This window comes from Lagenorhynchus albirostris, chromosome 5 (assembly GCF_949774975.1).
Source record: "Lagenorhynchus albirostris chromosome 5, mLagAlb1.1, whole genome shotgun sequence".
In the NCBI taxonomy this organism is placed as follows: domain Eukaryota; kingdom Metazoa; phylum Chordata; class Mammalia; order Artiodactyla; family Delphinidae; genus Lagenorhynchus; species Lagenorhynchus albirostris.
Genome location: NC_083099.1, coordinates 40,948,924 through 41,237,281, shown reverse-complemented (window position 1 = coordinate 41,237,281; position 288,358 = coordinate 40,948,924). Strand labels below are relative to the sequence as shown.

Here is a 288,358-nt window from a genome sequence, read left to right as displayed (position 1 = left end):
GTCCCCCGGTTTCCGAACTTACTTAGAAGCCAGACTTACTCGAAGCTGGTCCATGCGAGTCTCACCTGAATCAAGAAACACTCTTGGGCGGGTGGGAGGGAGGGAGACACAAGCGGGAAGAGATATGGGAACATATGTATATGTATAACTGATTCATTTTGTTGTGAAGCAGAAACTAACACACCATTGTAAAGCAATTATACTCCAATAAAGATGTTAAAAAAAAAAAAAAAAAGAAACACTCTCCTCTCAGAGCCCAGAGCCTGGGTGGACCTTAAGCACCACTTGAGATGTGGTGTTAGAGATAGGAAGACGTGTTTCCAGGGGGCGATATTTATTTTATACACATCTGTAAAAATAGCGGCTAGTTTCTTGCTTGAGAAGTTCTCTTCACTCAGCACAGCGTTAATATTTACATTTGTCGAGTTTTCGTCAGGCTTTTCACAGTGGCCTTTCAAGAGAAAAGACTGATGGGAACTTTTGAGCACTAGGACCTCATTTCTTCCTGAGGGTCTTCCGAGGATGGAGCCCAGGCAGACACAGAGCGCTGTGCTTTCTGTCTTGGAGACCTGCCTCATGAAACCCTCCTTCCTGAACAGCAGGAGGAAATTCCGCTCACCCTGGTTCCACTCACATTTGTGGTTTCATTTCCCTCTTTTGGAGGTGACCAGCTGTCTTCCAACGCACTCTGTGTTTGTGCCTCTTCTTTATTTTGGTTTCTCAGGTGGGTGCGGGTCCTGCCCTTGCAGAGGGTCCCACTCTCACCCCCTGAGATCACAGGTCTCCCCTTCTCTCACTTCTCTCAGCGTTGCTGCTAAGCCCTGTGGGGTTTTTAAACCCTTAGAGCTGAGTAATGAGACTCCTGTCAGGGTGGTTTGTTGTGAGAGAAAAGGCTCAATATTTTGGTTTTGCAATTCATACCTACCTGAGGCCAAGAGAAAATGAAAGTTCCTGTTTACCCTTTTATGAGAAACGCCCACATTCTCCTCACACCTCTTCCTCAAAGGCCCGGCTTTGGTTCCCTCTGGCGTTCACTGTCGCGAGGGATTCCCTGACCTTGTGGAACTGGTTTCAGGGAAGAGCTTCTACCCTTTGTCTATAAGTTGGGAGGCTTTAGTTTTCCAAGAGCTGTGGCTGACTGAGATCTTTGAATCCTTCTTTAGGATTCAGCCCAGCCAGGTCTCATAGCTTCTCAGTCACAGACGAGCTCAGTCAAAATGTCCAACCTTCACTCAAGCCAGAGCTCTGACCCTCCTCCTTTTGCAAGCTAGATGCTCAAGGACAGCCCTTTTGTGGAACTGACATGAGCTGAAGGGCCAGGTCACTTAAATTATGGCAAGAAGAATGATGAGTGGTCAGCCAGACACACTCTTGCTTACATAAAACCCAATAATGGCCTTGATTATCTTCATAAATCTAACTTCTACCTTGGTCTATAGCCCTTTGTAACCACTCCAGCCTTTCTCCACATTCCATGACCTTTCTGCCCTTCACATTCTTCACAACATTCATTTCTTGAAAGCCAAGTGTTTCCTCTCATGAAGATCTCTGCATATGTTCCTTTCTCTACCTCAAATCCTTTTTCACCCAGTTCTCCTTCCTCTTACTTCTGCTTAGTTAAGCCTAATTCTTCAGATCTTAGATTAGATATCTCTTCTTCCAGGAAGCCTTCCCTGACCACCCAGACAATGGCTACATTCCTCTTGTCCTGTGCTTGTTAGTCCTTGTCGTGATTGCCTTTGTCCCCACTGGACTATAAGTTCCTTAAAGGCAGGGATCATATTTGCCTTATTTACTACTTGATCTCTGGCATGGAGCACAATGCCTGGCACATAGTAGATGCTCAATAAGTATGGGACAAATGATGGCTTGAAAGCAATTGTGAGACCCTGAAACCAGCCAGAGCCTGGGATGTTTTCAGACCAGGCTCCTTGTATTGCAGGGGTATGAGAGGGGTTGATGCTGACAACAGCTGGGACCCGGAAACAACAGCGCAGAGGAGACCAACCTGTTCTTCTCTGGCAGCAGGAAGGAGCTGCAAAAATGTGCTGGGCAAGGAAGAGAGTGTCTCTGCAGCCAAGACTCGGGGCTGGCAGGCTTGAGGTCTCTGTCTAGATTCTGCGGGTCTGCTCTGCCCAGGGCCAGCTGGAGCACTTTGCCTGGGAGCCCCCGGAGGGCCTTTTGATGCCACATTTCATGAACTGCCTGGATCCAATCAGCAGATCTCTCTCAACACATCTATTGATGTTCCTCCACTCAAATGTCAGCCCTAATGGGAGGCTGATGATTTGTCCTTTCAAAGTCAGGTCAAGGGCAAAGGAGGCTGCAGGATTTGGGAGAGAAGAGTGGAGAAGGCTTAGCTGGAAGGGTGGGTGGGGGCCGCTGTTTGCTCCGTCTCCATTGTGTCTTGGGGGCTTTTCTCTGTGACTGGAAAGGCTGGGAAACTAACCACTCCAGGCTGACTAAAGGCTGGAGAAAAATAGCAGAGAACAAGCTCGTCTCTTGTTTGTTCTCAGGGTTGTCACTGATGGCATCTCTGCTCTCTGACTCAAGACTGGATCGGGTCTGGCCTGCCAGATACTTGGGGGTGCCTCCGGACACGTGGGGGGAGAAGGGCTGGCAACCCGGCAGAGGGGCCGGCATCCCACTCCTCCCTCAGTAAAACAGGTTGAGAGTGTGAATGCCGAAGCTGGATTTTTTGGGTTTGAAGCCCAGCTCTGCCGTTCATTCCTGGCTATGTGACCTTAGGCAAGTTACTTAAAAGTTCTTTGCCTTCATTTTTCCTTTTGTACCTATTTCACATTTTTAAAGTCCTTAGCATACTGCCTGGCACCTAGTAACTATGGAAGTAGCGTTTTCATCTGTAAAATGGGAGGACTGGATCCAGTGAACTCTGAGAACGCTTTCCATATAAAATTCATAACCACTAATGTTGTAAATCAACTATACTCAATATAAAATAAAAATTAAAAAAAATAAAACTCATAACCTGCCTGGGTTCACATCCTAACTCCATCATCTGGGGGTTCTCAAGGTCAGGGACTGACTCTACCTGGGTCAAATCTGTCCCCCCACAAAGGGCCTGGGACAGTGCCTAACACATTGTAGGTATTCAAGACGTTTTAACTGTGTGCATGAATTGCTTGGTGAGGGTCCTGTGAAGGGGAGTAAAGACTTGTTATGAAGCAATAACTGCTGTTCTAACAGCTGTACTAACAGCTAGACCTCACCCCAGGGACCAAGGCCTTCAGGAAGAGGAAGAGGTCTGCTCAAACGGATGGATTTGTGGTCTTGAGGAGTACTGAAGGCATGAAGAAAAGGGGGACAACCAGAATTTGGGTGACCTAAGTAGAGGAATATGTGAGGACACTATGTACACTGTACACTATGGTCTGGCCCCCTGAGCACGGAGGCTGGCTCCCAGCTGACCTGGAACCCAGCTGCCCAGCCGAATGGAAAAACTAGTGGACTCAGAACCCGGGGACCTGAGTGTGAACCCAGCCCTGCTTTACTCTATCATGTGCCTTGGGGCAGAGCACATACTATGTCAGACAATCAATTTTAATAAACTTGGCAATGAATGTTAATGCACTTCTCACCATACTGAGAGAACGGTTGGCTGGAAGCATCACTACATTCAATATTCTCTCTTCCTCTTTCAGGATGTCAAATTATATAACTTCTTCCTGGAAATGTTTAGTTATCAAAGTGCTTTTAACATACCTTCCGGTATGCAGAACACCCCTGCAGGGCAGAAACCTTCCTTCTGCCCGTTTTGGAGATTTGATTCAGAGTGGTTGCTAAGACCACCTAACTAGTTGAACCCAGAATTGCAGACTGTGAATCTTGCTGCTGTTCTTTCTTCCTGTGCCTCCCAGCAAGTGGTGCAAATCTCCAGCCTAACATGAGATCTTTTGGATGGTTGAATAAGGAAGAAATGGACAGCATATATGTGGGGAGCATGTGATTATGGCTCCAACTTTCAAGCTGGTGCCGCCACTACTGGTTACTAGAGACAGAGCACGAGGACCCATAAGCTGGCTGGCACAGCTGTGAACACTGGGGGGTGTTCAGCTCACCCACGTGCGAGGCACCCAAGAGGGTGCTGGTTACTGAGACAAAGTAGATACTGAACTCACAGCAGGGAAATTCTTCTAAAGAAAGGAAAGCACTGGTTCTTTGACCTGTTGCAAGATCTTGATGTTTAATGCCCTAATAAAGAAAAACAGATGACTATATCACAAATTTGTTTTTCGAATGTATTTCCCAGATGTATTTCAATATAAATAATTCGTTTGTAATGCTCTGTGTTTTATTTTATGCATTTAAAAATGTAAAAGAGGCCTGTACTTTTACCAGGCTATCAAATGGCACAAAATAGGTTAAGCGCTCTTAAGCTAGAAGCAGATTTATGTGCAGCTAATAGAGTTTCAGCTTCAAGGTCCCTCACTTTACCATGCTTTTCCGCACTCTGTTCCTAAACTTGTATTTGTTACTTTATATTATTTCTCTTAAAAGATCCCAGCATTTGTACATGTTTCACACCCCATAATATAAAACTTTGATCCATCAAGACATTTAGCTTGGTAGTGGGCACATAGTAGGCTTTCAATAATTAATTTTCAGTCAATAGGTTCTGGGAAATTTAAATGATCCTTGAAGTGTATCTGGAAATCTTGCAGACCACCGCTTGACCTCCTCCACTCCCGATGAGGGCTGGGGTATTGGCAGTTGGGGTAAGGATTGGCTCTACAGAGGTGAGCCTGGAGGGCTGGGACGAGAAAAAAAGTCACAGGGGAGAGAAAGCACTGGAGGAAAATGAGTGCAACCACTTCTCATTTGGGGCCCTTTAGTAGTGCAGACATAGATGTTTCTGGAGTGCATCCTCTCAGTTTAGAAGGAAGATTTAAGAACTTGGTTTGAGGATTCGAAGCCTAGCATGAACAGTGAGGTCTATTACACCCCTTCACCAGATCTTCACCAGGCAACTCCGTACTCTGTGCCAAGGATTGTCCCAGGCGCTTCGGGGGTACAGAGTTGATCCAGGTGTATTCCCTGACGTTGAGGAACTCCCAGCTGCTGGGTAGATTAGAACCCAGGCCCTCTGACTCCCTGTTCTTATGTTCTAAATTAATACTATGTTGCCCAGTTAGAAAACAGGCAAGTCCGCCTGGAGCAATCAAGGAAGGCTTCTTAGAAGAGGCATCACTTTTGAGCTGAGTTGAGTTCAGCAAGTGAATGAAGAAGGAAGCCTATTCTAGGGAAACCAAACAATAAGTCCAAAGGCTAAAAGGTGTGAGGAGAGAAAGGCATATTCAAGCAACTGCAAATTATGTGGAATGGCAAAAATAATAATAATGAAGAAAAGAGGGTAGAAAATGTAAAACCGATAGCTAGTGGGAAGCAGCCGCATAGCACAGGGAGATCAGCTTGGTGCTTTGTGACCACCTAGAGTGGGGGGATAGGGAGGGTGGGAGGGAGATGCAAGAGGGAGGGGATATGGGGATATATGTATATGTATAGCTGATTCACTTTGTGATAGAGCAGAAAATAATACACCATTGTAAAGCAATTATACTCCAATAAAGATGTTAAAAAAAAAAAAAGAAAGAAAAGAGGGTAGAATGTGTGTAGCAAGTGGAAGCAGAGGAACCTGGCAAATAAAGTTGATGAAATAAAGTTGAGCCCAAACCATAAAGCGTTTTCGACTCCTTGCTACTTCGCAATGTGTCTCAATGGCACTGAGAAGTTGTTGGTATGTTTCAGGCAAGGCCGTGGTATGATCAACACTGTGACGTGGGACATTGTGGGATCTTCCAGGACAGTGTTTCCCAAGCCCAGTCACTTACTTACTAATGTAACCATTTTTTCTTCTTTGAACCCACTTTTTCTCTAGCCTTCCCCACTGTGGTAAATGGTACTCACAAATGTCTGTGCCTCAGGTCAAATATCTATTGGTCATCCTTTATTCCTCTCTTTCCTGCATCACCTACACCCAACCCATCAACAGTTCTCTCTGTTCTGCCTCTAAGACGTATCCCAAGTCCATTCATTGCTCTCCGTAGCCGTCTCTCTGGCCTGGATGATTGCTATCTGTTTTGTAATGAGCTTCCTGCCTTCCTGCAATCGAATCTCCATGCGACAGCCAGAGGGATCTTTGAAAAAATTCAGATAATGTCAAGCCCTTCCTTATATCCCCTTAAAAACAGCTCCCCACTGCCCTTGAAACAAAATCCAAACTGCTCATGGTGGCTATCGGAGTCCCAGCACATCTCCAGTAATCTCAGACTCGGTTTACTCACCCTCTTGTTAGCAGGCTCTGGCCAACTGGGCCTCTGATGGTTTCTAGGACTTGCTAAGCTCTTTCTGATTCAGTTCTTTGGACTTCTATGTCCTCTTCCTATAACACCCTTCCCTGAGCCGTTCCTGCCACCGACTCCTCCTCCAACTTCCAGCTTATCATTTTATATCATTATATCATTTTTAAAGGGGCCTCTGCACAACTCCTAGAGTTACTTTATCACAGCACATGGTGCCTTCTTTCATAGCTCGTAAAAAATAATAATAAAATTTAAAAATATATCATCTTGGGACTTCCCTGGCAGGCCAGTGGTTGAGATTTCACCTTCCAGTGCAGCGGGTGCGGGTTTGATCCCTGGCTGGGGAGTTTTAAGATCCCACGTGCTTTGTGGCCAAAAAACCAAAACCATAAAACAGAAGCAATATTGTAACAAATTCAATAAAGACTTTAAAAATGGTCCACATCAAAAAATCTTTAAAAAAAAATAAAATCTGTATTACCTAAATTTGGTTTATTATGCTTACTTATTTGAGGTCTGTCCCATCCTGGGAGCACGTGAGCTTCCTGAGGGCAGGAGCACGCCTGTCCTTCACCGTGGTGCCCCGCAGCCTCACACAGGGCCTGGAGCCTGGAGGACTCAATAAATACTTGTTGAGTGAGTGACTGAATGGATAAATGAGTGTAATTTACTCTCCCAGAGAAAGACTTTTTCTTAAGTTGTCTCTTTCCTTCTAATAAGGGAAGGGTTGCTGAGTGGAAAACCAAAACATACCAGATTATTCCTGCTGGTCTTGTCTTTCTCCTTGGCCAGTCTTCACTTACTGGTTATGAAGATGAATTTCTGACACTGTTGTTTTCTTTTTCCCCAAGACGTTCGTTCAATGTGCTGACTGTTGAGGCCTGTGGTGACAGCTTTTCATCAAGTCTAGGAGGTACAGCTTCTTCCTGCCGGTCAGAAAACAACGCAGTGTCAGAGCAGGAGAGCAACAATGAAGTCGGCCCATTGTTCTGTGCAAATTGCAGAGTAGAAGGGACGGGAGAGAATATCTCAGGCTCAGCCCCTTTGTTGTATAAATGAGAAAGCTGATCCTGTCCTGTTTTTCCTGACTGTCCCCCCACTGCTACTCCCACCTGCTCCTAATGAGAGAGAGGATCTGCACGACATCATCGCCCTGTGAGCCATTCCTCGCAGGGTCTGTTCTGATGGGGACACGGCGGGCTGTGTTGTCAACAGCCTGCTTGTCCTTCTTGAGCAGTTAGGGACGTGCCTGACATCTCGGGGTGTCCTCCATAATTTCAAATTTGGTTCTGTTTCCATGAATTTAATGAGACTTGACTTTTATTCTCAACCCAAATCATACCCTGGGGGTTAATGAGGTTTCTAACTTGATAACTTATAATGTAGGAGTAAAACTTTTCTTCATGAATCTTTCATTTACTTCTTGCAAGATCTAAGGCAGGGCCACCACAGGCAACTTGAGAGTCTCCTGTGACTTGAGTGTCTCATGGCCCTGCAGGTGTGCCCTGTTGAACCCCCATGACTAACTTGAATTAGTTGTCAAGATTAAAAATTGGGCAGTTTTATAGAATAATCTGAGATGATGGCCTCTCTTGGAAGATACCAATATCCGGCAGTTCTGGACCACAGTTCTTCGTGGGCTAGTTGGCTGGAACTGAGTCAAGGTCGCCTTATGCAGACCTGTGGACACTTCCCAGTCGTCCCCACTCTCAGCTGCCTTACATGCAGCTGGCTCTACTCATTTATTTCACCTGCTCAGCTGTTAATTTTTTTTTTTTTTTTTTTAGTTTGTAAGCCTAGGAATAGCCTTCCCAAAGCATTCTGGACACTGAGGTCTACGATCACAGCCATGATCTTGTAGACATTCAGCACAGCATGTCTCAGCCTTGGTCTTCCCAGTGTGAAGCCAGCTTCTGGGTCTCGGGCTGGTGCTCTCCACTGGGGCATGGTTATCAGGCGCTTTCACCAGAACAACTGTGAAATCTACAGCAAAAATTAGTCCAGAGGGATTTGGTGGAAGGATGCAGGAGAAACTCAAGATAAGGTGTAACTATTGAATATGTTAGGTGAGGAAGGGGCAGATTCAGGTTCAGAGAATCCCCCCAAACATTCACTTAAGGAATGTCTGTTGAGGTCCTACTATACTCCAGGCACAAAGGGCTAAAAATGTAAGTTATTTCCATCCACTTTCTACCATTGTCATCTGCTTCTGCTCCTCCCACAATTCTGAAGCAGCTCTCGCAAAGGGCATTAACAATCTCTGCCACGGACTCAATTGTGTCCCCTCCCAACCCCCCAAATTTACATTTTGAAGCCTTAACCTCCAATGTGATGGTATTTAGAGATGAAGTCTTTGGGAGGTAATTACGTTTAGATGGGGTCCTGAGGGTGGGCCATCATGATGAGCTTGGTGAGTTTATTAGAAGAGATGCTAGGGAGGCCTCTCTTTCTCTCTCTCTCTACCATGTGCGGACACAGGGAGGATGTAGCCATTTGCAAGCCAGGAAGGGAGCTCTCACCAGAAGCCCACCATGCTGGCACCCTGACCTTGGACTTCAAGCCTTCAAAATTGAGAGAAGATAAAGTTCTGTTGCCTAAACCACTCAATCTATGGTTATGGTTCTGTTGCCTAAACCACTCAATCTATGGTCATGGCAGCCCAAGCAGACTGAGTAAGGGGACAGGTCCATTCTTGATCTTATCCCTTCTTGCTCTGGTGCTTTTTTCCTGGGAAATTTCATCTTTTTCCAGTGCTTTCAAACTTTTTCCTGAGCTCCAAACCCACATCTCACTTACAGGCATGTAAACCAATAGGACTCAAATAAGCCACTGCACTTCTGCCCATAAATTGATTCCCCCTCCCATGTTTTTGCTTATGCGTGTCACCATTGAATCTATCTTCCAACCTAGAAACTGGGAATCATACGTGATTTATTCATTAGACGGTGATTTTCTGAGCACTTACCATGTGCCAGGAATTTGTGTAAATGCCAAGGATACAGCAGGGTATAAAAATTCCCTGTCCTTGTGGGGCTGCCATTCTGGAGGACTGTTCCTTCCCCTTCGCCTCCATGTCTAGTTGGTCTCCGTGTCCTCAATGCTTAAAACCTCTCCAATCTGTCCCCTGTCCCCCATCCCCACTGCTTTCCTCATGCTCTCATCACCTCTTACCTAGACGGCTTCATGGTTTCCTAACTGGCCTGGTACCAGTCTGCTTCCACCGCCACCAGAGTGGACTAGAAAAAATCAAATCTGCTCCACAGCTGAAGACTTTCTCTATCTCCCTTTTCACCAAAGAACACTTTTGTTTGGTTTAAGGCAAATTTTCCTCTTTGATCTGGCTTCTTCTGACTCTCTAGCTTTTTTCCTATGAAGTATATAATACATACGGAATAGCGCCCGCAGTGTAAGTAATCCGAGTGCACTTTGTACCCTTCCCCAAATATGTCAGGTTCTTTCCTGATACTTCCTTATCTTTGCACTCACTGTTCCCTCGACCTGCACTGACCTCCCCACCTCTTCTTGGTCTGAAGTTTGTAGAGCCAGTTCTGGTGCTATCTCCTTTCTGAAACTTTCTTAATTTTTCAAGGTAGTTTTCAAGGCTAGTTGCTCCTACCCTCTTCCCTACCAAATTCCCACGGAACTCATTACCATTGAGATACTTACTGAATTCTACTGTTATTACCTGTCTGTCTGATTTGAAGACAGGATCTATGTCTATGTCTATTTATTTTAAAATCTCTAGCACCTGTACTTGACACATCATTCCTAAAGATGTGTTCTCCAATCTCACAGAACTTTTGCTCTGATAGGGAAGCCAGACCTGGGCGCATACAGAAAGTCCATGATGAGTGCTGTATAGTGTGAGATCTGTTCCTAAGTATCTTGAAGTGTTTATTGCTTTGTGATTAGGAACTTTTGTTCATTATACCTTTTAATTCGTTTCTTCTGGTGGGTGCTATAGGACTGTGCATTAGTTTCCCATGGCTGCCGTAAAAATTTCTAAAAGCTTGATGACTAAAAACGACAGAAATCTATTCTTTCACAGTTCAGGAGGCCAGAAGCACAAAGAAATACCACTGGGCCGAGATCAAGCTGTTGGCAGGGCTGCTCTCCCTCTAGAGGTTCCAGGGAAGAATCCATTCCTCACCTTTTCCATCTTCTGGTGGTTGCCGGTGTTCCTTGGTTTGTGGCAGCATCATTCCAATCTTCAAGGTCAGTCTTAAAATCCTTCTCTGCTCTGTCTTCACATTGCCTTCTCCAGTGTGTGTGTGTGTGTGTGTGTGTGTGTGTGAAATCTCCCTCCTATGATACATATGATTGCATTTAAGATCTACCTGGAGAGATTGGTTCAAGATGGCAGAGTAGAAGGACATGGTCTCACTCCCTCTTTCAAGAACACTGGAAACACAAATAACTGCTGAACAATCATCGACAGGAAGACACTGGAACTCACCCAAAAAGATACCCCACATGCAGAGACAAAGGAGAAGCTGCAAGGAGATGGTAGGAGGGGCACTATCACAATAAAATCAAATCCCATAACCTCTGGGTGGGTGACTCACAAACTGGAGAACACTTACACCACAGAAGTCCACCCACTGGAGTGAAGGTTCTGAGGCACACGTCAGGCTTCCCAACTGGGGGCCTGGCAACGGAAGGAGGAATTAATAGAGAATCAGACTTTGAAGGCTGGCGGGATTTGATTGCAGGACTCTGGCAGGACTGGGGGAAACAGAGACTCCACTCTTGGAGGGCACACACAAAGTAGTGTGTGCATCGGGACCCATGGGGAAGGAGCAGTGACCCCTTAGGAGACTGAACCTGACCTACCTGTTAGTGTTGGAGGGTCTCCTGCAGAGGTGGGGGCAGCTGTGGCTCACCAAGGGACAAGGACACTGGCAGCAGAAGTTCTGGGAAGTACTCCTTGGTGTGAGCCCTCCCAGAGTCCACCATTAGCCCCACCAAAGAGCCCAGTAGGCTCCAGTGTTGGGTGGCCTCAGGTCAAACCACCAACAGGGAGGGAATCCAGCCCCACACATCAGCAGACGAGCAGATTAAAGTTTCACTGAGCTCTGCCTACCACAGCAACAGCCAGCTCTATCCACCACCAGTCCCTCCCATCAGGAAACTTCCACAAGCCTCTTAGATAGCCTAATCCACCAGAGGGCAGACAGCAGAAGCAAGAAGAACTACAATCCTGCAGCCTGTGGAGCAAAAACCACATTCACAGAAAGATAGACAAGATGAAAAGGCAGAGGGCTATGTACCAGAAGAAGGAACAAGTTAAAACCACAGAAAAACAACTAAATGAAATGGAGATAGGCAACCTTCCAGGAAAAGATTTCAGAATAATGATAGTGAAGATGATCCAGGACCTCAGAAAAAGAATGGAGGCAAAGATCAAGAAGATGCAAGAAATGTTTAACAAAGATCTAGAAGAATAAAAGAACAAACAAACAGAGAAGAACAATACAATAACTGAAATGAAAAATACACTAGAAGGAATCAATAGCAGAATAACTGAGGCAGAAGAACAGATAAGTCATCCGGAAGACAGAATGGTGGAATTCACTGTTGTGGAATAAAATAAAGAAAAAAGAATGAAAAGAGATCAAGACAGCCTAACAGACATCTGGGACAACATTAAATGCAACAACATTCGCATTATAGGGGTCCCAGAAGGAGAAGAGAGAGAGAAAGGACCAGAGAAAATATTTGAAGAGATTATAGTCGAAAACTTCCCTAACATGGGAAAGGAAATAGCCACCCAAGTCCAGCAAGTGCAGAGAGTCCCATACAGGATAAACCCAAGGAAAAACACACCGAGACACGTAGTAATCAAATTGGCAAAAATTAAAGACAAAGAAAAATTATTGAAAGCAGCAAGGGAAAAATGACAAATAACATACAAGGGAACTCCAATAAGGTTAACAGCTGATTTCTCAGGAGAAACTCTACAAGCCAGAAGGGAGTGGATGATATACTTAAAGTGATGAAAGGGAAGAACCTACAACCAAGATTAGTCTAGCCGGCAAGGATGTCATTCAGATTCAATGGAGAAATCAAAAGCTTTACAGACAAGCAAAAGCTAAGAGAATTCAGCACCACCAAACCAGCTCTACAACAAATGCTAAAGGAACGTCTCTAAGTGGCAAACACAAGAGAAGAAAAGCATCTAAAAAAACAAACCCAAAACAATTAAGAAAATGGTAATAGGAACATACATATTGATAATTACCCTAAACATGAATGGATTAAATGCTCCAACCAAAAGACACAGGCTTGCTGAATGGATACAAAAACAAGACCCATATATATGCTGTCTACAAGAGACCCACTTCAGACCTAGGGGCACATACAGACTGAAAGTGGGGGATGGAAAAAGATATTTAATGCAAATGGAAATCAAAAGAAAGATGGAGTAGCAATACTCATATCAGAAAAAATAGACTTTAAAATAAAGAATGTTATGAGATACAAGGAAGGACACTATGTAAGGATCAAGGGATCAATCCAAGAAGAAGATATAACAATTATAAATATATATGCACCCAACATAGGAGCACCTCAATGCATAAGGCAACTGCAAACAGCTCTAAAAGAGGAAATCGACAGTAACACAATAATAGTGGGGGACTTTAACACCTCAATTACACCAATGGACAGATCATCCAAACAGAAAATTAATAAGGAAACACAAGCTTTAAATGACACAATAGACCAGATAGATTTAATTGATATTTACAGGACATTCCATCCCAAAACAGCAGATTACAGTTTCTTCTCAAGTGCACACGGAACATTCTCTGGGATAGATCACATCTTGAGTCACAAATCAAGCCTCAGTAAATTTAAGAAAATTGAAATCATATGAAACATCTTTCTGACCACAATGCTATGAGATTAGAAATGAATTACAGGGGAAAAAACTTAAAAACACAAATACATGGAAGCTAAACAGTACGTTACTAAATAACCAAGAGATCACTGAAGAAATCAAAGAGGAAATCAAAAAATACCTAGAGACAAATGACAATGAAAGCATGATGATCCAAAACCTATGGGATGCAGCAAAAGCAGTTCTAAGAGGGAAGTTTATAGCAATACAAGCCTACCTCAAGAAACAAGAAAAGTCTCAAACATCCTAACCTTACACCAAAAGGAACTAGAGAAAAAAGAACAAACCAAACCCAAAGGAAGCAGAAGGAAAGAAATCATAAAGATCAAAGCAGAAATAAATAAAATAGAAACAAAGAAAACATTAGCAAAGATCCATAAAACTAAAAGCTGGTTCTTTGAGAAGATAAACAAAATTGATAAACCATTAGTCAGACTCATCAAGAAAAAGAGGGAGAGGACTCAAATCAATAAAATTAGAAATGAAAAAGAAGTTACAGCAGACACCGCAGAAATACAAAGCATCCTTAGAGACTAGTACAAGCAACTCTATGCCAATAAAATGGACAACCTGGAAGAAAAGGACAAATTCTTAGAAAGGTATAACCTTCCAAGACTGAACCAGGAAGAAATAGAAAATATGAACAGATCAATCACAAGCAGTGAAATTGAAACTGTGATTAAAAATCTTCCAACAAACCAAAGTCCAGGACCAGATGGCTTCACAGGTGAATTCTACCAAACATTTAGAGAAGCGCTAACATGCATGCTTCCCAAACTCTTCCAAAAAACTGCAGAGGAAGGAACACTCCCAAACTCATTCTATGAGGCCACCATCACCCTGATACTAAAAGCAGACAAAGATACTACAAAAAAAGAAAACTACAGACCACTATCACTGATGAATATAGATGCAAAAATCCTCACCAAAATACTAGCAAACAGAATCCAACATCACATTAAAAGGATCATACTCCATGATCAAGTGGGATTTATCCGAGAGATGCAAGGATCCTTCAATATACACAAATCAATCAATGTGATACACCATATTAACAAATTGAAAATAAAAACCGTATGATCATCTCAATAGATGCAGAAAAAGCTTTTGACAAAATTCGACACTGATGTATGATAAACACTCTCCAGAAAGTGGGCATAGAGGGAAACTACATCAACATAATAAAGGCCATATACGACAAACCCACAGCAAATTTCATTCTCAATGGTGAAAAACTGAAAGCATTTCCTCTAAGATCAGGAACACGACAAGGATGTCCACTCTCACCACTATTATCCAACATAGTTTTGGATGCCCTATCCATGGCAATCAGAGAAGAAAAAGAAATACAAATTGGAAAAGAAGAAGTAAAACTGTCACTGTTTGCAGATAACATGATACTATACATAGAGAACCCGAAAGATGCCACCAGAAAACTACTAGAGCTAATCAATGAATCTGGTAAAGTAGCAGGATACAAAATTAATGCACAGAAATCTCTTGCATTCCTATACACTAATGATGAAAAAGATGAAAGAGAAATTAAGGAAACACTCCCATTTACATTGCAACAAAAAGAATAAAATACCTGGGAATAACCTACATAGATAAAAGACCTGTACGCAGAAGACTATAAGACACTGATGCAAGAAATTAATGATGATACAAACAGATGGAGAGATATGCCATGTTCTCGGATTGGAGGAATCAGTATTGTGAAAATGACTATACTACCCAAAGCAATCTACAGATTCATTGCAATCCCTATTAAATTACTAATCGCATTTTTTTAAGGAACTAGAACAAATCATCTTAAAATTTGTATAGAGACACAAAAGATCCCGAATAGCCAAAGCAGTCTTGAGGGAAAAAAACGGAGCTGGAGCAATCAGACTCCCTGAATTCAGACTCCCTGACTACAAAGCTACAGTAATCAAGACAATATGGTACTGGTAGAAAAACAGAAATATAGATCAATGGAACAGAATAGAAAGCCCAGAGATAAACTCATGCACCTATGGTCAACTAATCTATGACAAAGGAGGCAAGGATATACAATGGAGAAAAGACAGTTTCTTCAATAAGTGGTGCTGGGAAAACTGGACAGCTACATGTAAAAGAATGAAATTAGAACACTCCCTAACAGCATATACAAAAAATAAACTCAAAATGGATTTGAGACGTAAATGTAAGACCGGGCACTATAAAACTCTTGGAGGAAAACATAGGAAGAGCATTCTGACATATATCACAGCAAAATATTTTTTGATCCACCTCCTAGGGTAATGGAAATAAAAACAAAAATAAACAAATGGGACCTAATGAAACTTAAAAGTTTTTGCACAGCAAAGGAAACCATAAACAAGACAAAAAGACAACCCTCAGAATGGGAGAAAATATTTGCAAATGAATCATCGGAAAAAGGATCAATCTCCAAAATATATAAACAGCTCAATATTAAAAAAACAGACAACCCAATCCAAAAATGGGCAGAAGACCTAAATAGACATTCCTCCAAAGAAGACATACAGATGCTAAGAAGCACATGAAAAGCTGCTCAACTCACTAATTATTAGAGAAATGCAAATCAAAACTACAAGAGGTATCACCTCACACCAGTTAGAATGGGCATCATCAGAAAAGCTACAAACAACAAATGCTGGAGAGGGTGTGTGTGGAGAAAAGGGAATCCTCTTGCACTCTTGGTGGGAATGTAAATTGATACAGCTACTATGGAGAACAGTATGGGGGTTCTTTAAAGAACTAAAAACAGAATTACCATATGACCCAGCAATTCCACTACTGGGCATATACCCAGAGAAAATCATAATTCAAAAAGACACATGCACCCCAATGTTCATTGCAGCACTATTTACAATAGCCAGGACATGGAAGCAACCTATATGCCCATCGACAGACAAATGGATAAAGAAGATGTGGTACATATATATAATGGAATATTACTCAGCCATAAAAAGGAACGAAACTGGGTCATTTGTAGAGATGTGGATGTACCTAGAGACTGTCATACAGAGTGAAGTAAGTCAGAAAGAGCAAAACAAATATCATATGTTAATGCATATATGTGGAACCTAGAAAATGATAGAGATGAACCTGTTTGGAGAGCAGAAATTGAGACACAAAAGTAGAGAAAAAACGTATGGACACCAAGGGGGGAAAGTGGCAGAAAGTGGGGGTTGTGGTGTGATAAATTGGGCGATTGGGATTGACATGTATACACTGATGTGTACAAAATGGATGACTAATAAGAAAAAATAAATAAAAAATAAACATAAAAAAGATCCACCTGGATAATTCAGGATTGTCTCCTCATCACAAGATGCTTAACTTAATCGCATCTGCAAAGATCCTTTTTTCAAATAAGGCAACATGTATTAGATTCCAGGGATTAGGACCTGATATAACTGAGAGCCATTAATAAGCCTGCTACAGACTGCTATTGATTTTGGTATATTAACCTTGGATTCAGCAACATTTAAAGGGTTTGTCTGAAGAGTCAACTTTTAAATATATACAATTATATCACAAGAAATTAACAATTTTGTATTTACCTACTGATTCAAAGAAGTTTTATTCTTCTTTTTCACTACCTCTCCCTCTCCCTGTGCACCACCTTCTTTGCATTCTTCTTCTTTTTCTCTTTCTTCTCTATATTACTTTGGTCTTATTTTTAAATATTGTGAATAATTTTCAAATAATTCTTTTCTTTTTGTGTTTTTAAAAAAATTTGTTTATTTATTTTTAATATCTTTATTGGAGTATAATTGCTTTACAATGGTGTGTTAGCTTCTGCTGTATAACAAAGTGAATCAGCTATACATATACATATATCCAATATGCCCTCCCTTTTGCGTCTCCCTCCCACCCTCCCTATCCCACCCCTCTAGGTGGACATAAAGCACCAAGCTGACCTCCCTGTGCTGTGCTGCTGCTTCCCACTAGCTATCTATTTTACATTTGATAATGTATATATGTCAGTGCTACTCTCTCACTTCGTCCCAGCTTACCCCTCCCCATGTCCTCAAGTCCATTCTCTATGTCTGCATCTTTATTCCTGTCCAGCCCTTAGGTTATTCAGAACCATTTTTTTCTTTTTTCTTTTTTAGATTCCATATATATATGTTAGCGTACAGTATTTGTTTTTCTCTTTCTGATTTACTTCACTCTGTACAACAGACTCTAGATCCATCCACCTCACTACAAATAACTCATTTTTGTTTCTTTTTATGGCTGAGTAATATTCCACTGTATATATGTGCCACATCTTTATCCATTCATCTGTCATTGGACACTTAGGTTGCTTCCATGTCCTGGCTATTGTAAATAGTGCTGCAGTGAACACTGCGGTACATGACTCTTTTTGAATTATGGTTTTCTTGGGGTATATGCCCAGTAGTCGGATTGCTGGGTCATACGGTGGTTCTATTTTTAGAGTTTTAAGGAACCTCCATACTGTTCTCCACAGTGCCTGTATCTATTTACATTCCCACCAACAGTGTAAGACGATTCCCTTTTCTCCACCTCTCTCCAGCATTTATTGTGTGCAGACTTTTTGATGATGGCCATTCTGACTGGTGTGAGGTGACACCTCATTGTAGTTGATTTGCACTTCTCTAACGATTAGTAATGTTGAGCATCCTTTCATGTGTTTCTTGGCAATCTGTATATCTTCTTTGGAGAAATGTCTATTTAGGTCTTCTGCCCATTTTCTAATTGGGTTCTTTTTTTTTGTTGTTGTTGTTTTGTTTTTTTTATTGGAGTATAATTACTTTACAATGGTGTGTTAGTTTCTGCTTCACAACAAAATGAATCAGTTATATATATATACATATGTTCCCATATCTCTTCCCGCTTGTGTCTCCCTCCCTCCCTATCCCACCCCTCCAGGCGGTCACAAAGCACCGAGTTGATCTCCCTGTGCTATGTGGCTGCTTCCCACTAGCTATCTACCTTACGTTTGGTAGTGTATATATGTCCATGCATCTCTCTAGCTTTGTCACAGCTTACCCTTCCCCCTCCCCATATCCTCAGGCCCATTCTCTAGTAAGTCTGTGTCTTTATTCCTGTTTTACCCCTAGGTTCTTCATGACATTTTTTTCCCTTAAATTCCATATATATGTGTTAGCATACGGTATTTGTCTCTCTCTTTCTTTCTGACTTACTTCACTCTATATGACAGACTCTAGGTCTATCCACCTCATTACAAATAGCTTAATTTCGTTTCTTTTTATGGCTGAGTAATATTCCATTGTATATATGTGCCACATCTTCTTTATCCATTCATCCGATGATGGGCACTTAGGTTGTTTCCATCTCTGAGCTATTGTAAATAGAGCTGCAATGAATATTTTGGTACATGACTCTTTTTGAATTATGGTTTTCTCAGGGTATATGCCCAGTAGTTGGATTGCTGGGTCATATGGTAGTTCTATTTGTAGTTTTTTAAGGAACCTCCATACTGTTCTCCACAGTGGCTGTATCAACTTACATTCCCACCAACAGTGCAAGAGGGTTCCTTTTTCTCCAAACCCTCTCCAGCGTTTATTGTTTCTAGATTTTTTGATGATGGCCATTCTGACTGGTGTGAGATGATATCTCATTGTAGTTTTGATTTGCATTTCTCTAATGATTAGTGATGTTGAGCATTCTTTCATGTGTTTGCTGGCAGTCTGTATATCTTCCTTGGAGAAATGTCTATTTAGGTCTTCTGCCCATTTTTGGATTGAGCTCTTTGTTTTTTTGTTATTAAGCTGCATGAACTGTTTATAAATTTTGGAGATTAATCCTTTGTCAGTTGTTTCATTTGCAAATATTTTCTCCCATTCTAAGGGTTGTCTTTTCATCTTTTTTATGGTTTCTTTTGCTGTGCAAAAGCTTTTAAGTTTCATTAGGTCCCCTTTGTTTATTTTTGTTTTTATTTCCCTTTCTCTAGGAGGTGGGTCCAAAAGGATCTTGCTGTGATTTATGTCATAGAGTGTTCTGCTTATGTTTTCCTCTAAGAGTTTTATAGTGTCTGGGATTACATTTAGGTCTTTCATCCATTTTGAGCTTATTTTTGTGTATGGTGTTCTAATTTCATTCTTTTACATGTAGCTGTCCAGTTTTCCCAGCACCACTTATTGAAGAGGCTGTCTTTTCTCCATTGTATATTCTTACCTCTTTTATCAAAGATAAGGTGACCATAAGTGCTTGGGTTTATCTCTAGGCTTTCTATCCTGTTCCATTGATCTATATTTCTGTTTTTGTGCCAGTACCATACTGCCTTGATTACCATAGCTTTGTAGTATAGTCTGAAGTCAGGGAGCCTGATTTCACCAGCTCTGTTTTTCTTTCTCAAGATTGCTGTGGCTATTCGGGGTCTTTTGTGTTTACATACACATTGTGAAATTTTTTGTTCTAATTCTGTTAAAAATGCCATTGGTAGTTTGATAAGGATTGCATTGAATCTGTAGATTGCTTTGGGTAGTATAGTCATTTTCACAATGTTGATTCGTCCCATCCAAGACCATGGTATATCTCTCCAACTGTTTGTATCATTTTTAATTCCTTTCATTAGTGTCTTATGGTTTTCTGCATACGGGTTTTATGTCTCCTTAGGTAGGTGTATTCCTAGGTATTTTATTCTTTTTGTTGCAATGATAATGGGAGTGTTTCCTTCATTTCTCTTTCAGATTTTTCATCATTAGTATATAGGAATTCAAGAGATTTCTGTGCTTAATTTTGTATCCTGCTACTTTACCAGATTCATTGATTAGCTCTACTAGTTTTCTGGTAGCATCTTTAGGATTCTCTATGTATAGTATCATGTCATCTACAAACAGTGACAGCTTTAGTTCTTCTCTTCAGATTTGGATTCCTTTTATTTCTTTTTTGTCTCCGATTGCTGTGGTCAAAATTTCCAAAACTATGTTGAATAATAGTGGTGAAGTTTGGCAACGTTGTCTTGTTCCTGATCATAGTGGAAATGGTTTTTGATTTTCACCATTGGGAATGATGTTGGCTGTGGGTTTGTCATATATGGCCTTTATTTTGTTGAGGTAAGTTCCGTCTATGCCTACTTTCTGGAGGGTTTTTATCATACATCGGTGTTGAATTTTGTCAAAAGCTTTTTCTGCATCTATTGAGATGATTATTTGGTTTTTCTCCTTCAATTTGTTACTATGGTTTAACACATTGATTGATTTGCATATATTGACGAATCCTTGCATTCCTGGGATAAACTCCACTTGATCATGGTGTATGATCCTTTTCATGTGCTGTTGGATTCTGTTTGCTAGTATTTTGTTGAGGATTTTTGCATCTATGCTCATCAGTTGTATTGGCCTGTAGTTTTCTTTTTTTGTGACATCTTTTTCTGGTTTTGATATCAGGGTGATGGTGGCCTTGTAGAATGTGTTTGGGAGTGTTCCTCCCTCTGCTATATTTTGGAAGAGTTTGAGAAGGATAGGTGTTAGCTTTTCTCTAAATGTTTGGTAGAATTCACCTGTGAAGCCATCTGGTCCTGGGCTTTTGTTTGTTGGAAGATTTTTAATCACATTTTCAATTTCAGTGCTTGTTATTTTTCTGTTTATATTTTCTGTTTCTTCCTGGTGCAGTCTCGGAAGGTTGTGCTTTTCTAAGAATTTGTCCATTTGTTCCAGGTTGTCCAGTTTATTGGCCTAGAGTTGCTTGTAGTAATCTCTCATGATCCTTTGTATTTCTGCAGTGTCAGTTGTTACTTCTTTTTCTTTTCTAATTCTATTGATTTGAGTCTTCTCCCTTTTTTTCATTCTTTTTTTAAAAATTGTTTTCTCTTTATTTTATTTTATTATTATTATTTTTTTTGCGGTACGCGGGCCTCTCACTGTTGTGGTCTCTCCCGTTGTGGAGCACAGGCTCCAGACGCACAGGCTCAGTAGTCATGGCTCACAGGCCCAGCCGCTCCACGGCATGTGGGATCTTCCCGGACCAGGGCACGAACCCATGTGCCCTGCATTGGCTGGCAGACTCTCAACCACTGCGCCATCAGGGAAGCCCTCCCCCTTTCTTTCTTGATGAGTCTGGCTAATGGTTTATCAATTTTATTTATCTTCTCAGAGAACCAGCTTTTAGTTTTATTGATTTTTGCTATCGTTTCCTTCATTTCTTTTTCATTTATTTCTGATCTGATTTTTATGATTTCTTTCCTTCTGCTAACTTTGGGGTTTTTTTGTTCTTCTTTCTCTAATTGCTTTAGGTGTAAGGTTAGGTTGTTTGAGATTTTTCTTGTTTCTGGAGCTAGGATTATATTGCTATAAACTTCCCTCTTAGAACTGCTTTTGCTGTATCCCATAGGTTTGGGTCGTCATGTTTTCATTGTCATTTGTTTCTAGGTAGTTTTTGATTTCCTTTTTGATTTCTTCAGTGATCTCTTGGTTATTTAGTAGTGTATTGGTTAGCCTCCATATGTTTGTATTTTTTACTTTTTTTCCGTGTAATTGATGTCTAGTATTATAGCATTGTGTTTGGAAATGATTCTTGATATGATTTCTGTTTTCTTAAATTTACCAAGGTTTGATTTGTGACCCAAGATATGATCTATCCTGGATAATGTTCCATGAGCACTTGAGAAGAAAGTGTATTCTGTTGCTTTTGGATGGAATGCCCTATAAATATCAATTAAGTCCATCTTTTTAAATTTGTCATTTAAAGCTTGTGTTTCCTTATTTATTTTCATTTTGGATGATCTGTCCATTGGTGAAAGTGGGATGTTAAAGTCCCCTACTATTATTTTGTTACTGTCAATTTCCCCTTTCATGGCTGTTAGCGTTTTCCTTATGTATTGAGGTGCGCCTCTGTTGGATGCATAAATATTTACAGATCTTATTCTTGGATTGATCCCTTGATCATTATGTAGTGTCCTTCTTTGTCTCTTGTAACAGTCTTTATTTTAAAGTCTATTTTGTGTGATATATATGAGAATTGCTACTCCATCTTTCTTTTGATTTCCATTTACATGGAATATCTTTTTCCACCCCCTCACTTTCAGTCTGTATGTGTCCCTAGGTCTGAAGTGGGTCTCTTTTAGACAGCATATATACAGGTCTTGTTTTTGTATTCATTCAGCCAGTCTATGTCTTTTGGTTGGAGCATTTAAACCATTTACATTTAAAGTAATTATCAAAATGTATGTTCCTATCACCATTCTCTTAATTGTTTTCAGTTTGTTATTGTAGGTCTTTTCCTTCTCTTGTGTTTCCTGCCTAGAGATGTTCCTTTAGCATTTGTTGTAAAGCTGGTCTGGTGGTGCTGAATTCTCTTAGCTTTGCTTCTCTGTAAAGGTTTTAATTTCTCTGTTGAATCTGAATGAGATCCCTGCTGGGTAGAGTAGTCTTTGTTGTAGGTTTTTCCCCTTCATCACTTTAAATATGTCCTGCCACACCCTCTGGCTTGCAGAGTTTCTGCTGAAAGATCAGCTGTTAATCTTATGGGGATTCCCTTGTATGTTATTTGTTGCTTTTCCCTTACTGTTTTCAACATTTTTTCTTTGTATTTAATTTTTGATAGTTTGATTAATATGTATCTTGGAGCATTTCTCCTTGGATTTATTCTGTATGGGACTCTCTGTGCTTCCTGGACTTGACTGACTATTTCCTTTCCCATATTAGGGAAGTTTTCAACTATAATCTCTTCAAATATTTTCTCAGTCTCTTTCTCTTTACCTTCTTCTTCTGGAACCCCTATAATTCGAATGTTGGTGTGTTTAATGTTGTCCAAGATGTCTCTGAGACTGTCCTCAATTGTTTTCATTCTTTTTCTTTATTTTTCTCTGTGGTAGTTATTTCCACTATTTTATCTTCTAGGGCACTTATCTGTTCTTCTGCCTCCGTTATTCTGCTATTGATTCCTTCTAGAGAATTTTAAATTTCATGTATTGTGTTGTTCATCGTTGTTTGTTTGCTCTTTAGTTCTTCTAGGTCCTTGTTAAATGTTTCTTGTATTTTCTCCATTCTATTTCCAAGATTTTGGATCATCTTTAGTATCATTACTCTGAATTCTTTTTCAGGTAGACTGCCTATTTCCTCTTCATTTGTTTGGTCTGGTGGGTTTTTACCTTGCTCCTTCATCTGCCGTGTATTTCTCTGTCTTCCCATTTTGCTTAACCCACTGTGTTTTGCGTCTCCTTTTCACAGGCTGCTAGTTCGTAATTCCCGTTGTTTTTGGTGTTTGCCCCCAGTGGGTAATGTTGGTTCAGTGGGTTGTGTAGGCTTCCTGGTGGGGAGGACTGGTGCCTGTGTTCTGGTGTATGAGGCTGGATCTTGTCTTTCTGGTGGGCAGGACCGTGTCTGGTGGTGTGTTTTTGTGTGTCTGTGAACTTATTATGATTTTAGGCAGCCTCTCTGCTAATGGGTTGAGTTCTGTTCCTGTCCTGCTAGTTGTTTGGCATGGGGTGACCAACACTGGAGCTTTCTGGTCATTGAGTGGAGCTGGGTCTTAACGTTGAGACAGAGATCTCTGGGAGAGCTCTCTCTGATTGATATTATGAGGGGCTGGGAGGTCTCTGGTGGACCAATGTCCTGAACTTGGCTCTCCCACCTCAGAGGCTCAGGCCTGACACCCAGCTGGAGCACCAAGATCTTGTCAGCCACATGGCTCAGAAGAAAAGGGAGAAAAGAGAAAAAAAGGAAAGGAAAAAAATGTTATTAAAATTAAAAATAAAAAAATATTTAAATAAAATTAAAAAATAATTTAAAAAAAGAGAGAGAAACCAAACCAATAAACAAATTCACCAATGATAACAAGTGCTAAAAACTATATTAAAAAAAGCTGGACAGACAGATCCCTAGGACAAATGGTAAAAGCAAACCTATACAGACAAAATCACACAAAGAAGCATACACATACACACTCACAAAAAGAGAAAAAGGAAAAAATATATATATATATTAAAAAAAAAAAGGAAGAGAGCAGCCAAGTCAATAAAGAAATCTACCAGTGATAATAAGCTCTAAATACTAAACTAAGATAAACATAAAACCAGAAGTAAAGTAGATGTAGAAAGCAAACCCCAAGTCTACAGTTGCTCCCAAAGTCCACCGGCTCAGTTTTGGGATGATTTGTTGTCTATTCAGGTATTCCACAGATGCAGGGTACATCAAGTTGATTGTGGAGATTTAATCCGCTGCTCCTGAGGCTGCTGGGAGAAATTTCCCTTTCTCTTCTCTGTTCTCACAGCTCCCAGGGACTCAGCTTTGGATTTGGCCCCACCTCTACATGTAGGTCGCCTGAGGGCAACTGTTCTTCACCCAGACAGGAGGGGGTTAAAGGAGCGGCTGATTAGGGGGCTCTGGCTCACTCAGGCATGGGGGAGGGAGGGGTATGGTAGTTATAATTGGAATGCGGGATGAGCCTGCAGTGGCCAAGGCAGGTGTGACGTTGCAACAGCCTGATGTGCGCCATGTGTTCTCCTGGGGAAGTTGTCCCTGGATCATGGGACCCTGGCAGTGGCGGGCTGCACAGGCTCCCGGGAGGGGAGGTGTGGGCAGTGACCTGTGCTTGCACACAGGCTTCTTGGTGGCGGCAGCAGCAGCCTTAGCGTTTCATGCCCATCTCTGGTGTCCACACTGATAGCCGCAGCTCGTGCCCGTCTCTGGAGCTCGTTTAGGCAGCGCTCTGAATCCCTTCTCCTCATGCACCCCAAAACAATGGTCTCTTGCCTCTTAGGCAGGTCCAGTGTTTTGCCCAGACTCCCTCCCAGCTAGCTATGGTGCACTAGCCCCCTTCAGGCTGTGTTCATGCAGCCAACCCCAGTCCTCTCCCTAGGATCCGACCTCCGAAGCCCGAGCCTCAGCTCCCAGCCCCAACTCGCCCTGGCAGGTGAGCAGACAAGCTTCTCAGGCTGGTAAGTGCTGGTCAGCACTGATCCTCTGTGTGGGAATCTCTCTGCTTCGTCCTCCGCACCCCTGTTGCTGCATTCTCCTCCATGGCTCTGAAGCTTCCCCCACACCCACCCACTGTGTCCAACAGTGAAGGTGCTTCCTAGTGTGTGGAAACTTTTCCTCCTTCACAGCTCCCTCCCAGAGGTGCAGGTCCCATCCCTATTCTTTTGCCTCTGTTTTTTCTTTTTTCTTTTGCCCTACCCATGTATGCAGGGAGTTTCTTGCCTTTTGGGAAGTCTGAGGTTTTCTGCCAGTGCTCAGTAGGTGTTCTGTAGGAGTTGTTCCACATGTAGATGTATTTTTTGATGCATTGGTGGGGAGGAAGGTGATCTCCACATCTTACTCCTCCACAATCTAGAAGGTCAGTCCCCTTTTGTTTTTGTAACAGCTTTATTAAGACATAATTCACATACAATTTACCCATTTCAATTGTAAAATTCAATGGCTTTTAGTATATTTACAGTTATGTAACTATCATTACAATCAATTTTAGGACATTTTTCCTCACCCCTTGTAAAAAACTGCTTATCCTTAGGACTTCTCTGGTGGTCCAGTGGTAAAGAATCCACCTTCCAATGCAGGGGACATGAGTTCGATCCCTGGTCGGGGGACTAAGATCCTATATACTGCGAGGCAACTAAGCCAGCGCACCACAACTACTGAGCTGGCGCGCCTCAATGAGAGAGCCCGCATGCCGAAAACTACAGAGCCCACGTGCCCTGGAGCCCGCAAGCCACAACCAGAGAGAGAAAACCCGCACACCGCAATGAAGAGACCACGCACTGTAACGAAAGATCCTGCAGGCCTCAACGAAGAGCCTGCGTGCCACAACTAAGACCTGACGCAGCCAAAAAAAAAAAAACAAAAAAAAAAGGAAAATAAATAAAATAAAATACTGTCTCTAAAAAAAAAAACCAAAATACCCTGCTTATCCTTGAGCCATCAATCCTCAATCCATCCCTCCCCCGAAGCCGACTCAAAGATGCATCCTGGGCTTCCCTGGTGGCACAGTGGTTGAGAATCTGCCTGCTAATGCAGGGGACACGGGTTCGAGCACTGGTCTGGGAGGATCCCATATGCCGCGGAGCAGCTGGGCCCGTGAGCCACAGCTGCTGAGCCTGAACGTCTGGAGCCTGTGCTCCGCAACAAGAGAGGCCGCGATAGTGAGAGGTCCGCGCACCGCGATGAAGAGTGGCCCCCACTTGCCACAACTAGAGAAAGCCCTCGCACAGAAATGAAGACCCAACAGAGCCAAAAATTAATTAATTAATTAAACTCCTACCCCCAACATCTTCTTTAAAAAAAAAACAAAAAAAAAAGATGCATCCTTACATAAACCTTTTCCTTCCTTGCTTCTACCTTCTATCTCTCACTTTTGCTTCCTGAGATCCCATTCCAAATAAACTACCTACATGCAAGCCTGTATCTCAGGCTCTGTTTTCAAAGAAACCCAGGTGAAGACAGTTTTGTCTTAGAAAATAAATTGGTAGCTTGCTTTCTCTTTAAAATTTGTTTGCTAAGATTGTTGCATTGGATAGCAATAATCTGTTGAATGGTGTTAAAACCTGCCTATGAAACCACATTGTGCCATTTGTGAGAGGACGAGGGGAACTTTTCTCCCCTGGAACTTACTTAAGTTCTTAAATAGTTGTTGGCTTATTCAGCTCTTCTGTTTTGCTTTAAGTTTATTTATATGATTATATTTTTCAAATTTATAATGTTCTCTTATAGTTTTAACAATTTCTACTGCATCTGTATTTATGTCTTCCCCTTCCTTTCTAATGCCATGCTGAATTCATGGCTTCTCTCATTTTTCTTGGTCACTGTAGTCAGGAATTTATTTATTGTCTCTTCAAAGAACTGGCTTTTATTTTTATTGATCATCATTAATTTCTGCTTTCGTATTTATTTCTTTTTTCCTGCTTTCTTTGAGTTTACTTCGAGTCAAACGATTCCTGAGTTAACTCCTTTATTTTTCTTCAAAAGTTTTAATATATGAGATATCCTGAACACCCAGAAAACCAAAAACCAAACTCCCCACCCCCCAGTTAATATGTATGTAATAGACACCAATGTAACTAAAACCCAGGAACAATTCTCCACCCAATTCGAATGTGTGGGAAACTGGGAGGAGGGTTTCCCGTGGCACCAGGCAATTCTCTGACACCAACTGGGTGTCTAGCAATTCAATACAATTCCGACACTGTCTACCTGGAAATGGCATCAGATTCCACAGGTTAAGGGCTCAGTCTCACAAGAGTACCTCCCCCTTCACTTCAGATGCCACCTGTGCTTCTGGTAGGAGGTTCCAAAAACCCCCTCTTTGGGTTTGATTAATTTGCTAGAGAAGATCACAGAAGTCAGAGAAACATTTCACTTACTAGCTCACCAATTTATCTTCAAAGGATATAACTCAGGAAAAGCCAGACGGAGAAGATGCATAGGGCAAGGTATGGGAAAGGGTTCGGAGCTTCCTTACCCTCTCCAGGCACACCACTGTCTCCCAGTCTCCGTGGGCTCACTAACCTTGAAGCTCTCTGAACCCTGTCCTTCGAGTCTTTACAGAGGGTTCATTAAGTAGTTATGAGTGATTAAGTCATTGGCCATTGAAGATTTATTCAACCTTCAGCCCCTCTCCATCTTGGAGATGGGGCGTGGGGACTGAAAGTTCCAACCCTTTAATCCCTTGGTTGTTTCCTTTGGTGACCAATCCCCATCCTCAGATGACCTAGGGGCTTTCCAAAAGCCACCTCATTAACATAACAAAAGACACCTTTATAGCTCTCAACACTTAGGAAATTCTGAGGGTTTTGGGAGCTCTGTGCCAGAAATCTGAAAGACCAAATATATATTTCTTCCTATAAATCACAATATCATACCCAGATTTTTAAAATCTTATTTACTAAATATTTCTTGTATTTCTTAATAAAAGCAGTTAAGACTGCGCATTTCCATACAAAGACAACGTTCATTGCATCTTGATTTTTTAGAGCTTTATCTTTTAGTTACCAATATTTTGAAATTTTCTTGCAATTTCTTCTTGTACCCATACATTATTAGAATGATGTCTTTAAAATTCCAAATGTATTTTTCTCTTTCTTCTCACATTGATCTCACACTGATTGATCTTGTTGCTCTGTGGACAAAGGATATTAAATCTATTCTTTGAGATCAGTTGATACTTCTTTTATTGATTTGGAAAGATGCTTATGACATATTGTTGAGAGAAAACATCATGTTAACAATGATTGCACTGGGGAGAGCAAGTGTCTGCATGCCTGCAGGGAGAAAAGATGAAGGGGATGTAAGCCCAAATAGTTATCTGCCAGATGGTTATAACCAAAGTGAAAGGACTGTGGACGGTTTTTTTTTTTTAATTCGTTTTGTTTGTTGGATTTTCAATAATTTCTCCAGTGAACATTAAAAAATTAAAAATCATTTTACTGCTTTTGTTCTTTTAATTTGTATTTATTTTTTGGCTGTGTTGGGTCTTCATTGCTGTGTGCGGGCTTTCTCTAGTTGCGGAGAGAGAGGGCTACTCTTCATTGTGGTGTGCGAGCTTCTCATTGTGGTGGCTTCTCTTGTTGCAGAGCACGGGCTCTAGGCATGCGGGGTTCAGTAGTTGTGGTGTACTGAATTAGTTGCTCCGTGGCATGTGGGATCTTCCCGGACCGGGGGTCAAACCCATGTCCCCTGCATTGGCAGGCGGGTTCTCAATGACTGCGTCACCAGGGAAGTCCCAGTTTACTGTTTTTAAAAAATATTGATCTCTGCCTATTCAAAAAACTTAAAAAATCTTAGTTATGTTCAGAGTCATGCAGAATGCACTGAATTCTTCCAACCACAGATTGGGACAACATGTGTGAAATGCTGTCTACCAGGGAAGCTCATTAAGACTCAGGGACTTCCCTGGTGGCGCAGTGGTTAAGAATCCACATGCCAATTAAGGGGACCCGGGTTCACTCCCTGGTCCGGGAAGATCCCACATGCCACAGAGCAACTAAGCCCGTGCGCCACAACTACTGAGCCCATGTGCTGCGGCTACCGAAGCCCATGCTCTGCAACAAGTCACTGCAATGAGAAGCCCACGCACCGCAATGAAGAGTAGCCCCCGCTCGCCACAACTAGAGAAAGCCCGTGTGCAGCAACGAAGACCCAACGCAGCCAAAAAAAAATAGACTCAGTGACCAGGGTTCTTACTGGGAGCTGGTCATGTAGGCACACTCTGCCTAGTACATATCAGAATTCCAGACTCTTAAAAGGAAGGCAAGTACTCAGCATAAGCCATACTGCTTGCACATTTTAGGCACAATGAAACATTCTCGTTAAAATAACTATTTTCTAATTATTTTCGTGCTGTTATTGATGCTGAGTGTGTCCTGGGACAGTCACTAATCTACCGCGTCTATAATTTACACCCTGATGAAAGAGCGTAGCAGGCTCTTTCTAAGCGCTTATTCTAGCAGCGTGTCCCTGCACTGGCTTAGTGTGATTGGTAAAATATAAACATTCTCCTCGGCAGACTGTTAAATCTTTGAAAGCATAGACTATATTCTTCTTAACATTTTCAAGAAAAAGAGTAAAACATTTGAATAATAATTTTTCCTTTATTTATTTTATCACTGAAAATACAAATTGCATTGAACACATTGACTATATGTTATTTACCTTATTGATTATGAGTCATGTGAGTTTTTGGTCTTAAAAACTAAGTTCATTTAGTGGTAGGTTTTTGTGGCCTCTTTGAGTTCCCTGGACCAGCAATTAGGAAATGCTGATTTATCTGGATAGTAAATAATAGGATAAGAATTAGAATAAATAATGAACATCTAACATTTATAAGCATCAACAATGTGTCAGGCACTGTCCTAAGTGTGCTACACACATTACATACTTTATTTCTTAAAACAACCCCGTGGGGCAGGTACTATGATTATCCCTGTCCTCCAGATGAAGGAGCAGGTGCAGGAAGGTCAATCAGCTTGGCCAAGCTCACGTGGCTACTTGGGGAAGAGTGTATGAACGCAGGCAGGCTGTGCTCACTGGCTACCCTTGAATCCACTACACAGGCTGCCTCCTTAGTGCTTTGTTTTGTTTTATTTTGTTTTGATTTGGTTGTCCTCACCTTTATTTTTTTCACTTAAACCCATATGGTGTAGATCTGAGTTTTATGTTAATATGGCATGAAAGTGGGAATTCAATGTAAAGACTCTTAGCGTGTTTAATACTGAGCTCTCCAAATAGCACTGGCCTATATTTCTAAGAGATTAAGAATCACTGAAAATATTCTATGGTGTTTCATGTAGCCCTAAGGAAGAACTGAAGTAAGATTTTGGAATATTTGTAATTTTGACCCATATGCAGAATACGGCATATATATATATACACACACATATGTATGTGTATATATATATATATACACATACGTATGTGTATATATGTTTTATATATATACACATATGTATGTGTATATATATGTTTCACATATACACACATACATATGTGTGTATATGTTTCATATATACACACACATATGTGTGTATATATATATATTTCCTATATATATATATTTCACTTAGTTTGTCTTTATCAGTCTGGTGGCTTGTTACTTCAGATGATCAGAAAGACAGATACCTGCTGTCCTGGCAGGGTTATGGGGCTCCCAAGTGTCACCTTAGGGTATGTTAGCCATTGCCTGGAGCCAGGCTGAGCTAGCAGGCTGATTTGGGCAGTTCAGGCTGCCAGGGCCCTGGTCACAGGAGCCGAAGGGAAGAGCAAGGAACCCAGGAGAAGGGACCTTTGCCTCTTGGATGCACAGCTTGGGGAAAGCGGTGCTGGGCAGTAGGGGTGTGGCCCAGGCACAGCGGAGGCATGACGGCCCAGGGGGTGGAGGTGGACCGGTCCCAAGGAGCCTCAGAACACGAGTCTGAGGAATGTGGTGGCCAATTCTGACTGGATTCAGTGCCGTTTTGCTGGGCACAGTTCTTCATCTGAAAGCAGCACTATTCTTAAGCACCTGCTCTCATTCCCAGGCTCTATCCCAGGGCTGGTAAGGAGATTTCACGGCCAATAGCCTCTCATGTGACATATACTAGGGAACCCTAGAAATGATGATGTTTAAAAATATTAATAAGAACTAACATCTATTGAGCTCAAGTGATGGGTCAGGAAGGATTCTAAGAACTTCCACATGTACCAGGCCTCTGAGGCTGGTATCGTTTATATCATCTTCTTCCCATTTTATAGATGTGGCGGGTGAGGCCAAGGGAGCTTATGAAAATTGTCCAAGGTCACACTGCAATAAAAGAGGCAGGCAGAAACGGGGAATGGGTTCAAGCTGAGGGAGTTTGGCTCCAGACCCTGCATATCGACTATTATGCTATATGCCTTCTTGGTATATTAGTAAAGGGATTCCTCTCTCTGGATATAAGAGGAGCCCTGAATTTGCTACACTGCATAGAATAAAATATGTCAGTCCCAAAACAACAACTTCTTTCAGCCCTACAGCCCTCTCCTAGAATTCTAATTGTGTGCAGTCCTGTACGGGGTTGTCATTTGTCCAAAGGTCTTCGCCTCTGGATTTTCTATGCTGGGGAAGGGTTCAGTTCTCAACTTTTAAACCACAGAGGAGGTTTTATTACTCTCTGAATAGTTAGTACATCTTTTTACTGCTGCTTTCTTGTCCTATTGTGCTCCTTTTGCCCATCAAGTTGCTCCTGAAGAGCCAAGACAATCTGTGTATGCTGAGTGATGTCCAGCCACCTCCTGACTGACAGGTCTGGCATGGTGACGTTGAGTCTTGACTCGCCTTCTGAAGGCATCATCACTTATAGGAGAAATGTCCACTGAGGCGAAGGATCAAAGCTGCTGGAACACTGAGAAGCCAAATAGAAGAAAACGACTCGTCTTAAAAACCCAAGTTCCAGACTTCCAATAGGTCAGAGTAAGCAAGTCAGCAAATCATCTCCTTAGAAAATAATGATAAAACGAGACAACATTGTCAACCACATCCATTTCAGGGCTCTGGAAATTGACCAAAGGCAAACAACAAACTGAGAAGTGTTGTTTTTTTTTCATAAAGAACTGCTGCATTTCATTAAGAATAGTGGGAATCTGTGGCATTCTTGCCTGGACTGCTCCCAGCCCGGTGCCAGCTCAGTCAGTGAGAAGGTTCTAGAAGGATGGGACAAACCGATAAAGCCCGCAGCTTCAGTGCTGGAGGGAGCGCAACTGAGTTTTAGCAGAAGGCAGAAAACCTACCCCCGGTTGTGTGGTCAGTTAAAGGAATGATCCTGGTGCCAAGTGAATGGGGAAAGCCAGCACTTTGTTCCCCTGAGGCTGCAGTCCAGGTTGGGGAAAGCAGTATTATGGTTGACAAGCTAGGAATTTAATTAGGAGATCCTAGAAATGAGACAACTACGGAGCAGCTTGAACAACTACCCCACACCCACTGGCTGCCTTCTGAACACGTGCTGGGAGGGGTGGGGACCAGAGATGATCCAAGCTCTTCACTCATCCCTGGCTAACCGATGCCATGAACTTGCAGAGATGTGAATGGGCATTTGGGAATCTTACTGGGTTGATAGAAATGTTCTAAAACTGGATTCTGGTGATGTTTGCCCAACTCTGTAAATTTATCCCAAATCACTAATTTTATACTCAAAACAGATAGATTTTAAGGTATGTAAATTATACATCAACAACTCTGTTAAAAACATTCAAGTTCTAATAAATAGCTCTAAGAAATGTTGTTTTAATTTTTCTTTTGTTATATTATGGCACTCCAAAACCAACTTCTGTCAGAACAATAATTAATTATTTTTGGTGATAGATATTCATCATCTACAATGAGTTCTTCAGCACTTTCTGTCCTGCAGAAGAACTTGGAAGACTTTAAATACCCAAGATCATCAATAAGCAAGACTCACTTGAAAACCAGATATTTAAAAAAAAGATGTGAGCTCATGATGTGTCAACGTTTATTGAGCACAGAGGTTTGCCACAGAAGCTAGGAGGCATGCTGTTTAAATTTGACTACCCTCAAGGAATGTACACTGTTACGGTTGTAAGTTAACATACAATAGTATGTTAAAGTTAAATATTATATTGGTATTACTGGGATGGGGCTGGGAAAAAAAGATGCAGCCAACCACACCTGATAATTTATAAAAGATCTACTGCATTTAGTATTGCATTTAATCCTCATAACAACCTTGTGGGTTTTGCCAAAAGGAGGGAAACCGAGGCTCAGAGTTGTTCAGCAACTTGTTCAAGGTCACATACATCAAGCAGAAGCTGATATTTGAATCCATGTGGCTGATTCTCAAACAAATGTTGGCAAGGATCTGGGGTAACTGGCACTCATACTTGGTAAGTAGGGTGTAAGCTGGTAAAGTTTCCGTGGAAGATAACTTGGCCATACCTATCACATGACAGCTGCATATATTCTTTGTTTTTGGAATTTCACTTCTAGGATGTTTGTAGTGTAGTAGAAATGGCCATCAATAAGGAATTAGTTACATTAGGCTCAATTCATAAAATGGAATCCTATGTAGCCATTAAGAAAGAGATGCATCTGACTATAGATATATGAGTAGAATGGTCTGCAAGATAATTATTAAGCTAAAGTTAAGCTGTTCCCCACACTTTCTGTGTGTTGTTTGAAAAGGGACTGGCTGCCTAAAGAAATGGGGAATTGTGGATACTATCGTGAAGCCAATTACACAATTTTTAACTGAGGTCTGTGGTTAATTTTTAACTGGTGTCTGTGGTTTCCATATTTGCAATTAGCAAAATAGTGAGCTGTTGACTAGGATATGGGACTACCTTGTGATGAAGTGAGTGTTTTCATGGTATTAGTGTTGTTGAATGAAAGTTCGTGTGCCCAGCACAGTGAGGGCAAAGAAATCGAAATGTCGGAGTTTGGAGCAGAGAAAGGTCTATTGAAGGTCCGAGCAGGGAGAGCAGGTGGCTTGTGCTCCAAAGACCTGAACTCCTGCCTGTGTTTCAGGGAAGAAGTTTTTATGGGCAAAATTTGGGGGGAGGGCTGCAGAATGTGTAACCTTCCTCTGATTGGTTAGTGGTGAGGTAGCTAGGTGGTGTTCCAGGAATCTCAGTCATCAGCCTTCTGGTTCCGATCTGTCTGGGGTCCACATACTTGTGCTCAGCCTGAAGCTACCGTTCTCCACCTGCGTGGAGGCCTTAGTTTCTGTAGAAGAATTCAGAGATATATATCAGATTGTTCTCCCCCAATCCCCCACCCCACCCCAGGAGGAACCAGGACCTTGTCGCATTGCAGTACTATTGTTTCTTTCTGCCTTCCTTCACTCCCTAATGAGTACCTGTTTGAATCTGTCCTTTGGAAATCAGGGAAGGTCTAAGAGGCTGAAGGCTTTTTCCTACAAACAATGAACAGGGGACATGGAAAGGCTATTGTGCCCAGGGTTTTATTAGTTTGAAGGAATTCTTCCTAACCTTTCTTATATTCTGGAAGCTCTTCTTTTTTCTGACTTGGCCCACCTACATCTTCAGAGTTAGAAGGAAACTTAGAAATTATGTAGCTCAGTGTTTAACAGCAGGTTTCAGCCTCCTAGTGAGTCCTGTCATCAGTTTTGTGGGTCACAACTAGCATTACTTCAATCATTAAAAATTTAAAAATTAAATAATATGGATAAAAAGTATCAGAGTACATTGTACCTAGAAAGACTACATTTCATATCGGGGAACTTTGTGTTTTACAATATGATTTGTGTGTACATACGTGTATTTGTGTGTAGCAGGTGAGTTCGTGTGTGTATACGTGTGGCCTGCATGTGCATATATGTGTTTTTTGTGTGTGCATTTTTGTGTGTGCTATGTGTTTATGCATAAGTGTCTCTGTGTGTGATGGTTTAAATGTATTTCTTACTGTTGACCCTGGACTAAAAAGTTTAAATCTATTGTCCTAGTTCAAAATACCTTATATTATGGGTAAGGAAATGGAGGCTCATACAGGACAAGTGACTCGCCCAAGATGAGTAGCAGGGCTAGAATTCCTGCTCACGCATCCAGACTTATAGGTTTCCTCCTTGTTTCATATTTCATAGATGCCTCTGTGGCCAGAGCCACTGAAGGACTTTGCAGAGTGGAAAGGTAGGTAATTGGATTTGCTTTTCTGAAAAAGCATGAGGAATGATGTGGTGGATGGATTGGAGGGAACTTCGTGGAGGCTGGGACTCTGGGGAGGAGGTTTTCATAGCAGCCCTGGTAAGAACTGGTGACTCACTCCAGTGAGGCATTGGCCCTAGGCCTGCTGAGGACGAGCAAGGTGTGAAATTTATTTAGAAGGCAGCCATGACAGGACCTGATGATGAATTTGAATTTGAAGTGGTTTCAGAGAAAGAGTCAAGAAGAAGTTCCAAGTTTCAGACTGGGGTACCTGGATAAATGGTAGGGCTGTTTTCTGAACAAGAGAAAATAGGAGAAGGAGCAGTTTCAGGGGCAAAGATAATGAAGATAATTTGCCTGGATTGAAGGTGTCTAGAGATTTTCCCACTGGACACAAATACAGCGTCTGTCACCGACTAGATTCGTGACCTTGAGAAGTTGCTTCACTTTTCCAGGCTTAAATTTTCTTCTTCAAGAAAAGGCAAAATGGTCTTTCTGTGCTAGTCAGAGAGGGGTCCATATGAGATGTTTTGGGAACCTTCAAATAAAGACTTCCAGAGGGGAGTGAGAAATCCAGCTTAGGACACGAAAGAGAGCATGGGGATGGAGCTCATTACCTGAGAGTCATCAGTGGAGGTTGAAGGATAGCTATGAAGTGATCTCTTCTTTGGGTTTCATTGGTCCCTACCCTTGAGTGTGGTTTCCAGGGTTTCTTATTGGAAAGCCAGGGGCAGAAACTTCTCACAGTATATCACTTCAATCAAATGCCACAGAAATGCAAAGTGAAACCACTGGTGACACACCCAGAAACCAAACCCACAACTTCTTCTCTCAGAAACTCTTCCTTTATTTACTTGCTTGGTTTCCATTTTGTGCCAGGGTCATAAAACAACTCTTTCTTTCTTTTACTTGGAACCTCTATTCAGCTACCAGGGACTTCCCTCTAGTAGGGGCAGCACCCACCCCAAGGACTTACCCCAGAGGCTTCAGAACAGAAGCAACTGCATTTCCACTTGAACTGTTATTTCTCTGTCTAAGGAATCTTCCTGACCAATAATCCTGCTAACCCTTTATGGGAAATTTGGCCTTGGGGCTCCATTTACAGATATTAAATTCACAGTGAAACTGTACAAGACTCCCATTCATTAGAAGATCCATTCATACTCTCCAAGCTAAAAACCAGGAACCACATTTTGGGTTGTAGAAGTAGCCACTCTAAATGACCCAACTGACCAATTGTTTCTGTTATGATATATATATATTTTTTTGTGAATTCCAAGGGAATTCATGAAATAAAGGGAGAAACATTTTCTTATTTCACTTTTTATATAGACACTAAGGTTTCGTTGGGAGGTTACATGCGTATGGGGCAGGGACATTTCTCAGTGGCAACTATCAAACTGGGGCAACGTTAAAGGAAACTGGATGCAGAATTTGCCTGGATTGAAGGTATCCAGAAAATTTCCACTGGCCACAAATACAGCATCTGTCACTGACTAGATTCATGACCTTGACAAGTTGCTTCCCCTTTCCAGGCTTACCTTTTCTTCTTCAAGGAAAGGCAAAATAGTCTTTCCACACTAGCCAGAGAGGGGTCCATATGGCGGCGTTGTTCTGGGCTCCCCCTTGTAACTTACAGGGAAAATTTCACAATAACCGGAGCCCTTGATGTCCTGCAAATGAAGGAGGAGCGTGTCCTCAAATCCCTCACAGCGGAGCCCACTTAGGCGGCACCAACCTGGCTTCCAAATGGAACAGGACATCTACAAAAGGAAAAGTGATGGCGTTACCTCATAAATCTGAAGAGAACCCGGGAGAAGCTTCTGCCAGCAGCTCGTGCCATTGTCGACATTGAAAACCCAGCAGACGCCAGTGTCATACCCTCCAGGAACGCGGGCCAGCGATCTGTGCTGAAGTTTGCTGCTGCCACGGGAGCCTCTCTGTTGCAGGTGCTCCATCCACTCCTGGCAGCTTCACTAACCGGATCCAGGCAGCCTTCCGCTGTGTGTTGTGCGGTTATCAGGGGTGACCACCAGCCTCACAGAGGCGTCTTATGGTCCCTGCGCTGTGTGGACGCTGCCATCCCTTCAGCACGAGGGGAGCTCCCGGCGGGTCTGATGTGGTGGTGCTGGCCTGGGGATTGTGCGCCTGCGCGGCTCCATCTCCGGTGCGCGCTCGTGGGAAGTCAGGTCGTGTCTCTGCTTCTACAGGGATCGTGAAGAGACTGAAAAGGAAGAGCAGGCGGCTGCTGAAAAGGCTGAGACCCCGGAGGAATTTCGGGGTGAATGAGCCGCTCCAGGTCTCGAACTTATTGCTACTCAACCCGAGGTTGCAGACGGGTCTGAAGGCGCAGGTGGCCTCAGCACCTTCCAGCAGCTCCTCCGGAAGGACCGCGGCGCGCAGTCAGCCTCTGAAGGCCGGTCTGCCGCCGCTGCTCAGACCACTAAATGGGGAGAAACAGCCAGAGTGGTCTCAAAGCTGCTCTTAAACAGAAGATGGAAATAAGGTCGATGGAAAATAAACAATTGCTTAAAAAAAAAAAGAAAAGGAGAAATGGGATCAGGTGGTTACTGAGTTTCCTTTTGGATCTAAAAATGCTTTGATTTTAGGAATGGTTCTACAGTATTCCTCCTTTAAAGGACAATTGTGTCAGACACTTTGGAAAGATAAATACAATTTCTTTGACTTGCAACTTCACTCAATTAATTAGACAAATTTGTATGAAGGGGCCTATTATGTGGCTGGCATTTTGCTTCGTGCTGGGGAAACTTAGGACAAAGGTCACAGTATCCTCTGCCCTTGCAGGCTACAAAGGAGACAAGACAGCTGTGTTCCAAGATCAGCTTTCTATTTCTGGCACTGCCATGCATGTCCATGTCATTGTCACACTCAGTGTAAAATGGAGTCAAACTCATAATTTATTGTCTATCTCCTCATCTAGCATGGAAGGCAGGAATTTTGTCTCTTTTATTGATTGTTGTATGTCCAGTAACTGGAAGAATGCCCAACATATTATTGGTGATTGAAATACAAGGTGTAAGGATGGGTCACAAGTTTGAAGGATATTTTAAAAGATGATAGACGCTAACACAGTGGTCTTCAAACTGCAGTATGCCTATCCAAAAAGAGGTTACAAAGACTTTCCAAGAGATGGATGGGATGGATAGCTTTAGGGGAATCAATTTCCAGATCCTCAACTTCTGTATGAGTTATTCCTCAAAGCTGACCTGCCTGAGAATGCACTGAGAAACCTGTCCTGCTGGTTTCTTTTCCATCTTCCGTTTTACAATCCTTCTTCTCTTACTCCACAAATGAACGGCTTTTCTCTCCAGTCTTACTGAGATGCATTCCCCCAGGTGGTTAAAAAAAACACCTATGAAGAAACTCTGGGAGGTCTAGGGACAGGTATGAGACAGTAAATGGCTCTAATGACTAGTTAATATATTTTTGCAAGTCAAGTGGTTTCCAATACTTTGCTGTCACAAAATTCAAGAACTAATGGAGTTGTCATCTGAAAGATGACTAAAAATAATTTTTGATGGTAGATCACAACATGTTTTTGGCATATAATTCAAAGGGAACTCAAAGAATTGATTGATGTCACTGTACAAGGGTCTTTCCATTCCCACCTACTTAATTATGAACAGGATTTTTCCAAGATTTACATCTATAAATACAATAATGGGAATAGAAATTATGGAGAACTCTGTCTCATTCTGTCAATAAGTAATATTCATTGACAGATACATGAATGAATTGGGGAAAAAAAAACCCTCCTCTCAATAAAAGGTGCATTTCCAGTACAATCTCCCTTTTTATTCTATAATTGTCCATCAAAGTTTATAATATATGTATGTTGTTTTAGTCAAATGATTAATTATAGTAACTGTAACAAATATAGAAGACTTTTTTACTTAGAACCTTATGGTCACAGGAAACTTAAAAATTTAAATTTATATATATATATATATATATATATATATACACACTTATGTGTAAAGAAGTTTGATAGGGTGATCAATAAACCATTTTGAAAAACTAAAATTACATTAGTACTAAATTTTGAGGGGGAAGTAGAATAGAATAAGAATAAATAAATTAAAGAAGAGCTCACTCATTTATTTTTTTTAACAGGATATGATAGGGAATTCCCTGGCAGTCCAGTGGTTAGGACTCCGCACTCTCAACACTAAGGGCCTGGGTTCGATCCCTGGCTGGGGAACTAAAATCCCACAAGCCACATGGTGGTGGCCAAAAAAAAAAAAAAAAAATGGATACGATACTCAAATTGGTTTGGTATTTAAGTTCTATTAGACATTTTTTAAATTTATTTTTTAAAAATTAATTAATTAATTAATTATTGTTTTGGCTGTGTTGGGTCTTCGTTGCTGTACGTGGGCTTTCTCTAGTTGCAGTGAGTGGTTTCTTTAGTTTCTCTTCGTTGCAATGCACAGGCTTCTCATTGCAGTGGCTTCTCTTGTTGCACAGCACGGGCTCTAGGCGCGCAGACTTCAGTAGTTGTGCCACGTGAGCTCAGTAGTTGTGGCGCATGGGCTTAGTTGCTCCATGGCATGTGGGATCTTCCCGGACCAGGGATCGAACCGGTGTCCCCTGCATTGGTAGGTGGATTCTTAACCACTGCGTTACCAGGGAAGTCCTCTATCGGACATTTAAAAGATGCATTCCATTGGACACATCAGATATATTTTTAAATGTTTATATTTAGAAAGTTCTGGAACTGATATTTTTTGCAGTTCTTTAAATATAGGATGGACAAATTTTGAAGTCACCTTAGAAATGTATGAGGAGTGCAGAGTTTTGAACATTTTTCTGGGGGCTATGCCAACAAAAAGTCTGAAGACAACTGGGCTAATACTATGAGTGTGGCATTCTAATCCTGGCTGCACAGTTACTGTCAAGCCTTGGGAAATGCCCTTCTTAATCCCTGTGTGTCCATTTCTCTTTCTGCAAAATAAAAAACACACCTGCTTGCTTTCCCTTATTCTCAGGAATGTTCTGAGATCATACGAGATAATGAACTAATGTGAAAAGTCTAGATTATTTGCTGGGGGCAAGTTGGACACATCTGGGAAGTTTCAATAACTTTTTCAGGTTAACAGGTTAGTTCTCCAGAAAGTATAAATGAAAGGTATTCTTATTACTACCTCTACTTTACTATGGTCTCCCCTTTCCCCCAGTTTCGATTCAGTGTTGGGAACTTCATGGGAGAGATCTAATATCATAGGGTTAGTTTCTGTGTCACTGCATCACAGGGTTAGCAAGGAGGGACCTAACTCTATTTCAGGGCTCAGTCCAAGGTTCTACTCTGATGGTCAGCAAGAGAAATCACAGACCACACAACAGGAAAGCCAACAAGACTAAACTTTCTTCCCAAATGTATCTTAGCCCAGAGAACATTGACTCAGCCAGAGAACATAGTATTGTCATTATTAACACCTATTCAGGTAACTGAGGGTGTTCAGTCCACATAATAAGCCTTGAACATCATGCAGAGAGTTTCTATTTTATCCTGTGGGTGACAGGTTTTAGTATATTGAGCAGGGACATGTCAAGATCAGATGTTTCTTAGAAATGTTACAAGATCACTTAGTTGTGTGGAGGGTGGGTTGAGGTGATAGGGACAAGGCCATAACATCAGAGACGGAGTACAATCAGGACTCTTTCAGTCTTGACAGAAACTTGGCTGAACTAGTGTGAACAAAATGGGATATTATTGGCTGCTATAACAAAATGTCCAGGGGAGGATCTGGCTTCAGACTAAATCCAAATTCTAGGATGTCGTCAAGGTTTTCTCTTTCTCCCCCACCATCCCTTAGCTTCTGATGCAAACTCTCTCTCCACATAGTATACAAGAGGGCTGCCGGCTCTTATTTTCTCAGTTGAGCAAGTCCAGTATCTGTATACCAATTCCAGGGAAGCTTCTGATTGGTGCTGCTGGGGTCACATGCACATTAATGAACCAATTATTAATGGAGGGTGGGGGGAATGGGTATTCCATTTGGGGTGACTGCCTGGGTCACTCCTGTGATAGAGAGGGTAGGCAGCAAGTCTCCCAGCCCCGGCAGAACCACACAGAGTTGGAAAGAGATCCCCAAAGAAGCCAGAAGAATGGTAACATGCACTGAGAATACAAAGACAATAGCAATCACTGATCACAAGAGCAGAATCTGATTACAGCATGATAGTGGAAATATGGAAGAGAGGACAGACAAAAGAGATTTGGGATGGGGTATTGTTGACATCAGGACTTGTTTCTATTTTCTTGATCTTCTAAAACAAAAGAGATTTCTGTCTTTGGCAGCTACCTGGAGATTCTGCCACTGTGAGAAGTTTCCAGGTGTTGGTAGCCAGAGAGGGCTAAATAAATATATAGAGGTAAATATATAGATAAAATGTAAATAAATAAATATAGAGAGATATTTATTTGCTTATGACACCTTTCTCAGTTCCTCAAAAGAATTTGAGGCAACTTATAGGGATAATACAGTCACTTAACAGTTACATCATCCCAAGCTCTTAACTAATTTTTCATAGGTGTGCTGCAAATTTAGTTCTTTGCTTCCTGGAAACCAAAGCAAAGAGGGCAACATTATCAGTCAAAAAATTTACAGTGATCATCAGATAAACTTGACTAATATTGGTGTTGACACCTGAAAGGAATATCTCCCCAGGCCCTCATAAAGTTGTCATGGTGTAATGTTGTAATAAGATCTTTCTGTCAGTAAACATAATAGTACGTTTTGTGGGTCTCTTTCTTAGAATGACTTTCAATGGTGGCTAATAATGTCGTATAGCTAAAACATTAGTTAGTAGAGGTGATGTACTCTGCAACGAATCCAGGATATTTTTAAATCCTAGAAAAGTTTTGCGGAAGCCGGGTCAGCTCAACAGTTATGTGTGTAGCTAGCATTTATTTAGCTGTGAATCCCTTTAGCCAGGGTATGTATGTGCTCTCCATCATTCCTTTTTGTTTTAGACTCAACTTGTTTCAGTTACTTCCATTACCAATCTGGCTCCTAAATACGTCTGCACATGTGACCTCTGGAAGAGATGTACATAACCAGTGGTCCAACTCCTTGCCCCTCTACACAGCTCAACGTACATGTTGGTGTACCTCAGTGTCTTCTTTCCCCCTTCCCAGCTGCCTCTAATACTGGTTTTATCAAATACCTCTTCCATTCTTTGGACAAATCCTCGTGGTCAACCCTTTTGTGCTCTTGGCTTCAGGACTTGGAAGGTAAAGCTACCATTTTCATAAAGACCTGGCCACCCACCCCCCCTTGCAGTTGTTGTGAGACTGGTCTATGTTTTGGATGGTTTACATGACTGGCCTGGAAGTGAAGCCAAAGGAATTCCCAATGAAAATGCTTTCATCTTGAGCCAAGAAGCCTGAGTAACTTTGAGTTGGGAATGACCATAAGTACTTGTCTCAGAAATCTGAAGTAGCCCTAAGATTTGGTTTTCACTTTCTGGTGTGATGTGAAAGCAATGCTGCTTGCCCAATTAATTGGTGGTAGAGGAAAATCCATGCAAACACCTGAAATGAAAGTCATTTGTATGTGAACTTCCTGCTTTCTTTGAAATTCAGAATTCTGAGGATGAATGAGTATATTTGGCCCCAACTTGTATGTACAGAGGCTCTTAAGATACGAAGGCAACTGCGATGTTTTAAAGGAGCGGTTAACTGTCTCAGAAAAAAACAACTCTTGGATGATTTTATAGTCCAAAATTCTTGACAATGAGTGTCATTTAGGAAGTGATACACATGTGTGTACTTTTGAAAAGAGGAAGTGGGCATTGAGACTTTTTAGTTTAGTGGATTGGGGAGGGCATTGTTGGTACTACATTGGCACAGCAGTTATGCAAATCAGGGGACTGGGCTGATTATAGTAGAAACAAGAGACCAAGAAAATAAGACTTGAGATACAGTTTAGATTTCAAGACAACGATTTATCTAGGACTCTTTCTTGTAAGGGGCAAATGGACAACAAATTTCAAGTGTGGCCAAAAGGGGCATAATTCTAAACTTTTATGTTTTATTTTTTATTATTGGATTTACCCCTTCCTTCTAAAGCCCATTAATTTGCATTTCCTGAGTGATTCTTGCCTGAGTGTTTGGGGGAGATAGCCTTCAGATCAGCTTGGGAAGTAGAGGAAACTCAAATGAGGTTTTTTAATTGTTTACATATTGCTTGCAAAACTCATAAAACCTCAGTTGTTCAGCCCTTTCAAGGCTGCCTTTGCCAAACCCCTTCTAGGCCTCAGACCTCCTGGGGGCGGGCCTGCCTCAGAGCTTCACCAGGTCCCACTGGGGACTGCAGAACATAACATCCTCATGGGAAACTGCAAGTCCCTGAAAGGCACACCGGGGGTTCTCTACGTCTGACTCTCACAGAGGCGATAGCACCAGGAGCTGCTTGGCAAACGGGTTCCAGGCACCAAAATGCCATCGTGGAGGATGTGGCCATCGTGGGAAGGCCTGCAGCAGAGGCGCCCTGGTCTGCAGATGCTGCCTGGTTTCCTGGACCGTTCATTGAAACGTCCACGTCCCCAGTCCGCACGTTCGCCTCTCCGGCTCTTGGCCTCGGGTCCGGGAAGTGAAAACTGCTGTCTCCCTAAAGACCCAGCACCCCGACTTGCAGTGCGGTCAGACTGTTTGGGAACTCCGAAAGGGCCTGTGTTCTGTTTTCCTCCCACTCTTAGTTTAGCCAGAACTGCAGGGAGGTGGATTTATTCCTCCCATACGAAATATCCCCACACCGAATTATTGCTCCTGAGGCATTTATTACTTCCCTTAAAAAAATTACTTAGCCTGACAGAGTCGCCTGGAGTTCCATTTTCAACCTGATTTGCATCGGAGACAATGACACATCTTAAAATCAGCCTTCTTAAGCAGCAGGGACGGGAGTCCTTCACATCACTGGAAAGAGGAAGCGGATGCTTTGTGATAAACAGGAAAGTCCTCCCTCGCTGTTGCCTGTAAGAGTCCACACCGTTTTCACCTTGAACCCTCACATCTGAATTGCTCCCAAGGTGAACCCCTGGTTGTCTTTCAAATGCCATTTCTAATACATGGGGGGTGCTCTGTGACCTAAAAAGCCCCCTCATAAGGTGAGAGAACACGTCATTACAGACTGTAATTTCTACTGAGAACTAACAGACATCTGGAAGGAAGTAACCTTATGAGGCAGAAAATTAAAGAACTCACTTCCAGCCTTGTCTGTGCACTACCAGAGTCAGGATACACGCCACTATTTTCTGCAAAGCCAGAAAGCAAATAAGGTATTGATTGAATATAAAAGAAGAGAGACTGTGGTAGTAAATAATCATGAAGGAAGTTTGAATGGCTAGTCTGGAGGGTGAAAATAAAACTGCCTTTCACTAAGTATCGCTTTTCTACCTTGTGCTCTTGTACAGTGTGTGAGGAAGTGGATTCAGTAGTCCTAAAAACAAGGGCCGTGTTACAAACATAGGCAGAGCATTGTTATAGAATAGGGGGATGGACAGAGAGAAGGACGCTCGGGCAAAGCATTTCTTATGGCCAATTAATTCGTCCTGGTGAATCATTTCCTACCAAGGCTACTAAATGAAAGACCTTTTGGACTCTCAGAAATTAGGAGTGAGACGTTCTTTTCATTCTGCACAGCTAGACCATAATTCATAAATTATTTAATATAATACTAATTTATACCAACCACTGACTATAAGTCTCAATTAAAATATCCTGAAAAACTCATTACCCATCAACCTGCTTCATAAGAATGTGTCATATCCTATTTAGAAAAAATAAATGAACGTCAGTGCAAAAGGTAATCGCGTTTCTAAGCATCAGAATTCAGCTGGGGTGGTAATAGTCAAAGCCTCGTGCTGAGGATTGCAGACACCCAAGTCTCTTCCAGTTGGACACCGAAGTGGTCTCCTGTAGTCACTTGATAAATATTTGTGTTTCTGACATTATAGTAAAATCCAAGTTCTTGTTTCTGGAATGAATTGATTGTTGGCTCATGACAAATCTTATTTTGACCTTATCCAGTTTCTGCCCCAGTGGCTAAAGGAAGATATAGACTGGGGGTTAGGATTTAAACTAAACTGAAGAGGTCCATGAAGTGAAAAAGGGTGAGTCACTGACCTAGAGAAGATTTTCTAGAGGGAAGAGGCACAGCCTCTAGAAGTGTGGGTTGGTGGTTAAGAACACAGGGTTTGTCTTCAGAGACCTGGGTTTGTGTTCCAGCTCTTTCTTAAAGGACTATGGCTGTCCTTGTTAAGGACTTGCATTAGTTATGGTAATGCTAGCTATGGTAACAAAGAGAGTCAATGCAGTATAATGGCTCAAACATAATCAGAGTTTTTCTCACTTCTGCAACCGTATGGGGCAAACCCTACTGGACAGCAGGCAGCTCTCTTCATGCAGGGGACTCAGGGACCCAAACTCCTTCCATATTGTGGCTCTGCCTTCTGCTAGGTCCTTGTGATAGCAGCTGGTGCAAGGAGAAAAAGAAACCATGGAGAAGGCAGACCCCTTCTTCAAAGCCTTGGCTAGAATTAAGACACATCACACTCACTCTGTTGATGAAAATCGGTCATGGGTCACATCTAAATGCAAATGGATGGTGGGTGGGAAATGTAGTCCCTGTTTGTTTAGCCACTTCCCAGGGACAACTATGTAACTAAGAACATGGTGGAGAGGGATGAATTTCAGTAGATGGCTAGCTATACCCTCCATAGGGCTGTCTGTCAGAGACAGCAGAGATGACATTCTGTGGAAGGAAAGTCTCCAGGATCATAGATCAAAAATTTTGAGAGGGGAGGGACTTAAGAAGCGTCAGCCAGTCACGGGGTTTCAAGCTTGAAAACGATGAGATTAAACCTGAGTGAAAATCAGGCTGAGGGGCTCCTCTGGCAGCTAAGAGAAGAGGTGTCAGGCATCAGGAAGAGTAGGGTCCACCAGCTAGTGGAAGTGTCAAAAGGGTGGATCCCAGGCTTCCCTGGTGGCGCAGTGGTTGAGAGTCCACCTGCCGATGCAGGGGACACGGGTTCGTGCCCCGGTCCGGGAAGATCCCACATGCCGCGGAGCGGCTGGGCCCGTGAGCCATGTCCGCTGAGCCTGCGGTCCGGAGCCTGTGCTCCGCAGCGGGAGAGGCCACAACTGTGAGAGGCCCGCGTACCGCAAAGAAAAAGGGTGGGTCCCAATGATCAGGGTTTCTCTTCGAGAGAAAACTCTGCCTTCTGTGCTGAGGGCTATCATTACAAAGATGGTTGAGGTTTGCCTCTACCCTCAAACAGGAAATAGAGAAAAATCTGTATTCAGGAAGCAGATGACAATCCTTGGAGGCTAAGTTGCACGTGTGCGTGTGTGTGTGTGTGTGTGTGTGTGTGTGTGTGTGTGTGTGTGTGTGTGTGTAATAGAGAGAAACAGTTGCATCAAGGAAGTAACACCTGTGCTCTAGCAATGAGTTGGTGTTAGTCAGATAAGGGGAGTTGGTCTAATTTTAAGAAACTAAACTTCTCTTCAGTAGACTCACCTGGTCTTCCCTATCTTAATTAGCTCTCTGTAGTTTGAAGTATCTAAACAAATACCAAGTAATGTTTAAAGAAAAAAATGAGGTCATCACAGAATTAAAGCCCATGGAGATGTAAGTACAAGCATGCTTATTGCATCGCTGTTTTTAGTGGCAGAGATCTGGGAAGATCCTTCATGTCCATCAGTAAAGGGAATGACTAATAAAAGCATGTTCCAGCATACTGGGCATTACTATACAGCTGTTAAAAAGAATGGCTTAGGTCTGTATGTACTGACCTGGAAGGGTGTCCACAGACAAAGCAGGTTGCAAAGCACTGAGTTTTCTGTGCTCCCACCTTTGCATAAACAAATTGAAACACAAAACCTGTATGTGTGTATCTGTTTGTATAAGTGTGGAGAAAGGTGTGTGAGAATACACTCTAAGTATTAACATCAGTATCTGGAGGAGGGAGGGGGGCTTGAAGATTGAAGTGAACTTTTCCCTTAAGCATCTGTTTTGTAAGTTAATGATTAATAAACAAGAAAAAGCCTACAAGGATGTGTTAAACCTCAGAAACTGGTAAAATACAGAATGCCTCCTCTACCCAAACTGTGATCATTTACTTCTCCTGTCAACAATTATTGGGTATCTACTGGGTGCCAGTGCTTTCACGGACACTGTTTTATTCAATCTTTAGAATAATCCCAAGAGATCTTATTTGCGGAAGGTAAAATAACGTAGAGCTTTAGTAACTTGCTTAAGGTCAAATCACTAGGAAGATGGTAGAGTCAGCATTGTGCCCAGTCCCTTCTGGCTCCAAAGCCTGTGCATTCTTGCTTACACCTCTCTCTTAAAATTGGGAGGATAGGTGGCCCTATTTTTTAACTCAGGAATTCTAGCATCTAACTCAGCCAGGTAAACTAGTGAGGGTGCTAATTAATGTATGGAAGGGTGATCTACAGCAGATAAGAATCCTGTTGGGAATAATCCCAGTCCTTGCTGAAAAAGCTAATCAAAGGGGCTGGAAAGACCCAATTTTGAAAGAATCCCCTTGGAGGTGAGTCACTTGGTGACATCTCTACCAGAGGCAGGGAAGTGTGAAAGGAACATGGATACACTGGTATAATCTCCTTTGATGGTCTTGGGGTGGTGGGAAGAACTGCTCTTCTTTTAGCTGGCTTTGCCCCCAGAATTGTTTTGAGGGGCGCTTGTGGGTGTAATCTCACTTCCTTCCTTCTCGAGTTAGGGCTCTTCACTTATAATTATGGGTTTCAGACAACTGAAGCATTTCGAGGCCATGGATTTCTTCAGAACATATTTCAAGCCAGAGAGGCAGCATTGCTTAAGACAAAGAGAAAACTCATTTCTAAATTCTTATTGGAGTTGGCAGTTCTGGCAAGGATTTAAAAAATGAAGATCATCTTTCTTGGTGGGCTGAGTTTTAGCGTCAGGATTTCAGGTTACAGATGTCACTGTAGGAGGTTTCGGTCACGTTACCACTCTCACTCGGGCTCAGGCATTTTCGTGGCACTCTTCCTAGGTTGGCTTTCCCCCAAAGTTCCAAATTAATAGGAATATATTTCAATGAGAAAAAAAAAAGATACTAAAAAATGATTTAAGAAAAGCTAAAAAAGAAGGAAGTCCAAGGTAGTGGTTCTTTACATTAGTGTCACCAAGGGACCTTTAAAAAATCCTGGACCAATTAAATCAGTGTCTATGGGGGTGGGACCCAGGCCCCCGTGGTTTCTAAAGTTCCCCAAGTGATTCCACTGTGTCACTGAAGATGAGAACCGCTGGCTTAGTGACCAATGTTCTCACCCAGCTGAAGCAACAAAGCTCCACTAGCTGTGCCTAGATTTTCAGGGCTGGGGTCACCCCAGGGGAGCACTGACAGCTGGTGCAGGACTTCGGGGCTCAGTTAGAGACCTTGGTGCAAAGAGGACTTCGGGCTCCACCCTTCAGCCCAGTGGCGAGCAACCTGTCCTGTTCCGTAGCCAACTGTCGAAAACCAAAATATATTTATGGGCTGCATTATTTTTCTATTCCGAATGAAAATAACTTGATTGAAGCCCATAAAGAAATGATGAGTGTTTCAATGTAAGACGGACTATTTTACTAAAAGAAGAAGGCTATGAAAATTGGCAACTCTGAATTACTTAAAATATCTATCTGGGTATTTTTAAAAAAGGAAACTGACTAACCTTCTATCTTCAGATTACATCATGGACCTTATAGTGAAACCAGGTGGTCTGTGGGTGGTTCTGGAATGTTGATTGCTCATCTCAGCTTTAGTTTAAGGTTCTCTAATACCTGCGTGGACATTCGCTAATTACGTCGATTTTCTGAAACTCTCTACCTATTGAGGAACAGTCTGTAACCTGCTTTAGACTTGGCATTTTTCTTCACGAGACCAATAGAAGTGGTTAAAATGTGAAAAACGGCACCAACTGGCCTTGGGAAAAGTGTAAATGCAGGCATCATCTGTTCACGTGGCAAATTTGGGAAACGCAGTTTGGATGCAGTCATTGGCTCTGACAAAACCAGCAGCTATTAAATAATAAAGTATTGAAATTCCAGACTGATAACTTTCAGCAGTAACAATGCTGGCTCTGATGTGCCTGATGTTGTCATCTTTGGATCACACACACACACACACACACACACACACACACACACACACACACACACTCACACACACACACACTCCCATACTCTCCACGATCTTCTTGGCGATTCCCTGCATTTCTTGTTCTCCGGAGCCCTTTGTTTCTTCGCTGATAAAAGCTTCCCGGTGGGGATTTCAGTTGAGGAAGAGTGAAGAGGGAAGAAGTACAGCCAGTGTAGGGCTTGCTAGTGAGCAAAAAGACATATCCTATGAAACAAAGTTTTAATTTTTATTTTACATATTTATACATAAAACTTTTAAGGAACCCTCTGAATCCAACAGAATGTTAATAGCACATCTAAAAATGAACTTCAGGTAGTCAACATTCACAAAATGTTGAAAACTGATTAAAATATACATATTACAGAGACCTACAACTTCACTACGAGGCAGGCATGTATTTTTTGACTTGGATAGCACCGTCATTTACAGTTCTTCTTTAAAACTACAGTGAAGAATGAAAGCAGTCAAATGGTAAAATACTGCTCCAACTCAGAATCTCTAAACAAATAAAAATAAAGTTAAAACTACCCTCTTTGATTAACCATGATTTGGGATGGTGTAAGTACTGTACATTTTTTGTAACAATATTTTATTAAAATGCCTGATATTTAGTGGCACAGTAAAAAAATTAAAATAAATTAAGAAGCAAAGGCCAATCACTGGACGTTAAGCTTCAGACATTATCGATGACTAACACTGATATTTGTTTGTTTCTATGCCACCTTTAGCAACAGCATTTTTACAACCACAGAAGCAAAATAAATTCTAGCTTGTCCTCTGGTTGGATGGCTTCTTTTCACTTTGCAGGCATTTTCTCGGCCATGTGCTTCTGCTGACTCTCAGCGTGTCTGTAAAATGAATAATACAATTATTTAGTGCTAAGGAGAAAGCCAAACTGCCTTCCCATCAACAGCTAAGACATCCTCCAAACGGAGGCTCGGAGTTACTCGTAGTGAAATCAAGAGACTCAAGAAACGGTACTTCGTTCAAATGGATTCGCCCTCTTCCAAGTTTTATATTCTATGTACGATTCCTTTTATTTAGTAAGCCACGGGATTAACCTGAGACATGTAGAGGTCACATTCCTTTGAGAAGAAAAGTGCCGTGTTTAAAAATGAAAAGAGAAAAGTAACTAGGATAATTTATTCAACAAATGTTTAATATGTGCCTTCTCTGTGCTCCTGGTGCTGGGGATTCGGTGGTGAGCAGGGATCTTTGTTCTCATGGAGTATATATTGTAATGGAAAGAGACAAGAAAGGAACAGACAGCAAGCAAGGAGATAGCAGATAGAAGATTAAGTGCTAAGCAAAAAGTCAAAACAAGGTGTTGTGACAGAAAGTAACTGCATGACTACTTTATCCAAACACGCACATAGATGCACATCTAAGTATTAACAAGGCTCTTGTTAATAATACAATAGTTCAATTTTATTCTTACAAAGGCTAATGTCTTCCAAACAAACGGTAGGCCTTTGTGGTTGTCAAGATTTCCCACATTTGCATATTTTTTCCCCCTCAGTTAGTCCCAAGGGCATGATCACGGCAGTGAGCAGGCGACAGGGTGGGGTGAGTCTTACTCATCAAGCCCTATTACGGCCTGTGAGCCCAAAGTTGGGCTAACCAGCAGCTGGCCAGTGGAGATGAAGTGGGAGGAATGGCTAAGCTGCTTACATCACTCGATCGGGCACTAAGTAAACGTCTTCCCAGGGAGTGGCAGGGTCTGAAGGCTGCAAGAAACAAATGTTTTGAAGGAGGATCTTAGGAAATTATAAATCTGGCAAGAGAAAAGCATCTAAGGGTGTGGTTTTCAGCTGTCATCAAAGGTCCAGGGGCAGTTTCTGGGTGCTGCCTAGCCTTGGGTAGTCAGTGACATCAAGTTTAAACTCACTGGTATTATGCAGAATGTCTCCCATCTGTGTTACAGGGCAAATACATTCAGAAACAGAGAAGTGACAGCAGCGTCCCTGCCACATGCAGCAGCCCACAAAGAATATTCTGATATTCAGTTACCAACAAAGGGACTCAGGAAAAAGACATCAATAGCACCCTATTCCTAAAAAAGAAATTATGCCTTCTAGCAGACCATCTTTTTTTTTAACATTTTCATAAAGTAGCTCATGGGCCTCACTTGAACAAATTCAGCTCCTGAAATATTTTGATGCCCAGTGACTAAGATTCCGTGGTAGCTAATTAAAGTGTAGTTTCTTATAGCAGTTTTAAAATATGTATCTGTGTGTGTGTGTGTGTGTGTGTGTGTGCGCGCGCGTGCATACAAACAACAAGGGGTTTTCTGAGACAGAAGGAAAGAACAGGCAGGCAAGAGCTTCAGAAAATATTGAAAGCTGGGTGTTATTCTGAGACATACATACAAGGGTGAATTTCATTAAAATTGTAAACAAAGGAGGGAAAGGGTTTCCTTCCATAAAACCAAAAGGTTCTCGTCAACTATTTATAAAGTCTTTACTAGGATTTATTTCACTCAAGCCCCACAAGGACTTCTTTTTATCAACAATCCCTATTGAGGACCTACTACGTACTTGGCAGGCCCTGTATTAGGTTCTGAGGACACAGCAATGAATGAAAATAGTGTTGTCTCTGCTTTCAGGGGGCTTATAGCCAGGTTGGTTGTAAACCATATAACACAATAGGATTAGCCTCTACTTGGGAGGGATGCCGTGCTGCCAGGAGCACAGAGGGCCCTACATCAGTCTTGGGGGATCAGGGAGCACTTCTCCAAAGAGGTATCTAAACCCAGGGTTTTCAAATTAGGCTGTGCATTGGAATCATCTGGAAAGATTTAAAAACTCCTAATGCACAGGCTACTTCACAGAACAATTAAATCAGAATCTCTGGGAGTGAGACCCAGACATCAGTATTTTAAAAACTCCCCAGGTGGTTCCAATGTGCAGCCAAAATTGAGAACCACTGATCTGAACTGACACCTGAATGGTAGGAGCTGCACAGGTAAAGGGAATAGGTGAACAGGGCTTCCCAGCGGCCAAGCGCTTGGCCTTCTGGGATCTGGCTGCAAAACTCTGGCTCTGCTACCTTTAGGGAAGTTTAAGTATCCTTAGATCCCTCCATGAGCAAAATTCTATTTCTGCAGCCAGGAATGGGCATAGAAACGTCTCCCCACCTGCTCTAATTTAAAGGGTTCCTCCAGTACCTTTAAATTAGTGACTCCTCTCCTTTGAACCCCATGGTTCTGCCCACCCTGTCTCCCATGATCACACCATCTGAAGGGATAAGCAAAATTCACCGCAAACCTAAGTAATAGCCTAACATTCTGAGAGAAGGGAGGAGCCTCTGCATGTCGTCTTAGCAACGAGGGGTGCCAACGCTGCTCTGAGGGGCAGAGAAACGGTCTCTGTTATCATAGGCAAAGCCACAGAATTGACGAAAGAGTCTATATATTTTTCAGAAGATGCATGTCCTGGTTGTATATTTCACTACTGATTTCCCATAATCTTAATCCCTATATGCAAAGCTGTTCGCGTAACAAAAAGGCAGGTGTCTTACAATTGTTGGTGCAGTGCCCGAATACAGCTGTAGGGGGCAATAATAGTATTTGAGTGTTACTATATTTCACATGCAGGCAAATATGCTAAGACGGTATGAGAAGACCTTCTGGGTTTTTGTGTTTTCGTTTTTTTGTTAGGGGTGAGGCAATATAACATCCAAAGTGTACAAAACAGAGTGCTGCCCATAGGTCTTTAAAAACTAACTTAAACATAGTTCTGCAGCATTTATTTTGCTACCCGAGCTATTTTTATAACACTGCATTTAGAAAAATATTTTACCCAGTGTTACACACTGAGAAGTGGTCCCTGTGGTGAGTGCTGAGAGCATTTTCACTACATATGTTTTCAAACTTCTCCTGGATGGTTCTGGATCATGTGGTTAATTCCTTATGTTACCGTGACAAGCAGTTTTCTTTCTCTCCTTGGGAGCTTCTACTCTCTGAATACCATTTCTGGGATTAATAGTAACTGTTGCCTTGTGGTTTAAAGACTTCCTATAAACTGTCTCAGACAAGGCGGCATCGTAAATACAGTACAGGATCATAGGAATGCTCACGGTATTTCATATACTTTATATATTTATGGTGAGAGGCCTTTCCACAAGGAAAACTATGAAGAAATGCAAGATCTTGACCAGCATTAGCCTAGTTTCCCTATGCCCCAGGGAAGGAAGCATTCTTTACCTCTTTACAGACAGGCGCTCGGAACCAGGCCCAGCTAGAAACTCAAGTCTTGGAGTCTCCCCATGGTGAGAGCAATCTGGTGGCGCTGGTGCTGTGGAAAGATGCCAGTGTCCTTGCCTTCCGGGCATGGCAGATGCGATCAAGAGTCAGGTCATATAACACCAAGTGCCACTTGGTGGTACCCACCACGTGCTGGAATCGTGCCAGCATGGAATGGCTTAGGGACGACTCTCAAGGGGACAGTCCTTCAGGATAATGTCCTCAGGCCAGAATTGCTGACCTGATTTAAGTGGGGGTGGATGAAGTTCTAATGCACTTACAATCCATCACTAGGGGAGGATGGTTGTGAAGAAGCCATGCATTTGGATGGGAGCAGTTTTGGCCTCTTCCCCTCCATCTAAACAGCTGACACCAGCAGAGATTAGGCGAGTTACTGATGGAAGTAAGGAAAGAAGTTCTCTAGAGCTCGCTCTTGCCTTAATTCTTAGACTTCCAACCATCCCAGGCTTCCTTCCTTCTTTGCAAAGATGAGGGACCACTGACCTGGTCAGGTCCTCGATGTCCACCAGCATGGCGTCTTGCTCTGTGTGCAGCTCATCTCGTATGAGGAGCAGCTGGACCAACTCTTCATTCAAGCCTGGGGCAAAGAAACGAAAGCATTTAGAAACAGATAAAACTGCATCTAAGTCAGGACGCGAAACCACTTATGCACCATTATGTACGTACGATAGATACAAACATATATACAAACAGCTAAACACAGCAGGAGACTATTTTTGCTAAAATGTAGAGTTCTTACATTAGCTCCTCATAAGCCCAGGAGAGGTCACCAATCTGAGAGCACGACTAGCTTGCATACTTATAGAAGTGTTGACAGAAAAGGAGTACAAAGTATATCCAATTACATTCACATGAGAGTGGGAAAAGAAATTGTTAGCCGTTAGGAAAACAGCTTGTTAGAAGAAGCGGGATTTTGTTTTCAAGAAACGTGAACGCGGAAGGCTGGGGCACGTTAAGTTTTCCACCGTTCACCTTCAGGGTGCTCCTGCCACATGGAGAGCCGGGGGGGCCACTGCACCCGACAAGAGCCCCATCAGACCCCCCCAGCTGGGGAGGAAGGCGCCTTGAGGATGCTCAAAGGCTCCTCGGGGTCGAGGCGAGGAGCCTACGTGCAGGTTGTTCTAGGAAACAGTAACATCTAAAGCTGTGTGAGAACCAGATGTGTAAGACCTGAAGAAACAACCCCTGAGTTCTCTGGACAATGGGTGCTGAGGAAAGTATTCTTCAGGATTTCTACCGGGCATAAAATAGATGGAAACATAACTAGTCTTCCTGAAATCAGTGTACTGGGTTTAATTTGGCTTCTGCCATTGAAAAATATAAACAAGCAGGGAGCTCTCTCTTGCTTTTCCCCCCTCACATCAGCTAAGAGTGAAAGCTTCTAGGTCTGGACATGTGGACACATGAGGGATAGCATTCATTTAGCAAGAGCTCTGGGCCCAGAAATTAAAGAAAGGAAGGGGGTATTCAGCGAGGTCCTCCTTGGAAATGTTTGCAGAGATCCTGACCTCAAATGATGCATTTGTCTGCCTTTAGTTCAGATTAGTTTTCAATTTAGAAAAGGACCAAAAAAGTCATACAAAGAGGTCTAAAACTCCATCTACTCCTGAAAAGGACTAGCTGGCAATGTTATTATTTAAAAGTCTAAGAAGGATGTTTCAGTGGTAAAAAATCAGAAAGCCTTTTAAGTCCTTAATTCCTAGTAATTTATGCTCAACTAAAATTAAAATGTAGTAGAATTTTTTAAAAGCCTGTGAATCTATGGTTTCCTAATTAAAATGTTAAATCCTTTCTCTTGATTTTAAAATGCTGAAGGTATTAACTTGTCACTGAATACATCCAATTTTATTTTTTCTAGTGGGTTCTTAGGGTAGCTTTTTATACTAGTACTCAGTAGGGTGCCTGCATAGTGTGTGGGAATGTCTTTTCTGTATGAAGTTTTAAATTTTTTATTATGGACATTTTCAAAGAGATACAAAAGGAAAGAGAATTGTTTAAGGAATCCCCCTGCCCCATGCCTCCAGCCAGCTTCAACAGTTATCAACTCATGGCCAGTCTTGAACTCATCTATCTCCCCTTCTCCCACTAGATCATTTGAAAAAGAATTTCAGACATCATATTATTTCATCTGTAAATGCTTCAGTATGTGTCTCTAAAGACAGGTCTCTTTTTAAAAAAAATTTAACATAACCACAATACCTTTATTGTACCTGAATAAGTAAATACATCTAGTTGGTTTGCATTTGGTTGGCATGTCTCTTAGGTGGTTTTAATCTATCAGCCTACAGACTTTATGGACTTGTATGTTCCAGAGGCTGGAGGGCTCGTGAGTTCACCTGGGCTAAGCATGCTGTCCCAGTGAGCAAGCTCTCTCATTGGTCCAGCACCTGCCCTTCCCTGCGTAACCAATCACTTCGAGTGAATGCCACTCACTGACCACCCGCCCTGCACACTTCCTGTGGAGGCCCTTCTTCATTCTGGGGGGAAAAGGCCCACGCCTTCTCACCCTATAATTTTCACATATCGGTCACATATACTTTCACCACCTGGAGTCCCACAGCATAAGTCGAATAGAATTTGATGACCTAAAATGAATGTACGTGCAAGTAAAGCTGAGCGTATAACTGTATAATAAATGACTTGTAACTACGAAATTATATTCTACGAACAGGCGTTGGGAGCCAACTATATGTCAGGCACTGTGCTGGGAGCTGGGGATTTCAGGCGAATAAAAAGGATCCCTAACCTCTGTGAACCTTGAAAAAGTCTTAAAGTTTCTCAACATTTTACAGTAAAAAAAACCAAAAACAGAAAGAGAGCGTTGTGATTCTCTTCTTTTCCTTGCAAGTACACAGGAGGACCCCAATGAAACGTACCAAGGAGCTGAACCCAGGAAATAGTACTATCCATCCCATGGTATTTTACACTTAATATCCCATTTTCCAGAGCATCTTACACTTACTTTCTATCTGGGAATGGAGATCATTGACTATCACTTGTAGCTGCCCAATAGTCATGTCTCTCAGGTCAGTGGGCTTTAAACTTCTTTTCATCAAGCATTCACTTATATGAGGCATGTGTGGCAGCTGAAGACAGAAAGGGAAGAAATGGAGGGTGAGCTGCAAGCACACTGGACGCACGACCCAGTGTTCTCCTAAGAGACCCACCTTCATTCACCCACTTCAGGTTCCTTGCTTAAAAGCTTTCCCCATCTGACTTTCCCAATGTGAGGCCCTCCATATATGCACATCATCTGAAACGCTATTGGCATCAGAATGGGACACTACTCAAATATGGACTGGTCTACGACTGAGAGTCAGTTATGACATCCACAAATGAATTACCAGGGAGCTCAAGTAATGTCAATGACATGGATAAAATTAATAATATCAGCTACTTATTAACTTATAGCATGGTACAAGCACTGTGCTAAGTGCTTTGACTACTTTTTCCACAATCGTGCTCTGACACAGCTATTATTATTATACCCATTTTATAGATGAGAAAACTGAGACGTGTCCAGAGCCCCACAGTAGGTCAATGGCAGAGCTAGTCTTAAGCTCCAAAGCCCAGGGCTCTCATCCACTCTGCCATACTGTCTTCATTGAAAAGGGGGGAACATGAGCTAAAGCAATAGTGAGTTTGCCATAGCAATGGGTTCTTAAACTGAGAGTGCTTTAAAGGAATTAAAATATTCCCATGACAGATAATACTGCCCCTAAGAAACACAGTAGATATGAATCAAGAGCAAAGTTTACTTTTGTGAGTGAAATCTGTTGCGTGTGTATCCTTCAGTGATACAGTAGGAAGGAAAAAGAAACAGACTTAAATGTTTCTCAATGACAGTACGTTTTACACACTGCCTTGTAAAAACCCAAGTTTGCATAACTCTGGGAAAGGACTGGGACAGCCTCAACCATTTGCAGCCACCAAACCCTCGTTTGCATTTCAGCGTTCGCTGCTTACAAGATCAGCGACGGGAGACTTCTTCCTGTTCTGTTTTTCCACTTCTACTTGCATTTTGGCCATTGGTTTGGCCATGGCAAGGGCCATTTTGGCTTCGGCTTGCAATTTCTTTTGCCTTGTGAGGAAATCCATGTCATCCAGGGATTCGGATTCCTCTTCAGTAGTGTCTCTATCGGAATAGGAAGAACTCTGTTTGCTCTGTGAAGGGAAAAAGAGCAGCCCTGAGCTTTGCGTGCCGGGTACCATCTTTGGAGCTGAGCTTACAGTCTTCCCTGAGCCCTCTCTCAAAGCAGCCAAGGGTTCCCTCCACCAAGGGACTCAACTCTTGATGTGATTTGTACCCATCGCAAGTAACGTTTTAAAAGCTACTTTATTTCCTCAGTCAGTGATAGACTCTGATTTTAGCATAAAAAGTAACATAATTAATAATAGGGAGAATATATATTTGCAACAAACTTGAGACATTTCTTGGATTCTTACTCTCAAACCTTTCTTGAAGTGAACAGACACAGCAAAATATTTAACCCAGAGCTAAGGCGGTGCGTTGCTCCCTGGAGCGGACAGGATCTCAGATATCCTATGAAGTTCTGACGCGGTATTGCACTCAACAACCAACACGGTTTCCTATTAGTTAGTCTTTGGTAAGAAAGGCGATAGACCTCCCAGAGAAGAAAGAAATCCAGCAACAAGCACCCAGGATCATCAAGCCATCTTTTGTAATACGTGTGCAAGGAATAGTAACCAATGTTTAACCCACATTACCTTGCTGGCTTCTCTGAGCAACAGCTATGTGCTACCATTCCCACCCCTGCCTGGACCCCATCCCCTGCCTTTTAAAATGTGTCCCATTGTTAGTCTGCACTCATATTTCTAAGCCCAGTGGGGAAGGATTGGTATATAGTGTATTTTCTTTTATAATTTTTAGGGCCTATGTGATTTCTCTTACGATTTAGTATGAAAGTCGTCTCTAACTTTAACAGAGCTTACGTATCCTTCTTGGATCACAGTTTTGCTTTTTCAATCACTGTCACATTTTAGGAGCATGCCATGTCAAGAAATGTCAGGAGACACCGCTTTTTTAACCTCTGACATGTTTGTTTCTGACTAACAACAGAAAAGAAGCTAAACGACCAGGAGAGCACACTCTGAGCCTCAGTGGCCGCTTCGGGACTCACCATGGGAGACAAGGGGGTGTCCAAGCTCGTTTCGGTCTTGCTGTCATCGGCATCGCTGTCCTTATCGCTGCCGCTGTCGTTGACAAAGCATATCTGCAGGTTCATCCCACTCTGCAGGCTGGGCAGAAGGAAACAGGACACGAATTCCATTCAGCTATTTGTCATCTGGTAGCAACCGAAAGAACTGCCTGATTTTGCTAAAGAAAGTAGTTTAATGTGTTCTTCCAGGGAGCAGTGGGTGAGCAAATATTACTCCCAACTCACAAATGATAACTTTTACTAGAAGATAAGAAAGATAACTTGATAAGCTGATAAATGATAAGATGATAACTTTTAACTCATACTGTATCCGTTTTTTTTTCCACACACAAATTCACGCTGGGAGAAAAGTAATTTCAGGCCACATGACAGCACCCAGCACAACATCAAACACATAGTTGGTACACAGTAAAAACGCGTTGAGACACTGAGTTTACATTTTTTTGTCGGTGAAGAGGAATGGGTCCTCAGCCAAATGAGGCTGCTTGGTGTCAGCTAGTGTCCTGCCCCACGGGGACAATCCAACGATGCTCATTAGATACAGCATCCCGGGGCCAGAGCTCTCCGAAGAAAGACTCCTTTTTCTTCCCAAATAAGGTCATCTGAAGGAAAATGTTATTTGAGGCGGTTGTCAAAAGCCAACCAAGGGAGCCCATTTATGCCATTAAGAAAAAAACATACCAGAGGTTCACCCTCGAGAAACTTAAGGAAACGTCCAGCTTAGTCAGAAAAGCAGAATGTTGGAACACAAGGCTCTACAGACTGCCTTGCGTACAGAGCCTCAGAGGCAGAGATGTCTTGGGAGCTCATTATGCCGAATCTGGGAAGCTCCAGAGGGATGTTGCCGGAAATGTGGTCACAAAGGGCCAGCCGGCTGTGTATCTGCTATACACGCAACCAGGCTGTGGATCCAACTCTGTGTCCTAACCTTCATCTGAAGTCGAACACATTTCATTGCTGTTTGACAACAAAGTGTTTTTCAAGAAGCACTTTCTTAGCATCCCTAGTAGCCCCAGTCTGTAGGTTTAGAGAAAGAAAAGGCAGAAGGAAACTCCTAAGCAGCAAGGGGTCATAAGGAGGCTCCTGTAAGCCAGGTTTAGGACAGGGGACACCAAATCTGCTCTGGCGTCATTATTGTCCCAGTGAGAAATGCAAAGAGCAACTCGTCTGATAGCTGACATTCCCATTTGCTTTTTTTTATTATTATTCAAATGGGTAGGGATGCTCTGCATAAATTGCTCAAATGACTCATTTAAAGCACTTTGACTGAAAACAATACAGAACTCAGAAAAAGAAAATGTACTGATTTAACACAGGCACCATCATTGTTATGGGTATGTACCGCCACCTATTGTTAACTTCTCTAATTACTGAAAGTCCCAGCTTATTTTCCCCAGGAGAGAAACGCAGCCTTTCCCTCTGTAGGTCCAGTTCCATTCCCCCACTACCCTCCGGTGCAGGCAAGCAGACCCAGGCCTAGGGCTGGCCGCAGAAAGCGACAGGTTCTGCTGTGATCAGCTCAGGGTGCTTGGAATCAGTAGGACTTAGGTCTGAATCCTTACTTCTTTCCCAAGGCACATTACTTTATGAAGCTCAGTTTCCTCAACTGTAAAATAGGGTGAATAATTCAGTGGTTTGTAGAAAGGATGAAAAGAGCTCAGAGATGGGCACAGGGCAGGTGCTCTGTACCTGTTCATTATCCTCCTTTCTCTACTTCCTGAAAGCCTAGACAAAAAAACCCACGGAATTTTAAAGGTGATGTGACTTTGTAAAGGGACCCCTGCAGTCACCTACTTGAATACCTGGCCTGGTCACAGCAATTCCTGATGCACAACTGACTCACTGGGGGCGTCCAGAGCTGACTTTCACTGTTAGGCAGCTTGAATATTTATTGAGCTGGAATTTGTCTCCTTTTAACTTTCTATCATTAGAATATATATATATATTTTCCTGGAGAAATATAATATGTTCAGGTTACCCTTTGATCCCATATAAATTAAGTTTTAAAATTTATTGTCTGTAGTTGGTAAAAAAAAAAAACCCAAATCAACCCATTTTTAACAATAAAACTCAAGATACATGGATCGGACAACAGTGGAAATTAAAAAAGTGCAAATTAAAAACAGACATTTTAAAGTCATATTTTAAAATAAAAAAGACATTTTAAATTAAACCTAATTCGAATCAAGGATTATGTAGTATTTCCTATTTATTGAATAACTAAAGTCTTGAAAAGAAGACACTATATACACAGATTATAAAAATATAAAATAACACATGATACCACTGCAAAATAAGGTTTAAAACATCCAAAGATATATATTTTCATTATGAAGAAAGTCTGATCGTAAATTCTGTTGTTCTGCCCCCAAATTGACCTTTGTGCTAAGGATCAACTCAGACCTAGATCAACTATCCCATGCAGTGTTTCTAACTCAGGAAAGGCCAAGAAAAAAGAAAAGGGAAGGATTTAGTAGTCGGAGTGAAATGAAAAAACACCTCAGGTAGAAATTCAGAAAATCGCCTTAGTAACACATTATCACCGTGGGAAACTGAGCAGAGCTTCTTACAGGGTGAGCCTTATAATTCCTTATAGTGGTAATCACCAAGAGTATTACTCTCAGGAAAAGGAAATTATATGATATTACAGCTAATAGTTCAGCGGGGATTTTCGTACAGACATCTTAAAACGGACTCAGGTTTCAAGAAGGATTTGTTTGCCTTTAGCCTTTAAGAGGGTTTAAGATGAAGGCGGCCTTGGGGAAACTCGACCACAGCTCCCAAGCAGCGGCCAGCGCTGAGGGCCTTTGTGCCACTGGGTCCAGGAACGATAACCCCTGTTCCTGGCCCCTTCCCATCCCGGGGAGGCATGGCTGTTCTGAGGCTCTCCCTCCAGCCACTCGGAGCCCCGGTCCCTCACACTGCGGTGTCTCGCCTATAACCAGGCTATGCAGTCTGGCGAAATCCCAGCAGCCGGGGGCTAATTTGCTTGGAGCTCTCAAGCACCATCTGAGGTGAAAACAAAACACTAACCTCTTCTTGTTAATTAGTGATATAATTTAAGGTATCCAATTCAGGGTCACTTGATGTTTGGAATGGCGTTCGGCAGAGGGCTATGAGCAAAAGGCTGCTTGATGTCTGCCTTGCCTGTGGATTTGATTACTGGAAGGTCTGCGTCCTGGTCACCCCGGAAACCTCTTCTCCTTATGCCATGAAAAACCACACTGCAGCCCAGAGTTACTGACAGGGAGCCGAGGGTATGGGGAGGGGGCTGTCATGGATGGAGAAGGCTCAGAAACGTGAAGAGATAGAGACTAAGTGTGCTTCCTGGACATCTCAGTGTGAGCGAACGTGGCTTTCTGAGTGACAGTTCCTGTTGGCCAGGATCGGGAAAGCATTTAGTTGATAGGCTGTTCAGCACCAGTGTCCACTTGGCATTTACAGTGAGGAAAACTTACTTAGAAAACACATGTGCTGACCTCCAACTACTGTCAGCAGGGATATTATGAAAATATGCTCGGAATTGAGAGAATGATGGAGATGGCAAGATCTTAACTACTAAGAGGATATCTCGAAGACCTAGCTACCTGGTGATATGGTTTGGTATAAAGACAATACCTTTTTCAAAATACAGGGACAAGACCAGTTTACTCCGTGGGAGAAGTGATGGGATGGTCTTTAAGTTTGCTGTGACCTCTAGTGGGGCAGCAGCATTGGGAATCTGGCCTTTGTCCTTGGCCTTGGGTTGCAGTGACTGGGAGTGGCCTGGTCTGACGGCCAGCTCCGAATCCCAGAACCATTTGGTGTTTTCTGATTTTAAAAACAGGAATCTCCCAGCACTAGCTTAGACCGCCAGCGTCCACAGAGGAATGCTGAAGATTCTTTGGTTCTATCCCCTGCATCACGCCTTAGTTAATTTCACTTGAACGGTTACAGTGAATTTGAGTTTAAAAGTGTGTTCACTTCATTCTCTCCTTGGGCTCTACAACCACCTGTGGATTCCAGGCAAGGCAGCGGTTACTCAAAGAAGTCAGATAACTTGCCCCAGATCTGTGACAGCCTGATTATTAAAATGGTCCCAATTCTTCCCGTCTCTCTATCTGGTCCCCCTATAACAAGACTGTGGGTTCTCCGTCAAGAGGTGGAGTCTATTTCCGGACCCCTGGGCTGGCCTCCTGACTTGCCTTGGCCAACAGAATGCAGAGGAAGTGACAGTATTCCGGTTCCGAGCGCCTCCATCCGTCCACCCCCCCACTCCCCGCTGCCCCAAGGAACCGTGCCGCTGCCCGCAGAACAAGTCCAGCTCAGCCTGCTGGCAGAGGAGGGACTTCGTAGCACAGAACTCAATCGGCCGTTGTCCCAACTGAAGCCCCAGGCGCCTGACGGAGCTCAGCCAAGAGCAAGCCGTAGCGGTACCTCGCCAACCCGTAGCCAATCGATCATAGACACACGAGTAAGCCCCGTGGGAAGCCAGCTCTGATCAGCAGCGGAAATCAGTGCTTATCATCGGATGCCACCGATGTGGGTGGGTTTTTATTACACATCACCACCATGGCAACAGATAAATGGTACAAGATCACGAAGCAAGAGACTATAGGCTGGGCCTCTGGTGTTTGAATCCAGTGGCCTTTGCCCCATACTGCACTGCACTTAACCTTTGGTTTGGATATATTAGGTCTTGCCTGTGATGGCAATATAATTTTAAGCACATAATGCCTCCTGTAGTTGCTTATAATTTCAAGGCAATCGTATGGTTTCCTTAAGAAACAGAGAGGAAACTTTGAAATGCCTATGGATTTCAAACATGCATTGCTCATCTTCTGTCCAAAACCAGTGTGGCTGTGAGAGCCTCTGGCCCTGCCATGCCATTCATTACTCAGTATTCCCAACTAGTTTGTGGCTGGGCTGTTAAAATATATTATTTCTATTTATTTTAATGAATCTCCGATGTATTATTCAAAGGCTTTCTACATAATGAATATTATCACCCATTATCTTTTCCTGTTTCATGAGAATTTCAAAGGGGACGGAATATAAAATGTGCATTGTAATTACCCAAGGGTAGCTGTAAACACATTTCATTTTTCTAAGGATTTGTCGTGAAGAAAGAACGTGGAAGCAATTGAGGTTTGGGTAAGTTCTAGATGTACTGCGTGTGTGACGGTGTGTCTACAGATGTGCTGAGGTGGGTTAAAATGAGGTGCTGCTATTCCTTAATAAATTGTGAAATACCTTTCCCATTTCCCAAACCTTGCTCCTTATTCTTCTTTTCCCTACTGACTGTTTTGTATTGACATTTACCATGAAAGCTACAGAATTACTATTGAAAAAAAAAAAGGAAAGGCAAAGTTTCTACTTCTCAATATTTGTTATTGTGAAAATATACTGCTATTTCTTATTTTACTTTAGTGGGATTGTGTTAACTTTCTTTTGCTAAAGAGTGTGCAACGCATGAGATGATAATTTGACTTTTTAAAAATTTAAAAAATTTTAAATTTGAAGTATAGTTGCTGTACAATGTTGTATAAGTTACAGGTGTACAATACGGTAATTCTCTATTTTTAAAGATTATACTCCATTTATAGTTATTATAAAATATTGGCTCTATTCCCTGTGTTGTACAATATATCCTTGTAGCTTATTTTATACCTAATAGTTTGTACCTCTTACTCCACTACCCCTATGTTGCCCCTCCTGCTTCCGTTTCCCCACAGCCATCTCTCCTAGGTGCCAAAGGTGGTAACCACTAGTTTGTTCTCTATATCTGTGAGTCTGCTTCTTTTTTGTTATATTCACTAGTTTGCTGTATTTTTTAAGATTCCACATATAAGTGATATCATACAGTATTTGTCTTTCTCTGACTTATTTCACGTAGCATAATGTCCTCCAAGTCCATCCATGTTGCTGCAAATGGCAAAATTTCATTCCTTTTTATGGCTGAGCTGACTTTTTTAAAAAGAGTGATATTCACATAGGTGCAAACACTGCTGGTCTAACATATATGATCATACACACAGAAGTATTATAAATGATTTTTACAACTATATTAGAAAGAAAGGGGATGTTTAACTGTTCATTTGTTTGTTCATTTGATGATCAGGTAATAACATCTCTGCAAACCCCACGGCACCGACTGGCCAGTGCTGAGCTGATGCCTCCCCTTTGGCCAGGGCACACACTTTCTAGTTCACTACAGTCCCACCTATTGCCTTTTATCTGGGCTACTTCATTCCTTTATGTTTCTTGCTGGCCCCTGAAGGCATGTTACAGTTCACGGCCCCTATATTAAGTGGATGCATAGTAGTAGTTGATCCAGGGACAGAAATCAGGTCTTCTAACAGGTACCAAATGCTTGGATCATTAAATCACAATATACAAATAGAAATGTGGACTCTATAGAGCGTTGGAAGGGAACTCAAAAAAATACTTACTAGACACTCCCTATCTTATAGATGAGCAAGGAAACACTTTCACTTACCTGGACATTAATTAGTAAGTAAGGTGTTAACCAAGAAGAGTGAATGAGCGGGGAACTAACTGCAGTAGAAAAGTGGTCTGCGGGATGGGGGAAGCAAATGCAGAAAGAGGGATGGAAAGCCGGCTCTCCCGCTGTTATGTGCCCAGAGCAGTTAAGGGCAGTTTCAAACTCTGTGCTAGAGATAGGGCCGGGGGAAAGGGGGGCACCATGTCTCTTCATGTCCTGTCCTCACCCCACATCTTACAGGACTCAGGCTTTTGGCTTCCTCAGCGAAAGCCACGGAAGGTAGCTCCGAAGGCGGCTGGAGTGCGAATGGCCCTCTCTGGGTTTTCTTCTCCCGATCCTGCGCATACTGTTTCTCTGCTCCCTTTTCTAAGGCTCGCCAGCTCTGGCCCTTCCATCTGTGTTCGCGTGAGGGCTGGTGGGCATCCGACTCCACGTGGCCACAGAATCTTCTCACCACTGAAGGAACGGACGGAGGAGTGGACTAGCGTTCACCAGCTTTGCTGTGGGCAAGCAGCAGCCCCTGTGGCCTAACCCGATTCTCTAGGGAGCTATAAATACTTGCATTCCTCAGACAGCTGCTGATTCTAATTCCACATCAGTGTCTAGTTCCTTCAATAATGACCACGTCTATGTAATCCAATTTGGAATTATAGGATCTTAATGTTAAAAAATGCATTTTCACCAGAAATGTTTTCTGCACGCATTGAAGACCAGAAAGGGTACTCTTCTGATACTGCAATAATAATGGAATGAAACAGCCATCTCTCCTAGGTGCCAAATGTGGTCTCCTTTCCCTTAATTAAAGCCAAATGATTTCTCTGCAATCTACTTTCTGAAATAAAAAGAATGACCACTTTTGAGCACCTACTATATTGTAGGCACTTCGTATCTATTACCTCTAATCCTCAGATACACCTAAAACAAGTATTATGATCTCCATTTTGCATATGAGAAAACTAAGGCTCAGAGGTTAAATTATACAGGGTCACAAAGCTGGCATTTTATTCTAGGAGAGTGTGGTGAGAAGCCAGGGCACTATAAGAAGGCTAGAATAAATTCATGAATGGAAGAATAAAAGAGAAGATGAAAAAAGAAAGCAAAACAAAAAATTGGAAACAACTTCAGCGTCTAACAATAAGAGATTAAGTATATTATGGATTGACAAATATACACTGATATGTATAACACAGATAACTAATGAGAACCTGCTGTATAGCACAGGGAACTCTGCTTACTGCTCTGTGGTGACCTAAATGGGAAGGAAATCCAAAAAAGAGGGGATAGGGCTTCCCTGGTGGCGCAGTGGTTGAGAGTCTGCCTGCCGATGCAGGGGACGCGGGTTCGTGCCCGGGTCCGGGAAGATCCCACGTGCTGCGGAGCGGCTGGGCCCGTGAGCCATGGCCGCTGAGCCTGCGCGTCCGGAGCCTGTGCTCCGCAACGGGAGAGGCCACAACAGTAAGAGGCCCGCATACCGCAAAAACAAACAAACAAACAAACAAACAAAAAGAGGGGATATATGATACATATGGCTGATTCACTTCGCTGTACAGCAGAAACTAACACAACATTGTAAAACAACTATACCCCAATTTAAAAAAAGATTGATAGAACTACGAAAAAAAGTATATTATGGTGAAATATATGACGGGCCATTATGCAGCTAGTAAAAATATATATAATGGAACAGTTGTGAATATGGGCAAATATTCCTGATGTATTGTTAAGTCAAAAACAGAAACAAAAACCAAGCTCTAAAACAACAGGTATACTATGATTCCAAGTTTGTAAACAAAAATGTGGAGCTCTCTGTACAGAAAAAGTGGCAGGAAATATACCTAGATATTTTTTCGTGGAAGAAATTCAGTTGACTTCAAATTTTTCTCTTTTGAGTGCCTCTGAGCTGCTATGTGTGGGCATTTAGCAGGAATTTAAAAAAGGAAAAGGAGAGAAAATGGGTGAGTTGATTAGCACTGTGTGTTGGAGAAAGGTGAGTAGGATTAAATATTTGACAGCTGGAAGAGGATGGCTGCGTGTCTGACTCAGATGGTGTCTATGCAGGGACCATGACTCACATATGAGTCAGCCTGGGCTTTTGTTTTTGGCAGGGTGCTGGGGGTAGGAGATCCTGCCCCCAGCAGGGGGGAGGGCAGTAAGAAACAAATTTTCTTATAAGTGAACATTTCTGTGGATGGACTCTTTGACTCAACTGTTGCCATCCCTCCCCAACCCAGTCTCAATCCCATTCTCCTTTTTGGATCTGCATGGATGATAGACTCTCAAGTAAAGGATATACATTTCACTCTTTGTATTTTTAAAGCCAGCCTGCCTATTTACTCTGCTCAGCCCAGACAAGAGTTTAAACTTGTATCTGCCGGACCTGCTGATGAGTTTCAGCTGCTGGAGCTGAAGTTAGGCTCATCCCCTCCCGGACCGGTGTTTACCTCTGTGAGGCTGGGGTAAAGATACGGCAGTTGAAGAGTCAGTGCCTGTGGATGTTTTTGAGGGCTATGGTTAGATTTGGTGAAAATCTTAATTGCAAATTCTTTTACTGTCTTGAACACCGAATCACTGCTTTCACCACTTCTTATGTTTATGTTTAAAATAATGTTGGGGCTGCCATTTAGGCTTGGTCCCATAGTAAGCTTCATCTCAAAGACCTTCTGCTTCATGACGTAATTTGTGGTCGTTTGATTCTATTCAGTCATTAAAAAGAATGCAGTAGATTTACTGAATTGCATTAATTCTGTGACGCATGGTTATTCATCTTTGGCCATCTTCAGCGACGGGGTATGTCTCACAATCTCAGCCACCCATGCAGCTGGTGGCATGACTGCTCTACTGGGCTGTAACTCTGTCAGCCAACAAACCATGTAAGGACCACTGAAGAAGAGGTGGGCTCTGGGAGTTGACCATTCATGCCTTCTGATGCTAAAAATGTGCCAGCATCGAAACCTGCAGATTGGGGGACAGTGGCTTGGAAGGTGAGGCACAGCACCTCCTGATGGCACAAAGGGTGACACTGTGGGGAGAAGCAAAGATGGACAACTCTAAGGGAAAGTGGTTAAATGGAGAATTGAATTGTGAATGTGAAAAGGGTGTAGGACTACCTTAACCAATTTCACTTTTTCTTATTTTTTTGTATGCACAAAAGACACATGTGATAAAAATATATACCCAAGTAAACCTGAAAGGACTTTTCAATAGCTAAAACAAAAATTCTGGAATTCCCTGGTGGTCCAGTGGTTAGGGCTCCACGCTTCCACTGCAGACCCCGAATAGCCAAAGCAATCTTGAGAACGAAAAACGGAGCTGGAGGAATCAGGCTCCCTGACTTCAGACTATACTGCAAAGCTACAGTAATCAAGACAGTATGGTACCGGAACAAAAACAGAAAGATAGATCAATGGAACAGGATAGGAAGCCCAGAGATAAACCCACACACATATGGTCACCTTATCTTTGATAAGGGAGGCAGGAATGTACAGTGGAGAAAGGACAGTCTCTTCAATAAGTGGTGCTGGGAAAACTGGACAGGTACATGTAAAAGTATGAGAGCAGGGGGAGCAAGTTTGATTCTGGTTGGGGAACTAAGATTCCCGCATGCCGCAAGGCACATCACCAAAACAAAAAACAAAAAAAAATTCTAAGTGTTAAGGAGGCATGTGTCACCATTTAATTGGCAGTGGTTTTCTGAAATATCTTCCATGGGTTTTTAATGCATGTGATAATCTGAATGAGAATAATCTGAGGGGAACAGAAAATTTTACAAAAATACTGAACAAAAGAATTGTGTTAAAACTCCAGATGACAGAGCTCACATGTAGTCAGGGAGGCTGTTTTCTCATAGCAGTGAGTGCTTATGAAACTCTCAAAGGGGCTGGTCTTCATATGAGCTGTGTGTGTCCAGACACATGTGAGGGACCACTGTCTAAAGGGAGTGCAAATTTCAGTAATAAAGTCATGATAACTTGTCAAAGATGATGCACCAATGAAAAATCATTTCTAGAAGTTCTTTTAATTAAACATTTGGTTGTCCACTGGAGCCATTTTTAAATATAAAATGCAGCCCCTGTGGCCTTTTTCTCCCTGTCTCCCACTCTTTTGCAGCAGCTCTGACAACTGAATTCTCACTGGCGATAATAATAAAATTCATAAGACAGAGTACAGCTGGATATGCCTCTAGCAAGATGTCAAATTTCGCTTGCACAAAATTAATTGCACCTAATTAAACTGGGGTCATTGGCATTATTGTAAAGTGAGGCTATTTATTAGACAAAGAAAATTTCACAAATGCCAATTTGCTTTTCTTTCAGGTTTGCAAAAGAGAAGAATTGCTTACATGGTTAAATTTGTTTTGCCATTTTAATCTTATTACTCTTCAAAAGATCCACTTCGAATTTTGCTTCCCTTTAAAAATTGTGTAATGTTTTAGAATACTGCAGATAATTCTTGGAGGAGGGCATAAAAATGATAGGTTTTCTGTAGATTACCTGATGAATTTTCAAATAGTATAAAAGAGAATTTGCAAACTACCATTTGCAATGACAGGTACTGTGGAATTACTCATATGAAGGATTTTCTAAGCAAATTAATAGTACACATGTATGAGATTAATATGAAGTTCAAAAGGTATGTTGCATGTTACAAATAGGTTGTTGTAGTATGTACCTATTACTTCAGGAAAGCAAATTTCATTGTGTTGAAACAGGACAACCTCTTCTCGCTCATGCTGGGTATATATGACCACTGTGCTTACTTCTTCCAGGAAATTATGCAAAAATTATTACTATCAGAGACAAAAGGATGATTTACTTTCCTGGCAAAATGAGGCTGGTTTGACCTGTGATCTGTGGCAGATTATATATTCAGATTCTCAATTCCTCACATTCGAAGCTCCTATGAATCCAATTTCTTTAAAGCCTCTCTAGATCACTGCTATCTGTCCTATCGAGACAACTCCCTGGGCTATGGTGCCTCCCCGCCCCCTCCGCTCCACGCAGCCCAAACACAAGGAGGTGGTGGGTAACTATTACTGGTCTTATCTCAGCCATTCGCCAATAAACCTATAAGAACAAGAAAGAAATGAGTTTTGATCTGGGGATGTTGGAATGGCTGAGATAAGTAAACAGTAATCATTATTCAAACGAGCGTCTCAAAAGCTCTCTGGGGCGTTTCTGTTTTTCATAATCTTCACAACGCATGGAGAGAAGGGTATATAGCCTTTTCCAGGTTACAATATTACATTGCATACTTTGTGAATAGACTGTATTATGTTGTATTTATATTTATGTGCATGTAAATAAAATCTATCTTGGGGTAAGGGAAGAAGAGAAGTCGGGGGGTCAGGTTCATTTTGTGTTACTCTGAGAAAAGGAGAATGGAGATGGCAGAAAAAGTTTTCTCCATGATGTCAAATCAGCTTCTAATGTTTGAAAAATGAAAGACTTCCTAGATGTCTGTTACTAATGACCACTCTGTCCTGTGTTTTCACAGCAGCCAAGCCAGTTTCCATTCCTTTAATAACACTAAGCTATATAAACTCAGAATCCGAAATATAATGCTGATTCAAGATTAATTTGGTCAATGAAAAAATATTTTATAGCAAAGTATTATACTAGTCATAAGAGAAAAGGAATATTTAATTTTTCTAAGAACATGAGTAAATCTAACATTTCTTAGAAACTTCCTTCAAAAATAGGTCATTCATTTCATTTCCTTTTAAGCTTTTAGCTGGAACATTTTTAAACAGAGAGAACGGACAAAGGTCATACGATCTCAGTTTGAAAAGGCTGATTATGTGTGGATTAGCACATTTTGAAGAAAAATACGGCGCTTCCTATACCGGCCACATTTCAGTATAAGTCAAATTTAATTAGTTGAGTTATGAAGCAATATCAAAAATTCTTTTGCTGCAGTATTGGGCATGAAATGTCTTTATGGGATTATCGTAAGTCTAGCTTACATTTAATAGCTTGTCATTCTCTTAAAAAGTACTTTAGGAGATAGCACTAATTAGAAAAATTCAGTGGGGCTGAAACCCAAAGGCCAACAGAGAAGGACTTACTCTCACAGGAGCAGCTTAAACTTGTCTTCCCAAAGGACCCTCCCGCTACATCACAATTTCTCACATAATATGAAGTGAATTTTTACAGGTAAACACCCTTTAAAATGCATAAATAGAAGTCCACTATTTTGCCAAACGATCCCACTTACCTGGGTAGGCCCTGCCTTAAAAGTAAGCTTAGCACTTCAGAACCCATCGCTTGGGCAATTAATTGTAAGTCCTCAGCCTCATTTAAAATTGAGTCCTGAGCTCCTTAAAGCAGTAAATTCAGCTAATATTTACCTGGTTTTGATTATTTAACTAGTTCAACAGGTGCGCTTTGGAGCATTCTGGAGTGCCACATCAGTGACCTCAAAGTTCTAACATCCCTCAAGTACTTTTGTAAGAAAGAGGTAAGGTACTTCTAGCTCAATGAAGAATTTCAGGAATTGTAACACATCAGAGAAACACTAATTCTAATAGGGATGGAAAATATGGGTTACACAATTGCAGCTGAACATTTCCTAAGGCTTTTCTCCTACATTATTCCTGAGGAAGGAGAATGGCAGTCAGTCTTTGCAGACTTTAAATTTACAGGGAAAAAGTGACATTTCTTAGGAACGTTAAGTCTCATTATTAACCATCATCCTAAGGGGGATCCAAAAAGTCATCGTGTTCTCAGAGAGGATGATCTCATCCCAGAATGTGGAGAGGACAACATATGAACGAACAGGATATAAATAATCTTCCTTATGGCGAGTCAACAAGTGTAGCTTGTTATGAGCTACTGTGAAATACGTATGTGTTTAGATAGCTGTGTCTCCAAAGAGGGTAGATGACTAAGTGATTCTCAAATTCTGCTCTGCCAGAAGAGTTTCAGGTGGGCTTTGAGGGTTTATAGGGGAGGGACGGTGAGGGGCACTGAGCGCGAAGTAGAGCGGCATTGAAGGGAAATGGTGGCAGATGGCATGTTCTGGGCAGGGGTATCCCAACCCCTCTCCTTCAGTCCTCCTGGACCAGAGGTCTGCTTTGTTTTACATACATGCTTTCTGCACAGGATTTTACATTTCTGCTATTAAAAATAACAAAAACCTTCATGAGACTTCTAGTTACACATGGCATATCGAACACAGGAATTTATCTTCTCTCTCTTCTGAAATCCTACTAAAATAATATTAAAGGAAGAAATAAGGTATGAACTTACATGGACAAAGGAAATGGAAAAGGAGACAGTGGCACACAAGAGAGTTTTTTTTTTTTGCGGTACGCGGGCCTCTCACCGCTGTGGCCCCTCCCGTTGCGGAGCACAGGTTCCGGACACGCAGGCCCAGCGGCCATGGCTCACGGGCCCAGCCACTCCGCGGCATGCGGGATCCTCCCGGACCAGGGCACGAACCCGCGTCCCCTGCATCGGCAGGCGGACCCCCAACCACCGCGCCACCAGGGAAGCCCCCACAAGAGAGTTTGAAAATATTTTGAAAGACAAAATGCAGATGGATGAGGGGTATTTGACTTAACTACTTCAATTTGCTAGGTGTCTGCAGGGGTGGCTGGTGGAGAAGGCACATGCATTTTCACTTCAGGATCCTGGAAATACTCAGGTGCATCCAAAGGCAGGGGAGTGGGGTAAGGCTGCGTACAAACCAAACTGATTAAACAACTGAAAGGAAAACCTAGATCTTCTAACGTGCCCTGACTACGTGTGGTCTGGCAGGATGAGAAAGTTTACTATCTAGAGAGGCTGCATCAGGGGAGCTCTGGGCTAGGGCTCCCTCAGGCACAGCTGAGGTGGCAGTGAAGCGCCTTACTGAAATCAAAGGAATTAAGTGAAATTCTACGTGCTGAATGGTCAACCATTCCCCTGCTAGAGTCTTACACTGGCAGCCAGGCTTAAAATTCCTTAGGATGAAGTTGAAGAGTTCTTCCCTGTGACAACTTACAGCCCAAGAGCTTTGAGCACTTTTAATTGGATGCACCCTTACAAATAGCTGTGTTTTTATTTGACCATTCTAAAGTGAAGTTCACCATTCATTAATGCAACAACTATTCAGTGACTATGTATTAGACACTGTGTAAGCAATAGTTATGGTGGTGAACAAAACAGACAAAGGCCTGCTCTCTTGGGGTTAATTATTTTCGTACTAGAGAAAGACAAGGAACAGATTAAAAATATATATAATACAACATCAGGTAATGATAAGGACCACAAAGAAAAACAAATCAGGGTAAGAGGATAAGCAGGGTAAGAGAAGAGAAAGTGGTAGGTAGGTTGGGAGTTTACCTTTTAATTGGGTAGTCAGGGAAGGTCTCTCTGAGAAGACAATATACGTCTCCAAGCCCCAACCAGAAACTTTACAACAGCTTTTAGTGTTTTACACTTAATTATTAATAGAAATCAAAATGAACAAAAAAACAAACTCAGAAAAAATCATGGACAATGTAGAAATCAGAAGGAAACATTTTGAACAATTTAACTAAAATTAATGCCCTCAGTGAAATGAGAAAGCATGATGGGAAAAATTTTGAAAACATAAACAAAATGGACAAATTCTTAGAAAATACAACTCATCAGAACTGACTCAAGAAGAAATCAAAAGTGTGTACAATCTTAAAACCACTTAAAAAACAGAAGCTGTTAAAATCAAACATACAAAGTAGACACTGGGCCCAGATGGTTATACTGGTAAGAAACAGCTCATTCCAATATTATGTAGACTTTTCTTAGACAATATGAAAGGGGGAATAGTAGCTAATTCATTTACACCAGCATAAACTTATACTAAAACCAGAAAAAAAAGTTACAAGAAAAGAATACAACAGACCCATGTGACTCATGAATGTAAGTATAACAACCCTAAATAAAATATTATGTATAAAACCCAATACTGTTCAAAAAAAGATAATACCCCCAACCAATTTTGGTTTATAATAGGTATGCAAAGATTGTTCAATATTTTGAAAATCTATAAATGTAATTCATTAATAGATTAATAGAGAAAATCATACAATCATCTCAACAGATGCAGAAAAAGCACATGATAACATCAAATACCCATTCATGATAAAAATGTTTTTAAAATTATGAATATAAGGGAACAATGTTAATCTCATAAAGAGTAAAATTAAAGAAACCATAAAATTAACATCATCCTAAATGGAAACATTAGAAGCATTCCATTTAATGTGAGAAATGAGCTAAGGATTCCAACTACTACCATTTTTAATCCTCAGTGTACTAGGGTACCTATCCAGTGCAGTAAAACAAAGAAAGAAACCAGAAGTAGGAGGACAGAAAGGAATTTTAAAAGCTGCTATTTTTTGTAGATGATATTGTTTTAAACGTCCAAAGAATGTACAGACAACTTTACTGGAAATAATAGGAGAGTAGAGAAATACTAGGTATAATAATAACGAAATGGCTGGATACACGACTAGTGTACAAAGTAAGCTGCAGCAAACAAGAAAGCATTATCTAAGAGAATTTAAGATAATATCAGAATATCTAGAAATAAATATAACAAAAGATATACAGTATCTCTAAATGGAAAACAGGGATAGGAAAATTTAATACTGTGAAAATGTAATTCTCCCCTAAATTATTGGGTTGGCCAAAAAGTTCGTTTGGGTTTTCCCGTAAGTTCGTTTTCCGTAAGTTCGTTCGGGTTTTTCCATAACATCTTATGGAAAAACCAGAACGGACTTTTTGGCCAACCCAATATTTCCAGATTCAGTGCAATTCTAGTCAAAAATCCCAAGACGGTATTTTGCTGAACTTGATTTGATGATTTAAAATTTATATGGAAGAATAAAAAACCAAGAATAGGCAGTAAAAGAGTAAAGAGTCCAGATATCAGGACTTATTTTGAAGCTGTAGTAATTAAAACTGTATGGTACTGGTGCAGGGATAGAAACACTAACCGATGAAATAGAATGTATTCCCATTAATGTATAGTCATACATAAGTGGTCTGTTAGATCAGTCAGTAAAAGAGAATTGTCACTAATAAATATGATGGAAAAAATGGTCATGTATATGGAAAAAGATGAAATTAGACTTCTCCATTCCAAATCAGGAAACCAACCCCTGATTGCTTACAGATTTAAAAAAAAAAACACTTTTAACTCTTAACAGGAAATCTAGGTTAATGCCTTTTGGACCTTAGGGTAGAAGAAGATTTTTTATAGAAGCCTCAGAAAGCACTGACTCTAAAAGAAAAGTTAGATAAAAATTACCATTAAAATTAAAATTAAGAACTTCTGGTCATAAAGACACATTGAGTGAAAAGACAAGTTACAACCTGGGAGAAGATATTTGCCATACATACAGCATATTAAGGATTAGAATCATAACTAAAGAACTTCCATAAATCAATGAAAAAAGCAAAAAGAATCCAATAGAAATTTGGACATGAGGCCCAAAAAGACATTTCACAGAAGGGGAAACAGAGATGGCTAATAAACATAATGAAATATCATTTAATACCAACATTCAGTTAACAAAAGTGTGAAAGAAGTTGACAATATTGAGTGTTAGAAAGGCTATATAGATCCACAGGATCTCTGAAGCATTGCTGGTAGGAGTGTAACTTGTGCAACTGTTTTGAACAGTTTGGCATTATCTCCTAAACAGGAACATTCATGTATTTTCCTAGGAATACCAGTCCAAGGTACACACCAGAGAGAAACTCTTGCACACAGACAGCAGAAGACACATACAAGGATGTTTATAAGCAGCACTGTTTATAAGAGCAGAACCTCTGAAACAACCCAACGCCTATCATCAGAAGAGATACATTCACATGGTGGAATATAATACAGCAGTCAAATCAGGGACTGGCAAAGGGGAAAATGGGGCCATTTAAATTTCAGAACAAACAATAAAATTTCTCAAGTAATCATAGTTTACTACATGGTTCAAGGTGAATAATATATGAACTTAATAATGTAAAATTGAACAGTTATTTGACCCCAAATTATAAAGTAATTATATTAGGAGGATGGGGAGGGATATATAGATATGTCTGTGGGAGGGCTGTAAAAGAGAGTTAAATCCCAACCTTCCATATTTAGCAGTCAGTGAATGGTTTAAAAGTAAAAGGTAAGAAGATAAGCATTTTACTCAGAGATATAAATACCAGCTTAAACAACTAAGGAGTTAAAAGTTATTGTTTCTGGAGAGTGAGATGAGGATAGAGAGGGATGGGACCAGGGACTGTTACTTTTATGTGGTTATTATATACTCTGTAGTTAATTCTACTTTACTTTCAAAGTCATATAATACACACACACACACACACACACACACACACACACACACACACACACACAACTTCGATTTTAAAAACCACAGCTCCCGTTTGGACCAGATGGATATGACATGGCTGAGCAAAGAGATGGGGTTTCTAGAAGAAAACTTTTTGGTGCTTTGGGGACTACTAGAGGGCAGTACCAGAGATCTATAAGACTATGGGGTCCAATCTACTCATTTTACAAAAATGAGGAAACTGAGGCATGGTAAAAACTAAGTAAATTGCTCAAGTCTCAGAATTAGAAGCTGACTGGGACTAACCCTCAGGTGTCCAGGTCCCTAGGCCTGAGGTCCTCCTGCCACATCCCACTAGGAGGAGAAAGAGGTGCTTCCATGGCAAAGGGGAAGGCTGACCTTCCAACTCTGGAATGACGTATGCCGAGAGCGAGGGAATCCTCTGAGCCTGAGCTGGCCCACACCCAGCTGAGGAGGACACGCATAAACACTGCATGGCCAGGCCACAGCTCCTGTCTCCAGGCACTAACCCATCAGGAGTGACTCCTAAATACGCACATATATGCGTGTGTGTGTGCTTTCTGATTTTTGCTGATTTAGATGAATCTGTAAGGGTCAGACAGAAGGATGAGGCTTACTGAAAGCTCGATAAAATAGATACTAAAGTGTCTAATTCTGGGCCTCATATGAAGGAAAGAGTGGAAATCCGTTGGCTGAATGAATGCATGAATGCTATCATTTGTCTCCCACACCTGGTTTAACATGGTAAGTGTACCTAGTATTTATACAGGGAATATTTGCTCTTAGAGAGCCCAAAGGAAGAGCCAGACATTCTGACACGAAATGGATATTTGGGGAGGGATCGAGAGAATGCTGATGGGTCTTCAGTTACTACCATCTTTATTAAAACAATGTTTTATGTGCTTTAATCACTTGGAATACCTGTACTCATAATAGTTAATTTTGCAGATTGTCTATACCCTCCCTAAGCAAAGTGTGACCTAGGGACTGGCAGCATGAACATCAGCTGGGAACTTGTTAGAAGTACAGAATCTTGGGACTTCCCTGGTGGTGAAGTGGTTAGAATCCGCCTGCCAGTGCAGGGGACATGGGTTCGAGCCCTGGTCCGGGAAGATCCCACATGCCGCAGAGCAACTAAGCCCGTGTGCCACTGAGCCTGTGCTCTAGAGCCTGCGAGCCACAACTACCGAGGCTGTGTGCTGCAACTACTGAAGCCTGTGTAGCTAGAGCCCATGCTCTGCAACAAGAGAAGCCACCGCAATGAGAAGCCCACACACCGCAATGAAGAGTAGGCCCTGCTCGCCGCAACTAGAGAAAGCCTGAGTGCAGCAACGAAGACCCAACGCTGCCAAAAATAAATAAATTAATTACTTAAAAAGAAAAACAAATACAGAACCTTAAATCCCACCCCAACCTACTAAATCAGAATCAGCATTTTAACACAATTCCCAGGTGATACATACGCACATTAAAGTTTGAGAAGCTCTGGTCTACAATCCTATTTTCTAGAGAGAATCATAATTTTAATATATTTTAATTGGAATTAGAAGTTATGCAAATGATCAATGATACCCTGAAATCAATTAAGGTAAAAAAAAACACCTGCAGGACAGGTTAAGCTCTGTAGTAAACACTCAATGATCAAAGTGGGAATTGTATTTCTCAGTTACCAGTATTCATTGCAATCAAATACATCGGGGGGTTAGGCTGGATGCTTTGGGACTGCTTAATGGGAAATCTGGTGGTCTGCCACACTTCTCCAAGCATCAGTCAGCTTGCTTAAGAGTGTAGCTTGATTCCCCCTTCACAATGCAAAATCAGAATTGTGTCTAGAAAAAAAATGAAATATAGAAATCTGACCTCAAATGGCTGGGCAAATGGGCCAAAAAATCCCCCAAACTAAAACCCAAAAAACAAACCCAACAAACAGGTGGAGAGGGATCTGTCTAGCACGCAAATAAAGGTGGCAGTATTATGGGGAAAAAATCCTCAAGGATTTAAAGGATATCTCTTATTAGACATACATAGTCATGACAAAATCCATTAGGTACATATCAGAAAATCAACTCAAAACACTCACCGGGAGGAAAGGCTTGGCTTCCCACTTTTGCTACAGCTGGTATAAATTCCCGGGCCATCATCAAAGAAGCTTCCAAGTGCCAACTTCTGTCGGATAGATTCTCTTTCATTTTTCTGTGCCTAAAATTTCAGGAAAATAAAACATGCCGATGAGCAGGCAGATACGTCACAACCAGAGGCGATCTAACTGCTAAGTCTCTTAGAACTATAATATCAGACAAAAAGTAAACAGGCCCAAACACAAGAGCATCTGAATTATTAAGACTGAAATTCAACCAGTCTTTCCTGATTCCACGTCTGTGAGCATTTTCAGTGCTTTGGAGTCCTTTATGATCACTAGTCTCGGAAATCACCATCACGGTAGTAAATGACCATCATCAAGACAGAACCACAGTTGACCCCTGAACAACACGGGTTTGAACTGCTCAGGTGCACTTACAGCAGATTCTTCTCAACAGTAAATACTACAGTGCTACACCACCCACAGTTGGTTGAATCTGCGTATGCGGAACCACACAGACGGAGGGCTAACTATAAATTATAGGCAGAGTTTTGACTGCGTGGAGGGTCGGCGCTCCTATCCCCAGGGGTTGTTAAAGGGTCACCTGTAGGTTATTTGGCACTATAATCTTTCTTCTTCTTACCTGCTAAATATAACAGAGTAAAGTCATGGAGGGCAAGCACTTTGTCCTAAATCAAATCACTTTTGTCTCAAATGTGGCCCTTCCCTGGATCTTTTCCCTTCTTTACATGGTCCCTTCAGTCCACTTTCTCTATGGCAAGAACATTAATTCGTTCAACCAACAGGCACCAAGCCTCTCTGAGAGGCAAGAGCTACGCTGTGACGCTAGAAGACGGCCCAGGACGGATAGACACAGCCCCTGCCTCCACCCATTACAGTCTTGATGGGGACTCTTGTTTCCGTTCAAGCTCATCTCACCGGGTTTAGATTGTGAGAAATCCTAACCTAGTGCCTGGAATAGCTGGAGGACTCTCACTGGACCCATCTGTTTCATATTTTGAAGAGAAGTCAGGTCGGTGTGCATAGGAAAAGGATTTGGTAAACTACACTACTGAGATAACTTGGATACGTTTACAACGCTTGGCTTCGCATAAAAGTCCCATAAAAACTCACCATGCTGAACTTCTAAACCTTTTAAACAACAGAAGATGAGACATGATTTCCCTAGCTAAAAATAAAACAATTACAAAAAACAAACAATGAGTTAGACATCCTGGGGTGAGAATGAGATTTTGGTTTTCTGTTCCGTGGGATGAGGGAGGCTGTGAGAAGCACCATTTGCGGAACAAATTATATAACGAAACCCAGCTCACGTGAGTGGGTGTGGTTATGGAATGCACGACCGCCTTGATTCTCTCAGTAGGAGGTTCTAGAGCCACATTTGCTGCTACCAGTATCCACAAGTTACAGTGAAAGCTCTGAGCCATCATCTGAGCATCACTGTGTCACAGGAATGAAATGTACAACCTATGGGAAGGACAGGCTGAAAAATGGCTTCATTTCATCCCCAAGTGAAGGGCAATATACTACAGGTTAAGGCTGCTGTTTAATATGATAGTTACTAGTCACATGTAACTATTTACACTCAAATGAAAAATTAATTAATAATAAAAAATTCAGTCCCTCAGTCATACTAGCTGCATTTCAAGAGCTCCAGAGCCACAGGTGGCTAGTAGATATCATATGGGAAGCACAGAATAAAATATACGACAGCACAGCACCGCTAAGACAGCATCAGCTTCAACCGTCTGCATCAGAACTTCCTGTAGAGACTTTAAAATGCACATTCCCATTGCTTCTGTGCCTTTGGGCCAAGATCAAGTGTAAAATACACATCCCTAGACTCTAGCACTGGGTATTTAGTTTCAATGCGTTTGAGAACTTCTGGTCGAAGGAAAGCTCATCTTTATTCTCCTTTTCTCTAACATTTTAAAATTCGTGGACACTACAAGCATTCTTTCAACTTTCAGACTTAGCAATTATATTTAAATCTATCTGTCTATATAGATGTCCCTCCCCCCCATTTTGTCATGTACCAGTGGAACTGTGTCATATTAGGAGCTCCTGTATTTGTGTGTATCTGTTAATACAGCCACAAGGTGAAAGACTACTTTTTTTTAAAAATTAATTTATTTATTTTTGGCTGCATTGGGTCTTCCTTGCTGCATGCGGGCTCTCTCTAGCTGCAGTGACCGGGGGCTACTCTTCGTTGGTGTGCGTGGGCTTCTCATTGCAGTGGCTTCTCTTGTTGCGGAGCACGGGCTCTAGGCACACAGGCTTCAGTAGTTGTGGCACTCAGGCTCAGTAGTTGTGGCTCGCAGGCTTAGTTGCTCCGCAGCATGTGGGATCTTCCCAGACCAGGGCTCAAACCCGTGTCCCCTGCATTGGCAGGCAGATTCTTAACCACTGTGCCACCAGGGAAGTCCCAAAACTACTTTTTTTTTTTGCGGTACGCGGGCCTCTCACTGTTGTGGCCTCTCCTGTTGCGGAGCACGGGCTCCGGACGCGCAGGCTCTGCGGCCGTGGCTCACGGGCTCAGCTGCTCCGCGGCATGTGGGATCTTCCCGGACCGGGGCACGAACCCGTGTCCCCTGCATCGGCAGGCGGACTCCCAACCACTGCGCCACCAGGGAAGCCCCCAAGACTACTTTTATACAGTTACAGATGTGATGCTGATCTCATATTGTTACTGGGCTAGCACAGCACTGAGCCCTGAGAAAGTAACCATGAAGTCGTAAAGGGAAGTAAGAATGCTTTTAATTTCACTAACTACTTGCAACTGTACTGCTGGGAACCTTAATTAAAGCAACCCACCCTTCCAAATACGTAAGGCTGGTACTGGTGATGGTCCTGCCAAAACAGAACCACAACACTTGACATCTTTATTTAAAACAAATTCATTTCAAAATCCCCAAATCTGCCACACAGATTCAATGTAGTCAGTGAACCTATTTCTCAATCCATATAACAGCCAAAAGAGAATCTCACTCAATGTCCTCTACAGTCAGAAAACTGTTGAGTGGAATGAAATATTCAAATATAAAATCGGTAGATCACAACATGAGTGTTAATGACTAATGTTGTCCAACACCAGCCTGGGGTCTGGAAGAGGTTTTATTTAAAGAAAACACCTTTCCCAGGTCTGAGGCGTGAACACACACTTGATCTCATGTCTATCTTTCCTGATTTACTTTGTATGCTAAAGCTACAGATCGTGGAGAAGGTCTTAAAGATATTTCTATTTACACTAATTACTAGTTTTATACGGAATACTTCCTTAACAGTTTAAAGACAACTGTTTTGTAATACACAAGCTTTCTCCCCTTCTCCTCTTCTCTCTCTGGATCCCACTGAACAAATGAAGAAAAGTATAAAGCATATAAAAGCCACCATAATCCCACCACTGAGACACAGATCGCTGCTAACATTTTGGTATATTTTCTTCTAGTTTTTTTTTACCTTATATGTGTATTTTTCTCTTTTTTATAAAATTGAGATCATAATGTTTATATTATGAGAATTTCCCTCCTTCATTCAAGATTCTTAAAAAATACAATTGTAAATGGCTGCATATCATTCTCTCCTCTGGAGTTATCTTCTATTGTCACCCATTTGGGTTGTATCCAATTACAAATTACAGAGAAGTTAGCATTTTACATAAATTCCTGCCCACATGTCTGATTATTTCCTCAGGATAAGTTCCTGCAAGTGGAATTACCAGATCAGCTGAGTGTGAACACTTGTTGAGGCTCCTGACACATTCTGTCACACCGCTCGAGGGAAAATCTGTTCCGATGTACATGCCCACCAGCAACGGAAAGGGTGCAGTTTTTACTATATCCTGGCTAACACTGAGTATTTTCACTTAAAAAAAATGCCAGTGTTTTTAATTTGATAGGCAAAAAGTGCTATTCTTTTTATTTCTTTGATTACCAGTGAGATTAAATATTTAAATTTTTTCAGTTAATGTACTTGCTTTTCTCTAAACTACTTACTCCTAGCTTTGCTTATTTTTCTATAAAGGTCTGAGAGTTCTGAACATTTTAGAGTAAGCATATGATTAGTCCTTCTGAGTTTGGCATCTAAATGTTATACAGTTAAGTCAATAGCTCACTCCCTCTTAAGTGTCTGCTGGCTCTGTGCTTGGAAAGCCCTTCCCAGTCCAGAGGTAAAGGATCCCACTTGATGTTGGAGGATTAAATGAGAAAATTCAGGTAAATTGCTTAGTAGCAGTACCTGCCCTATGGTAATGTAAATCTGCAATAAACGGTAGCTATTATGATAGCTCATCTGAAGATGAGGAAACAGAGGGTGAAGGAAGGTTACCCGACTGTTAGATAGAAGAGCTAGGATTCAAGTCCATCTTTCTGGTGCCAGATCTTCCACATCTCTTCTCTACATCGATCGGTAAGGTGTCCACGTGGACACCATGTTGAAGATAAGAGGCGGGACTTATTCGATTCAGATCGACTTCTTTCCTGAGACGGATGTGATGCTTTCTCAGAAAAGGAGGACACACCTGACTGCAAAACATACACACCACATGCCTAATCATAACCGCAAATACTTACAATACAAATACCACTGCTCAATCTTCCTTTTGGAACAAACCGCCCTAACCTTTCAAGTAACTATGATTCAACTGACTAGTAAAACAGTTTTTCTCTTAAAATTCAACAAGTGGAACCTGATTTCCTCCTTGTTGCCCACATGTGTAAAGTATGAGAGTGTGTGTGTGTGTGTGTGTGTGTGTGTGTATGTATGTGTAGTTTCAAACTTTTTTTGTTCTCTAAGGAATTACACCTGCAGGGCAATTATGTCCTCCAAACCCCCAAAGCCCAAACATGCCCCAGGGCGAGGAACAGTGAAGTGCACGGGAAAAGGGAGAAGCGGACTCAAAACTACACCCACCAAGTGTGTTTATGGCAAGCGGAGCCATGTCCCCTCCTAAAATGGCCTTGGGAAATACTGTCATAAAACAAAAGTGAAACGTCTAAAATGGATATTGCAGGCAAAAAGCAAGACGGCACCTGAGGAGGAACGGCTCATCACTATGAGACAGAAAGACTATCGAGACCATTATCAAGAGTGAAAATGTGCTCACAAACTCACCACTGACCAGCCACAGGCAGTGTTTTGTCCTTGCCTGTCGACGAATTCCCTGCTGCCACCCCCTGTGCCTGGGCAGATAAGGCTCACGATGGCTTTTGAGGGCATCCTGTGAGCCAAGATCTCAGAACACAGACCATGAGCCCTTTCAGACCCCGAACGCCGGTGCTCAGCCTTTCCCATTGTGCCACCGTTCTGCTGCAATTCCCCAAAGTCGACGAGAAGAAAGAGGGGGGATTTGGTAAAAGAAAGAAAAAGCAAACGGCCCAAGCTAATGTTCTGCTTGGGTAAATATCGGCTATCTCCAAATCTGGTCCATCCCCAAGTCCTTTCCATACTTTCTTCGGGACACAGCTGCACCCGGCCCTTACACACCGGTTACCCGAGCCCCTCCTTGGGTCCCGCCTTTGTCCCTCTGGCACCCCGTTCACCTTGCTCGAAGCATCCTCGTGTCTCTGAAGCAGGGGCCACCTAGTCTTTCACATGCCGGTCTTATAAATGTATAAGCAGAAGACTGTGTGTCTTGTGCATTTCTAAAATTTAATTGGCAAACTGCATGTTCTTGGGGGCAGCTGCGGGCCCACTGAGGTTCTCAGAGACACACTTTAGAACATAACATCCCGAGCCTAAACTGAAAGCCAGCTGCTGCTCAGGACACTGCCAGCAGTGGGTCCTGCACAGATGCTGATTCCAGATAGCTGGCAAGGAGAGGGCCTGTCTGACCCAGAGGAAGGGGTTCCTTAAACTCCCCAAAGGAGGAAGATATTTAAGGAAGCTTGGCTTAGAGAGTCAGGGGGCGCAGTTGATGCGAATGGCACAGCAGTGCTCTAGGAACAAAAGCAGATGTTAAGCTTGGAAGCAGGGACAACCAGGGCCTGGATGGGATTCAGTTGTGGGGAAGGGAAGTGGGAGAAAGGAAAATGTTTCCCCCCAGGTTTCCTGTCTTCCATCTCTTCCCTGGATTGATCTTCCCCTCCTTCCCAGCTCCACGGTTTCTTACGTTTACCTGGGCACCATGGGAACTGAAATAGCTTGTTATATCATTGGGTGTGCTTATTTTATAATGCTGCCTCAGTACAATTCACTACAAATCCAGGAAGATACCACTTCTAGCAGCCTCCTCTCTGCCTTGCTAAAGCTGTTACCTCTGTCAGTGCTTCTTACACTTCAGGGTGCATACAAATCCCCTGGGGATCTGATTAAAATGCAGATTCTGATTCAGGGGCTGGGCCTGAGATCCTGCATTTCTAACAAGCCCCAGAAGTTGCGAGGGGTTAGCTATTTCCCAAGAAGTTTCTCTAAGTTGAAGAAGCCTCCAGGCCTTGAATTTTCTTTCTCCATCTTCTACCTGGGTGTCCCACACGGGCCTCATGTCTGTTCAAGCAATGATAACCAATGGGAAAAAGGAAAGCAATGTACCATTGAGAAAAAACTTCCTAAGGGCTGGGGGCTGCATTATTCTAGAAGCTGATGAATAATACCCTGGTCCCCCAAGGCCCAGGAAGAAACTCTGGATGCAGGGAGGTTGCTGTGCCGTCGGTGTGCCAAGTGGAGAATCGCATGGGTGGGTACACGCACAACGTGGCCCCCTCTCCCTCTCTGGTCACAAATTTCTTGAAGCCAGTAGTGCTCAAACTTGATTATGCATGAGAATCACCTGGAAGGCTTGCAAAACCAGAGACTATTTTTCTGATTCAGAAGCTCTGAGGTGGGGCTGAGAAAGTGCATTTCTAACAAGTGCCCAGATGCTGCTGGCTCAAACATCCCGAGAACCATGGCTTTAAACACCTGAACAGATCGAGGAGCTACATGCAACACAGAGTTGCTTCTTTAATTGAGCACAGATCTGTTGCCTGGGGAATGTCCAGACTCTGGATCCAGATGCATTGCATTTGCAGCCGTCTGGCCTCTGCCAAAGGCCTTGCCAGGATGCCTGTTTTGAAGCAATTAATGATCCCGTTGCTTCAGCGCAATCTATTGCCTAGTGATATCTGGCATCATTGCCATTAGCGGCATCCCCCAGGGAACGCAACTGGGACTCTGGAGCTCCCGGTGGAAAAGAACTCTTCCTTTAGTAAAATAATAGTCACTCTTATTTCTCTCCTCGGCTTAAGAAAGAAAGTTTTACTCTAAATTTATAGGCAGCATTCTAGCGTGGAGGAGTCTGAGGCTTTTAAACATTAGGAATCAGAAGGACAGAACTTATTCGTTAATCAGGCAAATTTTATTAATTTTCTTTAAAACAAAAAATAAAAGAAAACCCAAATATACTGATAGTCCTTTCTAATTATTTTCTCACTATGGGTTTATCGCAAGATCAAAATACGAAAACAGCATTCTGTAAAAATATGGATTGTATGCTTTTGAATGTCAAGGGCAAAAATACTTGCTCTGTGCAGGTTATTTCAAGTTATTGCATCTTACTTCAAGACGCAAGCTTCCTGGGAAGAGCTTTTCAATTATTAGTGGAAGTGAAAGTTAAATAACCTAGTATCTTTCCATTGTATCACTGAATGGATAGTAAGTCTGGTTATTCTGTTTTCAGTTTGTTTTTCTGACATTTTCTATTTCAGATACTTACACTAAACAATCCAGAAAGGTCTCCTGAAATGCTGTTGAAATCTCTTATCTGTGCATCCTCGCACCCATCTACCTAAACAAGTCCTCTGGACTAGATGTCAGGCCGGGCTGTTGGGCAATGTTGAGACCTGAGTTCGACTTTCTCAGCATCAGACTCATGGGAGAGCTGCCTTTAGATACCTGAAGTCCAGGATGGGCATCCATGGAGGGTCCAGGGGCCTTCTGACATCTGTTTTACTTAAGGCTTTGCCAGCATCAAAAGGGTTGGGATGCCAGTTCAGAGGATGGAGATGTTTGTTTACAATTAGTTAACCCTGAGGATGGTTTGGCCTAGCGACTGCATTCCTTCTCCTCACGCTATAGGGAGAGGAGATAAACATGAGCAGGCAGACAGAAGTGCCGTCCTGGGCTTCCCTGGTGGCGCAGTGGTTGATAACCTGCCTGCCGATGCAGGGGACATGGGTTCGAGCCCTGGTCTGGGAGGATTCCACGTGCCGCGGAGCAACTAGGCCCATGAGCCACAACTACTGAGCCTGCGCGTCTGGAGCCTGTGCTCCGCAACAAGAGAGGCTGCGATAGTGAGAGGCTCGCGCCCCGCGATGAAGAGTGGCCCCCGCTCGCTGCAACTAGAGAAAGCCCTCGCACAGAAACGAAGACCCAACACAGCCAAAAATAAATAAAATAAATTAATAAACTCCTACCCCCAACATCTTCTTTAAAAAAAAAAAAAAAGTGCTGTCCTGCAGAGTCCCTAACACTTGAACATCTAATTGTTAAGGACTGGAGCAAAAGTATTTAACAAACCCCTAGGGTTGAAGTTCAGTAGCCATTTCCGGCTGCATGGGAACTCCGGTGGAAGTAAAGGAGCCCAGGGTGCAATCTACAAGGATGACTTATGTAGTGGGAGTGTTTCAATGTCAAATCCTAAAGGGACACAGTTGAAAATTTTCCTCACCTCTGAGCAGCATATCCAAAACATGAACTGCTGGGTGCATCTTGAGCTCTCCCGGGTTCTCAAATGATTGCCTTCAGAGACTACTTTTAACACAGGACAGTGTTATCTGGGGACTCTATTTTTAACAGGTGCCATTTTACAAGTCTGTAAAACCACCTCAGTCATTCAGTATCACTGTCAGAACACAACAGTCCAAAACACCGACTGCAAGGTTATGCAACAGCCAAACCACAAGCAACCACCAGGAAGCCAGTGTCCCCCGCCTCCCAGGTCAAGGTGGGCTGAGGATCTGGGGTAGCCGAACACAGGTGTGCGACCAGGAGGGAGAGCAGGAGCCCGGTGCAGGGCAATCGGGACCAAGAAGACCCAAGTTAACCTCTTCACTCTGACACTTGCTACTGCAAGTTACGGAAACACTTTAAGCCCCAGTGTCTTTTTCTGAAAAAAGGGATAAAGATACCTTATTTTTTAGGTTGTATTAAGGATTAAATGAGGGGCTTCCCTGGTGGCGCAGTGGTTGAGAGTCCGCCTGCCGATGCAGGGGACACGGGTTCGAGCCCCGGTCCGGGAAGATCCCACATGCCGCGGAGCGGTTGGGCCCGTGAGCCATGGCCGCTGAGCCTGCGCGTCCGGAGCCTGTGCTCCGCAACGGGAGAGGCCACAACAGTGAGAGGCCCGCGTACCATAAAAGATAAATAAATTAAAATAATAATAATAATAAAAAGGATTAAATGAAATACTATATAGAAAGTACTTGGCACAGTGTCTGATTCAGAGAGAAATTCATTAAATGGTCTTGTTGCTAATATTAAAGGTAGGGGTGGGGCAACCTGCTGAGAAGAGTGGAGAAAAGGATAAAAGAGATCCAGAAATGTCCAGAACAGACAAATCCAGAAAGACAGAGAGTACACTGATGATTGTGGTGGGGAGGTGGGAATTAGGAGTAATTGCTAACGGGGACAGGCTTTTCCTGGGGGGTGCTGATGCAAATATCCTCGACTTAGATACTAGTGGTTTGTAGAACCTTATGAAATACTAAAACCCATCAAACTATACACTTGGACATGTCAATCTTATGGTATGTGAATTATATCTCAATTAAAAAATAAACCGTACCCTCCGCCCAAAATGTGTGTGTGTTTATTTTTTAAATTGAGGTATAATTCACATATCATGTATCTGGAAAATCTTGTTATCTGAAAGAACCCACTCCCTACCACGCTGGCTTACCGAGGTGCGCCAACAGGGTGATACGATGCAAAGAAGCCTGAACTAGGAGTTACGAGCCTTCATATTCACAAGACCTAAAACCAACCGGGCCCGTTCCTCCCTTGAAAGAAAAGGAGACCCTGGCCCAGAAAGTGGAAGAGACTGTCCCGGGGGGCTGAGGTAGGGCTGGGCTCCGGGGTTCAGTAACTTGACGGGGTTCCTCAAGCATATTCAGCCCTTCCAGACAGGAAGACGGGAGGGTTCATGGAGGTCGACGGCTGCTTTTCCTCAGTAATTGTGTGGGGAGGGCAGAGCTCTTGTCTGGAATGGCAGCTGGCATTCTGCGTTCCTGTTTATTACAGTTTATCTCAAGCAGTCATTTCCATTCACCTTTTTAAAAAAACATGAGGCGCAGCTGTGGCTTCACTTTAAATATTGTTCCTTCCAGCCTTTTAATTTGTTCACGGGCTCCTCCCTAATCTTTCACCATAATTGGATGCACCACACTAGAGACAGCACCCCGGAGAAACAAAGCCAGGCGAAGTCGGCTCGCCCATCCTCCGACCACACACGGCCCTGCCCGCAGCTCCTTCTGCCAGGAGTGGCCTGGGGACAGAAGGTAAGGCCAGCCTGCCGGTGTTTGCTCTGCTCTGGGACAAAGTGGGAGCCAGTCCTCTACCGTGCTTCATGTTACATTTTCTTGATTTCCTCTCTCTCTCCACGGGTATAATTTGGATCTATCCCCAGCCCTGAGATGGTGCAGGCTGTGCGTTTTCTAGGTCCACACTGACCATCTGAAGGTCCACATCCTTCCAGGTGGCATCAATTCCACGGCAGCTTATTTGTTTGTACGTCTCCCCATTTGGACTGTGAGCTCCTTGAGGGAAAGCCCAGCCTCCCTTTCGGGATCCTGGCCCCGCACACAATGCCAGGGACACAGGAAGGCTCTTGGTGAGTAACGGCTGACGGGATCAGGACATCGACTGGCAGGCTATGTGCCTCTGTGTCCTCAAGACAATGGGCTGTGGGACCCAGCGGGTCAGAGGCTGCTCAGAGAAAGCAGGGCCGTGATAGACCGGACTTTCACACCTAGGATTCTGCCAAGGTGCGGGCTTTCCTTCCTAGACACTAAGATGTGCTTTCTGTTGAGAACAGTCTTACTACTATTACTGAACAAACCAGAGGTCCTTAATGAAACATCAGGACCTTCCCCAAGGAACTGGAACATATGTGTACTCTTTTCCTTCCTTTGCCTGGGTGGAATCTAATTTTAGTCATCATAAAGTGACCTTTCCCCTGAAGGCTGTTTGCCTGACTTTGAAACAACCTTGTAAAATAATCCCTATATACATGCGGTATTTATCAGTGCAACTGGTATAAAAAATTCTACTGTACCCAGGCAGGGATATACCGATTTTCCAAGTGTTTTGGACAACTGACCTCAGAGTGACAGAAGATGAAAGAAGAAATTATTAAAACTTTTATTTTTATTTACGTTTTAAACATCTTATTCTTAAAAATATCTATTTGTATACAGTCAGCCCTCCATGTCTCTGGGTTCTGCAACTGCAGATTTAACCAACCAGAGATCAAAAATATTTGGGAAAATGCCAGAAAGTTCCAAAAAGCAAGACATGAATTTGCCATGTACCCAGCAACTATTTACGTAGCATAGCATTTACACTGTATTAGGTACTATAAGGAATCTAAAGATGATTTAAAGTGTACAGGAGGATGTGTGTGAGTTATATGCAAATACCGTGCCATTTCATAAAAGGGACTTGAGTATCCTGGGATTTTGGTATCTGTGGAGATCCTGGAACCAATCCCCTGTGGATACCAAGGGACGACTGTATATGTTTTATACATAAAAGATGTATTTTTACAGTGGTATATATGTGTAATTTATGAATAGAATATATGTATAGTAAAGGCTTGGGCTCAAAAACATTTTACTGACGAATACAAGGTGAAAAAACCCTACAGACCACTGCTTTATGGCATCTAATTTAATTTTCTAGTTAGTCAGCCAAACAGCAAAAACCAAACAGAGAAAAAAAACTTAGAAAAGAAAGATTCTAATTAGGAAAAGTGATTTTTATATTAGCTAATTATTTTCTATCCTTTGTATTTTAAAGAAAGCATATGTTGCCCTGTTTCACTAGAAGTTCTTAATGAAATGATCAGTAGTGGTTTTTTAAAAAGGAAGCCTTTGTAGTTATCATGATATGCATACATTTGAAAGCACTTTGCCTGAGAAAAATAGTTAAAAGCTGAAATGACAACAGAACGACTTCCATGTTTAGGGTCCACAACAATATATACTGATCTCTGGGCGTCCTCTGCATCTAAAAGTTTCATCTAGTGGTCTTTTGTACTAACCTCTCAGATACTATTTCTCTTGAAGTCACATGTGGTGTTCTACTGCCTTAGTGAGATTAAGGGTTATACAATTCAGCTCTGTTTTGTTGTTGTTGATGTTTTAAAGCTACTTGAGCCTTACATGTTTGTCGCTTTAGTCAACGCTGTATCAGGTTGCCTGCATACCATGGCTCGGTCATTCCAGGCATCTGGGCTCTCTGTTTCTAAGTAGGATGAAACTACAGTGGTCATTACTTTATTGTTATTGCATTAGCAGTGGTATGTCTTTCATTTTCCTAAGTGCAAACTGACCTACACGTTCCTAGCTGAGAAACGCTGTGACAAAGAAAACCGTGACTAGTCCTTTGGAACTGAAAATAGAGGCAATATGAGAACTGTGCACTTGTTCTACTGGGTTGGGTAAGTGCCCGACTCTGATTGCTGAGCGTCCCAAGTATCTTTTGCACACCCACTTCCGGCAGGAGGGGACATCGGAGAGGTGTCAGGGTTTCAAGACTCTATGAGCACTTATCCCCTTGGGCCCTCACTTCCTTCTTGGGGATCACAAAACACACAGGACAAAAAGGACAAAAACACACAGATCAACAAGGCAGGTCATTTGAACCTATTTAAGTTTCAGCTCCTGGGGAAATAACATAAACTATTGTGAACTGCTCTAAGAAATAAAGTATGTCCTTAAAACAGGCCTCATACTCACACACAGTTACGTATGTAAGATTTAAATTACCATATTTTACATTATTATATGTAAAAATCTATCAAGACAGAAGCTTCTATCTCAATCTAGGGGAAAAAAGTTAGTGACGTATTTGATCAAATTAAAAATTTAGGAGCAAGTTTTACTGTTTTAGGATATTTGCCTTTGAGAGAAAACAGGTCTTTCTTTCCAGGTCCATGACGGAAGGTCCCTGATTCTTCATACTGGGCTGTGTTGTGACCCACACTTGACTTATGGGAAATAATAAGGGGGAAGGACATAGTGTTTAGCCTTCTGTGGACAGACAAGCATATGCTTGTAGTTTAATTTCCTTACCTCACCCATAACTAAACTATAACTAAAGCTATTTTTACTTGGGGCTGTTATTACCAGACAATTACCATAAAAAAACATACCAAAAATATATTTACTGACTTTCAAAAGAAAAGGCAAGCAAAGAATTAGCAGATACTGTATCAGTTTTTTTTTTTTAAACCTCACACTTCTCTTAGTAAAACTTTATATTTTTCATTGTTTAAAAAAGCCAAACTCAGAAAGATAGATTACACATGCTAGTAATTATTTCTTGCAGGTGAACTGTCAACATGTCAGTAATTTAAAAAATTATTCCTTCACATAAAAAGCCTGCCTAGAAACTATATGCATAATAGAATGTTTTTCAACTTCAGAAGAACAACATGTGTATTCCAGTTACTGCTATAATATATTAATGAATACAAACTGGGAAACACAGAAAGAAGAACTCTCCCAGCTTAATGCATTCGATTCTGAGCATTTAGCCTTCCTGAATAGATTGTGGCAATGGCCACTGAGTGTGGAATTTGGCCACTCCTCAAGGGTGATCTTTCTCCCAGTTAGAAAAATGGTCCGATTGTTTACAAACAAAAGAGCTCTCCCCCCTTACCTTTTTATAATCCCCCTCCATGTCCAATGGGGATTCTTGACTGATGATGTCATCCATTCCATCACTGTCCAAATTCATCCTTTAACTCTTTAGAATTTCACTTAAGAAATAATCTCCCATGAATTCTGATAGGCTGACGTGCAGTTGCCCAGGACCCTGGTTACCGCTCATGCTGACATGGAGAGCCGGCTAAGAGTCTGTGTCCGGCTGTACGTAACCTTGCCCCCCTCTATCTCAGAGACACCGCCCCACCTGGCCTCCCCGGTCTGTCCTGCGCTCCAGCACGGGGGCAGCTGCTGTTCTCCGAGACTAACTCTGCCCTGACACTCAGCTGGTTGAGTCCAGTCTTCCCACGTCTGCCATCACCTTACCCTGGACGATCCTGCCTGGATTCCTCTCCCCAGCACCTTTTCTACCCCAAGTCGAGGAAAAGCTGATTCAACTCCCCAACTCCCCGCTTCAGGACTGAATGTGGATAGGAGTTCTGTAAGGAATCCAGCAACCTTTTACTGAACCAGGGGTAGAGTGTATGGGATAAAAATAGATGCAAAGCCCAGCCTCGCAGACTTCACTGGTGAGTTAAAAGCCGGGTCTTCCGTGCCAAAACCAAACAGTATAATTTAAAAGTTAACCTGTAAGACAGATGCTTGCCTTTTTTTTCCTTTTTCCCATAACCAATCGTTCCTTAAAATCAGATGTAAAAGTCTCACCTTCAGGGAGAAACCCCAGCACAAGAATGAAATTCATTTCCAACACATTTCCAAATTCATTTCTGCTCCAGGATCGCTGCTTTGTTCTATTAATATAGGCAAGAGAAGAAGATTCATCAACTTTTCTTTAAAAGCCGGTGGCAGCCTTTTTCACAAAGGAGGACGTTCCTTTCTGCCGCTCTCTTTACCCTTTTCCCATGGCTTTTGGTTTTGTTTACTGGCTTTACATACAGAGAAGGAAAAGGCCCACAGCTGGAGGATGTTTTGATGCAAGAAGCAGATAAACAGAAGTGCACACACAAACACACACTCCTCGTTATCGAATTACTACTGCCACAGACTAAAACTTATATCCAGTATTTTTTAAAAGTTACTGTGTGCAGGAGAAATGGGCCAAAGAAGAATTCAAAGGCCAAGGATCTGTTCAGCAGCACAGTCTTGTAGTCTGACGTGCTTAGACAGGAAGCAGCAAACGTACCAGTCAATACTTCTTCCAGTGTGAACTCCTGACCAACCTCAATGCTGTTAAGAACAGAGTTCTAAAGCAAAAGTGCTGTTCAAGATAGCGCTTGGCATCTGAACCTTTGCGGACATGCTCACATTCACTTGTCTACCCTCCCTCTCCACAAATTAAAAAAAATTCAATTCGTGGTAGACTTGTAGCATCAAGGTGTCTCACTGTAGTAGCCCTGCTTCCTTAAAGCAAATATTTTCCCTGCAACCCATGACCCACATCCAAACACCCCTTTAACTCCATCCACCCTCATCCTCCACCTCAGTTCCCAAGAGAATATCTTGTACCTTTGTCAGACAGTTTGACGGAAGTTGTATCTCCCGAGCCACACTTGCTTTTGGGAAGGGCTTCTCTCTAGCAGAGATCTCCCTTGTCCTTGGAACGTTGTCCACAGAAGGAAACATTAATAGTTCATATGAGTGCTTTTCAACCGAAATCTTCTGTGGAAACCACATACATTTAGAAGGTAAACATGGGTCTGCTCAGGTTGAAGAAGGGGGCCTACCGCGAAGTTCAGTGATTTCAGTCTCTTACCTAGGTTAGCATCCTAGCCCACTTAGCAGTCTATAATCAAGAGCTAACATGGATGCAGCTATAAAAATGTATTAATTTATTTGGCTGTGCCACGTGGCTTGCAAGATCTTAGGTCCCCAACCAGGGATTGAACCCAGGTCTGAGTCCTAACCACTGGACCGCCAGGGAATTCCCAATGAAAACTTAGAGAGTACAAGACTTAGTAAAGTACATAAAACTATAAGCCTAATTACTAACACCTTTTGACTTTAATTTTAACAGGGTGGCCTTAAATATATAGTTAAAATGACTGAACCCTCACTATTAACGATGTATATACATATTCAAATTAATTTACATACACCAATAATACATTGACCACATACATACATATACACGCATATGCATATACATTAATAATATATTACCTTTTGGAGAAGGGCACCTCAAAACCTCAAAAAGATGGAAATTCTCCAGCCATATAACAGCAGCAAGGATTAGTACTAAGAAAGTACTAAAGATCGCTCCCCTCCTCTACCCCCTACATCTTTTCTTGGCATAAGTGATTCTCTCATAAGTACTATAGAGAGACAAGTGATAAATCATGTCCTCTTGAAACTTGGTCCCCAGTGGTGATGAATTTATTTTGCACCCTCCCTAAAGAAGTGCTCAGCACATAGACTTGTAGTCCAGACCCTTTCCAGAAGGAGCTGTACCACCGCTATCTGGATGGCTTATGCCGGCTTAAAATACCTGCTGTTTTCCTAACATGTGAATGGATCTTCGGTGTTTTCTAGAGCTTTACTACTCAAAGTGTGTCCTCCGACCAGAGCATCCACATCACCTGGGAGCGGACTGCAAGTGCAAATGCTCAGCTCTCACCCCAGACCTACTGAATCAAAAAATGCACTTTTAAAAGAGCGCTAGGAGTTTTTGAGTGTGCTTTAAATTTTAGAAGCACAGCTCTAGACCTTGAAAAAATTCATTATAAGAGATTATATTACTTTAGATCATATTTCTAGGCATGGTGGCAACATCTTGACTTTAGATGCCTGGGATCAACGCTGTAATTAATTTCACTTCCAAGAGGTCCAAATGAAAGCAGGAAAGGAAAAAACAAAACAAAACACGACCTCAAAAGGCTTGAGCTGAACATAACGTTTGGTGGTTTTCTAGCAGCTACGCACAAACAAGGGGATAACAGTCACTCATGTCTTTCCTACAGAGAATTCTTCCTGGTTCCTTCCTCTACTGCTGCCCTCTCTAAAATGAACTGTGCTGGCAAAACATGGGCCCAGATACTAATGCTTCCCCTTAGAAAATGTACACAGAGCCACTTACAGTCCCTGAGGTTGAAAGGGCCTCTGCTCACCCCCCTGCCCTGAAATTCAAGGACTAGAACAGAGAGCTTCAGTTTCCTGTCAAGCCCTGATCTGAACTGCAAGGTGCATTGCTCACGTGAGCTAATTCTTTTAAATGATCATTATCGGTCACTGGTGGAAATTATTGACTGTGAGAACACTGACCGCATTACTGGGAAATCACTTATGCATTGTCAAAAGATTTTCCTATTCCTATTGCTGGAAACTATTTCATCCTGATTAACCCTTCAGCATCCTACCGCCTTTCCTTCCACCTTAATATCCAAATTCCATGCGCTATACAAACTGACACCTGACTTATAACCTCTTTTCAGATAAACTATTTTCTTCTGTGCAATGTTCGTCTAAATTTGCTTTGCTTTTCAACTAAGGTATACCGATAGCTAGATAAACCACGAACATAGGCGTGCAATTTTGCAATGGACTTTTCAGTGTAGGTTTCAAAAGTTAAACTAATGGCATTGGGAGCATGGAGTGGAGGAGGTGAAAGTGTTGGGAGGAGACAGAGTGCCAGTCGTTGACCCACATCAGAAAAACTGAGGACCACAGACATGAAGCTTTCTGCCCAGTTGAAGACCTGAGTACAAGAGACTCAACTGCAGTCGCTTGGATGACGGCGGCACGGCTTCCGAGGGAGACCAGGATTAATGCCCTCATTATGTTTTTCTGTGTTCTTAGCATTCTTTCCCCCTTAATGGCTCTCCTACGCTGATTGTCACTAGGCCTTCGGATGGCTGTTTTCTTCTGAATTCAAGCAATTTTGTCAAAGTACTTTCTATTTCAGGAAGCTTGGTAATTTCTGATGCTTCTAGATAGTGCTCAGGGGAATACTAAGTACACCAAGATTTCCAGTTTTCCCTTGGTATAGAGAATAGAAATAAATAATAGAATACAGCGCTATGGATGTCGAGCTTCTGCATGTGAAATCTTAGTTTAAGATCGTGTGTGTGTGTGCGCGTGTGTGTGTGCGAAGGTGGGGTCTCTACTCTCCAAAAATCATGCGTGCGCTGATATATATCATAGTGATGTTTCCATTTCCTTCCCCTCCTCTATCCCCAGCCCCTTTCCAAGAGAAAATACTAGACTTTTGGCTTAAAATATGCATATGCACATTTATTTCTTAAAATCGCTTGATGTCTAAAACGTGATGTTTGAGGCCCCCAGTGCTACTTTAAATAGGAATGATGTGCTTGTGCTAAATTTCTATTTCAGATCAGGCCCATGCTGAAATCCTGTTAAGATGATTTCCCCCCGCATTTGGGCACCTATCACTGTGCTCCTTTTGTGGTAAAAAATATACAACATTAGATTTTCAGATATACAGCCTAAAAACAAGTGCAGACGAGTTTACATCCAGAACTATTTTCTTAATTTTTAAGGTGATGGATATGTTACTCTCTCCTCAGACAAACACACTGTATGTCAACAAGGCAAAACACAACTATACCCCAACCAGGCAAAACAATGAAAACAAAGAAGTCTTCAGCACTTAACTATGGGGAAAAAAATTTCCCAATCAAATAAAAATCTATAGAACAAGATGGAAAAATAACTTCATTGGACTTTAACTTTATTTATTTATTTTTCATTGAACTTATATTTAAAAGCCTGTATCAAACAGTGCACTAAATGCTTTGAAATCCCCCTCTCCATTAGGTCAATATATTTTTTCCCTGCTCTGGATGAAACCAGGCTTAAATTGAGTGGAATCTTAAATGCAGTCAAATTTGATACCTTGTTTTCTCATTCACAGGAAGAGGGACTTGGGAAATGAGCCCTCCCTTGCCCTGGTGTCAACAGGGACAGACTATATTTCCTTTCTTTTGTTAACCATGAAATAACCCACTAGAATCTGGGCATGAAGGGCTGTTTACTACTTTCTCCAGCAAGCATTTTTAATGTACTATTTAAACTGATGTAACCCCTAGTTTTATCATTTGAGACCAATATAGGACATCTTTTATTTTATGTGCTGGGTATGACACTTCAATTGGGCTGAAACATTTTGTCCAAGAGGTATTTGGTGTTTCAGGAGCCAGTAAAATTATCCCTCTATATGGTAAAAAGATTTCTGAAAACTTTGCAAAATTCAATATATTAAGAAAGGTGGCTTGAGGATGAGTATTTGCCTCAACTGACCACAGGTATTTTGAAAAAGTACTTGGGGATGGACCGCGAGGTTCACCTTGGAAACATTCTCTTGGTGAAGGAGAGGTAGGTATGGAGGTGTGTTCTTAAAGCATTGTCTCTGGGAAGGGGGGGTGTCTGTCTCTTTCATTTTCTTCTTTGCACTGTGTCTCCCATCTCGGCAGATGGGATGCTGGCAACTGGGCAAGAGGCTCGTAAGCCAGCTATAAGGAATACCAGGATCAGCTTCCCCAACTCCCCGTTGCAGTGCACAGATCTGAGCTTCTCTCTGGTATTATGATGCAAAATCCTCATCCTGGGGACTCGGAACAGCACCAACTGCAGAAGATGCGATTCAGTCCAACACACATTTATTGAACACATACTCTGTTTGCAGGGCAGGAAATGAAAATCAGGTCTTTGTTCTCAAGAAGCCTGTTGTCTAATGGGGGAGACAGACTTATATGTCACTAGCTGTAAATGGGTTCTAACAGAAGTAAAAGCAAAATGCACTGAGAAGGAGAAAGCTTCCTGAAGGAGGTGACATTTGAGCCTCAGAGTACATAAGCTTGCAACAGGTAGAAGCAGGTGTGTGTGTGGCAGACTTTGTAGGCTGAGGCATCACAGCAAAGAAAAAGGACTGATAGCAATTTGGGGGCAGGAGTATAGGGCTTGGAGGGAGGAGTGTTTCTGCCCAGGGTTCTGATCATGGTTAGGCCTTGACTGCCATACAAAGGGGTTGGAAATTTATCCTAAAGAAAATGCGGAAGCGTCAAAGATTTCTCCTCTGCTTTTTCAAGACCAGGTGTGTATTTGAAGAAGAGTTTCTTTATGCTCCCAAGGGAGGAAAAGGACGAGAGTCATTCACGTACCATTTTACTTTCTTTCTCCTCCATTCCTATGGTAGCTAAGAACGTGAGGGTGTGGTTTATATCTGGGGTGGTGATAAGGGAACTTAAGCAATGGAAAGAAAGGGATAAAAGCGTGTCACTGGCTTTCCATTCACATCAATCTCCAAAATTAACTGCAGGGAGAGAGGAGAAAATATTTGGGAGTTTTTAAGCAAAATGGACCCTTTGACCTAAGCGTGTACTTTCAAGTTAATGATATTTCAAAGCTTTCTATCAGAGATCGTTTAGAAGAGTCTGGCCTCTCGAAGGCTGCCAGGCCTGAAGCTGTGGGCAAGGCTCCTTCCTGAAGAGACTGGCTTCCTCCCAAGACTGGAAAATGGAGGTTGATAGCTCTATCCTTTAACACGGCTACGACTGAAAATGACAACACATGCCTCAGTAACCTCTGTGCTAATGTAAACCCTTGGAGGGAGGAAAGTACACGAAGATGATGACAATGTGAGAACTTTTAAAAACAAAACAACCATGAAAAATTCTGCCTGAGAATTTCTCTCTGATCATCCCTCCTTGGATTAAGTCGTTCACAGCACAGTGCATCCACCCACCTCAAGCAGTGGTTTTCAAGCTCTTGGAAGCAGTGAAACTCTTTTTTTTCAAAACAGTCATCTATTTGGAAAAGCAATACATGAGAATCAGCTATACTTCTACATATTAGTAATAAATAATTGGGAAGTGAAGTGATGCATGGTTTTCCTGGGCCCTTTATGTGCATGGGAGAGCCCTTTATGTGCATGGGAGAAGATGGCTCTTAATTCATGGTAACTGACTTGCTTATGCAGAAAGGTGGCCTCTGGCAGGGACCTGCCAACTCTCATGCCAGGATGTTAACTAGGAAAAATCCCATTTCACAGATGAGAAAAGTAACAAGAATTAAGGGGATAATCGGACCCACAATCACTGAAACCGGGGCAGATTAATGGTAGGAGGTTAGAATAGGAATAGGATTGAAAGTCACCCCAATGGCCATCAAAATGTAACAAACCACAATGCTATAGAATGTTTACAGTGTCTTTCTTCTTAGTCAATTTTATATACAGTAGGCACACCCATTCATTTTATTTGAGAGCTTGTTCTTAGCACTGGGAGAGCAGATTGACACAAACCTAAAAATCCCTGCCCTCATGGAGCTTCCATGGAGAGAGGGAGACAGAAAACAGACAAATGAGTAAAAGTCTGATGGCTGGTAATGAATGCCAAATATAAAAATAAAGTGTAATAGAAATATTGGGATAGAACTGGGGAGTTGGAAGTTGACATAGTAAGTCCAGAGAAGGCCTTCACAAGAAGGTGACATTTGAGCAAAGATCTGAAGAAAGTGAGAGAGAAAGCCATGGAGGTTACCCACAGGACAAATATAGGATGCCCGCGTGAATCTGAATTTCACGTAAACAGTGAACATTTTTTTAATATAAACATGCCCCAAACACTGCAGATCATATGCTAAATCTGCAACCCTACACAGGGTACCCGGAGGAAGCACATGTCAGGCAGGAGGGGCAGCAAGTGCAGGGCCAGGCCAGCATGGGGGGAGGGGAGGAAGGGACGGAGGGAGGGGGACGTGGGAGAGGACTCTGAAAGGCATCAGGGGTGAGGTGATGTGGGGCCCTGGGAGGACATGGGCTTTTATGTCGAGGAGGAGAATTTTGAGATGGGTGACAGGCTCTGACTTAGGTCTTGAAAGATCATTTTGGATACTTGTTGAAAACAGACTATGGAATGGGAGCAAGGGCAGAAGCAGCCCCAGTTAGGAGGCCGTTACTGCTGCTGATGGTAACAAGAGTAATAACAACATATATCTAGACACGTGCGCCAAAATGCCCAAGTAAGTTTGAGGGGAATGGCCTCCGAAGCCCCCTTCATGGGCTCTCCATTAAGAAACCTTGGTACACATTGATGGAGGAAAGAAATCAGCCCTACAAATAAATTCCTTCTACTAAGATGCTAACCTTGAGGAATTTGCTTTAACCACTGCATTATCATCCTTAAGAATAAGTAAATAAATAAATAAAGCCTTCATCAGACAAGGGGAAGTTTCTGAAAAACATCAAACCGTCGATATCACCAGTGACCGTGACAACGTCAAGCCAAGAACTTAGAGACACCGCCCTTGCTGAATCCAAACGCACATGGTGCCCAGTGGGCTCTAAAACTAAGGTTTCTAAGTAGGATTGAGACATGGCTTCAAGGTTAATGTTTTTGTTTATGCTGAGTTATGAATAAAGGGAGAGCATTTCAAAAGAACATACTCATGAAGACAGTCCTATAAAACTCCATGGAGACGCAGAATCTACTGCCTATTATTATCTGCCGAATGCATGTAATTTTATTGTGAAAATAAGCAATAAATACTTCAAAACTATCGAACACATAATGACTGTTATATGTTGTAGTTCATAGAAAATAAAATCAATGTGTCTTCCTCTGGAAGCAGTAGGCTAAAAAATCTCTCCTCTCCAGATGAAATTGCTGATATCTGACCAATTTTTGACTTGTAAAACCAGTGATTCCATGTTCAACCTAATGAAAAGATATAGGGAATAATCTTATAGTATCTTGCCTTTCAAAAATTAAATTACATAGCATCTCTGAAAACTGAGCAGAAAAATGATTTTAATTATTATAGTAATTTAATCACCTGTAGCCATGCCATAAGTAGGTTAGGCTCTCCCTGGATGTTGACACTATGCTCCCAAACTGTATTCTGTGTAAGTTTTGGTTGTTTCCTCAGATCATGACCCTTTTCTCTTGGAAAGAATTCCTACGAAGTACCATCTTGATATTTAGGATCTATGGCCCTAAATGTACTATAAAATAAAAATACTATAAGACAAGTCTACAGTTACAACATTCCAATTATTAAGCAGAGCAAAAGTCGATAAATACACTTTCTAGGCACACATTACTTAGCTGAGAAACGACTGCCTTGAGTCTTGTGAGATGTACTCTCCTGCCTGCATATAGTCACTGTGAAACCCGACCTATGAGAAACACCTGCTGGTCTCAGGTAACCTACCTCACACAAGGAAGAGGCATTGTTAGACTAGAGAAATGGTCCCTTAGAGCTTCTAAACTCGGTCAGTTGAGTGATACCCTGATATTAACTATCCAGGACTTGGACTAGCCATGCTTGCTGCTGCAAAGAGCAATTTCTCTGAGAACATTCTCGTTGTCTGTTGACAACGAGGATACTTTCAATGTTGCCTCCACAGTCCAGTCACGCTCTAGAACTGGTCTTCTGAAATTATCTGTGTTTACTTCAACACTCCAGAGAGCAAATTAGCACACAGATGAGTATGTATTACTAGAAATGTTCTATTTGGAGTTTTTTATGCATGTTGGTACCTTAATTCTTATTTACTAGTCATTTAAAACAACACACTAGTAAAAATAAGTTTGGAGAGACATACAAGAGCAACTTTAAACGTCAAGTGCATGCCAGCTAATTTTTGAAAATTCTTAGATCATCAATTATTACTTCTTATTTATATAATTTCCTTCAAGACAATCCTAAAAACTGTATGTGAAGCAAGTCACAACCCTATGCAATGAGCAAAAATCGTATTTTTCATTTTTATCTACGTGAAATTCCAGATAGATTTTCCTTCTCCAAAGCGCCTGAAATTCAATTACAGTTCAAAGCAGTTCGTCTCATTTGCACAGACATACAGAATGTGCAAAGCACAGATCACCTCAGTGGATTTCACATATGCTTTAAAGGCCAAAGAAGCAGTGTTTTCTGCCCCATTACTCCCCAGAAAATCTAATTACAATTCAGATACTGTATGCGATGAAGGCCAGCAGTGGAGGATAGCAAAATCCCTTGAAAATCCGGAAAGAGGCAACCTGCTGCTTTGGAAGAGGAAGGCCTCCTCTCCCAAAGGATGCCGGCCTCACAATCAGGCTTTAAATCTTACCTGATACGAACAGTTCTCCTGATGTACCATCTCAGTGCATCCTAGGGCGCAGACCCCAAACAGGACTGCTCAGCGAAGCTGCGGAGGGAAAGCGCGGAGCATCCACTGGCGGAGAGCAAGCCCGGGGAAGGCAGGGGCTCCCCGCAGATTAAAATGGATGCTGTTTCGCTGATCAACCTGCGCAGTGGCACTGCCTGTGCCGGGAAGCGCGCAGCGAGCCGAGCTGCTCTCCTCGGAAAGCAGCAGTGAGGCTTACAAACATGGAGCTAGGACCGGGCTGGGGGAGGGGGCGCGCTCATCACTGGCACAATCAGCCAATTATATTATAGGCACAAAGGAAAGGATCAGTCTGGGGCTGGTGTGACCTTCTGGTGCTTTATGAAGGCAGTTAACTGATGTGGAAACATTCTAGTCCTCATTAAAGGGAAAAAGGCCGGCGAGAGAGAAAGAGAGAGACAGACACAAATCAATGTTGCAGTTGAACATTTCTAACCTCCGGCATCATCCTTCCTGCCCACAGATGCTGCCTGCATGGTGCTTATGAAACGAGAGGCCTTAAGGATCATTTCATAACTTTTAACAGGCGAAAGGGAAAACAATCCATTCTGAATATTGACACTGAAGGGATGTTCTCTGTGTTGAGTGTCTGAAATGTTTGTCAACTTTATGACTAAAAGGAGGGCCTTCACTCTTTAAAAAAAATATATTATTGTGTAATTCTTTTGATTTCCCACTTCTTTTGGGCTCTTATCAGCATGCTTTTTAAGTCAAACAGAAATAAGATGAAATAATTTTCCTATAATTTTTTAGGGAGGGAGCTTATTGAAGTATTAAAGTCAGTATAATTAATTCATTTCATGAAAATGAAACTAAACTGCAAGTTTTTTTTTGACTGTAAGGCCATATATGTATATGGCCCAATGCTGTGACTTGAATATATAGACACTCCCAATATATCACAGTATGATTGTAGAGACTGACCATTTCACCTAAGAGACAGTAATGGAAAGGATTCTGGGCTTTCAGATAGTAATCGAAGGACATACAAGTTGGACCATACATGTCTCTGGTAAAAAGAGTAGCCGATTTCTAAAATACTTCAGGGTGGTTCTAGGATTTTAGGATATATAAAGAGGAACAACTAGGCTTATAAATTCGTGAAGCTAATTTAATGACAGATAATTTAAAAACTAAACACAATAAAATTTTCTTATCTATATTTCTTAGTCGCCATAGGGCAACTCATCTTGCTATTTCTTAATAAGATGGCTCTGAGCAAATCAATGATATTCAATAAAATCTTGACTGAATTTAAACCATCAAATAAAAAAATCAATAGAGATATTATTCTTAAGCTATTTTGGTATAGCTATATCTATCTATCTTCTTAAATAATCTTACTAATAACTGCAAAGTCTTCATTATGCTATTAATCGAGAAAAACAAGTACTTTTTGCCCGACGAATGGAATCAACATGTTTGACAAGTTTTCATATCAAGCTCGATCTTAAGGAATGCTGAGAGTTTGTGTTAGGAATATTTGGTGATATAGTTTTAATTTTATAACATCTCTGCTTCTCGGAAAGAAACAAACCTATTTTTCTAAATATTCTTAATTTTCGTGATTTGAGATTCTGACATGAGAAAAGGTGGCCCTCTGAGTTCAACCCCAGACACACTCACAAGCCTGGCTTCAGCTTCCTGTTTAGGACAGTGGAGAGGGGGCAGGAAAGGCCCAGCTGATGATCTCACAGGCTGGCATTTCAGCACTGGCCCAATGGGTTCAAAGGAAAAAGCACTCTGGACGTGCACCCTGCAAAGCTCACAGGCCTTCTCCCTGGAATCTAGGAGAGAGCTAGGCCACCTAACATGTGCAAGACTTTTGAGGCCTGTTCGTTGGAGGGTGGCACAATGAGAGCTTGATGAACAAAGCAGAAGCCTGAGCTAGATTATGAGTTCTTAAAAAGATGATGAAGAAAGGAGGACAGAAACTCTCCAGTGAAAGGAAATAACATGCAACATATCCCCATCCAAAATTTCATCCCTCCTTATTGAGTAATCCCTACAGGACAGAGACAGAGACAGACTTCGCTGTGGAGTGCCTTGCTACACAACTGCCCAGATGAAGGCTCTGGAATCCGAAGTATGTGCAAGGAAAAGTAAGCCGAAGTAAAAGTTCCTTTTGCAAGGTAGCAAATAAGATCAGATGGAAATTTTATGCCGAACATAAAACACAATCCCAACTTTCCAAGACCGAACAGCTTTACTTGAAAGGCTGTTAAAACTTTATCCAAGTTACTACTTTGACAATCTATGACCTTAAGGCTTGGGAACATGATTTCAAGCTATACAAAGGTCTAAGAAGTTGCTTCCTGGACTCTGTTCTCTTCTGAAAACTGAAGGCTCTGGGATATATTACATAAACTCCTAAAGACATTTATCATGTGTTGTTTTTTTTAAAAAAAAAGCCTAAACATGATCCCACTCTTCACAGTTGCTGTTCCATAAATAGTGGAAGTGACTCAGAGGTGGCTCTGGGGAGAACAGATTTCTGACAATTGTATCCTAAATCCTGTCAAAAAACCTCTCAAGAGGTATAAACAAGATAAGAAAAAAAAAGGAATATGTCAAGCAAGCTTCCCTTTATAGTCATTCATTGGAAAGGACTTTGTGTTATAATTTAAACTATGATTTGCTAGTACAAAAAACTTTAAACAGAAACCAGCTGTTCCAAGAACATTTAAGCTAGAATTACTTACCAAGCTACAGTGACATTTGTTATTTTTGGACTAAAAAATATTGATGAACTGTTTAAGTGTGATCTATGTAGCATAGAGATTATTTTTTCTTCTCAGGTCTTCACAGCTTCTCTTCCCATAAAAAGTATTGGATTTCAGATTTACATGGGACCTCAAGAGATAAACTGTTATTTTCCAGATATGGAAACTGAGGCCTAAGAGACTTGTGACATGCCCAAGAACATAAATCCTCCAACAGCAGCAAAAAGGCCTCAAAGTAAGAGGAAAAAAGAAAAACAAACCCTCCACATTTTCTTTGTGAGTGTGTTCATATAAAAAATGCTAAATTGAGGGCCACTAGACTTGGAGAAATAAACCCCCTTTGACTGAGCCAATGTAGGCTGGCCTTGAAATCAAAATCCATCGTAAGGTAAGAGGGAGGTTGCAGTGTGGTCCTACCTAAATCCGAATCCAAGGTATGTTTTCAAAGAAGAAATATTAGAGCATTTCCTCATTAAGCTAATGATCCTGTTTCTGCCACCAAGCAAACTATTATGTCTTTAAATCCAGAAAAACATTTTTGCATTTGTGGCAATTAATAGCAACAGAATGAAGATGGCCAACAGACACATGAAAAGATGCTCAACATCACTAATCATCAGGGAAATGCAAATCAAAACCATAATGAGACACCAGCTCACATCCATCAGAATGGCTGTCATCAAAAAGACAACACATAACAAGTGTTGGAGAGGATGTAGAGAAAAGGGAATCTTTGTGCACTGTTGGTGGGAATGTAGATTGGTGCAGCCACTACGGAAAACAGTATGGAGATTCCTCAAAAAAATTAAAAATAGAACTACCATATGATCCAGCAATTCCACTTCTGGGTATTTTCCCCAAGAAAACAAAAACACTAATTCGAAAAGATATATGCACCCCTATGTTCATTGCAGTATTATTTATAATAGCCAAGATATAGAAGCAACCTAAGTGTCCACCAACAGATGAATGGATAAAGGAAATGTGGCATATATATATTACTCAGCCTAAAAAAAAGACGGCACTCTCGCCATTTGCGACAACATGTTTAGACCTAGAGGGTATTATGTTAAGTGAAATAAGTCAGACAGAGAAAGGCAAATACTGCATGATTTCCACTGCAGTATTCCACCGTGGAATACTGCATAAATTCCACTTATATGTGGAATTTAAAAAACAAAACAAATGAACAAACATAATGAAACAGAAACAGACTCATAGATACAGAGAACAAACAGGTGGTTGCCAGGGAGAGGGGGCGAGGGGTAAAAAGAAAAAAAAGGTAACTATGTGAGGTAATGAATGCTAATTAGCTTGACTGTGGTGATCACTTCACAATGTATATTAATGTGAAACCATCACACTGTACACCTTAAACATATACAAATTTTGCCAACTATACCTCAAAAATGCTGAAAAAAAGATTAAAGTAAATGAAATTTTGAAATAGCAACAGAATGAAGGTTTTTTTTGCGGGGGTTAGTAAATACAGTGGTTAAAAAGTCACATCTGCAGGTCATCTGAGAATACAGTTTCAAAAATGAATTACTGGGATCAGGGACTGACTTGGGAAGGGCATAGGGAACTTTCTGGCACAAGCTGTATGACTTGAAAGGGCCTGGTTTACAGAGGAGTATACATTTGTCAAAACTCATTGAATAATACATTTAAGATTTGTGCATTTCATTGTATGTAAAATTTACCTCAAAAGAATAAAAAAAGATCCAGTTAATGACATGCAGCTGAAGTATTTAGGGGATGTCTTAGGGATGTCTGCAACTCACTTTAAATGCATCAAATAAATGAGATGAATTGATGGATGGATAGATGGAAAGCTGTTGACAAAGGGAGTTTAGTAAAACAGTAATTGCAGAATCTGTGTGGTGCATAAATGGAGATTCGCCTAAAAACTTTTCAGTTTGAAACAGTTTGTAATGAAATATTGGGGAAAAATGAAGTTATTGGGGGTGAGGAAGATGAGCAAGAAAGTCATTGTTTTAAGCAATAACTTTTAAGCTTTTCCTTAGGAATTTGTGGAAAGCAGGTAGACATTTTATATGGTGTTATGTTGTGCTTCTTTACCAAGCAAGGGAGGAAAATGAATTATGAGGAAAATTAATCCTGTTCACATCAAAGGGAATCGGGTCCTTGAATAACCTGCCCAAAGAAGATCACAGTCTGCGTCACCAATGACGACAAACCTTAGAAAATGGCTTTACAGTTTACAAAGTACTTTCCCCAACATCTCCTTTTACTCTTACAACCTTGTGGTTGAAAGAAATTCCTATTATGTGCCACGTGAGGAAGTGTTTCTGCCCCCAAGGAGTTTGGTAAGGGAAATAGGCAGTATATAAGAATGAGTAAAGTGCTACCAAAGATATTTTTTTTTCTTTTTTTTTTTTTGCAGTACGCGGGCCTCTCACTGTTGTGGCCTCTCCCATTGTGGAGCACAGGCTCCAGACGCACAGGCTCAGTGGCCATGGCTCACGGGCCCAGCCGCTCCGCGGCATGTGGGATCTTCCCAGACTGGGGCACGAACCTGCGTCCCCTGCATCGGCAGGCGGACTCTCAACCACTGCGCCACCAGGGAAGCCCGGGTGAGTATCTTGATTGGGTCCTTGAAGGAGGAAGGATGGCGAAGACCTCAAGGACTGGGAGGCTGGCTAGAATGGAATCAGAGAGGCGGACCAGTGTAGGGGAAGCTCGTCTAAGATATTTTGTAGAAGGTGTTGCTGTATTACTTGAGAATATTCGAGTAATGCTGATTAATGCTATAGAAGAAAAACAAATGGGCTAGATGAAACTTATAAGCTGTGTTAAGCGTAGATAATGAATATGTAGTGGCTTGTCAGACACAAGTGAAATGCGCAAGATTTAGACGATGAGGCAGAGTTCATGAGATGTGAAGTATTAAAAAGTAAGTTAGGGGCTTCTCTGGTGGCGCAGTGGATAAGAATCTGCCTGACAATGCAGGGGGACACAGGTTCCATCCCTGGTCCAGAAGATCCCACGTGCTGCGGAGCAACTAAGCCCTGTGGGCCACAACTGCTGAGCCTGTGCTAGAGCCCGCGAGCCACAACTACTGAGCCTGTGTGCCACAACTACTGAGCCTGCAAGCCACCACTACTGAGCCCATGTGCCACAACTACCGAAGCCTGCGTGCCTAGAGCCCATGCTCCGCGACAAGAGAAGCCACTGCAATGAGAAGCCTGTGCGCTGCAATGAACAGTAGCCTCCGCTCGCCGCAACTAGAGAAAGCCTGCGTGCAGCAACAAGACCCAATGTAGCCAAAAATAAATAAATAAAATAAAAATTAAAAAAAAAAGAAGTTAGTTAAATGGATGTGTTAGACCTAGATCAAGCTGAGCATAGAAAGGGATGGAAAGACTAAAGAAGCTTCTAATATTCATGACATACTAAATAACCCCTAGGCACTCAATATTCATTAGATGGTACACTGACTGCCCATTGGTGACACCCATTCTGGCCCTATGTGTTCTCTGCCCAAGAAATACAATTCCATAGCTGCTCATCAGGTGAGGGGGTAAGCTACAGAGGGAGCCTGAGGGACTTGCCCCTGTGTCTCTGATAAAGCAGGTTGTGTCTCATTGGCAGACACCTTCTATCTAATTGGGCTTCCCTTCTACAACCTCAAGACTGACTTGTAACCATATCATCAACAGGGAAGGTGGCTGTGGCAGAAAGGCTGGACATGTAAATACTGCATAACCCAGGACTCAGGTAGTGCGGTCCTTCACATTCCTGGACCATATCCCAGGTAGGATTCTGGCACCAATTCCAATTCATGTGGAGGTGGGGTTTTCCCTACATGACAACACAGGTTCTTGGATACCAACTGGGTGTCCTACAATTCAGCTCAGTTCTGACACTCTCTACCTGGAGATAGCATCAGATTCCACAGGTTGAGGACTCCCCACTTCACACGCCAACTGCGAGTCCAGGTTGTTACCTGTGCTCCTGACCAACAGGCTATAGATGGGAGGTTCCAACGAACCCCTCCTTGGGTTCCATTAATTTGCTAGAGCAGCTCACAGAACTCAAAGAAACATTTTGTTTATTAGATTACTGGTTTATTTTAAAAGGACATAACTCAGGAACAGCCAGATGGGAGAGATGCACAGTGCAAAGTATGGGGAAAGGCAAAGAGCTTTCATGCCCTCTCCCCGAGCATTCCACTCTCCCTAAAAGTGCTCACCAACCTGGAAGCTCTCTGGACCCTGTCCTTTTTGGATTTTTATGAAGGCTTCATTTCATAGGCGTGACTGATTAAATCACAGGCCACTGGCGACTGATTCAACCTCTAGCCCCTCTCTGAGGTCAGGGCGGTGGGACTGAAAATGCCAACTCTCTAATCCCTTGGTTGGCCCTTCAGGCAACTGGTCCCCATCCTGAGGTATGTTCAAAAGTCACCTGACTAACATAGCAAGAGACACCTTTATGGCACACTTAGGAAATTCCAAGCGTTTTAGGAGCTCTGCGCCAGAAGCAGGGATGAAGACCACATCACAATATCCCACTAAGTATGGCAGCTCATCCCATCTCTCTCCCTTGCATCTTGATACAGATTTTAAATTGATTTAATCAGCTGTGATTTGAGTGTCTTAATTTGTTCTGAGACTTCTTGGAGGAGTGCCTGGTAGTGGACTTGGAGGCTACCATTGCACCCAGGTCATTTCCCACAGAAAAGGATGCTTGGTATTTGTATTGTCCCACAGCTTCTTCCCACATAATCTGAGCCCCAGAGATGGGAAGAGAGAGGAGGGTAAAAATAGGTTGTAATTTTTTATCTTTATAACAAAATTACCTGAGAATCTTACAAGTGTATGTGTCAACTAATTTACTCAGAAGTTTTGACCATTCTGCGGACGGTTAAACCTGTGTGTGTCCTTTCAGATATTAAAAAACAGTTGCCCGAGTCAACTGTGAGTCAATGGCTGTCACTTTTTAAGTATTAGACTCTGCTTTTCAAGTGAAAACTAATGTACGAAACCATCAAAATTGTTTTTAATCAAAATAAAATTATTTTTCATTCCAATTGATATTATTTACTTATTAAATCCCTCCCAGGGAACATGAGGCTGTTTTGTTATACACAAACACTTGAAAACAGAATTTATAGAAGTCAGTTACAGTCTTATTCCAACTGTATTTTTACATTTATGTCTTTATTTTGTTTGTGCCACACCAAGAGAATCCTGTTTCGCACAGATAAGTGGTTGCAAATGGTAACAGTCCTTTATAATAGCTTATGCTGCAATCTCTGGATATTCTTCATTAAACATGTCCGGGAGCTTGAAAGCAAAGTCACAAGAAATTTATTTCAAAATTGGTTTACTAATAACATACAGCAACTGCTCACATTTCTTATTAAAAACAAGATAAGAAAAGACAGACTACCCAAACTGACAGTACGTCATCAACCAGCAACCAGACCTCCTCATCTGATACGTTGGGCGTTCGCCTGTGATTTGCACAATCCACCTGTTAGGCTTGATGTGGAATGTGCCAAACAGATGTGCCGCCCCTAACCTGGCACTGAACCCAGCTGGGCCTCCTGGACAGCCCAGATCATTTTTCCCACCTGGACATGCACAGGCACGAACTTTCAGCAAGACCAGTACAGAGCCTCCACCTCCACGGTCAATGACACATTTACAAGTTCAGTTTTGAGAACTGTAAAAGACTACTTAACCTGGCAGGACAAATTAATATGCTGATGTCGGAAAAGGGGGCAGAGAGAAGTTCTTTGCATAGATATGAGGGAATGAACCCCTACCATTTGGGCTGAAATGTTGTTATATGCTCCTCCCCACGGCTTTACAGGACAACTCTTCTCCAAATGCCCAGGGCCTCACAATCTTATTTGCATCTCTATTCTGAATTGCTTTCACATCTCAGAACTCTTTAATTTCCAATTTGATTTTTTAGGGGCTGAGGTGTTTAGCAGTTCATATAATAGGTGCAAAGGAACCTCTAAAAATACCTCCAGCAGCTCTGGGTTTCTACACATAGTTTGAAACCTGATGCATCATGCAGTGCTGTAGCCGTGGCCTCCCTCTCCCTCTAGAATATTGAGATGGTTTATATTTCAATAGAATCTGCCAAAGTGCTTGTTTATTGGACACGGTCTTGGTCCTCTCCACATAGCACTCTCTGGCCAGCCCAGTCCTCTCCACATAGTACTCTCTGGCCAGCCCTGACTGAAATTCACACACTGCGGAAAAATAGTAACCGACTCACAGATAAATTTGGGTGAAGTCCACATGGTTTCATCCCCAATTGTGCGAATGTTTAAGGACCATTTCTTTTAGTCTCCATTTAGTCTCTGGCTTTGTAGTCAGAGAAAGCAATGGCAGAAAAAGCGAAAGGTAGTATAAACCTGCCAGGGCTAACACAAGAGTTTCCAAAGAAACATAAGTTGGTCTGTCAAGAGGGGCCAAGCCAGACCTCACACAGTGTGTGTGTGTGTGTGTGTGTGTGTGTGTGTGTGTGTGTGTGTGTGTGTGTGTGTGTGTGTGTGTGTGTGTGTGTGTGTGTGTGTGTGTGTGTGTGTGTGTGTGTGTGTGTAGCGGAAGAAGGGAGCACACCTCCCCTTCATCCCCACTGAGAGCCTTACCTACCAATATAAGTGCATTTAGCTAAAGCAACACATGAAATCCCTGACCACAAAAAAGGCTGTTTATCTCTCTCAGGTGGTGGTTCATTTAAAACCAGACTCAAGAGTATTAGGGAAGGGAACCGACCCTCATCTTGAAGAAAGGTGACCTCTAGTGGACAACTGTGTTTTGCAATCAGTTCAAACTATGAATAGGATTAGAGAACAAAAATAATGTTAAAAATATGCTCCATTGTCCTACAGACATTTCAATGATATTTTTAATACCAGTTATAAATATAAATACATAAGTCTTCATTAATAAAAGAATATAAAAGTCACACTAATGCTAATATATCCAAAATTACAATCTAGGCCATCTTTGATGGTTCCGAAATGGATGGAGCCTTGAACCAGGATTCATAGGCCTGGGTTCTGGGCTCGACTGTGCCTCTGACTAGATGTATTCTCTTGAGCAACTTCATATGGAAGAGCCTCTATTTCCTAATCTATAAAATGGGTTTATTCACAAACTATCATCTCCTTGTAACCCCCACTCTGCCCCCCTCTTTCAGGCTACCATATGGTTGTCCTTTAAAATCAAGTTTATTTTACATGATGAGGCTTCCAAATCAGCAACAACATCAACCACAAAACAAAATTAATACCACATTATATATCAGCACTTGGTAGGTCCACAGAAACTATCTGCTTTCAACTTAAGGTCTTTCCTAATATAAATGTAATGAAAGGCAATGATTTTCAACTTTTCTTTTTACATTGACTGTGGGAAAAAGTATTTCAAAACTTAAACACATAGATTATGAGTTTATTATGAAATTTTAGTTTATTATGAAAGTTAGAGCTACTATTTTCAAAAATTTATTTCATAGAAAACAAAAATAATGAAAAGAAGGGAAACATAATAATTCACGAGTATATATCTCTTCTGAAAACTACCTGTTCACCAACTGACATATATTCCTACTTTATCATTGAACACAGGTCAGAGGCATAATAATTAAGGATTAAACTCAACATAATCTCTAAGGAACTATTAAAATTCTTTAGTGCTATTTAAATCTTTTTTTCCCCCTCAATACAAGAGTAGTGTTGAAATGCAACTAGTTATAATGGGACTTAGTACTTAAGAGCTTCCTCAGGTAAATTCTCTAACCAGCTTTCCCAGGGCCAGTTAAACAGCAATCTGGAATGGTTTTATAATCTTTCTCATTCTCGCACCTCAAAACAGGTGATTTTAGTTGCTAAAAGGCAGGAGAAAAAACACTATTCTAAAAAGTATTTTGAAGTATAATAAAAATGTCAGAATGATATCATTGACTTGCTTTATCTTAAAGCTACTGAATTAAGAAAGTTTCTCATCTTCTAGAAATAAATTCTTTCACAATATAAAGGTTAGGGTTAGGAAATTGTGCTACTCCAAACAGTGGACAAGGCGCGAACTCGTTAAGGGTTAAGATCAGTTATGGGCTCAGAGAAAGACAAATATCATATGATATCACTTATATGTGGAAACTAAAAAAAAAGATATAAATGAACTTATTTCCAAAACAGATCACAGACATAGAAAACAAACTTATGATTACCAAAGGGGTGGGAGAGGGATAAATTAGGAGTTTGGGATTAATGGATACACACTACTATATATAAAATAGATAAACAACAAGGTCCTACTGTATAGCACAGGGAACTCTTCTCAATATCTTATAATAACCTATAATGGAAGAGAATGTAAAAAAGAATATATATTTATATATATATGTATAACTGAATCACTTTACTGTACACTTGAAATTAACACAACATTGTAAATCAACTATATTTTATTTATTTATTTATTTACTTTTTGGCTGTGTTGGGTCTTCGTTTCTGTGTGAGGGCTTTCTCTAGTTGTGGCAAGCGGGGGCCACACTTCATCGCGGTGCAAGGGCCTCTCACTATCGCGGCCTCTCTTGTTGAGCACAGGCTCCAGACGCGCAGGCTCAGTAGTTGTGGCTCACGGGCCTAGTTGCTCCGCGTCATGTGGGATCTTCCCAGACCAGGGCTCGAACCCGTGTCCCCTGCATTAGCAGGCAGATTCTCAACCACTGCGCCACCAGGGAAGCCCAATCAACTATATTTTAATAATTTTTTTTTAAAAAAGATCAGTCGTGGGTTATTCATAAGCAGTAAAGTTAATCTGCACATTAATCCCAAGTGTTCTAAAACTCCCTAATTTAACCAGTTTTCCTTTGGGAATAGCAAAGAGAGCCTCTTTCAGACACATAAGCTGGGTCAACAAAACATCCGCTGCTTGTAAGTGCTGGGGCTTTCTCATTATTTACTAAGAAAGCCAAGAGAGAAATTAGCAGTCCTTCTGCTGTCTGGTGCCTCCTAGGATACCTGTTTACCTCACTCCTCTCCCCTCTCTCCCCTCATCAGAGATGACGCTATAGGAAGGTAGAGGTCACTTGCTCTCATTCCTGCCATTCAGTCAAAGAGCGGGAAGAAAAGGAAAATAAACACGATCCATTTTTGCCTAGACGCCCATGCTTCCTCTCCTCCTCTCATGGCCTCTGACCCCCAGTGTAACTTGAGGAATAGCAGCCCGCTGAAAAGGCTCACGTCTGCTTTGCAGACAGTGGCGGACGTTTATACGGATGGTTTAAGCTACTTAGGTCTTGTTTTGAGGGCTTTAAAATCGAATTCGTTTTCCAAAGGATGAAGTGATTTCTTCAGCACAGCTGTCACTACAACTGAGGCGATCAGACCTATGACCCTAATGTTAGATGGCATACATTTATAAAACGCCACTTTAAAAGAAATTTAGCCTCGTTCACTCACGCAGCTGCCCCTGATTTGATAGTCTCCGTAGCTGCGTGCTTTGTCGATCTAGTTCCCAAGTTGTTATACAAAATTAAGCGCTGGCAGGCTTCCCTTCTGTGAATGAAAAATACTTCTAGAAACATAAGTCAGATTATGTCACATCTTGGCTTAAAACCCCTCAGTGGTTTCCCACAACATTTAGGCTGAAATCCTAAATCCCTAACGTTGCTTCTGCTCTACCCTCTAGCCTTCCTTTGTGCCTCTCACATTCTTGCTTACCTAGCTCTGGGCACACTAGCTGCCTCTCAGTTTCCTAGAAAAGCCAAGATCGCTGCTGCCTCAGGGACTTCTTACGAGGTGTTTCTCAACCTGGACGCCCCTCTCGGAGTAACATCTCTGGCTTCAAGTTGGAGGCCTTTCCTTAGCCCCCAGGCTAAATAAGGACCTGCTTCAGGTTCACTTAGCTCGCTATGTTTTCTTTTCTTAGCGCTTACCACAATGTGTATCTGTTAATTTGTGGGATGTATAATGTTGATTTGCTCCACTAGACAGTATGCTTCATCCATCATGTCTACTGTTGTCCATCCAGCACCTAGCACAGTGCCAGGCATAGAGCTGGTGTCCAACAAATATTTGAAGAAATGAATGAATGAAATCTTTGAAGTTCTTTCATATCAGGCCTTGGGACCCAGGGCAGGACAGTGCCTGCCATCAGCGGCTCTTACTTCATCACTGTGGCAAAGCTGGTCAAGTAGCCACTTCCTCATCTCAAGAGAGCAGGGGAAGCCTCACCTGGACAGCTAAGTGGGTGATGGCCAGTCTGTCAGCCGGGTGAGCCCTTCTGGCTGCACTTCCCTCCTCACTATGAACAGGCTCTGGCAGGCTGAGAGGGGCCCCTCACCTTGTAGATTTCCCTCAGGGACAGGACTGACTGTCAGCTGGACCTGAGGGCAAAAATAATCATTTATAGCTCCCCATGTAAGGTTAACGCATACTAAAGTGCATTCACTAGACTGGCGCCTCCAACCGAATCCAAAATTGTAAGAAAAAAGAAGGAAACAGCCTAGTGGGTTTTTTTCCTCCCTTCTCAATTTACCACTGGCAACTTGTACACCCCAAAACAAAGGAGATTGATAAGAGTACGAAGTCAGAATTCTTTTTTTTTTTTAATTTTTTTTTTTTTGCGGTACGCGGGCCTCTCACTGTTGTGGTCTCTCCCGCTGCGGAGCACAGGCTCCAGACGCGCAGGCCCAGTGGCCATGGCTCACGGGCCCAGCCGCTCCGCGGCATGTGGGAACGTCCCGGACCGGGGCACGAACCCGCGTCCCCTGCATCGGCAGGCGGACTCTCGACCACTGCGTCACCAGGGAAGCCCCAGAATTCTTATATTTAAGGATGATAAAGAGTCCCAGCTAGTTTTCTAACCAAAAGAATAAGATGCAAAATGACCAGTAGGAAGATGAACTGGGTTTGTGAAAGATCGACATTTAAATATCTGCCTGCCTTCCGTGGAGATTCAGGGTGGGAACAAAAGGCATTAAAAGGAAAAAAATTAGCACATGTATTTTCTTAGAGGAAAACAAACAAAAATGACAGCTTAGAAACAAGCAATAAGCTACAATCTAGGCTGTGGTTTTCCAGAAAGTGTTCTACTGTTTGAAGAAGAAATGCTGGACGTGGCTTGAGTCTCTCTAATCCTTATGCGTGATCTCCATAGAAAATACTTACTGTTCTACAGCACAGCCCCATCACTGGTGGTGATCTCCACCGTAAAGAAGCTACCTAAGTTTTAGGACTCCCGGCACTCGCTTGCCTTGTCTCGATGATAAATTAATCATGAATCTGGTCAAAGGATGCAAAGAGCACAGGTCTGGCGCTGCTGAATCTGGGAAACTTGAGGGGTCTCTTCATTTAGCACAAGTCACCATAATCCAGGATTAATGCCTTACTTAATCTATGTAGGGACTCTGCTTTTCCCAGACAGTGAGAGAATGTGGCAGGTATGGCGTCTATCCCCAGATAAATAACCGGTATGCATACCTGCCCTGCACCGTATCTCTTTCCTTCCCCGAAGGCTACTGCTCTTGACTGTACACACTATAGGAAATGGATGTCTCCTGTAAAGACAAGAGAGTTCCTACAAGCAGGTATGAAAGGCTCCCAGGGAAGGATTCAACGCTCTGTTTGGCGTGATAATAATTCAGTCATGCTTCACTTGGAGTTAAGAATAACTTTCAGATTTTTAATGTGTTAATACATGGGGGTAATGACAATAAATGAAGAATCCTTCTGAAAGTGATGCTGGTTCTTAATGTTGAAAAAAACAGATGATTAAAAATTGGGCGTTCATAAGATTTCAGATGCACTTAATTATTTTCTTATTTACAAATGATATGGTTAGGGTGTTTTCATTATTTGCAAATGACCCTTCATCACTGAAATGTTGACATGTGGACGGGATGATAAATCCAATGGCCTGACCCTTCCATGGTCATTTTTACCTGTTATTTGTTCTTTTAGGGGTTGGAATAAGTACAGGGCCAGCGACATACTCTGCAGGGCCCTGCGAAAAAAATGGGGACCCTTTGTTCAAAAATTATTAAGAATTTCAGGATGGCAGCAGCAGAGCGTGAAGCCAAGAGCTGGTGCCCTTGAAGTCCAGGGCCCTTTGCTAACTGCAGAGGTTACATGCCCACGACACCCTGGGTGGCAGATGGGGGAGGAGAGAGAACCAGACATACAGACATTTCCTTTGAGAACTACATGGGTTCTCAGATACAAAGAAAAAGTATCTTTGATTTTGGCATGCGAATATCAATGGAAAGATGTAACTTGCCTCAGTAGGAGAGGAAATGGAATTTCAGAGGCTGCTGAGGAGAAGAGGAAAATGACCTTTACCAAGCACCCACCACATGCCAGCTTCTGGGCCCCGAGCTCGCCCTGACACTGGTGCTATTCTTTCTTGCGCCAGCATGGGATTAAGTCCACACTGCAGAAGCAGAAGCTAACTGAGGTCAATGATGAGTTTAAGCTTAATCGCATTAAGTTTAGAAAGAGTGGGGTAAGGGATGCAGACACCACAGGACAGCTGGGGCTGTACTGTAATTCTGGAGGGGATTTCTCTCCTGACCCACATCCTCCGCTTAAGACCACTCATCCTCCACTGCTATCAGCCCAAAGACCCCGGAGGTCTGTGTGCTCTGGGCGAGAACCCTCCCCCTGCTTCCAACACTAGCAGCGTTCCCCTCACTGTCTGTCTTGGAGACACATTATCAACCTTGCCGCAACGTCTTTTCACTCCTAGCTACGCTCCCTCAATGGCTCTGTAAACCCCCCTCCGGCTCCCAAAGTCCTCCACAGCGTTTCCAGGGGGCCCCCTTCACTGTCTTGCTCTAAGAGTCCCTGAAGGCACTGTCTCCCCTACAGCTCTTTCAAGTGGCGGCTCTTTTCCTTCCCACCTCCCTCTTGCTAAAGGGCCTGTTGGATGGGAGGTGTCTCCCTGCTCATCTCCTGCTTCCAGACCACTGTTGCTCTCCCTAACACCCTGCTCTGACTCTCCCACCATCAGAGTCCGCAGTCACCCCTAGCTAGCCCTCCTAGCTACAGTCACCTATTCCTCCCCAGGTTACTCTGCCTCATGCCTTGAGGAGTCCCTCTCCGATGTGAGACCTGTTATAATTCCAAGGAGTTTCCATGTTGGCTAGACAATCCCTCTAGTATCTTGGCCTGTAAATTCCTTGACTCCTTCTTCTTCCACTCTATCTCAGTTATACCTGCTCCCATGCTCTCATCCTGACCTTGCCATCACTGACCAAGCCTCCTATTCTCCATCAATCTCACTTTATCACTCCGGCTAACTCTCCCTAGTATTCTAATTCCAACAATTCTTCAACTGCACTGGGCTTTATACCCCATTTCCTGCCCACCTTTCTACCACCCCTCTCTCCCATCACGTCCTCCCTTCTCTCTCTACAACATCAAAGACTCCACGGCCCGCTGCAGCCATCAACTCTCTCTCTGCTTCTCACTTGCCCCTCTCACTTCACACTCCTCTGGTTAAGGTCCAACTGTGGATAATTCAGCTCTTTGCTACTCCGTGCCTGTTCCCAGGCCGATATGCTCAGCTGGAGAAAAATACACAACCATCCTAACCGATCTCACTTTAAATTCATGACCGCTGACCCCAAGGGCGCCCTCAGCGCTGCCTGGTCTCCTCTATATCTCTCCATCCATTCACTCCCACACTCTCCTAGACAACCACAACACTCCTTCAGAGAGCTGTCCAGACTCACTGTCTACAATTTCTCTTTGCCCTTTATTCTCTATTGAACACCCTCCAGTGAGGAGGCTTTTGTCTCCCCCGTGCCATTGAAATGGCTACACCTTCCTAAATCCCAAGAACAAGTCCCAGTCTTTCTCACACTAGATCTGTGAATAATAGTCAACACGGTCAGCTGCCTAGACAACATTCTCTCCTGGTTCTTTTCCTACATTAAAGGCCTGTCCTCTGCGGCTCCCTCCTCATTTCTTCCACTTTAACCTACTGGAGCTGCACTGCCCAATATGGTAGCCACTAGCTATGTGTGGCAATTTAAACTTGAATTAAATTAAATTACAGTTTTAGTTCCTTAGTTCCTAAGTGCTCGACAGCCACATCTAGTGGCTACTGTACTGGACAGAGTAGATAGAGAACATTTCCATCATCACAGAATGTTCTATTGGGCAGTGCTGCACTAGAATACCCAAGGCTCAGTCCTTGGGTTTCTCCTCTATCGGAACTCACTCTCTTGGAAATGTCAACCAGTCTCTTGGCTGGTGACTCCAAAACTTACACCTCTGGCCTGGACCATTTCCTGAACTCCAGACGCCTTTATCTGACTGCCCACTCGCCATTTCCACCTGCACGTTTCATAAGTATCTTACGTTTATCAATCCTAAAACGAACTCCTGATCTCTGCCAGCCCTGAACTCCTGCAACTCTTCCACCTGTCCTTTCTCATTTTAGTAACTGACAGCTCCGTGCTTCTAGTTCATCAGGCCTAAACTCTGGGGATCATCCTTGATTCTTCCCTGCCCCTCACATCCCACCACCCACCAGCAAATCCTCTTTGGCTGGACCTTCAAATATATCCACCATCTGCCCACTTCTCACCACCTCCACTCCTACCATTCTTCTGTGAACCATCCCCATCTCCCACCTGGATCGTTACAAAGGTGTTCTACTCAGATGTTCTGCTTCTGTCCTTCCAATTTCTTCCACCTTGGTCTACCCTCCACAAAATAGACAGAGTTCATTCTTCTAACAGATAATTTGACTGCATCACTTTCAGGTCTGCTCAAAACCCTCTCATAGCCTCCATCTCAGTCAGAGTAGAAACCAAACCCCTGCTCGGAGCCCACAAAGACCTCTCATCGGCCTCCCAGCACTCGTGGACTCGTTCTTTCCTTTACTCACTCAGTCCCTGCCACAAAGCCCTCTTCATTAGCCCTTGATCAAGTTAAGCACTCTGCTTCTCCTGCTTGGAACTCTCTTGCCCCACACAGCCTGTGACCTGCTCCCACACTTTCTCCAGATCTCCCCTCAAATGCTGCCTTAGCAGCGAGGCCTTCCCTGACCACCCTGTCTGAAGTCGCGGTAATCCTACCTCGATGCCTCTCCTTGCCCCCCGCCCCGCACTCCCCACCCCCCAGCTCTGCTTTATTTTCCTCCATAGGAAATTTTACCACATTGAAAATACTATATATGTGCTTATTTGTTTATTGTTTAACTCCTGGTATCATTTCAGCTTTAGGGCCGCAGGGACTGTTTTGTTTACAGCTGTCTCCAGCATCTAGAAAACTGCCTCACATATAGCAGTCACCTCAATAAACATTTCTTGAATGAATGATCCAACAGAGGCACACACCTTCCTTCTTTTCTTACTTTTCTTCAGGTTTCAGTTACCTTGCTCTAGTAACTGCCTGTACCGCTTTAGGGTAAGAGTCATTTAATTTCAGACAGAATGAAAGCTAAAGATTTTAAAATAGGCTATACTCTACTGATAAATTCATTTGAAAATATATATACATATACATGTTTCTTTAAGAATAACTTGTCTGTAATTATAATTTTAAGAAATTTTAATCATTTCCCCTCACAGGAAGAAATCATAATTTAAGTGTTTAGTCTTGGTGTCTGATTTACCTTTAAGTGGCAGAAGTTCCTAATACTTATTCTGATGAAGGTAGGTGCAGAGGGGAAAGGTAAAAACAACTTGATTCTAGAACTGGTTCTGCTCTCTTACTCTGAGAACATCACTTTAAAATACAGAATTAACCTTGGGGTTTCCCTCCTAGAACCACTGAAGCCTTTTTATGGAATGTCCACCTGGACTCTGGGCAGAGAGCTGGGAATGGCCATCGGCAGAGCTGTCCAGGTTGTCTGGCGTGTGACCCTGGTAACCAACACAGCCTTCATTCAAACCTGGAAATAACTGACCAATCGCAACTAAGACCAACTGGCCCAGAGAGAGATGGTTCCCAGGACCTGATTACCTGAGCCATCTGTCCTGAGGGTGGGGGGGTACCAGGTCATGGGGTGGGGGCATGGCTAAGCCCCACCCTGAGCCCCAGGCCTCACCTAGGAGACAGGAAGAGAAAGTCATGTGGGGAATAATCTGTGGGGTGCCCCAGGCACCAGCTCAGCCCCCCTTACGCCACTGGCCTGAAGGACAAAGAGTGGGAGACAGATTTGAGATAGCCCCCAAAGTCAGGGCTTAATCAAGGGGATAAGCTGTATCTCTGTATTTCCCAGTCCTTATAAGTTCCTTGGAAAAGTAAAGATTTCTCTGCTATGGAAACAGCCATTTCCTTAGATAGCAGTTTAGGGATGGGAAACTGGAGGCACTGGGTGGTCAGAACATGCAAGACAAAGTTAAACAGATAAAGAGCAAAGCAATTTGCTTTTTTAGTGATCGGGGTTTCTTCTGTTTTGCTTGCCTTAAAAGATGTATGGATGTGGGTTAGAGAGAGCGGGGTGGTTTAAAATACGTCCACAAATTGTCTGATACTCTCCCTTTGACGAGGTGGAGCCTCATTCTGTTTCCCTTGAGTGTGGGCTGAACTTAGTGACTTTCTAGTATAGAATAGAAAAAAAAAGAAAAAAAGCAGAAGTGACACACCAGCTACTTCAGAGACTAGGTTCAAAAAGATACATTTGCTTTCTCTCTCTCTCTCTCTCTTCTCTCTCCCCATTCACTTGCACTGGGGGAACTTAGCAGCCAAGTTGCAAGAACACCCAGGCAGCCTATGGGGAGGGCCACGTGGTGAGGAACTGAGGCCTCCAGCCTCCAGCCATGTGAGTGAGCCATCTGGGAAGAGGACTCTCCAGCCTCAGTCAAGCCTTTGGATGACTACAGCCCCACGGACATTCTGACTGAACCTCACAAGAGACCCTGAGCCAGAACCTCCCAGCTAAGCAGCTCCCAAATTTCCGACCATCAGAAACTGTGAGATAATAAATGTTTGTTGTTTTAAACTATTAAATTTTATAGTAAACTGTTACAAAGCAATAGATAACTAAGACAGGTAAGGACATGTAAGGACCACACAATTAAACATTTTTCATGTTTAAATTATGAGCCTATAACATATAATTTTGTTAATGTAAAAAAAGTCTTCAGTTGCCAGGAAGGAAAAGGATCTATGATGTTAGCACAGACCAGAGCAGGCCTCTGGGCCAGCCATGCCTGATTCTCTCTCTGTGTCCTTGGGCAGGTAGCGTGGCCCCTCCAAGCCTCAGTGTCTCCTTGCAGTGCGGTTATGAGGGCTGCACAAGATCACAAGTGCCAAGCACCTGGCACAGCTCCTGGCGCTGAGGATGCTGATGGTGGTGGCAGTGATTTCCCCACCGCAGGCTGCCCTAGGGACACACAAAGGCCCAGCAGACTCCCAGACAGTGCTCTGCCCACGGCGCCATGCTGCCCCTTCCTGGGGAAGAGGACACAAACCTGAGGTGATTAGGAACAAGAGGGGAGCAGGGAGAGATGCTGATGACAAAATGTTCAGGAGGCGTAACAGTGATCAGACTTGCTGCACTATTTGCACACTCTGTCCACTTTTTTTTTTTTTTCGGTATGCGGGCCTCTCACTGTTGTGGCCTCTCCCGTTGCGGAGCACAGGCTCTGGACGCGCAGCCTCAGCGGTCATGGCTCACGAGCCTAGCCGCTCCGCAGCATGTGGGATCTTCCCGGACCGGGGCACCCGTGTCCCCTGCATCGGCAGGCGGACTCTCAACCTCTGCACCACCAGGGAAGCCCCTGTCCACTTTGATTTTGAATCTCACAGTGTTATTGTTCCCAGTTGAAAGTATCCCCAGCTATTGTTTACAGCTTTTCAATTGCTTTTCATCCCTAGAACTTTAGCACGAGACACAGTGCTCTGCCTGGGGGCCACGTGATAAGAGCACTGAAACTATTACCTTTGTGTAAAGTGTTTTTTTCATTCAGCATCATTTGAGGGTGAGTGAAATTGCCACACAATTGTAGCTTACCTCTTTATGCACTCCTGTCCTACTTGAGTGTGACATATACGACTTTGTAAACCCTCTTTTGCTGCTGACCATTCAGTGGGTTTTCTGAGTTTAGGATGTGTGTCTAGGCTTCAGTCGACCACAGTTGCTGAGGGTCTCATCATCAGACGAGTGTGAGGGGACTGCATGTTTATTTTAAATTCGAGTTCCTGGACTGTGGCCTATTGTGGGTGTATGCGTATAAAAAGGAAAATCAAAACAAATGAGGGCGCTAGAGAGAGTCTGGAAGTCCATATTCCCGGAGCCATTCAAAAATCAAGGCTTAGAGGCTGTCACTGGCAGAAGTCCTGGCCATAGGAAAGATACAGTGACAGAACTACAATAAGGAATTTAACCAGAAGGTGACAGGCTACACTCAATTCCTCCTCTGTTGTCATAAAAAATGCTTTAGTTGAAAACACGTTTTAATCCACTCGGTCATTCACCATAGGGTCACACGAGTTAACTTCAATCTGATCTAATCAGTAGTAAGAAGGTGTTCTTTTTATAGTAATCCACGAGAAAAATGAGCTGAATTGTAGGCATTTTTAAAAAGTCAGCCACGAAGTACAGATAGGGTCCAACACCAAAATGGCCATACGCAAGTGGGAAAATTACTGTAAACCCGGCTAAGCACTTCTCAGAGTGACTTTCTTTCCCTGGAAACCAGATGCAATTGTGTCCACGTTGCTTTATGTGACGCTTAAGGTATTAGACTCTTCTACTCTCACTCATGAAACCCATCGCTTGCTTTCCTCTCTCAAACCTCACCACCCAGGCATGGCAATGGTTCTTAATCCACAAAGAAAATTTTTTACCTGAGTATGGGTTGTATTTTTGATGTGCATGGGCTGCTGTTAGCTTAGTTTTATTCATCAAAGATATTTAATTCCTTCACTTGGTCCACACATTATCTATTGAATGTTTCAGATAAAGCAGTCATGTTAACAGGTGCAAGGAACAGAGATGAAATAACACAAACCCCATTTTCAAAGTGCAGACAGACACATAAACAGACAATCATACTATACGTTACAGATTTATGCTATTTATACATAATAGATGTCACAGGTTAGGGCACCTAACCAAGTCTGGAGGAAGGAGAGGTCAGGAAAGGTTTTCTGTAGTTAGCGATGGCTGAGCTGAGTTTCAGCGATGAGTAGGAATGAACTGGGCAAGTAAAGGGCAGAGTGAACAGGGTGGAGGAAACATTTCAGGCAGAGGGTACTGCAGAAGCAAAGGCATGGAAGCTAGAAACAAGGTGAATCAGGCAGGTCAGAGAGATTGCTCTCTTAGAGCATCAGACAGAAGCATGAAATGAGACCAGGGAAGGACCCAGATATGGGAGGCCTCTACTGCCACATATAGGTTAGGCTTTACCCTGAGGAAGTCACTAAAGGATCTGAGAAGGAGACCCACCTGAACAGGTAGACAGGTAGATTGGGGGAGGATTTAAAGGGTACAGGGCTGGAGGCAGGGAGACCGGATGGAAGAAGCTGTAGCAGTTGGGGTGAGAGATAATAGCATTTGTAGGATTAGGGCAGTAGCTGCAATGGGGAGGGGAATGATTTGAGACACATTTAGAAGGTAAAATTGACAAGACTTGGTGACTGATTGATTCTAGGAAAGGAAGAGCAGGGAGGAATCACGTGTACCTTGGTGGTGGTCGTTGCCGTTAGCTGAGATGAAAGGTACTGGCACTGACTCAAGTAAGAGGAGAAGATGATGATGAGTTGGTTTTGAACATGCCACACCTGAGATAGTTTGTATACTTTATTCTCCCACTGTCTTCAAAAAGTAAAGGGATGCGTAAGTTAAATTTAACTATGGTCTGAAATAAAGGTAACTAAGGCTGTGACAACAGATGACATCACTAATCCGTCAGAGCATCCTTGCTCACACAGCCCAGACACAACTCCAGCATCCTTCTCAACCAATTGCTCTGTCCCCACGAGGCAGCCGCCATACGTTTCAGCACATCATGGTGGCCACTGCCAGTCCAATGGAGAGTGCATGCATTGGAAACCCATGAATCCCCCTAATCTAAAGGCTTGAGAGAGTATCATTCTTTAAAAGATACATGTCATGATTTGGAGGTACCCTTGAAGTGAATTATACCTTACCAAATCTAAATAAGCAAGACCACGTTGATCTTGCGTACCAGAGTCCCTGAGAAGTCTTAACATAGTCCTGAGAGATTCCTAACTTAGTTTAAGGCCAAGGCAGGGCAGACTATGGTGATCAATAGAATCCAGCTTATCCTTTATTAACTGCCTACTCTGTGACGGGCCAGTTTCTCAATATGACTTCAGTAGGACACAAGCCTATTAGATGCTCCCTGGAAAGTGTCAGGAGTGGGGAAAGATCTTTCTGTTAAGTTACCGTAAGATGATTTGAATTTCATCCCCCTCTCTGAGATCACAAGGCACAGCAGCATATTCAAGACTGAGAAATCCTACAGTAAAGAAACCCATCGAACGAAGTTTAGCCTAGCATCACCCAGTTATTTTGGCCAGGGAAGCCTCCTGTCGCATGACACCAATGAAATGCCAGTGAAATTAGGAATACTTCAATCCTCACAGCATATCCATTTTCCAAATGAGGAACAGAAGCTCTAAAATCACACAGGTAGAGAGCTGGCAAGGGAGATCTTAAATTCAGATCTTCCCTCTCCAGCTTCAGGGCCTGATTCACAGGATCACTGAGGGATTAGCGCTTATTGCCCCAAGGCCAGGGCTGATGTGTCTGGGTTACGCATTCACTTTTCAAAAGGAATGTCAGTAGTGGGATTGCTGGGTCATATGGTAGTTCTATTTGTAGTTTTTTAAGGAACCTCCATACTGTTCTCCATAGTGCCTGTACCAATTCACATTCCCACCAGCAGTGCAAGAGGGTTCTCTTTTCTCCACACCCTCTCCAGCATTGATTGTTTCTAGATTTTTTGATAATGGCCATTCTGACTGGTGTGAGATGATACTCACTTTGTTATAAAGCAGAAACGAACACACCATTGTAAAGCAATTATACTCTAATAAAGATGTAAAAAAAAAAAAAAAAAGGAATGTCAGGGTGAGCTCCAACGTTCTCACGGAGCATCATCTATAGCGGGTGGGTCGGCCAGGCTCTCTGGAGCGTTCTCTATCAAGGCTGACACTTCACCGTGTTTTTCAAAGTCCTCCACCATCTGGTCATTTTTTTCTAGGCTTTTAAAAACACTATTCCATTTTCTCTCTGCTACATCCTCGAGAGGAATTGCGGCCTCTAGGCCTCTGTTCATGTTGTTTCTGCTGCCTGGAAACCTCAAGAGATCATTTGATGCAGGTCGGTTCCCCAGGAAGCAGACTCTGAGGTGATCACCAGCAAGAAGGACCTTTACTGAGGAACACCCTGGGGATCGACCCCTGTGAAGGAATAAAGGCAGCAACACAGGGCAGAAGGAGAGGCTGAATTCTGACACAGCTGCAGCAAAGGCCTCACTGATCCTGTAAGGGAGCTCGGAGCCAGGCTGGCCCTTGACAGTTGACCCAAGCTGGGAGAATCAGGTCTCAGCTTCAACCAGACATTGGATATGGGCTGCCCTAAGGAAGGTATGACCTTGGGCAAGGCCGCTCTCTTCTGCCAAAGGCACCTAGGGCAGTCCTCAAAGAGGGTCTCTGATGAGATCTGTCAGCTGCCAACATTCCCAGCAGTGTCGGGGGTGGGCAGGGAGTGACTGCTTCACTATTTTTTTTTTTTTTTTTTGCGGTACGCGGGCCTCTCACTGTTGTGGCCTCTCCCGCCGCGGAGCACAGGCTCCGGACGTGCAGGCTCAGCGGCCATGGCTCACGGGCCCAGCCGCTCCGCGGCATGTGGGATCTTCCCGGACCGGGGCACAAACCTGTGTCCCCTGCATCGGCAGGCGGACTCCCAACCACTGCGCCACCAGGGAAGCCCACTGCTTCACTTTTGAAGGGGGTGGGTGGCGTCATGGATCTGGGTTGCCTGAAGGTATCCTCTGCATTGTTCCTACTCAATTATTCAGGTCCATGCACCTGTCTGCATTCTGTAGCTGCCAAAAGAACTTTGTGTCTGCGCTCTGTTATACTAACTTTACTTTTAGCATGTTTCATGGGTTTTATCTCCCTCCCTACCTAAATTTTATATTTCTCTTGTATCCTTGGCAGGGTTTAAGAAAGTGATCAATAATCAATGATGTGTGTAGCGAAAAGAGTAAGGGATTTGGAGCCTGAAATGCTAATTTTAAATCCCGGAATTGCCACGTATAGATGTATAAAATTAAACATATCACTTAATTTCTGTGAATCTTAGTTTAGTCATTTATAATGTGGGATACTAAGAATCCTTATTTTACCCAAGCTCCAGGGTTGCTGTGAGAACAGTAAGATGGTGAACTGAAAATGCTTTGTACACTAATAAACTAAAACCAGTGCTTTCCAGTGTTGAATACTAGATACTTATTGAAGGGAAAAAAATATTGGGCCAATAAATGTAAAACTAGGTATAAATTTTTTATGCTGCTAACACATAAAATACAAACAAATTTATAAACAAATATAAATTAAAATGATATACAATCAATTTCAATGAACAAATACAGAGTTGTAACAGGTGATGTTGCTTTATTGGCTTTTATACATACAATACTAACTTTAAGGCAAAGGTTCATTTGGATTGGAGATGCCATGCAATAATTGGAGGTGCCAGGTAATAATTCCATTTTCTCAACACTTGTCTCCATTTTATCCACTGTGAAACCGTCATTTATACAATGAACCACGACATCATTTGACCTTCACATAAAAATATCATTTATGTATGTTAAGTCCACTTCTATTCCTTTAATTTTCTATTTTATTTGGCCATTAGAATATACAGCAGGATTTCAATTTAGCAGAAGAAAGTCCATAAAACAATGACCTTAAGATTTAAGGGACAAAGGAAGTATGAGATTTATTCACTGAAAACTACAAAATATTGTTGAGAGAAATTAAAGAACCCTAAATAAATGGAGAGACATTCTATATTCATGGGTTGGAATGGCAATTCTCCTCAAATTGATCTATAGATTCAACACAATTCTTATTAAAATTTCAATAGGATTTTGGCAGAAATTGACAAGCTGCTCCAAAAACTTATATGGGAAAGCGAAGGATCCAGAAACACCAAAGTGATCTGGACAAAGAGCAAAGTTGGAAAACTTACACTTCCCAATTTCAAAGCTTAACTACAGAGGTACATTAATCAAGATAGTGTGGCACTGCCATAAGGATGGACATGTAGATAAATGGAACAGAATTGAGAATCTAATCATCTCACACCAGTCAGAATGGCCATCATCAAAAAATCTAGAAACAATAAATGCTGGAGAGGGTGTGGAGAAAAGGGAACCCTCTTGCACTGCTGGTGGGAATGTGAATTGGTACAGCCACTATGGAGAACAGTATGGAGGTTCCTTAAAAAGCTACAAATAGAACTACCATATGACACAGCAATCCCACTACTGGGCATATACCCTGAGAAAACCATAATTCAAAAAGAGTCATGTACCAAAATGTTCATTGCAGCTCTATTTACAATAGCCCGGAGATGGAAACAACCTAAGTGTCCATCATCGGATGAATGGATAAAGAAGATGTGGCACATATATACAATGGAATATTACTCAGCCATAAAAAGAAATGAAATTGAGCTATTTGTAATGAGGTGGATGGACCTAGAGTCTGTCGTGCGGAGTAAAGTAAGTCAGAGAGAGAAAGACAAATACCGTATGCTAACACATATATATGGAATTTAAGAAAAAAAAATGTCATGAAGAACCTAGGGGTAAGACAGGAATAAAGACACAGACCTACTGGAGAACGGACTTAAGGATATGGGGAGGGGGAAGGGTGAGCTGTGACAGGGCGAGAGAGAGTCATGGACATATATACACTAACAAACGTAAGGTAGATAGCTAGTGGGAAGCAACCGCATAGCACAGGGAGATCAGCTCGGTGCTTTGTGACCGCCTGGAGGGGTGGGATAGGGAGGGTGGGAGGGAGGGAGACGCAAGAGGGAAGAGATATGGGAACATATGTGTATGTATAACTGATTCACTTTGTTATAAAGCAGAAACTAACACACCATTGTAAAGCAATTATACCCCAATAAAGATGTTTAAAAAAAAAAAAGAATTGAGAATCTAGAAATAAACTCTTTAATTAATTAATTATTTATTTTGAAGTATAGTTGATTTACAATGTTCTGTTAGTTTCTGGTGCACAGAGAAGTGATTCAGTTATACATATACATACATATATTCAGTTATACATATATATATATATATATATTCTTTTTCAGATTGTTTTCTATTATAGTTTATTACAAGATATTGAATATAGTTCCCTGAGCTATACAGTAGGATCTTGTTGTCTATCTATTTTATATATAGTAGTGTGTATCTGCTAATCCCAAACTCCTAATTTATCCCTCCCCCCAGTTCCCCTTTGGTAACCAAAAGTTTGTTTTCTATGTCTGTGAGTCTGCTTCTGTTTCGTTTATAAGTTCATTTGTAGCATTTTTTAGATTCCACATATAAGTGATATCATATGATATTTGTCTTAAACCCTTACATTTATGGCCCACCGATTTTTGACAAAGGTACCAAGGTAACCCAATAGGGGAAACTGCAGTCTTTCAACAAATGGTGCTGGGACAACTGGATATCTGCATGCAAAAAGATGAATTTACACACTTACCTCACTCATATACAAAAATGAACTCAAAATGGATCACAGACCAATGTAGGGGCTAAAACTATAAAACTCCTAGGAGAAAATATAGAAGATCTTTTGTGGCTTGGGTTAGGCAGAGTTCTTAAACACAACACCAAAAGCATGATCCGTAAAAGAAAAAAAAAAAAAGAAAAAATAGACTTCACCAAGATTAAAATTGTTGTGCTTTGGGACTTCCCTGGTGGTCCAGTGGGTAGGACTTCGCGCTCCCAACGCAGGGGGCCTGTGTTCCATCCCTCATCGGGGAACTAGATCCCACATGCATGCCGCAACTAAAAGCCCGCATGCCACAACGAAGATCCCATGTGCCGCAACTAAGACCCAGAGCAGCCAAAATAAACAAACAAGCAAATAAATAAATATTTTTTAAAATTGTTGTGCTTAAAAAATTACCAATAATAAAAAAGATAAGCCACGGTCTGAGAGAAAATATGTTTAAATATTATTTCTGATATCCAGAATATATAAAGATCTCTTACAAGTCAACAAGAAGACAAACAAACCAATTTAAAAATGGGCTAATAAGCACATGAAAAGAGGTTCAGCATCATTAGTCATTAAGAAAATGAAAATTAAAACAACAATGAGATACCGATTCATGCCCAATAGAATGGGTAGAATCAAAAAGATAAAATAATTATTGGTGAGGATATGGAAAAACTAGAATGCCCATACTTTGCTGATGGGAATGTAAGATGGTGCAAACACTATGAAAAAGTTTGGCAGTTTCTTAAAAGAAAATTAAACGTAAATTTACCCTATGACCCTGCAATCCCGTTCCTAAGTACCTACCCAGGAGCCATAAAAACACGTATCTCACAAAAGACCTGTAGGTGCTCATAGTAGCATTATTCATTATATCAGAAGAATGGAAACAAGCACATATCCATCAACTGGTGAATAGATAAACGAAACATGGGACGGCCATACAATGGAATCTTATTCAGCAATAAGAAGGGATGAACTACTGATACATGGATGAATCTCAAAAACAATAAGCTAAGTGAAAGAAACCAGATGCAAAAGATTGCATATTGTATGGTCCCATTTATATGAAATGTCCAACTTATAGGGACAGGAAGCAGATCAGTAGTTGCCAGGCGCTGGGCGTGGGACTGGGAATTGACCGTCAATGGGCAGTCAGGATCGTTTGAGGGTGATGGAAATGTTCTAAATTTGGATTGTGGTGATATTTGCACAACTCTGAAAATTTATTAAAAATCACTGAATTGTACATTTAAAAGAGGTAAATCTTATGGTATGTAAATTATATCTCAATAAAGCTACTTTAAAAATTAGGGAGCTAGTGTTCCCATATAATGAGGTGTCTGTAGACAGCCAAGTCCAGGGCTGTTATGATGTTTCTTGTAGTCATTAGAGACCCAGCCTTTTCCATCTGCAGCCATCCCTAGCATGTGTTCTCGCCCTCTTGGTCATAGCTTGACTTTCGTCCAAGCTACAAAAGGAGAAAAAACAGAGTGTAAAAGGCATTAGCCTGCTAAATCAGCCCCCTTTAAGGAATTTTCTGGGAAGCCCCACCCAATAACTCTCTTGCATATTATTGGCTAGAACAGTGTCATGTGACCATTCTTAATTTCAAGGAAGGCTGGGAAATGTATTGTCAAATCAGGGTCCTGTTAGTAAGGAAGAAAGAAAGAGCGGATATTGGGTAAAGCAGCTAGCAATCTCTAGGGTGGAGAAACACTTCTTGGGGTCAGTGGAAACACAAATAAAACCAGCACTGCTTACATAACAGAGGATTACTCTACTATAAAGGGATGATCCAGATGTTCCAGAGTATGCTGTAAAAAATTTGGCAATTTTTTTCTTGCCAAAACTAAACAGCTGCCTTAGAGTTCTTCAGCATGGTTTCCCCATATTTCCCAGGCTGAAAATTTTTCTCAAGAGAATTCCTAATTAGATATCATCTATTCAAACAATCAAAAACAATCAAATTCTCAGTGAAAACATAAGGGCTCCAGAGAAACTGTCTGTTACTCTGTTGAGAAACACTAAAGCTGAACAAATGTTTGTTGTTATTTGTATTTTTATTTCTAAGACAAAAATTTGAGAGCTGAGCCACTTGGAATCGTAGAAAGAACACAGCTCTTGAGTTTGCAAATGCGAGGATTCACTTCGCCACACCCTTTAGCGCCTACGCCTTGGGCAAATCCCATAATTTATCTAAGCCTCAATTTCCTCACCTGTACAAGTAGAATGATAATACCTGCTTCAAAGGGCTACTGGGAGGATGTAAGGAGACTGCAGGTGTAAAGCACTTGCCTGTGCACTAGCCTCTCTCTTCACAGATCACACTGCAGAGTGGCACAAAGGTGCCTCACACACCCGATAAAGAAGATTAAGACCTAATTTTATTCTTGCCAAAACTAAACAGCTGCCTTAGAGTTCTTCAGCCATGGTTTCCCCATATTTCTCAGGCTGAAAATTTTTCTCAAGAGAATTCCTAATTAGATATCATCTATTCAAACACACACACACACACACACACACACACACATATAATTGTAACTGCAGGGCGTGGGGGGGGTGGGAAAGGGAGGGGAAGAGCAAAAAAACAAAAACAAAAAACCACACACATAAAACAAATGAAAACAAAACCAAAGAAAACACCCTGGAGACAAAAGTTAACCTGTAGAGAACAAATTTCTAAAAATACTTCTCTTTTCCTACCCAAAGTGTTGCAACCTTCCTAACAGAATTAGGAATGTAATTCATACAGAATCAGAGCCAGCACTTAGAAGAACACACCACCTAAATTTATGTACTTGGCACATTAAAAAGTGTGGGACCATGTGAAGTGCTTTGGAAAGCAGGTGTACAAGTGGCTCTGCAGGCATGAACCCCGGTCATCCATTGCTTGTCCACTATTCATACATCGGTTTGACAAAGCCAACATGGACGCTTTTCCATTACTTTCTCCCTGAAGCACAAATACAGTGTAAAATAGGAGACTGTTCAAACTAGCTGATTGGGATCAGTTTGCAAATTTAGTGGCTTTTTAGAAGTCAGTTAAACACTGACTGAATAACACCCATATTTCTGTAAGAACACCAAGTATCTATCTCAAAGGAGAAGAATGAATCCAAAGTGGAATGGTGAAATTTGTCAACTGAACACCAGAATAAATATTTAGTACCTATCTTCATTCTCTCCAAAATACCAAATTGTATTAATGGTAACAGTCTTGACAATGAACAGCATTTCCTTTACTTAATTAAGAGATAAGAGCAGGCTAGCAAAACGGATATAATACTTTAGGACACAATGATATAGGTCAGTTTTCCCAGTCACTTTGTATTAGTGATTTAATTTTCCCCATCCCATAACCCATTTTCCCATTTTGTTTCTCCGTGTGAAAAGGGGAAGGAAGAGAAGGACAGTGTGGGACTCCTCTCCCAGAGGGGACCTCGCAGGCTGTGTGTCAGGAGAGGGCCTTGGACTGGGCCAGCACAGCTCCTTCCCTGCACAGCAGCTAGCCCTGACAAACAGAACCGAACCGCGGTTAGGGCTTCTACAGCTGTGGCTGCCACCATTTCCCAGAACTCTCTCCCTGAACTCCGACTGAGAAATCCCATCTGCCCTTCGGTGCCCTCCACGGCTTAGTGGCAGTTCATTCTACTCACGGGTTTGTGCAAAATTTCTCTTGAGAGCTGTCACATTTACGCTTGAATTAGAAGTCAATTAAAAGCAAAACAAAACAAAACCTTATTCTATCTTCTTGAAAGCCATCCTATATTATCATTACCATGTTCTTGCTTTTCCTTTCCACCCTTTATCCCAAAGCATGGAATGCCGGAAAAGTCCTGTTACCCCAAATGCACAGACCAAAGAAGGACCCCATCTAACACGGCTTGTCTACAGATCAAAGGAGAGCTGACAGCAGTGGTGCTTGCTGATTTGCACAGAAGTCAAATCAGTCTTGTCTGCTATCCTACCATCACAAAGCACGTGTATTTTGGGTTGTTGGCATATTTTCATATTTATACGTACATATTCCAAACACAATTGGTTGCTTATTTATTTACTTTTTATTATTGTGAGTACAATTAGGCTGATCTATTTGATCTTTATAAGTGAAAGTAGTAGCTGGGAAAGGGGCTAGGAAGAGCTGAGCAACATCTGGGCTCTTCATTTACTTATACAAGTTTTCACTAAGTCTTGAGGCTTGGGTGCTCAAGGCTGGGGGCTTCACAGCCAGGTCTGACCTCAGAGAGCACAGCCTCCATTTAGGGAGGAAGAAATACTTTGGATGACTATTCACAGGTGTGACGAGGGTTCCAGCGTGTGCTCTGAAAGACGCAGGTCTGCAAGGTCAGGGAAGGCCTGTGTACTGGGTCTCGAAGGTCTTTGGAAAGGTTCTAACTAAAATCACATATTCATTAAATTACTTCTAGGAGTTTCACTTTGCTAACACCCTCACTGTGCGCGAAGGGGAGCGGGTGGCACAGCTACTGGGATTCTCATTTTGCAGCTTAACTCCATCTCTGGATTCTCCCTCTCTAATACTCTACTCCAAACACTAGGGGTCAGCAGCCTTCCAAAAGTCGAGAGTCAGCTAAGAGCCCCAGTTCCTGGGGTGCTGCTAGGGGTGGGTGGGGGATGATTCTCACAACAGGGAGAGTCTAAAAGACACCGTGGATGCTTTCCCAAACCCCACTCCCAGTCTTTTAATAACAGCCTTAACTTTAATTTGGCTACTCTCAGCTGCTCTTGCAAAAGTCCAGGTTCTTGGGGGAAGTTGATCTGGGAGTGGGATTTGTGGCTCCGCCTAAGTTAATTTGCATTATCCTACCCTCCCCACTCCACAGTATTGGCTCAGAGATAAACAGGTGACCCTATGTGGGCCAATAGAGATTGAGAAGAAATTTTCTGAGGATGGCAGCAAGTAGTTTCCTTGTTCTTCTGGGAGAGCTTCTGTAAATCTCGCTCTCTCTCCCTCTCCCTCTCCCTCTCTCTCCAAGGATTAGGATGAAAAAACCCAAAGCTCTAGAGATATAGACAGTCATCTGGCAACCCCCAGGTGTGGAGGAACAGCTATTAGACGAAGGTGACTGGAAAAAAAAAGAGTACAGTGGTGAAATCATACATTTGAAAAGCAAAAAAATGGGGACAGAGCCCCAGCTCTTTGATACTGACCTTCTCACCTGCTCAGCCCTAAGCAATCTATACCCTCACAGCTCTAAAACAGTGGCATTTTCTACAGTTGACTGTATTGAGGTTTTACCTATAGTCCATTGGTTCAGTAAAGAACCAATGAGAGGGTCGAGGGAGCCTTAACGCAACTCCGGGGACCAGGAAAAGTTGACTGCACGTCCCTACTTCCCTTAGGCTGTTACACAAACACAAAAAAAAAACATTGAAGGGGTCCTTGTTCCTTCTTGGTGATAAAGGGTATAGATTTTGGAGTCCATCAGACCCAAATTCAAATCTCAGTAACTCCCCATACTAGTTATGTGACTCTGAGCCTCTATGTCTGTAAAGTGAGAATGAATAAAACCCTACCTTTCAGAGTTGCTTTGAAGCTTAAGTGTAGTAACATGTAATGGGTTTGGCATTCAAAGAATAGTTGCTAGCATTATTATTTCAATATTCCTTTAAAGGAAAGGAGAACTCTGGCAGAAAAGCGGCCAGCTCCCTTAACATTCTTCTCAGTGTCTTTACAGTCAGGCCTCCACATCCATGGGGTCCACATCCTCGTATCTTGTATTATGTTTATGATTCACTGTAAATGGCTCTGGCACTTGAGCATCTGCAGAGTTTGGTATTCGTGGCAGGTCCTGGGTACCAAGCCCCCACAGATAAGGAGGAACAACTGTATTTACTTCCCACTCATGGTGAGATTCCCCTGGGTGAATGTTTACTGATGAGAGCAGTTGGCCAAGAACTTTTGAAATCCCTTGTACACAGTCTGTAACTGTGTCAGGCAGCAGAGACTTTGAAATGGAAGTCGAAAGCTTCGGATAGCCATTGTAGGTTTGGAGCTAGTGATTCATTAATGATGTAATTCCCCAGGCAGATCTTCTTTGTGGTGAAGCAGTGTGCGAAGGAGCTACTAAAAAGATAAAGATTATTGTCATCTTTGATTCTTTTTTTAAGACACGGGCTCCTATAGATTTCTATCATTCATTCAAAGAGTACAAGTTTAGGACCCACATCTGCACATCTGTTCTAGGATTCCTGTCCTAAGGCAAGTGCACATAAGGTATTCTAGAACGGAGGCTGGATCAGAGTCAATCTTTCTCTGTATCTCTTTTCCATTCTTTCTGTGGCAGACTTTACTAGTCCCCCAATATCTGTTCTCTCCCTATTCCTGATTGATAACATATGCCCCCGCACCCCCCTGCCCCACCCCCCCGAAAAGACCACATTTTCCAGCCTCCCTTGCAACCTCCCTTGTGTGCGTTCACAACCATGGGACTACATTCTGGCTAAATGGATCGAAGCAAAGATGTCATGTATGACTTCTGGAAAGTGTCCTTAAAGGTAGGGAGACATGCCCTTCTTCATTCCCACTGGCCAGATTATGACATGGTAGTAGGTGTTTAAGCAGCCAGCCTGGACCACAAGGCAGAAAGCCTTGTACTGAGGATTAAGGATGGATAGAGCAGCAAAACAGAAAACAATCTTCAGTCATCTTGAAACTGCCTGAGATTCCTGACCTCCACACTTCTTTTACATGCATGAGAAACAAAATTCTATCTTATTTGAGGCACTGGCATCTTTTTGTTTTGTTTTGTTACTCATTGCAAAACCTAATCTGAATGGATACTTCCCTATATCCATTGTCTATGTTTTCTCCATGCATCTGTGATATCAGAATGGCACTGTTTTTAACGTGACAAGCCACTTACTAATGGGATATGGATTCATCAGTTATTTCCGTCATACTCCCCAAATCCCACTCACGTCCTACAGAATGAATTCTATCCACAGTATAACATCGGAAAGGTCATCTCCCAGACAGGGAAAAAAATAAAGATTTCTTTTAAAAAAAGAAAAAGAAAACAAGAACAAAACCTTTTCGTTTATTTTACAGAAAACCCTGTCTATTCAAGATGACTGCTTTCTCCTCCTTTAGCTGGCGATTTTATGAAATGAAGACTGTTTTCCTAGTAACACAAATGCTTACTATCAGTTAAAAAGAAAATACTTGTTACTTGCAAGCGTCAATTAGATACAATATTAGTAAGAGACAGTGTGCTCTAGAAGGTGGTCAGGGGCCTTGGCTTCAGACCTAGGAGCACTTTTTGGCTTTGTCACTTACTTGCAATGTGACCTTGGTAAGTAATTTAACCCCTTACTAGCTCCAGTGTCTTTATCTATAAAATGAAATCTCAAACAGTACCTGCAAAAAAAAAAAAAAAAAAAAAAAAATCAAACCAACGAATACGTGCAATGCACCCAGGACATAAATAGGTGCTCTAGTAACAAAAGCTTCTTTTCATTTGTTCTTTAGTTTTTATTTGTTATAAATGAAAGTCTATAAAGTTTAGATCAGTAGAACCATATCTTAATAAGTTTAGTCTCTAAAACTCACTAGTTTTATAACCCTAGTGGACTTGTTACTTAAGACTCAGTTTCTTCAACTGTCAATCAGGCTTATAACAAGAGGGATAATATTAATCGTAGCAATAACAACGGTTGGCATGTTGCATGATTATCGAGTGTTAGGCACTGCACTAAACCTTTTATTTTTATTATTTCAGTGAAACCTGTTTTTCTTCCTCCTAGAGATGTTTTTAAGGATGTGAATAAAAGTGAGAAGGTGATTATAAAGATATTGGGTATGAAAGAAATTTATAAAATTGTAAGGTGCACACAAATACAGTAGTAGTATTGATCAAATGGATTATTTCTTTTAGAAGAAAATACCTTAATTTTAGAAAGAAAAAGATTTCAATCATAAAAGGAGGCGCCAAACATCTGGTCCTTCCTAAAACGTGAATTTAATTTTAAAAATAATCTAAAGCTACGTAAGGCCAGAACAGAGGCACCTATTTACCTAACTGTTCACCATAAAAGTGATAAAATAGCCATACAGAATATATATACTTTTTTTTTTTTTTTTTTTTTTTTTTGCTGTACGCGGGCCTCTCACTGCCGTGGCCTCTCCCGTCGTGGAGCACAGGCTCCGGACGCGCAGGCTCAGCGGCCATGGCTCGCGGGCCCAGCCAATCCGCGGCATGTGGGATCTTCCCGGACCGGGGCACGAACCCATGACTCTCAACCACTGCGCCACCAGGGAAGCCCCATACAGAATATATTGATTTTCTTTCTTTTTTACTTTAAGTAGGCCTTTGATTCAGGAAAAAGTATCTGACAATTCCTAAGAAAAATGTATTATGTACTTACATGTAGTGTGTGTTAATATATATTTAATACATCTGCATGCGCTTTCTTTTATTTATAAATAAATGTTTGTGTTCCATAACATGTGTTTGTAAGCTGACTAGAATTCAGAAATTTCTCCCCTTAGAGAAACAACATTTACAACATTACAACCTAACTTCCCCCAACTGAAAATTCCTTCTTATATAAAATCCTTGTATACACAAACTTCTTTTTGTATATAACTTTTGTATAAATGCAAGAACATTTTGGCCAACTTTGGGTCACTCCTATTGGACATAATGAGGGACTAAAGGACTCAGTGGGGAGTGAAAAGGGTAGAAAAGTAGCTGCCAGAAGTGAAGGGTTTTGCACGGCAGCCTCGGAAAAGATCAAGGGAGTATCCAGCCCACAGATGATTACAAATTGCATGCTTAAAAAATGGACTCAGTTACCAACATTTTAAAAATGAGGATTTTCTTCAAGACACTTATTTTATATTCTGAAAAAAATAAAAATAAAAAGGAGGATTTTCACATAAAAATCCCATGACCGGCATTTCTACACAGCCACACACAGTTGGCCGTGTACAGCGCTATCTGGGCCCCCTTAGATGAAGTCTACTCTCTCAGCACCTGTGGGGAGCTTTCCTTAGTTAGAGACCTGCCTGGCCTGTATTGAAGACGTATGAATTTGCACATATGACTTAAGGTGTCTGGGTCTGCACATGCACCTCTGCCCTGTGTGAAAATGGAACGTCGTGCAGCTGTAGGTCATGGGCCAAGAGCAACAAAAGAAAGATCTGGCATGTTCAGTTCTCCGTCTGTCACTGGGACCCTCTTGGCGCACCAGTCGTTGAAGACCACACGTGGGGAACCACTGCCTTACAGCCTCACAGCAGCAATAACTATGGCGGTCTGTGCTCCTTAGACCCAACGGACTCGTTGCAAAGTTCACCTTCTAGCACCAGACACCATCTGTGTAACATAAAGCCAATAATGATATTCTGCTCCTGAAGGCATTTGAGTTTGTGACCCTGGCATTGAGTAGCTTTGAATTGGTCCCTTTTCTGTATCTGTTACTGGGGGAGGGGCAGCTGCAAGGGGGGTTCCCGGAGGAGATCAGAAAACTCTGGCTCTTGGGACTCAGGTGTGCCATTCTCTTGGTCAGAGATGTGCACTAATCCTGTGCCCCGGGAGGCTGGCCTGAAACATGCTCAGCTCTACTTGACCTCTCCTTCTTAAAGTGGGATCGGGGAGGTGGGTATCAACTTGGTCATAAAATCAGAGTGTTATATGCGTTTCATTTATATTCACTTGTGTTATGTGCTGAATGCAGCTCCATGAGCAAGGGACTTTGTTCACTACAGTATCCTAGGCAGTTAGAACAGTGCATGGTACATAATAGATGCTCGATTAATACGTGTGGGGTAAGTGATTGAAAGAAAGCACCACTTTTTTCTCCCTGGAAGCCTCCTGTTTCCAAGACCAGGCCTCCATCGTGTCTCACCTAAAAGACCTCGAATGCCTCTCAACTGAACTGGACTCCAGACCTCAGCACAGCTCCCCCTCAAATCCAATCTCGACCTTGAGTTATCTTTCTAGAATCCAAATCTCTGGTATCACTTCTCCACTTAAAACCCTGCAGTAGTTTTCTCATTATTCTTAGGATAAAGTCCAAATTTTTAAATGAGACCCCACCCGTCCCACCCCTCTGGCCCTGGCTAGCTTTATTGAACTTCTCTGTGTGCCCAGCACTTTCCTGCACACCCTTCCTTCCCATCTCCCACAATGTTGGGTGGCACACTCCCAACTCATCCATCAGGTCTCAGTTTCTGTCTTCCATGTGTTCTCACCACCATCCTTTATTCCCTCACATGGCCCTCTGTTGGACAGTCTGTCTGCTGGCCAGTTAACACTGTCAGGCTGTCTGTCTTGTGACCTGGGTCCTCTGTGTCCCTGGCACCTGGCTCAAGGAGAGCCTGGCACAAAGGAGGCAGTGAGGAGACTTTCACTGGATAAATATGCTTTATTTTGTGCCAGGTTCGGTGCCATGCTCTTGGTAATCCTTCATTTCATGATCTCATGGATGAGAAAGCTGAGGCTCAGAGAGGCTAAGTCATCGCCCAGGGTTAGGGTTCAAGTGCAAGTCTGTGGCCCCGAACCTGCTTCCTTTGCACTGTGCCATGTGGTGGCACCTGGCACCTCCTTTTCCTGGAGAGCAGCCCAGGCAGCTCACCTGTGTCTGAGCACGCCACCACTTTGCTTGCATCTATTACCTCAGCAAGAAAGAATGCTGCCCGCAGAAGATGGAATGTTTGCTGTTACTCAAGACTGTGAATAAAGCCTCTTGAACACCAGAGCAAAGGAATGTAGGTCAAATAATTGCCCTGCCCAGCGTCTCCCTCTATTACCCAACTTTTCTCATTGCAGATGTGAAGCCACAAGTGGAAGATAGCTAAATGGAAAATTCCAGGAGCTTTGTGACTATCATTAAAAACAAAGGCTCATGAAATCAAGCAAAGATTTTTAAATCACTTTCTGTTTCATCTCATGATCATTCTAATTCAAAAGTTCAGATTCGTTCATTTGTTAAGTGCCAACCAGGCACAGAAAACTGCAGTAGGTCCCTGGAAAAATATGTCCTGTTTAGCTATTATGAAAGTGGAGTAAATGATGGTGATAAAGAAAAATAACTAACCTTAATTATGGGTCAGGTATACACATCACAAATTAATCCTCTAACAGCCCTGAAGTTAGGTACTATCAATACCCCCATTTTACAGATGCGTAAGTCAAAGCACAGAGAGGTCAAGTGATTTGCTCAAGGTCACACAGCTAGATGGGACAGAAAGGATTAGATCCAGCGCAGCTGCCTCCAAAACTTGTTCTAGGAAATACCAACTTTCTAGTTTGTGTAATACTAATATAAATTACACCTTCTAATACTTAGTTTTACCTTTTTAAGAACAATGTAGTACAGAATTACTTTTAAAACACTTCAATATTAATTTGTATCTTATAAATGTGTTGTCTACAATAAGAAACTTCGCAAAGTTGATATAATGCTTAATTTTTTTAAAGGTAACAATGGAAGGGAAGAAAGAGAAAAATCCCTTGGAGGAAAAGTCTGAAGGAAGGTCTTAAGAAATAAGGGGAAAACAAAATACTTGAAAAATTCAAAAAACAAACAAACAAAAAAAGAAATAAGGGCCTGTAGGACTCCACATTTTAACCTAAGAGAAATTTAAGGACATCTTATAAAATCAAGTTTTATAATGACCTGCTGGAAATTGTTACCAACAGGGGCAAAATAAATATCCAGGGTCAAAAGCATGCAATGACCTTACCACTTATCAATTCCATGCTGTAGAAATGGGTGGTAGCATTGCCTCCCATCAATTTAGAGGAATTAAACAATAGCCATTCATGTCAATAATTTCGAAGGATATGAGTTTAGACTAGTATATGTGGATCTCCCGAGGAGCAGAAATACAAACACCAAACACATCGGGAGAAGCCAGTTAGTCATGGAAAAATAGACAATCCAGTCACTGGTCGTTTAAGTCCTTGTTCTAACTGAATGACATCATCTGGAAGAAAAACACAGTGGTGTGCTTGTCCAGAAACTTTCAGTCATTCTCCCTCCCTGACATAGAGAGTGCATAGTTTTGGTTTTTAATCTCCCTTTCATGATTTCATTGCCTTGGTATGCTCTCAGAGTGATTCTTTTCCACGGTCAACGTTAAGGCTTCTTTGTCACCAAAGTATTTCTCTAGATCAGCACTTTGCTTTAGGACAATGACTCTCAACTATTTGCATCACAACTTCTATCCCGAATCAAAACTGCAAATCTCCTTTACTACGATTATCATTACCTACAAGTGTCACACAGAGGGAGGACAGTGGTTACACAAATGGCTTTCTCCTTGTTACTTCCAGATGCTGTCACCTGGTCATACTCTGTTTCCATCTCTGCTTTCCTCTGGGGAGGATGGGTGCATGACACTCAACCCTGGCAGGTCTCTTTTGCAAGAAGTAGTACATCAAAGACTCAGTGCATTCCAAGCACCAACAATCCAGACTCCTCTCTGATACCCCCACCACCTCTCCCGTCCGCCTCCACACAGAGACCACCTCTCACTACGTTCTGATGATGCTCCACGTTTTATATGGATCCTATTTCTGCCCTTTTCTCTTCCGCTGCCATCCGCTATCTTAGTTCAGAAGTGTTTTCACTTAGGACCACTATCCCCCTGCTAGAATGCACTCCCGCCACACCAGATGCCACCCCCGTGCAAAGCGCTTACCTTCCTCTTCTACACTGTGTTCAGATTGATCTTCCTAAAAATTCAAATTTGACCTGCAGTGGCTCTGCCCGAGTCCAAATACCTCAGATGGCACAGAAGACCCTCTACGACTCATCTTTCCCCTACATCCTTGTGTGTGGTTCACCAAACTTTAGTCTTCTTAGATGCATAGGACATGCTTCATTTAAAATGCAGATGGCCAGGCTCTAACCTCAGTGATTTTGATACATTATTCCCGGGAGAGGCCCGGATTCTGCATATCCAGTGCTTCTAATATATATACCTGATGCAGCACAACCCTGGAGAAACCCTGCTCCACAGCACCCCTTATTGCTGCTGGCTTCCCTCCATCTATCCTACTCCATGGCCAAATGCCCCCCAACACAGCCTCTCTTCCATGTGTCCATAATTTTCCATGTGCTGTTCCCTTACCTGGAATGCCTTCTCCAACATCCTCCGGTAAATCCAGGAGGATTCGTTTCAAGACACAGCTAAAGATTCTTTTCCTCTAACCTACTCAAATGAAGTGAATCCTTCCTCTGGGCCACCACTGTGCCTAGTGCATCCTTTTATCACACTGACTACCCTATTTGTGAGGCATCTCTATTTGGGAATCAAAGATACGGTCTCCAATTCCAGCTCTGCCCCTTTGCTAGCTATCTTAGCCCGTTCGGGCTGTTACAACTACCATAAGAATGGGTGACTTAAACAACAGACATTTATTTCTCATAATCCTGGAGGCTGGGAAGGCCAAGATCAAGGTGCCAGCAGATTTGATTCTTTGAAGGGCCCTCTTCCTGGCTTTTTGCCATGTCCTCATATGGCAGAGAAAGGAGCTCTGGTCTCTATTACTCCTCTTATAAGGGCACTAATCCCATCACTGGGGCTTCATCCTTATTTAAACCTAATTAGCTCCCCAAAGCCCCACTTCCTAATATCATCACATTGGGAGTTAGGGCTTGAACATATGAATTTTTAGGAGACACAAACATTCAGGCCATAACAGCAGCCATGATCTCTTGGACGAGTTACTTAATATCTCGCAGTTTCATCTGTTAAATAGAGCCAATAAAAGTACCTACCCCACTCAGCTGTTGGTAACTATCCTAGGAAGTTATTATTAGCGAGGAAACTGAGGTAAGGAGATTAAGTAAATTTCCAAAGATCGCAGAGCTATTTAAGTGGAGGAGTTGGGATTAGCCTCCAAGCAGTCTGGCTCATGCCCACATTCTTAACTCCTGGAAACCCGGCTTCCCTACAAGGAAATGATCTGGCTAACAGTGGGGAACAGAGGATTGTTGAGCTGCCAAGTGTCTAAGTTTGGTTCTGTCTTGCTCCAAGGTCACAGAGTCTTCAGCAGACAGTGTTTGGCAGAAGAATTGGGCCATGCAGCGGGGTGGCGGGTGGGTGGCGGGATGAGCTAATGGACTTACTGGCCATGTCCACATCTCAGTTCTATGGAACAGTTAACAGAGCCTTTACCCTTGACTTCTACCACACTCTCCAGGTCTCCCCGTTCTGCTTCACTTCTACAAGACCGAACTCAACATCACTGCTGTGTCAGATGTTGGAGCCTTCTCTGGAAGTCAGAATCTCTGTTGGTGGGTCCCAGGCACTGGTATTTTTAAGTAGCACCACCCACCCACCTTCTGACCGTCATCCCAATAAGCAGCTAGAGTTGAAACCCACTTCCAGGAGCTTCCCCCTCCCTTGGGCAGCTTCCTGTGTCTCATGATCATCTTTTTGGTGAGAACTACCATTCCAGTAGAATCCCATTTGTTGGCCTCTCATAGGAGCTAATCATTTTTATGTCAAGAGGATCCCTTTGGCACTCTGGCGAAGCCTGTGGACCCCCTCTCAGAACAATGTTTTTCACATGCATATGGTAAAAAAAAAAAACCCACAGGATTACAAAGAAATCAATTACATTAAAATACAAAAATATTAACCACTTCGGGTGACTTCTTTGACTCTGACTTTGAGGTCAGGAATGCAGTCTTCTTGTGTCTAGAGATCACACACACACTTGGGGCTCAATAATTGCTCGTTGGAGGAATAAATTCAAGAATAAGTTGAGAATCACTGTTTTAGCAACAGAAAAGTACCCCACCTGAGGGCTACATTAGCAATGCACCATTTCAGAGCTGATGAAATTCAAATGTTATGCAATCTATTTCTGAAACAATTCCTAAGGCAACTGAAAATTTAAAAATTGGTAGCCTTCTAAAAAATCAATGAGATCGAATTTTTGAACATGGTGTCATCTCTTCCAGCCTCTGCAAAGCGTTCTTTTCCTGCCTATCAAAACTGTAGAGAAGGCAAGCTGTGGCTAACTCAGAGATTTCTGTACTCAAGGAAAATGGGGGGATTTGAATTCTTTTCCTGCTGTGGTAGGCAGAATAATGGTCTCTCCCGATATGTCCATGTCCTAATAGAAATTTCCTTACATGCCAAAGAGACTTCGTAGATGTGATTAAGTTAAGGTCTTGGGATAGGGAGAGTACCCTGGACTATCCAGGTGGTCCCAATGTAATTACAAGGTCCCTTATAAGAGAGAGGCAGGTAGAGTCGGAGAATGAGATGTAATGACAGAAGCAGAGGGAGGAATGATGTCCAAGGAGTGCAGGCAGCCTCGAGAAGCTGGAAAAGGCAAGGAAACAGATTTTCCTCTAGAGCCTCTGGAAGGAATTAGCCTTGCCAACAAGTTGATTTTAGCCCTGTAAGGCCATTTCCAACTCTGGCCTCCAGAACTGTAAGATCATAGATACGTGTTGTTTTAAGTCACCAAGTTTTTGGTAATTTATCACAGCAGCAGAAGGAAACTAATGCATCTGCCCATATGCAATAAGCAATGAAATGGCCAATAGATACAACATAAGAGAAAGAACCAAGCTCATAGGTTGGCTTGATCCTTTATACCAGTGTTTCTCAAGGCTGGTGGCATGTCAGAACCTCCTTAGATAGATAGATAGGTAGATAGATAGGTGATAGATAAATAGATAATAGATAGATAGATAGACCACACACACACACACACACACACACACACACACGCTAATGCTAGGGTCCCAACTGAATCAGAATCTTAGGGTAGGGTGGGTGATGCCTTGGATCTGAATATATTGCAGGCTCTAAGGGAGCTGATACTCAGGGAGAGCTAAGAATCTTGCCCCATACCAACAAAAGAAGGGTAAGATATAGTTTGTACACAGCCCTTTTCATCCAAGGTAAATATATGCTATATGCTATTTACAAACATTCTCATTAATTCTTTTTTGTTTGTTTGTTTGCGGTACACGGGTCTCTCACTGTCGTGGCCTCTCCCGTTGCGGAGCACAGGCTCTGGACGTGCAGGCTCAGCGGCCATGGCTCACGGGCCAGCCGCTCCGCGGCATGTGGGATCCTCCCGGACCGGGGCACGAACCCGTGTCCCCTGCATCGGCAGGCGGACTCTCAACCACTGCGCCACCAGGGAAGCCCTCTCATTAATTCTTATAAGACCACTGTGAATCAAGAAGATGGCAAATACAAAATGAAAACAAGCAGAGAGAATAAAATAGTTGGCCTGTAGTTATGGGCAAATCTCTGACATGGTTAAAAATAGAATCCAAGTTCTTTCTAAAATTTCAATTCAGTGCTTTAGTCACTGGAATAGAATACATCTCCCCACCCAAGTCCACATCAAATCTCCATTCTGATTAACAAACTGTCAACCTGTAAGTAAGTATGAAAGGTAAAGACCTAAAAAATGATTTAAGCATGTGAGTTATTTATTTTTAATTCTCTTATTAAAACCTTATAAATGACAAGCCAGCCTCCTAAAATCCTTTCTGGAGGTAGGAAAGTGAGTTGTATAAATCCTAAACAAACTTATGAGTTTAAAGGTTTTAAAATTTTAAAAGAAAAATTCCCTTCTAGGCCAATAACAGCTAAAATGCTGATTAACTGTACAGACGAAACACAAATATCTAAGCAATGAAAAATTTACTATTAAATTTAATAATGTCTACAAAGCCTACCCAAACTATGAATTATTGCCAATAATAATAATAACAGTAAAAACATGTTACCATTTATAGAACACTTACTATGTCCCAGACATGATGTCAAGTGCTTTGTCATATATAATCCTTTAACAGCCCTGCAACACTAGTGTTTATCCTCATATCATAGATGAGGAAACTGAGCTTGACAGGGTAAGAAACTTCAGTGGTTGAGCTGGAACTCAAAGCCAAGTCTGTCCTAAGCCCAAAGCCATGCTCTCCCCCTTGCCTTCGGGGCACAGCCGGGCATTGGACAAGCCCTTCAAAAGGCTCCTTGAACTGAGCTGAATCCAGTACAAGGAGGGCATTATCATTGCCAACTCCATCATCTCTGATATGAACAAACGAAGGAATTGTAGCAAAAAGTGATGCCCATGAAAGTCTAATCTTTAGGAGAAAAATGAATTCATTTTTCTAGATGCAAGATAGGCATGCACATAAGAATGGTTATTATGAGGACGTACTTTTATCCCCAAATACAAACAAGACTTAAAATCTCAAAAGTGAAATGATCATATTACACAGTCATTCAAGTCTCTGGGAAACTTAAAGGTAACGTTAAAAATAAGCTGAAATTTTTCTTTCCCTCATTAACATAGAAGTATTTCCTAATAACGACCGGGGAAGCATCTGTAGGATTACCTGAATGGATTAATAGATCTCCTCTTTTGTTCTTAGAGATCCCTTTATCACTGACATTACCCTCACTTGAGATACTAAGTTTTTTATAGAAATAAGTGAATAAAACTGAGAGCAAAAACCAACATAGGAAGGAAGGAAAGTGAAGAAAGCCAAGGAAGTCTCTGCTCTACGATGCCAAGTCTCTGCAAACCGCACTCAGGCTCCTTTGCCACCTGGCTCCTCGCTAGATCCTGTCCATGGGAAGCACCAGTGGGAGACTGGCCGGTGGAGGGGAGAGGCATGTGCTCTGTGAGGTCCATTCCTTCAGCAGCTGCAGAGAGTGCCAGCCCTGGGGTGACCCTTCTGTGACCTGACTGTGGCTGCCAGACGGCCAACCCCCAGGATGCTCCCCAAGCTTTGCCATGTCCTCCAGGCGCTGTGCCCTAAGCACACGAGGCACCTCCCAGGAAGATTCTGGTCATATCATCTCTTCCCATTTGTTGCCTCAGTTCTAGGGGTGGTGGCTGCTTCTCGCAGTTACACGTCTCTAGGTTAACTCCGTGTCCACTTTTTTGCTCGTTCAGCCTCCCTTCACTCGTGTAACAAGTTCCCTATATTAAATCAGCTCCCTGAAATTCCTAGAATGGCTTCTGTTTGCTGACTGGACCCCGGGCTGGCAGGACAATGAGACTGGAAAGTTAAGCGTGAGAATGCACCTGGCTTTGCTGTGTCACTGCGACTGCTGTAGATCTACTTCTTTCTTTTTTTTTTTTTTTTTTTTGCGGTACGCGGGCCTCTCACTGTTGTGGCCTCTCCCGTTGCGGAGCACAGGCTCCGGATGCGCAGGCTCAGCGGCCATGGCTCACGGGCCCAGCCGCTCCGTGGCATGTGGGATCTTCCCAGACCGGGGCACGAACCCGTGTCCCCTGCATCGGCAGGAGGACTCTCAACCACTGCGTCACCAGGGAAGCCCTAGATCTACTTCTTATCAGTACTGAGGTCCGGGTACAGTAACCCAGGGGCAGCTCCATGGCCACCTATCCCTCTGTCCAAAGGCTATTTATTCAATTGTCTTTCACAAGAAATTCAAGGCAGGCCGGGTGGGAGGGGTGACGGAGACAGCCCACAGATTTCTCAGAACCAGTTTTAAGGGTCTATCTTTACTCAAAAGGCCAAACTTTTCACACTGAGGAAGGCAACTGCAGGATTCTTAAAAAAAGAACACTGAAACAAATAATATAACTTTTTTGCAACACAATTTGGTTCAAAGGTCTGTATTAAGAATCCCATTCTTAATGTAAAAATCTAAAAATAGCACAATGGAGGCAGAAAGCCAAAACTCAGAGAAAAATGGCTTCTAAACGGACATGGAAAATTTTGAAAATATGAAACGTATAACTTTTTTTCAAAGCCAAATCCCCTTAATGGGCAAAGAAAGATGAAAACAGCCTTTGAAGGGGAGATTATAAATTCACTCAAATTACAACCAAGAAAGGATACCCAGCATATAAAGGGCACACACTGACAAATTCTAATGCTGCCCAATCTCCGCTTTCATAAAAACGGTATGTGTTACACCTAATGAAAAGTTACTACAAAAACTAAATTTTTAATGATTCACTGAAAGTATTTCCAGTCTCTGTGGACTTTGAGCCCCACTGCTGAGTAGAGTTTGCAGTGCAGAGAGAAGCATTCTTTCAGACCGGTACAAACAAGTTGTCCACTTAGAGCATCCAATCCCCAAACAACAGCCCTGTCTTAATCCATGTACAAAGTCCAAGGGGAGAGGGCCTTGGCCAGGGGCCCCTGAGAACAGGACCGACCTTGTGGTGTGCTAGCTGCAGAAGACGGTCAATCATCCCCATTCCCTGGCTCTGATGCTCCAGCTGCTTCTGCTCGTTGCTCAGCGTTCCGTGGAGCGGCCCTAGGGGAGACGATCCCTCCCAAGCTGATACGATTATTCTGCTCACTGTGGTAGTTTTAGTTCTTAATATAAATCTATAAATTGGCATTGATGTTTTAACACAGCAGCTGTGTAATCTTGGTTTGTTTGCGTCCATCCCTGAGAAATAAAACCACCTTTCTTACGATCACAAAATCAGTTTCTGAGCCGTGAGGCTAAGGGACAGCTCCTGGATTACACAGACCAGGGGTTCTCAAGGTGTGGTCCCTGCGTCGGCAGCATCAGCATCACCTGGGACTTGTTAGAACTGCAAATTCTCGGGCCCAATCCCAGGCCTCCCGAGTCAAGGGAACAGGAGCCAGCATTCTGTTTTAACAAGCACTCCAGGGGTTTCTGATACCTGCTTAAGTTTGAGAGCCATTAAATTGAAATGACATAGTTATTTGGGGGTGGTGGTAGGGGATTGACGGTTAATTTTATGTGTCAGCTTGGCAAGGCCACGATGCCCAGTTGCTTGGTCAAATGCCAGTCTAGATGTTGCTGTGAAGATATTTGTTTTAGATGTGACTAAGATTTTACATAGGCTTTATGTAAAGCAGATTACCCTCCACAGTGTGGGTCAGTCTCATCTAATCAGCTGAAGGCATTAAGAGAAAAAAAACGGAGGTCCTGGGCTTCCCTGGTGGTGCAGTGGTTGAGAGTCCCCCTGCCGGTGCAGGGGACACGGGTTCGTGCCCCGGTCCGGGAGGATCCCACATGCCACGGAGCGGCTGGGCCCGTGAGCCATGGCCGCTGAGCCTGCGCATCCGGAGCCTGTGCTCCGCAACGGGAGAGGCCACAGCAGTGAGAGGCCCGCGTACCGCAAAAAAACCAAAACGAAACAAAAAAAACCCGGAAAACAAAAAATTGAGGTCCCCTGACTTGGAAGGAACTCTGTCTCCAGACTGCCTTTGGACTTAAAGTTGAAGCGTCAACTCCTGGTGGCCTGCCCTGTAGATTTCAGACTTGCCATCCTGGACAAGAGTTATTTCCTTAAAATAAATCTCTCTCGATAGATAGATAGACAGACAGACAGACAGGCAAACAGAAACACATCCTATTGGTTTTGATTCTCTGGAGAACCCTCACTAACACAGGTGGGTTCATAGGTTTAATGTATATGTCTACGTAAGGAGGAGGATTCTACCGGTTTCTTCCGGTACTGTATGCTCAGTGCCCAGAATACAATAGGCTCTCTCTCTATTTTTGATAAATGTATGATCTGCAGTAAACTCACTGAGAAAGGGAAGTGGATAATTTGGCCCTGAGAGGGGGCTCTTGGAAAACAGACAACACTGTTGGAGGACACTTGCACTGAATTCCTGAGAGCAATAAAGCTCTCCTCAGGAATCTTCTAGAGTATATAGATGAACCAACAGGAAGTCACATCAAGGAATTGTGTTTAGCGTTTCTGAATTTAATTTCTTACAAGTGAAAGCATGCTCCGCACTCAGCAGGCCATTCTTAAGATTCTGTGCTATCCACAGGACCCGCTGGTTTAAGTGTCATGAGCATGGGGACTGCCTCTCGTCACTTCTGTTATCAGTACATCGCTTTTCTGGAAAGAGTGAAATTGAAAACTCAGTCTCAAACATTGTCTATTTTAATGTCTGCCCCAATATGGTAAAAAAATCTAAAATAATGTGCTTTCCTGGGTGACAGAAACAGAACTCAGGGGCAAGGACGCCCCCCTTCCCTTCCGTGTTAGCCACTCAGTGGGGCAGCTAACGAAGAACAAAGGCAGGGCTTGGTCTCCAGGTGGAGGGGACTGCTCGGAGCATGGCTCAAGTCATCTTCATTCAGCTATTTTGAAACCTCAGGGATGGTCATTCTATCTGCCACACGAAATCGGAAAAAGTAAACATTCCTCGGCTAACCGTCTCCATTCCACCTACTGAAGCCCATGTCAAGTTTCATGGAAACCAGAGCCGATCTTCTGTGCTGGCTGACCGGCTCAGGCAGGGCTGAGGGGAGCTGGTCCCAGTGCAGTGGAGGGGCAGAGGCTGGCAGAAAGGAGGACTCAAGGCTGACAGCTGACCTCTCCAACACAGTAGTCAATCCTTGGGTTGGATCTCTGAAAAGCCCAGTTCAACCACAAAGATGTTTTTTCGGAGGGGAAAAACACTCAGAATTAGTCTGTTGGATTTGCTCTCCACTCACCTTAAAAACAGAATTTGAGGAAGGGGATTCATCATTTCGCCATGAATCCATTCCGCACACTCAGTACTCAGCTAGGGGCAGACTCTGGGGCACGGCCCTGGCAGGCACTGTCATTCAGCTTCCGGAGTCGGAACGTACAGGCCTTGGCCAAGTGGGTGTGAATGTGTGAGGGATGAATGGGGATTGCAAAACTAGAGGAAGGTGCCTCAGCAACTTCTAGTGCTTAAAAGACAACCCAAACCCAACCCAAAACAAACAAAACGGGTTGGAGGTTAGGCTGAAGCTCGTATTCTACCTTCAGCCTGGACAGGAGCTATTTTGAAACAAATTCCAGGTATCTGCTGCAGCGTTTAAAAGTCTTAGACTAAAAATAATTAGATACACAATGAACCTTATTAACAGAAGGATGGAACGAAAACTATTTTCTTTCAGAAACCCAGCAGAATATTGCATTTCCCCTCCCCTCCCCCCATAGGAGAGAAACAGCTAATTGTGTGTGTTAAATGGTCAGACTGCTTAAAACAACAATAAATAAGAAAACATACACACAAGAAAACTACAGACGATGTATTGAAATTTCCTAATCAAGTGAGTATCACAGAAATAAATCTGATGATTTCAACCAGTCTGTTTCATAGAAACCAAGTAATCACTGTCTGTGAAAGAATAAGCCGTTCCAGTGACCGACAGCTCTTTTGTTTCTGCAAACAGCAGTGTTCAGTGGATACCCTGGATGTTCTGTTAAAATTTCTGACCAGCATCCTCTTTATTTTTCAGATTGATTAGGAAAATGTCTTTTTCTTTTGACAGAGTTGGGTTGCTTTTTAAGGAACTACTTGTTTCAAATTGCATCTTTCTATTGAGCGCTCGAATTCTGACACCGCATGGCGTGCATAACTCACCACTTGCTGCTCCCCACTTCCCAACAGAAGACTGTGGCCCTGCTGGGGATGGCTCCGTATTTACATTCAGCCTCACACATCAGCATCTACCAGTGTGAGGCCGAGGGCTGTCAGTTCCTGGCTCTTAGTCAATATTTAATCACTGTGCAGTTATGTAGGGAGAAGGAAACATTCCATCTCCAAATAACATGCCTTTAATATGAAAAAGTTCTCATTACAGTTACGGATGCACGGTGATGCTTTTCAGAAAAGCTATCAAATTGAGAAGTTGCACAGCCGCTCTGATATGGCATTTTAAGTGTATTGCCTTTGGTAGGTAGATGTCCCGAATGATACATAGTTGTGATTTTTTAAAAAAGTAATACAGACCTTAGAGTTCACCCTAAAGCCTTTCTTCTTTTTTAACGGGTAAGGGTGTTGGGGAAAAAAAAACCAAAACATGCAATACTTGTCTAGTTCATAACCTCTAGGCCCTAGTTCAGTCTCTAGGTTATAAAGCCAAGGAGCCATACTAAGGAGAAAATTCCGATTGGTTTTTTGACTTTTACTTAGTATTTTGCAGTTTTGTTTTTGATAGAGATGTATAAACCATTTTCTCAGACCCAGCACAAGGCTATGAAGCCGTTTATTTTTCCATTTAGTCTACAGGATAACTGAAAGAACAGAAACCATTGGTTAAAGGAATATAGTCATGGAAACCAACGGGAGGTACCCACGTCACAGGGAATCCTTAGGCTCCAACCTGAGAAAAATATTTCCCGTTTCTTGTGTAGCAAATGGGCCTGAGCTGGACACGGTTTTACCATTTAAATGAGATCTGCACTGTTCCATAGGGAAGGCCGATGCATTACTTATAATGTTAAGATGAAAGGAAAACTGCAGTGAAGGTGAATGGTAGAAAGTGAATCAGAGTAATAAGTATTTAAAATGCCTTAGCTCAAAGGCACGCAGTTCTTCTCTTTCATTCCTTCTACTAACCAACGACCAGACCAACGGGTGTGGACTTGTTCAACTCGATGCTATGTGGCAGGAAACGTCTTCACTTCAAAGTTGCAAACCCTCTTTGACGTTCAACAGCTTTTCATCGTGGGTGGGTAGAAGACAGGATTAAGCTTTACCTCAGCTCATACAATTCACTGGTCCTGCTCTGACCCAGAAATTACCCTTTAGCTCCTCACCAAGACTTCAGATCCAATCATCTCGAATTGGATGGATGCGGGAGGTGAGGGGTTTCTCTAACCTCCCTGGACCTGCCCACAGAGCATTGTGGGTGTTTCTGAAAGGAAGTCCCGGGACGCAATGCTCACATGGCCGGCATCAGAATGCCTGACGTTCTGTCCCCAATCCTGTCAGCATCTGGCATTTCGACATCTCTGCCCCATCCTAGATTAGTGTGTCTAAAGCACAAATAGCTCATTAGGAAAAAGGCTGGGCCTTCTGTTTTTAACATATTCCCAGCCCACAGCATCCAGGAGACCTGAGCAGAAAACCCCACGAATACGCCAACTCCTTTAAACCAAAACACTCAAGAACTTCCTGGAGCCTGAGAAGTTTAACATGAATTCACTTCTGAATTCAAATAGCTTCTTCCCTCTTATTTTCCTAAAAGGCTCTATTCCCCCACTGTACCCCAATTCTCTGGGTACAAGGAAATGGCATTTCAAGCATTGCCTCTATTATTAAACTCCTTGCAGCATAAACATTTTTAAAATTTACTACAGGAAAATTGCAAGGTGGTTTTATTGCGAAAAAGATGGCTTAAGAGTGGTGGTAGAAAGTTCCAAAAGTGAAGTACAGACTCAAATGCCTGGGATGTGTGTGCTGAGAAAGAGAGTGATTTTGGTCAGGGATGCCCTGGCTGATTTCCACAAACTTTTCCAAACTCCCTCCTGCCCCACGGCCCTTCCGCCCCAGGAAACTCTTGCCATCCCACCTTGAGCCGGGCCCCCTCCTCTCCAGATCTCCATGCCGCTGTCCTCCCCCTGCTGCCTCTGCCTCCTAGAACTCTCCTTCACAGCACTCACCTCGGGCATTCAATAAATAACCGAGGAAGCTGTTTAATGTCCACCTCCCTCACCAGAATAACTAGGCCCTTTGGGCAAGATCTTGTCTCCTTAGTGTCTAGTACAGTACAGCTACTGAGTGAATGACTATTAAGTAAGTACATGAATGGGCAAAATAAAAATAAAAATCACAGAAGGCAGTGGGTTCAGCTGCAGCTTGAGGCCCTCTGCTTCACCCTACCCAACCTTGTCCCTCTTCCTGGTCCCTCAGGTGACAGTCTCTTTTGTTACACCTACTGGCACAGATGAAGCCACTGCTGAATGTGATCCCAGGACTTTTGGGGGGAAAGCTCTCCGAGTGCATTGCCCACTGGATGGTAAGGGCTCCCGAGGCATGCTCCAGCCATTCAGAGCTGCCTGGAACCTCAGGGACCCATTGTCCCATTCTATGCACAAAACAGTTTACGAGGTGCAGCCAGCTCCGGACTGGGCGTCAAGGGAGTGAGAATGCACAGTTTTATCTCCACGTGCCTCCACCCAACCAGAGGATCATTATGTACCCTTCAAGCCAATACGTAGGGTGAGTTTTTGACGGATAGATTTGATGATTAAAAGTAAGCACAGGGGTGGTGATGGGGACCTCCAGAACAGAGAACACAAACAGAAAGCCACGCATTTATGGTCAAATGAATTTCTAATTATTAATTAATGTTTCTGCTTATGAAAAATTCTCAAATAGAAGCACGTGGGTGTAAGTGGATATTACATATCAAGAGATCACAGATATTCAGATGTGGCCACAGCCCCCAGCCAAAAGAAGCAGTTATTGTGTGATGAAAAGTCAGAGGGGCTAAATTCCAAATAGCTGGTGTAGTGGTTTCTAGTAGAAGTAAAAAGCACATGGCCCTTGGAGCCAGAGGGACCTGTACTAGCTCTGAGATCCCACCACACACTTCAGTTTTTTTGTCTATACAATGGGGGTAACAGCATTCAACTTGTCCCGTCGTGCATTAGGCAAATAAATGAAAAGCCGCCGGATCGGTGTGTGCCCAGCAGGCGCTCGATAAGCAACAGCTTGTTTCTCTCATTAAAACAGGTTTAGGGCATGTCTCTGCAGTTCTCACAGCATCATGGCCTTCTTCGGCAGCACCTGCCACATTTGTGTCCTTATATGATTCATGTGAGCTTCCCCTGCTTGACTGCAAGCTCCATGAGGGCAAGGAGCCCCACGACATGACAGCCGCACGCGAGCTTCTGCTCATCCTTATCCGCCATACCTAACACATAGCAGATATGCAAATATATAGTCACTGACTGAATAAAGCTAAGAAGAAAAAATAATGACATATATTAAGGAAAGTCTTGGCAGACATCATGCAGACATCATATTGCAGACTTTTCACTTTGCTGAAAAGTTTCACATAAGCAATTTTAAAAATATAGCTTTTGCTCCAAAATGAATTCAGAAAATTTACCCTCTCGAAGCTCGGAGACTTGCTACATTTACAACATAAAAGCACAATTTCTATAAAATAAGGGATGTCTAGAAGACAATCTTTAATCCACATTAAAAATCCATGAGATTTATACCATAATATTGGTTGTTTTTATGCCCCTAATCGTAAGGATGCTACTACTGCTATTTGGGGCCAGGTCTACCTGATTCCAGAGCCTGCTGATAATCACTTCCTTATACAGAGTCTGAGCTGCATCAAGAGGACACGTCTGGACTGGCATCAGAGGGCACCTTTCAGCTCAGTGTTTGAATATTGGTTATAACACCACCAGCCATAGGTTGAAGTCTTATGTGGTCCAGTTACCTTTGCTCCTTTCCAAGGCCACTGATCGTCTCCAAGGCCACAGATAGCTGTCTTTACTTCTGGCCCGTCACCCTATAAATGGGTACCATGGCTCACAGGGTCAGGAAGTAGAAGGAGGGTGTGAGGTCAAGATGCCCTGGGCAGATGAGATCTCAGCATAGGATGTCAATGTGGCATGTTCTGTTTATGACACCTTGAAAGTCACTTTCACTTTGTGTGGTTATTTCCTCACCTATAAAAAAGAAGGGGACTGCACCCAGCATGAGTTACCCTTCTAGCTCTAAGGTCCATTCCACCTTTTTTTTTTTTAATAAATTTATTTATTTATGGCTGCGTTGGGTCTTCGTTGCTGCGTGTGGGCTTTCTCTAGTTGCGGCGAGCAGGGGCTACTCTGTTGCGGTGTGCGGGCTTCTCATTGCGGTGGCTTCTCTTGTTGCGGAGCACGGGCTCTAGAGCGCAGGCTCAGTAGTTGTGACTCACGGGCTTAGTTGCTCCGCGCCAGGTGGGATCTTCCAGGACCAGGGATCAAACCCGTGTCCCCTGCATTGGCAGGCGGATTCTTAACCACTGCGCCACCAGGGAAGTCCCCATTCCACCTCTGATACTCAATGATTCTGTGAAAGACTCGAAAAATCTTAAAGGCCTCTACTTAGTGCTATTGGGCCCACAACTGTCATGTTTGAATCTGAGCCATAAGTCGAGAGACTGCCTGCTGTTAGTTAGGGTTCCTGATTTGAAAGCAATAAAACCAACCCTGGCTGATTTAAGCTCAGAGAATCAACAGGAGGTGGGCACTGAGAAACCAGGGGAGGCAGGGAAGGTTGGGAAGCAGAAGCCACGGCCGTGGTCCCCTCATGGGAAGGGTTCAGCATTAGTCACCACCGCGATGAGGCCTCCCATTGCTACTGAGGGCCTCACAGGGAACACTCTAGACCCAAAGTCCCAGGGGAGCTCTTCCACCTGTGGGAGAATCAGGGGAGGGAGAACCTAGGCTAAGGTTGCCGGAACAGGAGTCAGCCACTTGCAATTGCCCTCCCACCAAAATCGCACACAGCAGAAAAGAGGTAATTCCCTAGAAAGAACCTGGGCGCTGTTAGGAAAGGTAAACCCATGCTGGGCAGAAACCCCACATCCACAACTCACATCCACCGCAGGAGGAAGAACCTAAGAATATAGATGTCAGTGATGTGCATACGTCCCATCCTCGAGCATAGCCTCTAGTGAATTTCAAAGGAGTATATAAATTGAAGCAGCTAGTCAAAACATTTGGTCTGCAATATCCTGTGAGAAACCATAATGGAAAAGAATATGAAAAAAAGAATGTCTATATGTGTATAACTGAGTCACTTTGCTGCACAGCAGAGATGGGCACAGCATTGTCAATCAACTACACTTCAATACAAAAAGAAGAAAAAAAACATTTTGGTCTGGAGAACACACAGTTTTCAACCTGATTATATGGGTTTTACTGAAAGAAATGTTTACTTAGTAGTATCATAATCCACAATACATTGAACATGTAATTAGTAAAAGAATTCTGGGAAATTTGAAGAAGTCCTAAGAGGAAGTCACTGATCCCGCCAGCCAAACCAGGCCACCCAAAGGCAGGGAATGAGTAACCGGAACGTTCCTTATGAGAAGTCACTGAGTCACGGGGACATCCTCCTATTGCTGATAAAACTATGCCTGGAGCCCACAGCCAGTTTAGTTTTGAAAATTCGGATTATTCAATCAGTCAGCAAATACTGAACATTCATGCCAAGTTCCTTTCCTTTTCCATTTTCACGAGTCTCAAACCTCTTTCCTCACCATTTCTAGGCTGTGAAGTCTCCCAAATGTGTTCCTCATGACTTAGCCCTCATTTCACAGCCTGAGTGGGCTTTGTCCCCCAGGCCACTTACACCTCTTTCTAGTCAACTGTAACTTACTCCCTTCTGTGGGAATTTTCACGCCACAGGCTCACAGAGCTTTCGCAATTCCACCAGACCCTTAACTTTAAAGAAGGAGACTCCCAGGCCAAAATACTTCTTCCTCATTAAAAACAAATAAACATATGGTATTTATTTTTCTCTTTCTGATGGTTCTGAAGAAACTAGGGGCAGGGCAGGAATAAAGACGCAGATGTAGAGAATGGACTTGAGGACACGGGGAGGGGGGAGGGTAAGCTGGGACGAAGTGAGAGAGTGGCATGGACATATACTCACTCCCAAATGTAAAATAGATAGCTCGTGGGAAGCAGCCGCAAAGCACAGGGAGATCAGCTCAGTGCTTTGTGACCACCTAGAGGGGTGGGATAGGGAGGGTGGGAGGGAGACGCAAGAGGGAGGGGATATGGGGATATATGTATACGTATAACTGATTCACTTTGTTATAAAGCAGAAACGAACACACCATTGTAAAGCAATGATACTCCAAAAGAGATGTTAAAAAATCATTAAAAAACAAATAAACAAACGATTCAGATGTTGGCGAGCCAAATACCCTTCCAAAGGACAGTGACAATTTGTGGCTGGCCGCAGCCCGTGAAAGCAGACGATGGCTCACAACACAGTCCCCTGACTCCTGCCTTGCTGCTTGGAGGAGCCTGCCCTCCACAGGCCTGTAGAGTTTCTCTCTTCACCTGCCTCTCCTGATTCTTCACAACACATGCTTCCTCCTGCAGCGGAGAGACTGAGGGAAGCCAACCTCATCGGAAGAGGAGGTAGGAGTCTTCAAAATGCATTTACAAAGCAAACACACTAGCAGAATCTCTGTTCCGGTTTCAAGTTCGCTTGGGGTGACTTTGTGGGAGCCGAGAGACAATACAAAGGATCCAACTCTCCCCTCTCTCCTCAAGCCACAGCCTGTATGTTATTTATTACCTTTGTTGGGTAGTTTTAATACAAACTTCTTAATTTTAAAAGCTACTATAAATCCAATTAAAGCCTCCAGTTTAGGTAATAATACTGTGCCAACGTTCATTTCTTAGTTTTGACAAGTGTACCACAGTCATGTATACCACACACACACTGACATATACTCAAACTGTTTATTATATTTGAAGAAATATCAGAAAACAAGTATATTTCTCTTAATAATTATATATGTGTACATTATATATAATATACATATTATATACAATGTTAACATCAGGGGAGGTTGGTAAAGGATATTCAGAAACTTTCTGTACTATCTTTGTAACACCTCTGTAAATCTTAAGTTATTCCCAGATAAAAAGTTTTTTTTAAAAAAAGCTAAGTGAACATTTCCCATTTTTCCAAAGGAAAGTGAATTAACACCCCAAACTTGTCTCATTTGTTTGAAATCTGTTGACTTTGGACTTAGAGCCAATAGTTCTAAAGAAGAAGAAAAAAACTTCCCCATCTCTATACTTTCAATAAGTCCTCCTAAATACTACATATTTAGTTAAATAAAAACAATACAATTCATCAATATTAAAGTTTCATTAGAGTCTATATAACAATAAATTTTATTAGAACTCACCCCTACCACCACCCCTTGGAATTAAATGGTCTCAGATGAGTTTCCAGCAGATAAAAGAACTGAGGCCACATATCCTGCGTTGTATGTATGTGTGTGTGTGTGTCTGTGTGCACACGCATGTTTATGTTTAAGACAATCTGCTCTTAAAGAGCCTTTCCCTTTTCGTCCTTCATAAATAACGAAATACCCCAAATCCAAATAACAAATCAATTTTTGAACTGCTTTGAAGATGAAAGAGAAAACTAAATTCTAAGTAATGGAATGTATATAAAAATAAAGTGAAATAGAGGAAGGTGTGTACCTAAGGCATCTCTTATTTTTTTCCTCTGGATGTTATTGTCTCAAATTACTTTAAGCATTGAAAGGGGGAAAAATGTTACGCTGGTGTCAGTAGATAAGACCGACACTCCTTCAGGAGTTTTCCTCCCTGAGATCTCTCATTTCTAGACTCTTACCAAACCTCTTAGCAAGTCATCCCCACCTCATCCCCACTTCAGGTAAGTCATCTAACATCTTTGGGTCTCAGTTTTCTTACCTGTAAAATGAAGGGGTTGGGTTAAGTGTGGGATGGAAAACTGGTAGCCCAAGGCCATCTTCTGAACCACAGACCTGTTTCGTAGCTCCACAAAATTGTATTTATTTAAAGTTATTTGCGGTGCATTTAGTATTCAAGATACTTCTCATAAAAACCTGGGTCTTGGGCTTCTCCTGACATATCATAACTCTGAGGCTCTGACACAGCAACAAGTCAGCAGTATGAAAGAACAGCTGTCTTCTGTCCCTGGGACCTGTCCTCCACTCCTCTCATTAGTTTCCTCCGTGGCCTCTGGAAGCATCTGAGTTTGCCACCCTTGCTATGGAGTGCCTTCCAGCTCTAATATTCACATTCTCAGTGTGATTGTTTACTAGTAAAAGAGAATTTTAATTTGCTTCCAGTGCACTGGACTTCCTACAGAGGTCTTACATGTTAGTTTAAGCACAACCATTGTACGTTTGCTTTGTTGAAAGTTCCCATACGAAACAAAAGAAAAATACATCTAATACTGAAATCACCATACCATAGTAGAGCCAGTATTCAGAAAAAATTAAAATTACTGCTGCCTAAAGTTGTTCTTCTAGAACAAGATCTTACTTTAAGGGCTATTTGGGTCAGACGGTGGGATCACTGTTGGCCGGACAACTCTTAACAGGAGATCATTGATTACATAATTTACATAATTTAAGTATTCAAAAATAAAATCCCAGTGGTCTTGTCTTACTCCTCACAGAAGCAATTTTAGAGTGGAAAAAAAAGGACAGAGCACTTAAGATGTTGGTGCTTATAATAAAATGTCAGACCCGGTCAAAATGGACCAAAATTATGTAAGACTGCACAAAGAAAAAAATTGTAATTTTCGAAAGTGGCATAATTTTTAGCCACTGGTGCCATGAGGAGAAAAACAGAAGGCTAAGTTGGTTTTGAAACTATTTGAAAACATGTTATTTTTATAGGAGTGGAGATTAGGCTTTACGTTCTTTGCTAAGAAGACACTGTGCCAGGTTCCCAGAGGTCCAGACCCTTCTTATTTTAGAAAGAAGTTTAACACTACTCTTTCTTTGGATGGAGAAAATGGGGGTACAAGCTATCATGCTGATGGACCTGACATTTAAAATGCCCTAGCATTTCATAACACAGCAACTTTTCTGTTTTTATTTCTTTAATGCTCTAACCTCAAATCTAAATTTAAAACACGGCTGGAGATCTCAGGAATTACGAGGAAATTACCTCATTCCCTTTAAACTTTTTTAGACAGCGAAGTTCTTTCCATATATGGCAAACCAAGAAGGAAACAGAATCAAGTTACAGAACCAAGGAGCTGTCTAGACTTACCTGTTGTTTTGTTTGGGGCATGTCTACAGCCTATTAGTGAGCAAGACGGTCCCTGGCCACAGCTAGCTGGCCTCGGAGAGTGCCCGTCCTCAGCTCTCCATCACTAAGAGGTCCATGAGGGAGCCTGGCCAGGGGCTCTGGCCACCAGAGGTGCCCAGTACTAGAGAAGCCACTTTCTTACGGACTTTGTATTGGTTCTCTGCACAGACAGGTCACCCACACAGGAGTGAGATGGGAAACAGAGGCAGGCTGTGGATCACAGTGGGGGGATCCAAGAGGAGGAAGCAATGGGTACGTGCTGCCACGGGGACATCGACCTACCAGCCTGGCTGGTGTGTGTCCAGAAGGCGCCAGTAGAAAATCTGCCTGTTGGAGGCCCGACTGTGAGGCTGTAGAGATGCTGCTTTGTTCTCTGCTCTTCCTCAAGCACCGTGAAAACAACCCCATCCGCCTGGGCAAATGGAGCATCACCTGGAAAAGCCCCCAACCCCACGCCACCACCACTTTCTCGATAGAAGCTTTTTGTAACATTTTAAAAAAACAAAACAAAACAAAACAGAACATTCATGAATCACTAAGACATTTATTTCTACAAGGAAGAGTTTTGAAGAATCAATCATCTCTATTAGGACATGGGTAATAAAACTCTTGAATCGATGAATCTGCAGAAATCAGCTGCTGACTAATGCAGTGCTCCTTGTAATCCATAAAAATTGAAATTTCTTTTTTGGTATACTATGCTAACATCCCAAGGAAGATGCACAATCACTTCCATGAGCCACCAATGTTAAGGAGAGACTTTGAGAAATGGAAGGAAAAAAAGAGAGAGAAAGGTGACATGATAGTGCTGATCATGGATACACCAAAAAGGTCACTCAATTACAAGTAAATATAAAATATTTGGATGGAGATACAGAGGTATCAGTAAAATGTACAGATAGAAGAGGCAATTATTAGGAAATCTGATATACAAAGCTAGACTGAAGAAAACTAGTACCTTTTTCACTTCCAGTAAGCTTTGCTTTAAGTATAACCTCAAGTCAGTAAAACATAACCAAAAAATATTTTACAAGTACTTTAAAAACCATCAACCTCGTAGTGAACAAGCAGTGGTCGAGTTCATTCCTATCACCTGGGTGTTTCCTAGCCTAAACCATCACCCTTTTTTTCTCTTTTTTTTTTTTTTTGGTTCTGCCACACAGTTCTCAGGATCTTAGTTCCCTGACCAGGGATCAAACCCGGGCCCTGGCAGTGAAAACGCATAGTCCTAACCAGTGGACGGCCAGGGAATTCTCAACCGTCACCTTTGAATCGCATATATTGATACTTTATAGAGAAAATGCCACAAAAGTAGGCAAAAATGGGAATAACCTATAATAACACAAATATTGAAAAACAGGTCAGGTGGAGAGAATAAAATTAGGTTAAATATATGTATGAATGAAAACAGAGAAAAACAAGTGATGAAAATTGGTGATAGAACATGCTTGACATAATTATTTAACAAATATATAAGGAAAATAACGGAATCATTCACAAAAGTGAATAGTAGTAACCAAACCAAAACAAAAACAAAGCAAACACACCAAGGACATCTGAAACAATGAGTGCTCTCATGGATTTCATAAGACTTGGTAAGTGAAGGAGAGGGATTATTACAACTCTCCTGGACATGACAAGAAGAAAGAGTGAGATTCACTTCTACAGATTTAACTGGGAAACTCAGAAATGTCATAACGTAAAAACCCAAACACATCTCCCTTCCCCGACGTCCATTTTTCTATTCCTAGTTTTCATCCATATTCTAACAAAGCCAGTGTCCTAATAGAGACTACTTATGGGCCTCTCCTGAACTCCACAAATGCCTTTCTTTCTAGTCTCTTCTTGGTTTTGTTATTTTGCTCCTTTTTGGCCTTATAATAAACGATTCACTTAAAACTCTGTCTAGTTAGAACAAAATGTTTCCACTTGTGCGGTGAGCCACGTGGAAATCTTCTTCGTCCTGTCTTTCTGAACCTGGGCACCGCCTCATAGCCTGACAGTCAGTCAATGGACGGACTGTAAATGGAAGTGACATGCACAACGGTCAGCTCTCACCCTCGCTGCTGAAGGTAGCTGAAGGGGGCCGAGTTCATTAAAAGTGGGAATTGTGAGTCAGGTGACTTGAGGCTGGGTCAGGCCTGGGCTAAGGAAGGTGGGCAAGGACATTTAATCTTCATAAGCCTGCTTCCTCCTTTGAAAGTGGCGAGGGTTTGATGAGATGACCTCTCAGATCCTTTCTGTCTTTAAAATCCTATTACTTTTCTATGAAAAATGCTCAGTTTCATAACTGGCACTTGAATTTCTACAAAAGCTGTGTGCAAAATAATCTCCCAGTCACTGACAGCATAAAGCAGCAACAGTATGAAGTGTCATCTGTCCGAACAGCTCAGGGGACATAAAGCAGCTAAAGAAAAGCATTTGCAAAGGTCCTTGTTGTTAAAAAAAAATAACAACTTAGGACTGAGTTTCAGAGGTAAGAAAACAAAACCATTTATGTTTTCAGAGGCAAAGGTCCAGGAGTAAAAACAAATTTCTATTTTAAAATGCAAATATAATGTCACAGAGTCCAGATAAACTTTTAAGGAAGGATCTGTAATTACTATTATTAGCATTAATAAAGTTCGTAGTATACCGGCTTTGAGCAAATTTAAAAACTAAACAGAAAGGTGGTACAAAATACATTAACCAGGTAACAAGCATTCATCAAATGTCCAGTCCTCAGGAAATGCCCGAGCCTGTGCATGTATGTGTTTGAACGGGAGGAGGGATTTAAAATAGTTGGGCAGATAAGAGACATACCCACAAAAAGAGAATGCAGGGCTTCCGTGGTGGCGCATAGGTTGAAAGTCCGCCCGACAATGCAGGGGACACGGGTTCGTGCCACGCTTCAGGAAGATCCCACATGCTGCGGAGCGGCTGGGCCCGTGAGCCATGGCCGCTGGGCCTGCGCGTCTGGAGCCTGTGCTCCACAACGGGAGAGGCCACACCACTGAGAGGCCCGAGTACCGCAAAAAAAAAAAAAAAGAGAGAGAATGCAAACAATGTCACTGAAAGAGCCTGGAACCAGAGATTGACAGGTCTGGTTTGAGTTTTGTCAGGGATGAGCCTTTTAAAACCTAAGAATGAGGAAGTGGAACACAAGTGGAGTAAGAAGTTCGGAAGAGAGGTTACTTAGGAGCCGAGATGATCAGGTACAGCTTCCCAAAGAAGCTGAATGAGAGCACGCCTTGGGGAAGACATTGCTGGGTGGTTTGGTGGACCAGCTACAGAGCAAAGGGCTCGTGCTGGGCCTTCCTGGGAGTGAAGTCACAAGGAATGCCAGGCAAAGGTTCTAGAGTTGAAAGTGCATTCTGAGCTAGAAAGGGATGGAGGAAGGTGACGTGATGTCAGTGGTGAGATGTTCAAACAGCTCAATGAATGTGTGATGAGAATATCTGTATCTGTTTTTCAGATTTGCGCCACGACAGTGATCCTTAGAACGTTCTAAAGGACCACGATGTGCAAACCAGTTGGTGGGCAAAGATTTCCTTTAATCCAACTACAATATTTTCAAAAGGCTCTGCTGCAGTAGGATGAACTATCTGATGGTAGCTGAAATACACAAACAGAGCCTCAGAACCTGTGGTTTCCCTGCAACCTAAGTTTTTGGAAAACCCAACCATATTTCTTTAAAGTCTTGAGTACACGCTAATGCATAGAGCAGCCTTTGCAGCTCTTAAACAGAAATCAACATCAATTAGAAAAGCAGACAATGATGACACTAAACATTTCAAGGTAAAGGTTGAAGCAAAGAATATAGCTAGCCCGGGAATTTCCGGTTATGGTAAAAAAAGGTGATTTTAACACTGTCATGTCGTGCTCTCTAAGAGGGATAAGTGATAACTACACACCACTCAGAATGCTTTCACTGTGGTATCCCAGGCTGAGGAATCACATAACTTATTCAACTTATAAACTTTACTATATTTTTCAGGAATAATAAAGACCTCTTAATTCAGTCTGTACAAATGGGAATTCATGTAATTTAAACATAGCCTGAGTAACTAAGGAAACAAACTACCCAGTCATTCAAGCTACTTTAGTAGTGTCATTGACTGAGAAGGAATAAGTAGGCTGTAATTCTTTCAGAATAATACATTGAAAATAACCTGTAATTAGTACCATTCTCGGAAGAAATGTAGGTTATTTAAAGTTTGCTACTAGTTAATAGTACAAACAAATAAAAAGACAAATTGCTTCCAAGTACTTTGGAAATAACTTCATCAGAATTTGCTTCCAATTAACATGTTAATTAAAATTATTCTTATCTTCTCATTAATGGAGGAAAATGCATCTGTCACAGGCAGTAAAAAATAATAAAACTGCAATGAAAATGTGTCAGGTCTACAACTAGAACTCCTCTTTAATTTAAAAAAGAGTCCTTTCCTTTTTTTGAACAATGGGTGTAATGACTTTGGTTGGCTCTAAAATGTGATCCTGGTACCTTGCTGTTGTTTTCTCTTAAGAGATAGGGGATCAGTCACCCCAGTCACCTGAAGAGAGATGTCCTGCAAATCCCCAAGGACACAGATGGAATACACCAACAGGTGGGAGAGGAAACCAACACCAAATGGTGCAAATTCTTTGGAAAACAGGCAACTTCTCAAACAGTTAAACACACAGCTCCCATAGGATCCAGCCATTCCACTCTTTGGTATTTTCCCAAGAGAAATGAAAGGATATGTCCGTACAAAGACTTGTACGTGAATGTTCACAGCACTTTTTATTTGTCATAGACAAAAACTAGAAACCACCCAAAGGTCCATTCACCAGGGAGTAGGGTATATCCATAAAATGGAACTCTACTCAGCCGTAAAAAGGAATGAGCTATTGACATACACGATAACACAGGTGAATCACACAATACTTATATGCTAACTGAAAGATGCCAGACAAAATTGAGTACACATTACATGATTCCTTTTACAGTAGTTTTAGTAAATGCAAGCTAACTTATAGTGATAGAAATAAGATCAGTGGTTGCCAAGGAACAGAATGGGAAGGATTGCAAAGCAGCAAGAGGATACTTTTGCGGGTGAGAGATAGATGCATCACCTTGACTTTAAATGTGCAGTTAATTGGATGTCAATTCTACCTCAATGGAGCTATTTTTTAAAAACTAAAGAATCAAAAGGAGGGAGAAGTAGGAGGGAGAAAAAAGGGGTGAGTTTCCAGAAACAGAACAGGCTCAGCATGGAGGATCACAGACTCTGAGGGAAAGAAAACCTCACAGAAGGACCATGGAGAAAAAGGGGTGAAGTTATACTCCACTTAGGAAGAGGAGGAGGTTGAGGCAGTGGGCAACCCCCTTCTACTTGGTGATGGGGAGGCAGAAGAATGGTACTGTGACACACTAAGGTCCTGGAGAAGCAGGAGAAAGACAGAGGCTTGGGGCTGTGCTCAGAAGAGGGAAACGGGAAGAGAAGCTCCAGGTTTCCCTCAGGACTGTCGCTCAGGACTGTCCACGCCAGTTCCCACAGAGCAGGCAGGGAGAAGGGAATTGAGGATGAACGCGAACAGATGGGGGCAGGACTCACGTGACTTGGCACCCTGGTTCTAAATCTCACTCCTGGGTCGTGTGTGGCCCTTGAGTTTACCGGGGGGCGTTTACACACCTGCAGGCCCAGGGCAGGACCATGAGAAACGCAGGGACACAGGATGGGGGCGGGGAGGGGTCTGGCCAACTGGAGGGGGCACTTCCAGGAGTAGTTCTGGTTGTTGGGTGAAACCTCTCCCCTCCCCCTCCGCCCCCACCCCTCCCCCAAAGAGTGCTTCAGGCACAAGGGAGCTCCTGGGGATAAGGCAGTGGAATAAAGTGACCTCGCTGCCCTCAGGGCTCTGATGTCAAGGTGAGGGCTTGGGACGTTGAGGAGGGGGTGGGCTGCGTGAGGCGAGGCAGGTTTGTGATGGAGCAGCCCTGAGAAGACAGCAGGAAGTCAGGCCACCAGAGCTTCCTTCAAGACTGCCCAGGCACCTCCTGCTCTGACACCAAAGGTGGTTCCCAGGAGCCTCCAAGCTCATCCGCCTCCACTGGCACCAAGAGAGAGATGAGTTGCTCACAACTTCCCAAGGTAAAGGTCAGCCCCAGGTTTTAAGTCCTACCCAAACGTTGTGCGTTTTTAAATGTGCCTCTAAATCTTCCCTGGACTAGAGACAGCTGATCGTCAACACATCCTTGCAATCTCAGGCTTTCGTTTAGAGTGTATCACTGTAGCCAAGAGGAAGACGGAGCGTTGGACAGGGATGGGGAGGCTGTCGCTGCTTTGCTGGGCAGAGCTCAACGGGTTTCCGTTCAAACCAAACCAAACCAAACCCTGTCTGTGAGAAGAGACTCGTAAAGTCATGGGGTTTTATTTCCTCGTTTACTTCTGTCCTTAACATTAAGGACATCCAAGAGAGGACCTGTCATTAGGAAACCCTTTAAGTTATTTCAGGAAGGTGGAAGCTCTTTCCTTTCCTTTTGTTTCAACTAATTTTGAGCATCAAAAGGAAAAAACCTAGTGTGGCATCACAAGGAAGGACAAAAGCCCTTTCGTAGTTTTCTTACTGGGATCTTCGGCAAATCTCTTAACCTCTCTAGGCCTCAGTTTTCTCAACTGTACGATAAGGGGGCTGGCTTAGGTCTGGGCCGTGTGAGTCTTATAAACACTTCATTTATTCAGTATCTGAGAACCTACTACTTCTTAGACACTATCGCAGGCACTAGGTTCCAGCAATTAAACGACGCAGGCAAGAACCCTGCACTCCAATTCGATTCTAGAGAACCAAAAATGAAGGAGAACTGAACATGATAATGTCAGGCAGTGAGAAGCACTAAGAAAATACATGAGGAGTGCCTTGGTAGGTGGTGGAGTGCCTTACTCTGCATTAGGGAGGGGGGCCAGGGACAGCCTCTCTCAGGAGGTGAGTTGAGCACAGTCTGGGATGATGAGGAACCAGCCACTGGATTCCAAGCAGAGGTAAGAGCACAAGCAAAAGTCATGTGGTGGTGGGCTTCCCTGGTGGCGCAGTGGTTGGGAGTCCGCCTGCCAATGCAGGGGACGCGGGTTCGTGCCCCTGTCCGGGAGGATCCCACATGCCGCGGAGCGGCTAGGCCCGTGAGCCATGGCCGCTGAGCCTACGCGTCTGGAGCCTGTGCTCCACGACGGGATGAGGCCACAGCAGTGAGAAGCCCGTGTACCGCAAAAAAAAAAAAAAAAAAAAAAAAAAGTCATGTGGTGGGAATAACTTATTTGGGTCCCTTCACAGGTGAAGGAGCTGTACCTGCCTTTTTCATTTTATACCCCTCCTCCCAGTACTATGTATTAATTTCACTTAAATATATTTACACACAACTTTTTAAGGAGGAGCAAAAATATCACTCGATTTGAGCAACTCCTTCAGGACAGACTTCTTCTTTTGCACCAACTCCTTTGTTACTCTCAAACTTCTGTCCTCAGGGTTATTCTTGCACTTATTCCAGGCAGGAGTAAACAAGATTTTAACCAGTGTTTTCCAAACTTTTATGACAGCGACCCACAGTGGGAAAGAAATCTTACACTGTAACCCAATGTCTACATAAAACTGAAACAAAACTTTCTAAAAAAACCAATCTTACTGTGACTACCTGCAACACACTGCAGTGCATTCTATCTTATTTTTTAAAAAGTGATAAGGTGATTTCATGGGGAACTTGCAGTTTGAAAAACACTATTCTAAACTAACAGCAGCTAGTAATTTTGTTCCAATACAAACCAAAATACGGAAAATTTCAATATTAAACAACCTCACAGGCTACTTCCTTCTGCTGTTTTTTTTTGTACATATACTTACTTTGAATCAATGGAACCCAAATTTCGGTGTGACTTGTGGAGGAAATGCCCAGGGGGGAGATTTTCAGGAGGGCGAGGGAAGGAGAGGGGAGGAACCCACAATGCAAACTGTTCGCTAGGTGAGGAGACAAGACACCCTCAGGTTTCAAAGATGGCCCAAGAAGGAACGATTCAGTCTCTACAACAATAAGGAAGAAGATGTGTGTGTGTGTGTTTTGGGGTAGGCTGGTCTGTTAGGTTAGCCCTTAACTTATAAGTTCCTGGGGGGGGGCGGGGAGTCAATCTGCATCCCTACCTCGCTCACCGTAATTCCAGGCCCACGTGGTCAGATGTGTAACTGCAGCGCTGAGAATCACACCTTGAATTTAGCACAGAACACATGGGTGCTCAAGAACTTTTTGAATAACGCAACTCATTGTCATCATCAAACCCTAACTTTGCATGTATACCCAATTATTACATTTTCCTGGAATGTAAAAATGTCAGGCCATAGTAAAGGAATCTTATGTATCTTCAAGTCATTGTTTAAGTCCAGGGAGCTTAATCAGGTATTTTTCTCAGCATTAGGTGGGAAAAGCATGTTTTGAATTGCAAGGTACAAGACAGAGTACTGGCTGTAATGGAAAGATTCCGTGTCTGCCAGTGGCCGTGGTAAACAGCTGGTATTAAAATGAGTGTGTTAATTTAATAGGTAGTTTCTCAAGGGACACTAACCAGTGGGCTCTGTCAGGCAAGGGCTCTCTCTGATAGAAACCGTACCAATTAACTGTCCTTACCCTTTAAGTCAGAAGTGCATGCACCCAATTTCCAGTAGCCCCAGGGCCCTGGAGCCGAAAAATTACACCTGCAAGCAAGCATTCTCCCACACTGCCACACGCAGAAAGCAGCTCATTTAAACTGTATGCCCTTCAGCCCCATTTAGGATCCGTTCATTAATGATTTCAAATTACAACTGTTGCTTTATCTCAAAACAGTGATAAATAGGGGAGCTACATTCATGATGCTTTTCTTTTAAGTCATTTATCTGCTCTCCTCTCAGGGGCAAAAAAGATGTTGAGACAAGTGTGGACCTGCCAGAGCTTCTTATTATAGATGTATCCCTCCTTCCCTCTCTCTCTCTTTTCCACTCCAGCACCCTTCCCTCTCTCGGTTTCCTGAACTGAGGCACAAGCCTCCGGTAAGGAACTGCTTATCAAAACTAGGAGGGATTCAGCGGAGAGGGGGTGAGTCAGCCCACAGAGGAAAGAACCACTCCCTCATCCCAGCAGGTCAATTCACCCGTTCCCTCAGGTCAACAATAGATCGGGTTTCAGAAAGGAAAAAATCTCAGAGGAGGGCGGTCAACCCGTTACAATTCAGGAGCATCCGCTCAAACGCCAAGAGGGAACAATCCCTGCTGCCTCACCGGAGGTGTGGGCAGGCGAATGCGTGCTTGTGCGCAGGGACAGCCTGTATATGGACGAGACATTAGTGGCAACGAAGGGACACCCACCACGGCTGACAAAGCCACAACTATTACGACCTGAAATATCACCCACACACAGGCCACCGACTTCGGTGCCAAAATCTCCCCGGATTTATTTTCAGGCAAGTGACTCACAACCTCGTCTCCATAAGTAATTCCATTAAAATGAGTCTCTGGTTCCACTAACCCGACTTTCCGCTGCCCTCTGGCTACCCCTCCCTCCTCTCCGCCCATCCTGCAAACCCAGACAGCTCAGAGGCTGAGCAACGGTACCCCCGGGGAGCATAAGTCAGGCTCTCCTGCCCGGCACCCACCCTCGGGGCAGGATGAATGGGGCCGCCGCTGGGCGGGAGCGCGGGTAGGGCGCGTGCGGGCTGTGCGCGGGGTGTGTACGTGTGTGCGCGCGTGGGCACGCACCCCGGGCAACTTACCGAGGTGGAGTTGGTCCTCGCCTGGCCCTGGTTCCGCACCTCCTGCTCCCGGAACTGCAGCCCAGCCAGATGCTTCTCCAGAGCCTCCCAGTCCATAGGGGGCACCGGGGGCTCCTCCGGGACGCACGTCCCGCTGTCCGTGGGCTGAAGACAGAGGCTCCCGGCCGCCGGGCCCCGGCCACCGCGCCGGCCCCCAGCCGGCTGAGGCTTCTGGACCGCCCGGCGGGGGCCCCGGGAGCCGCTCGGCCGACTGGCCACCACCACGTTGCCATTGTGCCTGAGGTCCTGGGGGTCGTGCGGGTGGAGGTTGCCGTTGGGCACGGGGGGCGGCATGGCGGTGGTGGCGGCCCTGCCGCCGCCGCTGCGGGTCCTGGCGCTCACGTCCCCCGGCTCCTGGGCAGGACAGCGGTCATCCCGGTACCCTCGCTCGCTGCGCTCCTCCTCGTCTTCCTTCTCCGCGTCCTCCTCCGGCGCCCACTCATCAATCACCTTCTTCTGGTAGACCGGGAAGGGCTCCTCATAGCCCTCCAGGGCAGACACCAAGTCCAGGCTGCCCCCCGGCGACGGCGAGGATTTGCACTCGGAGCAAGGGGTCACTTTGGTGGAGTTGGACTGCGAACTGGCGCGGCTACTGCTGCTGCTGCTGCCGGCGTCACTGCCTAGATCCATCCCATCCTCTCGGTAATCCTGGGGGGAGGAGGCAGAAAGAGTGAGCCGCCGGGCCGAGCCTGCTCCGGCCGCCGCCCGCCGCCCGCCGCGAACGCCCCGGCCCAGAGCCCCGCGCCCGCCTGGCTGGAGGTGCGCCCCCCAAAGAGGCCTGCGGCGGGGGAGCCGGCACCAGCCTGAGGCTTTCCTCATCCCATCCCCTCCCCTGCGACAGGCAGACTTCCTCCGGGTAACTAACCCTCAAATCAGCAAAGGGGGTGCCCAGCCACCGGCACGTAGACTTTCCATAAGAGGGACCCCGGGGCGCGCATGGACTTTTGTTTTAACCATTTTGCGCCGGGCGCGCCCCCGCACCCCGCCCCAGGGATTCTCCGAGAACCAGACACTTTCCCAGAGAATTATAATTCCCTGGGGGCGGGGACCGAGAAGAGGGTGGGCGGCTACTAAATTCGCACCTCGCGCAGGGCGCCTAGACCACCCCCTACCCGGCCCCGCCCCGCCCCCGCCGGCGGCCGGGAGCCCGGCTCCGCTGGCGAGCCGAGCTTTACTTTCTAAGGAACCGCAGGCAGCTCGGAGGTCTCACTCCCGCCTCCGCGCCTGCCCGGCCGGCCCCTTCTCGGCTCGCCGGAAGGCTCGGGGTGGGGGCCGCTCTCGGCTCCCGCCGGGCAGGGTGGCCCCCGCGGCCCCCAAAGGTGTGCGGGGCCGGGGCGCGGCGGCCGTAGCTGCAGGCGCCGCCGCCGCCCTGGGGGAGGGAGGACGCGCCCTGCCGGCACGGAGCCGGTCCCGCCACCGAGCATGCCCAGAGGCTGCCGGGCGCGGCGCAGTCCGCTCTCCCGGCTTTCTCGGAAGCAGGCTGGGGTGGGAGGCCGGGCGGGGATCGCGTTGGAGGGGCCGGGAAAAGGCCCGAGGGAAGGAGACTCTGGGCTTTAGGGGCGCAGACAGGACCACTTAGTAGGGGCGGCGCCCTGGGGAGGGTGGTGAATTTTAACCCCCAGACACACTCATATTTCCTGGGAGAGCCTCAAGCCCTCTCTGCGGGGCTCATTACCCCGCCTAAACCCCCGCACATCCCAAAGCGCAGGCCCGGTGCTTCCCAAACCCGCGCGGAAGTCCCCAAGTGACCCCTTGCAGGACCTCCCTCCCGCTACATGCGCACATACACAAGCCCATGTGGGAGTCCGAGTGACGTGTGCTTGGTGGTCATGCACCATCATTTCCCTTCCACCTTCCTCCTCGCCGCTTCCTCTCCCTCCACCGCCCAGCTGCAGTCGCCTGGCCGTCTTCCCTTGTAAGTTCAGGTTGTGGGTGGAACCTGTTGCGTTAGCTCACGTTTTCTTTCCCCTCCCGGCTGCGCGCCGAGGATGACCTATGAGAGGTGTGTGTATGAGGAATGGAGGAGTGTGAGATGGGATTGCTGTCTGGCATGGAGGTGGGGAATCTGAGCTAAAGGTTTGGGCGAGCCTCCAAAGTCCCCTTTGGCCACCTCCAATCAAGGGGACATTAAAGGAGGGGAAGAGGTGGGTGTCAGGTCACAAGCTCCTGGCACAGACGCTGGCTTGGCTTCCTAAATTTTTCAGGGAACCGAGTCGAAAAAAACCTCTGCTGGATTTTTCAAAACACAGCGCCGGCCTTAGTTTGGCAGCTCGTCCTCTTTAGGAACAAGGTTCCATGAGGGGAAAGATAACCAACGCTTGGAAAACGGATATGGGTCACAGAGCACCTTTTAAGGATTAAGACTTTACTGTGAAGAAACTGTTACCCAACCCTGGGGAAGTAGGAAATGCCCTCTTCTCTGATTATGAAAAACAGCACTTAGAAGTTAAATGTCCTCCCACAGGCAAAAAAGGATAAATATGTGTGGTGATGGATGTAACTACATGGGGGGAATCCTTCCACAACATATGTGTGTGTGTATGTATATATATTTTTTCACCATAGTGGACACTTTAAATACCTTACAATTTTATATGTCAATTATATTTCAATAAAGCCAAAAAAATTTTTTTAAGAAAAAGAAGAAAAAAAAATCTGCTTAATTTTACTACAGATTGGGGAAAAACAGTTTCCTTGAACTTCCAGATTTGGGCCTGTTACTGATTATTCCCAGTGAATTCTAGTCTGGACCAGGCCACCACCCTGGCTTGGCACCCTCCGGATGGAGGAATGGGGGAATGCTTGGAATTGTTTAGTAGGGAGTGGCTGCCACCCTGACATTTCTTCTAGGTCCTAAATGGGAGAGACCCTTTGTTTAAGTGATTTCTGTGAAGTGCGACCCTTTCCTCTCTTAGGTAGGCTTGAGCCAGGGAAGATAAACTAATCTTTTAACTTGTCTGGAAGCAGCTATCTTGTGAGTAACAGGAAAGGAGGCCTTCTGGTCTGGCCCCTTTACAGACCTTCTATAAAACAGGACCGATTATAACTTAAAATATCTTTTATGGTGACATCTGTAAACAGCCTGCCCCGTGCTCCAAATATGGTTTGATTTTGAGGTTGCTGTGGAGCCCTGGGTCAGCTGGCTGCCCCCCTGTGGAGTAGAGGTGGCCCTGTGAGTGTTCAGAGATATGGGAAGAAAGCATTGGGTGCGTCCTGGGAACTAGATAGCTGCTTTTCAAGTCACCATGTGACTTGGCAAGGGTTAGGTCAGAAAAAGCTCCCTGCTCTGTGGCAGGACAGAGGTAGACAGACAAGTATTGATCAGCTGGGGTGATAAGGGAGAGTTGTGGTCTCCGTCCAATTTTCAAGTATCAGTACCTCCTCAGCCAGCCACCCAGACTCCCTCCTGGGCTCTGGTTCAGCCCTTTGCTGCCCAGATGGTCTGTGTTCAGGGAATGCAAAATGACGCCTTAGAAAAACATTTGGCAAGGTAAATCCACTGCCAAAAATGCATGGCATTTCAAAGCCAAATAGAAACATCTTTGAGTTATCTGTCCTTTTAAATTATTTTCTGACCAGATATTCTGGATCAGATGGGAGAGTGCCAGGTTTCCTTTCTTTTCTTTTCTCTTTATGCAAGGTGCCTGGCTAGCCCAGTTCGCGTTCTGTTTCCAGCTTTCCATCTCCTGCCAAGAACCGTCCCACTTTGGAACACGAAGCCCTGCCAACTGCTAGGCCAGCAACAGTCTACAGATATGTCCAGCGGGATGGAGAGATGATTTGCAAAGTGATTGAAAGGCCCTGTCTTCCTGTTTACAGGAACAGGTCCTCAAGTCAGGGGCTTGGGGCTTACAGACTTAGATTTGTCCCCTGCAAACTCTGTAAATTAGATGACAGACATGTGAGTAAGATGGGTGTCATCCCAGACTAGCACCTTTCCCCATCAATCACCAGGGTCCTGTCCCTCTCAATACCCACTGTCCCCACCCTAGTCTAGACCACCACTGTGTCCTGAAATTACTAAACAGGCTCCCTACCCTCTCTGCCCATTCTCTGCAAGCAGCCAGAGTGCCTTTCTAAAATGCAAATCTGAGCAAGTCTCTCCTTCCTTCTTACCCAACCGCCACCCCACGCCTCCTCCCACACCAGGGCTCCTCACTGCCCTTAAAGGAACTGCTTCCTGCCCAACCTCCCCCAACTTCTTTTGGTTAATTTCTACTCATCCTTTAAGTCTCAGCTTCAATGCCACCTCCTCCTGGAAGGCTTCCCTGATTCTTCGTACCCACACAAAGGGGATCATGTGACTTTCCTGTGTTCCCATGACACTCACTGAACTTATCACATATGCTGAATCCAGGTTGCTGTTTAATTTCTTATCTTCTTTACTAGACTCAAGAAATCCATTTTATATCAAGACCCAGGTCACACATACATATAAAAATATTTTAAAAGTTTCCTAAAACTCTTATTTTGTAAAATTCTATCCTAAGTCATTGAAAACAAAATGTGGTCACACTTCACCACTGACTTCACAAGCCTTAAATGGGTCAGGGTTCCTAGTATGAAAAAGTACTCTAAATTCCATGAAGGAAGGGGCCATTTCTATCTTGTTCATGGTAATTGGAACGGAATAGGAACTTCATATTTGTTGCTGGAATTATTAATAGTAACATTTAATCCTCAAAAAACCCTATATAAAAAAAATAGTATCTCCATCAATAGGTAAGGAAGCTGAAGACAGTAAGGTTAAGTAACTAATGTCAAAGCCGGGTGGCAGAGCCAGGATTTGAACCAGGTAGATGGGCTTCAGTATCCTTGCTCTCAGTCATTGAGCTAAGAGCTCAGCATCCCTTGGTCCAGATGCATACAGATGTACTGACTAAGCAAAAATATCAGACAGGGTCTCCTTGCAGCAACCTCAATGAGTTCTCTGTCTCCTGCCCTGCAGAGCCTCCTTGGGCAGTATTTATGTCTATGCAGAGGAAAAGGCAGCTGGCAAGAGCAGCTGTTCCCCTCTGCTCATAGGTTCTCCAGTCAACCTCCTCAACTGTCAACAAGTTCAGCAATAATCAGCAAGTTGAGGGATTTCATTGTCTAAAGGAAGAGTATAGACACCTCAGAAAATGAATTTCACATTGTTATGAATTAGATGCCTTAAGTTCCCAGCAAAACAAATCCTTTAAGAAGGTAGCCACCCTGAGATTGGGGTATTCATTTTGACATGGAAAGGAAACTGTCTGGAATAACAGCCTAAAGGTATGGATGAGATCATCTTCCTTAGGGGTCAGTGCTATTTATAGGATTTTAATCTGTAAAGGCAACATTTGAGAAAAGGCATGAATGAAATATTTATATCATAAAGAGTTAGAAGAAGTGGGGAAAAGATTTATTATATTTGCTGAAGGAAACAATAGCAAAGATCAATAAAACTAAAAGCTGGTTCTTTGAGAAGATAAACAAAATTGATAAACCATTAGCCAGACTCATCAAGAAAAAAAGGGAGAAGACTCAAACCAACAGAATTAGAAATGAAAAAGGAGAAGTAACTGACACTGCAGAAATAAAAAAGATCATGAGAGATTACTACAAGCAACTCTATGCCAATAAAATGGACAACCTGGAAGAAACGGACAAATTCTTAGAAAAGCACAACCTTCTGAGACTGAACCTGGAAGAAACAGAAAATATGAACAGACCAATCACAAGCACTGAAATTGAAACTGTGATTAAAAATCTTCCAACAAACAAAAGTCCAGGACCAGATGGCTTCACAGGCGAATTCTATCAAACATTTAGAGAAGAGCTAACACCTATCCTTCTCAAACTCTTCCAAAATATAGCAGAGGGAGGATCACTCCCAAACTCATTCTACGAGGCCACCATCACCCTGATACCAAAACCAGACAAGGATGTCACAAAGAAAGAAAACTACAGGCCAATATCAGTGATGAACATAGATGCAAAAATCCTCAACAAAATACTAGCAAACAGAATCCAACAGCACATTAAAAGGATCATACACCATGATTAAGTGAAGTTTATCCCAGGAATGCAAGGATTCTTCAATATATGCAAATCAATCAGTGTGATAAACCATATTAACAAATTGGAGAAAAACCATATGATCATCTCAATAGATGCAGAAAAAGCTTTTGACAAAATTCAACACCCGTTTATGATAAAAACCCTCCAGAAGTAGGCATAGAAGGAACTTACCTCAACATAATAAAGGCCATATATGACAAAGCCACAGCCAACATCCTTCTCAATGGTGAAAAACTGAAACCATTTCCACTAAGATCAGGAACAAGACAAGGTTGTCCACTCTCACCACTATTATTCAACATAGTTTTGGAAGTTTTAGTCACAGCAATCGGAGAAGAAAAAGAAGTGAAAGGAATCCAAATCGGAAAAGAAGAAGTAAAGCTGTCACTGTTTGCAGATGACATGATACTATACATAGAGAATCTTAAAGATGCTACCAGAAAACTACTAGAGCTGATCAATGAATCTGGTAAAGTAGCAGGATACAAAATTAAGAGAAATCTCTTGCATTCCTATACACTAATGATGAAAAATCTGAAAGAGAAATTAAGGAAACACTCCCATTTACCATTGCAACAAAAAGAATAAAATACCTAGGAATAAACCTACCAAAGGAGACAAAAGACCAGTAGGCAGAAAACTATAAGACACTGATGAAAGAAATTAAAGATGATACCAACAGATGGAGAGATATACCGTGTTTTTGGATTGGAAGAATCAACATTGTGAAAATGACTGTACTACCCAAAGCAATCTACAGATTCAATGCAATCCCTATCAAACTACCAATGGCATTTTTCACAGCACTAGAACAAAAAATTTCACAATTTGTATGGAAACACAAAAGACCCTGAATAGCCAAAGCAATCTTGAGAAAGAAAAATGGAGCTGGAGGAATCCGGCTCCCTGACTTCAGACTATACTACAAAGCTACAGTAATCAAGACAGTATGGTACTGGAATCAAACAAAAACAGAAATATAGATCATTGGAACAGGATAGAAAGCCTAGAGATAAACTGACGCACATATGGTCACCTTATTTTTGATAAAGGAGGCAAGAATATACAATGGAGAAAAGAGAGCCTCTTCAATAAGTGGTGCTGGGAAAACTGGACAGCTACATGTAAAAGAATGAAATTAGAACACTCCCTAACACCGTACACAAAAATAAACTACAAATGGATTAAAGACCTAAATGTAAGGCCAGACACTATCAAACTCTTAGAGGAAAACACAGGCAGAACACTCTATGACATAAATCACAGCAAGATCCTTTTTGACCCACCTCCTACAGAAATGGAAATAAAAACAAAAATAAACAAATGGGACCTAATGAAACTTAAAACTTTTGCACAGCGAAGGAAACCATAAACAAGACGAAAAGACAACCCTCAGAATGGGAGAAAATATTTGCAAATGAAGCAACTGACAAAGGATTAATCTCCAAAATTTACAAGCAGCTCATGCAGCTCAATATCAAAAAACCAAACAACCCAATCCAAAAATGGGCAAAAGACCTAAATAGACATTTCTCCAAAGAAGATATACAGACTGCCAACAAACACATGAAAGGATACTCAACATCACTAATTATTAGAGAAATGTCAATCAAAACTACAATGAGGTATCACCTCACACCAGTCAGAATGGCCATCATCAAAAAATCTACAAACAATAAATGCTAGAGAGGGTGTGGAGAAAAGGGAACCCACTCGCACTGTTGGTGGGAATGTAAATTGATACAGCCACTATGGAGAACAGTACGGAGGTTCCTTAAAGAACTAAAAATAGAACTACCATACGACCCAGCAATCCCTCTACTAGGCATATACCCTGAGAAAACCATAATTCAAACAGAGTCATGTACCACAGTGTTCAGTGCAGCTCTATTTACAATAGCCAGGACATGGAAGCAACCTAAGTGTCCATCAACAGATGAATGGATAAGGAAGATGTGGCACATATATACAATGGAATATTACTCAGCCATAAAAAGAAATGAAATTTATTTATTTGTAGTGTGGTGGATGGACCTAGAGTCTGTCATACAGAGTGAAGTAAGTCAGAAAGAGAAAAACAAATACCATATTCTAACACACATATATGGAATCTAAAAAAAAACTAAAAAAGGTTCTGAAGTACCTAGCGGCAGGACAGGAATAAAGACGCAGACATAGAGAATGGACTTGAGGACATGGAGAGGGGGAAGGGCAAGCTGGGACGAAGTGAGAGAGTGGCATGGACATATATACACTACCAAATGTAAAATAGGTAGCTAGTGGGAAGCAGCGCATAGCACAGGGAGATCAGCTCGGTGCTTTGTGACCACCTAGAGGGGTGGGATAGGGAGGGTGGGAGGGAGATGCAAGAGGGAGGAGATATGGGAATATATGTATATGTATAGCTGATTCACTTTGTTATACAGCAGAAACTAACACACCATTGTAAAGCAATTATACTCCAATAAAGATGTTAAAAAAAAAAGATTTACTATATTTGCAAAATTCCCAAACGAATTCTGAAGATATTAGCCCTAACGCTGAACCTTTTTTTGTGGCATTTAGAGTAATAAAGAAATGGCTCGCAGAGGGGTTTGTATTTTATCATTATTACATGAATTACATGCAAGTCACACGCAGTACACAGATGCTCTCCTATTTCATCACCTGAGTGTAACTACATGGGAATATTTAATAGCACTATGGGGTGAAGTGTCCCTGATATAGAACATCTGGGCTTTCTTTCCAGCCCTGTCTCTAACCGCCTTTGTGACCTCAGTTTCCTCATGAAGGGGCTGGATTTCATCATCAGGGTGTTAAGCAAACAGTAAGAATTAATTGAATGAATGAATAAGTGAATGCACTGAAAGGCTTCTTCTAGCTTAAAAACCCTTTGGAAATGTCTCTGTGTCATTTTATCACTTTCTTTCTTGGGAGATACAAAGTTGGTTCCTCTACTAGTTCAAAACCAAGGTCTATCTCCCTTAGGCAGGTTGAGTACATCGTGTTTCTCCTTCATTTCTGTAGAGCAAATGGGTTGATCTTAACTTATTAGTCTGTATGTGTAGATATTTTGGAGATGGATCCTACACACACCTAAAATAATTTTTTTTCTTTCTTCCTTTTATAGAGCTATATTTTAGTGAAAACAAACTTTAAAAATCATTAACATCTGAAATGTTTTGATTCTCTAGCAAACCATGAGATTGCATTTATTTCCTACGTTTTCCTCAATAAAGATGAAATAGCAAAATGTGGGCAAAACTCAGCCCTTAAAAGAGAGCTCCAATGACCTATTTTCTAAACCTGAAACCAGGACACTTGGCTTGACAAATACTACAGCACTTACAGAAACTAGGTGAATGCATGTTTGAAATGAAGATTACCCTGAAAAATCTGTAGGCATTGGTGAAGAAAGCAACTCTAACTGTGACAAAGGGGCAGCATCTTTATCAGAGAAAAGTCACACAGAGGATGTCAGTCAGGACCTTAGCATATGGCCACACAGAATGTGCCCTGTACGGTGCCAGGAGGATTGTGAACTGCACCACAGGTCCTTGCCAGGAGGGGCCACTTGGCACCATTCGCATAGATGGCAATGTAAGTGACGCCCCCTGGAGTTGTTCAGTGCACAGCAGTACACGTAGGCTCTATTAGGAACTCCACTGATAGGAAATTTGTTCTCTGTTGACAAGATTGGAAGAGGAAGGCTGCTGTTCTTTTCCTAATCAAGTCATACCTCAGAATGGATGGCACTGACACAAATTCAACTTGTCTAAACTCTCCATCTTTTTCCAGAAGTTTTCTGTCATCAGGTGCTACTTTCCGTAAGTTCCTCGCAATTCTTGAAAATACAAGTCTGCAAGCAACTCTGAATTTATTTTTTGAGCTTTATTGAAGGGTATAAATTACACAAAAAGATGTTTAGGAAAAACCGGGAAAATTTGTAAACGCACTGCATGAGCTCAGGGAAGCATTACAAGTGATGGGAACTGAAGCGCACGTGCACATTACCCGATACGGGACGAAGTGCTCAGAAACTGCGTGCCTTGTACTTTGATGTACAAGAGGAACATCCTCGCAGGATGCTCTAGGAAGTGAAAACTCTGTTCTGGTCACTTCTTGACATAACTTTGGAAGCACTCTAGGTGAAGAAGGAGGCGGTGAGGTGGGATAGGAGAGAACTCTTCCAAGAGACTTGGCTTTGCCTCTGACCAGCTCTGCATTTATGGGCAAGGTGGCCCCTGTAGCTCTTTGGGCCACTGGCCTCATCATGAAAGGAGAGTTGTATGAAATTATCAGATGCCTCCAAGGGTCAGGCAGGTGAGGTAAATGAGTGAAGTTGGCAGCAGGGACAACAGGAAGTCACAGGGTGAGCCACTGAATCACTGAACAGCACAGCACAGGGCCATCTGGGTTAAAATCCAGAACAAAAAGCAGGTTTATCCTCAGTTTACCCCTGGATCACCACTTGGACCTCTGCTCTGAGCCCTACATCCTTAGAGTTCTAAGTCTATATGAAAATGAGTTAGGGAGACCAAACATCTTGGCCTGTACAGGACAGTCCTGCTTTATACCTGTTGTCTTGGCATAATTATTAATGGCACTCTCCCTCCCTCTCAAAAGCGTCCCAGTTTCCATGATAAATTACAGGAGCATCCCAGGTAAGGGGAAATCATCAATGACTAAACATAAACCTTGTGGAGGAGTATTTCCTAGATCTGTCCAGACCTTCAGATGAAGGTAAGCAGGTTTGGTGGCACTGTTTATTGTAACAAAAATGGTTCAATAAAAGCATTATGTCATGAATTTTAAAAATCACAGAAAATATATGAGAGGCTATCAATTTGTGTAACGTGTTCAACTTCACTAGTAATCAAAGAAAGGCAATTTCAATCATAATGAGGTAAAATTTTGCCTGTAAAAATGTTTAAAAATTATTTAGAACTACAACACTCGGTGTCAGGATAGGTGTGATCGCAGGAACACTCATATACTGTTGGTGGGCTTATAAATTGGTTCATACAAACTTTCTGAAATACTATGTGATAATATCTTTTAAATGTCTTTACGAAGTTCATACTCCATGGTCTGTTAATTCAACAAATGTTTATTGAGCACCTATTACGTGCCAGGCACTGGGAGATATAGAGGTGAAAGAGACAAATACTATTTGCCCCAAAATGGAACTTCATTGTAGGGGAGAAAAGACATTACATAGGAAAAAAATATAGAACAATTTAGATTACAATTTATAGTAAGTACCAAAAAGTAGACAGATATGACACCGAGAGGCACATGGAGGTAGTGTTGTGTGTTGCGGGAGGGTCAGGAGATGGACTGGTCAGCTGAAGAGGGAGGGAAGGGTCTTACAGGCAGAAGGAACATCTTGGACAAAGGTTTTGAGGCTGAAAAAAGCTTAGCACAATTGAGTAACTGAAAGGAAACCACTAGGTTGGAGCAAGAGAGTTCAGGGAAAGTGGCAAAATGAAAGTGGGAAGGTGAGGAGAGGTTGCCATGAAGATCTTCATCCTACCAGCTACTTAGGGGTTGTAAAAGCAGACTGACATTTTAGAAACTTTCTCCATGGTGGAGAATTGCGTGGGGAAACGCTAGAGCAGGACAAGAGTGGATGCAGAGAGACTGATTAGGAAGCAAATATAGTGGTCCAGGAAAGAGATGGCTGTGGCTTAGGTGAGAGTTGGGGAGATGGAGTGAAATAGAAATATTAAAGATATATTTAGATTGTAGACTCAGCAGGGCCTGGTGACTGAATAGATGGGGGTGGTGAGGGAGAGAGAGATGTCACTGATGGTTTCCAGGTTGTTATTGTAGGGAACTTCGTGGAAAGGTGATGTCTCTCTACTGAATTGGGCAATTAGGAGGAGGGAGTTTGGGCAGGGGAGCAGAAGGAAGGGAAATATCGACTCCTTCTTGGACATTTTCTGTTTGAGGTGGTATAAGACATACAAGTAGAGATGACATGAAGGTATTTGGATATATAGGTCTGGAGCTTAGAAGAATGATCTGGGGCTGGTGATGTAAACATGGAAGTCTCAGCACATAGATGGTATTTGAAAGCTTGGGTATAGGTGACATCCTCTGGAGACAGATAGAGTGAGAAGAGAAGGCCAAATCTCTAGCCCTGAGGAGCCCTATCATGTATAGATCTAGGAGGAAGAAGAATGTGTTTATAAGGAAGACAAGGAACAGAATGGGAAGAGAGACAATAGTTACTCTTTTAAAAATGTAGCGTAAGGACACAGAAATGAGGATCTAGATTTATGCATAAAGATGCTCATTGTGGAATTTACAATAGTGAAAAATTAGCTTCAACCTAAATGTCAAAAAATGGGAAGGCATTTAAATAAATTGTGACATATTCAGTCTGTGGAATAAATGCAGTCAAATAAGATACTTCTGAAAGTTATAACATTAAATGAATTAAAGAGGGTATATTATTAGACATACATTGTGATCCACATTTTAAAAATTAAATGGTTATATGCCTAGAAAAAGATGTAGCCAAATGTTGACAGTGATTAACTCTGGATGGCAAAATTACAGGTGATTTTTTCACCTTTGTATCTATTTGTGTTTTTCAATTTCTTTACGATCATCACAAAACAGGTGGGAATATCTTATAAAACAGAGAACAAATTATGCATATTTATTTTACTTAAAATGAATGATTCTAAATTTGTTAAAGAAGTCCATTAAGATAATTTTTCAGATGGGCTAGAATGTATATATATTCTGTGATGAATCCTTTTATAAAACAAATAATTTTATGGTTCCATAAATCACTTATTAAAGTTTCTGAATATCAAATTTTCCTTTAAAATATAGATTGAGTCAGCAAACTTCTGAAAAAAGTTTGAGGTCCTAATGAATGGGAAGTAGGTGCCGGCAAACTTTTTTTGTGAATGGCTAAGTAGTAAATGTTTTTGACTTTGTGAGTCATACAGTCATGTTGAATATACTTTTTTTTTTTTCCTAAGTAACCCTTTAAAAATGTAAAAACTTTTAGTTCTCTGGTCATACAAAACGAGATTGCAGGCTGGATGTGGCCCACAGACCATAGTTTGATGACCTCTGGGGTAAAGGATGAATACATAAGAACAACACATAACTACTTTTTCATTAAAAGCTAACATAATACTGGGATTGAACCTAGGTGAATCTTCAATTATTAGAGTCCTAGAACCGGTTGGGATCTATTTTCAACAGGAAGCAGAATAAATGGAAAAGGTCTAAAAGAGCAAACATTTTTTAAAAGTTTATATATTTTTTAATGGAAAACTGATCTTATGCAAATATGTCAAGAAGTTGTTATTTTTACCTAGAAAGTAAAAGCTAAAGGAAAATTTATTTACTTGTAAAATGAAGAATCTTTTCACAATTCTATAATCTTAGATTTTTGGTACTATGAGGGGAGTGTTGCTGTTATATACAAGAATCTATTCACTGGTTCAAGCCACAAACCTGGGAGCCATCTTTGTCCCTCGCCACCTGGGCCTTGCCTCCAGTCACCAGATGATGTATTTACTGCTGTTAGTACTCCAAGCAGATTCCTGTTCCTGGCCACTACACCCACCCCCCAGCTGCTGTGAATATTTGCTTATGAAGGCTCACAGCTATCCTCTACAGTGCAATTTATCCCTCCACCTTCATCAGGCCATGGATAGACCATCTGATTTGCATCCTACTTGACATTTCTCCTGTCCCATCCTGCTGCTCTCACTTCCTTACAGGTCTATCCCTTAATAAACCACCTGCACCCAAATTCCTGTCTCAGGCTCTGCTTCTAGGGAACCTGACCCAAGACACCAAATCCCAGTGATTCTACTTTCTAAATATAGTTGGCTTTCTGACCACTACATATGCTTGGAGAAGGGATACAGGACTGGGTTATTCTTAAAATTTAATTCTAATTTCAAAAATTAGAATAAATTTCAAAATTTACTGTATGATGTCAGTAACTTTTATGAATACCAGGAAGTAGTTCTTATGTGCAGCAATGATCTGATAAACAAAAACACCCATAAGGATAAACAAAGAACTTGGAAGAGATTTAACTTTCAATTGACATTACTATATAGAATTATTGCTAGTATTATTTGTGTTAGTGAGTAGAAACAGCTGCATCTCCAATATTATCAATTTTACTAATTGTTTCTGATTACATTTTAAAAATTATACTAATAACCAATAGGCTATAAATAATCTTTTATTATAAGACTTTCCCATTTTATTATACTGTAATGGGTTCATTGATGCTTACTATGATGTGATTATTTGCTGACTCGGAAGAATACCTTTATTAGAATATGCATATGTATTCAATTTATCTTCTCAATTACACCTACATTAAAAACTTCAAAATCAAGTTTGTAAAAACAGGCAAGCAGTAGCACCTATATGGTTTGTGACCTCGTGCACTATTGCATGTGGTTAATGATTCATAATAACCTTCAAAAATAAGCACTGAGTAAATCGTAGGGTTCTTTCTGTGCATAGCTCTCAGAGAAATGTGCACAGCAGTCCAAGGGCTGGATCTAGCACAGAGTGAGAGCTGGAAGCATGATGAACACGAATCCCCTGCAATAGCCAGGTGGATGCTGTACAAAGCACAGTTTCCCCAATGGAAACTTAACCATTTTTCCCTCCTCCCTCTAAAGTGATTTCTCTTCACTTTTCCTATTCTGAAATAAGGAAATCAGCTACTTCTCTACTCTCTCAATGAAATACATTTTGCTTCAAGTTATTCATAGTTATTCTCAACTGATAAATCTATTATGAAGAACCAAGTTGACCATTCTTTCGTTTGATAATCACTGAAAGTGAGTGTTTAGGGTTTAGGTAGCCGTTATCAGTGAATAAATTGCCCAGCAACAGAGACTAAAGTGCCTTTTTCCCCTCCTTACTTATTTCTTGGGTTCAAAAGAAAACAAAACAGAAACTTCCGAGTATGCTGTTATTTAAATAGAGGCAAGTCCACATTATTCCAGTACCTATAATGAGTCTACTTCCTAGGAATTTCTTTTCACGCTCCTAAAATACCTTCAATGAATGATAGCCATATTCCTCAACCTGAGCGTAGGGATCACCTCAAACTCCTCTCCCATTCTCAGTGGAGGACCCAGGCTCTCCCTCAGGTGGATCTGGGCACAGTGCTGGAGGGTGGTCGGGTTGGCCTGAGCTGGCAGGTAGGGCAAGGGGCAGTATCTGGGCCTAGGCTTTCTGTGCAAGTCACAGTCACTTGGCTACCACCTCCAGGATTTTGCCATACTGTATACCACCTCTACTCCTATTTACATAATATTTTTCTTTAAATCAATTGTTTTTAAATTAAATTCATTTGAAGGGGAAGCTTTATATCACTATGATAAATGGAATATAAGTATTATCTGCTAAAATAGAAGTGAAGTGTACACAAACTACATTTTATCAATTTTAAAAATAATTTAACACCTCTGAAATTTGGATGTGTCTTAGAATCAATGGCATCTTGCAATGGTAATTGGCATCATCATATTTTAGTAGCACATAACATAATGATGTGTTTTACTTATCAGTGGTATATTAGATTTGATGAAATATAGTAAATTGTATAAAAAACAAAGTTATTAAACTTTTAAAAAGGACAAATGAAAAATATAATAAATCAAAATGTATAAAATATATGGCTGAATATAAGTTTCTGGTTGATGACAATGGAACTTTTGGATCAAAATAGCTAGAAATCCTAATTGATAATTTCAGACAAAGATGAGGATCTATATCAATGAGACAAATCTGTCAGTTTCGATATTAACCCACTAAAAAGCTGAACTCCCATGAGGATATAGTTAGACAGCTCAAAAGATATTTACTGTTTTATCTGTATTATTTAAATGTATATATACATACTCAGCAACTTCAGAAAGTGATATTTCAACATTTCACTGAATAAAACACAGAGGTGCCTGTAGAATTCAGCGAATGGGAGTTCTTCCCTATTGGTGTGAGTCCTGGCTGTCTGTGCTTCTAATGGTTCAGTTATTGAGGGCTTGGAACACGTATGATTATACCTGAGCATCCCACCCCTGATTTATGAGGTCCAGGTAAGGTTGATTACCATGGCACTTACTACATTTGTCTCATCCTGAGCAATATTCTCTATGAAATTACAGGGTTTATGTGCTCATTTCCTGCTGCCAAATATATGAATGTAAATACAAGACTGTCAAAATACATTTGTCTGAGTATCACCTAAAAATTATTGTGTATCACACTTTGGGCAACACTTGTCTAGATGGAGCACCAAGTATGAAGGACTCCGTAGAGAAAGGGACAGTTGGGTTACAGCTAGAACCAGGTGGGTCAGGTAGGTTGAAGAAGGCAGTTAGGAGACAAAGCCTGAAGGGGCTTCCCAGGACCCAGAGCATTGACCCAGACCTCTAGAGAAGGCCCTTGGGTAGCGAGGTGCTACCTCAAGAAGACAACAGCGTTCATTTTTCCATTCCTCTGTTCATTCAGTTACTCATTCATTGAAATACCTGTACCAGGCACTGGATTGGGCTTTGGAAAGAAAGAGTTGGAAGAGGTCAAAGAGCTCACAGTCTAGAAAGGAAAAGAAGAACATCAGTGATTACAGTTGTGTTTCAGAGTATTAGGGTGGGCGTAGTCAAAGAGTGTAATGGAAAAAAGTATTGGAGGGGGCATTTAACTCAATGTGGACAGCTCAGGGAAGTCTTCCAAAAGGAGTGATGCTTGAATTGAGTCTTGAGGTATAAACAAAAGTTGCTGAAGTCCTCCAGAGGCCAAATGACAGGAGGACATCTGAATCTCAGAGAACAGTATGGTCAAAGTTTAGAGAGGCTAAGAAAGCACGATCTGTTACCCACAAATGAGACACTTTAATATAACTGGAAAAGAGAGTGAATATTGGAGGATGGTAGAGAAAGAGGCTGGAAATGGTAGGAAAGCATGAACTGGATGTGAACGTTACTGGTCTTGAATTTGAAGTTCAGAGAGAGACCTGAAAGATTTTAAGCCAGAAATGGCTGGATTATACATGTGTTTTATGTGTTGACTGATGTTGAGAAAAAGTAAATTCTGTATCAAAACATAACCTGAAGGCCTTAGCCAAAGTGCTAGACAGTCAGCAGATAGAGATTTGCATCATGTAAAAAACCATTTAAATCAAGGGATAGGATAGTGGGCTGCTGAAAGGGTGTGAAGGTGCAGACGATTAGCATTGCAGATACGAGGTGTTGGAAGAGCCACACACCAGCACAAGGAAATCTCCCAGGTGAGAATAAGAGTTTGGAAAGAAAGGAAGGGGAGGAGCAAGTGCTAAACTTCACAATGAACGCAGAGGATTGGCTGAACTTCCAGTAGGTAACAATGACAGGGAAGGTTGGAGAATGATGGAGGCATTCCCTCTCTCTGTATCTTAAGATAATCCATTGGATCAACTTTTATTTATATATCTACATTTTTCTTTTTTAAAAAACTTTTTATTGTGGGAACACTTCAAACATTTACATAATTGAATAGTACAATGACCCCCATGTATCCATCACCCAGCTCGGCCAACTATCAACCCACGGTAATCTTGTTTTACCTGTAATCCTTCTACTAGATTATTCTGAAGCAAATCCCAGACACCATATCATTTTAAGACAATGATCTTTACTCTTAACCCAAACCTGTGTCAGAATCACAGGATATGATGAATTTGTGCTGTGGCCAATTAGAAAAACACTGAAAAGGCATAAATATGTAAGCAAAGTCTATTTTCTAATAAAGAGGAATTAATAAGACACTATGAACGTGATTTTCAGTTATTTAGAGAAATGGGTAAAACAATAATTTAGAAATAATGCTAATCTGGTAAACAAAGTTACTTGCAAAACCCTACGACATGAATTAAACTAATGAGGTTAAATAGATGAGCATGAAACAAAAGAAAATTGAATTTAAAAATGTGTCAACTAAAGCATCAAGGAAGTAAGGTGTGAAATAACTGTTAGGCTGGAAAGAAAAACCTGAGAGCAGAAAGAAGCCTGGTCTGAGGGTGGCATGGGGCAACAGGTTAAGTGTAAGTTGGAATGTAGGCTAGCTCATTTAAAAGAGATCCTGATTAATTCCTCCACTCAGTAATTACTGAGCACTTGCCATGTGCAGGGCACTGTGGTGTTTCTGGAATGTCACATGCCTTTAGTAAACCATCTTCGCTGCTTAAGGAGAAAGCAGCACGTGACCTGGGGGCAAGCAGCTGCGTATACCCGATTGTGCCTGAGCTTTATCCAGATTCTTTATTAAACACCTGGCTTCTTGAGAAATAGAGGGAACTGGAAGGGGCTCAGAGGAGTGGAACAGAAAATAATTTGATCAGAAAGATCAAAGAAACCAAATATAAGGAATTCGGCTAAGCCAGGGCTCAGCAGAAAAATAAAAGAGCTATTCTAGGCATGTAAAGAGTGAAGCAAAATAAGAAATATTGAGCTGGTGCACAGAGCATAACGGAGAGCCTCGGACAAACCCAGGGAAAGGCAGCGGCCGAGGGCAGGACAGCGCAACAGCCCAGCTGAACACACTCTGACGTCAAGCGGGCTTCTGTCCAATGGCTTCCAGAGGGTGGGCATTATTTTTAACCTTTCAACTTTGGAAAAGAACGTGTGCTGAATCAATCCTGCCCTGACAAGCAGGATGGGAAGGGAGGGGAAAAAGTGTTTTCTCTCAAATGTAATTCATAGATAACTTCTAATGCTTCTCGCTCCCACAGAGATTTTTCCAGTCAGCAAAAATTTTACCAGTGAAGGCAGAGAGAGAGAGAGAGAGAGAGAGAGGGAGAGAGATTAAATTTTCACTTAAGGTCTTAGTGGCCTTATTTTGGCAACTTTTTTTAGTTCTTGATCAGTTGCTTTCATTCAGACTCTGGGTCTTTAGTTTTGGGGAGGAAATTAAATGCCTTTTTATTTTAAAATATATCATACATACAAATCAGGGTATAAAAACATAAATGCACAGTTTAAAGAATAATAATCAAATGAACACCAGCATTTCCCACCTCTCCATTTAAAGTCAGATTATTCTGGTACCTTTGAAGCCCTCTGGGTGTCTCGCCCTAATCACATTTCTCCCTCTGTTTCTCCTTCTGATTCCTCAACATTATCCTAAAATTTAGCTTAAGCCCTTGCCTTCCCTTAACGTTTTACAATCAGGTATGGTCGAGAGTTTAGCTAAGCTGCTCCGTGGTATTGCTGCTTCAGCATCCAATGTGTTTGGCCAAGAGGCCTGTGGGGTACTTAAACTGATGCCAGCCCCTCATGTTATCGAGCACATGCCCTAGGTAACAGCCTGCGGAGTCACAGCAAACGTGAGCTCCTGATATAACTCCTCCGGCAGCCCTGCGATAAATAGTCCCTCCCACCTCCCAGGGCCTTCCCCTTGTGCACCCCTTAGATAAGACCCCTGGGAGCCTACCAAAACCCTGCTCTTTTTGGTTTGAATAAGGTTTATTATTGTCAGTACAGCTCTGGTTGTATCACGGTCTCATGGTAGGCTTTTCTCCACTCTCAGGACAGTACTCATGAGGGCCCAAGGGACTCACTTCTTTACACAGAACAGAAAAACTAAAAATAATTGAGTTCATGACATTGGCTTCTCAAGTGGCTTAGACAAATGGATGGATGAACCAGACATCGCACATCACCACACTGAAGTTGGAGATGTGCTTTGTTCTTGCTTGTGGGCAATGTTCTGGAAGAAACCCTCATTCAGTAACCCTCAGGGACACCACCGGCGAATCCACACTTCTGGGGGCAGCATCTTCCTGCCCCCCGCCCTGCGGAAGCATCTGTTCAGCAGCGGGCCTGGTACAAGGAAGAGGCACAATCAACCGTGTTTCCCTTTTCCTTTTGACCCCTTTCCTGAGGCTGGAATCAGTCGTGCGTGGTCCTCCCTGATGACGCTAAAGCTCATCAAACAGTTGGCCGCTGCCCAAAGGTTTTGACGCTGCACCGGATCTCAGTCCCCTCAAATCCAGACTCCTGGAACTGGACCAGCTTGGGCCTGTCATGCTCTGGGCCACCTCTGCTGGCAGCCTCGAAGCCCCCTCCTTTCCTCCCAGCACCATAGCAGCAAGGGTTCACCATTTCTGGTGACTTGGCTGGACAGACCAGGGGGTTCATCCCTCATGGCCTTCCCTAAGTACTTTAGCACTTCTAATTATTAGGACAGCGTGGTTATGAATTTTAAATAAGTGAAAGGATCAAAGTTTATGAAGACAAGACGTAGGCAGTTTTAAACTTTCTGATTTTTTTTTTTTCTCCCCGAGAACAGCTTAAAGAGGCATGAAGTCAGGAAGTAAGGGATCTGGAAATTCCTACTCAGCAATTTTATACTAGCTTTTTACAAATAGAAGACATTCCATAAAGGCTAGGTAAAACTCAAGTATTTCTAAAATCCTGTGAAATTGGCATATCCCAGTGGAGACGTAGGGTATTAGAAACCGTGAGGTCTGAAAATTATTGCTATAATTTCTAAAATTGTCTCTTCTCTCTTTTTAATTCCAAGGAGTCCAGGATCTTATGGGCAGAATATATGGCTCAGCTGGTTCCTGAGCTTTGAATTGGTTCGGGCTCGTTCTTCTCTATTTTTACATCCTCCCTTTCCATTCATTCAACAACAAACATTTATTGAACATCGAGTAAGTGACTGTCAGGTACAGTGTTAAACCCTGGAGATTCAAAGAAAAGACCTGACATTGGTACCTCCCTTTGAGGGTGGGGCGTTGAAGAGCTAGTGGAGAGAGAGAGATGCAAAGAAAGAAAGAAAGAGAAGCAGTAGTGTTCTAGGTGTGCTAACAGGAGAGTTCTCAGGACCCAACGGGGGCAGCATGAGAACAGTTACTAATTCAGACAGAGAGAGAAATAGGAGTTGGGCGAGCTGAGGTTTGTTTTGCAAGAGGCTTTAGGGGAACCACGGAGACCTTGAGCTGAATTATGAATTACAGCCTCAAAGCACATCAGAGTCTGAAAGAGCTTTTGATCAACTCTATTTTGGAAGCCCAAGAAGGTGACCTTGTCCAAATCCACATGGCTACTTGGTAGCTGGGACAGGATCTGCTAATGCGAAACATTTGCTCCTTCCCTTCCAATACGTGGTCTTGGTTTCCCCCTTTGCGGTCAGCAGTGAGGTGGCCCACCTCTTGCTGGGCCACACCTGTGCCCAGAGGTGAAGGCGGAGCTTCCTCTTCCTTGGTTTTTACAGTTCAGTGAGACCACTTGCTTTTTTAATTCCTGGGAGCGTGGCTTATGTAGATTAGGTGATGGGTTTCAATCATTTGTTTTGGGGGGGATGGTCCTATCCACTTTCTGTTTCTCTTCTTCAGCTTTATCTAGAAACTGGAAGGCAGGATGTCGGTGGGTGCGTACCTGGCTCCATCAGCTCTAGCTGGAGGCTGTGGTGTGTTGTTTTGCCTGCCTGCATCCAGTCCCCAGTGTTTCTCTGGTGACTACCCCACCTCCGCTCTCAGGACGCAAGGTTCTGGTGGGAAGACCCACCTCTTGACTTCCACACTCAGTGGCACCATTCACCCATGCGCGGTGGCCTGAAACCAGCTGTCTCCTCTCTCTTCATCTCCTGCCACCCCCGCATCTCAGCCTGGGGGCCAGGAGGCTTCTCCCCCCAGATGTCTGAGAAGTGGGTTCTTCTGCAGGTGAGCTAATAGCTTCCCACATTGTTGCTTTATGGATCTCTGCATTTGCAGGGACACTCCGAGGACAGTGTAGGGGCACTTCCGTGGGGGGACAGGAAGAAGAGATGGCTATGAGGAGAGAGAGGAAGAGAGCAGCAAGGAGGATTCTCTAAAATTGTGGAAGCTGAATTGCCTTTGTTGGGGAGTAGCTGATGCACCTGAAAACTATTGGCGAGGCTTTAATGCCCGAGTAAAATTAGTACTGAGATGCCTGCAATCTCTTCAAGAGATTCTGATGTTCACTTAATGTTCCTCTTTCAGCAGAAAAAATGTGGACTTGGTCCCTCTTATTCCTGTGATTAGGAACCGGTTTCCTAAAATGATATATGTAGGCTAATTCCTATTGACCCTTCAGAGAGAGAAATCACATATTGTTATTCAAGAAGCGCATGTAATTTTCTCTCTTTTTACAAGCCCAAATCAAACAGATTACCTTCCCGAGCTACAAACAACTTGAAATGCACACAGATCCGTGAGGGTGAAGGGCAAGAGGATAAGGACTTGCATTTGAAAGGGCGAGGTCTGTAATTCGGTGCCGCAAAGATTCTCTTAAACGGCTACAGAGGAAACCAGTGGATTCCCAAACTGTAAAGTCTTTAAAGGAAAACAAACGATAACATAAGGTGTCATGAGAAATGGCATTTTATATTTATTTAAGCAGTCTTCTTCTTGAAGGTAGAAATACTTCTCAAAACCTTCACCATGACCCCCCTGCCCAGGCCACCATCGTCTCTACTCTGGATTACTGAAACAGCTGCCTGTTGAATTTCCCTGCTTTCACCCTTGTCTCTTCCAGTTCACTCTCCACTCAGTAGCCAAAATGATCTTTTAAAGATCATCTTTTAAAGCTTACAACTCTCCAAGAGCTTCTCACTGTACACAGGATAAAATTCAAACTTCTTACCCTGGCCTTAGAGATTCTTCAGGATTTCTCAACAGAGACAATATCTTCAGGACAGTATGAGCAGCACAAGTCTTCTCATGTGCCTTCATCCAAAGCAGTATAAGATGTTTAGCATCCCTGGTCCTGCCCACAAAAGCCAATAGTGCTCTGTCCTCGATTCCATATTTTGCACCCAAATCACCAGCTGCACATCTTCAAACACCACCTAGGTAGGGGAAGGAGGGTTGCATCACCCCCGGCTGAAAATCCCTACTAGCCTACTTGATCTGGCCCTTACCTACCTTCAACCTCAGGATCTTTGCATGGGTTCTTTTCTCTGCCTGGAAAAGAAGCACTCCCAGACCACCCAGTTTGGCTCCTTTTCCACATTCAAGTCTTAGCTTAAATGTCACCACCTCAGAAAGACCTTCCCTGGACCACCCCATCTAAAACAGCAATACATACACACATACACGCATACACACAGTCACTCTCACTGTGTATACTTATCACGATACACAATTTTCTTCTTTGTTTACTTGTATATTGTCTGTCTCCCTTCTCCAGAATGTAAGTTCCATGAGAGCAGTCTGTTTGTTTGCTGCTATATCCCCAGAGCCTGGGGATCAATTTTTATAAATATTTGTTGATTGAATGATAGATGCCATAAAGTTATTTTTTCATTTAATCATGTACATAATACATATTAGGAAGAAGCAGAAAAGCATTATGAAACTCATTTTTTAGATAAAGCACTAAGACACTAAAAATAACAAATCTCACGCTGAATATTAGTGATGGAGGGAGAAATAAAACCAGAAATGTCATTGCCTCCTTATTAAGTCACAGTGGATTCTTTCAGCATAAGGCGATCTATTAGGTCACACTGAAAGACACATAACATACAGAGACATACATAATTAATAAGTTCTCTCATCCCCGTCACTTTAAGGCTAAATGTCCATGGTGGCTCCTACTATCTATCTACTAGCTGCATTTCATTTTACTGTACAAGTTATTATACCTTTTCAAATCTAGCCTCAAAAATTTAGATTCAGGGGCTTCCCTGGTGGTGCAGTGGTTAAGAATCCACCTGCCAATGCAGGGGACACGGTTTCCATCCCTGGTCTGGGAAGATCCCACATGAACTAAGCCCGTGTGCCACAACTACTGAGCCTACGCTCTAGAGCCCGCGAGCCACAACTACTGAGCCCGTGTGCCACAACTACTGAAGCCCGCGCGCCTAAAGCCCGTGCTCTGCAACAAGAGAAGCCACCGCAATGAGAAGCCCGTGCACCGCAACGAAGAGTAGCCCCTGCTCGCCACAACTAGAGAAAGCCTGCGTGCAGCAACGAAGACCCAACACAGCCAAAACTAAATAAATAAAAGTAATTAATTAAAAAAGAAATTTAGATTCACCCTTTAGAGAAGGGGATGAAAAAGGAAATAAGTTTTACTGTTCTCTGTGGAACAAATTTGAATACCCATCTCTCATCTGATTTTAGTAGCTGACAAAATTGATTCCCGAACAAGGCATCGTATGGGGATGGCAAATACACAGCACCTGGGTTCTCATTCTCCACTCCTGCATCTCGGCAGGTACAGCTCACCAATCCTAGTACTTCCTCTTGCTGAGCACCCATTCCACATGGGACTCTCAACACAGTGCTCCAGGCAGCAGCTACCAGTGAATTGGAGTTGACACACAAGTTAAACATCTATTTGCCAGACCTGGAATAGTGGAAAGAGCAAATCTTTCCAGATCAGTCTGAGTTTGAACACCACATCTGCTCTTTGTCACTGGTGAGATCTTGGTTTCTCACACTCTTTCTGTTTGTCTCATAACATCAAACTTGTAGGGTTATTGGGAAAGTGCAAATAATGTCTGTAAAGTATTTAGTACCATGCTTGTTACAATCAGAATTCACTAAATAGTCGCACAGAACAGTGGTAAGGAGAAGGCTCTATTTCACACCTCCATCCCCGCCCCCAAGAACAGAGAGGAGGTATTATCTTGGTATGTAGGAGGCGGTGCAAGTTACTGGAAACACCAGAGTGAGACTGAGTGTTGGATGAGTGGTTCCCAAAGTGTGGTTCCGAGACCACCTGTGAGCTTATTACAACTTGCAAGTACTCAGGCCCCAGCACAGACCTACAGATCAGAAACACTGGGGATGGGTCCCAGCATTATGTGTGTTAACGAGCTTTCCTGATGCACCCTCTCTCTAGTTTGGGAAGCACTGCAGTAGGGAGAGGGAAGGTGGAGGGGGAATAGATGTGATAACATCAAGGCAGAAGCATGTCTGCTCACCTGCTCATTAATCAGAGAGGAAACAAGAAGTGCTGCCCCTCGCAGAGGCTGTGACCATGAGCATGCCCCACCCTAGTGGCCGCTTCCACAGGCAGGATAGCAATTTGCTGCAACAAAGGACAGACCCAGAGCTCGCTGGGAGAAAATGGGCTTGTAGCACAAGGCATAAGGATAACTTCCCAAATGCAGCCCCAGTGCAGGTAGACAACAGATGGGACTTGAAAGGCTCCTTCCCTGAGCAGAGGTAGGTGGCCCTTGTTCTTGGTTGTTTCAAGAGCAGCTCTGACTGAAGGCAAGAAGCCGACTAGACACTTTTTCAAGCTTCCCCAGCTTGGTGAATTCATGAAAGAATCGCATCTGACAAGCTCAAGGTGCATGGGGTCAGTGGGGAGGAGGGGGCATCAAAGATGTGTCAAGAGATTCAGCTCCACCAGGATTTCTCTACTCTACCTGCTCAATCTAGACCATCGTGTTCCCCCATTCTGACTCTTTCTTCCAGTGTACCAGACACAGAAGTACCTCCCACGGGGTCAAAAATTATAAAATATTTTTAAAGAATGTAATCAATCCAAAGTCCTGTGTGACCCAGCAGATTTTAAACCTGTTTCCAAAGTTAACCCCTGCAGCACGATGTAGAACGGCCTCAGCCCCTACTTTTCTTTGCTTCCACCTAACTTGAAACTTAACTTTTATTAAAAGTTTAAGTCACACGTTCTTGGACACGTACTCATACTTGCAGATCGGTCTAAAGGGTGTAGACAAGGTCTATGGCCAGTGTATTATTAGTAAAGAACAAGGACCTTATTAGAGACCATCAGGCGTTTGGATCCAACATAATTACTGAGCTCTGCACTGCCAATTCTCCTGTCTTTCCCATAACCACATACGTGGATATGTTATCATTCCCACGAGGCAGGCCATAGAACTGAGGCTCAGATATGTAAAGGAACTAACCCAGGTCCCACAGCTACTTTAAGTGGCCAAGAGTGGGTCCTAAACACCAGTCTCCTGACAGAGGCGGTGTTATTCCACCACTAGAAGATTGGCTACAGGGGTGACCTACCCTTAGGTCATTGTCATTGAGTTAAAAACGACAGCTCTCAACTCCCAGCTGATGCATGTGCTGTGATATGTGCTTCCAGTGGAATGTTTCTGCTGCTGAAATTGATCACCACCTTTCTAAGCTGGTGGAGAGAATGTTTTCAGTTTAAAACAGTGTCCTACACATAGCCCCATTGCAGGTATGGCAACCCTGCTCTTACAATGGCCTGAAGTGAACGATGAAAATTCTGAGAGTAGCACTAACCATGTTCTTAAAGATGGCTGTGTGAACATGTTAGGAGATTTTACAGAAAGGTAGCGATTAGTTATTATTGAACCACTGGTAAGAGGTGGCTTCCAATAACAACAAAAAAAAGTTCCTTTAAAAATGCTGTTTAAACTTGCTTTTGGATAGACCACCTTTATTGAGATTCTGAGGTGGCTTACCTTGTCTTTCACGCATATGGAATAACTATACCATGGGAAGAAAACCAACAATTCTTTGTATTTCTGAACACAAAATAGGTAGAAGTGGGTTTGCTTTAAGAAGGACTTCTGATCAATGAGCCTGGCTAATAACTAGGAATGGATTTCCAAGGCAGTTGGGCATCCTTTTTTGAAGGAGGGTGGGGAGAAGGGGGTGAACTAACAGTGGTTCTAAAGTTGTGCTACAGAACTGGTTTCCACTCTCAAAACTCATTTCCTCCCCCAAGGTACAATATAGTTTCCTAAGTCATAAAGAAAAAGAAGGAACTGTAAAATAATATTTTTGGAGACTACTGGATTCTAAAGTTCCTTTAATAATTTTTCTTCTTTCTTTATTTGTTTGTTTATTTATTTTTGATCCATGACTTTGTTTTTAATTATCTTCAGCCTTAGGATCACATAATTTATAAATTTGTGCTGATGGTATATCTCATCTAATCTTTCTAACAAGTTGGCAAAAGCACCATTGCCAATCATGCATATATGGTAATGCTACAGTTGCATGTGTTTTTGAATAGCTGTTTAAAAGACAATCCTGAATTATAACTTAGTTTGACTTGGTAAAGAATTCATAAGCAAAGTTTGCTGCGATAGCTTGTGATGCTAAATTTTAAAAGCATTTGATCTTATAGATCACCTATGAAATGTGAGAAGTATTAAGTATTCTTTATTTGATATTATACATAAACCACACTAAAATGCCTTTCATTAAGTAAAAGACAACATTTTAGATACAGGGAATTTTAATTTAATTGGCATAGTTAAGACCAAAAAGATAAAGTGGACATTGCCAGCTTATCTTCAGCCCTTGCCTTTAGCAGGCTAATGAACACAACGTGAAATGCAGGTGAGTCTTACTGTTCTATGAGACAGTGAAGGGATAGCCTCTGTATTTAAATATATTAATATAACCAGTTATATAAATTTAAATATAAAACCAATTTCCTGTAGGTTTTGAGATGGCGTTCACCATCTCTATGAAGAGTTGAACATCAAGTCCAATCATATCTTTAGAAGGGGAAAACGGGGATAGTACTTCCTGAGCTGGAATTAGTATCAAAATTCAAAAAGTTGATCATATTAATTTAACTAGGAGTCAATCTATATAAATCAGGGCCATCCAAAAGAAATATCCTACCAGCCATTCATGATTGGAATTCTGGTGTATGAGGCCAATTTAAATACGGTACACATAAAACAAAAGCCATGAGACACTTCTGTTTTGTAATAAGACAATGGCCAACTATTACTCATTAGAAGCTTTTTTGAGATAAGCTATCAAGTCAGCCCCTTCTAATGCCTGTGAAAATCATTTTTGTTCCAGGGATGTACTTCTTGGGATTCTCCATATACCCCATCAGTGTCTCCTCTCCCCAAGAGATGCCTTTGTTCTTGCTGGCATCTGTGTAAGAAAATCCGGGGGCCTGACCTGTCTTTTGCCCAGACAGACCATGGAGATTTGGCCCAGTCTTGTGCTTGCCTCTCTTTTCCATGGTATGGCACTAGGCCCGCTTCTGAACTAAAATCTTCTTGCCCTTCTCAACACCACCCATTTTTATTTTTTATTTATTTATTTTTTTAAAATAAATTTATTTATTTATTTATTGTATTCATTTATTTTGGGCTGTGTTGGGTCTTCGTTGCTGTGTGCAGGCTTTCTCTAGTTGCGGTGAGCAGGGGCTACTCTTTGTTGTGGTGTGCAGGCTTCTCATTGCCGTGGCTCCTTTTGTTGTGGGGCACGGGATCTAGGCGTGCGGGCTTCAGTAGTTGTGGCATGCGGGCTTCCGTAGTTGTGGCATGCGGGCTTCAGCAGTTGTGGCTAGCAGGCTCCAGAGCACAGGCTCAGTAGTTGTGGCCCACGGGCTTCGTTGCTACGCGGCATGTGGGATCTTCCCGGGCCAGGGCTCGAACCCGTGTCCCCTGCATTTGTAGGCAGATTCTTAACCACTACGCCACCAGGGAAATCCCCAAATCACCCATTTTTAGACCGTCCATTTTTCATGCAAGATACAAAGGTTCCTGCTTGGGAGCAGGACATCCTGCTCTCCAAGTCCAAGGACCCGCAGGCCTGAGCCTGTGTACCGGTAGGTTCCTCTAATTCTAATGACATTGTTAATTATTTACTCTCTTTACAAATAAGGAAACCAAGGTTCAGACTGGCTGTGTAACTTGTCTAAGGTTATGGAATAAATGAAGGGACTGGAAATTTAACCCAGATTTGCTCAACTCCAGCTCCAATGGATCTTTCCACTTCGTTGGAAAGTCCCTCCGAACAATGCACGGTTTACTGGTGAGGAATCCGAGGCACAGATAAAATAAATAGCTTAAGAGATGCTGTGCAGTCAGTATGTGATTGAGGGTCACCATGTGAAATGTTCAGGAAGCCACATCTTTTTTCCTTTTAAACACTTTGATTTAGCTTATGAAAGGTCACAGTCTGTTACTTTTAGAGATTTTCCGGCTTTGGGGATTGGATTTTATTTTTCTTGGCAGCGTTCATATTTGAAAGCAGTATATTTGACACCGCTTTCTGGATTTAACTTGAAACAAAGGAAGCAACATTATACCCACGCACCCTGTTCCCTTCCAAATTATGAACTCAAAAGTTAACTTTCTGCTCAGGACATCAGCGTTTCTGAATGGGTAAGGCCCAAGTAGAGCCCTTTGCTGTTTTTAGAGTCAAGAACAGATCTTCCTATTCAGCAAGCTATAATCCCCACTTGGCCCAGCCATCAGAAGTGAGAAAAGGGGAACCCTTGCACTAACAAATCCCTGTTGATAAAACAAATCTTTTTTCATGAACATTCTGTCTTTAGAAAACAAGTAGATAGAGCACTTGTTAGTTAATAATAAAACGAATTCTTCAGTGACTACCCAGATGAATGAATATTTTTGAAAGGCATGGGGTATGTAAGGAATTTTAATCCAGCCTCCGTGTTCACTCCCCACACAACAACTGTAGAGAAACCACTGGCCTCTGAATGATGAATGGCCCCAGACTCAACCAGGAGGGAAAACAAGCCCAGTCCTACAATGTGGCATCTCTCTTTTTAAATTCTTGGGTGGACTTCTATTTTGGTTGTAGCTGATGAGTGGGCTCAGTTAAAGGGCTTTGCTAGCTCATCTTTAGCCTTTAAAAAGTTCTATTCGTTAATTCCAAATTAATATTTTAGGAGGCTCCAGGCCACAGGCTAAAAGAAGTCAGGAAACTGAATTAGTAAATGACAGAGCAGTAATCAGCTTAAATGAGACTTCTTCTTCCAGTTCTTTGCTTGTGGATGACACAGAATTTCTGAGCTTAGAAAAATCTCTTTTCTCTGCAGGCGGTACTGTGGGGATACCAGAGATGCGGTTCCACGATCATAGTCTTATCCATTTATTTTAGTCTTCTACCACAATACTCCACGCAGGCATCCCCACCCTCACCCTGTGCTCTGTGCTATCAAACCCTACTTGCTAATCAGCCAGGTTGAACGAAGGGTTAAGGCTGCAGCCTTCCATTCCAGTAGATGCTGCAAACATACGCGTTCACTTTCTCTTCTGCAGTCAGCCCTGTAGCTCTGCAAAGCCTTCAGCATTTGCAGAAGCATTATTTCCTCCCACCTATGTCTGGTTTAAACTTGCAGCTGACCAGGTTCTATAGCTCAGAATTCCAAACTTAGCCCTGTGGGGTCTTACCTAGCATCTGTCCCTCTTCCGCTGCTGAATTTGTTTCCCCTGCCCTGTCCTGAAAAGCCTCAGGGCCTCTTGTAACCTGGATGCTTCCGCCCCACTGGAAGTTAGAAGCATCCTCACCGGCTGCATCACTGCACATTTCCCTAGTAACCTTGTTTTTTCCCTTCAACTCAAACTTCTCCAAACAACACCATCTCTGCTGACCCTGAATTTCTCTAGCCCTCTTTAACAGCATTTCCAACCAGCCACGCCAGGAGAGAGACTGCAGAGGGCAAATTGGGGAAAGAAGGTTTGGGAACTCACCTGCACAGCTGCGAGGCTCAGATACAGGATGGGGCTGCCCGCAAACTTCCCAGGGACCATCTGCAGCCAAGTCTCTTGGCCTTAAAGCGACAGGGCACTTTTCACCATATAAGGAAGACAGTTTCACTTGTCTGCTTGGGGACCTGTTTGGGCAAAGCATCTCCTTCTCTGGACATTGCAGAGGCTTAAGCCTTCTGGGGGCATCTGGTACCTGTCAGTTTGAGAGGATCTGTACATAGTAGGCAGTTTGATAACTGCTGGATAAGGCACAACAATGGTGTTTGGCAGGCCATTTTCAAAGACCGGAAAACCCTTTATACGGGGCTTGCCCCCTACGGAAAGGGTTTACAGTGATTGGGAAGTCTTCCTCAATGATAAGAAAAGGCTCTGCTTCTATTTCAGGTTTGGCTTCCTGGAAATCAGTGAGCTTGCTCATCTCAAAGAGGAGAGGCAGTTGGACCCCCTTCCTTGGACATTGAGACAAAAGAGAGAGGACAGCAGAGTGGTGGTGGGAGATTTTGGTTGTTCCAGACGCGTTAGCATTGCTCCCTAAAAACAGGCGAAATAGAGATGATTTTGTTATTTCAGCTAGCAGAGGCCCTTCCTAAACAGACACACACACCCCCAGTTCTCCACCAAAGCCATCTCCACTCCTGAGCACCCCTTTTGGACCCCTTGGCTAAAGCCCACAGTTGAAGTCTGAGGAGTGCTTTTATCTTAACTGGCAGGGATAAGAATGTGTTTTAGCAAGAGCAAACAGTTTCTGTGCATGATTTCAAATGCAGGTCTGGCCTGTTGGTTTGAGGTGTATTGAAAGCAATTATAAAATGTTAGATTTTGAGAAAAAAAGTGGAGCTCAATTTAGTTATCACTTGGATGGTCACACACTTTTCTCTTTTTTTTTCCCTTTGTATATTTAATCAATGAACTAATTTTTTATTGAAGTATAGCTTATTTACAATGTTGTGTTAGTTTTCGGTGTACAACACAGAGATTCAGATATATATATATATATATATATATATATTCTTTTTCAGATTCTTTTCCCTTATAGGTTATTACAAAATAATGAGTAGAGTCCCCTGTGCTATATAGTAGGTCCTTGTTGGTTATCTGTTTTATATATAGTAGTGAGTATATGTTAATCCCATCTTCCTAATTTATCATACTCCACCCCTTCCCCTTTGGTAACCGTAAGTTTGTTTTCTATGTCTGTGGGTCTATTTCTGTTTTGTGTACAAGTTCATCTGTATCATTGCCCCTCTCTCCCACACGCACTTTTTTCTTCACCAGAAACTGAATATTATCTCTTTATTGCCAGCTGACTATGCCTAATATTTGGTGTCTGTACCACAGATTTTGGATGAAAAAAAAAGTAATTTGGCCCCTGATTCTATAGTTTCATACTACCTTCATATCTTACCTTCTTACATAGATTTTGACTCTTTAAGGACAAAGGCCACTTCATAGCCTTCCATACTCTGCTTAACACCTAGCATGGAACAAGCATAGAGCAGACTGGGAAATACTTATTGGATTAAATCAGTTGAATGGAACCCGGGCTCTTTGTATAAGGTCTACCTACCCAGTTTTATGAATAAAATGGGGTTTTACTAAATTACTGTTATAAATAAAGCCATGATTTCCCTTCCTGATCATCTCTTTTATATCAACTAGTATTTGTTTTCCATGCCATCACATTTTCTTCAAGGGCAAAAGTTCAAGGAATTTCTTTAAAAGTAATCACTGTGATAAATTCTTTGACCCAGCAATCTGATTCCTAGAAATTTAATCTGAGGAAATAATTATACAGAAGCAAAACATCTGATAAGTAGAGATGTTCATTGCACTGCTGTCTGTAATAGCAAAAGCAAGAGATGACTTGAAGGCTCGAAAGTCATTTATACATCAATAATAATAGTTCACATTTATTGACTGCTCACCACGTACCAAGCACCATTCTAAGCACTTTATGCAAATGAATTCATTTAATCATGACAAACCGGTGTGGTTGGAATTGTCATCAACATCGTTTTAAAGACCAGAAAACTAAGGCACAGAGGTTGCTAAACTTACATTTGAACCGGGGTGTTTTGGCACTAGCACTTAGACTAGCACCATCCTATGTTCTCATCAGGAGCATTATAATGGGCACTGGAATAGACAGAGTAATAAAATTAATCAAATGGTCTTCGTGCAGCCATTAAAAATAATAATTATGAAAGTGCTATACAAACATGGAACCATGCTTGTGATATAAAGCTGACTGAGAGAAACAGAAGATAAAATACCCATGATTGTAACTAGCTAACTATCTATAAGAAATGGAAGGCCATATGCAAAACTGAAAATAGCTGTATAGTTCATAGTGTTGGACTACGACATGATTTCTTTAAGACTGTCTTAAATGTTATTTACCATTTTCATTTTTAAATTACTAAAAATTAATTCTTGCTACAAAAACACTGACCTTGGCATTCTTTTGGCTCTTAGCTTGTCTAAATGACGCTATCAGCCTAGATTAGTGAGTGTCAAGAGGTTCTCTTGATGGTGCCATTATCCCAGGGGAGCTCTCTGCCTGAGTGACTCACTGCACCTGGGGGTGGGGCCTGCATGAGTCACACGCCACACACCTGCGCTACCATTCAGTCGCCCTTGAACTGACTGTACGTCAAAGTGATATCCTACAATGTCCATTTTCACTGAATACCTTATGATTTGTGGATCTTGTAAGGATAAAGCATTATGTGATACTGATGGTCAGGAAAGATGTCTCACAAACATGCTTCCTTATGTGGGAAGACTTTCAGCGAGAGATTCTCTGATGATGTTTTTCAGTAAACAAACAGATATGTCTCAGAAGATGGGCCTATTTTAGGAATAAAGAGGGAAACTTTGGTGTACGTTAACTAGCAGTTAAAAAATTATATGTATTGCTTAAAGCTGTTGAGGCTTGTATGAAGTGAATATATTTATACCTTATAAGGTATTGCAAAATCAAAGAAGTTAAGCTGTAAAAAGCAAACTGAAAACTTGCATCAGGAGGCATTAATATTTTTGTAGCTTTTGACTCAGTAATCAAATTTTCTTTCCCAAAATTATTTCAGAGAATTTCTCTCATGGGAGAAGGGAAAAGAAAGGGAGAGGAGACCATGTGATTCCAAATGAATGTGTAAATACATCAAGACTTAATAAAATGCTTAAAGGAAAGTAATAGATTTTTTTCCTAATAAAATGTTAATAATGTAAACTAAAATTTATCTAGTAAAGATGTAGATTGATCAAACTTATTTAATATTCTTTTTAACTAAATACAAATCAAGTAATAGTATATTACCCATTTTGGAAAGGAAAAAATGAGTATAACAAAAACCAAACAAACAATATAAACAGGTTGAGTAGAGTGGTTATTAATCCTCTTGTGGTCACAAATCCTTTGCACATCATGGTGAGAAGCATCAGTAAAGATATATCATTTTACGTGTGTTATTTTTATGTTCAAGCTTAAGGTTAAGCTTATTCTTAGGAATGTCAAAGTTTTTTTTGCAATTTACATTTGTTTTACAGTTTTATAAACTGTCTTTCCAAAAATCCATGGACGCCGATTGTAAAAAGTGAAAAGGGAAAGTTCCCTCTAGAGACGCCTGGAGGTATGTCTTAGGGGTTATGGTGGAGCCACAGGAACACGTCAACCCCATCATTCCCCCCTCATGCAAAATCCCCGAGGAGCCAATACACACAAGGAGCCTCAGATTAGGAACAAGAGTATAACGCTGCTGGTGGCTGTAAGAGAGCTCTGCACCCCACTAAAGAGTTGCTGAAGGCCAGATTGGAGCCAGGACTACATCAGTGACCCAGCTCACCAGGATTCACAGCCCAGACCAGAAACCTCTTACTCTCTCAGGAAGCAGCTTGGAAGGAAATAAGGAGGAGCAGGCTTGGCTCGGAGAAAGTGGATAAAATACTGTTTTACTCAGGCATCTACTATTTATGGTTTGATATATTTCCTTCCATATACTTTTTTATGCTTACACAAAAAAATTACTACTACTACATACATAGTGCTACAATTTGATTTTCCACTTAATAACATGAACAACTTTCCATGTTATGTATGGACTTACTGCATTCCTTTTAACATCTGTATAGTCCTTAGCTGTACCAAAATTTATTAAATATCTCCCGCTGATGGATATTTGTTTCCAACGTTTTATTATGAATATGTATTCACATTCTAAGCAGTAGATACTATAGAGATACATAATGTTTTAGTTGCCCCCTCCATGCCATGCCCCTCTCTCCTTGTATGTGTCTACTTGTGCACATGGGCAGGAATTTCTCTAGGATATGAGTAGAAGTGGACAGCGGGTAGATGGGAATGCCCATTACATTTTGATACCATTAACCTGAACAAGTATCTTTTTTAGGTCTATGCTTTTATTCATTTTATTGCTTAAAAACTTTTTTCTCTTGAAAAGTTAAGATATACATATAGTAAAAACACCAAACGGCATAAAAAGGGTATATGGCAAAAAGGTATCCCCCATTCCTTATCTCCAGTGGCAAAGCTTCTTGTGTGCTCTTCGAAGCACGTGTATGTGTGTGTGTGTGTTTACACATGACATCATAATAGATCTATGTATATATGTGTATGTATATCTATGTGTGTATATCTTTATATGTGTACACACAGGTATAGGTATAGTATGCCATTTGTGTGTGTGTATGTATTTCTGCAACTTGAGCTTTTCAGTTAACAATACACTTAGAGATTATTCCACATCCAGGCCTGCAGATCTCCCTTTATTCTATTTTATTTTATTTTACTTTACTATTTTGTTTTATTTTATGTCATTTCATTTTATTTTTTATTTTTTTTGGCCACACCATGCAGCTTGCAGGATCTTAGTTCCCTGAACAGGGATTGAACCTGTGCACTCGGCAGTGAGAGCAGAGAGGCCTAACAACTGGACTGCCAGGGAATTCCCTCCCTTATTTTTTTAAAATAGCAGGATATCATAATGATATGGGAATAAACTATAATAATGATGTGGGAATAAACTATAAACATAAATATAAAATAAACTATAAAATAAATAAACATCATGATGTTTATTCCCACATAATGATGTGGGAATAAACTATAATTTAACCAGTCTCTTATTGATGTACATTCATATTGTTTCCAGGCTATTGCAACTATAATAATTGTGTAATGAATATCTTTATTTGAGACATGTGATTTCAAACAATAACCAAAAAAAACCTCTTGGCATTTTTGTTGCTGTTACATTCAATGAATAATTTAATTTAAAGAAAGTTGATATCATTATAATATTTAACTTTTAATCTAAACATTGAAAATGCCATTTTATTCTTTCAAGATTCCTCCAAGTCATAAACATCCTGTACATTTATTGTTATTTTTCTTGTAAAGTATTTTACTATTCTGAGCACTCTTGTAAATGGGAATTTTTTTCATTACATTTTCTAACTTGTTTTTATGTAGAAAAGTTACTGGTTATAGATTATTGCATTTTATAACCAGTTTTCCTGGATTATCTTATCATTTCCAGTAGTTTTCCATGTGGCTCGCTTTTAGCTATGTGATTATATCATCTATAAATAGTTATCATTGGGGCTCATCCTTTTCAATTATTTATATATTTTTTTCTCTTATCCAATTGGGTAGTACTTGAACAATATTATATGTGAAATACGTTACCGATGTTGTCTTTTCTTCACTTTAAAGGGAAACCTTGTATTTCACTATTGAGCAAGATGCTGCCTTGGAAAAAAATTAGAATGTATAATTCCTTACTAGAGTCTGTCATACAGAGTGAAGTAAGTCAGAAAGAGAAAAACAAATACCGTATGCTAGCACATATATATGGAATCTAAAAAAAAAAAAAAATGGTCATGAAGAACCTAGGGGCAGGACGGGAGTAAAGACGAAGACCTACTATAGAATGGACCTGAGGACATGGGGAGGGGGAAGGGTAAGCTGGGACAAAGTGAGAGAGTGGCATGGACATATATACACTACCAATCGTAAAACCGATAGCTAGTGGGAAGCAGCCGCATAGCTCGGTGCTTTGTGACCACCTAGAGGGGTGGGATAGGGAGGGTGGGAGGGAGATGCAAGAGGGAGGGGATATGGGGATATATGTATACATCTAGCTGATCCACTTTGTTATACAGCAGAAACTAACACACCATTGTAAAGCAATTATACTCCAATAAAGATGTTAAAAAAAAGTTATGTATGAAATTTCAATTTTACTAAGAATTTATCTGGAACAAGTTTATTAATTTTAGTGACTAAACTGACTGCCAGGGATAGTTCTTCCTCTAATTGTCCCTCAGCTATTCCTCCAGGTTTCCAGATGCTTTCAGAAGCCATCTCAAGCATAAGCAAGGTAGGCAGAGCCTCCTTTTGTTCTCTCGACGCAGCTGTCACTACTACAAGAGACCTTCACAAGATGCTTCTGAACTCAGCTGTCCTCTGCTGGTGACCATCTCAGCTCACCCCATAACAGCCTCACTGCGGGTAACAGGGAAGGGGAGCTCTTCTCCCTTCTGTCACTCCAACCAATGTGGGACAGATTCCCCCTCTATCTCCAAGACACTTAACACCACGGTAAAATACAAGAAGACATTACTGAAAGTTGGAAGTGAATGGAAGAGAAATAGAACAGCACATCCCGGACTGGCCTTAGGGTCCCCTTTGGGGCTGGGTACCTGCCTCCAGATGCCAAGAGAACCTCTACTTCCTGGAGTTTGGACAATATGACTACCCACCCACCCCCATAAAAGAGGAGAAAGATAATCTCTGACCCAAGTGTAAGGCCCACTTCCAGAGCCCTTATTCTCTGTGCAGTATTGATAACTTCTAGAACGACAGTGAAAAGAAAGATTCATTCCCTTCTAGGAAGTGTTCATGCACCCATCCACAGGCATATGGTCTGTCCCTAAGGCCCTAGCAAGACAATCACAGCATAACCTGAAATCATGTAGATTACATACTTAAAATGTGCTCTTGGGAGCTCATACCAGGTGGAGGCCTCTTTAAATTACTCTTAGATTACAGATTGCCTTCCTTTTAAAGACTAGGTTTTTTATTTGGTGATGCTATGGGTGTGACCTAAGCTGAGAGGGCAGAACCAGGAATCATCTGGACACCCATATTTAGGAAGGACTGACTAACACATGATATAGGGTACAGGAAATATACTGAACAAAGGCTTAATAATTGGTTGACTATCATAAAGTCTTTGCTAGCAATCCTTCTTTTCATATAAAGTTATAGGCATGGAACCAATATTCTCTGTGTATACTTCACACTTTGCCCTGTCCCCCAGCCCCACACTAGCCCAGGGAATTGAAGCCCAATATCATTAGTTCCTCTAGGAAACTTGATTCTTTCCATAAGATCCTTCAATTCTTTGTGTCTTATTGCTTTGTTTGTTCTCTTTTTTAATGAATACATAAATGAATATTATTTGTATTTGGGTTTTCAATTTCTGCCCCTTGTGGGTCCATGCTCCTTCTGAGGCTTGGGAATTTACTCATTCTTTGACAAAATGTGCTGAAAGTCTACGACACGCTGGGCTGTGTTCAGAACCCTGGGGTTATAGCTGTGGACAAAATGGGCAAGTCTCAATCATCATGGAGCTTACATTCTCATGGGGAGAGAGACCAATAAAGAAATAAAGGAGAAAATGTCAGGTAGTGATAAACTCCACAGTGAAAATAAAATAAGATATGTGAAGGGGATGACTGTGTGTTGGTCAGAAAAGGACTGTCTGAATTCTTGACTTTTTTTTTTTTTTTTTTGCGGTACGTGGGCCTCTCACTGTTGTGGCCTCTCCCGTTGCGGAGCACAGGCTCCGGAGGCGCAGGCCCAGCGGCCATGGCTCACGGGCCCAGCCGCTCCGCGGCATGTGGGATCTTCCTGGACCGGGGCACGAACCCGTGTCCCCTGCATCGGCAGGCGGACTCTCAACCACTGCGCCACCAGGGAAGCCCTCAATCAATATTTTAGAATCAGGTATTTATTTATTTTTTGAAACCTGACAAAAGTTTCTATTTTATGACTTTTAACTTCATTGGTTCAGAAAGTAGAATTTATCTTTTTAATCTCCAAATCAGATGGCATTCTCAATTGCCTTTTAATGTAAGCTTCCTCTCCTATGTTTCCAGTATGTTGTCAGTTGTCACTTACACTAGTTAAAGAGCAAATGCAAAAAAGAAAGTGATCTCAAAATTCCGGTCAAGAAACATCTGCTAAATAGTTGGCATTATTCTTAGACTATCTTCTCTTCAAGCAATTTTGGAAACTTCCTATTTGTACTTCTGTAAGGGTTGCACCTGGGGAATGGCACGGAGGCTTTTATGAGTTCCATTACAGGCTTCTCGCCAGAGCTGAGAGAGAAGAGTCTGTAGGGAGCTCTATTTTATGGTATAGTGAGGTTAGCCATTTACTGTTTCCATAAGCTATTTCACTTGCAATAAAGGTCAATGGGCCTTTTTAGGAAGGGGAGCTAGAACCCTGTCTAAAACTGCCATCTTCCACAGTCAAAAAGACAGGCTGCTTTAGATTCTTCTGTAAAGTGGCAGGATGTTTATTTAGCTGGGAGAGTGGATGAATATGACCAGCTGATGAACAAGGCAGTAAGAATTCACCGACTCCTGGGCGGAAGACTTAAATCCTAAGGTAGCTTGACCTTGACCGCAAAGCTAAGCAGGGCGTGGCTGACTGTGGGTCTGGTTGTTACCTTGACATGTGAACTCTGCCAAGAAATATGTTTCTGTACCCGGCACTCTCTATCTCTGGACTTCCTGGGAAGTTGGTGTCATAAACTACTGTGGTTTGCAGCTCATGGCGTCTGCAAGTCCAGTGCAACAGAAGCAGTTCCATTACAGTGTATTTTTCTTTCTTAGTTTTTTAAGAAAGAAATCAAACTGGGTGGGTGTTTCCTTAAAGATAGGATAGGACACTGGGCTGCAATGCTTTTGTTCACTATCTCCTAATGGAATTTTGAAAAACTATGCACCCTCCTTCAGTTTTATGTTGTAATGTTAAAACATTTCATCAAAATCTTGAACAGTGGCAAAGGATATAATTTATGGTCTGTTGTCAGTATCGGCTTTTTAAAGTGATACTGTTACTTAACTCATCATAATAAATAAATAATAATATTAAATCCAATGGAATGGAATGGAATAAATACTACAGCAAATTGATACCTGCTATCATCCACTGGGTAAGAGTTGCAAATTTTACATCTTTTCGTTTTCCCCCTGTATTTTTGTTTCTATTCATTTACCGAATTTTATCCAATAAAATGTCTTTTTGTGATTAAGAGTATTTAACTATTTCCCATTTCATACTTCTCTATAAAAATAAGGTGAAATTAGAGCATTTTTTTTCTTACCTCTGGTCATAAGGTTCTAACTGCTAAAAAAAATTCACCTGGATTGAGTCATCATTACAATCATTATTGGGAATACCTGTGGCAGAAATAATGCTGTGTTCACCACATCCTTTTATCTTCTTGGAGGTACAGGAAGTTTATATTTCTCAGTGTCCCTTTGGGAGTCTGAACAGAAGTGATGTATTGTTTCCTGTCCTAGTTCACAGTGAGTTGAGCTCTAGTTCTCCTTCTCTCTCTCTCTCTGTTGGAAGCTGGAAACTCTGAGATGGCAAAGATCCAAGATGGAAGCAGAGTTATCTAAGGCCCCCTTGGAGGAGAGTCCCCCAAAAGAGCCTCCTTGTCTTCACCAGACTGTGATATAAAAATTAGCAATACACTTTTGCTGGGTAAGCCATTGACGTTTTAGGTTTATTAGTTACTGTAAGGTAGCTTAAACTATCCTGATCAATATATGCCGTAACTGATCAAAACAGCATGGATATATTACAACTTTTTTTTTTAAATCTATTTTTGGCTGTACTGGGTCTTCGTTGCTGTGCACGGGCTTTCTCCAGTTGCAGTGAGTGGGGGCTGCTATTCCTTGCGCTGCTCAGGCCTCTCATTGCAGTGGCTTCTCTTGTTGTGGAGCATGGGCTCTAGGCTCGTGGGCTTCAGTAGTTGTGGCACGTGGGCTCAGTAGTTGTGGCTCACGGGCTCTAGAGTGCAGGCTCAGTAGTTGTGGTGCACAGGCTTAGTTGCTCCGGGGCATGTGGGATCGTCCCGGACCGGGGCTCGAACCCGTGTCCCCTGCATTGGCAGGCGGACTCCTAACCACTAAGCCACCAGGGAAGCCCCTATATTACAACTTTTGATAGGCCATTCTTAAGAAAAATAATTTTTAATTTTTGAAAATGCATCTCAGTAAAAACACTGAGAAATTTTGTTCACATAGATGGGAGTAAAGGTAGTTATAGCAATGTCTCCCAATATGCGTGAACTAGTGCAAATCACCTTAATGAGATTTTCTAAAATAGGAGAAGCACTATTGGAAAATTGAGGTAGGAAAGGAGCTCTCAGGCAGTCGATTTAAGGAACAAGTTATATGAAATGTGAGGATCTGGACTTAAAGATCTCTCTGTTTATATACCCCTTTGAAAGTCTCTGTGAGTATCCAGCAACACCTGTATTCCACATTTAAGACACAACTAGGGAAAAGGAAGGAGAGTCAGGAGGTGGAGCGTCCCCTGACCTGACCCTCTTTTGGCTGCTGACCCTCACCCAAATCCTTGATCCATCTTTTTCTGCCTTCCTTCTAATTCCCACTAGCTCACAATGAAAAGGATCCTGATCAAGATTAAAGTCTGTAACATATAAAGAGTTATTTTAAATCAATAAGAAAAATATGATTATTTCAGAAAAAACCGGGCAAATGATCGCTAATGGCAATTCATGAAAGAAGAAATACAAATGGCTAATGCCCACAGAAAATATTAAAGCTCACTTGGAACTTGTTTTAAGTTTAAATGTGCAACTTAAAACAGTGAGATACGATTTTGGAAATAAAATCGAAAAACGAATCTTTAGTGATGGTTGGAAAGAGAATAAACTGATTTAACATTTCTAGAGAGCAATTTGGCAATATTAAGTCAAAAAAAAATTTTTAAATATATAAAGTTGAGCTAGCATCCCACTTCTAAGCATTATTCTATGAAATAAGCATGAATCAGTTAAAAAAGATTCAGCCTTGAGCTTTGCCACAGTTTTTTTAGTCTAGCTTCTTTTGGTTGCAAGTATTAGGTTGCAAGGCATGCAAGGCTTTCAAATGAAAGCATTTGAAATGCCTATTCTCTTCTGCGTTTTCTGCTTCTCTTAGTTAAAATTCTTGATTGATTTGGACTGATTGCTGAGTGCCAATAGATTGACTGGCTTCATCCAATCAACTATTGTTGGTCTGGGAAGAGAACTGTCATAGGATGTACAGGGTTACTTCTTCCAGGGGCTGTTTGTGGGGTGAGGGTTAGGTGCGCCATGCTCCATAAGAGACAGGAAATTAAATCAGCATAGCATATCTAGAATGGTGAAGGATAGGAATCCCTTAAAAGCCCAACCCAGGATATGATGTAAACTGTGACACCATGCAGTGAGATAATCATTAAAAATGTTCTTATAGAAGACTCTTTAATGACATGGAAATATATTTGTGATATATTTCTATTTCTAGAGGAAAAGAACACGTAAAGAGAATAAACAGTATATCTTAATTTTTTTCTTTTTTGGCGGTATGCGGACCTCTCACTGTTGTGGCCTCTCCCATTGCGGAGCACAGGCTCAGGACATGCAGGCTCAGCAGTCATGGCTCACGGGCCCAGCCACTCTGCGGCATGTGGGATCTTCCCAGACCAGAGCACGAACCCGTGTCCCCTGCATCGGCAGGTGGACTCTCAACCACTGCGCCACCAGGGAAGCCCCAGTATATCTTAATTTTTAAATATTTACATTTATAAAGAAAGAAAGTGCTATGGACTAAATTCATGTTAAGGGGACTGAATGTTTGTGTACCTATCTCCACCCTTCCCCCCATTTTTATGTTGAAACCCTAACCCTTGATGTGATGGTATCTGGAAGTGGGATCTTTGTGAAATATGTGAAAGTGCTTGAAAAAAATGATATGCATACAAACGTGCATGTGCATGTACACACAGGTCTCTCTCTATACATACACACAAAATATATATCTTATAAATGCTTAAGTGTATATGTCACACAGTTGTGGATATAATAATCAGAAGCTTAATTTGACCTTGGCTAAATGCAAATAAAATGATAGATCACTATGGATTTGATGAGATGCCCTGAGGAGGAAATGTCTTGTTGACCCAAGTACTTTGAGAAGTGCTGATTATTACTCTTTTCCGTAAGACGAGAAAGAGAAGGTTAGAGAATATTTACTTTCTGGTGAAAACAGGAGCACAATAAACGAGGAACATTGTTGAAAGACAACAGAGGGGAACAAAGGTCTAATTTAAATTTAAATATTTGCCTACGGTGTTTTAGAATATAATATATTATACTCCTGTCTTTTCATGTTTACTGAGAAGAGGACGACACTAAGATTTTCAAATATTAGCAATAAATATGACCATTAACCACAAAGTCCGAGATTTCCACAAAGCTTGTAAAACATGTCTGATACAGGAAATGGTATTTGTTCACTTAGCTATAAAATATGTTATAGGAAATTATATTTGTTCCCAGACTGAATATGAACTCTGCTTTTAGTAGTAAGCCCATTCCTTAGTCAATAGACTCACGAGCCTAATTAAACCCCCAAATATGTGTTGGATAGATTCTCACATGAGTCCAAACGCTTCAAACACTTGATTCTAGCTTTCTCTTGGTAGACCACTTGAAACAAAGGGTGCTTCTAGAAGAGTCAACTTCAAACATGGTGAAGTCTGATTTATTTCACAATGCTACCTGAAGTTACATCTGGGGAGTGACAGCGGGAAGTGAGCAAAGAAAAACTAACTTCTACTGTATGAACTTATGTGTTGGTAGAATATTGTTTTTTCAAGCATTTACTACATTTGTAATAAATACATTTTAAGTGCTTTGAATATAGCCCAGCACCATACAAACTGCTATTCATATATCGGCTGATGGGGAGGGGCAGGGCTTAATCTTCTCTTCTTCCATGTGCTGAAGCGGACCAAACACTACCCGCTGGTTACTTGCCATGAAGCTGGATCTGTTAACAGATGTATTTGATCAACTCCCACATTACTGGTCTGCCTGTTAATTTTTATTAAAAATCGATTTAATTACCAGCATTTAAAAGCTCAGGTGATTTTTGCATAAAAATACATTGTGGTGGGTAAGATAGATTGCTGCTCCGCATGCATTCCACACACCCCTCCCTACCCCCAGAGACTGGGCAGCTAAAAATGACATTTCTAAACTGGGCATCTGGAAGTGACCTTTAGCTTAGACCAATCAGATGCACTCAGGGGAGATGTAAAAGGCAGAGGTCCCAGTGGCCCCTGGTGGCAGGCCCGTCAAGGATGCTTTGGGTTTTTCTGTAGCAGCATCCCTGACAGCAGCTTTGTGGGGACCAATGGGTGAGATCAGTAGCATCTTTCAGCTGTTGGTCGCTATTTTTGTTGCCAGCATGGACTTAAAAGGTGAGGTATGGCTCTGGAGCCGGCAGTGACAGCATCAGTAGCTACCTAATCTCCAGCCTGTTCCTAGAGCTAACAGTTCAGGGGAAACTGAACTGTTTCCCATCTTCCTGACTGAGGCAGAGTTGGCAGCCTCCTTGGGGGATGGGTTCTTCATGGTTCTTCTGGTGGTCAGCCCTGGAGGCCCAGCCTTAACACACTCTAAGCACCTAATTCCCTGTTTGAAGCCCTTTGCCCTTCGTGCTTACAATAGCTAGAGTGGTTTCTGTTTTCTGTAACAGAACTCTGACGAATATACAGGAAAAAGAGGAGCTCTGATAACATCCAGCCCTGATTTTGGTTATGGTAACAGTAGACTGGTAATGAGCAGTGGCCTGTAGGTTGCCTAGATCTCACCACATCTTAGTGAACTCCCCAACTGGAGGCCATTTTCACTGTATTTGTAGTACGTGTGTGTGTGTGTTTAAGAGATGTCTCACTTTTCTTAGTTATTTTACCTTCCTGGACCCTATAGGAATTTTAGTTTGCCACTTCACTAATCCTTAGCTACAGATTGGCTGAAAACGATTTTTTTTATTTCTTAAAGGATATAACTCTTCCATTTCGAATATACTCCAAAATGCCCCCCAAATCAAAGCCAGAATGCTGTACATCTAAACTGCATCATTTAGGCCCCTGAGAGAACTGTTTTTATTGAACTATGAAACTAGTTGTTCTATTAACCCTAAGGGTGTTGAATAAACTGTAATGTCACCTCTGTGACAACACAGCAAAGAGGTTTCCTTCAAGTCAAATTTTACCTTATAAGCATGTAATAGATTAGGTTTTGCTTTTTGCACTGGCTGTCAGAAAGGTAGGGCCAAAGGCCACCTGAGTCGTTGACTTCTCATAGCGTACGTGACATCATACTTGTATGTTGTGTATTAACCCCACCCCTGACAGTGTCTCATTGTTACTCATTGGTTTTCTTTTCACCCACATTTCTTCACATATTAAGAAAAATCCTATTGTATTATGTTTGAAACCCATTTTAAATCCTTGTTGTAATATGATGGAGAATAAATATTTAAATAAAGTGCGTTCACTTTTCCTACTCTGTTCGTTGTGTTATGTCTACTAGACCCCTGTTCCTCAGTCCTCTCTGCTTTTGTGTGCTCAAGCATGTATTTCTGCCTATGTCTTAACAGACCTAGGCTATTCATGGGTGTGCTTGGGATTTTGCAATCTAGCGAATATTCTAAAGATGTGATCAAGCTGAAGAATGAGGCACCTTTTAGCAAAAAGCAATTTGTTCTGTGACTATTACTGAGTAAAAATCCCAGGAGCTACAGATTTCTGTGTAAACCAAATGCAATACTCAGTCTTTTGGGGAAGCAAATAATTACACTTCCTTTGATGATGTAAGGCCAGAACACATCTAGCATCTGATCTTAAGCTAACCTGCTTTTTCTTTTTTTAATTAAACATTTTATTTTGAGATAATTCACATGCTGTTTTAAGAATAATATTAGTGATCCTGTGTACCTTTTACCTGGTTTCCCCCAATGGTAGTGTCGTACAAAACTGTAGTACAATATCACATCTAGGATATTGGCATCAATACAGTCAAGATACAGAACATTTCCATCACCACAAGAATCCCTCGTGCTGCCCTTTTATAGACAGCCCCTTCCCTCCCAACCCCACCCATAAAAACTACTAATCGTTTCTTCATTTCTATGCTTTTTTCTTTTCAAAACTAGCTAATCTCTTTTGATGGCATAAATGTTCATCACAGATGACTACACTACACTTACCATCACCCTTCCCCTGCTTCCATCCACTATCTGCCCTCTTCTAACCTACTCTGTGCCGGAGAAGCCCAGCCCTTGAGGATTACATTACCAGGCTCCCTTGTTCTTTGGTTTCCAGTTGGGGTCACTGGAGGCACTGGCAGAAGATGGAGGGAATGGGAGAAAAGAGGTATAAGAATAATCATGCTTTTGTGCACAACCCCTCCCTCATGAGGCATGGGGAGAAGAAGAGGAAGAAGCACCACTACCACCACCACGCCCAGATGAGGAAATGGACAGAGACCTTGGTCAGTTGAGGCCTGCCTTCAATGGTGAAGCTATCTCTGTCAATGAATTAATCACTAATAACCTTGACAGACTGAAGATTAGGGACGGGGAAGGAATCCAATCACAACTGAGATTGAATTCTTTGATCTAGCAAAAAAATTTCTTGACCTGGGTAAAGAATAAGATTTAATTAGATTCAAAGAAAAAGGAAGAATTGTGAGATTTCTTTCATAACAAGTTTGTGGACCATGGTTCACACTCTCTCTACCTTTAATGGTTTGGTGCTCCCAGCCTCAACACTGGGATACTTAATGTCCCAGAATATACTGGTTTGCAGTTGAAAAGGCTTATGTTTTGCCTTCAATGAATAAATTGTCATTGTCACATCATGTCTATTTATGGATTATAGACAAATTTTAAAAAACACTACGTATTAGGCTTGGGTTAAGCATTTTATATTCATTATTTCATTTACCTTAGCCAACGACGCTGTGAGATAGATATTTTCCTAATTTGACAGGTAAGAACCCTTAGGTGCAGAAAGCCTAAATAACTTGTTCAAGGACACACAACTCATGAGTGAAAGATATGGAATTCAAGTCTATCTTTTAATAATTAGGCCATATTGTCTCTCAATGAGGCATATTGCTTTCCACCAGGAAATGGAAAGACAGGGCTGCTCTTTTCCAATGACCTTGGCTGCTCTGCCCTTCCCTCCTCTCCTGGATAACTCCTACACATCCTTGATCTCTAATCAAGAGTCATATTCTCCGGGAGCCATCCTCACCTTCTTGCCCTCATGAAAGCTTTCATAGCACCATGGATTTCTTATTTGTAACACTTGTCACCACTGAAATTTATATCTGTTTAATTATTTGATCAATGTCTGGCTTCTCTCCCCTAAACCGTAAGCTGCATGTCATTTTGCCCCATTACATCTCCAGCGTTTAGAACACAGTGCCTGACATATAGTGAGTGATCAATAAATGTTTATTGGTTGATTTAATAAGACTTTTTATCTTTACTTTACAGACTTATAGATTCTCAGAGTCAGAAGTCACCCCAGCTGCTAATTATTCCACTCACCCATCAGAAGTCCCATGGAATCACTCTAACCAACTGGTCAACCAACTGTTCTTGAAACAACTTTGGACCACTCTGACTGCTAGTGCCATTGTTCAGGGGAGCATACTAATGAACTCCAGTTTTCCTTACACACAGAAAGGCCTTCATCCAAGTCTTGTCTTCTTCGGGCTGCATGTGTCCAGTACCTGGGACAATCCTCGTACGATCATCTGTCCACATTCTCTGGAATGTGTGCTCGTCATGTTCAGTACTCAGGATAAAGATCCTAACTTTGTGTGTGTTCTGACCAGACTTATTAGACTCTAAAGTAAGATGCTAATCTTATCTATGATTGATATAGAGTTTGAAGAAATTTTCAACTTCTATTTAAAATATGTGTAATAAAGGTAATTATCTAATCACTGTCCAGTGGCCCCCAAGTACCTGCGCTGGGCCCCTCTCTTCCATGCCACTCTATTCTCCAGCATCACTGGAGGCCAAGGATTCTCATTCACCCTATTAAGGGACTGGTAGGAGGCTTACAGGTATCCTGGGCAATAAAAAATGGGGATTATTTACATGGGGCGGTATGGATGGAATTCAGAAAAGACTTGAGATACAAGTAAATGTTCTTAGGTTGGAAAATCCACAGGTGACATGAGGACACCTATTGATAGAAGGATTAGCAAAGTAGCTCTTTGGCCTATGCCTTGTGCAGTGTTCTTTCAAGTGGTGACTAGTAGTCTCAGATTCCCCCTGGTGCTGAACTCCAGCAGTGCTGGGGAATCTTCTGATGTTGCCTATCTTCACCTCCACCAAGCCTCTTCCCTGTGGTACTTCACAGGTACCCCAGGTCAGGTCCTTTTCTCTTCCATTCCCTGTCCCTAAGTGCTGTCATCATGGGGGCTGGTGGTTTGGCCCTTCATCTAATCTCTTTCCGTGTCTATGTCATGATCTCTGGGCTCTCTCAAGAAGTTCCTTTTATTCGCAAAATCCTGCTTCAGAGCTGCGAAGCGGAACATGTACCATTCTTCTCTTTTATTCTCAACCTAATCATCCTGCTCTCTTTGAGGCAATGTGGTCAAATAAAAGAAGGTTGGGAAAAGAAAGGCACAAAATTAATTTTTAAAGACATTATCCTGTTACAATTGTATTGCTGCTAAGCCCTAGCTGTACTTGTGCCATTGATCCTTTTAGCCTCAAGAACAGGATGCAAATTTTTTAAATGGTGTTGAAGAAAGATGATTTTCTGTAAAGGAAATTCTCATTTTAATTTCCAACAGAATTGCCTAATACAAAAAATAGCTTCTCATTAAAAAATGTTCATTCATTCAAGAAATATTTATTAAGCTACTGCTAGGTGGCAGGGAACTTGCTTTTCCACTTTCCTGATTTAAAAAGGAGGTGTCTGGAAATCATAGGAATCAATATACTGACTGGCAACGAACAGGGCAGTCTTTATTCTAATGAAATAACATTCTAGTGAGATTTTAGTATGGGTATATTCATTCATTCAGTTATTCATTCAGCATGTTTTATGAGCCCCAGGTCAACCTTTGGCACTAAGTATATAGGAAAGACATGTCACCCGTACCCACTGTACAGCAGACAGATAGGCAGATAAAACAATAATTACCTTACATTGTATTTAATGTTATTTGATGCAGACAAAGAAGGCCTTGGGAGAGGGCGTCATGGAGGACTTCCCAGAGGAGGTGAAGCTAGGCTTTACTTGTAGGGATGAGTGGGAGCTTAAGAAGTGAGAAACATGGGATGGATACTTTAGAACATGAGAAAAACACAGGCAAGAGCCGCAAGAGTATGTTTGGAGAATGACAATTTGTTTGGATTTAGACCGAGTAGAATGGTTTTTGTCCAAATACAGGCCAACACACAAGAAAGAACTCAAGTTCTCTGAATTCCTGTGTTCTTTCTTTCTTAAGAATAAAACGCCTGGGCTTCCCTGGTGGCACAGTGGTTAAGTATCTGTCGGCCAATGCAGGGGACACAGGTTTGAGCCCTGGTCCGGGAAGATCCCACATGCCACGGAGCAGCAAAGCCCATGCGCCACAACTGCTTAGCCTGAGCTCCAGAGCCTGTGAGCCACAACTACTGAGCCCACGTGCCACAACTACTAGAGCCCGTGCGCCTACAGCCCGTGCTCCACAACAAAGAGAAGCCACCGCAATGAGAAGCCTGCGCACCGCAATGAAGAGTAGCCCCTGCTCGCTGCAACTAGAGAAAGCCCACGTGCAGCAACGAAGACCCAACTCAGCCAAAAAAAAAAAAAGGGGGTTTCCCTGGTGGCGCAGTGGTTGAGAGTCCGCTTGCCGATGCAGGGGACACGGGTTCGTGCCCTGGTCTGGGAAGATCCCACATGCTGCGGAGCGGCTGGGCCCGTGAGCCATGGCTGCTGAGCCTGCACGTCCGGAGCCTGTGCTCCGCAACGGGAGAGGCCACAACAGTGAGAGGCCCGCGTACCGCAAAAAAAAAAAAAAAAAAGGAATAAAACCCTGACTGTGTAAGTGGATGCCATTCAAAAGCATGCTGGAGAAGTGCATTATATTGGGGGACACTGGTGCCTCAGAAATGCTAGGAACACGAAAGCAGAGATGTGCCAGGGGTTGGCTCCAGTAGCAAGATTGCTCGAGAATCCAATTTTTGTAAAATATTGTGAAAGGTCCTGCTGTGGGACCTCTAGTTCAGTCCTGCAGTTCTTCTGTGACATAATTTACCCATATCTCTATGGTAGGTCAGCTCCAAATCTTGGGTGAAATCCATCCCAAGCTAATGGCAAATGTAACTTTACTGCCAAGCTTTGACGTGATTTTTCCTCTGCCATGTGTTCTTAGGTTAATCAGGGGGAAATGATTAGGGAAAGAGAACATTTATAGAAGAAGATTTTGAAAACCAGCTTCCTTCAATGCAAATGGTTAGTGGAATAAGGTTTTTAGTCATTCAGACTATAAGCACCCTGGAACTTTACTTGATACTGAAGCTCAAATTCTTAAATCATTTGATTCTTTATGAATGATCCTCCTTTCCCTCTCCAGTCCAGGCAGAAAGGTACCACACTGGCTTATAATCATTGGCTGAATTAAGATCAGAGGTATGAATTCAACTCAAGGTCCCAAACAAACGCCTCCTCCTTTACACCTCAGCACTCAGAGAATGGCAAACAGATGAAGAATAAATGCATGTAGTTTGTCAATTATACTGACAATTGTTTTTTTTTTGTTTTTGCGGTACGCGGGCCTCTCACTGTTGTGGCCTCTCCCGTTGCGGAGCACAGGCTCCGGACGCGCAGGCTCAGCGGCCATGGCTCACGGGCGCAGCCGCTCCGCGGCACGTGGGAATCTTCCCGGACCGGGGCACGAACCCGCGTCCCCTGCATCGGCAGGTGGACTCCCAACCACTGCGCCACCAGGGAAGCCCTATACTGACAATTGTTTAAGAAAGAACTGTCACTCTTATACTGATAAATGGAAATGCAAGAAAAATGGTATCATTGACTGGCTTTAACAAGCCTAATTAATAAGTCTACTTGTTTCAAGAGATTATCACAAACTCTTGTTATACTTTGGTTTAGAAAATAATCCTTTCATTGAACTGGAAAAAACATTTTTAAACTTTTAAAATGTATAAACCATGTATAATTAAATTCATGTGGTTGAACTTCGGAAAATTAAGGGCAGGAATGCAATTGCACTTTCAAACGCTGTACTCATTTTCCGAAAATTTTAATCAGAAACTAACATCAGTTTCTAAATTCACCTGCTAGGAGGAAGCTGGGCAACTTATTTTCAGAGTGCATTTTTTTTCTTTGTAGAATTCAGCTTAGCTTCTTGCTCTTAATGACTGGCTCTCTCAGATATAGAGAGCTCTGCCCCACACGTTTCAAATTAGGTTATGACTACATGGGCCATTACTTTACAGATGTTCTCTGCTTAACAGCAATTATGTTTTTCCTTACCCATGTACGACACTTATAGGTTATTTGCTGAAAAGATCTCAAAAACATTATAAACATGTATGTTGCCATTGTGAACAAAATCAGTTCAGGAACTACTCTTTTATAGAGTAATCTGGTCCAGTTCACTGTAGATAGTTTTATATATTTAGAACCTTTATCTTTTAGTCAGAGAAACCTCCAGATCATTCCTGGCTGCTGAGGGTCTCCTGCAGCATTACTAACGATGCTGGGGTTTGTATTTTTAAAAATAATTTAATTTAGAATCTTATCTTTAGATTACAAAGAAGTATCAAAGCACAGATTATAAGTGCTGTGCGAGTGATCACTGATACTCAGCAAACCACCTTGTTTGTGATTATTTGGTAAAGATCAAGGTCACAGGCTTCCTTCCTCCGGCAGCCAGACAGGTAACCCAAGTATGTGAAGCAGGCTGGCCTGAGGGAGTATGTGTCCCTTCTAAAGGGAGCAGGGCTTCTTAATTCTGGTTAACAGCAGCCATACAGGAAAGTTAGTCCAAAGTGCCATTCTTTCACATTTGTTGACTCTTCCCGACAACCCCAAAACTCATATTTCTATTTGAAATTTCTGGATTAAAACCAAAAATGCCACGTGGGTCAAATGTCTTCAGTTTACCTGTTTTCAACCTCTGATATAAACCTAGATAGGCAGCGACGCGGCTGGGCAAGATGGCGGACAAAGAGAAGAAAAAGAAGGAGAGCATCTTGGACCTGTCCAAATACACTGACAAGACGATCCTAGTGAAGTTCTAAGGAGGCCAAGAAGCCAGTGGAATCCTGAGAGGGTTTGACCCGCTGCTCAGCCTCGTGCTGGACGGCACCATCGAGTACATGAGAGACCATGACGACCAGTACGAACTCACAGACGACACCCGGCAGCTGGGCCTGGTGGTGTGCAGGGGCACCTCTGTGGTGCTCATCTGCCCGCAGGACGGTATGAAAGCCATCCCCAACCCTTCATCCAGCAGCAAGATGCCTAGCGGCCGGGGCCGCCCCTCCCCCAGGACTCAGGCCACCCGTAGGAACGGAACTTTCCTTTTTGTACAGCTTATGTTTTTGTAAAATGAATGTATTAATTCATTGCTTTGCTTGTTTACTAAACAGACTAGGATTCCCTTCACCATGGACCATGTCTTAACCACTTTTTGTTTCCCCAAAGCCTAGAACAGTGCCTGGCACATAGCAGAGCACAAATATTTGCTAATAAACTGAACTGATCTCTAGATAAATGAGGGCCAGAGAAGGGTATGTTTTTTTTAGAGCTGGATAAAGCTATTAAATCTTGTGGACACTTTGGAAAGTTAAACGTTCACAACTATTATAAACTGTCCGTTCCAGGCAGAACATTCCTTTTAGCGATCTGCAGACTTCAAAGCTCATTTTTATGGATGTGTTCTGTCAGGAGAAGATTAGGTTTGGCTTTATGTACTTTCATGGAGAAAAGATGGACAGAGGGTCTTAATTTATGTAAGAAAGTAAAAGGAACAGGCATTATGTGAAATCCCATTATTATTTAGATTATTATAGTTTCTTGGGTTATCAGAAATATTATGACTGAATTAACAAATTACTTTGGTTTAGTTAGAATTTACTCACAAAGTGAGAACTGAGGAAAGCTTTCACTTTGCCTATGGAGCATGTGATAAAATGCAAAAGAAATCAGGGGATTTCTTCAGCTCCTCTAGTGCCTCTGAAAACTGGTGATGAACCAAGGGTTCAAGAACACTGACCAGTGGCACTACAATGACCCCCTGAGGATTTCAGTTTAGCTAGGAAATGATTTTTTATAATTCCCTTTTCATTGCTACAAGTAGGTAAGCCCTTTTAAGCTCATGCATTATTTCAAGTCAACACTGATTTATTTCCCAGTTACAACTTTTAGGAAATTTTTCAGGATTCTGCAATGCCCCGACCTTTAGCCTAAGGCACCACCAGATGTGAGTTTGGATTGGAGTGTGTACTGTTATTGTCATCAGCCACATTGTACAGAGGAGTACACTGAAGCTTAGACATGAGAAGCCTGGACTTCAGTCTAGATCAGTCTTTATCCAAAGAACATGCCAGTAACCACTACACCGTTCTGCATTCTGAATCTTGCACTGCTGGAAGTCTTCCCATCTCGCTGTCACTTCTCCTGTGCTACCTTATGTAAATAGTTCACATAACAAAATAAAACAGGAGGCAAAAAAGATCAATCAGGATTAAGAGGGTTGCTATATAACCTTTAAAACACAAGAAAAATTACAAGAAAAATGAACAAATCCACAGTTGTAGTCAGGGATTTAAAAATATATGTTAAAGAATGACAGAGCATATTGAAAATATATAGACTCCTGCATATGAAAAATATGCTTTCTTTTCAAATATTTACCATGTATTAGGTTATATAGGAAAATGAAAGTTTAAGTACAAATTCTTATTGAATCAAGATTATACAAACCATTTTCTCTGATGACAGTGCAACTAAATATCAAATTATCTGTTAAAAATTCCCAGTTATTTGAAAATTAAAAATCAGACCTGGGCTTCCCTGGTGGCGCAATGGTTGAGAGTCTGCCTGCCGATGCAGGGGACATGGGTTCGTGCCCCGGTCTGGGAAGATCCCACATGCCGCGGAGCGGCTGGGCCCATGAGCCATGGCCGCTGAGCCTGCGCGTCCGGAGCCTGTGCCCCGCAAAGGGAGAGGCCACAACAGTGAGAGGCCCGCGGACCGCAAAAAAAAAAAAAAAAAAAAAAAAAAAAAAAAAAAAAATCAGACCTAACTAACTCATGGTTCAAAAAGGACACAGTGTTGATAGTGGGGGATTTTGTTACGTGTGTGCAGTCAGGGGATATGTGGAGACGCTGTACTCTCTTCTCAATTTTGCTGTGAACCTAAAAGTGCTCTAAGAAATAGAGCTTATTAATATTTTCGAAGGATACACACATGTATTCTTACAATGAAAATGACAAAAACTTTAGAGTTGAATGACAATGAAATTCTAACTAAAACAGAAAAGGGAAAAAATCCGTAATTTCCTCTCTAGAGAGCCATGACCACTCTAGAAAGCCTGGTGTATATTCTAGGAGGATATAGCAAGTGTTTACTCTGCCAAGCTTTGTGCTTCACATTATTATATTTAATTCTCATAGCATCTCTATGAGATAGAACTCTAACTTATTTTAAGATGAGGAAATAGAGTCTCAGAGAGGTTGATTTGCTCAAGGTCTAACAGTGGGAACTAGCCTTACATTAAAATCTAGGTTTTCTGATTACCATACCATGCATATGGTCCATACTGCCTGTACCCTGCTTTTTTTCCTCCCTCTTACTTTACTTTTCTGTCTCAATACTGCATCCTTTTCAGTGGAAGCATTGTATTTCCACCATTACAAACAACAGAGCAGTGGAAACCCACATACACACACGTACTCTATTGTCCAATTACTTCCTTGAAATGACTACAAGTTGTATTCTTACACCAATTACTTATTTCTAAATTAAGATCTAAGTATCTTTTATTCCATTTATCTCCCCTTATTTCATGCCATTAGTCTGTTGGAGAAACTGGGACATTTGTGGTTGGGAAACTGGATTTTATAAAATATAAAATTTGGCTGACTACTTCCTTGTGGTATCATTTAACTTGTTTCTCTATCCCCTCCATTTGCTATAAACTGATAACTAATATAGAGGTTTGGTTAGATTCAGATTAATTTTTTTAAAAAAGCAAGAATACTTTATAAGAACCAATTGCATTTTTCTGATGAAAGCAATCCACTTACTTTTGATGTTCTAAATCACCTAAAGTCTTTCTAAACAGTGGGCGTGGTTGCCTCTGAGGGCTTCACGAAGTGAACCAAGATGGCCTGGCATTACAGAACACCAGTCCCAATGACGCCTGTTGTATTTCCTAGTCGTAAGTCTCAGGCACATGAGATCTCTGCCCAGTGCATCTTCTCCACCTCTCCTTTCCTTCTTTGACCAATTCAGAAAGCTTCTCTAATGTGCTTCTCTTGAGCACAAACTACTTGCCATCTGTTTCCTGGGGTCCATTTCCATTGTCTTATGGATACTTTCACTCTATTTCCTTATGCCACCATTAGTACTATTTAAAGGAGAATTTCCACATGATCCTGCTGTATCTGGCCTTAATGATGAACACTTGGAGGGAATTCTGCTAAGATTCTACAGGTCACCCATGTCAACTGTTCATTTTCCCATGTCTATTCTTGCCTCTCCTCTTGGACGTGACATTATCATGTAGCCTTACAACCACAGTGTGAACAATCCTTCAGCACAATTTTAGTTTTCTCTCCCTTGCTTACCTCTCAAGTCTGTATTTTGTGATAAGCACCCACGATGGCTCCGTTTAACTCTCTTCCCCAAGTGCTACCTGGTTTTACTGGGTTCACGCCAACCTTCAGAATGTGACCCAGCCAGAAATCCAGATCTAACGTAGTGGTTAAGAGCAGAGGCTCTGGACGCAGGCAGACCTGGGGTTGTAATTGAGCTGTACCACTTTCTAGCTGCCAAGTTATCAATACATACAAGCGTAAGTTTCATCTTCTATAAAAAGCAGATATTAATACTTACTATATGGGATTGCTGTGAAGATTAAATGAGGCAGAGCAAATGCCTAGGCCAATGCCTGGCCCATGTAAACACCCAAAGAATGGAAGCACTATGGTTAGTGTTATCACATCCCCATGCTTATCCTATGTCTCTAGCCCTTTAGTTTCCACCAGCCATGGAGACATAGTCAGTATATCATAAAATGGTATTTAATAGAGAACAGATATAATAAAATGATGAAGCAAAGTCAAATTTAATAAAGTCTACATAGTTTAAAATAATAAAATGTTCCTGAGGGTATAATAAAATAATAAAATTATACAGCTAGTAGGGGGTCTTAGAAGCAACCAAATCCAATCCCTCACTTTACAGATGAGATCACTGAGGCCCAGACAGGTCGAACAACCTTCTCTGAGCTCCTCCACCTACTGAAAAGGTGCATTGCAATGTGCACCCATGTCTGCCTTTGGCAGGGATGTTTTCCCTCTACTGTGTATGCATTTGATAACGACCCACTTGAGATTTATCTTTTGGCCTTGTACTAATGACTGGGATTATGAAACAGAAATCGAAAATAAAAATCTCTCAGTTGTACTTCCTAGGCTTTCTGATGAAATGAAAGAATCAACAGAAAAAAAAGAGACATGCTTACAAAGTAGCGGGGACAGAGTCTTTCAGTAGTGGAGCCAACATCCGTTTCCCTTGCTGGTAGACAGCGTTTGGTTCCAGAGACTGTGTTCCTATATTTAAATGTTATGTTCAATGAAAGAACGAAAAGATTCAAAGAGTTCCCTTTGAAAATAATTAGAAAATTACCACTATAATACACAAGAGGAGTTTTGCTGTATCTTCACATTTAAGATCTGTGAGTGGAGCAAGTAGAAAATGGAAAGCAAGGCACCATGACAGGCCACTGCTGAAAGGAGGTCTGTGTGACACCAAAGGTGAGGTTGAAAGGTTGCTCACTTTTGCTTCTCTTTAACTATCCCTTTAATCTGTCTCTTGCTATCATTATGCATAGACAAATATGATTATCAAATTTTAATTGCACCATCACAGACACGTATAAATATTGATAATAAAATAGCATTTGCAATCTGCTTTGGTAATTTTGGGACTGTAACTGTGCTTTAATTTGTACAGATGAAATGCATTTGATTTGTCTTCAGAGTGGTTATTATTCTATGCACCATTTTCCCCTAGATTATCCATTCCAGTACTGTTGTTCTAAAAACTTGGTTGGTGCATATGAATACCATAATAATTTTAATCTTTCAATATTTTATATTCAGTTTTTTCAATTAAACTTGGTTGTATTTCACACTGTTCATTCAGTTATTCACTCACATTCATTCACTGACTCATTCATTCATTCAATAAAATGATCAAAGCACCTACTCGGTTTCAGGCACGATATTAGACCCTGGTGATACAGAGGTAAATAACGTATGGCTCTTGCCTCATTAGACCTACTGTCTAATGGCATCATATTCATCCTCTTGGCCTTAATTAATTACAACATATATGCTAGTGACTTTCAGATGTCCATTTCCAGACTGGTCTTCATTTCTTCTCTGAACTTTAGGTCCATGCATATTCAAATGTCCACTGGACAACTTTACTTGTTAGTTTCCCTCAAAATCTATGTGTCCCAAACTGAGCTTTTTTCTTTCTCTTAAAACTGCCTCTCCATCCAAACATTCCCAATTATCGGAACGATACCTACGATCCTCTAAATCCAGAAATTTGGGATTATCCCTGACTCCCTCTCCCTCATGTCTTTTTTTCTAATAAGTCAATGAATCCTGTCAATTCTACCTCCCAAGCAGCTTTAAAATTTGTCCACATTTCTTCACCCCTACTGGTACTATCTAGTTTCGTCTACTATCAGCTCTCATTTGGATTAGTAACAGTGTCCTAATTCGTGTCCCTGCATTTAACCTCTTCCTGATAGCCCCAACCACTCCATTTTCATGGGCTGCCACAGTGATCATTCTAAAAGGCAGGTCTGATCATGTCACTCCCTTCTTATCTTATTCTGATCAATGGCCGTCCCATTATTTGGGGGATAAGAACCTAAATTCCTTAAAATGGCTTCCACAGCCCTCCACTCGTCCAAGCCTCTACCGCCTCTCCAACTTGGTGTCTTGCCAGACTGTCTCCATTTGTAGTGAACTCCTTTCACTACAAATGCATGTGCTCTCTCATTTTTAGGTCTTCCATGGGCTGACTCTTTGCCTAGAACATGCCTCAGCCTCAGCTGAAGGACGGCTCCCTAGAGAAGCCTTTTCTGACCTTCTGGCTGGTGTTAAGAGCCCCATAACCTGCAGAACCTTCCACTTTCCCTCCTATGACACTTACCCACTTTATTGTTATTTCTCAGGTGTCTTTCTTCCTTCCTAGACTATAAGAACTGGAGAGTAGAAAACTTGTCTAAGTTGCCCACTATCGTATGACATATGGTAAATAAATATTGGTTGAATAAATGAATGAGGCTGACAAAATGAATGTTGTCTATGATTGATGCTCTAATAGAGGTATTCATAGAATGCTTAGGAGCTCAAATGAAGGACATCTAAATTGGAGTTACGGTTCAAGGAACACATACACTGCTCTTAGCACAGTGCACAACACACAGTAAATGGACTCTGAAGGATCAGTAAGATCAATGAGAGTTCATTTGACTATTCAAGGTGAAGGGTGGTAAAGTATGCCACCCCAAAATGTGCCCTTTTGGCAGAGTTATTTTGAGCTGATTATTTTAAGAAACAGCAGACAGAGGAAAAGCTTTGAAAACAGAGTAGAATTTACCCTTTTGTAAGGGAAATTTATATGTATAAAGGAAATCTCCATTTATTAGAGCCTCTCTCTCTTTCTTTCTCTTTCCCTACCAGGGAGAGAAAGATGACTAAATCACCAGAAACTCTCATGAATGGAGATTTAAAAGAATGTAAATCTACATAACAAACCCTCCTGCTCATGGCCATCTCCCCATAACTGGCCTCCTCCACACCATTTTTTTTTTTTTTTAGCTTAAGATGGTATTTAAGCCTGGATCCTAAAGCCACCTCTTTGAGAGTTACTTATTTTTCCCTGGGCATCTCTCCTGTATACATGTTAATAAACTTGTTTGCTTTTATTAATCTGCCTTTTGTTACAGCTGGGAAGTTAGAAGGACAGAGGGAAAATTAATTTTTCCTCCCCTACGATGAGAAGAAGGGCATTCCAGGAGGAGGCAGTACATGTGATATAGCGCAGGTGTGAATCAGCAGAAGTTACAGAAGCCACACGCTGTTCTATACGGTTGGAATAAAGAGTGCATGGGTGGATGGTAGGTTGCTGGGAAAGGAAGCTACTAATGGAAGCAGGATCTGATCATGAACCATGTGTCATAAACCAAGCAGTTTGAATGTTATTCTGAAAGCTGTGGGGATTCAGGCCAAGAAGTGACATATATTTTGGAAAAAATTCCATGGCTGCTTTTGGAGGCATGAATTTGATGGATGGAGGTGGGGGCACCAGTATGGTGTGTGGTGGTGGGTGGTGGTAGATTGGACTAATCAGTGAGGGGGTAGGGCAATAATTCAGGCCAGAGGTGATAAGAACCTAAATAAGGCAGCAACAGTGAAGATAAACCCATAGGGCTTGGTGATGGAGGGGATAAGGAAGGGTTAGTGAGCAGGGAGGGCCTTCGATCATTCCTAGGATTCTGGTTTGGGTGAATTTATAGATGGTGTCTTTTCTCTGTAAGTTCAGGCTGGTTTGGGGGGAAGATAAAAAAGGTAATGGCTTGTATGGGACATGGAGACATTTACCGAAAAAGCAGTGAGATGAATAGTGGCTAGATCCTCATACCAATATCAGAGCGCTTATTTAACCAGGATGTAGCCAAGGAGGCTCAACTCTTGAGTCCCCAACTGACTCCTTGAACCCTATCAGGCCCTGAACTATTGAGACAAAAGCCACATGGTGCCTTGGATCTCCCTGTCCTATGAAGACTTCAAAATCCTCAGTGAGAGAGGAATGAAGGAAGAAAAAAAGGAAACTAGATGAGGGCTGGAGAAGCTGGGTGTGAGAAGCTGGGAGGGAGGGTTGAGATGAAAGTGGGGATCAAGTTGTGATTTATTTGGTAAGAGGAAAGGACACGGAGAATAAGGAAGAGTGGGGACTCTGGAGGATGGATCAGTAGCAGGGCAGGGGGACTTCTCTGGTGGCACAGTGGTTAAGGATCCACCTGCCAATGCAAGGGACACGGGTTCGAGCCCTGACCTGGGAAGATCCCACATGCTGCAGAGCAACTAAGCCCGTGTGCCACAACTACTGAGCCTGCGAGCCATAACTATTGAGCCCACATGCCACAACTATTGAAGCCCATGCTCCGCAACAAGAGAAGCCACCGCAGTGAGAAGCCTGCGCACTGCAACGAAGAGTAGCCCCCCACTTGCCGCATCTAGAGAAAACCTGCACACAGCAGCGAAGACCCAACACGGCCAAAAAAAAAAAATAGTAGGGCAGTACCTGGGGAGGTAAATGAAAGCCTGGAATGGAAGAGAAAAACATGGCAGTGGCTATGCTAAAGTCATATTAAGGGTTTGGTAGCTGAGAACGACCTAAGAGGGAGGACATTTAACACTGTTCACTTTGCTGTGGGTCCTTTTCAGACCCCCGTTCAAGGCACTTAAGACGGGGTCAACATACGGCCTAGAGTGCCCAGTGCAGCCCCTTGCATATGGTAGGCACTCTACAAATATTTGTTGGATGTCTTCATAAATGAACACCAAAGGTGCAAACAGTGGTTTCCGTTAGGAGGAATTCTTGCCACAAAAATGTGGAGCAAGAAGCTCTAGAATTTTGGGGATGGAGCTTGTCTTTCACGGTGGGGACAAGTCTTCTAAATAACTTGGTGGCCTGTTAATTGCACTACACAGCAAGCATTCAAGCACTGGGGCCTGCTGTGATAGATACAGTTAGCCCAATCAACCAATCTATCAAGAATCTCAAAGCAATTGAGCAGCTCAGTTGGATGGAACTGAAGTGCTGTTGTGTTAACCCCAGATACCTGGTTTCAAGGAAAATTGAGCTGAAATATCCCCTTATTCTATCAATCTCATTCCTGGAATTAGCAGTGGGCTCAAGAGAAGACTCCTTTCTTGAATCAGTGACAGGTCTCTTAGTTGTAAACTTAGCAGATTTGGGTTATTTGAACATGTGATCATTTAACTTTTTAAAAAATATGCCAGAGGTCATAATTCTCATTATAAAAGTATTTTACTACAATGCCTGGGAATTGAAAGGCCTGCAAAAGGCTCTGTTGATTCCAAGCTTAAAGGTTAAGTATATCACGACATGATGGAAAGGAAAACCCAGGTCTTACAGAAGAGACCTTATCTATACACAGGTGTGCGTGTGTGCCTATATTCACCTACTTGTACTCACCATGGGCCTGAATTTACTACCACAGGCTGAATAAAGCACAAAGTGAGGAGTCAAGTGAGACAGAGCTACAGTTGCTGTGGAAACCATAGCACTGACCTTCATGATACATGTACCCTGAACTCTAACACTCTGTAAATGACTTAATAAAGGATAGATTCACTTTTCAAAAACAATCTCAAAAACTTATTAAACTGAAATCTTAAGAATGGGAAGGTTCTATAGTTTTGTTTTTGTAAATTTCAGCTCTAGGTGAATCCTTTTTTCATAGCTAAATCTCTGATAACTGGAGGATTTTGTTGTTGTTTGCTTTAAATACAGATGTACAGAATAGAGGCTGATTCCATAGGACCGATATGGGCTCTATCAGTAGTTAAAATCAGAGATATGCTAAAAAACTTATGGATATTCCAGTGTATTCTTAATGTGTTTTCCAGTTGGTCTTCGGGAACATTTCAATTCTAGCTGAAAGAGGCACTGTACTCTCTAGTCTAAAACATTAATGGTCAGCATACCAAAAGTGGCAGCTCATTTACGTATGTTGGGACCCAATTAATCCTTTCTGATAACTTTATCTACTTGGTTTATATCCAAGACTGCTGGCAGGAAAATCATCTCTGTATTTCTTTCCAAATATAAAGTTGGCAGATTTCACCTGCTTCCCTTTATATATATTTTTATCCTCAAAGGAAAGAAAGATCTTAGAATTTTTGTGAAAAACTGTTACTCTTCAATGAAACCCAAATTATTTTTAATAATGATAAATGTTGTAATATTTTTAGGTGATGAGTAGAGTCATTTTTGAACTGTCAATGTATGGCATGATTTCTCATTAAAAAACAAAACCCTCCCTAATGACATTTAGAGGTGACATAATCATGGTAACAGTATAGCCCTCTTAATTTTGAGATTAAATAAAATGGATTCTATCTTCATAGCTACTAGCCAAAGTAAATATATCTTTGTTCCAAATCTTCTGTTATCTCAATAACACTATTTTTGACCTGTGTTATGAGAAATGCATGGTAAATTAATACAATTTGCCAGTGGCCTGCTCTTGAAACCTATGGGCTGATCGAATCCTTATATAACAAAACTCTATGGCCCACACATTTTTGCCGCAGGATAATTTTGTTATACCAAGTTCATTGTTAAACACATTTTCTTTTTGTAGAGACTGGATAAGAAAAGTTGTTGAGGCAGCAGAATAATATTTTGAAATATTACTGACTATATTTTTCCTTCTCAGTCATTTCCCTTTACTCTCAGCCTGAGAGAAATATACGTCTTAGAGAAGGGAGAACACAAGCTGGTAAAAACAGTCATACTCTTAGCTTTGAGCTTTCAAAGACAGTCTTCAAAGCCAGAGCTTTCAACGCTGAGAGCAAGATTCTTGATAAGAGAAAATTTTTTATGTTATTATTTGTTTATGATTTCCATTCCAAAAGTTTGAATATCAAGACAAAGCATGGAGGTCTCAGAGCATAGACTTGATACAATAAACATAAAACAGGAAAAAATTCTTCAATAAGCACAGAATATTTTCCTGCAGTGTGAGAGGAGACAGAAGCATTTCTGGGATGGATGAGAAGCTTGGCAGAGAGGGAGAGGAGAAAAGAGAGCTCTCTTTCCCATTCTGCTTGAGTCTGGGTAGGGAGGGGAGTGGGGTCGTGAAAGACAAAATGTCCAGAAAAGTTTGGATCTGACTCAGGGGATTCTTGCCCCACTTCTTGTCTGGAAAAATAGAGCTCCCTAGGTGAGGTTTTAGGCAGAGAGGACCTGAGGCTGTCCCATGGAGATCGTATGGCCCCAGAAGGTAGCCCAGCAGCTGGGAATTTTCCATGTTTTCTAGAGGCACAGGCTAGGACTTATAGTTGGGACGAACAAGAGTTATCTGAGTGAAGAGAGTGCAGAAGTGAGTGCGGGGGCTTTGATGGTGGGCACAACTGAGGAGAGAGGCCAATGAATGCCTAAGGAGGGGAGAAAGCAGGATTAGAAACCAGAAGAGGACAGAAGGCCTCACAGACCAAACCACCATCCAAGGATGTACAATCCCTGGAACTTCTTTAGTTCTGAGTTACTGAGTACTGATTACTAAATATTTACCCCAAGGAGACTAAGTGTAACCTGGAGATGTAATCAATACATTTGAAATTCCCACATCAGCAGAAATAAGGGCTCAGGAAGTTCAAGTATGGAGAAAAAGACATTTATCTTTTTTTTTTTTTTTACATCTTTATTGGAGTATAATTGCTTTACAATGGTGTGTTAGTTTCCGCTGTATAACAAAGTGAATCAGTTATACATACACATATCTGTTTATATTAATTATTGTACTTTTTAATCTCCAGAGATTCTATTTGACCCTTTAAAAAAACTGCTTTGACAATTTTATAGATTCATGCTCCTTTCAGATATTTTCAAGCTTTAAAATTTTCTTAACTATGACAAGCATCTTCTTTTAATAATCTGAATGGGGTAATTCCAATATTGGAAGTTTCTGAGTGTCTGATTCTGCTGTCTGTTCTTCCTACTGGTTCTTGCTCCTGCTGCCTTGTTTCTTTGTGTGCTTGGTTACCTTTGATTCTGTGCTGCTCATAACACTTGAGAAAGTATAAGTTGAGGACTCTCAAAGGCTCAATAAGATGAGCTTCATTTCTCCTCTGGAGAAAGTTTGCACTTGCTTCTTTTGGGGGCTTGAGTAGACAGGCTGGTACCACTCTAAACTAGATTTTGGGCAGTGATACAAATTTGGGGCTGTACATTTTAGGCTTCCAATATTCCTATGGTTACAGCCTGTTGGGGTCTGGGTTTCCTTTTCTTTTCTTCCTGCTCTGCTCTGTGCTGGATTAAAGCAACTCTTTCCATGGCTCTCTGAGTGGGGTGGGAGGGGATGAGCTGACCTCTGTGTTCCACTTTAATGTGGGGTTCTCCTATTATACTGTCCACATTTGGTGAGCCCTGCGATCTGATTTCCATTCCTCTCACCCCAGGAATCCATGGAAGCCACAGCTCGGTTTCATAGTCCAAATAGGCAAATGCCCTTGGAACAAAAGCAGCTCCTAGTGCTTGGCCTACTTTTCTTTGTTCTCATCTATTCTGGGCCTGGTAATGCCTTACTATGTTTTGGCTTACTGATGTTTTTTAATAAGATGAAAAAGTATTTTATTCAGTACTTTTAGTAATTTTCAATAGGAGGACTGGTCTGACTAAATTAGCTCAGCATTGCTAGACATCAGAAGTCATGCTTGAGTTATGTGAGTGTGAAATTCATGCTCACTAGATCTATGGTGAGGTAAGAAAAAAAAAAAAATTAAAAAATGTTCTCAACTCCGGGATGGATCAAGAGAACTGACAGAATAGTACTGTTCCTTCCTAAAAGCTCCTTGTAGTTTTGGCAAATCAAGCAAACTGGTTGGGTATGTTTGGGAATTTAAGCAAGTTCTTTTCATAAGGGTAGTGGAGCTATTTAAGAAAATAGTATGAGACAAATTTAATGGTATCATGCTGATTACAGAATTAAAGAACTGCAAATAATTGTCATTTACCTTTTCCCCTTAAATTTTGGGTCTTTGATTCTAAACAGAATCTGGAACATAAGTAGAGAGCAGATAAATTATCATCAGAATTAATTTTCAAGTAACGAGAAAATAAAACCCCGAGGTTTTGAAGACATGAAATAGCTTTGTCATGAATTTTGTGTCATGTTTGCTGTAATGGCTTTAATTGAATTATTATTACTAAGTCCTTTAAAAGGATATAAAACCAGTAGGAGACCAACTTCCTACTGCAGAACTTGGAATCTCTTTGGGGAGGACATGCACATAAAAAATGTAAGCTCCACAAAGGGCAAGGACTTTTGTCTGTTTTGTTCACTACTGTATTTCCAGGGCTGAGTGCAGATCCTGCTATGTAGTAGTGGATTGATAAATATTTGTTGGATGAAGGAAACAACTCAGATGGGTATAACTTAACAATGAGAAATAAACTGACCCCACTTGCAGTCACTTGACCTGAGCTCCAGATGACACGAACAACTCTGAGGTTGGACGGTTAGGTGAGACCCAGCTGCATCTTGAGAAAGGTTTTGAAATGTGATGGACCCACCATGGACTGTTGATAAGGAAGACTTGCAGTGGGCGAGATGGGGAAGGGTTTCACACAAAGGAAATAAAGTGTTTGCAGATAGGAAAGGGATAGAGTTGATTTAATCTAGGACAGTGTTTTTAAAAAAATTTATTCTACCTACCAGAGTCTTATCTCCAAATAAATTTTATGAGGAAGCACAAGTGGAGCTCTGGTTGGAATGGGGATGGAGAGCCTGAAAGCCAATGTTCCACTCTGCCCTCCCCCACTGCAGTGGCAGCCCCTTTGGTTCTCGACGGAACCTCAAGGGCTTTGCTGAGTAGTTTGAAGGCAGCTTATTCTGGTCCAAGTGGACAACTGGGCTGGGGAGGAGTTGGGGACGAGGCCAGTGAGAAGACACTGGGGAGACAGAGGGAAGGCCTTTCATCATCAAGGGACAATTCTAAATATAATGAGGTGATCCAAAGGAACCATGCCATATGTATCATGGTAGCATGATAAATGTAGACCTTTAGGAGTGTTCCAAAAATGATAGAAGAAAAACACAAGGGTAGGACATCAGCTAAGAGACAGCTGCAGCGACCCAGGCACAAGCTGTGAAGCTCTGAACTTTAATGTTCATGTGAATTATCTAGGTAGTTTATTTAAAATGCAGATTCCTAATTCCTACTTCTAGAAATTCTGAATCAAGAGGTTTGCAATGGGGCTCAGAAATAGGAATTGTAAAAAGCATCCTTGATAATTCTGATGCGAGATCGAATTTAGAGAAATAGTTATAGCCGAATATTTCTCACTTCTACTCTCCTCCTCTTTGTTAATTTTACAGTTAAAAGTATATTAGGGGGCTTCCCTGGTGGCGCAGTGGTTGGGAGTCCGCCTGCCGATGCAGGGGACACGGGTTCGTGCCCCGGTCCGGGAAGATCCCACATGCCGCGGAGCGGCTGGGCCCGTGAGCCATGGCCGCTGAGCCTGCGCGTCCAGAGCCTGTGCTCCGCAACGGGAGAGGCCACAACAGTGAGAGGCCCGCGTACGGCCAAAAAAAAAAAAAAAAAAGTATATTAGGGACGTAGAGATTATCATACTAAGTGAAGTAAGTCAGACAAAGACAAATATCATATGATATCATTTATATATGGGATCAGTCATAAAAAAGAACAAAATAATGCCACTTGCAGCAACATGGTTGGACCTAGAGATTCTCATACTGAGTGAAGTAAGTCAGATAGAGAAAGACAAATATCATACGATATCGCTTATATGTGGAATCTAAAATAATGGTACAAATGAACTTATTTACAAAACAGAAATAGAATCACAGGTGTAGAAAACAAACTTATGGCTACCAAGGGGGAAAGGGGGGGAAGGATAAATTGGGAGATTGGGATCGACATATACACACTACTATACATAAAATAGATAACTAATATGAACCCACTGTATAGCACAAGGAACTCTACTCAATGCTCTGTAATGACCTATATGGGAAAAGAATCTACAAAAGAGTGGATATATGTATATGTATAACTTATTCACTTTGCTGTACAGTAGAAACTAACCCAACATTGTAAACCAACTATACTCCAGTAAAAATTAATTTTAAAAAATTATATTAGGGATATAGAGATCATCATACTATGTGAAGTAAGTCATACAGAGAAAGTCAGATATCATATATCACTTATATGTGGAATCTAAAAAAATGACACAAATAAACTTATTTACAAAATGGAAATAGACTCACAGACATAGAAAACAAACTTATGGTTACCAGACGGGAAAAGGGGTGAAGGGATAAGCTAGGAGTTTGGGATTAACAGATACACACTACTATATATAGAATAGAGAAATAACAAGGACCTACTGCACAGCACAGGGAATATAGGGAACTATATTCAATATCTTGTAATAACCTGTAATGGAAAATAATCTGAAAAAGAATATATAAACATACATATATATGTATGTATATATACCTGAATCACTTTGCTGTACACCCGAAACTAACACAACATTGTAAATCAACTATACTTCAATTAAAAAAGTATATTAAGAATAAGGAGGAACTACTTAAGTCAGCACCATCTTATTTATTTATTTATTTATTTATTTATTTATTTAGCGGTACGCGGGCCTCTCACTGCTGTGGCCTCTCCCGTTGCAGAGCACAGGCTCCGGACGCGCAGGCCCAGCGGCCACGGCTCACGGGCCCGGCCGCTCCGCGGCATGCGGGATCCTCCCGGATCGGGGCACGAACCCATGTCCCCTGCATCGGCAGGCGGACTCCCAACCACTGCGCCACCAGGGAAGCCCCATCTTATTTATTTTTTTAACATCTTTATTGGAGTATAATTGCTTTACAATCGTGTGTTATTTTCTGCTTTATAACAAAGTGAATCAGTTATACATATACATATACATATATCCCCATATCTCCTCCCTCTTGCATCTCCCTCCCACCCACCCTCCCTATCCCACCCCTCCAGGCGGTCACAAAGCACCGAGCTGACCTCCCTGTGCTATGCGGCTGCTTCCCACTAGCTATTTTACATTTGGTAGTGTATATATGTCCATGCCACTCTCTCACGTCGTCCCAGCTTCCCCTTCCCCTTCCCCCGTGTCCTCAAGTCCATTCTCTACGTCTGCATCTTTATTCCTGTCCTGCCCCTATGTTCTTCAGAACCATTTTTTTTTTTAGATTCCATATATATATGTTAGCATACGGTATTTGTTTTTCTCTTTCATCAGCACCATCTTAAATTGAAGGCATCAGTGGAATATACAAATGAAACAATGGTTTGAATGTCAGTTGTGGAATTTGAGCCCAAAGGGAATTTTATAAGGATTGTGTTGGTAGAAATAACTGCAGTTGCCAAGGGACCCAGCTCAAGTAGGGTCGTGCTCAGATTACATGCTTTGTCTGGTGTGCTTAGGTCACCAGATGGTCAGTCCATTTCAGTCATTTCTCTGTGATAATGTCCTCTGGGGATGTCTAGAAGAAGTACATAGTTTCCTTCTAAGATCTAGATTTTCAAAGATTTAGTATATAGCTCAGTCATCTATTGTTTTGAATTTATCCTCCACAAATTCATTTAAACTCATTGATTTTTTTTTTGTTTTTTGTAGTTCATTGACATCACTGTAACCCAAATATAAATGGGCATGAAGTAATCAAGCAGCTGAACTCTGACGAGATGCACCAGCCACTTTCTCATGCTTCTGAGCTGGAGCTGTCTTTCCTGAAGCCATTTCATGCTCATCCGGTTTTCCTGGCAATTATTCAACCTTAGCAGTATCTTCTTCAGACACTCAGTATTCACTTAATATGGTAAAGAAAAGGGAAGGAAAGAAAACGAATATTTATTGAGTGTTCACTATGTACTAGGTCTTTTAAATATGTTATCTCATTGAGAGGTTGGATTATTTTTATTTTAACGATGAGGAAACTGAGGCTCAGAAAGGATAAGTGAGGTTTAGAGAAGTGAAGTGAGTTGCTTAAGATACCTCGCAGCAAGACAACAGAGGAAATTAAGCAGGAAAGGAAATAGAAAAGAGAAAGTTTTGATCACTGGTGGCCATTGAGAATGTCTCCAGCTATTGAGAATCATGTGTATTCTCTGCTGGAGAGTTTGGGCTCCTGTGGAAGCCTCCTTGTGCGAGATCCAGCATCCTCTTCCTGGAGGCTCCATGCAACACTCAGAGGGCGACTCCCTATCGTCCTACAATCTCCCCAGGCACGTGTGCAGACTGCAGGGACAGGGTTCAGACTTACCCTTCCAGAAATGTTCTAATCCAGACTCTCTCTTTTTTTAGACAGAGTGAGCAGTGGGGCAGAGGTGGTGGTGATTTGCCTAAAATCACAGAGAAAGATAGTAACAAGGTTGGAAGCAGAAACCAGACCTCTTAAGCCCCTGAGCACCTCCCTGTGCTAAACCAAGACAACGTGGGCTTCCGTCTGCTCCTTTGAAAGTCTAGCTATGAAATCAATGGGGAGCATAGAGATGCTTCTGACCAGGAACTAAAGATGAGGAACGTGTCCCCGGACTAGCAGGACCCCAGTTAGAGAGAGTGGTTAGAGCAGTGCTTCTGCACCAGGTTCTAGGGAAGCCGAATGTTCTCTCCCTTAGATGGTCACCATGTGGTCCAGGAAGAGTTCTTGATGATCAAAGTTTGGGAGAGCTAGATTAAAGTTATATAAGTGCCTTTTCTAAGAATGCATGTGTATATATCTGAATATATACATGAATCACTTCGGTGTACACCTGCAACTAACACAACATTGTAAATCAACTATACTTCCCCAAAAAAGTGCCTTTTCTGAAAGATCTCTCAGAACCTTTAATATATAAATGTGATACTCAAACTCCAAGATGTGTCTATTAAATACATTTGTGGACAGGCTCCCCTTCTCACAGCCTCCCCACCTCCTTTCCCTGACCTAGCACAGAACACCTACTAGTAGCACATGGGAAGGTCTGCGGAACATAGTTTGGGTAACACCAAGTTATGTCAAGTCAAGTAACTAAATTGGAAGATTTTTTCGAAGTCCAACTGACAACAGGTCCAGTGAAAAGAAGAGACGAGGGAAGTAGCCCAGAAAGAAGGGAAACTACCCCTGAACAAGTAAACTGTTGTACATCAGTGACCTAATGGAATATTCTTCAGGCGCAAAAATGTGATAATTTTGAGAATGCTAAGATAATGTGGGTAATGTTTACAGACTATCATTAAGCAGGAAAAAAACCCCTAAAAATACAAAATTTTATCTATGCTATGATTGCAACTGTATGAAAAATTACATGTGCTTGGGAACTAGAAGAAAATATGAAATAATGAAATCAATCTTTATTAGGGCCATAGACTCTCCAAAGGCTTGAAAATATTCTATTACTTGTGATGATGTTAGTTTTACAATAAAAAGTAAAATAAGGAACCCTCACCTGAGAATTAATTTTCCCCTTCTTTTTCATTAAAAAAATTTTTTCTCCTCCTCATTCTCTAGGAACCTAAACCTTCTGCAGGATTATAAGAAGTTCGGGGAAATGCCGTTATGCTTGCTTCTCCCACCAAAGGTAAAAAAGAAAACAGAGAAGAAAGTTCTCATTAAATTGTGCAACTTTCATTTGCTGCAGGGAGGAGATTAACCCTGAGCGCCCAGACCTCGTGTGACACATAGTTAACATGGCACCTGCAGATCACTCCAGGCAGAGGCCAGCACGAGTAGAGACCCTGGGGTGAGAGTGGGCCTGGTGTGAGGAAAGAGAGCGAGGCCGGTGAGGGGTGGGGACCGAGTGGACGCTTGCTCTCAGGGTGTAGGGAAGGGTTGGCAGGAAACAGAACAGTAGTGCATTAAGAAAATGCACACTTCTACAAATGGATGGACAATGTTGAACTTCCCATGAGCCCTGCACTCCTAAAAATGGTGATAGTTAAGAAATCTTGGGCTTCCCTGGTGGCGCAGTGGTTGAGAGTTCGTCTGCCGATGCAGGGGACACGGGTTCGTGCCCCGGTCCGGGAAGATCCCACATGCCGCGGAGCGGCTGGGCCCGTGAGCCATGGCCGCTGAGCCTGCACGTCCAGAGCCTGTGCTCCTCAATGAGAGAGAGGCCGCAACAGTGAGAGGCCCGCGTACAGCAAAAAAGAAAAGAGAAGAAAAGAAAAGAAATCTCCCTCCCCTTTTGTGTTCCTGGAAATGGCTTACTGTAAAGGACCACCCTTCCTCATGTGACTTAGACAAGGCACATGGAGGACTCCCTTGTCTAACTATAACAGGGACAGACACAGACTCTCCCAATGTCCATCTTTGTTTCGTAACTGATTAGCCAAACCGTTTGTCTCCCTGTTCCTGACTGATGGAGACTTTCTCATGATAGAAGCATCCCAACCGGAAAATCACTCCCTCTGTAACATGTCTACTCCTCCCTACACAAGTCCAAGGCGAAACCACGATGCCAAGATGCTCTGGTTTTCAGATCTGGGGTGCTCTCCTGATTGCAGCCAGAAGAATAAAAGCATTGTCTTCCTTGCTCCATGTTTTGGATCTCTGACAGGGTATTCGACCTATTATAAAACCATAAGAGGGACTTTTTCCCCCCTCATAACACATTTGCCAACAAGCCCTCTCTAAATTTAAAATTAACTCTCTTGGGTTGAAATCACCTTCAGGAAGGCTTGAAGAGCAGAGACAGTCATGATTCAAATTTAATTACTAAATTCTGAAGTCATATTCTATGAGAATTAAATTGGGAGTTAGAGCAAACAGTTCATCAATAGGATCCTTTGGGCAATGTTCAGTATTGAGAAAGCAAGTTTCTCTGCCAGTCAGTGGTATCGATCCAGTAACTAATTAAGTTTAAATTAGTCTATTTTCTTTTACTGGGCTATTTATTACATGGGATATTTTACTGTACTGGTTTTAATTATAAATAATTTATAAAATTAAAAATATATTTCGTCAGCGTTAATAAATTTTTGCTAATAAAAATTTTCACCAGTTAAAAAAAATTTCTTATCTCTGTTGTTCCTAAAATATGCCTATAATAGCTGGCAGCTGAAATTACTCGCTTTGTTCAACTAGAGTTTTTTGAAATAGTCAATTGCCACTGAAAGTGTGAGAAGGAAACTATCAATCATTCGTACTGTAGTATGAATTAGTGTCTGCAGACTCCTTTTCTTTCACTTGGATAAAATCATCTTCAATGAGGAAATGGGACTTTATAACAAAGTTGTGGGTGAAGGGCAGACTACGACAATTTATGGGGATACAGATTTGGGTGAGAATGCTGCTGTCCAGCAGAGATTTTGGGTAGCTAGCTATAGCACAAAAGCTATGGGTTCAAACGAGGATGAGGTGGACACAAAAGGCAGATGAGATCTATTGGGTAATGGTCCTGATCCAATTCCTAGAGCTTTCACAGGTCTATGAAATAACTAGGGCAATAGGAACACATCTGATAAAGGTCCTTCTTTCAAAACTGGCCTTTGAGCAACCCCAGATGTACACACTGAGAATTCTCTGTGCTCAGTATAACTGAAGGACTGAGACGTGATTGCGAAGTAGATTAGCAGGGTGTGCAGACACAGGTGATGCTGTAAAAAGCGGATCCTCACCGGCACTGGAGATTTCCCTAGGCACTCCCACTCTGCAACACTGTTGGGCCCCAGGACAGGAGTACAGATGAAGGCCCACACACCGTATGTCTAAATATTTAGAAGTCCTCAATTAGGCTGGTAAACTGTTAAATGAATATGTTCCATCCTGCTGTCTTAACAAATATACCTTCATAACTACCTGGAAGATTAAGTTCAAATGTAGAATTCTGTAGTACAGAAAACGCTGGCTCACTGGTCCTCAGCCTGCAGCCTGACTCAATTCTCTCCCTGCCCTGCACCATGGGGCCTTGTGTGTGTATGTGTGGACCTCCCTGGGCTTCCGCTCTTATGGTACCATATGTCCAAATTTTGTCCACATTCTATGTCAACAGCCCCCTCCACCGGTCACTCCTCGGACCTCTGAGCACACACACTGGAAGCACAGTCTGCCCTTGGGGGAAGGACGGAGGTAGAGACCTGTGTAGGTCAGTGATGTAGGCCTGGGATTATTTGAGCAGGAAATTCTAGGGTCCTGAGTACCTGAATCATTGCCTAGAAGGGAGGGCTTGGGTTCTAGGTGGACAAGGCCCCTTGGCCCCTTGAACTCCTTGCTATGGGAGGTGGGGGATATGGCTGGGAATGTGGCTAGAGGATGGCCAGAGAGGGACCCTCTAAAGCACGTGGGTCTAAGGCCAGTGCTGCTGGTACCATGACAGACATGGTGGGCAAAATCCCTCTGCAGTCATGCCTCTATTGTGTGTGTATGCTTTATACTTAGTAACTGTTTAATAAATAGATTTCATTCATAATGTGGATTTAGTTCTTAAGAAATTCGCATTATTGACTCTCTAAAATCTTTAGTTAAAAGACTTCGTTCGAGTTTTAGGGAGGCTGGATGGCTGAACGATTGTGGAGCTTGGAGCATACATCCCAGGTAGCAGCTCTCTTGGAGAGCACTGCCTGATCCTAGTTTATTCCAGCCAGCAGGTCACACCTTTCCATAAGCGTCCCTTCTCCCCTCCTAACCTCCTGACATGTGGTTTGAGGGTCTAACCACAGCTAGAGATACTGGCAAGGTCTTTCTGCTTTACCCAAGAAACTCCGTGTGCTAAAGAAATGTCTACTTGAAGAACTGACATTTCAAAAATGATTTGTATTGTTTGTATTGTTTGAAAAATAATCTTTGTTGTGGTTCAGGCCAACTAGATAATATTCTATATAATGAAGAAAGAAGGCTCCTCACCACAGGGGATCCCTAAAGCATTCATTCTGACAGTGGAATAGACATTTCTAAAGTATTCAATGAGTTTAATTTGCTAAATAGTAATTAGCTATGATTTAAATAGAAGATTATTTGAAGAACTGAACAGAATAACGCTGTTTATCTTCAGTATAACCTGAGTAATTTCCTGCTCTTGAACTTTGATGTAGATAGAAGAAACTAACATCTATTTCTTTGGAAGATTATTTTTGAATAGAAGAATGATAAAGGGTAAAGCCTTCTAGGGCCTGGTACCCTACATATCCAGAGAAGCACGTAGATTCTGTATGTAAACATTAAATCACTCTTCTGAGCCCAGACCTGACTCTTAAGTTTTCTGTCATGGGCAAGAGTGGGCAGGTCTCACTAATCTTTGCATTGGTTCTACTTTCCAAGCATAAGGGACCTCTGCTTTCTCTCGGGTGTGCTGGGGAGGATTTTTGTGAAAGTAAAACTGGCGCTAGCTCATAAGTGAAGTTGTTTAGGGCTGGCAGCATTCCTGAACTGCTCTCAGCTGAGCTGTTCAAACCCATGGTATACATCAAGTCCACGCAGGCTCAAGGGCGGTTCCTTGGTCTTTGGTGATACAGTCCCCAAAGATTTCACGGTGATGCACATCGTGTCCCTTTTACTTCGGGTAACTATTTTTAGAGTGTGAGAAACAAAGACCATGATTTGACATACACTCAAGCTAGTGAACTCATCTTGCATAGCTGGGGGTGGTGTCATCCTTTGCTACTTTCATATATATGAGTGATTCAGGAAAGCATTGGAATCTATCTGTAGCTCTGCTTTTTCTTAACTTACAGACTGCATAATTTAATATATGCCATCTTCCTCCTCACCATGATCATGGGCCATAGCAAACACAGGATTTTGCAGAGCACAGAGAAGTTGTGCCCTGTAATCTTGACAGTCTTTTCAATCTTGGAGAGGAGATATACAAGCACGTCCAACCACCAAGTTCAACATTTCTGTCTTTGCACATCTAAAGACGTGCAAATCAGCTGCCTCTCTGCTATTTCCTCCAGCTCGACCTCCGGCCTTCTTAAGCCCTGAAGCCAGGCCCTCCGAAGCACAGACTCCCTGAAGCGCAGACCCACGTCTGCGGCCAGGGCTCTGTTCTGGGCTCATCTGATCTGATACGGGGTTGCATCAATAGTGTCCTCCTCTTCCCTGCGGGTGCTGTTGGGAAAAAGTCGCTTCCAGACTCGAGCTCCGCAGGCCCTGCTACCACTGTGTGCTCTTCACTGTCTCTCCTTGATCCCTGCTGCTACTTCCTTGTGAGTGTGAGTTATCGTTGCCAGTGAGACCTGGGTGTGCCCCAGACACCCCTGCAGCATATCCTACTTGGAACCTGCCCAGCCTTTGGGACTGAGTTTTTCCCTATGTTCTCCTTTACTGATAGGGCTTGAATGCATCATTCCTCCCTCTTTATCCTGCTCTCAATTCATATCGATCTTTCTAGAGATAGTTCTTGTCAGTTCTTTCTGGAGGTTTGATTCCTGACGCCACACCTAAGGACAGTGGACCAGGTCTTGTTATGCGTGGACAGGTCCCCTCCAAAGACAACTGCTATGAGTCTGGCCTTGACTTTCAAAGATCGCCTGGATTCCCAGTTGTTCTGTCTCGTTCACCTGCTGGATGTGCCAAGAATAGGCACAGGGAAGCAGGCCTGTGTGCACTCTACTCGGGCTGCCCCGCTGCCCTCTCAGGGGCACCGTCTATAACTGGGCCAGTCCTCCCAGGCCCGCCCCAGCTGGTGAGCAGCTTAGCTCAGTGCCCCTCCCCAATGTTTCCAGCCCCAGTTCACTAGGTGTCTGTGGTTATGCCTTGTGCCTAATTCATGGCATAAGGAGGCTGAATTTTACATGAATGTGTAGGTTACATTTTGTGTATATATATGAAGGGGATGGCAAAGGACTGATGAAGAAAGTTAAACTTTTTGGGAGCGTGGAGCACACTCACGACCTGGGGCAGGTTTTGCAGAGGAGGTAGATTTGGAACAGACTTTGAACAATCAAGGAAGCGCTTTGATCAAAATATGTAAAGAGGATATTTCGGGTAAGGTTGGATCAGCTCCTTGGAAAAGACTCAGCAAATAATTTCATAGTCCCAGGCACCAGGGTAGGAGGAACTTCAGGAGGAGTGAGCAGCTCAGCACAAGCATCCTGAGAGCAGGGACGTGGCTTGTTCACTGTCGTATCCTGTGCCCAGCACAGCACCCTGCGCACGCTTGGCATTGGGTAACAGTCCTTCATTGAGTGAATGCTAAATGAGGCCTGAGCATGATGTCTCTTATATTAACGCCATTTCCTGCTGGGAAACAGCATATTAGACGGTAGGTAACTTTCTCCCTCAGCTCTCCCTTCTGATAAAGGCCAAGCTGGCTTATGCACTTCTGATGATATACCTTGTTCTCTTCGGGGGACCTAGAAGGATTTGCAGTAAGGTCCATTTGCCCCCCAGAGGAAAACCCTGCCTGTATGGCCTGTTTAGTCGCCCACATGAGAACATTCTGAAGTCCTTCCCAGTAGGAACCCACAGGTGCTTGACATCACTAACAAGAAATCTAGAATCAGGTAAATACTTGCCAACCTGGCCTTCACCCTGCCTTTCAGATACATTTCACCAAAAGAATAGAAAGCAATGATGATAGGAAACAGTCTATGGCAGGATGAAGACGTCACAGGGAGGTGTGTTAGTCGGGAGGCTGGGGGGATATCGCGTGTTCAGTGTCGAAGTGCTGGGACAGGACCCCAGGGCAGAAGCACACAGGCCGCTCATGGAGGCTCAGCTCCGCGGCCTGTGGAGACTTTGTGCCTTATTAACGCCCCAAAAGATCATTTTCTCTCTGAAGGCATTATCCTAACTAAGGCAGAGAGACACAGTGTCAATGATAACTGAATAAAAAAAGGAACAGAAAAGTTGCTTCAAGTCCACGTGGATGGACAACTTGGACTTTTGTGTGTTTGGGAAGGGATGGAAGAGAGTGAGCACAGCAGAGTGCTCTAGACACGTCTCAACAGCTCAGACGAGAAACAAAAGGAGAAGAGCACGTTCTTTTCCTGGTAATAAAAAAGCCTAAAGGGTTTCTGAGTCTCTCTTTGCCCAAGTGTTCATGGAGATTGAACGCTCCTCCTGTTATACAGGAACAGACAGAACACACCACCACTTCCAGGACTACTGGCGTCAGGCCTGGGTGTCTGTGTGCTGGGATCCCGCTGAGGCGCTTTCCTCTTATTTATTTCTATTATTTATAGCAACCGTGCAAGTAGGATATTTCTCTTCTTTCCTGAAGATGACAAAACTGAGGCCCAGTGAGATTAAACATCCCACCAAAGTCTCTCTCAGTTTCTTTCTCAGCCTTGGCACTCCCGGCGCTTGGGACCAGATAGACTCTGTGGAGAGGGGAGGGCCTGTCCCGTGCGTTGCAGGCTATTTAGAAGCATCCTTGGCCTCTATGTTCTAAATGCCAGTAGCACCTCCCTGGGTTGTGACAACTAAAAATGTCTCCAGACATTGCCAAGTGTCCCCCGGGGCGTAAAATTGCCCCTGGATAAGAACCACTGTTCACAGCGTAACTGATTAACCTGGGTTTTGAATCCAAACTTGACTCTTTCCTTAGCTGGAAACTAAATTAACATGTAAACATCAGCACTCGTGTGAAGAAACTGCCTTGAAGAGCAGCAGAATGATTCGATGTACCCTGGCTGTCACAGCAATTACTGTCATTTCAAAATAAAGGAGGCTATAAGAATCACAGCCAACATTTATTGAGGGCTTACTATGTTCCAGGGAGTATGCCAAGCACTTTATACATATTTGCCCATTTAATCATCCCCACAGCCTTGTGAGGAATGATATGCCTGCAGCCTCAGCATATAATCAAAGAGATTCAGAAAAGGAAATTTTGCCATTGCAGCAGCATGAGAGAATTCTGCAATGGCTAATAACTTTTCAAAGTTCAACTCCGGAGTCCTTGTGAAATATTAGATTTTAGTGACATGTGCAGTTCCAATTATCTTCAACCATGGAATGTACCTGGTCAAGCTTGAGCTGTCAAAAAAGGATTGTTCTGGACAATTTTCATGAAGCCAACCAATTAGCTGATAGGATCACACATGCTTTTTGGTACCAGGCACTCTCCTGGTGTGGAACTGCCTATCACCCCCTCTGTCACCCCCTCCCAGGGGAGTGAATGGAGCCTGTTGGGGAAAATGGAAGCAGTTCAAAACGGGCTTCTTGCATTTCTTAGACTCCTGGTTCCTTAGCACTCTCTCTCCTAAAAAACCATCGATTTTGAAAGTGTTTTCTATTTCAAAGTCACAGCCCCAGAAAAAAAATGTGATTACAAACTCAGCAGTTTGAGTTAAGGCAATGCATTAACAGTAATCATTTCACGGGGAGAAATTCTAGTCCAATATGCCAGAGAAAGAAAGCTCAGGCATCAACCGTGCTCCAGATGAATGAAGTCTGGCTCAGAAGTTGGTCTAATAACTTGATAACACAGTGGACTGTGCTAGGGTTCACATAGAGAAGAAATCTGACTTATAGGTCAATTACTCATGCTGAAAATCTTTATTGAGTTTACTGTTGAGTGTTGGTTTTATGGAAAAGAATGATTGGAACATGGGATGGAGAGAAAGAAGGACCTGGGAGAGTAGGGCAGGGATGCTAAGTCTAAAGCAGAAGATACCTGGACAGTAAGGAGGAGGAAAAAGGGGAACAAAAAGCAAAATCGATGAGGAGAAGATGCCCAAACTGGCAGGGGCCCAGGATGAGGGCCAGGTTGCCTAGATCCACGCTGGGAGGTCTCCTGAGCCTTCACGCTGCCCAAAGACTCTCATCACCCTTCCTCAGGACAGAATGGGTTAATTGGGTATGTGTAGAATTAATAGGTCATGCAAGAAGGTATGGTGGGACATAGCTGTGGGAATGAGGCTGAGGAAAGCTTGAAGTGTTAGGGAGGGATGGCTTCTGGGGAGTGTGAGGACTTGTATGACAGTTGCAGCTCAGTACAACCTGCTCCTTTGGCCAGTGGAGGCCTGGCTCACGCACATGAGATCTGGGAAGCTGCACAGTGTCCTAGGCTTGGAAAGGCCCATCCTTGCCTTAATGTTCTGCTGTCGCTCTGTAGACATCCTTATAATTTCTGAATGACAGTCCCCATATTTTCATTTTGCACTTGGATCTGCAAATTATATAGCTGGTCTTGGGCAGCAGTGACTATACTGTCCTGATATACCTTTGTGATAAGCCATCTCTACATTACTCTAGGACCCAAGGGAGGACAGGCTGTTTAGGAGGGGGGTTGTAACTCAAGGATTGTACACAAGGCATTGTGCTGAAAGTACTTGGACAAAAACAGTGAAGCATCCTGTTTCTTTAATTCTAAGATAACATCAAATCTGACACTTCATTGGCTTTGTAGCAGCTTCTCCTTTTTTTTGGTCTGAGAAAAATAAACACATTAGCTGTACATATAAAATATCCAGTCTACACTGATTTAAGAAACATTAAATTGTGAAACAAACAAACAAAAAAGGTCACTTCAGAATGGCAAAAAAAATAGTTCAGGATGAGTTTTCATCAACCTTCCGATTGAATTCTGGACAGTGAAAGAAAACGTTCCCCTTGCCCTAGCTGGTCTCTCTTCAGTTCAGGGCTGTTTAAAGCCAACTAAACATCAGTATGTTTTGTGAAAGAGCAGTTAGGGGCTCCTTTATGTGCGGTTAGTTGCAAGATATGAACAACTAGGCACTCAGGCTCTGAGATCTAACTTAGATGATGTTGAAAATTAGTGAGAAGAAGCCATTTGAGCTTCTCCTTGTCCTGGATTTGTTTATTCTGCTTAACTTAAGCAGACCTAATAATTTTAATACATACTTTGAATGTTCTAATCCAGCTGAAAAGCAGACCGATGCATTGATATAAACAAGATTTTGCCCTCAGGCAGAGCACAAAGTCGCTTTTCCAGATACAAGCTTTCCCCACATCAGGCCATTTTCTTGGAATTTCAGTCGACATCCTCCTTCAAGGTGAATGTTTCTTTAGCTGTTCAGAACTTGATGAATCTCTCTTCCCCAGAAAGCCCCTTACCAAGGAACTAGTTGCTCACAATAGACACTGACTCACACAGGCTCACTTAAGACAAGCTCAGGCACCAGCTTCCTCCCATATGCCTCTTACCAGCTCTTACTTGAAAAAATTCACCCACTGCTTCCTCCCAGGACTGGAGGATATAATGCAGTGACTTTCCTCTGTAAAGGGACTCAGCATTTGTTCCGTACACTCAATCACCACGAATGCACTAAAACATAACCCGGGCATCTGACGCAGTGTCATAGGATTGTTTAACATTTGCATTTACCCACCTGACAAAGCTTTGTCAAATGCCTGCGCTGTGCAGGGAGCAGAGCAAGGTGAGGGGCTGGGGAAAATTGAAAACAAATGAAACAGAGGCTTTGACCTAAGGTGAGGTGAGAGGGCTCTTCATTTAGTAGAACAGAAAAGATCTGTGCATAAACATCACAGCTATACCAAGGAGGCCAGTTGCCCAGTTCTTGCTTCCTGTGATCTACGCATTTCACGTGATTACATAGAATGCTATCACATACATCCGGGTCACCCAGCCTAAAGACCTTCCTATTGGATATAGGCACTGAGTCTCGTGCTCTTTACAGAGTGATGTAAGCAGAAGGCGGTCTCATAAATACTTAACAATGTAATGATGATACTAATGATCCTTTTCCTTCCTATTTGGTGGTGGTCAAAATGAGCCAAGCTTTCTTTGGGTCCATCTAAGAAAAAACTTGTAATAATTGTGGTGATGACAAAAACAATGGCAAAACTACAGCTACTACTACTACTAAGCTACTTTTCAGTATCTCCACGTGCCTTGCACTCTCCTTTGCTTTATGTTCTTTCCTACCTTTATAACAGCTCTGCAAGATAGTTATTATTATTCTCATTTCCCCAAAGAAGCAATGACATGTCAGCAAGTTGAGTCGCTTTCCCCAGGGGGGAGGCTGGAGTTCAGGCACAGTTGCCCTCACAATACCCTACCACACCACCAGAGGGCAGAGAGCAGAAGCAAGAAGAACTACAATTCTGCAGCCTGTGGAACAAAAAACACATTCACAGAAAGATAGACAAGATGAAAACGCAGAGGGCTATGTACCAGATGAAGGAACAAGATAAAACCCCAGAAAAACAACTAAATGAAGTGGAGAGAGGCAACCTTCCAGAAAAAGAATTCAGAATAATGATAGTGAAGATGATCCAGGACCTCGGAAAAAAATTGGAGGTAAAGATCGAGAAGATGAAAGAAATGTTTAACAAAGACCTAGAAGAATTAAAGAACAAACAGACAGAGATGAACAATACAATAACTGAAATGAAAACTACACTAGAAGGAATCAATAGCAGAATAACTGAGGCAGAAGAATGGATAAGTGACCTGGAAGACAGAATGGTGGAATTCACTGCTGTGGAACAGACTAAACGAAAGAGAATGAAAAGAAATGAAGACAGCCTAAGAGACCTCTGGGACAAGACTAAATTAAACAACATTCGCATTATAGGGGTCCCAGAAGGAGAAGAGAGAGAGAAAGGTCCAGAAAAAATATTTGAAGAGATTATAATCGAAAACTTCCCTACCATGGGAAAGGAAATAGCCACCCAGGTCCAGCAAGCACAGAGTGTCCCATACAGGATAAACCCAAGGAAAAACACACCGAGACACATAGTAATCAAACTGGCAAAAAATAAAGACAAAGAAAAATTATTGAAAGCAGCAAGGGAAAAACGAGAAATAACATACAAGGGAACTCCCATAAGGTTAACAGCTGTTTTCTCAGCAGAAACTCTACAAGCCAGAAGGGAGTGGCATGATATACTTAAAGGGATGAAAGGGAAGAACCTACAACCAAGATTACTCTACGTGGCAAGGATCTCATTCAGATTCGATGGAGAAATCAAAAGCTTTACAGACAAGCAAAAGCTAAGAGAATTCAGCACCACAAAACCAGCTCTAAAACAAATGCTAAAGGAACTTCTCTAAGTGGGAAACACAAGAGAAGAAAAGGACCTACAAAAACAAACCCAAAATAATTAAGAAAATGGTCACAGGAACATACATATCGATAATTACCTTAAACGTGAATGGATTAAATGCTCCAACCAAAAGACACAGGCTTGCTGAATGGATAAAAAAAACAAGACCCGTATATATGCTGTCTACAAGAAACCCACTTCAGACTTAGGGACACATACAGACTGAAAGTGAGGGGATGGAAAAAGATATTCCATGCAAATGGAAACCAAAAGAAAGCTGGAGTAGCAATACTCATAACAGAAAAAATAGACTTTACAACAAAGAATGTTACAAGAGACAAGGAAGGACACAACATAATGATCAAGGGATCAATCCAAGAAGAAGATATAACAATTATAAATGTATATGCATCCAACATAGGAGCACCTCAATACATAAGGCAACTGCTAACAGCTATAAAAGAGGAAATCGACAGTAACACAATAATACGGGGGACTTTAACACCTCACTTACACCAATGGACAGATCATCCAAAATGAAAATAAATAAGGAAACACAAGCTTTAAATGACACAATAGACCAGATAGATTTAATTGATATTTATAGGACATTCCATCCAAAATCAGCATATTACACTTTCTTCTCAAGTGCGCATAGAAAATTCTCCAGGATAGCTCACATCTTTTGTCACAAATCAAGCCTCGGTAAATGTGAGAAAACTGAAATCATATCAAGCATCTTTTCTGACCACAACACTATGAGATTAGAAATGAATAACAGGGAAAAAAACCGTAAAAAACACAAACACATTGAGGCTAAACAATACGTTACTAAATAACCAAGAGATCACTGAAGGAATCAAAGAGGAAATCAAAAAATACCTAGAGACAAATGACAATGAAAACGCGATGAACCAAAACCTATGGGATGCAGCAAAAGCAGTTCTAAGAGGGAAGTTTATAGCTCTATAAGTCTACATAAAGAAACAAGAAAAATCTCAAATAAACAATCTAAACTTACACCTAAAGGAATTAGATAAAGAAGGACAAACAAAACGCAAAGTTAGCAGAAGGAAAGAAATCATAAAGATCAGAGCAGAAATAAATGAAACAGAAACAAAGAAAACATTAGCAAAGATCAATAAAACTAAAAGCTGGTTTTTTGAGAAGCTAAACAAAACTGATAAACCATTAGCCAGACTCATCAAGAAAAAGAGGGAGAGGACTCAAATAAATAAAATTAGAAATGAAAAAGGAGAAGTCACAGCAGACACCAGAAATACAAAGCATCCTAAGAGACTAGTACAAGCAACTCTATGCCAATAAAATGGACAACCTGGAAGAAATGGACAAATTTTTGGAAAGGTATAACCTTCTAAGACTGAACCAGGAAGAAACAGAAAATATGAACAGACCAATCACAAGTAATGAAATTGAAACTGTGATTAAAAATCTTCCAACAAACAAAAGTCCAGGACCAGATGGCTTCACAGGTGAATTCTATCAAACATTTAGGGAAGAGCTAACACCCATCCTTCTCAAACTCTTCCAAAAAATTGCAGAGGAAGGAACACTCCCAAACTCATTCTAGGAGGCCACCATCACTCTGATACCAAAGCCAGACAAAGATACTACAAAAAAAGAAAATTACAGACCAATATCACTTATGAATATAGATGCAAAAATCCTCAGCAAAATACGAGCAAATAGAATCCAACAACATATTAAAAGGATCATACAGCATGATAAAGTGGGATTTATCCCAGGGATGCAAGGAATCTTCAATATACGCAAATCAATCAATGTGATACACCATATTAACAAATTAAAGAATAAAAATCATATGATTATCTCCATAGATTCAGAAAAAGCTATTGACAAAATTCAACACAGTTTATGATAAAAACTCTCCAGAAAGTGGGCATAGAGGGAACCTACCTCAACATAATAAAGGCCATATACGACAAACCCACAGCAAACATCATTCTCAATGGAGAGAAACTGAAAGCATTTCCTCTAAGATCAGGAACAAGACAAGGATGTCCACACTCACCACTATTATTCAACATAGTTTTGGTAGTCCTAGCCACGGCAATCAGAGAAGAAAAAGAAATAAAAGGAATACAAATTGGAAAAGAAGAAGTAAAACTGTCACTGTTTGCAGATGACACTATACTATACATAGAGAACCCGAAAGATACTACCAGAAAACTACTAGAGCTAAACAATGAATTTGGTAAAGTTGCAGGATACAAAATTAATGCACAGAAACCTCTTGCATTTCTATACACTAATGATGAAAAATCTGAAAGAGAAATTAAGGAAACACTCCCATTTACCACTGCAACAAAAAGAATAAAATACCTAGGAATAAACCTACCTAGGGAGACAAAAGACCTGTATGCAGAAAACTATAAGACACTGATGAAAGAAATTAAAGATGATACCAACAGATGGAGAGATATACCATGTTCTTGGATTGAAAGAATCAATATTGTGAAAATGACTATACTACCCAAAGCAATCTATAGATTCAATGCAATCCCTATCAAATTACCGATGGCATTTTTTATGGAACTAGAACAAAAAACCTTAAAATTTATATGGAGACACAAAAGACCCCGAACAGCCAAAGCATTCTTGAGGGAAAAAAACGGAGCTGGAGGAATCAGACTCCCTGACTTTAGACTATACTACAAAGCTACAGTAATCAAGACAATATGGTACTGGCACAAAAACAGAAACATAGATCAATGGAACAAGATAGAAAGCCCAGTGATAAACCCACGCACCTATAGTCAACCAATCTAGGACAAAGGAGACAAGAATATACAATGGAGAAAAGACAGCCTCTTCAATAAGTGGTGCTGGGAAAACTGGACAGCTACATTTAAAAGAATGAAATTAGAACACTCTCTAACACCATACACAAAAATAAACTCAAAATGGATTCGAGATCTAAATGTAACACAGGACACTATAAAGCTCTTAGAGGAAACCATAGGAAGAACACTCTTTGACATAAATCACAGCAAGATCCTTTTTGATCTACCTCCTAGAGTAATGGAAATAAAAATAAAAATAAACAAATGGGACCTAATGAAACTTCAAAGCTTTTGCACAGCAAAGGAAACCATAAACAAGAGGAAAAGACAACCCTCAGAATGGGAGAAAATATCTGCAAACGAATCAACGGACAAAGGATTAATCTCCAGAATATACAAGCAGCTCATGCTGCTCGATATTATGAAAGCAAACAACCCAATCCTAAAATGGGCAGAAGACCTAAAGAGACATTTCTCCAAAGAAGACATACAGATGGCCAAGAAGCACATGAAAAGCTGCTCAACATCACTAATTATTAGAGAAATGCAAATCAAAACTACAATGAGGTATCACCTCACACCAGTTAGAATGGGCATCATCAGAAAATCTACAAACAACAAATGCTGTAGAGCGTGTGGAGAAAAGGGAACCCTCTTGCACTGTTGGTGGGAATGTAAATGGATACAGCCACTATGGAGAACGGTATGGAGGTTCCTTAAAAAACTAACAATAGAATTACCATATGATCCAGCAATCCCACTACTGGGCATATGCCCAGAAAAAACCATAATTCAAAAAGATACATGCACCCCAATGTTCATTGCAGCACTGTTTACAATAGCCAGGTCATGGAAGCAACCTAAATGCCCATGGACAGACGAATGGATAAAGAAGATGTGAAAAGAAAAAAAAAAAAAAAAAAGAAGATGTGGTACATATATACAATGGAATATTACTCAGCCATAAAAAGGAACTATATTGGGTCATTTGTTGAGACGTGGATGTATCTAGAGACTGTCATACAGAGTGATGTAAGTCAGAAAGAGAGAAACAAATATCGTATATTAACACATATATGTGGAATCTAGAAAAATGGTACAGATGAACCGGATTGCAGGGCAGAAATTGAGACACAGATGTAGAGACCAAACTTATGGACACCAAGGGGGGAAAGCCGCGCGGGGGGGTGGCAGGGGGGTGATGAATTGGGCGACTGGGATTGACTGATGTGTATAAAATTGATGACTAATAAGAATCTGCTGTATAAAAAAAAATAAAATTCAAAAATTATAAACTAAACAAAACAAAAACACCCTACCCCAGCCCTTCCTTCAGTGAGAACTCTTGTCTTCTGCAGCCCCTCCTCCCAATGGGAGCACAAAGGGAGGATGAAAGCTCAGGTCCTCTGGGAGCATTAAGGAAAAAGCCTGAGGGACGAGCTGGGACTCTCTGGCTTAAAATGGAAATTGCCCATGCTGGGGTAGAACCTACGTTCTCATAAACGTTTCTTTTTTGTCTTAGGTAAGCATTAGCATTCAGAGCACTTGCTTGCTTGTAAAAAAGCTCTGTAACATTTTTATTTGAGAAGTCTAATAGCACAGAGGGAGGAAAAGGAATAAAGTTCTCTACTGCAGAAAGAGGAAATGGAGAAGGAATTGAAGGAAAAACATTCCTAGAAAATTCATTTAGTAGACTGAACTATTCAAAATAGCTACTCAGCTCTTCCCAACTGACAGGAACTGCTGGGCTCTGAAGGTCCTGAGGAGAATATCTTCAGAGAAGGCCAGTACTCCAGGCCCTAGCAGAGGAGTTGTCAGGTGCAAACCTGATATCTCTGTTATCAAGGTGCTTGTGCAAGCCCAGGTGAGAAAGGACACGGTTAAGGAAGATAATGGGACACACCATCCATGCACTCCTCCACCTGTTCCAAGTCCTACCGAGCTGTCAAGTCAGGTCATGAGAAGGCTGTGTACTTGAGGCAGCTAGTTCATTTGAGTTAGCACAGGTCAAGTTCCGTTAAATGACTTTTTTGAAGGCCTACTGTGTGCAAGCCATGAGAGATTCAAAGTAGATCCAGTCTAGTGGGGTCTCACTGATTTTCCCCTCTGCAGCCCAACATTTGCAGTCACACGGTGGCGAGAGACCTTTTTTCTGTACTAAATATCTGTTCCAAACAACCTTCTCTCTCACTATCTTGGACCCACTGTCCCCCCAAAGGGTCCTTCTCCATCTTTTTCCTTAAAGCAGTGTTTTTAAAACTGTGAAACAAAATAGCATTAAAACAAAGAAAGAAAATGGAAGTGAAAATATCAGAGAGCAGCGTACATGGTAAGAGTAAGAACTGTCTTGTGAAACTTTATTCAGTTATCTGTGTTCATGTGTACTGCGATGTGATGTAAAACACATTTCTCACTGTGGGTCATGGTCTGAAAAGTTGGAAAAGCACTGCTTTACAGGAGTCCTCCAATTTCCACCCCCTTCTCTTCTAGTCAGACCTCATTACAGACCCTTCATTTTGAAGGTCATTGTGGCTTTGTGCCTGCCTCTGAGACTCATCATTTCAAACACTCCTTCCTTCCAGAGGCCAACTGACTCATGACTGGGACGTTGGTTCCTGTGTATCCCATGCCTGCTACCTGTACCAGCCCATCCCCTCACCCTCCACCCACCACGCACACGGGTCTGTGGCCTGAGGCTCCAGCCTTGCCAGAGCACTGGATGCCCTGACCATCCATGTAAAGGTGACTCAAGAACCTGCCATATATACACGTCCCTTCTGCATTTGCAGCAGAACTATTATCAACCTAATAGCTATTCCTTTACAATGTCACCTGCTGGTTGCAGAGAGTCATGCTTTAAAGAAAAGCCAAGGCTTGCCTGAGGGGGTGAAATCTGAGCATCGCAACAGGTCAACAGCACAGAGGATGGACATATTTCAGGATTTCTCCAGAAGACTCCTCACCCTGGCTTCCCTGACCCTTTTCCTCATGCATCCTTCTTTGGGCATCAGGTATAACTCTGGTATTTGATCCCAGCTACAAGCTCCAGCTCCCCTCCTGGGCTTCAGTAATAAGACTTCAGTAATAAGACTCACTCTGAACCAGACGCTGTGCTAAGCACACCATCGCCTTATTCCACATACTCTCACAGCAGATCATGGGTGGGTACATTTTACCCTCATTTTACAGACAAGGAAACTGGAGCCATTCTAAGTGGATGCCCAAGGTCACCTGGCATTTGAACCTGGCCAGCTGGCTTCCATGCCTGCAAAGTCAACCACTACATCATGTAGATTTGGTTGTATGTAGCTATCGAAGTTCTGCCCTCTCACCCCAGTCTCACCATTGCTGCCTGGCCAAGATAAGAAAATTAGTTAGCTTCACTGTGATACATTTCTTTAAGGGTTGAGATTCAGGAAAAGAGGTTTGTCTTCTAAACTTCAGGTATATCTTTATCCGTCAGCTAAGAATAATACAATTGTATTTCCTTATTTTGCCTTGGCTTCTAGGAGGCTCAGAATTAAATTTAAATATAATGTTTATACTAAGCGTGCTAATTCTATGGTTGGCATAAATCCTTTCTCTTTATACGGCTCTGCTCTTTCCCTTCTGTTTATGTGAACATATGTACATGTATATTTGTGAACAGATGTATAGGTACATTTGTAACAAGGAATGAAATAAACAAATAAGCATTCTATTCTTTCAGAAAGAAACTGAGCATTTGAATTACTCAGAAGACTTGATCATATCATTATAGAAAATTATGTACAACAGGGTTTTCTGCTCTAGTTTTGCCTTGGAAAAAAATGCATGCACAGTATTATGCTTTACTATTTGCCTTGGCAAAACCTCAGCGCTAGTTGTCAGGGCTGCCCCATATGGCCGTGCCGATTAGGCACTGCCCAACTCCAGGGGATGCCATTCACGTGGTAATCTATGGAGCTGCTCAGTGTGCAACTTGCACATCTGTGTGTGGCAGTTCAAAGCGTCTAATTGGGCTCATACCACTCTCTGCTTTCCATCAGCTAACTACATACTGACTGGGATCGGAGTTATTGTAAGAGGAAGTGGCTGTGGAGCAGGAAGGTATTCCATTGCTCCTGTCTGTCTTCCCAGGCAAAGCTATTCCTCCCTGCTTTGGGTTGAAGTCCCAGGAAACGTGGGGGACCAGGAGAGCTCCCCCACCTCTGTGCAATAGTGGCGAAGCGGGGAGGTTGGGGGAGGAGGAGAATGGGCCTAGGGAGATGCTAAACTGAGCAGGCAATCAATCATCTCCCAACCTCTCTCGAGTTTCTTCTGGCTTTATTTCAGGCACTAATTGGAAATGCCTGCCCCCCACCACAGAGTTTGTTTTCTCAATAGAAAGGAAAGAAGATTCCAGCTGAGCCTGGAGATGCTGAGAAGGATGTGATAACTTTTCAAACCACTGGCATTCTCCACTGCTTCTCCCTCCAGAGCCTCCCTTTGGGGCGCTTGTATATGTGGTCTGTCAACTGCAAGGAAACTCCTTTCATCCTGGGCTCCCCTCTCTGGGGACCACCAAGCAGGGGGCGGAGGGGATTTTATTAGGATGTCGAATGTGTGGCCTCTTTTTATTTATTTTTTAATTTTAGAAAATATTTTTTTCAACCTTATTGAGGTATAACTGACAAATAAAATTGTAAGATGTTTAAAGTGTATATGGTGGTGATCTGATATACAAATACATTGTGAAAGGATTCCCCCATCTAGTTAATTAACACATCTGTCATCTCACATATTTATTATCTTTTTTTTTTTTTTTTTTGGTGAGAACATTAAAGTTCTGCTCTCAGCAAATTTCAATTATACAATACAGTGACATCAACTATAGTCTTCACGTTATACATTAGATCCTTAGACCTCATACGTCTTACAGCTGCAAGTTTATACCCTTTTACTAACCTTTCCCTATTTCCCCTCGCCCTCCGGCCCTGGCAACCACTTTTTTACTCTGTTTTTATGAGTTTGATTTTTTTCTTTTTTTTTTAAGATTTCACATAAATGATACTATGTAGTATCTGTCTCTGTTTGGCTTAGCGTAATGCCCTCAAGGTCATCCATATTGTCACAAATGGAAGGGTTTTCTTCTTTCTCATGACTAATTTCCATTATGCTTATGTACCACATCTTCTTCTTTATCCACTCATCCACGGATGGACACTTAGGTTATTTCCATATCTTGGCCACAATGAATAAGGCTGCAATGAACATGGGCGTGCAGATATCTCTTTGAGATCTTGATTCCAATTCTTTTGGATATAGACGCAGAAGTGGGACTACTGGATCATATGGTAATTGTATGTTTAATTTTTTGAGGAAGCACCATAACTGTTTTCTACAGTGACTGCACCAATTTACACTCCTACCAACAGTACACAAGGGTTCCCTTTGTGGGAGGGAAGGGACTAGTTCTGCCTTGATCCTACAGCACTGGCCCTCACCAGTCTTGCAGGGATCATAACTACTTATTCAGAAGAGGTTTATTGTTACTGAAAATGATCTGAAAGTAAACAGACCCCACTAAAAAAAATTTTTTTTAAATCGGCTCTGGTTTAGAGAAGTAGTGGGTCTGAGTCTTCGAGTTGCACACACTGTATCCTAACCTAGGCTCCAATACTCTACCTTGGGCAATTAACTTCTTCAAATCTCAGTTACTTCCTCTGTAAAATAAGAAAAAGCGATAATAATAATAATATCTGCATCATGGGATTGTGATGAAGATTTAAAGTGATAATGGGGGCGGGGAGACACTCAAAGCAAGCATTCAGCCCATGGGTGACAGAAATAAAGAGAAGTGTCAACCCATTCGGGGAGCTCTGAGGTATGTGAGATTGGAGGTGTGGTCAGCTGGTCTCACGGAGACTTGGTTTCTATGTGCCTCTTCTATCTCAGCCATTAAGGCATGTTCAAGGGTAATTTTGACTTTATTTGATTTCAACTTATATACTATCTTTAGAACCTATCCCTGAAAATGTGATCCCACCATAAGCGCTCAATTAACTGTGGTTATCATTATTAAAGATTGCCCAGTTAGCAAGTGTTCAAGGATTTGTGATGAATGAAGATGATATTTGAACTTTAATAGCTGCCTGTTAGACCAAAGGAAGTATGCCTACTTTATTTCCTTAATTCATAAGCAAAGTATGAAAGTTTTATTTTTCTTCATAAATGCTTATTTGTAACCCTCTCTCTTCTACCACTTTCCCCCTTCTCCTCATTCACCCCCCAACACTTTGTAAATTTAATCTTAAGGATGTTGTTACTTTGGACCTACTTCTCTGACTGTTTAGTTGATGACTTAGTTTGTGCTAAATGGAAGTTTACCTCATGTTGTCTATGCAAAAAGGCCTTTAAGAGTCATGGAGGCATGGTTGCCAACGGCATGGGCAATCTAGTATTGGCCATTAGAAGATAGACGATGTTAATTACAGATCAATGTTACCAAGGCCTAAACTAGAAGAGAGTTGGTTATCAATGAATTGCCTCTGAGAGTAAAACTTTCCCTACGATTAGCATGTTACAGATGACAAAACGTTAGTCTAAACAAGTGATCCTCAAACCTGGCCCCATGTTAGAACTATACCAGGCAAGTTTTCAGAAAATACCAATGCTAGAGCCTGACTCCCAGATTTAACTGGCTTGGGCTGGGGATCAGATATCTGTATTGAAAGCTTCCCAGCTGACTCTAATGTGCACGCTAAACCTTTCAACATGGTCTATACTCCCTCAAATCACTGGAGGGCTCGGTCAAACACAGATTTCTGGGTCCCACCTCAGAGTTTTCTGTTCAGTAGATCTGAGATGGGGCAGAGAATGTGCATTTTTAACAAGTTCCCAGGTGACGCTGATGATGCTATTTCCAGGACACACTTTGAGGACCACTGGTGCACACAGCTGCTGACAATCTACACTTAGGTGTCCTCAGCAGCCTTGTAGTAGTCAGGGTTCTCCAGAGAAACAGAACGAATAGGATATATAGAGAAACAGATAGAAGAGATTTGTTACAGGAATTGTCTCACGCAGTTATGAAGGTAAAGTCCCACACCTGCCATCTGCAAGCTGAAGAACCAGGAAAGCTGGTGGTGTAATTCAGTCTGAGGCCAAAGGCCTGAGAATGAGGGGCTGATGGTGTACGTTCCCAAGAACTAGGATCTCTGTTTCTGAGGGCAGGATTAGATGCACGTCTCAGCTCAAAAACAAAGAGAGAGAATTCATCCGTCCCTCCTTAGCCTTCCTGTTCTATTCCAGCCCTCAGCAGGTTGGATAATGCCCACTCACACTGGTGAGAGCCATCCCTTCACTCAGTCTACTGAATCAAATATTAATCTCTTCCAGAAACACCCTTACAGACACACCCAGAAATAATGTTTTACCAGCTATCTGGGCATCGCTCAGACCAGTCAAGTTGACACATAAAATTAACCATCACAAGCCTTATTTTTGCCTCGCACCATTTTTATACTTTTTTCCACCCCCCAGATCTCCTTATGTTCCTCTAATAAATACACGTGCTCCCTCTACCCTACAGGTCTCTGAACACACCTTTCCTTTTGCCTGCAACGCCTTCCCTGTCACAGGACACACTTCACTGAGAAAAGGCTGTAATTCCATTTTCATTGACTTGGCATTCGGTTTTATCCAGCAAACGTAAATTGTGGAACTTGTACTGAATTTGTTAATGGTAATATATACACTTTTACAACATGTAGTTTTTCATTATATAAGTTTTATTTCCTACACTGAAGTGAATACAAAAATAAACTATGGCTGTATGTTTCTTTTTCAACACTTGGGACGTTTTAATACACTTTATGCCATTATAAGTCTTTTTTGTTAAAATCCATAATTTGTAAGGAACAAATAAGGACATAGAACTGCTATATTATGAATAGTGGAATCACAGATGAGACATGGAGTGAGTATATATCAGTATCAGTAAATATAAAGTAGATCGTGGGTCTCTCCACCCTCTGCCCAGACCAGCCAGAGACTCATTTCTCTTGCAGTGACTTTGCCTCTGGGGGAAGGGCACTGGGCTGAGTGAGGAAGAGATGAATGAAATATCTCTTTCTCCTGCCCCTGGCAAGTTTTCCTGGTCAGTTAGCACTTTAGGACCGCTTTTTGGCTCCCACTACTTCTACTAAATCCCATCAGAAGGACCAAATGAAACGAGAGAGGCAAACAAACCTCAAATGATGAAATAGGAGATAATGCCCAACTTAAACTTTGTTTTTTCACACCTGAGTTAGTGATTTTCAAAGTAAGGGGAGCTCTTATAAGGTCTGTCAAAATTGAGGTCTAAAGCAATTACTTTTGCACCTTACATCCCACTATAGCTTGTTGAAATGAATAATTTTGATGTGCTTTTTGTGCAACTGCTGGAAAAATATTATTAAAGCATTCTATCTATTATTACTCTCTCTCTCATCTATCATATATATCCCTCCTATTGTGATGAAACTGGCTTTAATTTCCCTGACCCAGGGTTTGTCCATCTAGAAGCAATCTGAAGTGGAGAATTAATATCTGAAAGACTGCCCAGACGCTCAAAACTGCTTCTGCATATTGTAATTATTAATGTGTCAGTCATTGTTCTAAGTGATATGTGTGTATGTGTATCGTACACACACATGTATTACCTTACTTAAGCTTCAGAAAACACTGTGAAATAGGTCCTGTTATTATGCCCATTTTATAGGTGAGGAAATTGAGGTACATGGAAGTTAAGCCACATACCCAAGGTCAAGGACCTAATAAAAGGCAGAGTTGAGCTATGAACTCAGTCTAGAATCTATATGCCAAACTGCTACCATTCTAAACTGCTTCTTTGGTTATCTCAATCTATTTAACCAAATGGTCATTTAATGAAAAGGAAAATAGTAGAATGACTTAGACAATAGCATTTTCACTTTTCCTGGAACTGTGCTGCTTTTATTTAGACCAGCATCACCTGGTCTTCTTTCTGCCTTTAGCTAGGACAACATTGGAGCAGTGCCATGGGGGATGTGTTTCTTGGGTGGAAAGGTTATAACAGCCTCTTGGATAAGACCTCCCTGCGATCTACTGGAAGGTGGAGACTGGGAGTGGGATTTCTTTGTCCTTGTGATGTTCTTGGTCAGAAAGACCCTATCGGATATGTGCAAGCTCAGGACCTAATCCAGGGAGATGAGATGGCCCCTCTTGGTATGGGTATAAATTAATACCCTTGAAATTATTCACTTAAATTTAACTCAGTTGGATCTGAGGTAGGATTTTGAAGGTAAAAAGACAGGGGAAAGTTGGACTCATCCTAGGGTGTGTATGTGAGTGTGTGTTGTGTTGATGGCGTGGGTGGTGAGAGATTCAGGGGGAAGTTCCGAGGTGAGCTCTGACAGGAAGTAGAAGACAGATGGCTGTGACAGCCGCCGAGTGAGAGGAATCCTCCCTTCTGCGACCTCTGCTTCCCAATAGCCTATTTTTTATGTAATCGAGGACAACAGTTCCCACACCTGGATCCATCTCCCGGATCCCTTGTGTATCTAACTCCTGAACAATCTGTAAGTTCCAATTTAGTATCTTCTCCAGGAAGTACCCTCTGACTACCCTCACCCTCTCCCTCCCTGATCATCACTGAGGTTCCCTCACCATCGGCTCCAGCTGGGTTACACTGAACTCCCGTAAGAGATTCTCTACAAGTCCAGATCCTCTGTTCCCACTCCCAGATGCTCTGATTCTGTAGGTCTGGCATGGGCCTCACACTTTAAGAGCCTCCGCAAATGAGTGTTAATTATCTTTACAGGTAGTGGTGTGCTGGTAAACTGGTTTGCCAAAAATATATATAAGTCAATAAAAATTAGAAGCCTAGGTTTTCATGGTATAAACACTCCCACCATGGCTGATTTCGTTATAAGCAATTTAACAACTGTCTCACGAGATGCCTGAACATTGAACAATTGGCTGTTGCAAGCTGGTACAGGCTGCTTCTAGGACACCAATATTAGGCAATTTAGGAAACTCTGTCAAATTTTTTTAAAGAATCATATTTCCTTTGACTCCAAAATTCTAAGATTTTATCCTACTGATATGTTTACCTACGTAGGCAAAGATCTATTACAAACATATCTGTTATAATGAAATACTGGAAATAACCTAACTGTTCATCAGTTGGAGATTGATGAAATACATTATGGAAATTCTAATCAATGAAAGTACCATGCAGTCAAAAAAAAGAATAAGATGGGTCCATATGTACGGCTACGGAACCTTATAACTAGTCACATGACACAGTAAATGAAAGAAGAAAAACATGATAGGCGTCATTTCTATTTAAAGAAGTGTGGGGAGACCTACACACATATTTACTTCTTTATGTGTGGAAAATTTTCAGGGGGATGCAAAACAATTATTAACAGTTTTGGCCTAAAGAGTAGAAGGCTAGGATTTTGATTATATGCCATTTTGAATAGTTTGATTCTTTTAAAACAAGTGCATATATGATTTTTTCCCCATAAAAAGCAAACAGAGTATCTTCTTATTTTTTTTTCTTTTTTAAAATCAGAAAACAACAAAACTACTCAGGTGATTCTGATATACACTGGGTTCAGAGCCCAACACGGCTGCCCAGTCGTGTTTTTTGCTGCAGTTCATATGAGTTAGACTGTCTCCATACCTAAATGCCAAAGTCTTCAAGCAAGGGCCATTGAGCCACTGAGCACTGTGACTTTGGGAAGTGAATTGGGCATTATTTTCCTCACTTGTAAAAGGAAGGGCTTGTACCGGGATTCAGGAATCATTAACTCAAAGCTTTCAGGACCAGGCTGTGATTGGCTGCCCTGGAAACTGCAGAAGTGCAGTCTCACCATCCCACCCCACCCATCACACCTAAGAGAAACATCCAAATTCAAATTAAATTAAACAAACCCTATGCTGGCTACAAAACACATTTCACTTGCAGGCCACCATAAATTAGACAATCTTTAATGTCTTTCTAGACTAATAATACTTGCCATGAGTATTAGTATGTTGCAAACTATTAGTGACTAAAAAGATATAGCTGTAGTATATATTATGATATATGTGACAAAGGTAAGGTAATAATTACAATGATGACGATCATGATGATGACAAAAATAATAAAAGCTCCACTTGAAATCAGAAGCTCTGAGCTCAAGTCTTAGTCTTCCTTACAAGGAGACATGTGAAATCTCATTTCATCTCTCACAATCATATATATATGTATGATTTATCAAAATATATATACATGTATGTATACATATATGTATTACATGTAGATACATATATACCATATAATATATAGACTATGTATTATTATAGTTATATGTATATATGTACATGTCACAATCATATATATGACTTACCAAAATATATATACATATAAATATATGTATATATTATGTATATATATATATTTTTTGTAAATCAGGATCACAATATTCTCTTCACTGGACTTTTGCAATATGACTGTGAAACTTTCTGGTACAGACTTGGCACACAGTAGGCACTTAATTTAAAAATCTGAAAATGTTATTTGATTAAGGACACAGTCTATTTTTAAACAACATGTAAGATATTTAACAAAATTTATTCCTATAATTTACACATAGCTGGGCATGAGCGTGAAAAAATATTTATGTCAGTCCTTAATCTATGGAGAAATACCTATATGGAAAGTGCCTCTAAAATGCATAAAAACTATTATATAAGTTATCTGGTGTAAATAAGGATATAAAATAGGGAATTCAGCTCTCACGTAGTTTAATCCTTACAGAAAGGTGCTCTGACTCTTGAAATCTGAAATCTCAGATGACTTTTCGATGAAAAATAGTTACCCCCTCTCTATATACCCAGAGCCCCCTACTCCTGCCTTGTCATAGCTCAGCAGATGGCAACCAGAGTCTGGGTTTCCTTGTTTCTCTCACCCACTGGGTTGAGAGCTCAGTGGAGTGGGGGTTCTGGGTTTTATTTCATACCCACAGCACTCTGCACAGTGTCTAACATTAGTATACACTCACTGTATGAATGGATACATGGGTAAATGGGTGGGTGGGTAGATGGATAGGTAGATGAGTAGATAGGTGGGTGGGTGAGTGGATGGATGGATGGATTTCCCTTTTCCCAGCTGCAGACTGCTGCCTGATTCTGTGGGCTGATTTCTCTACTATTCCCTTTCTTTGAATCCTTTTGGGCCAATTTCTCAGACAACCTACGCCAGATAACATATGGGTTGACTCAGGCACCTATTGAGTTATCTTCTCTACAGTTACTGAAAGAAAACAGTAAACTCATGGTCTTGCTGAAGTTTAGTCTTGCCCTAATCACTTAAATCCTCATTCCTCTTTAATTTGTGCCTTGAGTATACTCATTAAAGTTTCTTTTAAAATATCTTTTCCTGGGCTTCCCTGGTGGCGCAGTGGTTGAGAGTCCGCCTGCCGATGCAGGGGACACGGGTTCGTGCCCCGGTCTGCGAAGATCCCACATGCCGCGGAGCGGCTGGGCCCGTGAGCCATGGCCGCTGAGCCTGCGCATACCGGAGCCTGTGCTCCGCAACGCGAGAGGCCACAGCAGAGAGAGGCCCACGTACCGCGAAAAAAAAAAAAATTTTTTTCCTGCACTGTCAAAATATATTTATTATATGTGTGCATGTATATGCGTATGTGTGTATGTGTATATAGATACATATATATGAAATGTATATCATATTGATTTAATAGAAATTCAATCGTATACATATTAAGTCATGACAATCTATGCACAGCTGAAATAAATGGCTCCTCTTCAGCATGCTACAGCTATGTTTTCGAAAGCAGTTTAAGGAAAAAAGGCACTGGAGAGAAGGTATTAAAGCGAAAAGGCGGCTGTGTCAGCTTTTATTCCTGGTCTCCCCCCAGTCATCATCCATACTCCGAGCTTCCTTTGAGACCATTTCATATCCGATTCCCATCTCCGTTTGCGTGGCGGAGATAAGGAGAGAGTACACTAAACCAGCTGCCCTCAGTGCTGTTTCCTGCTTTCCTTTCTTCTCAGTGACCATTCCTTCAGGATTTGGAGATTTGAGTTCAAAAATAGACTTTAATTCACTGGGCATCAAACATTCAGTCTTAACTCTCCCCAGCAGCTGCCAGAGTCAGAAGGAGCGAAACGTGGTGTCAAAAGATTTCAATATAATCCCCTCAGAATGACTAGATGGTGTCCTGTGTTGCTTGAACTTGAGTTAACCCTCCAAAAGCAAGGCGATCACTGGACAACATAATATATAATTCCGTCTATTCAGAGGCTCCCTTCCCCCGTTTTTCATGCTTCAAACTTTTGCAAGAAGGAAAAAATAGTTGGCGTCTTATTTGAATTATTCATGCTACTTTCTGTTCTGTCAATTCCAGCACACGTTTGAAATCATTAATATGTCATCACGTTCCTTCGTCTAGCCTTCTCAGATTTTTTAAAATCATGAAGCACCACAAAAAGGCATCATGATTCGTTAACAGGATATTATTTTTATATTTTCAGTTCACCATTTTCAGTCTTCTCAGCACAATTTTAGAAGTACTGAATGTTCAGTGAGGTAGGCCCTGAAGATGGTACCCGTTTAAGGGGGCTGTTGTGAACAATCCTACTAGGAACACGATGGCGCTTGGAAAGGAAGCCACGTGGTTTGACAGTGCTTGGAGCAGTGCCACGTGGGTAAATAGCTCACCCATTTGCAACAGGCTCATAGCCATTAAAAGAAAAGATGCACCATTTGGATATGCTGAGTACCCAGACTCATCCCAAGGATCTTTTCACTCATTCTCCAGCAATCTCCCTCCTCTGATGAGTTTCCTACTTGTCCATCCTGTGTCAGCTCTTGCCCTGGCACACAACAGAAAGCAGGACAGGCATGGGCTCTGCCCTCACGGAGCTCTTTACTACGATCAACTGGATCATTGCAGTATTAGGGCTCCTCAACCGAGCCCAAAGGCATGAGATAGCAGGAAACGCCAACTAGGAATGACTGGTATTTGGCTCACGCAACTAAAACGGAATTATTTAATGAGATCGAAACAATTATAGGAAGAACAAGTTCATGGGGGAAAGATTAGAAATTTGGTGGTGGGTTTGCTTGATATGCCAGGTAAACATCTGGTGGCCGTGTTGATTAAGCAGTTGGATATGTGAATCTGGGGTTTGGATGAAATGTCTGAGGGGCTGAAGATGACTGTTTGAAGGTAGTCAGCATGTGGATGGGTTTAAAGCCATGAGACTGGATCAGATCCTCAAGGGAGTGAGTGTGTAGAGATAAGAACAGAGGCTCAAGGACTTAACTGGGGACAGGCCAACTTAGAAGCATCAGGGAGATGGGAAGAAGCCAGCAGGACCATTAGGAGTGAGGTATTCTGGAAGCAAGTAAACTCAGGGCATCATTCCTTCCTTTAATGTGTCTCAGGTGTTCTCAAAGTTTAATATGATACGAACATCTGAACAGAATATATAAACATTGGTGCACTGTACTTGATTTGCTATTTAAGGGATTTGGCAACAGTTATTGTTAATGTTTGCCATTTTCCACCTTTCTCATTGACTTGAGAATCTAACCCCTGTTCCTCAGACTGAGATTTGGAATGACTCCACAGTGGTGTTATCTGGGCATCACAGTCATAGAAGGGAGACTACGTAAAAGGCAGATATCATGTCTTCTTTCTGAATCAGGTAGAATGTCAGTATTAGGAACTGCAGAGTTTTATGAAACAATTCACACATCTCCCATTGTGACATCAGGACTCTTGTTCACCTCCTCTCCATATTGATAGGCACTCTGCTGCCCCTTCTAGGTAACTAACTGTGGGAGGAAGTGGGCCAGGCATCACTCTTGGAATATTTGCCAGACTTTGGTGGCAAATTAGCTCAGAAGCCACTGATTCTGCTAGGACAATGCTGGAAGCAAAACGGCCTTTGATGGGACTTCCTGATTCCACATGCCTGTCCTGGGTTCCAGCTTCTGTTTCCTGGAGAACAAGCCCATCACCACAGTAACTGCATCCACATAATGCATCTCCAAGTGTTCCCCAAATCCTTTCAGTTGCTTCTTTCCCATTGATGACACTTATTAATTTTTTAAAATAAATTTATTTATTTAGTTATATTTATTTTTGGCTGTGTTGGGTCTTCGTTGCTGCACGTGGGCTTTCTCTAGTTGCGGCGAGTGGGGCCTACTCTTTGTTGTGGTGTGCGGGCTTCTCATTGCGGTGGCTTCTCTTGTTGTGGAGCACAGCCTCTAGGCACGCAGGTTTCGGTAGTTGTGGCACATGGGCTCAGTAGTTGTGGCTTGCGGGCTCAGTTGCTCCGCAGCATGTGGGATCTTCCAGGACTAGGGCTCGAACCTGTGTCCCCTGCATTGGCAGGCAGATTCTTAACCACTGCGCCACCAGGGAAGTCTGACACATTAATTTAAAATCAGATCTCACAATCAGCTTGTCTTCAGGAGGTCAGTATCTCTCTTTTTTTAAAGTTTGGAATAGTTTGTTTTGCAACCAAAAAAATAACCAATTCACCATCTAATCTATAATAAACCATCGCAGATGGCTGGTATCTCTTTTAATCCCGACTGTTGCACTGATGACTGAAGGGTTCAGGACCCTCAGCACTGTTTCCTGAAGAGTTAAATGACACTCAGGCAGCAGGAAACTTCTGTCAATAAAATCAAAATCTAAACCGGTTGCCTTTTATTATCATTTAAATTATTCTCTCCACTTGACGTGGATTTATCGGTCAGTTTAGACTCTGTGACAGATTTGGTTGTAGTCACACGGAGCATGACTAATGGCCTTAACTACAAGCCTGTAAACGGAGCGTGATGTACGTGTACATTATCATCATCTAATAATATCTGTGAGCTAATTATATAAAGGCTAAAGTAAATGAACACCACAGTGGCTGCCATGCACAAGCCCAGAGAGAGCCATTAATGTGCTTCGGCGGCTGACCTGGGCAGTCAGGTAGGGCTGGGGTAATGGTGGAGGTCATTGATCTGTGTCTTACACTGTCTATTAGCACCATCTTCGTTTGAGGATGATCACTTGTATCTCTCTCTTAGTGATTATTTCAGCCGAAATAATTGATGTAATGTTTCTGGCTCTTTTAACTATGTGTAGGCTTCCGTGGTTATACAGGGGGAATCCATTATGCTTCTAGTGGTTTCTTTGGTACACTCAAGATTGGCAGTGTGCTCAAGGAAGGACCCCACCCACTCACGTGCTGTGAGCACGACAGGGTAGGTCACGTGACTCAAAGGTCCCCAGATGTCACTGGAAGGAGGTAGGTGAACACAGGGGGACACAGGGGCTGTGTGGAGGGGAGACAGCTCTGGAGCAGAAGACCTGGCTTGGAATCCTGACCCCGACTCTCTGATGCTGTGTGACTGGGCAGTTTACAAACTTCTCTGAGTTTTAAAATGAGTTTTAAAATGTTAAAATGCACAGTTTTGTCATCTGCAAAATGAAGACATTACCTTACAGTTGAGACTTGAACAGGCTAATAAAAATAGTTTTATGCCATATGTTTTAGAGTCGATTTTCATAAAACCTATGAAATAGATATAATTGTCATTCCCATCTTAAAGATGAGGAAGCTCAGGTTCTGAGAACTGAAATCTCTTGCTCAAGGTCATACAGTATATAAGTGGTAGAGTCAGGATTTGAACCCAGAACCCATCCTCTTAACTACTATACTGCACTGCCCTGAGCAGGGAATATACGTGACTGGCAGCACAGTCTTCCTGTTTTATGAATGGAGGCAGTTAGTGGGCACTGAGGTGACATAAAGGACAGAAGGACATGGCTGGGCTCACCATTTCTGGTCAGCACTGCTGTCACTGGTGACAAATCAGTGTGTCACTTTGCATGTGTGCAGATCGTCTTTGCATGATTTATGAGGAATTTTGTTGCTGAAAATAAAGTCATAGACCATGCTGTAAAGTAGCTTCATTTTCTGAGGAGACAGTAATTGAAATTGTAGTGTCCTGTAACTTCATCCATGCCCACACTCTAAACCACACAGACCCTTACTCACATACACTCAGCCCCACCTTCTACCTGCTTCCCTTCACGCGGACACGTACAGGCCATGCCCTCAGGGAGGACAGAGGCGGAGGCTCAAATGATCATCTGACTGGGGCAGTGGGGTCGGGGGGAGGGTTGTAGACAGTGAATTGTGGACCATAAACTGTTAGAACTGAGAGGGACTTTAGAGATAATCTGGGCCAACCACCTAATTTTATAGATGAGGAAACTGAGGTCCAAGGTGACCCAGCAAGTTCAGTGGGTCTGCAGAGCCGAATAACTAATGAAAACTGGAGGCTGAATCTGAGGGAGTAGGGACAGTGCACTAGAGAACAGGAGCGGGGGAGTGAGGCCACAGTCGGCAAGAGTGTGGTGTCAGATGGAAAAAAGTGGTTCATTATCCACTCCTGTTAACATTCCCTAACTCAGAAGGTAGCTCAGAAGCAGAAGTGGGGAGTTGCTCTGACATCTTTAGTCATTTGATTAGGACTATCTTCCTAATTATTTATGTTAGCAATTTACAGAACGAAATCCTATAAGAGAGATAAAAGCAGGAAGTAGTGACTGACACCAAGTATTAAAAATAATTTTCCAAGAACATACAATGGTATGTTTTAGACTTCTTCAGCAAAATTTGAAATTAGATTCTGAGAGGTGGGTGAATCTAGAGACTGTCATACAGAGTGAAGTAAGTCAGAAAGAGAAAAATAAATATCGTATATTAACGCATATATGTGGAACCTAGAAAAATGGTACAGATGAACCGGTTTGCAGGGCAGTAATTGAGACACAGACGTAGAGAACAAATGTATGGACACCAAGGGGTGAAAGCAGGGGGTGGGGGGTGGGGGGCAGGATGAATTGGGAGATTGGGATTGACATGTATACACTAATATGTATAAAATGGATAACTAATAAGAACCTGCTGTTTAAAAAATAAATAAAATAAAATTCAAAAAAAAGCAGAGCTCTCTATATTTCTGAATTTCATAACTAAATCAAATTATTGTGTTGTTTTATTTTTGCTTATCTAGCTGAATATAAACATGTCTTCTCCAAACTTTTTTGTTTGCTATTTAACACAACAACAACAACAACAACAACAACAACAACAACGAAATTAGACTCTGATCTTTTTTTTTTTTTTTTTGCGGTATGCGGGCCTCTAACTGTCGTGGCCTCTCCCGTTGCGGGGCACAGGCTCCGGACCCGCAGGCTCAGTGGCCATGGCTCACGGGCCCAGCCGCTCCGCGGCATGTGGGATCTTCCCGGACGGGGGCACGAACCCGTGTCCCCTGCATCGGCAAGCGGACTCTCAACCACTGCGCCACCAGGGAAGCCCCGACTCTGATCATTTTTATAGAGGTAAGAATTTAGTGATCATTAGAAGCTAACCCTCAACAGTTAAGTTTTAAAGACCACCCTCCCCACCCCCCTCCACCTTGTTTTTGCTGTGTCTTCAGGCTTCAGCTCAGATGTCATTTTCTCTGAAAGGTCTCCTGGCCACCATCATTGCACACCCCTCCCCCCATCCCTGTGGTCACTTTCCCTCATGTCACCCCTAGTACGTCCTTCATGACACTTATAGGCTGCAATGGGCTTGTTTATGTATCTACGTCCTCGTTTTTCCCTCATTAGGATTTGAGCTTCCCGGGGCCAGGGACCAGCCCTGGCAGACACCCAGTGAAAGCACAGAGCAGGTTTCAAAACCTGAAAATTAGTGGTGACTTTGTTGGGTTTCTTTTTCCTTTTAAGTGTACGTACTTCTTTAATAAGGCTATCGCTACATTAAATGTATTAAAGACCACCTATAACTGCCTCAGCAAAAAATAATAAATGCAAATAAAAATTTTCCTCCAATAATGCTCAAAAAATTTCTTGAGGATTCTAACAGATACGAATGAAGATGGTAGCCTGAATAACGAATAAATTGCTTCTATTAAGTAAATAAGGGCCAACTTTACAAGAAAGCAACAAAAACACATTTTACTTAGTCTCTTAAACTGTAACAGGTATACTGTTCCTTTACTCATGGTAATGTTTTGAGCAGGTTACAATAAAATGCTTTAGGCTTTCAAACTTGCTTTTTGGTAGACTTTTTAAAATAAAAGTTTGCTTACTAAAAAGTAATAGAAAGTAATACGGAAAATTGCATCTAATGCTTTCATAATTATACAATTTACCTTTTACCTTGCAACCGCTTTTCAGAAAGGTGATAATGGAAATTGTTAAACCTTTCGTGCACTTACTGAGACAAAAATGCATTTTAATGTGGTTAAGGCAATAACCAAACAAGTGTGTTGTTAGTAGTAATGGTAGTGAAACTGCTTAGGAAGTTGCACTCTTACAAACAGGAGAAGTGATGGTCTTTGTTATAAAAGGCTTCCGGGAGGTTGCCTGTCTATATTAGTCACCTATGGGAGATTCAAATGTGTGCTGAAATTTCTAGATTCACTGATAGATTTAATTAAAAAAATTCTTCCTATATTTAAAAAAAGTTTCAGTCATTTGAATTGCAAAAATAACATATTTGTTGCAATAGTTCAAACAGAAGCTAAGTACCTATATAAAATTTATAGTCTTAACTTCTTCCCCTAATTCTACTCTGCATATAATAGATGCTACATAATTAGGTTAAATTCCATCTTTTCTCTTTTGCTTATATAAATGTAAACATTAACTATAATAATAAAAATGATAGCAAGTAACAATCTTGTAGTGCTTAGAATATGTTAGGTATTTTTTAAAGGACTGAATATATATTATGCTATACATGTAACCCTACAAGATAAGTATAAGTTATTAGCCCCATTTTATAGATTAGGAAGCTGAGGCACAGAGAGGGCAAGTAATTTGTCAAATGTCACACAGCTAGTGTGTGGCAGACATAACATTCAAACTCAGGTAGTCTTTTTTTTTTAACGTCTTTATTGGAGTATAATTGCTTTACAGTGTTGTGTTAATTTCTGCTACATAACAAAGTGAATCAAATATATGCATATGTATATCACCATATCCCCTCCCTCTTGTGTCACCCTCCCACCCTCCTTATCCCACCCGTATAGGTGGTTGCAAAGCACCGAGCTGATCTCCCTGTGCCATGCAGGTGCTTCCCACTAGCTATCTATTTACATTTGGTAGTGTATATATGTCAGTGCCACTCTCTCACTTCATCCCAGCCTACCCTTCCCCCTCTCCCTGTCCTCAAGTCCATTCTCTACATCTGTGTCTTTATTCCTGTCCTGCCTCTTGGTTCATCAGAATCAATTTTTTTTAGATTCCATATATATGTCTTAGCATATGGTATTTGTTAGTCTCTTTCTGAATTACTTCACTCTATACAACAGACACTAGGTCCATTCACCTCACCACAAATAAATCAATTTCATTTCTTTTTATGGCTGAGTTAATATTCCATATTATATATGTACAACATCTTCTTTATCCATTCCTCTGTCCACGGGCATTTAGGTTGCTTCCATGACCTGGCTATTGTAAACAGTGCTGCAATGAACATTGGGGTGCGTGTGTCTCTTTGAATTATGGTTTTCTCTGGGTATATGCCCAGTAGTGGGATTGCTGGGTCATATGGTAATTCTGTTTTTAGTTTTTTAAGGAACCTCTATACGGTTCTCCATAGTGGCTGTATCCATTTACATTCCCACCAACAGTGCAAGAGGGTTCCCTTTTCTCCACACGCTCTACAGCATTTGTTGTTTGTAGATTTTCTGATGATGCCCATTCTAACTGGTGTGAGGTGATAACCTCATTGTAGTTTTGATTTTCATTTCTCTAATAATTAGTGATGTTGAGCAGCTTTTCATGTGCTTCTTGGCCATCTGTATGTCTTCTTTGGAGAAATGTCTCTTTAGGTCTTCTGCCCATTTTTGGATTGGGTTGTTTGCTTTCATAATATCGAGCAGCATGAGCTGCTTGTATATTCTGGAGATTAATCCTTTGTCCGTTGATTCGTTTGCAAATATTTTCTCCCATTCTGAGGGTTGTCTTTTCCTCTTGTTTATGGTTTCCTTTGCTGTGCAAAAGCTTTGAAGTTTCATTAGGTCCCATTTGTTTATTTTTATTTTTATTTCCATTACTCTAGGAGGTAGATCAAAAAGGATCTTGCTGTGATTTATGTCAAAGAGTGTTCTTTCTATGGTTTCCTCTAAGAGTTTTATAGTGTCCCATCTTACATTTAGGTCTCGAATCCATTTTGAGTTTATTTTTGTGTATGGTGTTAGAGAGTGTTCTAATTTCATTCTTTTACATGTTGCTGTCCAGTTTTCCCAGCACCACTTATTGAAGAGGCTGTCTTTTCTCCATTGTATATTCTTGTCTCCTTTGTCATAGATTAGTTGACTATAGGTGCGTGGGTTTATCACTGGGCATTCTATCTTGTTCCATTGATCTATGTTTCTGTTTTTGTGCCAGTACCATATTGTTTTGATTACTGTAGCTTTGTAGTATAGTCTGAAGTCAGGGAGCCTGATTCCTCCCGCTCCGTTTTTTTCACTCAAGACTGCTTTGGCTATTCGGGGTCTTTTGTGTCTCCATGCAAATTTTAAGATTTGTTATTCTAGTTCCATAAAAAAATGCCATTGGTAATTTGATAGGGATTGCATTGAATCTATAGATTGCTTTGGGTAGTATAGTCATTTTCACAATATTGATTCTTCGAATCTAAGAACATGGTATATCTCTCCATCTGTTGGTATCATCTTTAATTTCTTTCATCAGTGTCTTATAGTTTTCTGCATACAGGTCTTTTGTCTCCCTAGGTAGGTTTATTCCTAGGTATTTAATTCTTTTTGTTGCAGTAGTAAATGGGAGTGTTTCCTTAATTTCTCTTTCTGATCTTTTGTTGTTAGTGTATAGGAATGCAAGAGATTTCTGTGCATTAATTTTGTATCCTGAAACTTTACCAAATTCGTTGATTAGCTCTAGTAGTTTTCTGGTGGCATCTTTAGGATTCTCCATGTATAGTACTGTGTCATCTGCAAACAGTGACAGTTTTACTTCTTCTTTTCCAATTTGTATTCCTTTTATTTCTTTTTTGCTTTGACTGCCATGGCTAGGACTTCTAAAACTATGTTGAATAATAGTGGTGAGAGTGGACATCCTTGTCTTGTTTGTGATCTTAGGGGGAATGCTTTCAGTTTTTCACCATTGAGAATGATGTTTGCTGTGGGTTTGTCGTATATGGCCTCTGTTTTGTTGAGGTTGGTTCCCTCTATGCCCACTTTCTGGAGAGTTTTTATCATAAATGGGTGTTGAGTTTTGTCAAAAGCTTTTTGTGCATCTATTGAGATGATCATATGGTTTTTATTCTTCAGCTTTTCAATATGGTGTATTACATGGCTTGATTTGTATATTGAAGAATCCTAGCATCCCTGGGGTACATCCCACTTGATCATGCTGTATGATCCTTTTAATGTGTTGTTGGAGTCTGTCTGCTAGTATTTTGTTGAGGATTTTTGCATCTGTATTCATAAATGATATTGGTCTGTAATTTTCTTTTTCTGTAGTATCTTTGTCTGGTTTTGGTATCAGGGTGATGGTGGCCTCACAGAATGAGTTTGGGAGTGTTCCTTCCTCCGCAGTTTTTTGGAAGAGCTTGAGAAGGATGGGTGTTAGCTCTTCCCTAAATGTTTGATAGAATTCACCTGTGAAGCCATCTGGTCCTGGACTTCTGTTTGTTGGAAGATTTTTAATCACAGTTTCAATTTCATTACTTGTGATTGGTCTGTTCATATTTTCTATTTTTTCCTGGTTCAGTCTTGGAAGGTTATACCTTACTAAGAATTTGTCCATTTCTTCCAGGTTTTCCATTTTATTGGCATAGAGGTGCTTGTAGTAGTTTCTTAGGATGCTTTGTATTTCTGCAGTGTCTGTTGTAACTTCTCCTTTTTCATTTCTAATTTTATTGATTTGAGTCCTCTCCCTCTTTTTCTTGATGACTCTGGCTAAAGGTTTCTTAATTTGGTTTATATTCTCAAAGAACCAGCTTTTAGTTTTATTTATCTTTGCTATTGTTTTCTTTGTTTCTATTTCATTTATTTCTGCTCTGATCTTTATGATTTCTTTCCTTCTGCTAACTTGGGTTTTGTTTGTTCTTCCTTCTGTAGTTCCTTTAGGTGTAAGGTTAGATTGTTTACTTGAGATTTTTCTTGTTTCTTGAGGTAGGTGTGTATTGCTATAAACTTCCCTCTTAGAAGTGCTTTTGCTGCATCCCATTTGATTCATCCCATGGATCATCGTGTTTTCATAGTCACTTGTCTCTAGGTATTTTTTTGATTTCCGCTTTGATTTCTTCAGTGATCTCTTGGTTATTTAGTAATGTAGTGTTTGGCCTCCATGTGTTTGTGTTTTTTACGTTTTTTTCCCTGTAATTCATTTCTAATCTCATAGCGTTGTGGTCAGAAAAGATGCTTGATATGATTTCAATTTTCTTAAATTTACTGAGGCTTGATTTGCAACCCAAGATGTGATCTGTCCTGGAGAATGTTCTGTGTGCACTCGAGAAGAAAGTGTAATCTGCTGTTTTCGGATGAAATGTCCTATAAATATCAATTAAATCTATCTGATCTATCGTTTCATTTAAAGCTTCTGTTTCCTTATTAATTTTCTGTCTGGATGATCTGTCCATTGTTGTAGGTGAGGTGTTAAAGTCCCCCACTATTATTGTGTTACTTTCCATTTCCTCCTTTATAGCCGTTAGCATGTGCCTTATGTATTGAGGTGCTCCTCTGTTAGGTGCATATATATGTATAATTGTTATATGTTCTTTAATCCTCTTGTCTACTGATACATGGGGCTGGGTTCCCTCCCTATAGGTTGTTTGGCTTGAGGCGACACAACACTGGAGCCTGCAGGATCTTTGGTGGGGCTAATGGTGGACTCTGGGAGGGCTCATACCAAGGAGTACTTCCCATAACTTCTGCTGCCAGTGTCCTTGTCTTCACGGTGAGCCACAGCCACCCCCTGCCTCTGCAGGAGACCTAGCAGGTAGGTCTGGTTCAGTCTACTATGGGGTCACTCCTCCTTCCCCCCTGGGTCCTGATGCACATGTTACTTTGTGTGTGCCCTCCAAGAGTGGAGTCTCTGTTTCCCCCACTACTTTTGAAGTCCTGCAATCAAATCCCCCTAGCCTTCAAAGTCTGATTCTCCGGGAATTCCTCTTCCCATTGCTGAACCCCCAGGCTGGGAAGTGTGATGTGGGGCCTAGAACCTTCACTCCAGTGGGTGGACTTCTGTGGTATAAGTGTTCTTCAGTTTGTGAGTCACCCACCCAGTGGTTATGGGATTTGATTTTATTGTGATTGCGCCCCTCGTACCATCTCATCGTGGCTTCTACTTTGTCTTTGGATGTGGGGTATCTTTTTTGGTAGTTCCAGTGTCTTCCTGTCGATGATTGCTCAGCAATTAATTGTGATTCTGGTGCTGTTGCAAGAGGGAGTGAGCATACGTCCTTCTACTCTGCCATCTTGAAGGATATGCACATTTTAAATCCTAATAAATACTACCTGTTTACCTTCCCTAAAGGTTGTGAAAATTTATAACTGTAGCAAGGGTGAATCAGGTCCTTTCTCATTACCTAATACTTTAAATAAAATTAATGTTATGAGTATATAACTTTTATAACAAATTTTGTCTTTTATAGTTTCTGGTATTATGACCTATTCCTGAGAAGACATTGGTGGGTTAGTCATAGAACGATTATATAAACACTAGTAAAATAATTAAATGGTGTAATTATGAATGGCAGTTTAGAATTTTCCCTTTTTTTCCTTATTTCAAATGTACAGTTTTTGTTTTCTTCTGCCAACAGAAAAAATGCCAAAACATTTCTTATTATTCATTCTCTTCCATCTCTATCATGCTTCAGGGAGGACTGAGGTGAGATAGACCACCATCTGTCCTGGATAGTTTACACCAGATTATTTCTCATAGTCCCTTCCAGCTCAGTGATTCTCTGAGAATATGAATTAAAAAAAAATTGAGTTAAAAACTCCAGGTTGAAGGTTTGTGATTTTATAGGGCTTGTGTGTGGTACTATTAAAAAAAAAAAAAGAGTCTTGCTAATAAAATAAGAAGAGCGTACCTGTGTCTTGAGAAAATATAATTTCTGGAAACATGACAGCAACCAGAACTATCAGGAGTTTGTATATTCAGGGTTGTTTTAGGTGACACAGGATTCTTGGACCCTTTCCACTTTGGTCCTATTGTTTTGACTCAAAGGACATTTTTAAATATAAATATTTTAATCAGAACTATAACAACATTGATCAATTTTCATTGAGGAAAGTATTCCTAAAATGGACTTCAATAAAGCCAATGTGAATCTCTTAATCAATTTTCCACATGATGTTGTTATGTCATCTCTGCTTTGTTTAATTTTTATTTTATTTAACTGAAGTTGTTTGTATTGGATTCAATTCTTTTTCATTTAAATTGAACAGATTTGATTTATCATTCATTTTTCTGTCTGTATAAAATTGTACTGATGCTATCTTCTGTCATTTTTTGATGGCCATAATTTCTGCAAAGTTCTCTTTTTGAGTCAACATTTGCAGGTCTAAATTTCGTGATGAAGATTTGGTTCTTTTGTCATTTTTATTCGATATTAATTTTACAATGTAGTTTTAGCCATTGTCAGTTTTGGGTTGATTTTTCAACCGTCAACATTTATTGTATTATGAATTTGAATAAAAGACTGGTGGTTTGCATTTATCTCCTAGCTAATGCATGATAAATTTGTGAACACTTTTGTGATAGAGAGAGCAATAGAAAATGGAGACTGACTGAGAAAGACAGACATAAGAGATCAACCTATTCCTAAGGAATCAGTGCTGAATTCTTGAGTGCACAGAGGAGCTAATACATCTTGCAGGTATAAAGTGACAGAGATAAATGCCCTTGGGGTCAAATGGCTGAATCAAACTCTCCTGTTTTATTCTTGTTGAAGTGAATTCAGGTATTGAAATCTCTAACTTCTCTCCTTGGAATCCTCTCACCAGCGTTCTTGACCTGTATAGTCAAGTCCCATTCTGTCTGTCTTCTATCTCCAAGAAGTAAAGAAGATGGAAGTGGGGCATTTAATTAGGATTAGTTTCAGGTCCCAGTGACAGAAGATCCAAAGTAACCAGAAAGAACTTCTCTTTCATCTACAAGAAATCCAGAGGGAGGCAGTGAGGAGAGTATTATTTGGACCCTGAGAACTGGAGCTGGGGAAGGGCTGCTGTCTCAGTGAGGGACCCAGCCTCAGCTAGAACCAGCCTGCTAAAATGGACGGGAAGTGAGGGGAGAAAGATTCTGACCTTTCTCTGCTAGAGTGTTCTACTGGGAGAATGTTGGTGTAACTAAACAAGAGATCCAGAGAGCCTGGCAGAAGCTGTCCATAGGGGTCAGTATGGGGGGAACAGAGAAGGGCAAGGAATGGATTTGGGTGTGTGTGTGCAAATCCAGCATAAGGAAAGTGGACATAAACTGACTTAATGAGAAGAAACAGTGTTCAATGAGTACCATAAGAAAAGTACCAGTGTCTATGATAATACTATTAGCTACTGTTGATTGAATAGTGCTAACCATGTTCCGAGCAATATCCCATTTGGGCCTCACGACCATTTGTGAGGTAGGTATGTTTTTCTTATTTTAGGAAGTGGGAAATCGAAGTGGAAAGATGTAAAGAACTTGCTGAAGTTAAAACGCAAGTGGTAGATACAGGGCTCTATACTAGTCTGCTAGGCCCCATTGTCGTGCTCTCATCCACGATTTGATTTCCTTCCCGCAGGTCAGCAGGAGCACATGACTTCCAATGGAGGTGCACAGCTGCCTCACTTTTTTTTTTGCGGTACGCGGGCCTTTCACCGCTGCGGCCTCTCCCGCCGTGGAGCACAGGCTCCGGACGCGCAGGCTCAGCGGCCACGGCTCACGGACCCAGCCGCTCTGCGGCATGTGGGATCCTCCCGGACCGGGGCACGAACCCGTGTCCCCTGCATCGGCAGGTGGACTCCCAACCACTGCGCCACCAGGGAAGCCCCAGCTGCCTCACTCTTAACTTCCTGTCAAAGGCAAGGACAACGTTCTTTTCTCCCATTTTTCAGGGAAGGGAAGTTGGGGGCTGGGAGTGGAGAGGAGTGTGCTTGACAATTCCAGTTCCCCACCTTCCATTCCTGTTCCTTTCAGGAAACTCTTGCAGCTCCCTCAGCACAGGCTTGGCTGTCACTTTCTGAAAAAATTGAGCCACGGGCAGGTCCCTCTCATTGGCCTGGTGGGGTTTAGGGGAGGAAGTGGTTTGTCTCTCAACTGCTTCATTAGCTTTCTTCTGGGCAGAGAGCTCTGGATAAATCAGGTTCCCCGTGACACTGAGGAAGGAAATCCCGTTTGTTGGCCTGAGGTGGTGGGTGGAGTGGAGGAGGGAGGGAGTTTTTGAAGATAGGAAATTTAAAATAGTACACTCTTTCCTGCTTTGCAAAGAAACCGAGTTGGAAGAGACTGAGATTTAGTTCTAGTGATTTTCCATTTTTGTTTCTGTCAGCAACTACGCCAGTTGAGCTTTTAGACAGGACATAGGAAACTGAACAGTACTGAACAACTGTATTATCTCAGACCAGTCCAGGGGGTAAAAGAAGTAAAAAGCATTGAAACATTAGCTATCGTGGCTTTTCAGGGCTAAGTGAAATGGCTATGAAGACACACAATTAGCAAAGTCATTTGTTCTGATAGACACTGCTGGTCAGCACTTCAAACAGGGACAGAGCCGTCTTGGAGCTGCTTTTCCATATGAAGTTTACTGTTATTGCTGCCAATTCTCACAAGCACACGTCCCTCTAACCACAAAGAACTTGAGAAGGATCTACATTCCTTTCCCCCACAGCTTTGACTCTCTCTTTCAGTTCAATGACAAGGTTCCTGAAAGGTCCCCACCTCATTTTCCAGCCCATTCTCAGCTCCCTGGCAGGTTGACCGTCTCCTCTTCCAGCTTCCCCATCCTCACCATTGAACTCATTTCACTTGTGGCCTTGCTCAACCTCAGAAGCATTTGCCGCTCTCAACCATTCCCTTATTTCTAGATTTCTCTTTCCTCTCGGCTTTCTCTGACGACAGCTTCTTCTGATTTTCCTCTGCCTTTCTTCTTTTTCCCCTCTCACTAACTTCTTTCCTCTCTGCCTGCCCTTTAAATGTTGATTTACTTTCTGGTTCTTTCCTCAGTTGTTGCCTATCTTCCTTTAACATGCTCTTTATTCAGTCTTGGCGACCTTGTCTTCTAGTCTTCATCCAATAGCCACACACTAATAGCTTCCAATCTCTAGCCCAGATCTCTCTCCTGTGTTCCAGACCTATATAGATACCTAACTTCCTTCTGGATGCAGCAGACAATGCTGGTGCTCTGCTCAGACCCCATAGGTCCCTGTTAGTATTTCTGTGTGTCACAGCCCCATTCCCAAAGCCAGTCCTTATGCCTTCCCCACCACCCCCAGAGGAATGTCCTTAGTTTACCAGAGCAGCTTTGTGTATACATACATGGAGAGTTTATGCGTGGCGCCTGCCCCTACCCCAGTCTGCTCCATTGCAACTCTTAACCAATGACTATTGGGTTTGGAGTATGAAAGCCCAGGTCCCTTGTGTTGAGTAGCATGTTGAGTCTGCCAGAAAGCAGATGTCAGGATGGAGTTAGAAGTGCAAGTAATTATTGGAGGGTAATGTCTATGGAAGGTAAAGGACAGAGAGAGCACGAGTAGGCAGAGAAAGCCTTTAGACCAAGAATTGATCTGAAACCTCTGGAAGGAGAGAGAGGAGGGAGGAAGATTGGGTAGAATGAGCCTCAGACTGACATGCAGTGCTCACAAAGTCTCAGCTAGTCCAATGGGGTGTTCCAGTGCAAATTGTTTGTAGAGGAATCCCAGGAATGGTGAATTATTATAATTATACCTCTGTGCTCAACAGTTGGCTAGAGGCTGCCTGGGGGGGGCGCATTGTCTCAGCTACACAGCTGAGGCTGAAAGCACCAATAATAGCTAATTGCTAACAGCTAATTGAATTCCTTGTGGAAGTTTCTCTCTTGAAGATGGGCCTGAGTTTCACACTAGATTCCATGCTGCTACAGATGGGGGAGCTGTGAGCTGTGCCTTCCCTGTTAAAATTCCCCCGTGGGTCAGGCTAAAGCCTGAGCTCTGTAGAACTTTTGTCTGAGATCACATCCTTGTATGACTCTCTCCCTTTCCCCCACTTCCTTCCTAGTCTCCTCTGTTCCCCCACTTCCTGACTAGTTTTCTCCTGGGAAAACTTCTTTTAGAAATTATTTGCATATGAATTCTTCACTCATAATCTTTTGGGGAGAACCCACCCCAAGACATGAACAAATCCATTTTGATATTCTACAGAATCTCTAACTACAATCTTATCAGAAGAACACATTATCTTCTCACTTAGACTTTCCCTTCTCCAGAGCAAGTGGTACCCCCTCTGACCCAGTCACCCAACTCTGAAATCTGGGCACCACTTTTTGATCCCTGTCTTCATTCTGCACACACAATACACATCCAAATCTTATTTCTTTTCACTCATTAACATTTCTCAGATCCATATCTCCTCTCCAACTGTACTGACATGGATACTACGTCATCTTTTTGCTGGATTATGACAGTGGGTCCCCTCCAGGATACCCCGCCCCAATCCATCCTCCACGCTGCAGCCGGGATGAGCTACCTAAACATGCAGGGGGGGCCTGGTAGAGGCAGAATCTATAAATCGTTGGAAGGGCAAAATGGCTATTCTGCAGGTTGCAAGCAACACTTCCATTCTAGAGTGTGAAATGGAATTTACGTTTGAGAATAGTGTATCACTGTATTCTAGGAAGAACCTTTTGAGTTGTGTGTTTTTGTTTTTGTTTTTTGATGATGTAGATATAAGGCAAGAGTCAACCCACCATTTCTGTAGATGTCAATGGGGTGGGCACTTTTTGACTCACCAGATTTCTAGGGCTTAGATTTTGTTGGTGAATCTAATAGGCAGCATTCCTTGCTTCAGATAAATCTAATCAGAGGGCCAAGCTGGGGTTGGGCCTTGGGGGTATTAATTAGAGGGAAGGATCTTTCTCAGGTTTGTGCTTGAGTCATGGCTTCTCCAACTCTGACCTATGTGGACTGTCTTGTCCTCTTAAGAATTTCTGAAAATGAAAACAACTATCTCAGCCTTTTTTCCCCATTAGAATTCTGATTTATTAGGTAAAACATAAAAAAAGATCAGGGCAATATTTGGTTAAGGTGGACATTCTCTGCCTCAAACTTTTGGGGGCTGCTAGCCTAGCTATGCTTTGAGGACCAGTCAGTCAGAGAGGTGGTCAAGATTCAGTTCAATGGCTCATTACAGTCTTTTGTCCCAACTAGAGTGTTAGCCCCTTGGGGGCAGGATCTTTGTCTGCTTCAGTTTTTATTCTCCAGATTTTTTAGCATATGATAGGTCTTCAATATTTTTGTCTGTCTGATAACCTGAGTCTTGCTATCCCATGTTTCAGAATGCTTATATTTTAAGTGCCACCAAGATAAGCACCAAATGTGAAAAACTAAGTAAAACAGGAATATAATCTTGTGATTTTTGTAAAATAAGGAAGCTAGCTTTTAATTTGAATTTAGTGGGTATTATTCAATTTTCAGAATTGTGTTCTACCTTGTTTACTTTTGGAGCAATAAGTACCTTTGTAGATCTGATTATTGATTAGTGTGAAGTGAACTATCTAATCTTGTTTCAATCCTTCTGTGGTCACCAGTGCAAAATAAGAACGGCTCACGCAAAGCTCCGAATGGACAAAGAGCAAAAGATCAAAAAGGAATGTGGCTGAATGCATTTATTCACAAGCATTACAGATAGTCTGAAGAAAGGAGAGGAAATAATCACTTGTAGAAAGTTAGTCTGTAATGTGTGCCCAGGTAGTTACATAGCTCCTGATCAGTGACAAGCCAGTTTTAACATGTTTGTAGGTTGTGGAGATGGGCCAAAGCATACAAAATGAAATTTAATGGGAACAAATGAAAAATACCACTCAAAAGCCAGGGAGATGTAGGTTAATTTAACAAGACAATTTAAGAGATTTAGTTTATTAGTTTATTTGAAGCCCAAGATAAATCAACAATGCAATTCTGCTGCTGAGAAAACAAATTCTATCTTAGGTTCCATTACTAGAAAAATGAGTAGATGGGTGGTAGTTTCTGGGAGCGTATCAAACCATACCTGGAATACTGCGTTTAATTCCAGGTGTGGCATTTTCAGATGGACATTAACAACCTAGAAACGTTCCTGTGTTGAGAGGGGAAAGTGAAGAGTGTGTTCAAAATCACTGTAACTGTTATTAGTAAATGGGAGCTATGGTGAAGTGCTCCCTCTGCCCTGTTCACCCACCTCTGCCCCTAAATAGAGAAGGTGGGGAAATAAGATAGATGTCTTAAGGTGAAATCATAAAAGTCAACACAATGGGTAAGAAGAGAGAGATCCTAGGCCTCCATGAAACAGTATACAAAGGGCTACGTATATTTATTAATATACATTAAACAAACCTAAGGAAGAAAGGATCAATTAGAGAGGTGGAACATGGAAAAAAAAAAATGAGTCAGAGAAAATGATCAGAAAGCCAGCCAATCCCAGTCTAGGGTAGAAGGAATCTAAAGTTATGGAGTTTTGCAGATAGTCAAGGACATTTCTATGATGACGGAAGAATACAAACAGCTCTTATAGTCTGATGACATTAAACATTCAAATCATCTATTTCCTTGTGTCCTGATTCTGTGCTTGCCACGCTACCTTCTGATTACCAGTTGACTTCCCATGTAGACACACCTACAGGGAGAGAAGGTGCCCGTGTGCCATCTGAGTATTCTCGGGTATGTGACTGTAATGGCTCTCATTGTAAATGAGTCTGTTGGCACTCGGTATCTCATGGGCTTGGCTAACGGGAGTCTGCCTCAGAGGGTCAGAGCCACTCTTGACGTGCTTACAGGTTGTGGTTTTAGAAATTGCAAAGCTGAGCCACAGACTCTGGATCACAGCACATTCACCAAGGTAACAAATTCTATGTCATTGGGAATTCTTGGGAAGTGAAATTCTTTTGGAAATCGGAACGGTAACCTTGTGAACACGTATAGCAGGTGCTGTCCTTAGATTTTTAGAT

General features: G+C 42.1%; 2 protein-coding genes and 1 pseudogene across 9 annotated transcripts; 1 reads left to right on the top strand and 2 right to left on the bottom strand.

Annotated features, from left to right (window-relative positions):
* Positions 1-49,682: 49,682 nt before the first annotated feature.
* SCHIP1 (schwannomin interacting protein 1) lies at positions 49,683-173,471 on the bottom strand. Of its 8 annotated transcripts, none has more exons than XM_060149909.1 (9): positions 172,806-172,959; positions 171,592-172,278; positions 78,810-78,928; positions 58,881-58,998; positions 57,706-57,903; positions 56,702-56,825; positions 54,223-54,316; positions 53,680-53,796; positions 49,683-50,323 (listed from the first exon to the last, which is right to left on the bottom strand). In XM_060149909.1, the coding sequence occupies exons 2-9, from the start codon at positions 172,258-172,260 to the stop codon at positions 50,272-50,274; spliced, it is 1,491 nt and encodes a 496-aa protein (XP_060005892.1). In that variant the 5' UTR covers positions 172,261-172,278; positions 172,806-172,959; the 3' UTR covers positions 49,683-50,271. The 8 variants fall into 8 exon arrangements, with proteins under 8 accessions (XP_060005892.1, XP_060005891.1, XP_060005894.1 ...); XM_060149908.1 differs by lacking the exon at positions 172,806-172,959 and adding an exon at positions 172,496-172,744; XM_060149911.1 differs by lacking the exon at positions 172,806-172,959 and adding an exon at positions 172,496-172,742 and having other exon boundaries at positions 53,680-53,770.
* A 25,959-nt stretch (positions 173,472-199,430) lies between these two features.
* Positions 199,431-202,178, bottom strand: LOC132520454 (cytochrome c-like). Its single transcript, XM_060149200.1, has 2 exons — positions 202,126-202,178; positions 199,431-200,067 (listed from the first exon to the last, which is right to left on the bottom strand). The coding sequence occupies exon 2, from the start codon at positions 199,638-199,640 to the stop codon at positions 199,431-199,433; it is 210 nt and encodes a 69-aa protein (XP_060005183.1). The 5' UTR covers positions 199,641-200,067; positions 202,126-202,178.
* A 21,325-nt stretch (positions 202,179-223,503) lies between these two features.
* On the top strand, positions 223,504-223,814 carry LOC132520453 (U6 snRNA-associated Sm-like protein LSm7; annotated as a pseudogene).
* Positions 223,815-288,358: the final 64,544 nt, after the last annotated feature.

Bases quoted from the DNA above. Each gene is read 5' to 3' on its own strand.
- SCHIP1 (XM_060149909.1), bottom strand. From the start codon at position 172,260: ATGGATCTAGGCAGTGACGCCGGCAGCAGCAGCAGCAGTAGCCGCGCC. The intron at 58,999-78,809 runs GTGAGTGTTTTG...CCTTCTGCCCAG, and splicing joins AAGCCAAGCCTTTCCTCCCG to CCTGCAGAGTGGGATGAACC. The intron at 56,826-57,705 runs GTAAGCAGCGAA...TTCTGTCTTCAG, and splicing joins AGTCTCCCGTCGCTGATCTT to CTGCCACACATGCCTCATAT.
- LOC132520454 (XM_060149200.1), bottom strand. From the start codon at position 199,640: ATGGAAAAGAGAGGCAAGCACAAGACTGGGCCAAATCTCCATGGTCTG.